Source organism: Microtus oregoni, unplaced genomic scaffold, assembly GCF_018167655.1.
Source record: "Microtus oregoni isolate MIOR12 unplaced genomic scaffold, Mior012 000013F_ref0000133, whole genome shotgun sequence".
NCBI lineage: Eukaryota > Metazoa > Chordata > Mammalia > Rodentia > Cricetidae > Microtus > Microtus oregoni.
The window spans coordinates 33,437,881-33,726,238 of NW_024543072.1; the positions used below are offsets into that span (position 1 = coordinate 33,437,881).

General features: G+C 42.3%; 6 protein-coding genes across 18 annotated transcripts in view; 4 read left to right on the forward strand and 2 right to left on the reverse strand.

The window, feature by feature from the left end:
• Positions 1–417: 417 nt before the first annotated feature.
• On the reverse strand, positions 418–16,015 carry Mpc2 (mitochondrial pyruvate carrier 2). Its single transcript, XM_041662403.1, has 5 exons — positions 15,707–16,015; positions 8,366–8,406; positions 4,063–4,147; positions 2,857–2,968; positions 418–723 (listed from the first exon to the last, which is right to left on the reverse strand). The coding sequence occupies exons 1-5, from the start codon at positions 15,813–15,815 to the stop codon at positions 687–689; spliced, it is 384 nt and encodes a 127-aa protein (XP_041518337.1). The 5' UTR covers positions 15,816–16,015; the 3' UTR covers positions 418–686.
• Positions 16,016–16,741: 726 nt separating this feature from the next.
• Dcaf6 (DDB1 and CUL4 associated factor 6) lies at positions 16,742–126,947 on the forward strand. 6 transcript variants are annotated; one of them, XM_041662397.1, is made up of 22 exons: positions 16,742–17,122; positions 40,267–40,328; positions 44,602–44,694; positions 48,048–48,233; positions 51,844–51,957; positions 54,782–54,917; positions 59,769–59,980; positions 66,728–66,821; positions 68,585–68,704; positions 70,442–70,702; positions 77,198–77,371; positions 87,430–87,489; positions 98,754–98,871; positions 104,283–104,398; positions 105,626–105,694; positions 105,918–106,236; positions 111,862–111,903; positions 119,116–119,254; positions 120,952–121,108; positions 122,369–122,457; positions 125,517–125,622; positions 126,541–126,947. In XM_041662397.1, the coding sequence occupies exons 1-22, from the start codon at positions 17,026–17,028 to the stop codon at positions 126,603–126,605; spliced, it is 2,829 nt and encodes a 942-aa protein (XP_041518331.1). In that variant the 5' UTR covers positions 16,742–17,025; the 3' UTR covers positions 126,606–126,947. The 6 variants fall into 6 exon arrangements, with proteins under 6 accessions (XP_041518331.1, XP_041518333.1, XP_041518332.1 ...); XM_041662399.1 differs by lacking the exon at positions 77,198–77,371 and having other exon boundaries at positions 16,743–17,122; XM_041662398.1 differs by lacking the exon at positions 111,862–111,903 and having other exon boundaries at positions 16,744–17,122.
• Positions 126,948–131,493: 4,546 nt separating this feature from the next.
• Positions 131,494–173,692, reverse strand: Gpr161 (G protein-coupled receptor 161). 8 transcript variants are annotated; one of them, XM_041663019.1, is made up of 8 exons: positions 173,680–173,692; positions 170,665–170,745; positions 151,439–151,606; positions 150,444–150,861; positions 144,974–145,698; positions 137,912–138,016; positions 136,578–136,697; positions 131,494–134,728 (listed from the first exon to the last, which is right to left on the reverse strand). In XM_041663019.1, exons 4-8 carry the CDS (start codon positions 150,815–150,817, stop codon positions 134,463–134,465), a joined length of 1,590 nt encoding a protein of 529 aa, XP_041518953.1. In that variant the 5' UTR covers positions 150,818–150,861; positions 151,439–151,606; positions 170,665–170,745; positions 173,680–173,692; the 3' UTR covers positions 131,494–134,462. The 8 variants fall into 8 exon arrangements, with proteins under 8 accessions (XP_041518953.1, XP_041518951.1, XP_041518954.1 ...); XM_041663017.1 differs by lacking the exon at positions 173,680–173,692 and adding an exon at positions 173,090–173,225; XM_041663020.1 differs by lacking the exon at positions 173,680–173,692 and adding an exon at positions 172,594–172,821.
• A 27,323-nt stretch (positions 173,693–201,015) lies between these two features.
• Positions 201,016–220,839, forward strand: Tiprl (TOR signaling pathway regulator). The gene is made up of 7 exons (XM_041662254.1): positions 201,016–201,547; positions 208,449–208,628; positions 209,236–209,335; positions 214,555–214,686; positions 215,550–215,645; positions 218,253–218,315; positions 219,874–220,839. Exons 1-7 carry the CDS (start codon positions 201,444–201,446, stop codon positions 220,012–220,014), a joined length of 816 nt encoding a protein of 271 aa, XP_041518188.1. The 5' UTR covers positions 201,016–201,443; the 3' UTR covers positions 220,015–220,839.
• Positions 220,840–236,146: 15,307 nt separating this feature from the next.
• Positions 236,147–253,490, forward strand: Sft2d2 (SFT2 domain containing 2). Its single transcript, XM_041662816.1, has 8 exons — positions 236,147–236,283; positions 241,777–241,863; positions 242,068–242,153; positions 245,995–246,076; positions 247,149–247,184; positions 247,284–247,342; positions 250,102–250,131; positions 252,699–253,490. The coding sequence occupies exons 1-8, from the start codon at positions 236,221–236,223 to the stop codon at positions 252,736–252,738; spliced, it is 483 nt and encodes a 160-aa protein (XP_041518750.1). The 5' UTR covers positions 236,147–236,220; the 3' UTR covers positions 252,739–253,490.
• A 13,994-nt stretch (positions 253,491–267,484) lies between these two features.
• The window catches only part of Tbx19 (T-box transcription factor 19), a 20,927-nt gene continuing 53 nt past the window's right edge, over positions 267,485–288,358 (forward strand). The window contains exons 1-8 of the mRNA XM_041663008.1: positions 267,485–267,681; positions 274,432–274,696; positions 275,973–276,107; positions 278,960–279,021; positions 280,690–280,751; positions 283,509–283,697; positions 286,905–287,040; positions 287,893–288,358. The exon at positions 287,893–288,358 is cut by the window's right edge and continues 53 nt beyond it. Coding sequence (XP_041518942.1) covers positions 267,485–267,681; positions 274,432–274,696; positions 275,973–276,107; positions 278,960–279,021; positions 280,690–280,751; positions 283,509–283,697; positions 286,905–287,040; positions 287,893–288,187 — 1,341 coding nt within the window. The 3' untranslated portion in view covers positions 288,188–288,358. The remainder of the gene's footprint in view (positions 267,682–274,431; positions 274,697–275,972; positions 276,108–278,959; positions 279,022–280,689; positions 280,752–283,508; positions 283,698–286,904; positions 287,041–287,892) is intronic.

Genomic DNA, 288,358 nt, shown 5'->3' on the forward strand with positions numbered 1-288,358 from the left:
ACTTCCAGACTTAAAAGACTGAGGCAGGAGAGGAGAGTTTGAAGTTAGCCTGGACTATATAGCAAGTTTCCAGCTTAAAGAAAACAAGTAACAAAAAATAATAATAATAATAATAAAACAACAAAATTGTCTCAACTCATTATTACAACAATCCTATTTAAAAATTCTAGCTGTGAAAGAATTTCATTAAAGTTAAAAAATCTAAATACTTCAGGTTAGGATATTTAAAATAGTTTAAAACCAGTCTGCTAGTCATTCTACTAGCTATTTCTCATCCTTTTGGACATTATTCTACTTGTGGCCATTCTACCATCCTACTCTAATAAGCAGGTTATTTAATCCTTTGACCATGTCTCTGTTTGCTTGAATGTGTTTGCTCTTATAATTTTGGTTAACTAAAAGATGACACTGGGTAAGTATGATCAAGTAAGATTTATTATGGACAAGTGGTAGAAAACAATGTTAGTGCTATTCATAGGTACGTTCCTTGAATCATATGTAAGAGACTGTTATTAAAAGTCTGCTTTATTTTTCTGTGGAGTCAAGTGCTAGCTATTAATTACAGTTAGATTCTTTTCATTCTTTGCAAACGTTATCAGGACAGTTATCATCACCTATCAATAATTAAATAAACTAGGTTCCAATGTTTCTGTCCACATCTGGATGTTTCAGGTGATCAGGAACTCCTACTGGATCCCTTTAGCTTTGAGTTCTTGATTATATCTATAAAGAAAACAGAAAGACGAATCATTACCAATAAAAACAGCTAAAAAGAGAATGGGAAGCACATCCCACTTCTTTCCCGCTGTCAAGAGGCTACAGAGTTGTAAATGCAATCTTCCAAGGAACTGACAGGTAGAAACAGGCAGAAGAAAAAGTGGGGTACCCAAAGATTTCATTTGCCTCTGCTGTGTGTTTTAGATTTCAACTTCTGAAGTTTTAACTGCTTATATGATATGTTTCATTTTAAAGAACACACACACACACCTACACACCTCTTTAATCCCAGTAGGTGGATCTCTGAGTTCAAGGCTAGCATGGTCTCATGGAGAGAGTTCTAGAACACCCAGGGCTATATAGAGAAACTCTGTCTCAAAAACAAAACATCAGTGCTGAGGGTCCAATCTAGGGGCTCACATATGCTAGACAAGTATTGAATCTGAGTCACATCCACTGACCTACTTTCTTTCCCTCTCTTTTCTTCCTTTTTCCTTTCCTTTTGAGACAGGGTTTCATGGTTTAGCTCTGGCTGTCCTGGAACTTGCTTTGTAGACCAAAGCTGACTGGCTTCAAACTCAGAGATCTGTCTGCCTCTGCTTCTTGCGTGCTGGGATTAAATGCATGCACCACCACTGCCCAGCTCACTGACCTATTTTTATTCTTTATTTAAAACAAAAAAAAAATATTTGTGTGCATGCATTGCGAGAGGCAGGTGAGGAGTGTGGCTTCTAGAGACCAGAAGACCATTCTAGATCTCCTGGGGCTTGGAGTTGCAGGTAGTTCTAAGCCACCTGAAGTGTGTGTGTTGGTAATCAAATTTCAGTCCCTAGCAAAAGTAGTTTGCATTCCTAACAGCTGTGCTATTGCTCTAGCCCTCTAATGTTCAACGCTGAATGCCCCAAGCTAATGTATTTGTATAACAATTGGCAAGATGTGATTAACTATAATTTTTCATTTTATACTCACAAAGCATCTAAGAAAAGAAAATCAAGTGACAATGGGTTCTTGTTTGATCACTAGAAGTAAAAAACATACTTTCTCCCACTAATAGACTAATAGGTTATAAACACTTAAAGTTTCTTCAATTCTCATTAATGCAGAGAAGACTCATCTATAGAGCCAGAGGGAGGCGGATCTCTGTGAGTTCGAGGCCAGCCTGGTCTACAAGAGCTAGTGCCAGGACAGGAACCAAAAGCTACGGAGAAACCCTGTCTCGAAAATCCAAAATAAATAAATAAATAAATAAAGAAAGAACGAAAGAAAGAAAAGAAAAGAAAAGAAAAAAAGAAAAGTACCTCTCTTAACTACTAAATCATCTTCCCAGGCCCAATTGCTAACTACTGAGTAAAGAGTTTAAAAACCTTTCAAGTGTTCACAGAACACTTCACAGCAAAACCCGTGCTCTTTCTCTAAATGTTATTCCACATACATTTAAAGTCCACCTCTATACCTGAAAGCAAGTGACAAAAGGCTGACAATGGAAATGACTTAGAAAATTGTGTTATATGTTGTGGTCTAAATGACAAATGTACATGAACTCCTGGTCTTCAGGGGTGGTGCTCTTTGGGAGGTTATAGAACCTTGAAGAAGTGAAGCCTTGCTGGAGAAAGTATTATCACTGAGGGCTAACTTTGAGATTTCATCGGTATGCTCCGCTTCCTGTTCTCTCTAAGCTTCTTGTATGTGGATGAAAAGGTGACCAACCAGTTTCCTGTTCCCGTAGCTATGTTTCCCCTAACTATTGCTACGCCTTTCCTACCATCATAGACTGCTCCTCCAGAACCATAAGCCAAATAACACTCTCTTCTCTGCATTGCTTTCAGTCACAGTATTTTATCACAGCAACAAAAAATTAACACAGTTATCAGAGAAAGAGGGAGAGGGAGAGAACTATAAGAATTGAGAATTGGGACAATAAACTGTTGAATTTAAAATCTAGGTAACATAAGCTTAGCTGCTCTTAACATATTTGTAATTTCCCACACTGACAGAAATGATATATTTCTACTTCATACACAATTTTGGCATTATATGTGAATAACAAATACACACACACAAACATGTACACACACACACATACACAGCCATCTAGGTAGCTTCTGAATCAGTTCTGTTACACCTTGGTAGTAGGCTTACCTCCAAATACGAAACAGCTGAGAGGCTCCTGCTGAGCCCACAAAGAAATTAACAGCAAACAAACTCCAATTTTTGGGTATAATTACAAGTGAGTACCTTGACCAAATAAACCCTGTTGAAAGAAAGCATTTTTTAAAGGCACAGATGCTTCTCATAATATATTTTAATATTTAACATTAGAGCAAGGTTAACTATGAATAAGGCTATGACAATAATAACAAAGGACGAAGGGCAAAGAAATGCTGTATTATGAGTCTTAAAAAAGTACCTTAAAGTCTTATTATATAACACTATATTATAGCTACATAATTATTATATATTACATAAAAATTCTCATGATAGAATTTTCAGTATTATATAAAATTCTCAGTTCTTACATTAAAGGGAGACTTTGCTAGGAACCAGTGTCACTATACCATCATCCCACTTAAAAAATTATGTTCATGTAAAAACCTGAGAAGCAAAATCTCACATAGACACATTCTCAACAACCTTCCTGCCTAAACTATCCATAATCCAGTATTCCCTAGAGATGGATAATGTGTGAAAGTAAATATGCATGAAGACATTTGTAAAATAAAATCATTTAATGAACATAAAACCAGAGTTTTGTTGTATGTGGGTTAATTTTGGGTGTGTACCTACCCTTTAAAAGCTGAGCCATCTCTTCAGCTATTCGGGATAAAAGGTTCTATCTTGGGAGGAAGTTTGTTAAGACTCAAGATGCAACTTTTGTTATTGTTGCTGGGAGGGAAACATGGTGGGAGGCTGATTTGATCAAAACATATGCATGTATGAAATTCTCAATAAAAGTAAATAAAAGACTCAGGATGATCTGAAGAGATGCTAGTAAAAACTCAAGAAGTAAACTCAAAAGTATCAAACTAACTGAGCTTAGAGGAAACATTGTCTAACCTGCCAAGCTGCCTGCAGGTTGTGCAGTGAGCTTGTACAATGAGTTCCATCTTTCCTTGGCTGTCACCCATGCTGGGGTAGGTTTTCAGTGATGCAACCATCTGAGTAATTTCTGGTTCTGTAAGTAACCCTTCACTCCTATTTCTGTAAGTAACTCCAAGAAGCACATTGGTTCACCAAGCTAAACTTTGGTGGTATCAACTCTTTATCTGTAGTGAGTGGACATTTTCTCACATTGTCTCAGAAATAGTGTTATACAACAGTGGATTATCGAAGAAGCTTTTAATTTACCTGTAGCCATCAGCACAGTGGACTGAGCTGTGCTGAGTTTCTCTGCAGGTCTGGCCATGTCAGCTAATCCTGCACACACCAATCCCTGCAAATACACATTTAAGACATGTGAGCAGGGCGTCAAGAGTGAGGCATAATCATTTTTAATTTTAAATTAGACAAAATATCTATGAATTTCTACATGATAGCTACACTCATATTATCCATAACATTAAGAAAAGTTCAGAGCATGACAAAAAGCTACAACAAATTCAAGAGTACCTTCTTCTTTTATGTTTTCTATCAATAGTCTTTAAAGAAGTACCAGAAAATTTACTTATAATTTTATCTTGTTAGATGATTTTTCCTTATTTTCTTATTTTTAGAACATGTACATGTGTCACAGTGCACATAAAGAGGTCACAGGACAAGTTGTGGGAGTCAGTTCTCTCATTACACCAAGTGGGTTCTAGAAATTGAACTCAGGCTTGGTCAAAGGTGCCTTTACCTTGAGTTCTTATTGGTCCTAGATAACTTTTCTTTAACATTAAAGCACACACAACCATATCTTCCTTGTTGTGTGTTTTTTTTAAAGATTTATCTTTATTTTATGTGTACAAGCACTGTGCCTGCATATATATATATATATATATATATATATATATATATATATATATATATACCATCTGTGTGCAGTGTCCGTGGAGGCCAGACAAGGGCATGGAATCCCTGAAACTGGAGTTAAAGCTGGTAGTGAGGCATCATGTAGATGCTGGGAACTGAAGCTAGGTATCTACAAGAGCAGCAAGTGCTCTAAACCACTGAGCCAACTCTCTGGTACCACTCCTGCTATGACTTTATTGTCTTTTATAGAATCACCCACACATATCCTAATGTCAGCATTCCTCAGAAAGCTTGGTAATAAGCTGGGCCTGGATGGTATAGGCCTATAATTCAAGATATTTGGGCGGGGGGGGGGGGCTAAGGGAAGGAAAACCACAAGCTTAAGGCCTGTCTCAACTACAAAGTAAGTTCAAAGGTCATCATAGGTATCTTTTTTCGTTGCTTTTTGAGACAGGGTTTCTCTGTGTAACTGTCCTGGCTGTCCTGGAGCTAACTTTGTAGACCAGGCTGGCCTTGAACTCACAGAGATCCCATCTGCCTCAGTCTCCCAAGAGCTGGGATTAAAGGTGTGTGCCACCATGGTCCCCTCCCCCCAGCAGCATAGAAGTCCTATTCCAAAGTAAAAAAGAGGGCTGAGGATCAAAAGCTCAAGGCAACCTGGGCAATTCAGTGAGATTACATCTCAAAAAAAAAAAAAGTAAAAGAGGTGAGGCTATGATTCCATGATAGAACACTGTGCTACCCATGCATGAGGCCAGAAACAAAAATAAAACAAAATTTAAAAACCCAAAGCATCTAGTAACCTTAAGAATACCCCCACATATGTAACTACCTCTCATTATTCTGTAATTGGACTCACACAAAGCACGTAAGCTGCTGAAATTTAACTTGCACAACAGTAATATGTTAGGCTGGGGAAGCACTGGGAATACTGGGGGGTAGCACACCACTTGCAAAGCAAATGCAGGCTCTGGGAGCAATTCATACTGCAAATCAATTATAAAAAAAAAGGAACTATGTCTATTTAAAGACCTTCAGGAGGCTCAAGGCCCATTATGATGTTTAGAGAGGAGAAAGAACAAAAGGGGGGAAAAACGCTATAGATGTTTAGGACTCTGCCCTGTGCTTCCCTCTACAAGCCTTTAAAAAAAAATTATGAGTCTCTATGTAGAATGGGCTGCCTTCCAAATGACTTGACTCCTCTGAGTGCTGGAATTAAAGGTGTGTGCTACCACAACCATGCTGAAAAACTTTTCTTACACCTGATTTCCTACAGCAGCACAAAAGCCTCCCTTGTTTTCCAAAGTGCCAGTTTTTGAATAAAGCTGACTTCCTTTCCACCAACTCTTAGCTCCACAGTACTGGCTTTCAAGTAGCAACTAGCCAGACCTGCATCCAGCAACACAATGGGCATTATTCAGCTACAAAACAAAGCAAATTATGATATGCAGTAACCAGGAAATAAACCTGTGAAATAAACCAGTCATGAACATTGAATGATTCCACGGGACTGGAGAGAGATAGTTCAGCAGTTAAGAGTGCTTGTTGCTCTTGCAGAGGACCAAACTTAGGTTCTTAGCACCCATGTTGGGTATCTTACAGATGCCTCTAAACTCTAGCTTCAGGGAATCTGACACTCTTTTGGCCTCCTCAGGTACCAGCAACATGTGTAAATACATGCACACTGATACAGACATAAATAAATCTTTAAAAAACATTGCATGATTTCACTTCCATGAGGTACCTAGACAGCCAAATTCATAGAGGCAACCAACAAGTAGACATTATTTTAAGAAAAAGAAGCAGTATAGTATGGAGTGTGTAATGGTGCTAAAGTCTCTAAGCTATAATGCTGACTGATAATGTACTGAGCACTACCTGGATGTTTATTTAAAATGCAAAAGCAAAAATGGTTAAGGTGGTTATTTTGTTATTTTTGTCATATTAGAAGAGTTTACAGACCAGCAGTTTTCAACTTAGAGGACACTAGAATCACCTGCAAAGGTTACTAAAACACAGCTTACTGGGCTGTCCCTGGGGTTTTTCAGATTGAGTAGTTCTGTGATGGGGACTGCACATCTGCATTTGTAAAAAGTTCCAAACAAATAATTTTCAACATAAATCCAATGATTTGCTAGAAACAGCCACTAGAATGAGTATATATTATATATGTACATATATCTGTTATAAAGTGAAAGTAATAATCTTAGAGCCAGAAGTCATAGGCTCTATCATTTACACCAAATGCTTATATGTATTAGATAGAGTTGTATGTACTTGGGCTGGCCTCAAATTCTATACATAGTCAGAGGATAGACTTAAGCCCCTTGATCTTGCTATCTATGCCATCCAAGTACTGGGATAATAGGCTATACCACCATGTGAGGCTCGGTATGTTTTTTAAGAAAGGTGTATTCAGAGGCCCTTTCTGACAGACAGAGTTCAGATAAACTAAGGTAGGTAGTATATGCTTCATAAGATTTATCTCAAATTTAAATTGGGAGGGGGGAGATGGGAGGGTGGAAGGGGAGAGGGAAGGGGAGAAGGGGAGGGAGGAAGAGAACATGAGGGAATGGGATGGTTGAGATGAGGGAAGGACAGAGAAGGGGAGCAAGGAAAGAGATATCTTGATTTGAGGGAGCCATTATGGGGCTTAACAAGAAACCCGGCACTAGGGATAATTCCCAGGAATCCACAAGGGGTCCCAGCTAAGACCCTAAGCAAAAGTGGAGAGGGTGTCTGAACTGGCCTTTCCCTGTAATAAGATCGATGACTATCTTAATTGTCATCATATAACCTTCACCTAACAACTGAGGGAAACAGATGCAGAGATCCACAGCAAAGCATTGGGCTGAGCTTCTGGAGACCAGTACAAGAGAGGTAGGAGCGATATTGAGCAAAGGGGTCATGACCATAATGGGGATACCCACAGAAACAGCTGACCTGAGCTAGGGAGAGCTCACTGACTCCGGACTGATAGTGGGGGAACCTGCATAGGACCAAACTAGGCCCTCTGAATGTGAATGACAGTTGTGTGGCTGGGGCAGTCTGTGGGACCATTGGCAGTGGGACCAGGATTTATCTCTAGTGCTTGAACTGGTATTTTGAAACGTATTCTTTTTGGAGGGAAACCTTGCTCAACTGAAGGCGTAAGTCGCAAACAATGCCACACCAGTTTGGAATTATGATTAATAGGGTGATATTAATTTAAAGAGGAAAAAACTTACAGATAACCGTCCCAGACAACAGCCCTCTGCACAATCAGGAAGGAGTCTAGTCACCGGAAGCAGAGCAGGAAGCCAAGAGAGCGAGAAGGGAAGTAGCAGCTTTTTTAAAGGGAAAGAGACCACACCCCAATGGGCTGCACAGCGGCTATAGGCTGGAGGAGCGGAAGGACCTCCCGCAACACTCAACCTAGAAATAAGAGGGAGGGCCTCGGTCCTGCCTCAAAGTGATGTGTCAGACTTTGTTGACTCCCATTGGGAAGCCTTACCATCTCTGAGGAGTGGATGTGGGGTGGGGCTGGAGTGGGGCGAAGGGGAGGGTGGGATGAGGGGAGGGAGTGGGAACTGGGATAGGTATGTAAAATGAGAAAAGATTGTTTAAAAAAATAAATTTAATGATAAAAAGATTTATCTCAAATTAGTAATTTCTATAAAGAAATTATTTTAAGTAACTTCCGTTAAAACTCAAAACTTACCCATTTCATTACTGGAGCCCAGAAAAAAACTGTTCTGGGGCCTGAAAAATAAAAGAAAAATTTAGAGATAATCAAATATTATTCCTTTATATGCTAACACCAAATTATACTCTGCTTTTTATACACATTGTACTGACATTTAGGAAGGTACAAAAACACTGTAATATCAATCTTCCATGTGCCTTTCTGATATTCTTGCCACCTACTTGTAGATCACATTAAAAATAAGCTAAGGTGAGCCAGGTCTTTTAATCCCAGCACTCAGGAGGCAGAGGCAGGTTCATCTCTGAGGTGGATGAGTCTACAGAGCTAGTTCCAGGACAGCCACAGCAACACAGATAAACCCTGTCTCAAAAAACCAAAACAAAAAAAAAAAAGTGAAGGTTGGGCTGGAGGAGTGGCTCAGCAGATGAGAGCAGGGGCTTTTGCTGAGGACCTGAGTTCAGTTCAGTGGCTCCCAAACACCTGCGTCTTTAGCTCCAGGGGATCTGACCTTTGCAGACACTGTTTTCCTGAATAAATACTCAACACAGACTGAGATACTCCTCCTAAACTCAGAATTGGGATTAGAGTGAGCTGGGGAGGTTCAGGTCGTCACGTGTGGAGGCCCTGGATCACAGGCTGTTGCAGTTTCTTAATTTGGTTTTTACTATGGCTTGAAGCTTGGTTTCATCACTCAAGGAAGTGAAGTGTATCTTTTCAGTTTCTGGGTGAACAGATGTCCAAATTTGAATTCTTCTTGATTCTCCCAGACCACCATTTGAAACTGTTTATTCTGTTGCTGTCCTCAAATTGTTTTCTAACTAATGTCCCTAGATTCTGGCTTCTCTGAAAGTTTAAATGGTTGAACATTTGGGTTATTGAACAGTAAAACTTTCCAGTAGATTTACGTAATAATTAATTTACTACAATGCTCCAAGCTAGGTGACAGTTAAAAATGTAACTGTGCAAATTCCTACAGAACCACACCAACCAACCTAAAAAATGAAACAAAACAAAAAACAAAAACTAAACAACAAAAAATCCTTCAAACATGAAATTAAGAGGCCAGTATTTTTGACCAAGAAAGGTATTTTAACCACTGAAAAAAATAATTTCATGTTAAGAGTGTTTTGCCTGTATGTATGTATGTGTATCATACATACATCACTGGTATCCATAGGGGTCAGAAGAGAGTGTCAGATCCTCCGAAACTGGAGTTACAGATGGCTATGAGCTGCGATCTGGGTATGGGAAACCAAATATAGTTGCTGTGTAAGAGCAGTAAGTGTTCTTAACTGCTGAGACACCTCTCCATCCCCAATTAGTGATAATTTTAAATGAAGACAAACTTTAAATGAGTTTAATAACTTTAAGTACTAAATAGAAAAATATCTGTAGCAAACATAAGATTTTCTAATTTGCTATTTTGTTCTGAGATAGTTGAAGATAGTGAAAAGCAATAAATAATCAGAGCTGAATATCTAAAAATGTAAACGAGCAGGGTTTTTTTTTTTTTTTTGAGATAATGTGGAGGGTGTGGGGACTGTTTTCTGGTGCCTCCCAAGCTGGCTTGGAAATTCCCAGGTAACCCAGGCTGACCTTGAATTCACTGCTTTCTTCAGGCCTTAAGGAATAGGATTACAAATAGACCCACCACTCCCAGAACAAAGTAGCTAGCTTCTGCTTTTAAACTACTGAAAAGGAGGAGGGCTGGGTGTGGCCGTATACACCTTTAATTCCAGCCTTCAGAAGGTAGAGGTTGATAGATTTCTGTGAACTTGAAGCCTTCCTGGTCTGTCCTAGGCAATCTAGGACTTTGGAGTCGATACTCTCTGTCTTAGGGGAAAGGGGTGCCAAGCAATATAACCATAAACATTTCAAAGAAAACTAAGTTTGCTCTTTCATTTGATCTTTACTAATTTATTTTATCTTTAGAGTATATAGCAAATAAACGCAGATAATGTATGAATTCAGACATAGAAGCTGTCACTAAGATCTAAACCAAGTTTTAGTGAGACAAAAAACAAGGTCATGCTATATACAATTATATTCTCACAAGAAAACATAAAAATGAATGAAGTATAAATAACAGAGGAGCTACTAACATTTATTTCTAATGCAATATTATGAATTTAAGAAATTTCAATTTAGAACTCAACAAAAAAGAAAGTCATTCTTAGAGAGAAATATAGACTCTTTAGACAAGGAATTAACTAACAAGACATTTTTATCCTTTTCCCTTAAGGCTTTATTTTCAAAAGTGAAAAAGGCCTCAACAATTGATAATTTATAAACATCAGACAGTATTCTAAGTATATTTAACTTTGCCTGCAGAGTCATCTTGTCCAGTTTCTTTTCTTGTTTTTATTTTCTTGGAGCAGGGTCTCAACATATAGTTTAAGGTATCTTGAACCAAACTGTTTAGTTTAGGCTGGCCTTAAACTTGAGGTGATCTTCTTCCTTCAGCCTCCAGAATGCAGATATTTCAAGTGGTGTTACTGTGGTTGACAGATTGATATACCTTCCCCTTTGTCTTTCTTCTTTGGGATTTCTCTTTCAGGACCTCACCATGTAGCTCTGGCTGCTCTGGAATTCTCTATAGAAAGAAATCTGGCTGGCTTTGAACTCCCAGAGATCTGCCTTTCTCTTCCTCCTGAGTGCTGGGATTACAGGAGTACACAACCGAACACGGATAGGTTGATGTACTTTATAAACCAAACTTTATTTCCCAATTTCTTTGGCAGGGAGAAATTGTTATTAATGGAATAAATGAATTCTATCCAGAACACGGCTATATGTATGTATGATTCTTTCTACTACAAAGAGAGAGAGGGTTCTTTCTTGGAAAAGATTATGCACACATAAACTTACAAACATTGAATTGGTATTCAGCGTAAAGAATGACCTTTCTTATTGAATGTTGGAAGGTCACAAAGATCACTACCTCTTCTCATTCCTTTCATACCATTCTTTATCACCACTTTCCTTTTCTCAATTTTTTATACTAAAATAACTTTCGATCCTTTTACTTGAATATCTTGCTTGCTGGGAGTACTGGCATTACTTTCTGGGCTTGTCTAAAATTTGTTCATTCATTCCTTTCTTTATATGAAGCTCTCAGTTGCTAGAGGCAGGAGGATCAATTTAAGGCCACTTTGGCTCAGCTACTTAGCAAGGTCAAAGTGACCTACATCAGATTCTGTCTCAAAAAAAAAAAAATCTAAACACGTGTGTGTGCATGCATATATACAGTAATAACTTATCTATGGTGGCCCTTGTATATCAGAAATTCTCTTAGTTTAGTATTCACTGATCAAATGTGCTGATCTTTCACTTTTCAACACTCCTCTTACTTCCATATACTATGCAGTCCACCTGCTTGATACTATGTGGCCAACTAACCACATGCATCCTTAGAATGTGAATGTCAGTATCTGACACCAATACTGACTGACAAAACCATTTTTATTGTGCTAAAACTAGTTCTGGCTTAACACTAAGAACATAATTATTAACACTGGCATTGTGCACCTTTGTATGATACACCCTATTTTATAGTTAATTTTTTTTTAAAAAAAGTATGTTTTTTAAATTAGTAATGTTTTTGCCCTAATTGTAGTCATCCATATTCCATTATTACAAGAAATACCTAAGGCCAGTGCTTGATAATAACTTTCTGGGGCTGGGAAGATGGCTCAGTGGTTAAGGGTACTTGTTGCTCTCAGAGAGGACAAGATTTGGTTCCCAGAACCCACATGGCAGCTCACAATCATCCTCAACTATGGTCCAGGGGAGTGAATCCAATGACCTATTCTGACCTACTTGGGTACCAGGCATACATCTGGCACATAGCCACACATACGGACAAAACACACATGTTGTTGACAGAGTCCTGAGGAAGGGCAAAATGTTCTATCAGCAAGAGGGGAAAAGGATATGTTAGATACGTGTATGGGCTCTGTCCCAAAGTTACTAGGACTCAATCATAGACACTTCACCTTAAGGAATTTATCTCATTCTAATTACTCCCCAAATATTCCACCTCCAAACACCATAGTCTGATTAAATTTCCAGTTACCTAATGCTTCACAATGAGGATTAAATCTCAATATATAACGAGCTGAAGGACATTAAGCCGAAATACCAATGAAGCTGTTAAGTAAACATTGTGAAACACAACTTCAAAGTTATGATCTGACAAGTGCCTAGAGCACAGTTACACACTGACTTGTTTGGAGCCACAGGCTTTACATACAGTTAGCTAGATGGTGATTAAGCCACATCCCTTATGTGAGTTGAGGAACTTGTCTAGGAAGTACATTTAGTTATATTCTATTATTGTTCTACAGAGGCAGATCATTCTGTGTCACAGCACATGTTGAATATAAGCAGACAGATGACAAAGGCCTCAACATTCTGGGCCACATAGTATTCTAACTATAGTATATATCTCTATAAAGCATATCCTGTTGCTTGTCTAGAAATACTTGTCACAGACAGAAATAAATCCAAAATTGAATAACAAGCAATATACTTTCCAACTGTTGATATTCTAACCTTCCATAACTTTTTAAAAGAAAGAATGCTTGTATATGAATGTAGTTTAATTCTTAGGTGACTCAATTACAAATACTAATGTACAGTGATAGTCAAGGGGACTATTTTCATTCTGGGTAATGAGTAGAACAATAATCAGTGTTTTCGCAGATCTTTTTTTCTTTTTCCTTTTTTGGTTTTCAAGACAGGGTTTCTCTGTTTAGCCCTGACTGTACTGGAACTCACTCTGTAGATCAGGCTGGCCTCAAACTCAGAGCTCTACCTCCTGAGTGCTGGAATTAAAGATGTTCCCAAAGGTGTGGATGCCACTGCCACCACCCACACCCTGGCATTTTCTCAGATTTTAACACTAATGAGCCAACAGTCATATTTTTCATGTTTGTTTATTTCTATATTGCCGTGCTTATAACTTTTCAATCACAAGTAAGTTTTTAGTGCTAGGTATCTTTATATAGTATTATTCAAAAATTTAATAGTTAGAGATGTAGAATAGTTCAAAGCCCTGAGTTCTATTTCCAGTACCACATAAATAAAACACTGTACATGTCTGTAACCCTAGCACTAAGTGTAGAGATAGAGGGGTAGAGACAAGTAGATCCCTGGGGCTCACTGACAAGTCATCCTGGGTAAACTCCAATGAAGGACTATCTAAAAGCATAAAGTGTCTGGTCCCAGGAGGACACACCTTTAATCCCAGCTTTGGGGAGCAAAGGAAGGAAGATTTCTGGTGAGTCTGAGGTCAGATTGTTCTATATAACAAGTTTGGGGCCAGCCAGGAAAAAGTAGTAAGATCTAGCCTTTTTTGATTCTTTTTCAGACAGGGTTTTTCCTGTGTAACAGCCCCTGGCTGTCCTGGAACTAAATTCACAGAGATCTGCCTGTTTCTGCCACCCCCAGGGTGCTGGGATTAAAGGAGTGTGCCACCACACCTGGAAATCTAGTTTTAAAAAAAAATAATACTTTAGCTACACAGCAAGTTCAAGGCTGACCTGGGATAAAAGGGATCTTGTTAACAAAAACAAATAAATAATAACAACAACCCTCTAAACCCTTTTTATTTAGAAGAGAACATTTGCTCTGATTTGAAAAACAATACTTTTGCTAAGTGTCTTAGATAGCACATCATTTAATTTTCACAATGATTCTTAATTTTAAAAGATTTCTAAGGTTTGAGGAATTCTCTAAGGCCAAGGTCATTTAATCAAGAGTCAGCCTACCTCTCTCTGACTGTCTTCTGTGTTCCTCTATAACACTTAAAACAGAAGCAACCCAAAGACTTGTGGGTGAAATGCACAAAGTGCTCTTCACTCTGCAGTTAAGTACTATAAACAATAAGTACAGGAGGCTAAAAGCCAGGGCCCTGGAAAAGACCAACAAACAACTACCTTCTAATTAATCCCCACTTAGAAAGTAGTTTAAAACTCAGTCCTCATGCCATGCCCCAAACACAAAGCTGGAGGGTAAGAATTGCCACAGAGCTCAGTTACTTTGCAACACCCTGATCATTACACCAAATTGTCCAACTCTTAACTCCTGAAAAACCTCCACCATAAACATAGCAAAATAGAAATGTAAAACTAAAAGGCAACTCAACAAACTTCATAATAAAGTTCCTTAAAAACAAGCTTTATAACGGTTCTTATACTGCAGTAATACTATTGAGTGTTAAGCTAAAGTCTATGCAGAAGTCCACACCATTCTGTTACCAAACAGGACACCAGATTTAGCAATCAACCTAAGCCCCAGAGAGTGGCTTCTGCTCCTGGCAGAACTAAACCCTTCTAATATCAACTGCAGAATATACATTTATCTATGTAAAGGCAAGATCCACCTTTTTGTTAGGAACTCAATCTTTTCCATTGAGAATAAAATTTCCTATTCACTCAATCTTATGCTTAAAGACTTCATAATACAATCATATTTTAGCCCCCACAAACAAGTCTTATTAATTCCCATTTTGTATTAGAAATAACCTAATTGTAGAACTACAATAAAGAACTAGAGGGACAGGGGTCTTTCATTTTCTTAAAGAATTGTTTTCAACTTCAAGACTACTTATTTAGCACTAATGACAGCTAACATCCCCAAAGTATCACGCATGTATGTTATTTTTTATTTTCATAATGAATATATTTTACAAGAATTAGGGCTAGGACAGAGGTGTAGAATTCTGCCCAAGGTCACACCTTGGTAAGTGATGGAAAAGAATATCTGCCCGCGTAAAAAAAAAGCCTCGGACAGAACCTGGTCAGGGATTGCGTAATGATTGGCTTATACTGGATCTAGGGAACCAGGAGTGACACTGACCGGGAAGGGGAGTGGGGAAGCGTCCAATTTTGGGAAGGGTTGGCTCCGCGGGCCTCTGCCAACAGGAGCTGAAGTATGACCTTTAGTCCAAACCCTCTGCTGAGATCAGACAGCTATTCGGCTCTTTCTCACGTGTGTTATAAATCCACGGAGAGAAAAAGTGGAGTAGAATGGGAGTTTCAGGGTGGCCCAAGACCCCCTTTGTGGCAGAAGTTAAGGTTCAAGTCTGGAGACGAGGTCGGGGGTATGAGTAGTGAGTGCTTACAGGAGCGCCGGCAATAAAAGTCAACAAGGGCACCGGGTGGAGCTATTTGGCTTTGGGAAGGGACACAAAATGAGGCAAGGGCAAAGACGAGGAGAACTGAGGGATTCCCTTCAGGTGACGAGACTGGGACTCTGAGATTCCTGCAGTAACTGAACTGTCACTGGGCCTCTAATGTCCCAGTTTTGGAGGGAGAGGGACGACCTCTCTGCGAGCCGTTCAGGATTCATTACCTGCCGGGTGGTTGTATAGCGGCCTCAATTTCTCTGGCAGCAACAACTCCACTTTATCCATGAATCGGTGGTAGGAGGCCCGCAGGCCTCGGGCGCCGGCAGCTGCCATCTCGGCGGCGTCGGTCAGGATCGACAGCAGCTAGGTAGGAGCGACGCTGCGTCCTCGTTCTTGGCTGACAACGAAGGGCGGCTCTGTCACACTCTCTCCACAGCGCTAAGGGTCCGCCTCTGCCCGAAGGCGCCCTTCCCCCGGTTCTGCCAGCCCCGGGTCAAGCACCTAGACTCCGCGCCGGGCGAAGGCTGAGGGGGCGGAGCCTCAGCAAAAGCCCGCCCCAGCCCGCCTCCTGCGAGAGGGCGGGGGAGACGGAGGAGGAGTCATGGCAACAGGTGCTAAAGAGGTCGCCGTGCCCCGGTTGCTCGCGCGAGGAGGGCGAGGCGCTTGCGCAGGCCAAGCGGTCCGCTCTAATTGGCCGGCATCGTGGAACGGAAGGGGCGGGACCAGACGCCCACCTGCTTCCGGCTCTAGAGGCCATGTTGGAGAGGGGAAACTGAAGCCGCTTCTTAGTGTCGTCCCTCACTTTGATTAAGAAGGCTGTAGTTAAAATAAGCTTTCTGGGCTTTCGTAGCCCCAGCTAAAGATGACTCCGCATACCTGTCTGGCTTCCTTTTATTTGCTTATTTTTTTTGAGACGGTGTCTTACTATATAATCCAGGCTGGTCTGGATCTCGCCATCGTCCAGCCTCAGCCTCCCGAGTGCTGGGATTGCATGCATGAGTCATCACGCCCGGCTTCTGCCTTCGAGCCGAGAGGCCAACTTCAGCGGCTTCCGTCATTCCTCTTTTATCCATAGACAATTAAGGAGTGGGCTAGAGCGGCCTGAAGCTACGCTCCTAGGGTGAGGGCAATGGTGACGCACGCCGGCTTCTGTCGCGGGTAGGGGTCATCTCGCGAGAAGGGCCGGGAGGGGCGTGGTCTAGGCGGGAGAGGGCGGAGCTCGCGGCCGCCTCCGCCTTCGCCTCCGCCTCCCGCGGGAGGGGGGTCGAGGGAGGGGACTGTTGCTGCTCTCTAGATGTTCTGGGTAGTCTGAGGAGAGAGAGAGAGTATGAGGCGAGCTGTGGCCCGGGTGCCGCTGGGCTCCGGGGGAGAAGGCGCGGCCGTGGCCGCCGCCACCGCCGCCATCTAAGTCGCGGCACCAGCGAGGCCCGGCGCGCGCATGGTGCTGGTGCCGCTTGGGTGTTGATCGGCCTGTCCCCTCCCTCTTTTCCCTTCCCCACCCCCCGCGGTGGTCTCCCCTTTCCACCCCAGCCCCGGCAGAGCCATGTCTCGGAGTGGCTCCTGCCCGCACCTGTTGTGGGACGTGAGGAAAAGGTCCCTTGGGCTGGAAGACCCGTCCCGGCTGAGGAGCCGCTACCTGGGTGAGCGGGGGCCCCGGGGCGGTGGCGCTGAGGTCGCCGCCCAGAGGTGGGGGAGGGGGCGCCGCCGGGGCTGTTGGCGGTAGGACAGTGCCTCGGCCGGGGAGCCCCGAAGGCTGGTTGTCAAGTGGGGTGTCGGCGATCCGCTCCAGCACCTCCTCCGGCTAAGTCTCCTTTGCAAGCTGCCAGGCGCGGCTCAGGATGGGCTTCCTTCGGGAGAGCCGGGCCGTGGGGAGTGGGCACTGGCCTGGGAAGGTGTTGGGGTCGCTTGTGCGCTGAGACTCCGGCGAAGACTTGCTGAACCTTAAGGAGATGCCACGTTGAGAGCAAAAGTTGGCGCTTTTGCTCTTCTCTGGAGCTGTCGCGGCTCCACCAAAGAGATCAGGTTGTTCACCTTCTTCGGCTTCCGCAGGGGGTTGGATATCCCCCCCCCGAGACACTGTTGACCACCCTCGGGGACTTCACACCCCTAACACCCCCTAGCTGAGTCCAAACCTAGGCAAGACCCGGGAGCTTTCCCCACCCCCGCGCTTTCCCGGGTCCACTCTGCTGTCAGTCCTGTGGACCTCTTTTAGGTGGTGTAGGGTTTCACGTTCCTATTCCCACCCCTGAAAAACACACTTGGCATTTTCGGTTTCTTAGTTAAGCTTTCTAAAAACAATCTTCAGCACCGAGGGCGCAGTATTTCACGTCGTTCGTTTTGTACCGTAAGTTTTGTGAGTGTGCTGGGTTACTAAACCCGAGTCAACTGAAAAGTCCTGTTTCTTCAGAGTGCCCCCTCCCCCAACTCTGTCATTTCATTGCCAGGTAAAGGGATTTGTTGCTGTCATCTGTTTTTCACTACAACAAAAATAGAAGGAAATGAAATCTCAGAACAGCCAATACTATTGGTTGTAAATTACTTAAAAGTAGCTTAGGTGTACATTTTTAAGTTCTTTTCTTATGAATATGTTTTCACTGTAAAAATTCAAATACGAAGAAGCAGAGATCCCCAAGATCGCTCCCATTTCAATTTCATGCCACTGCCCTTAAAATAATACTTGTTTCTTGATTGTTTTTTTCTAGATAATTTCTTTCTTAAAAGTTCATATATAAATAAAGGTGTATATCTGCGCATACTCTGTATGTGTGAGAAAACCGAATGCATGGTGCTATAAGCATTGGTTTTCCTCATACTTTTCTTCACTACATTTTGAGATCCTTTCAGACTTAAAGATCACGTAAAACATTACATAGTACTTTATTAAGGACTTTAATATTCTAAACATTTTTTTGCCTATTTAAGTTTTTCTTTTTTGAAACAGTGGGCTCCCTAGGCTAGCCTTAACTTTTATCTCAGCCTACTGATGGCTGGGATTACAGTGTGTGTATGTGTGTGATATGCGTGTACCTGACCTTGTCCCTTTTTCTTTAAATATGTGTTCACTGTCACAACTATGTGCAAACATCATTTACATATGTTGCAGTAATTATCAAGAGTGCTTGTTTTTAATATTTGTAAAACCCTTTAAAAGTCCTTGACCTAAAAAAAGGTGTGCAAATTTATTTTAAAATTTAATTTGTCAAAGAACAGAGTTTTACTTTAATAAAGCAAATGCTAACAATTTGTGTGAGTGAATTTATAATTTGGTCTTTTATTTCAATTAGTTGGGCAGTTTTAAGTGTTTAGTTTTGTATTTTTAGTACTTCTGATTGAGTTCAGCTATGTATGATAAAGTTGAAGAAGCTACAGTTGCAGTGCTTTCAAGATGTCTCAGCAGGTTATTAGGCGCTTGCCACAAAGCCTTGAGTTTGATCCCCAGGACCTCATACGTTGCAAAGAAAGAACTGACTACTCCTGAGCGTTGCCCCTTCCCACAACAAGTGAGCAAAATGTATTCAAAAGTTAAAAACTGACAGATATATTCTGTTCTCCAGTGGAGATGGGATTTGTGTTAGGGGCGGCTAGATTGAAATTTAAGACTCCACTGATTATTAGGAAGCCTGAGTCACAAATTCTCCAATAGCCTAGTGCACATGTAGGAAGCTCTTTATCCAGACAGTCTATGTGTATAACTGGGGGAGGAGAGGTGGACTTTGAGACAGTGTTACACTGGTAGCCCAGCCTGTCCTCTAACTCTTGATCCTCCTGCCTCACTCTCCTACATTCTGGGCTTACTGGCCTATGCCACCATGTTTAGCTTTAAGTGACTTAAGTATAACAATGATGCATACCTTATGTTACTACTTTGAAAGATTTTTAGTTGGGTTAGTTGGAGAACCCCTTTAATCCCAGCACGTCCAAGGTAAGAGGGGAAGGATCAGGTGTTCAAGGCCGTCTTTGAAATAGAAACTACAATCAATCTAATTAATACCCCTCACCTAATAAGTTTCTCGGTGTGTGCATGAGGGCATGTGGGGGTGGTAGATAGCCCTTTTAAAGTGCTCTTATAATACCTTTCCCTTTTTCTTGAGGAAGGAGGTTTGCTGAGAGATATTAAGTGAAACTCTATCTCAAAAAGGGATGGGGGCTTTTAAATCCCAAGTCCAAAGAACTTAGAAAGTATATTGATTTCTTAAAGATGTGAAGTTTTGAACATTGTAATTATTTAGGGTATTGAAGTTTGCATTTTATCCTAATAGGTTTTCATTATTTGTATTCCTAATAATAAATTACTGCCAAGTAACATTAAAACTGTAATGCTAGCCGGCTATAGTGGCAGAGGCAGGCAGATCTCTATGAGTTCAAGGCCAGCCTGGGCTACAAGAGCTGGTTCCAGGACAGGCTCCAAAGCTACAGAGAAACCTTGTCTCTAAAACAAAACAAAACAAAAAAAATTGTTATCTTTTATAGTGGTTTGACACTAAAGAAACAGAACACAAAGTTTCCACTAACTTCCTCAGGAGCTAAGCAAGGTGAAAAAACTGCTACAGAGTAATCTAAAGGCAAAATTGCAAAATTAGCCACTTTTATAGATAATCGCCCTTAGGTATTCAAAGAACAATAACTTCCTACACCAGGCAAACTGAAGATTGCTATCTTCACTGCCTGATCTTAAGTGCTTGAAGAAGGGATTGGGTTGTAGCTCAGCTGATAGAGTGCTTGCCTAGCATGCAGAAGCCCTGGGTCCCATTCCTTGCACCACATAACTGGGTGTGGAGATGTCATCTTGTAATCCTAGCACTCTGGAGATGGAGGCAGGAGAATAAAGAGCTCAAGGCCAGCCTGGAATTCATGAGACCCTTTCTGAAAAATAAAAACAATTTAAAAACATTTAGCTAGCTATGGTGGCATATGCCTCTAGCACTTTGGGAGTTAGAGCAGGAGGATTAAGGAGTTTCAGGCCAGCTTGATCTACAATAGACACCCTATTTAAAAAAAAAAAACAAAAAGGGCAGGATGGAGTAGGTTGGAGAGATAGATGGTTCAATGCTTGCTGTATAAGCAAAGGGCCAAATTTGGGTTCCAGCACCTCTAAAAAGCTGGGGTAGGGGATGAAGACAGGTTTGCTGGCAGTCTCATCAACCTACTAAACAGAGCTGCAACTTCAGGAAGTGATCCTGTCTCAAGGGAATAAAGGGAGAGAGATAGCTCTTTTTCCCCTCTGGTGCACCCATACATACAGATAGGCATATAAGTATATACTACATACACAAGTCAGGTATGGTGTTTACACTTGTAATCCCAACATTTGGAAGACTGCAGTAGGATTGACTATAAATTCCAGGTCAGCCTGGCCTATATAGAAAGTTCCATGGTAGTCTGGAATGAAATGAGACCCCATCTGATAAAAACCAAAATTGACCCAGTAAGATACCTGGAGGAGTAAAGGTACTTGTTGTCAAGCCTTGACATCCTGAGTTCGATTCCAGGAACTGACACAGTAGGAGAGAACTGCCTCCCAAAGTTGTCTCTAACCTGCACACATCCCTTACCCCGAATATAATGTGGGCTTTTTTTGTTTGTTTTCAAAGATGCTTTTCTAAACTGTTAATGGGAGTGAGAGGCAGCAGGGGACTGTTTAAGGCCAGCTTGAGGTACATAGAGAAAATACAAAGAAAGCTAAAACACAACATTTCACCCAAAATTCTTTTTAAAACACTGGTGAGAGTTTACAGAGAAGCTATAAATAGTGAAATTTCACTTACATCGTGGAAAGAACAAGGTGGGTTTTATTTTTAATTAGTATTTGTAGACACAAGCCCTCACTTCTTGGGTAAATAAGTGAGATTGCTATGTTGTATAATGTGTTTAGCTTTATTGTTCATCATGATTGCACCGAACGACAATCCCACTTGGTGTATGGGCTCCAGCTGTCCTTGTTTGCCTTAGTTACTCTTCCTACCTTTAGCCTTTTTTTTTTAAAGATTTATTTTATGCCCATGAATGTTTTTACTGTATGTGTGTGTATGTTCACCACATTTGTGCCTGGTGATTTGGAGGTAAGAAGAGAGTGTATAGAACTGGAGTTAAGGATAGCTGTGAGTCACCATGTAGGTGCTGGGAATGAAATCTAGCTCTTCTGCAAAAGCAACAAATGCTCTTAACTGCTGAACCATCTCTTCAGCCTTTTGGAAGGAGGTGTATAGAAGTATAGTGCTTTAGTTTGTATTTCTCTAATGGCTAAGAATATTAAATATCCTTTTGTTTTCTTTTATATCCATGTACATTGGTTAAATGTGAAGATTACCTTTTAAATATACATTTTTACATACATGTATGTGTATCTGACTATTTTGGCACAAGTCCTTAACCAAATAGATTAAAATTTTTATTTTATTTTATTTTTGAGACATTCTCACTATATGCAACTGTGGTTGGCCTGAAACTTAGTATGTGTGCCAAGCTGACCTCAGATTCACTGAGTCTCACCTGCTTGTAGACAGAAGTTTCTGTCCTGCCTGGTCCTACAACCCTTCAGTCCCAAATAAAAGCATGGGCTTATATTAATTATAAACTGTTTGGTCTATTGCTCAGGTTTATTACTAACTAGCTCTTACAACTTAAATTAACCCATAATTCTTACCTATGTTTAGCCACATGGCTTGGTACCTTTTCTCAGTGAGGCATTCTCATCTTGCTTCCTCTGCCTCTGGCTTGTGGCTTTGTCACTACCTTTCTTCTTCCCCAAATTCTCCTAGTCTGGTTGCCCCACCTATACTTCCTGCCTGGTCACTGACCAATCAGTGTTTTATTAAACTAATACAGGGGACAAATTTTTACAGTGTACAAGAGCATTATCCCACAGCACCTGCCTCCTGAGTATTAAAGTCAAATAGGTTTTTTTAAAATACATATTTTCCCCATTTGTCTTGTGTTTTTTCCCTATTACTTTTAAATTTTATTTATTTATTTTTTTAAGACAGCATCTCCCCCTTTATATAGACCAGGCTGATCTGGAAATATTTTGAAATGCTGAGGTTATAGGTGTATTGCCACCCATGCCTGGTAGTGTCTTTTTCTTAAATCCTCCCTCCCTTTTTACCTCTCCTGACCTCTCCCTGTCCCCCTTCTTTCTGTTCTCTTTCCTTCCCCTGTCCCTCTTTCTTATCTCCCCTCTTGCCCTACTTCTCCCTATACTCTTCTGTTCTCTACCTGCTTCCCCCCCCCCTTATTTCTTGAGACAGGGCCTCATGTAATCCAAAGTTGCTTTGAATTAGCTTTATATCCAAGGATGGTCTTGAACTATTTACACATCTGTCTTTTAACAATGTTTACCGAATGTTGTTCTTAACAGTATTTGCAGTTAATAGTTTTTGAAACTTTTGTGTTCTGTTTAAGAATCTTTACGTAATTCAAGGTCACAAATTTTTTGCTGTTTTCTTCCCCCTTTTAGGTTTTCTGTTTTCTCTCTTACATTTACACTAAGAACAATTTAGAGCTTATTTTTATGTGTGCTATGAGGTGGATCAAGTTTCATTTCTTTGCTTATGAATGTAAAATTGATCTACCACTCTTTTTGAAAAGATTTTCCCTTTTGTTGAAAATCAATTAACCAAATATGCACAGGTCAATTTCCCTACCACATTCATTGATTAAAGTTTCTGTCTCTGTGCCAGTACTTTATTGTCTAAATGGCTTTAGTGTGTGATAGGAGATGAACGGGCTGGAGGATGGAATGAAAGGGCTGTTTGCAGCTGACTGCTTCCATGGCACCTTTTGGGAAATAATGCATAGTTCCTATTCCCTTGCTGTGAAGAGGAACCATGATCATCTGGTTGGAAGCAGGCAGGCATGGCATTGTAGCTGTAGCTGAGAGCTTCACATCCTGTTTCCTGGGCAGTAGGCAGAGAGAGAGGGAGGGAGGGAGAAAGGGAGGGAAGCGGAGAGTAGAGGAGAGAGGAGAGAAGACTGTGCCTGGTGTGGGCTTTTTAAACCTCAAGGTCCTCCCACAGTGACTTACTTCATTCACAAGGCCATATCCATTTCAACAAGGCCACACCTCTTAATCAGCCCAAACACTTCCACTTCCTGATGACTAAACATTAAAATATATCAGCATATGGAGGCTATTGTCATTCAAACCGCCATCATAACTATGTCAGGTTCCTCTGGTAAAAGTGGCATGTTCTTTGGCCCATAAGATCTTTTCTGGTGCAAAAAGTGGTCCCACTTGGATGCATGAATATTAACACAGTGATATCCTCTGTACAATAGCCTGGTTGATGATCTATAAATTTACAAAAGGTTTAGTTAGAGTTGATAATACTTGTGTGGATAACAGGAGCTTCTCTTGTACAGGCAAGGCCAAGACCATCTTTAGTCCCAAGAGGACAATCTGAACCCAGAAGGAGAAAAAAAGGTGGTAAACCTAAAGACATAAGATGTAGAGGAATATCTCTCACCTTGATGAGGATTATACCTATATCCCAGTAACATCTGTCTGGGGGGATAGTTGCTTACAGACCCTTGATGTAAAGCCTGCCTGCTTTCTGAGGTCTGACTTTGGCATTCTCATTCTCAGAAGATCTCCATGTACATACATCCCCCACCACCCTCATGTGACTGCTGCAGACTACCATTGCTGAGCCTGTCTGCTTTCTTGATAGCTAATTCAGAAAGTATAATTTTCCTTTTTCTCCTCTTTCATCTCCTGGCAGCTGCTGCAATCTCCAGCTTGCTTGCCCCATTTTTATTTCTCAAACTCCAGTACAATTGTCTTTCATTTTTCTTCTGTCAGTGTAAGACAAAGCTCTAACTCAAAGGGTAAAATGTTTATTTTGGGCCAAATATAAGTGACTCTGTCCTGGGAACACAGATTCAAGTTGCCCTGAATAACATGTTCCAATGTAGATGTTCCAGTATAGAAGCAGTTATATGAACTCTGGAAATAAATTAAAGGAGTCAAAAGTCAGAGCATTTTCCAAATTCACTGGTAGGAACGAAAGGTGGATGGGTCATTGCAAAGGGAGAAACTAGGTAGTGGATGTTATCCGATAACATTACTAGCTCTGGGGTTGCTGGAAACTAGTAGTTTGTTAAGTTTGTACATTCCAAAGGTTTTGCCTGATAGCTGCAAGGATGTAGATCAGACAGAGGTAGGCACTGAGTTCCTGAAAAGGGGATAAAGTCATCATCTGACCTCAATCTGAACACCAAGGCATAGACCTACATAGGCATAAACCTATTCATCAGTCAGTAATTTCATTAAATTTGGGTTTTTGAATTGATCTGATATCCTTTTTAGATTGTTAAGTTTCAGTGAGTTTTAGGCCGTTGTTCATAGATGTTAGTTTATAGTATTTAAGTGTACTTAGTTCTGATACTAGAATGATGCTGGCTCCTTGAGTGGGATATGTTCTAGTTTTCTGAATTTATATAAGGTTGAAAGTACTTTGTCCTTCAATCATTGAAGCTATCTGGGTCTGGCTTTTTTTTTAACTTTCAAAAAGCTTTATATGTTAAGAAAGTAATTGACTCATATGCAGGTATAAGAAATAATAGAACATTTGGTATTGGAGAGATGACTCAGTGGTCGAAGGTGCTGATGGCTCTTTCAGAGGACCCAGCTTCAGTTCCGTACACCCACATGGTGACTCACACCATCTCTAACAACAGTTGGAGAGGATTTAATGCCTTCTCCTGGCCTCTGCTGGCACCAGACAGACAGACATTCAACCAAAATACCAATTTTTAAAAATTTTAAAAGTTAAATAATAGAAAGCTGTATACCATATACCTTTCAACCAGAACCCCAATGGTAACTTCTTTTTGAAATATAATAACCAGGAAACTGACAGAGAATTCACATTCCTTATTTTTGTTTTTGTAATGTTACATGGATTCATTTATATGTGTGCAGTGTAGTATAGTATTTCTTTTGATAAATTAATGTTAATTTTAGCTCACTAATGGATTAATGTGGTTAAAATATAAAATTCTGTCACAAGTATCTTTTGTGCTACCCTTTTTATTCCCTTCCTTCATCATGGTAACCCCGACAACTGCAATTCTGACTTTTAAAAATAGGAAAATAGCAGGCAGTGATGGCACACACCTTTAATCCCAGCACTCAGGAGGCAGAGGCAGGTGGATCTTTGTGAGTTTGAGGCTGGCCTGGTCTACAGAGCTAGTGCCAGGATAGGCTCCAAGGCTACACAGAGAAACCTTGTCTAGAGGAAAAAGATTTCTTTTTGTTTTGGCTTTGTGGTAAGCATGTTGATTAATTTTTTAAGAAGCTGCCATGCTCTTTTGCAGTGACATTTACTATTCACATCAGCCACATATTGGTGATGCCATTTCTTCATATCCTCTCCAGTATTTGATGATGTCATTGTCTTAACCATTTTGATAGGTATGTAGCGGTGTCTCTCTTGTTGCTTTTGATTGGTATTTCCCTAGTGACTCATAAAGTTCCATGTCTTTTCATATACATATTTGCCTTCAGTATATTTTTTTAGTGAAGTGTTTGAGTATATTTTCCTTATTTTCTAGTTGGATTACTATTTTTTTCAAATGTTGAGCCCCCCCCCAAATTTCACAGGTTTATTTATAGTTGCTGCAAAATTGAACTGTTGAAACTTGTTCACTGAAATAAGCTGATTTCTATTTAATCCTTTATATAAAGGATTTGTATTACATTTTACATATCACATTTGTATTAAAATTTCACATCCAAAAGAAAATGGAAAGAATCTGCTAATAATTGATTTCTGTTCCCTATTTTTTCTACTCACAATCAAATATCTAGGTATGTTTTACCCCATGAGGGTGGGTCTAATACTGATAACAAGAAGAAAAGGGAAGCCGGGCGGTGGTGGCGCACGCCTTTAAACCCAGCACTCGGGAGGCAGAGGCAGGCAGATCTCTGTGAGTTCGAGACCAGCCTGGTCTACAAGAGCTAGTTCCAGGGCAGGCTCCAAAAACCACAGAGAAACCCTGTCTCAAAAAACCAAAAAAAAAAAAAAAAAAAAAAAAAGAAAGAAAACGGAAAAAAAAATTCAACCTGTAAAATTTTTTATTGCAGTGAATTTTTCCCCCTTAACAGTGTTTTGCCTTTGTATATGTATGTGCATTGTGTACATATGTGGTGCCTCTGCAGGCCAGAAAAGGAAGCCGGTTTCCCTGGGACTAGAGTTATAGATGGTCAGAAACTATCATGGAGGTGCTAGGAACCAAACTTTGGCCCTTTGGAAGGATAAGAGATCTTAATGACTGAGACATCTCTCCAGCCTGAGTGGATTCTTTTTTGAAAATATAAATTTCATGACCAGGCATGGTAGCACACAGCTTTAATACCAGCACTTGGGAGGCAGAGGCAGGAAGATCTCTGTCAGTTTGAGGCCAGCTTGAGTCAGAGCTACACAGTGAGACCCTATCTCAAAAACAAAAAAAGGAGAGAAAGAAAAAATGTGTGTGATGTGTGTATGAGCAATGGCATGTGTACAGAAATCAAAGGGCAATTTTCAGCAGTCAGTTCTTGTCTTTTGCCTGTTAGGTTTCGGGATTGAAGTCAGGTTGTTAATCTTGGCATTTAGTGCTTTTACCAGCAAAGCTGTTTCCCAACCCCCACAATAGATTCTCAAGCACATTCTTGATATATGCAATGCACTAGATGCTATCTTTAGTTACATTTGACTTGAATAGCATGACAAGTTGATGACTTTAAAGAGGCTAGTGAGATAGGCCTTGTTTGCTTCCTGCAAAGTACTGGTGGTTGTGTGTTGGAAATATAGTTGTGTTTTGAAGTTCTGGGCAATTTTTTTACCCTGGAGCTTTGGACTTAGAAACTTCTGGTGGCACCTAGTTTTACAGAATACTGTCTTAGGCCTAAAATGATGAGGTTTACTTACTCCTGCTGTAGAGAGCATTGTTCTCTGTGTGCTTTGTCTCTGGTAGGTTTGTAAGCTGTCTGCTTTGTGTACACCATGATATAAACCTTATTTATCTACTTTGTTTTGGAGCAAGAGCCAGACCTGACCATAGTGTTAGAGAACAGCAGCAGCAACCTCGGGGTTGAATTTTTAAAATACTTTATGTGTTTTAGATACTTGTCCCGGTTACATACACCTTCCCACTCCTCCTTTTTTTTACCCCTTTGTTGCATATCTTTTATTGTCCTAGGGGCTTTCGTGGTGCAAAGGTTTTTAACTTTAGGATTTCCAATTTATCATTGTTTTTCCTTTTATGAATTGTGCTTTGGTATTATGTCATAGAGAACCCATCACTATTAGTGATCATGAAGGCTTTTATTACTGAGTTTTCCCTAAAATTTTACAGTTTTGTTCGTAAGTCTAGGTTTCATCAAGTTAATTTTGCATGAGGTCTAAAGTTTAATTAAAAATTATTTTTTGTTTTATGGGTAACCACTTACTCAAATAATTGAAAAGATTGTTTTTCCTTTATGAAATGTGTCTAATTCTTAAATTTTGGCTTTGTTTGTTCTACTGTCCCTCTGAGAATATAATAATGTCTTATTTCTGTAGTCACACAGTGTGCTTTAACATCAAGATTTAGTAAGTTCTTTTTTCTTCAAAATCATTTGTTAGTACTGTCTAGGCTTTAGACCTTTCTACGTGACTTTTAGAATAAGCTTATCCATGTGTCAGATACATTGCTGGAATTTTGACAGTGGTTGGACTTGAAGATGAATTTGGGAAGAATGTAGCATGAATAATTAAAAACCTAGAGACAGATATTGTAGTTCAAGCTGAAAGATCAGAGAAGCAAAGCAGTCAACCACTAGAGAGTTCTTACCTCTACAGAATCTTCAGATTGAAAAAGAGTGAGTTCCGGTCTCATACTGCATTATATTCCTCTTTAGTGCTGGTATTAAAGGTGTGCACCATCACCGCCTGGCCTCCATGGCTGACTAGTGTGGCTAGCTTTGCAATCTGATCTCCAGGCAAGCTTTATTTGTTAGATCATAAACAAAATATCACTATAGAAGAACTGATACCTTTATTACTCTGAGTCTTTTACTACATGAATATGATGTGCCGCTCCATTTATGTAGGACTTTGATATTTTTTAATCACCATTTTGTAATTATCAAGTTATCGATCTCATTATGGGAGTTTTTAAAATTTTATGCGTAAAAGTTTAGTTTTTGTGATACAGTTGTGAATCGTGTCATGTTTACATTCAGTTTTCACATGATCATAGTTCAAATAAAAATGTAATTCTATACCTGGGCATGTGGCTTAGGTGTATAATCTTCACACTTAGAAGGCAGAGACAAGTAGGATCAGGAGTTTAAAGTTATTCTTGGCTATGTAGAGAGTTCAAAGCCACTCTGGGCTACAGGAAACCTTTTCTCCAATATAAATCCAGGCAAAACAACAACAGCAAAATAACTACTTTTGCTGATCTGTAGACTTTGACTTTGCTCAACCCACATATTAGTATTCAGGGAGTTTTTAAAGTATTTCTCAAGATTTTGTATACAGATATTATCCTTTCCCTATAGGAAAGCTTTTTCCCTATACAATCTGATTTTTAAGTATTTTTCTTGTGGGCTGGAAAGATGGCTCAGCAGTTAATATTACATGTTGTTCTTCCAGAGGACCTAGGTTTAATTTCTAGTACCCACTTGGCAGCTCATAACCATCTGTAACTCCAATCCTGGTGGATCCAACAGCATTTTTGACTTCATTGAACATTGTACTTATAAACATGTAGGCAGAACACCCATACACATAAAAAAGTTAAAAAATTGAAATTTTGTCTTACGTATCGTATAGGCTAGAACTTGTAGTACTGCTTTAATCGTGGTGAAAGTGAACATCTGCCTCTTTTCTGATTGTAGGCAGAAAGCTCTCAGGCTTTTACTATTAAATATAGTATAAGCTATAGTATTTTCTTGTTTGTTTTAATAGGCATTCTTCATTAGTTTGAAATTTCCTTCCACGCTAGGCTTACTGAAAGTGTTTACGGTGTATGGGTTTCATCACAGAAGCAGAACCACTGGTGTCCTACTTCGCCTTTTGTTGCTGTGATAACATAGGCTTTATTGGCTTAAGTCACTGCTCTAGAGGAAGTGGGACCTGGGAGAGTGAAGGTGATAAATGAGGTCTACTAAAATCTCGTGCAAGAGCCAACTCTATTCAGAACTTCAGACAGTTTATACTCTGAGGATTAAGAAAAAGGTAAAATTATCTTGAGTTCAAGCTGAATACAATCACAAAGACAAAATGGCAAAACATTCCCATAGAGGCATATAAAGGATAGTTTAAACATGTAATTGAATACCAACAGCAAGTGGTAATGATTAATCTGAAGTAAACGCAACTCTATCTGCTATTCCAAGAACAATTGCATGTTTTGAAGAAACTGAAGTCATGAGACTCTTACCATTTTCTTGGAGTGTTCTCACAAGCACTCAGAATTCTCCTCACACAACTCCATTCCTAGACTGTGTTCTGATAGGCTTAGGTTGTAATCTGTCATAAAGAGAAGCCGAGAAGGAACTGAAGCAGAGACTATGGAGAAATCCTCAGCTGCTTTCAGGGTGACTTGCTCAGCTGGCTTTCTTATATAGCCAGGCCACCTGCTCAGGGGTTTCTTCACCCACAGTGAGTTGGACTGTACTACATCAATCATTAATCACAAAAATGCTCCATAGATATGCCCACAGGTGACAAAAGGTAACTAGCACAGCTGGTACGTATATACACACAAAGATGGGTTTGGCCCTTATCCTTGTGGGAACTCATTAAAGAGCTTTGGTGAAATTGTTCTCTTTGTATCTGACTGTGGGACTTGACATCTATAGGGAAAGGCAGTTGGAAAGAAAAGGTACTGTAAAGTAGAAGGAAGCAAGAACAAGTTTGAACTTATAAGCACAAACTAGATCTTGTGAAGACATAGGCTGCCAGGTCTAACTAGATTGGAGCATTTCATGAATGTGGACATTCCATAGGAAAAGCATATGTCCTTTGCTATTTTTTTTTAATTTATTTATTTATTAAGGATTTCTGCCTCCTCCCCACCACCGCCTCCCATTTCCCTCCCCCTCCCCCGATCAAGTCCCCCTCCCTCATCCGCTAGGAGAGCAATCAGGGTTCCCTGACCTGTGGTAAGCCTAAGGACCGCCCACCTCTATCCAGGTCTAGTAAGGTGAGCATCCAAACTGCCTAGGCTCCCCCAAAGCCCGTACGTGCAGTAGGATCAAAAACCCACTGCGATTGTTCTTGAGTTCTCAGTATTCCTCATTGTCCACTATGTTCAGCTAGTCCGGATTTATCCCATGCTTTTTCAGACCCAGGCCAGCTGGCCTTGGTGAGTTCCCGATAGAACATCCCCATTGTCTCAGTGTGTGGGTGCACCCCTCGCGGTCCTGAGTTCCTTGCTCGTGCTCCCTCTCCTTCTGCTCCTGATTTGGACCTTGAGATTTATGTCCGGTGCTCCAATGTGGGTCTCTGTCTTTGTTCTCCTTTCATTGCCTGATGAAGGTTAATATTCAGGAGGATGCCTATGTGTTTGTCTTTGGATTCACCTTCTTATTTAGCTTCTCTAGGAACATGAATTATAAGCTCAATGTCCTTTATTTATGGCTAGAAACCAAATATGAGTGAGTATATTCCCAGCAATACCACTCTTGGGAATATACTCAAGAGAGGCCCTATCATACAACAAAAGTATATGCTCAACTATGTTCATAGCAGCATTGTTTGTAATAGCCAGAACATGGAAACAACCTAGATGCCCTTCAACGGAAGAATGGATGAAGAAAGTATGGAATATATACATATTAGAGTATTACTCAGCAGTAAAAAACAAGGACTTCTTGAATTTTGCATACAAATGGATGGAAATAGAAAACACTATCCTGAGTGAGGTAAGCCAGACCCAAAAAGAAGAACATGGGATGTACTCACTCATATTTGGTTTCTAGCCATAAATAAAGAACGTTGAGCTTATAATTCATGTCCTTTGCTATTAACTTAAATGTACAGTTAGCCCAGTGTTTGAAGAAACTGAAGGATGCTGCATAGGAAAGTAGTACAGTTACAGAGCTAGTTATGCCATTCCATCAAGGTGAGGCAGCAGCCAGCTTCATTTGTGAGCTATGTGAGCACCTGCTCCCACCTTCTGTAGACATAATCCAGTCTTGATGGTGTTTCACTTCATCTTTCCAAATTTTATGTAAATGAGACTGTCTATCATGTCTAATGATAGAATTCATTCCTAAAATGAATTCTGGGAAAGATGGTTGAGATAAAGCAGTTCACAGTAACTGTACACTCCCTCTTGCTTGTTGAATGGAAAGTTTGTGATAGAGCCAGGAGGATGTTTTTATCCACCCATTAAAGATAAACGATTTATGCCCTCTCCCACTGGTACTTTCTCTTTGCCTAAACTATGGTTGTCAGTGAATTTTTGCACAAGACTTTTTGCTAGGTGTGCTAATTACTCCATGTCTCTGTGATAAAATACCCTGACACCAGCAACTTAAGGGAGAAGGGATTGAGTGGTACGGTTACAAGGTACAGTCCATCAAAGCAAGGAGGTTTGTAGTGTCAGGGGCTAGAGGCATCTGGAGTATGCTGTATCCACCATCAAGAAGCAGAGGGAGATGAATGCGTGAGCAGTCTAGGACCAAAGCCCAGGGAATGGTACCACTCTTCCAGGGCTAGAGAGATGACTTGCTGGTTAAGGGCATTTGCTCTTCCAGAGGACCTGCATTTGGTTCCAAGTATCCGTGTTAGGTGGCACATGAAAGCCTGTATCTCCAGCTCCACAGGGATTTGAATCCTCTTCTGGCCTCCATGGGCATCTGCATAATAAAATGTGTGTGTGCGCGAGCACACACACACATAAAAATCTGCCAGGTATGGCATTTATCTTTTAATTCCAGTGTTTAGGAAGAAGATCCAGGCAGACTTATGTGAATTAGAGGCCAGTCTGGTTTACATTTTAAGTTCCTGATCTGCATTGTGAGTTCTAGGACAGCAGGGAGAGACCCTGTCTCAAAAATATAGAAATAAAAATCTATAAAAGAGAAACACTTAAAAAGACTGATTTGGCTGGGCAGTGGCAGCACACACCTTTAATCACAGCACTTGGGAGGCAGAGGCTGGCAGATCTCTGTGAGCTTGAGGCCAACCTGGTCTACAGAATGAGTTCCAGGACAGCTAAGGCTATAGAGTTACCCTGTCTTGAAAAAAACAAACAAATGAGCAAACAACAAAAGAGTGAGTCTTCCCACCTCAACTAACTTACTTAACATAATCACTTAAGACTGATTTTTAACTCTTGGGAGTTGCATATCAGATATTCTACATATCAAATAATTTACATTACAGTTCATAACAAGCAAAATTACAGTTATGAAGTAGCAGCAAAATAATTGTATGTTCGGGGGTCACCACAACATGAGCTATATTAAGGGTTGCAACATTAGGAACACTGGTCTTAGGACATTCTCACAGGCCAGCATAGTCAAGATGATCTCATAGATGTACCTGGAGGCTTATCTCTCAGGTGATTCCAGTTTTGTCAAGTGATAGATCATTTCCCTAGGGTTTTTCCCTCTGTCTGTGGCTTTTGATTTGATGAGAAAGTGAGTGGAATTCCAGTCCTTTGTCTTATTAAGTTCATACTCTCTCATCTCATGCTTCCTGCCCTGTTTTCACAGTATCCTAAGAACTTGGTGGGAGCTCATGAAAAAAGAGCTGGTGTGTAAGTGTAGTGGGGCTGTGTGTGTGTCTCACATATATGCTGCTCCTGTAGCCTTAGCCTTCTCAAAGTTTTCATTTTACACACATCAGTGACATTCACCTCTTTGTCCTTTGTGGTTTCAGACTCAAAACAGTTTTGTGTCTCACCACTCCTTGAAAAGATTTACCAAATCTTTTTTTTTTTTTTTTTTTTTTTTTGGTTTTTTGAGACAGGGTTTCTCTGTGGTTTTGGAGCCTGTCCTGGAACTAGCTCTTGTAGACCAGGCTGGTCTCGAACTCACAGAGATCTGCCTGCCTTTGCCTCCCGAGTGCTGGGATTAAAGGCGTGCGCCACCAAAAAGATGTCATGGTCATGAAAGTCAAAGAGGATTGTTTCTGAAGGAGATAGCAATTAGTTGGAGCAAATATTGATACATAATCATGGGAAATTTGCTGTGACAAGATGCTCTAACTTCACTGGTCTGTGGTTTCTTTTTTTAAAGCAAGAATATAAATCTGTTGACTCCTGTTCACCATTATTTACAGTAAAATGATCAATATACAATAAAATAACATTCTGATACCATGATTGTGGTTTTTCTGGCTTTTGTTGAACTAGTAACCCAAATATTGAGAAAATTGAGCCTACCAGCAAGGAATAAATTGGGATGAAGAAAAAGGGTATAGGTCAACAATTTACATTAATTTTGTTTATCCATTTATGACAGCAGCTCTGAAATTTCCAGCATCTCTAACATATGAATATATGTTCATGAGTCGTCTTGGATTTTCCATGTATCATATCCTTTTAACACATGTATTTCAACTGCTGTAAAGGAATAGCTGAGGAACCTTTCTATGTCCATTTAAATCTTACTTAGTTCAGTGAAAATGGGATTTGTCTGAGAAGTTGGAAGTGAAAAAATTTAGTCTTTAAGAAATTTTGCAAGTTACTGAATTTATGTAATTGTATAGCTGTGAATTCTGATGTGGCTTGCCTTTAAATTAGCCAACTTAAACATTTGAAATAACTACAGAGTCAACTGTTCAGTTGTTTAATTTGAAAGGTTATGGCTTCATGAAAATATTGAATCTAACATAAAATTAGTTTTTAGGTGGCTCATAATGATGGACTCTCATGCACTTGGGTTAAAAACAATGAATTTTTTTTTGGTGAATATTTTCAAAACACCACCTATATTCCTAGCACTGGAAAGGCTAAGTCAGGGATATTGAAAGTTCAAGGCCCACCTGGGAATCATACTAAGACCCTGTCTCAAAGGGGTCAGGGAGGCACTAGCCCTTAACTGAATGCTTGAGGTACAGAAATGGAAAAGATGAAGAAGGACAATCAATAATAATTCAGCAAAATTTTAAGCGCTATAGTGGATGGGCACCTTTGTTTTCAAAAGCCCACGTCTTTGCTCAGTAAATTTAAAAAAAAGTTATACAACCATTAAAAATGAGCAGTAGGGGCTAGAGAAATGGCTCAGAGATTAAAAGTGTATGCTGCTCTTGCAGAGGACCCAAGTTCAGTTCCCAAACCCATATAGGCATCTTATAAAGAGCCTCTCTCTAAAGTTCCAGGGAGCTCTGACCTCTGGCCTCTGTGGGCACTATACGCATGTGCACAAATCCACACTCAAAAATGTATACAGAGAAATTTACAAACACCTTTTTAAAAAAATGAGCAATGACTTTATACCCATGGTTCTTCAAAAATATTCTATTATTATTCTAATATGCCTGTTTCTGAGAGAAAATACAGATGACAGAATAGAATGGATCATTATAAATAAATCATGATAAATAATTAATAATTCACTTTGTGATAGAACTTGTATAAATTGAGTATTCATCTTATGGAGTTTATACTCCATTAACATACAGTAGGACATCAAAATATAATTGTAAGAGAAAAGATGGCGTTCTGACAGACTTGCATAGGAAGCCTCAGTACCAAGGTCATTGTACAAGTGTCTAATTGTTGGGAGAGGACTGTCCATGGCATTTTCATTTCTCAACACTTTGTGAGTAGACACTGAACTACTTTGTTCTGGATGATCTTTCAGTCATGTTGAAATAATAACCATGTGTGGGAGGTACCATAGCTCCTTAGGCTGAGTCCAGCTGGTATTGGCCCAGTGTTACAAAGATAGATAATACCTCAGTGGTTTTATACAGAGGCAAACAGTTTTACATGATTAAAAAAATTGAGTACCCACAACTCAGTTCTTCAGTCATGATTCAAACCCATTTATTACATGCCCAACATCCGCTCAGGCCTCTCTGAGATGGTAGATGGGTATGGGGGACGAGACCAACGTGAGCCTAAAGCTTGTACTGCTGCTGTGTTCTCAGTGTTGTAATCCTTTCCCTCTGACGTGGGAAGACACGGGAGGACTGGGGATGTGGTCCAGTGGTAGAGCGCTTGCCTAGCATTGTGTGAGGCCACGGATTCGGTCTCTGTCTCTTGAGGGGGCTGAGAGGAGTGAGAGGGAGGAGAAATTGGCTGTCTGGAAAGTAGGTGTAATTTTTAATACAGTTCAAATATGAGTTCATTTCAATTTGATGTACTTCATGTTTTTAAACTTAAAGCTTATTTTCTGGTAGGTTTTGGTTTCTCAGTGCACACTTTTGTGGGGTATCTAGAAAACAGCATCAGTTTATGTCTATAGTCATACACAGAAGTATCATTCAGGAGCTAGGTATTTAACAATATCATGTTCTGCTTCCAGCTGTTGGCACATATTTCCTATGTGAGGGCTCTTGCTAAACAGCTCACTTTATTTTCTGTTTTCTTATGACTGACCACCATTTTGTCTAGATCAGAATGGTTAGAGCTAAGTGTTTAAATTCAGACTTTAATTTTTTGGAGAAATTGTTTCTAGTATTTTAGCATTTAATACTTACAGTTGTTATCACATTATTAATTTAAGCACCTTGCTACTTTAATTCAGAAAGATTATCAAACCTACCTTTGACCAAAAGGAAATAATTTTTTAAAATCTTTTTTCCTGTTTCCTACATTTTTATTTAAAAAAAAAACTGAAAATAAGATTTAAAACCTAATTATTGGCAGAGAATATAGTTTGGTGGTAGTTTCTTGCCTAGCATGAATGAGGCACTATAGTACACCCTTTTAATCCCAGCACTTGGGAGGCAGAGGCAGGCAGATCTCTTTGAGTTCCAGGACAACCAGAGCTACATACAGAGAAACCCTGTCTCAAAAAACCACAGACAAAAGTAAAAACAAACAACCCCCCTGAATTTCTTAGTTTTTTTATCTTTAAAATCAATTATAATGGCATGACACTATTACAGTATTTTAACAAAAATTTATATAAATTGAGCCACTTACTCAACTTTTACAATATATGTGACATAACAGACAGAAGGAAGAGAACGGAGATACTCACCCAGCAAGACATTTAAAAATATGTTGTTTACTCATGTCATACATCTGTTGCAGTCTTTGCTGTTTGTTACCCAAAGTTTTAAATGGGGGTCTCATATAAACAGTCATTTTTCTTTATAGTTGTGGGCTTTGAAATTAAATACCTGGCTGTTATGTTTATCTATGTATATTGCATAGAAATGGTTACATTAAATACCTTAATATTTAGAAAAACATTAAGAAACCAGTTTTTTTTTTTTTTTTGGTTTTTCGAGCCTGTCCTGGAACTAGCTCTTGTAGACCAGGCTGGTCTCGAACTCACAGAGATCTGCCTGCCTCTGCCTCCCAAGTGCTGGGATTAAAGGCGTGTGCCACCACCGCCGGGCTAAGAAACCAGTTCTTAAATGGCTGCTACGCCTTCAACTTGCTAACTCAAGATTCACTCATACTTATAAAATTATACGCTCTGTAGGTAAATAAGTTTTTTTAAAAAAGACTATAGTCCAACTTAATTTTTAAAAGTTTTAAGTTTGTATTTTCAAACACCTGCTGTGATTGCTACAACAACCATCCCATTGATATACTTAGTCAAAATAAGTTGCTTAAAGTTGTAACATGCAGCGTCCTTGCAAGATGACTTTTTTAGAAACAAGGGTAATTACAAAGTCAACATTTTAAGAATAACAAATAACAAATTTTAACTAACAAATAATTAGAGAATCACAGAAAGCAAAAGTATATGAAACAGGTGAAGTGTTTTTATGTCACTAGTACAGGGATCTGGGCAAATGATCTCTTCAGTAGCTGAAGGACTTTAACTCAAACATGACTCTTTACAGGGATACGATGTCTATGAAGCAAAAAAAAAAAAAAAAGGAAAAGCTGTTGTTTCTACTCAGATACTTCTAGCTTGTTTGTAGTCAAGTGGTTTTTATGTAATCCTTTAAACATTCTTTCTCTGAAAAAGACCTTCTTTTTTTTAAATTCAAACATTTTATTTTATTGCTTTATAAATTATGCCATTCAAAATATCCCCCTTATCCCCTCCTCCCATTTCCCTCCTACTCCCCCACTTTCTCTCCCCTCTCCCCCTCCAGCCCTAATGGAGGGCAGGGTACCCTACCCTGTGGGAAGTCCAAGGTTCCCCGCTCTATCCAGTCCTAGGAAGGTGTGTATCCAAACAGACTAGGATCCCAAAAAGCCAGTACATGCAGTAGAATCAAATCCCAGTGCCCTTTTCATTGGCTTCTCAGTCAGCCCTCATTGTCAACCACATTCAGAGAGTCCGGTTTGATCACATGCTTGTTCAGTCCCAGTCCAGCTGGCCTACAGACCTTTTTAAGATAATTTTGGTCTCATGACATAATTTTTAAAATAGATGGAATTCTATAGTCAGCCTCTTTCCCCATTCTAAATCTTATATACATATTTACTTATAAATATATACATATTTTCAGGATCATAAAATATTAATTTAATGTTAATAAGCTTAAATAATTACTGAATGTTAATACAAGAATACATTTATAATGGGTCTTCATATCTCTAGTCCTCTAATAATGCCATGGAGAGTTTTTCTTAATTGTGAAAGCTTGGCCTTAACTTAGGCTTGTTCCAAAGTAGCTCATAAAACTTAAATTAACTCATTTATATTAATTTACATTCTGCCACATTGTAAAGCACAGCGTCTGCTCTACGCTCTACCCTCTACAGTACTACACTGTAGTGCCTATGCCACTACAGGTTGGTACATGAGCCTAGAACTGGGCCTGGAGACTTAAAAACACATGGAGAGAGAGAGAGAGACAGAGAGAGACAGAGAGAGAGACAGAGACACGGGAGAGAGAGAGACAGAGACACGGGAAAGAGAGAGAGAGAGACAGACAGACAGACAGACACGGGTCATCTTTGATACAAGAGTGCCAAGTTTATTGTGCTCCAGGGAAGCTTATATAGGGATCCTTAACAGATAGCCACACCCCAGCTCTCAGAATCTTTCAGCTGCAGGCCTCCTCAGAACCCACTCCCCTACTATCAAGCAGAGTAGCTGCAGGCACAGGTGTTTTGCTCAGTTCACACCAGCAGGCAAAGGATCTGAGGCAGGCAAAGAAAGTCAAGGGGCCAGGGATCTTCAGCTCCCAACACCACATGGCTCACTACCTTTCCTCAGAATGTCTAACTTCCTTCATGTTTGGCTGGTGAATCTTCCATGCCTCAGATTCTTTCCCAGAATCTTTCTCTGGAAGTCCCACCTATCTTCTTCTGCCTAGTATTGGCCATTCAGGACTTTATTAAGCCAATCAGAAGGTGTTCTATGCAGGCAAGGAAGGACAGAGACGCATCTTCACACAGTGTACAAAGAGATTATCCCCATATACACCAATATCTATATAATTTTATGTTTATAAAAATTCTTTATAGCAGTATTTATATCGCAAACGAAATGTGATTTCATGACATTGCACCTGACCTCTGCAGTTCAGCCTAGTTCTAGGCTGAGAATATAGCTCTCTGGTAGATATTCTTGCCTTGCGTGCATGAGGCCGTGAGGTTCAATCCCTAGGACTGGCAAGGTAGGAAAGGGGGTGTTACAAAGAACAGTGTTTAATAATGTGGTTTATTAAACTGAATTTCTCTAATTTTAAATAAATTTAGGAATCATAGAACAAATCCCTCCCAGGTAACACCCAAAATTTCTAAATTCTGAATGTTTTTTCCTATACCTAGCCATCATACCACTTAAAAATATGAAGGAAGTCAAAATGATTAACTTGAGGACCTTTTCTTTGAATAAAGAGAAAGTATGACAGAAAAGATTGCCCTTCATGACAGAGTGTAGAACTTAGTATAATTTTGATAACTCATCAGCCTGATTATTTAGTTAATTGCAGCTTTTTGTTATAAATTCAGTTTCCATTGCAAGTAAACATGCTTTCTGGTTTATCTTTGGTAAAAATTCATTTCGCGTTTTTCAGAAAAGGAACTTAACCTATTTTTGCAACATTAAACTATTTTGCTCTTAATGGGCATTCAGGCTGATTTAGTTATATTATTTTATACTCTATATTTGTTTAAAATAATGGTGTGCTAGAGAGATGGCTTAGCAGTTAGAGTTCTTGTTCTTGCAAAGGACTTGAATTTGTACACAGTGTACATACATACTTGAAGGTAAAATTCTTGTGCACCTAAAATAAAAACACATAAATCTTTTTAAGAATTGTTGCATCTTATTATTACTGTTTGCCACTCTGTTTAACATGGAAAATTTCACCCTACCACCAATTTTCTTTAATCCCCTTGGCCCTTCTTTATTTTCCTACTAATTTGTTCATACCTGATACAGCTTTTACTATCTTTACCCTTGCCCAAGGGAATACTGTAGCCCTAGCTTCTAGAACATTATCTGGAACAGTGAGTACTATTTGTTAAATTAAGAGATGGAGAAACAAGTATTTCCTGTGGTTTAGATACCGTGTTGTCTTTTGTAAGTTAGTTATATTCATGAGGAAATAGACTTCAGAGGGTTAATTTGTCTAGTATCATTCACTTTATAGAGAATAGAGAATATAGGTAGAGCTGAAATTAGGGACTTACTCATGTCGTGGCAGGTCGTAGACTCTTAATTTCAGTGGAGATTGTATGATTTATTAAATTCTTTCCCTTTAAACAGGAAGAAGAGAATTTATCCAAAGATTAAAACTTGAAGCAACCTTAAATGTGCATGATGGCTGTGTAAGTAATGGTTAATTCTTAACTATAAATTGCTTTAGTAATGTGTTTAAATGTCTGATGAAATGTCCTGATCCTCCTAGTATGGATTATAACTGACTTTTAAAAATAGGAAAATAGCAGGCAGTGGTGGTGCACGCCTTTAATCCCAGCACTCGGGAGGCAGAGGCAGGCAGATCTGTGAATTTGAGGACAGCCTGGTCTACAAAGTGAGTTCTAGGACATCCAGGGATACACAAAGAAACTCTGTCTTGAAAAACAAGGAAAAAGGGGTAAGTAAGGTATGGTGACATACAGTTCTAATTCTTGTTCCTAGGAAGCCAAGGCAGGTGATTCTCATGAGTTCAAGGCCAGCCTGGCTCACGTAATGAGTTCTAGACCAGCCAGGGCTTTATAGTGAGATGGTGTCTCAGAAAAAAAGAAGGAAAGGAAGAAAGTAGGGGATGTGGGGGAGCTTGTGAATGGGTAGTTTTTTTTAATTAAAGCATTAAAGTGTGCTGGGTGCATATATGTAACCCTAGTACACATGAGAAGAAGGCCAGGGATTCAGGAATTCAAGGTCATCTTCAACTATGTAGTGTGTTCAGGGTTAGCCTGAGCTACATTGAGACCTTATCTCAAACACAAACACACACACACGCATATGCATGCACACACACACATACGCATGCACAGACACAAATAAAAAAACATAAGTATATTTGAAAAAATATTCTTGAAAATTTCATTCAGTATGCTTTGAACATACTTCTGCCCTGAAAACTTGTTTTTGAATTTAGAAAAATGTTTGCAAGGTTTGTGTTTGTTGTGTCTGAGGCCCGGGTGAGTTTTTTCCTTATGAGGCATCCATTTCATTCACTTTACTGAAGTTGCTTTCATGAAAATTATTATGACTCTTCTCTCCAGAGCCCGTGCTTACTTTAGCTGTCATTAGAATTTCTCCTCACTGTTGAAATGCTTTTCTGTTAATACCGTATTCTCTTTATTTTCTTTCCACCTCATTGACTCACTTCTTTTGGGTCTTCTTAGCTGACTGGTCTACTTCTTAAAACAATGTTTTAAATTACTGTTTGTTCCCCCACACCTGGGCATCTGCCTTATATTTTATGTCTTATAAAATAGAAGTCTCTCCCATGTTTCTGTGATGCTTACTTATTTTCATTTGGCTCTCTTTGAAGTGTTTAACAGAAAAGCTTTCCCTGACCACTAATTAGATAGCATGCCATCTTTAATCAGTATCTTTATGCTAGTTTTTTCATTTTATTTATTATATAGCATTATAATTGTCTAAACATATGTATTTATAGTCAATATACTTGCCCCTCTGCCTTGGCACATTTGGACTGAGAAAACCTCTTAAAAGATTTTCTTTAGGAAGATACTAAATGAATAAATATCCAGGAATTCTTAGAACCCTTAGGAATTGTTCACTGAAGAGGGCTAAAGACTGTGTTATATGTCAGGTTTTATACCCTTTAGGAACCAAAGATCAAATCTTTTATCTTTCCCAATGAAAGATTTCCAAATATTAGTTGCACATAGATTTGATATCATCTGTATTTTCCCATCTTTAACTTTCTTTTATGTTTTGCTATGTTCTCAGGCATTTTTTTTTAAAATAAACTTTATCACAACTCAAAACCTTTTTTATTCTTTGCCTTCACACCTGATTTATGATTTGGGTGTGCATAAAATTCTAAGTTGTACATTATTATGTTCATTTAGTAATTGTATAGGCTAGTCATTCATGCATTCAAGCGTCTAGTATAGTTGATAATAATGCCAGTGTGATCTGTTTTTATGCATTAACTTGTCCTAAAAGTTGACTGTACTTATTAAGATGATATTGGACACCTTCAGAGGACCATAAGCAACTGTACTTTGTTAATTTTAAATATATGTATTTATTGAAGTCATCAAATCAACTTATCAGTCACCTACTAAGATCAGTTCATCCTCTCATTTCTCATTACCATAATTAACCCTAGTCAGTCTCTCTGTTTTAAAGGGTTTATTTACTTAATGTGTGTACAGCGTTCTGCCTGCTTGCCAGAAGAGGGCACCAGATTTCGTTATAGGTGGTTGTGAGCCATGATAAGATTTCTGGGAATTGAACTCAGGACCTCTGGAAGAGCAGCCAGTGCTCTTAACGTCTGAGCCATCTCTCCAACCCGGTCAATCTCTCTCTTTTTAATCACTGTAAATTCATTCATATTTTTAGGCTAATCTTCTGATAGTGGTTTATCAGTTTTAACTGTGTTGTCATTTGTATTTTCTAGAATTTTAGTAAATAGAATCATTTTGCCCTGTCCCTTTATGGCAGGGATCAAGCTCAAAGTCCTGTGTGTGCTGTCTCAATGCTTTAACACTGAACGCTGTGTCTCTGGCCTTGCATTCTTTTTGATGCTTCTTTACTTAGAATTACTTGGAATAATTATCTTGAGATTCATTCATTTTGAAGATGTCAGTGGTTATTTGTTATTGTGCTCATGATATGGGTGCACTGTAATTTGACTATTAACTTGCTGGTGGACATTATTTCTAACTAGAGACTACGGAATTACCATGAAGCATTTGTGTACGGTTTTTGTTTGTTTTTACTCTTTTTGGTAGGTACCTAGAAGTGGAATGAATGGAGCAAAAGTATAGGTGCATATTTGCTGTTGATTATTTATTTATTTATTTATGGACAGATTCTTGATAGGTAGCGCTGGCTTGCCTAAATCTTGCTGTGTGACCTATAGTGATTTCTTCTTCCTTGGAGATCAGAGGCACTGAATCTCCCTAGAGCTGGGTCTTCTGGAAGAATAGCAAATGCTTTTAATGCAAATCCTTCTTTCCAGCTATATTATTTTCTTTATGTAGATCCAAATTTTCTGACCTGTTATTTTCCCTTTCTCTTTTTTTTTTCCCTTTCTCTTAAAAAAAAAAATTCTTAACATTTCTTGCAAGGTAGTTCTTTCAGAAACAAATATTCTCAAGTTTTGTTTGTTGGAGACTGTCTTTATTTAGTCTTTAATTTTGAAAGGGTGATTTTTATGGAGGTCAGAATTCTTTGTGAATGTTTTATTTTTCTCTCAGCACTTTATATATCATTCTACACTGATTGTTTTCATACTTCCTGAGAAGTCAAGTGACATTTTTATCTTAACCTCTATGGATGATGTACCTCTTCTGGATTCTTTCAGGATTGTTTTCTTTATCTTTGATTTTCTTTAGTTTGAAAAATACTCAGTTATTTTGATGTAAGAAACACAGTTCTCACCTCAAAGAGAGAGTTTATTTTGGAGCCAGATATGAATGATGGTGGGTGGCCCTAAATTTCATGTTCAACACAGTAACTTTTTCTGAAAATTTTTATAGTAACAGAATAAAGATATTTGTAAGTCAAGATACTTTAAAAAATACAATAACGGAAGTATTAGGTAGGTAGGCTCAGCAAAGTGGGGAAAGCTCTCTCTCAGGTGTTACCTGAGAAGTCTTAGCTTGTGCATTGACAAAAGCTAATGGTCTGCTAAGTTTACACATTTCAAAAGGGTTCACCTGACAGTCATAGGATGCTAGGTCAGACACAGGTGGCCAAGGAATGGCTATAAAATGAACTAAAGCTAGCCCAAGATAAATTGCAATCAGACTTGGGACCTGGAGCATTCCAGCCTCTTCTCATCACTTAATTCTGATAAGTTAACCAGCCTTGTGTGGCCTCTTTTCAGGACTTGTTCTCAGTTTCCTTCTTCTATATATCATTAAGGTCAGAGATTCTTCCCCCAACTATGTCCAGTATGCTATGTCCAGTATGCTAACTAGCCTATCAAAGTCATTCTTCATTTCTTTTAAACTTTCGTTGATCTCTACTGTTCTTTTTAAAGAATCCCCTGTCTGCTTTAGATCACCCATTCTTGTGTATTCTCTACTTTATTAACGTCTTCAGCATATTGTAATCAAGTTTTCCTATCCACACATGGCTTTCTGCAGAGGTTTTTATTTCTCTGCTCAAGTCAGGAATGCTTGGTGTCTTTGGTCATGGGCAATAGTTTTTGTGGATTATCTAAGAACAGTGGTTGATTTTTGCAGTTTCTTGCCCTTGTAGGATGTAGCCGTGGTGTCCAGGACTCTTGTGTGTGAATCAATAATTGAAGTCCAGTTATTTAGTCTGTAAACTTTGCTTCACAGACAGTATTTTTAGTGCTGTAAATTTTGTAACACAGGTAAGTGAAAGGTGGTTTATTTCTTTTTATATCTAATTGCTTATGTTTCTTTTTTGTTTTCTCTTTAGGTTAATACAATCTGTTGGAATGACACTGGAGAATATATTTTATCTGGATCTGATGACACCAAACTTGTAATTAGTAATCCATACAGCAGAAAGGTGAAGTGGTTAAATATGTGTAATTTAATGATAAAAAAGAAGCTAGGAATGTGGATATTCTAACCACAGGATAGGCATTGTATTAGAATATCCTCTTTATTAAAGTTAATTGTGAATTTAGACATTGTTACATGTAGGTACTACAGTTTTCTTTGGAATATGTTAAGATTTTTCTGTTTTGTTTTTGTTTTGTGTGTGTGTGTGTGTGTGTGTGTGTGTGTGTTTGAGACAGGGTCTTTCATTTAGCTCTGTCTGGCCTGGAATTCACTTTGTAGACCAGGCTGGCTTCAAATTCACAGAGATCCTCTCCCTTCTGAATGTTGGGATTAAAGGTATGTACCACTATGCCCTGCTGGAATATTTAAGTTTTCAATGTGCTTTAGACTCGAGAAAACTTAAAATATCCTTCACTTTAATCCAATTGGTTATAATAGGCAAATGATGTTTCAGTAATAGAACTTGAACAAAAGAAGTCATCGTATTTTTTTCTTTTCATTAACATTAAGGTGTTTGAGTAGGAGAATTTTGTAGCATATTGGAAATAACTTTTTGCTGGCACAGACCTTTAATCCTAGCAGCCAGGAGGTAGAAACAGAAGGATTTTAAGTTCATTACTAATCTGGGTTACAGTATCAAGACTTCCTCTAGGGGCTGGAGACATGGCTCAGCAGTTAAGAACACTGGCAGCTATTCCAGAGGTCAATTCCCAGCAACCACGTGGTGGCTCACAGCCGTCTATAATGGGATCTGATGCTCTCTTTCAGCATGCAGGTGTACATGCAGACAGAGCACCATATACATCAAATAAATAAATCTTAAAAAAAAAGACTGCCTCTAAACCAGATTATTTTATTTTATGTATATTAGTATGTATATGTAGGGGTCCAATGTTGGTGTTAGGAAGAACCATCTTCGATGGCTCCTTTTTACATCGGGGAAGGATCTCTCAGTCAAACCATAGCAGAGGTTATGGCTAGCTTGCTAGCCTGCTTGTTCTGTGGTTCCCTGGCTCTGCCTTCCAAGGCTGAAATTACAGATGGGCTGTTTGCACACTTGGCATTCACATGGTTTCTGGGGAATCCAAGTTCTGGTCGTCAGACTTCTGTGACTTTAACCCTGAGACATTGCTGTAGCCTTATGTTCTATTTTCTTTCATCTTTTTTTGTTTTAAAAAATCCTTTTATGTATATGGATGCTTTGCATACATATATATGTTTGTTCCACGTATGTTCCTGGTGCTTCTAAGGCCAAAAAAATAGCCTTGGATCCCCTAGAACTTCGAGTTAAAGAGTTATGGACTGTGATGTGGGTGTAGGGAATTGAACTCTAATTTCTGGAAGAGCAATAAGTGTTCTTAAATCTCTGAGCCATTTCTCCAGCCCCCATTCCTTTAAAAAATATTTATTTTTATTTTATGTGTATTAGTGTTTTACCTGCATGTATATATGTGCGCTATGTGCATGCTAGGTGTGTGAAGAGGTCAGAGAGAACACCAGATACCTTGGAACTGTAGTTACTGCTGGTTGTTAGCTGCCATCTGGGTGCTGGGAACCAAACCTGAGTCCTCTGCAGGAATAGCCAGCACCTTCACCCCTCCCTTTTATTTTTTAAGGACCTTGCCCTACCTTTGAAACACTGTGCAGTCCAGGCTATTCCCAAATTCACATAATCCTCCTGCTTCAATGTGCCAGCTGACTGAACTAAAAGTGTGGTCTATTCTACTTGACTCCAGCCCTTGCTTTCTGCATCTATCACTAACAAAATGATTAAGATGATTAATTTTAAAGGAGGATGGGTTTAACACATATCATATCACAGCAGGATTTTGTGATAGTCTAGCCACTGGCCTCATTGGCAGGAAGTAAAGAGGAAGAGAATCAACACTAGGATCCTACAATGCCTTTTCAGTTATATACTCCTGTGATCTCCTGGATCTTCTACTTCCTCCTAAGTATTTCTACCCTGGGGACCAGTCCTTTAAATAAATGGGCTTTTAATACCCCCCCCCCCCCGAGCCAGTATGTTCAAGATCTAGACTGTAGTGATTTTTTTTTCTGCCACTATTTTTTTTTGTCCTTAAAACCTTTAAAGCAATTTGTGAATTTACAGATTTGTATTTTTAATTCAGTATATTATAATCTACCACTGATACTGGGGTTTGTTGTTATTTTGTGTGTTGAGACAGAGGCTTGCTGTGTAGCACAGGCTGGCCTGGAACTGGCTCTGTAGTCTACCCTAGAGTTTGAGCTCCCAATTCTGCCTATGTTGCCCAGGAGCTGAGATTGCAGAGGTTTACATTGGTACTGTGCTGTGTTGTTCATATTTGCTCCATGAGACATCAGCAAGCCAACTTTATGGCTACATTGTCACATAGTTTCTCCATTTTCCTCCTGTTTTTTAAGGCACAACACATATTTCTGTTCACCCTATTCTCTGTTGTGGAGATGGATGTAACAATTCATTAAGCTAGTCTTTTTTACTCATGTAAGTAATAACTCAGTGTTACTAGAGGTATAGCTTCAGGATAAGTTCTTAGAAATTAACTTTCCTGAGTGTGGGGTTGACATATAAATAGTTTTCTGAGTTCTTGATGAACTCTTGTGCTTTGCTGTCATTTAGCACACCCACAGGCCTGCTTAGAGAGGCTGTTGTCACGCTTCTAAATTGTTTCCAATCTGCTGAACAAGAATTGGTATCTCAGTACAATTTCAGTTTCCTTTATGAATAAAATTGAACATTTTTTTTCATAATTTTAAGGATCATCTGTTTATCTTTGGACTGTCTTGTTCAGGATTTTGTGTTTGTTTGTTTTTGGTTATTTTTACTCCCAATTTTTAAATCCTATAGAGGAATCAGTACTTGATTTGCAATGTATATTGCAAATATTAAGCACTAGTATTAACCTTTATTTCTGTCACAGTAAGGAATTAGACATTGGAACTTCTGCTATATGCTTATCTTACCATTTTATTAATTTGTTTTTCAGTCATTTTGATTCTTTGTCCTGAAAGAAAACAAATCAATCATCTAGTACATACTGTTTCAAAAGTCAATCCAAATGGTTCTTTCTTAGTTACCAAGAATTTCTGAGTGAGAGAGATAAGTGATTTAAATAAGAAGTGTGATTGAAGCTGCTTTTCAGGGAATTACTCAAATTGGTGATAATTTTCTTATCTCAGAACAAAAGAAAATATGTGAGATTCTATAATTTTATAATTAGTTTGGAATCAAACAATAATCTTTTGTTGAGGATGTCAGTGAGAATTTATTACTAGTTGCGATTATATTAAACATGAATTTTTCTCACTAGGAAAAAAAATACTTGCTATGAACTACATTTTTTTGTGTTTCAGGTTTTGACAACAATCCGTTCTGGGCATCGAGCAAATATATTTAGTGCAAAGTTTTTGCCATGCACAGATGATAAGCAGATTGTGTCTTGCTCTGGAGATGGAGTCATATTCTATACTAATATCGAGCAAGATGTGGAAACAAACAGACAGTGCCAATTTACGTGCCATTATGGAACTACTTATGAGGTACAGTGTTGTGATTGCATGTGTAAATGCATGCTTCTGTGTAAATGTAGAGATGTATCTGTGCATTTGTTTACACATGCATCTACACTGTTAAGTATAGAAATTATTGGCAGGTTGTATTTCACCAAAGCCTTCTGAAAGTTTATCTTCATAAATTTTGTGGATAAAGTTATAAAAGTAAGAATCAAGTATTAGTATTGTAAGATGAATTTGCAGTTGCTTAAACAATCATGCCTTAAATAGGTGCTAGCCCTTATTCCCTTTGTGCATTTATTGGTTAGGGTTTCTATTGCTGTGACAACACCATGACCACGGCAACTTTTATAAAGGAAAACATTAATCGGGATGGCTTACTTAGTTCAGACATTCAGTCCATTATCATGGTGGGGAGCATGGCAGTGTGCAGACAGACATGGTGTTGGATAAGTAACTGCGAGTCCTACATCTTCCAGCCAACAGGAAGTCACCTGAGATATAACAAGGCCAGACCACACTCCAACAAAGCCACACTTCCTAAAAGTGTCACTCCCTATGAGCTTATGCGGGCTAATTATATTCAAGCTACCACATTCCACTCCCTGGCCCCCATAAGCTTTTAAAAATATCATAATGCAAAATGCATTCAGTCCAACTTCAAAAGTACCCATAGTCTATCACAGTCTCAACAATGTTTAAAAGACTAGAATTCAAAGTCTCTTCTGAGATTCTTGCAACCTCTTAACTGTAATTACCTGTAAAATCAAAATCAAAAGCAGATCACATACTTCAACATATAATGGCACAGGATATACATTACCATTCCAAAACATAGGGCAGAGAGCATAGTGAGGAAATACTGGACAAAGGCAAGACTGAAAACCAGCTGGGTAGACTCCAAACTCTACATCTCCATGTCTGACATCAAAAGCTTTTCAAATCTTCAACTCCATTCAGCTTTGTTGTCTACCACACACTTCTTTCTCTTGGGATGTTTCCACTCCCTGTTAGAGTTCTCCTCTACAGGTAGCCTAAGACTCTGTCATCTCTAACATCTTGGGTTCTCCAAGGCAATCCAGGCTTCAACTTCACAGCTTCACGCAATGACCTCTCCACTAGGCCTACACTCAGGGACATCCGGACACATCCTGGCCTCAGCAGTTTTCCTTTGGCATGAAGGCAAATTCCATAACCTGTTTCTTTTATCTATAACTCTAAAGCCAGAACCACATGGCTGAAGCTGCCAAACTCTGCTGCTTCCTGGAATTGGATCACGCCCCCCTCATTCAATTACGTCCTCACTAGCTTTCTGTCCTGCACTGCTTAAGCTTGACTGTCCTTGAACTTGTCCTGTGGACCAGGCTGGCCTCAACTCAGGTGTCCACCAGCCTCTGCTGCTGGAGTGGTGGGATTAAAGGTATGCACCACCACTCCCAGCTCTAAGCTTTGCTTTAGTTCTTTGAGTTAGAAATTTAGCTGGGTGTGATCTTGCCCTGAGGCCACCACTCCTTTTATTCATCTTAATCTATTGATCTCTTTTAGCACAGAATTTAGCTCTGTCCTGGTGCCCCTTTTCTCAATTTATATATTTTGTAATGTACCCTGCTCAGTTTGCTTCTTTGTTTTATAAATCTTCATTAGAGTTACCCTAATAACCACATGGCAGAGTTTATACTAGGCTGTTTTGGGATTTCTTCTGCCAACGGAAGTAATACAAAACTTATTTTAACCTAGGCAGATTCTTTGGAAAAGGGCAAAAAGCAGTCACATTCTTCACCTCAGTATCACAAGAATGATCTCTAGGCCATGTATTAATATTCTTCTCCTCTGTAACCTTGTGAGCCAGCACCCCACAGTTCAAATAACTCTTTGCAACTCTCTTTAATGTTGTACTAGTATGGCCTATTAAGCAGTGCTTAAGCGTTTCGCTGCTTTCCTAACCCAAGTACCAAAGTCAATATTACTCCAAACAAAAACATGATCAGGCTTATCAAAGCATTAGTACCCCACTCCTGGTTCCAACTTCTTCTGTCTTAGGGGTTCTGTTGCTGTAAAGAGACATCATGATCATGGCAACTCTTATAAAGGAAAACATTAATTGGGATAGCTTACTTATACTTCAGAGGTTCAGTTCATTATCATCATGGCAGGGAACATGGTGGTGTACAAGCATACATGGTGCTGGAGAAGTAGCTGAGAGTCCTACATCTTCCAGCTAATGAGAAGTCAACTGAGACACTGAATGGTATTTTCATGTATGGTCACTAAATCTATTACTAGGTCAACAGCTAGACTAGACACAGATTTCTTAATTTTCTTTGAACTCCTGGTCTAGACTTTGTCACAGGGCATCACTTATAAATGTTCTAATGATGCATATTGTAATTACCTGAGTGAAACTTGGTTTTCTAAACTAGTGAACTAATTAGATGAAGAAATTAAATCAATCATATAAACAATACTTTAGGAAATATGTGCTCTGCAATTTGGTTTATAGACAGTAGTATACTAAGTGAAAAATGACCCTTTTATTGAATGAAGTCATCAGAGCTGAGTCAGCAACAAGTTGCAAATATGTTTTACTGATAAAATGACTTCATAATTAAATAATTCAGTACTTCTAACTCATTGAGATGATGTAGTAATCACATTTCTCACAAATATGAAATAAGTCAAAAGTCATATCTTTCTTGAAATATGCATTCCCTTCATTTGTGTTGAGTGTGCTTTTTATAATTGCCTTCTGTGATGTATGTCTTATTGTTTTGTGTTGTTTATAAACTTGTTCAATAAAAGCAAAGAAATATCAGTACTAGAAGTTTTAGAGAAACAGATACAATAAATATATTTTTTAAAATCTAATAATTCTAAAAGTCAACTAAAATTAATCTTTCTAGGCTCAAATTCAAGTGTTTATGGGTCTATGAACCTTATGATTTTACCTTTTCCACTTCAATAACCTTTATACTGCTCTGAATCAGGGTTCCTTCCTCCATCTTTTAAGTCAGTTCTTCAAAATGTTTTTTGTGTTTCTTTACTTGAATTTTTCCATTATCTTGTGGTCTTTTCTGACAGATTTTTGCCTCCCTCTTTGACTCATAATGATTTTTATAATTATTTTGGCTCCATATGGATAATTCCGCATAATCTTCCCATTTCAGCATCCTTAATTTAAACATACTTCCAAAGTTAAGTTGATCAAAGCTTGCCGGGCGGTGGTGGCGCACGCCTTTAATCCCAGCACTCGGGAGGCGGAGGCAGGTGGATCTCTGTGAGTTCGAGGCCAGCCTGGTCTACAAGAGCTAGTTCCAGGACAGGAACCAAAAGCTACGGAGAAACCCTGTCTCGAAAAATCCAAAAAAAAAAAAAAAAAAAAAAAAGTTGATCAAAGCTTATAATTTTGGAAAATCTTATATGAAGTTTTATTAATATAATTTCAAAGAAATCATATTTTCCAAGGCTGCTATATGTCTGTGTATTCTCTGTTTTAAATTATGCTTTGGATAAATCATAGATAATGACATACATGGATAGTTTTGCTGTGTTCACCTTCACGGATGTATTAAACAGTAGCAGTGTGTTTCTAAGCTGCCTGTTTAGTTGTTTAGTAGTGTTTCTTTTGTTTCATCTTCAGATTATGACTGTACCAAATGACCCTTACACCTTTCTGTCCTGTGGTGAAGATGGAACTGTTAGGTGGTTTGACACACGCATCAAAACTAGTTGCACAAAAGAAGACTGCAAAGATGTAAGAATCCAAGTTTTATAACAAGTGATTTAGAAAATTTAATTATGATTCAATAATACCTTTGGTGATAGTTTTATTTTGCTAAAATTTTCAATCACAAAATTCTTTCAGTATTAACGAGGTTGAGAAACTTCTATTTCGGTTGTCCATTTAAATATATTTTTATAGAGGATAGAGGGATGACTCTGTAAATGACCTGAGTTTTAAACCCAAGAACCCAGGTAAAAGCTGGCATGGCAGTGTGCATCTGTAATCCTATAGGCAGATTACTGGAGCTTAGTAGTCAGCCACCCTAATGGAAATGGTGAGCTTCAGGGTTTGTGAGAGACTGTCTCAAAGAATAAGGTATAGAGCAATTGAGGATGACCCCTGACATTGACCTCTGACTTCTGTACCCATATACACTCATGTACATGCATGAACACACCTACACCCCCACCCACCCACCCACCTACAAATACCACACATACACACACACACAATATGTGACAGTTTGTCTAGTTTTATAAAAACCTGGAGAGTTCATCTCATTTACTAAGTAGACAGTTTGACAAGTAGATAGTTTGACTTACCAAAACAGCAGTGGTTAAAAGTCTATGAAACCGTAGTATCTTTCCATCTTTTAAGAATTTTTGTTTGCTTTTAAAGAAATAGTCAAATTTATCTCACATTTCAAGATTTGTTTACCTATTAGTATTTTATGAATTAATATTTAAAACTTACAAAAGGTCTGAGGTGGTGGCGGCAGCCCGTGCCTTTGATCACAGCACTTGGGAGGCGGAAGCAGGCAGATCTCTGCAAGTTTGAGACCAACTTGGTCCACAGAGCAAGTTCTCGGACAGCCAGGGTGTGTATCCCTGTCTAAAAAAAAAAGACCAACAAACAAAAGCAAACACACAAACAAAAAAAGCCTGAAAAAATAATTTTTGGCCCTAGACAGCTTCTCCCAAGAGTTTTATCTGTCATACACTATGAAGAATACAGTAGGGGCTGGAGAGATGGCTCAGAGGTTAAGAGCATTGCCTGCTCTTCCAAAGGTCCTGAGTTCAATTCCCAGCAACCACATGGTGGCTCACAACCATCTGTAATGGGGTCTGGTGCCCTCTTCTGGCCTGCAGGCATACACACAGACAGAATATTGTATACATAATAAATGAATAAATAAATAAATAAATATTAAAAAAAAGAATACAGTAGATCTTTACTGAATCATTGAAGTGTTAATGAAATATTGTTCACTTTATTTTTATAGCAGCAAAAAAGCAAAACAAAACCAAGAATCATTATTATTCAAGTTGAATAATTACTAACTAAACCAGAATAACCACAAAAAAATTTAATATTTGAAACTGATGAGGCAGAAAATAAAAAGTAGAAAAAAAATTTTTTTTTCAAGACGGGTCTCTCTGTGTAGCCCTGTTTATCCTGGAACTCATTCTGTAGACCAGGTTGGCCTCAAATACTTGGGAACCATCTGCCTCTGCCTCCCAAGTGCTGGGATTAGAGGCATGTGCCACACTGACTGGCATACAAACAGATATTTTAAACACAAAATTTTGATCTGTTTTATGTTATATAACATATATAAACACATGCACACATTGAAAGGTGAAATAAGTTTTAAATATTGGGTATTTAGGGATCAGGGATGTAGCTGATTAGTAGCTAGCATGCCAAAAGCCCTGTGTTTGAACTTTAATATTGAGGAAAAATGTGTATATATGATATCTCCCCATACACACATTTTTAAATACATTTTCCCAAATCATTAAAAAAAAACTATTTTTAACACTGTACCCCTCAGGAATAAAAACCACTGGGGAGAGATAACCTCCTCTCCCTGAGTAGTGGCCTGGAGGATGGAGGGCAGGTAGACTATCTGAAACACCCTGCAGAGTCAGGGCAGGAAGCACTCTTAGTGGTGAGTCCCGTGAGCACTACTGGAGAAAACAGGACTAGGCCAGGACTAGTTTTAGGCATTCTGGTGAGAAGGGCAAGAGAGTTGACTAGTGAGGGGCTTCAGGTACTTAGGTGAAGGGCAAGAGGGAAGCCATGAAGTTCCTTGGTTACTTCTCCTCGTTTGTTGTTTTTTTGCTTTATGCAGCATAATCCTTGAGTTTGCCTGCTAGAAGAGGTAGCAGAAAGCCCATCATTTTGGTACTTGCCCTTACCTTGACGTAATTGCTTTGCCTTTCCCTATTCTGGCAGGCAAGCTCATGTTGGCTTTTGTGGGCAAGAGCAATGACCCTGACCTCCCTCCTGGAGTCCCCTCATTCTGTCCTAGGTTGCATGTTATATACATATTTTACGTACATGTATAATGTTCTTTGAGAACATATGCTATATGTATTTCTTAGTAAATGGCTAGTACTGTACTCATTATTTCAAACGTTTTTAAACCATAGATTAATCCACACTTTAGGAGGGTACAGGTGTCCTTTTCTAAGCAACATCCTCATAATAATACAAGGGCTAAGAAGTAGAAGAGTTATTTCCTTTATAAGGCTTATTATGTGTATAGTCAGAAAGTATAAAGAAAATCCAGTGGTGTCAGAATAATTCCTAACAAGATCTTTAAATTATGAAATTGGTAAATGTGTATGATAGGAATAATATGTGACTAAATATGCTAGAAATAAATTCTAATAGTCTTGAAAGATAAATTACAAAGAAACCATTTTTTTTCCTTTTTTTGTTTTTGTTCACTGAATTAGAATGTCTGAAATAGGTTATTGTCTTACAATGAGAGGGCAAATATTTAAATTTAGAGTACTCCTATTTATATCTAGCTACATGTAACTGGTCTTATGCCTGTCTTTTATAGGATATTTTAATCAACTGCCGGCGTGCTGCCACATCTGTGGCTATTTGTCCCCCAGTACCCTATTACCTTGCTGTGGGTTGTTCTGATAGCTCAGTACGAATTTATGACCGGCGAATGCTGGGCACAAGAGCTACAGGTGAGGAAATATTTGGCAAAATTTGGGACTGTTCAAAGAAATGTTTATAACATTTTACACTCAGTTTTTAATTTTGTTATAAAATGTTACTTAAATAACAGATTATTTTAAGAGAAAAAGAATTTTACTAATTTTTTTAAAAAGTTTTTCATTTTACATAGCAACCGCAGTTCCCTCTCCCTCTCTTCTTTCTGTTTCCCCCAACATTCCTGCACCCAACGCCCCCCCATCCACTCCTCAGAAGGGGTAAAGCTTCCCATGCGGGGGCACTCTGTTGGAAACTAGGCATAGTGGCTGTAGTCCCAGCACTCTATAGCTGGAGGCAGGAATCAGAAGTTCAGGGTCAATCCTGTTTGAGGCCAATATGCACTACAGGAGGCCTTATCTCAAGAAAAAGAACAGACTCTATTGGAGTAATGCTTTCACAGTTATCAATTTAAAAAATCATAACAGGAGCTGGGGAGATGTTTAGTAGTTAAGAGCATTTGCTGCTCTTATAGCAGACCTGAGTTGGGTCCCTGCACCCAAGTGAGTCAGCTCCCAACCACACCAGATGGTTCACAAACTGTCTGTAACACCTACTCTAGCCAATCGGATGTGTATTCTTCTGACCTCCATAGGTACCTACATCTAGATACACTCATATACACACCCCAACACACATACACACACACACCACACACACACACACACACACTCAAGCAAACACTTAAACACATAAATCTGAAAAAATATAACACTTGATTTGTTTTTTCCAAGACTGCCATAATAAATTATTCAAAGCGAGTATCTTAAAATAATAGAAATTTGGAAATTTTTTTCTTGCATTTCTAGAATTTAGGTATCTATCTGAAATCAAGATGTCTTAGGGTTAGTTCTTCTAGAGACTTAGGTGAGCATCTGTTCTGTGCCTCTCTTTTACCTCATGATAATTGTTGCCAATTTTGGCAGTACAGTAGAACACTTCAATTCATAAATGTACCATTTCTTGCAAGTAATTAGGAGACATACTGATAAAGGAAAATAGATTTATTTATTCCTTAATTAATTAATCCTTCAACTGGAGAGAAGGATTCCTACTTTCTCTCTGCCTTTTCTGTAGCAGTACTGTAAATTTATGGAAAGGCTGAAACAAGAGCCAGGAAGTAGAGGTGTACAATTTAGGCAGAACTGTGTAAAATCTCTTCCTGGAAGTCATATTCATTTTCTAGCTGTCATCACGGCTTTAGCCTTTCCTGCCTCCAACATGATAGTCCTGGGGAAATTTTAATTCTTTGAGACCCATTTAATAGTCTTAAAGCCACAGAGGAAGATACAGATATCTCTCTTTAGACTATCTCCTTTGCTGCCAGTACAGTTACAAAATCAGACTTAAATTCAGTACTGCAACAATATTCAAAATATTCTAAGCTAAGAAGATATAAAATATGCTACATATTATATACCTAAGTCCAATTAAAAAAGTCATGCATGTATACATGTACATGTATATATATCAAATATATGGCCACATGTTATGTTATGGAAAATAAAGTACTTGGGCAGAAACCACCAGTGTCAGTAATAACCAACTTAGACTATCAAATGTGTGGGAATGCCAGATGACAGCTCTTCTGTTCTTTTTTTTAAAATAAATTATTTACTTTTATTTATTTGGTGTTTTTTTCCTGCATATATGTCTGTGTGAGGGTGTCAGATCTTGGAGTTACAGATAGTTGTGAACTCCCATATGGGTGCTGGGAATTGAACCCAGGTCTTTTGGAAGAGCAGTCAGGGCCCTTAATCAATGAGCTATCTTTCCAGCCCCTCTGTTTGTTTGAATCAACTTTAATTCTTTGACAATTTTACATATTTATATACTATATTTTGATCATATTCCTCCTCCATTCTTCTGTTTTATCCTCCTCCCTCTCCCTGTAATCCTTCTAGTCCAACCCTGTCCCTCTTACATTCATGTTACTTTCCCTCAATGCCTGTTGAGTTTAATAGAGTTGCTTGCATGTGCGTACATGTGACTTATTTACTGGACATGGACAACTTACCAGTGGCTACATCTCTGAAGAAAAATTACTCCCCTTTTCTAGCCTCATTAACTCCCAGTAGCTCTTCAGTTGGAGGTGGGACCTCATATGCCCCTCTCCCATCAGTTTAGACTGTCAGTGGGCTTATCTTGTGGAGGTAACCATGGCTATTTGTGGGTTCATGAGTGCAATAGCAGTATTACATTCAAAATAACATTTCACATCATTCCTCCTCGTCCTCAGGCTTTTGCCTTCTGAGAGATTTTCTCTTTTGAACTGTGATGAGGAATCCTGCCAATTTGAATATGCATATTTTGGGTGAAACAGTGTGATAATATGAAAATATAGGTGTCATTATTATTCTCAACAGAAACAATTTACATTTTTAGCAGGATGAGACTCGACCATGCAGAAGTACACAGCTTTAGGGATCCTTAGAATTTAACATTCCTGGACAAATTATACTCTTTCCTCCCATACTGAATTGTACTGAAAGACTACCAGAGTTTTTAAAATTGGGATTATAAACTAGACTTTGTGGTCTAGCTACATCTCTAGTCCTTGGAATTTTGAAACCTTGTGATTTGGTTGTATAGTTGAGGTCAGCCTTGACCTTGATTCTCCTCTCTTGCCTTCCCAGTTTTGGGATCATAGGCATTGGACCCCTGAACTCCACTGTGGCCTCTTGGGTCCTGCAGGTGGCGCATATGTGAGGAGCAGTACTTGTAGTTTCTGCTGCCTTTCTCAGTAATTACATTTTAAGTGGAGGTGGTGGAGATGCCAGTGAAGCAGCTTCTGTGAGTCATCACCCATGTAGGGTGCGACTTTTCAGAGCTACAGCTGTTTTTAGCACTAAGTTTCATCTGTCAGCTACAGCTGTATCTTGGAAGGAAAGAGCAATCATGGCCCTTCTGGGAGAGGTCCTAAAAGTTCCTCTGAGCTGTTGTTTTCTTAGGTGACCAAGGCCCTGCTAGCTTTGAGAGAAATGGACTAGATGGCTATCAAGGCTCCCCGGAGGTGGCAGGAATCACTGGTGTGCTCAAACACCCTGGACTTCCTTCTTGTAGTGTCTGGGAGCCAGTTCTCTGCACCATGCAGACTATTTAGGAAGCCTTTAGTAAAGGGTCCAGAGAGTGGTGAAGGCTGTATCGAGTCCTACACGAACCATACCTGATAGAGGAACCTGGAAGAGAAAGACCATCCAAAGCTGCAACAAAATAATAGCCTATTACCTTCAACATGATTATAAAGTCCTGTTTAACAGTCAGAGTTCAAACAGTGGTGCTCATTCAGCAAGGCCTTTTCCTTTTTCTTGGAAGACAGAAGAGTCATCAGAAATTTTTTAAAAACTAAATTCTCCTTAAACTCATAATCCTCTTCTTGAGATCTTTTAGTGTAGAATACGTGTATCATGAGCCATTGTGCATTATTTGGCTTACCTTTGTTGCAGTAGTTATTTACATTTTTAATTTAGATATTCTCAGATGATTGATTCAGTTATATAGTGTATCACTAGACTAGGAAGAAACCACGGTACTTTCAATAGAATCGGTGTTTAAAATCGTCAACAATATGTTCTACACAATGCAAGAAGGTTGGAGAGATGGCTAAGCAGTCCAGAGGACCTACCCGGGTTTGATTCCCAGCATCTACAAAGTGGTTAGCAACCATTTGTAATTCCAGTTCCAGTGCCCTGTTCCAGCCTCCGTGGGCATTGCATACACATTCTTCATAGACATACATGTGAACAAAATACCAATACCATAAAAAAATCTCATTTTTTTTTTAATGGCAAAAAAGGCTCTGTCCAAAAAAAGGCTCTGTCATAGGAAGTGGTTTTCTTACATCACATGTATTTTTATTGTGTTGATTTGAATATATTGCACCCCAAACCTATTAATATTTTGAGTTCTATGTGAATGCAAAGATTTCTATGTGAATGATTTTGATATCCTGGCACCTATAAGTTATATTAATGAAGTTATTTATTTTAAAGGATTGAGGTAATGTCATTTGTTCAAAAAGACAATGGTTTCTAAAATAAAAAAAATAGCTAAAAAACAATTAGAATTGTATTCAACATATTCTGCCAAGTGTCAGGTTTCCTAGTATAGAAATGATCTTATTTTGAATGAAAAGTTTATAGATGACTTTGTATAGAAATCAACTATTAGTAAATGTTATTTCAGCAAGTCTTGTAATCTGGAATTCTGAATGATAAGGTGATCTTCTTCTTCTTTTCCTCCTCCTCCTCCTCCTCCTCCTCCTCCTCCTCCTCCTCCTCCTCCTTCTTGTGTGTGCGTGTTTAGATATGCTGTGTGTGTCAGTTTGTCATACCTGGGAAGAGGGAATCTCAGATAAGGAATTGTCTTAGTCAGATTGGCCTGTGGGTATCCCTAGATGGCTATTCCCATTTTCTAAATTGCTAATTGATGTAGGCTTTTTGTGGGCCTGGACTGTAGAAGAAAGGTAGCTGAGCAAGCTAGGGCAGCAAGCCAATGTGCAGCTTTCTACTATGGTTCCTGCCCTGATTTCCCTCAGTGATAGACTGTGATTGGGAGGATAAGCCAAGTTAAACCTTCTTTTCTCAAGTTGCTTTTGGTGTTGTCATAGCAACAGAACTGGAACATATGCTGTCTTTATAGCATTCTTTCTTTGTTTGCTATAAATTCTTGACTATTAAAAAGGAAGCTTCTTATAGATTCAGAAAGTGATAATTTGGTCTATATTGCTAAATTATTTCGTGTAGCCCATAATTCAAGCTACGAGTTTTTAAAATGTTTATTTTTATTTATAACAGTACTAATTTTGATAAATTCCTGTTATTTAGGGAATTATGCAGGTCGAGGAACTACTGGAATGGTTGCTCGCTTTATCCCTTCTCATCTTAGTAATAAATCCTGCAGAGTAACATCTCTGTGTTACAGCGAAGATGGCCAGGAGATTCTTGTCAGCTATTCTTCAGATTACATCTATCTTTTTGATCCCAAAGACGATACAGCACGAGAACTTAAAACTCCTGCAGAGGAGAGGCGAGAAGAGGTAAGTTTACTCAAAAACTGGACTCTTTCTTCATGGTGAGATGCCTGTAATTCCCAGGAGAAGGTAGCATAGATGATCAATTTAAGGTCATCCTTGACTAAGTTAGTTTTGAGGTTAGCCCGGGCTATATATGATGCTGACTCAGAGAAGAAATAGAAAAGTGTTCAAGTCAAGAAGTAAATGCATTGATTTTTTTGAAGGCTTTATGATTTAGGGAACATATGAAAGAATGGGCTAATAAATTAAATAGAGCTCTAGAAAAAAATGAGCTATTTTTAAAAAGAAAATATGTAATATAAAACATTTAACCTTGTATATGCATAACAGCAGTATAAAATATCAACAGCTCTGCACCTGGAGGCAAGCGAATTAAGACAGTAGACAGTATGATGATAAACATCTAAGAGACTCTGTTCATGCATCAGGTGCCACCCCTTACCATTTACTATTCACATTAGGCAACAGTTCCATTCTTTTCCACATGAGAAAGTAGGAAAACTTGAAGAGGGCATTTATATGAAAAGTGAATGAACTGAATTACTGTGACCAAAATATAAAAGTGGAAAGCTAGAAGTAGATTTTTGACAATATATAGCCATGGGAACATATTTGGTTTAGTTTGTTAGGCTTTTCCTAACATGCATGCCATGTTTATCTTCAAAAATATTTTATTAAAGATTTACTTTTAATATTTTATTATTTTGGATGTATAGTAGTTTTGCTTATTTGTGTGTCTACACATTATGTACATGCTTATTGCATGTCAAAAGCCAGAAAGGGCATGTCTTATCCCCTGGAATTGGAATTACAGAAGATTGTGAGCTGGAGTTGGAGTTATAGAAGATTGTGCACTACCATGTGGGTACAGGGAACCAATCTTGTGTTCTATGGAAGAGCAGCAAGTGCTCTTAACCACTGAGTCATCTCTGTAGTCTTAACTTTGACCTTTTTATTTTACAATGACCTATACTTGTTCTATACTTTGGCTTATTAGATGTTGTTACTTAAATTAATTAATTTTTAATTAATAGTGATTTAGTATTATCTAGGTGTCAATGAGCTTATGTTATTTGATTTGTGAAAATTGAGATTGAACTCAGGGCCTCACATTGAGCAATATTCAAGAGAATATAGCAAGCACTGAGCTATATTCTCAACATTTACACATTTAAAGGAAGAACAGTAGCAAATGTGTAATTACTATGAGGCGAAAAACAAAATTCAGTTGTGAATACCGATGATATGACCACTCCAAGGTATGGTTGAAGGGAAGGGAGAGTTTTTATTGTAGATATGAGGAAGAGAACGGCCAGAGGCATCTGGAAGAGTACAGAGCAAAGACAAAGTAGTTGAGTAAATGTGACCAGCATCTGCATCTGGCCTTGAATGGAGAGAAAAGACTGGGAGAACCAGAGGTGGAGACTAAGAGAGAAAGACAAAAGAAAGGGAGCATAGCCAAAACAGCAGGGTTATGAGGAGAAATGAGAAGCTAGGGTAGGGAGAGATAGAAGCCCATGAGCTGAGGCAGTTTGGGGTAAGAGGTGGGGTGAGAAGAGCCAGGATGCCAGCATGAACAGTTACTGTGACACAGAGAGGGGCTGGAGGCCCGCATGTGCTTTGGTAGGCTAATTGATATCACAGATAGCCATTTGTACTTTCTCCCATGATAAGGGAATGGCTCTTTTCACAAATGCTGAGGAATGCTGCTTTTATCTAACTGCCAGAACTTGGGCCTGACAAGTTGTTATTATAAAATTAGAAAAAAATATGATTATTTTATAGATGAATTTTAAGATGTTCAAAGTGGCAGTATATTTATGTAAATTAGAAAAATTATAAGCTGTTTATGACTTTATAGAACTGGTTAAAAACAGATTCTGCCATGTCATTTTGTTGCTGCTTTGTAATTTCCTCTTGAGACTTGTGGGTAAGTATAGTTGCAGTCAAACTCTGTGACTGAGAGATAATGAAGAACTTGGAAGTGTACACATGTTTTTAAGTGGGCCAGCCAACTCTGCTAACATAGACTCCTTATCATCAGGACTAATGCTGAATCATTTTATGGAGATGTTTTTCTTAGTATGCTTTGTTGAATCAACCAAGTTAAAAACAATAATTCTAAAATCTGAATTATAAAAATAAATCATACTTATTATATTTAGCCAAACAAGGGTTGTGTATATGTATGAAATTAATGAGCTATCCTCTTTTTAATTTCCATAGTTTTTCATTTGGTATTTTATGTTAAAATTTTGACAATATTATTTAGATCAGCTATTCTTAATCCAACAATTATTTATTAGGTACCTCTGTACACTTAATTTTATATTAAACTTAAGAAAATGATTACATGAGCTGGGCAGGGGTGGTACATACCTTTAATCTCAGCACTGGAGAAGAAGAAGCAGGTGGATCTCTGAGTTTGAGGCCAACCTGGTCTACAGAATGAGTTGGAAGACAGCCAGGGCTACAGAGAAAATCCTGTCTCTAAAAAACAAAAAGAAAGGAAGAAAGGAAGAAAGAAAAAGAAAAAAGAAAAGAGAAGAAAGGAAGAAAAGAAAGTGACTACATAAAGACAAGATCCTTTCACTTAAGACAGCAAACTACCAGAGTATCTCTGACTCCCCTACCTCTAGTGCTGGGGTTATGGGGGTATACTTGTCCACACTCACTTTTTACATGGATTCTAAAAATTTGAACTCAGGTCCTCATACTTATGCAGCAAACACTCTTAGCACTGAGCCGTCTCCCTGGTCATAATCAACTTGTAAAAGTATATAATTAAGTATTACATATTCACAAACTAATACAACTAATATCATTGTGGTACTCTATCATATTAACCAAACAAGCCACTGATATGCAATAATATCCAGAATACTCACATCTTTTTAAAGATTTATTTATTTTATTTGTATATGAGTGCACTATTGAATTTTTTCATGAAGAGAGTATCATATTCCCCTATAGATGGTTGTGAGCCCATCATGTGGTTGCTGGGAATTGAACCCAGGTCCTCTGGAAGAAGAGTCAGTGCTCTTAACCAGTGAGCCTATCTCCATCCCTGAATACACACATCTTTAGAGGGAGAAAGTAGATTATTGGTTTTTCTGGACCTTTGAAAAGGGACAGGAGAAGAATGGCTGTTGATGGAAGTGGGATTTCTTTTGGGGAAGATTAAAATGTTCTAGAATCAGATAGTGATAACAGTTGATACTAATCCCTGAAAGTACTCTTTGACTTGGAAATTAATTGAGTTTAGTATTAACTCCCTCCCTCCATCCCTCCGTCCCTCCCTCCGTCTCTTCCTCCCTCCCTCCATCTATCTCTGTTTCTGTATACATCCCATGGCACACATGTGGAGATAAGTATAACTTTTTTTTAAAAAAAAAAACTTTTTTTGTTGTTTGTTTTTTCTGTTTTTTTCAAGACAGAGTTTCTTTGTGTAGCCCTGACTACCTGGAACTTGCTCTGTAGACTAGGTTGGCATTGAATTCAAAGAGATCTGCCTGTCTCTGCCTGCCTTTGTCTCCCTGAGTGTTGGAACCACTGACTAGCTTAGAGAACTTTTTTTTCTTTTTTTTAATTTATTTATTTATTAAAGATTTCTGCCTCCTCCCCGCCACCGCCTCCCATTTCCCTCCCCCTCCCCTGATCAAGTCCCCCTGCCTCATCAGCCCGAAGAACAATCAGGGTTCCCTGACCTGTGGGAAGTCCAAGAACCACTCACCTCCATCCAGGTCTAGTAAGATGAGCATCCAAACTGCCTAGGCTCCCCCAAAGCTAGTACGTGCAGTAGGATCAAAAACCCATTGCTATTGTTCTTGAGTTCTCAGTAGTCCTCATTGTCCACTATGTTCAGCAAGTCCAGTTTTATCCCATGCTTTTTCAGACCCAGGCCAGCTGCCCTTGGTGAGTTCCCGATAAAACATCCCCATTGTCTCAGTGTGTGGGTGCACCCTTCGCTGTCCTGAGTTCCTTGCTCGTGCTCTCTCTCCTTCTGCTCCTGATTTGGACCTTGAGATTTCAGTCCAGTGCTCCAATGTGGGTCTCTGTCTCTGTCTCCTTTCATTGCCTGATGAAGGTTAATATTCAGGAGGATGCCTATATGTTTTAAAAGTTGATTCTTTCTTTCTTTCTTCCATATTGGTTCCTAGAATCGAACTTATGTCATTGGATTGGACAGCATTAATATTTAGTCACAGCATTTGCTCACTGGCCTCCACTAGTGACTGTTCCTATGATGTTTACTCATTGGTGTGCAAGTTAGTTTTTTATCAACTTGGCACAGACCTAGACATATCTAGGAAAAGAGTCTTGAGTAATGAATTGCCTCCATTAATTTGTCCTGTGGGCATGTCTATAGGGGCATTTGCTTAATTAATGATTTATGTGTGAAGATCCAACCCACTGTGGGTGCTGCCACTCTTGGGTGGGTGGTTCTGGGTTCTATAAAAAAGCAGGCTGAGCCATGGAGAGCAAAGCAGAGATCACCTTCCTCAATGAGCTCTGTTTGAGTTCTTACCTTAGTTCTTGTTCTGGCTTCCTATCATGATTGACTATAAGCTGTAAGGTGAAATAAACTCTTTCCTCTCCAAGTTGTTTTGGCCTTGTTGTTATTTTATCAATAGAAAGCAAACTGGAATGTTTGGTGACCTTGACAAGGATGGTATCAATGGAAAGACCTAAAAAAAAAAAAAACCAACAACAATGGAAACATTGACTAGACTGGATTGAGAAAGGAATAGTCGGGTAAATGCAGGCATTCCTTATGCTTTTGAGTAAAGTGAAAGGAAAAGAACTATAGCTGGAAAGAAATATATACACTCTTATGCAACTGTGATTTTCTTTGCATCAATAACAGAACTTTCAGCATATTGTGAGAGAGAACCAGATAAGAAGGCATGAATATTAAAAGAATAGAGTGATTATTGAGGCAAGGAGTTTGAGGATTGAAGGAAGGCAATAAAAAAAGCAGTAGGTGGAACACCTGGGATTAAAGAGAATGAATGATGCATTCTTTGAGAATGATTAGGTTAGAAAGTTTCAAGTACAAATAAATTTGTAGAATTCTGCAGAGAAAATTGATGTCATTTCTACAAGGCTTTATTTTTAAAATAAATAAAGCCATATTTTGTGTATTATAGGACAAAAATTTGGGGTAAAGTCACCCTTTCAAGTGGGTCAGTGAGACAAATGTATTGGTGACTAGTCATGTCTAATTGTTACTGCATTAATTAATGGTCAGTGGGATAAAAAAGAACCTTTGTTTTCACAATCACTGCCAAATAAATGACACATGTTGTGTTATTTGGGGAATGTAAAAATGGTTCTTGCTTCTTCAGAATACAGAAAGTTGAATTCATGCTACTACAAAAACTAGAAAACAATTAGGTTCATATTTTTTTACTTTACTCATACATCCTTTTGCTTATACTCTGTCCTTCATCACCCAATATAATCCTTTCTTGGTTCACTTTCTAAATTTTTGGACTTTACCCACATTTCCACGTATGTATGTATGTATGTGTGTACATGTGTATACAAATATACACACACATACACAGACACACTGATTTACATCATAGTCTAGGTCCCCATATGAAGCAGAACACAGGTTTTTATGAGTTTGTGTCCCCTGCTTGATCTTATACTTTCCATGTCCATCTTTTTCCCTCAGATGCCATGATTTCATTTCTTTTCACAAATGAGCTGTATTCCATTGTGTCTGTATACTACACATTTATTATCTGTTCATTTGGATAGAGGGGCAGTATTATGGATGTCCATGTCATTTCTGTGGAAGGCTATGAAGATGTTTGTATGCTTAGGAGTTGCATAGCTGGGTCATATGGTAGTTCTGTTTTTTTTTTTTTTTTAAGTGGGAGAAAAAGTTATTAGCTAAGAATGGTGGCAGAAATGGAGAAAGTTTGACACAAGTGATGAAGGGGTAAAGTTGATACTGGGAAGAGCCAGAGAAGTAAGTGGTCCAGAAAAGATTAAAAACAAAACATTGTGTCATTGTTAGGTGAGTAGGTAAGGTACTTAGACTATGTTACCATCACAGTATGGTAGCTTAGGCTGATTGACTTTCCTGCTGTCAGCTGGACAGTGACTAGAGCTCACTGTACATAGTTCATTTCTTTTTCCTTCTCTCTTTCTCCCTCTGTCCACCCTCCCCCATCTTACTGGAGATTAAACTCAAGTAAGTACCCTACCACAGAACTGTATCTCCTCTAGACAACCACCACCACACCACCTCCTCCTCCTCTTCTTTTCCTCTTTAATTTTGAGACAAGGAGCCGCTAAGTTGCCTAGGCTGTTCTTAAGTAGGTCTTGAATTTGTGATCCTTCTGCTTCACCTGGGATTACAGCCTGTCACCCTGTTTACATATACACAGTCTCAAAGTTGTATTTGTATTTGTGCTTTTTAGGTTGAGGAAAGTAAGTATGGACTGTATCACCATGGATATTTAGCATCATGAGCACTGTAAAAGACTAATACAGAATATAGCAGTGTTTTATGTATTGATCTAGCATTTCATTTCTATACTTAAAGATAATAGGGAGTTGGAAAAGCTTCATTAAATTACGCTGTAAGAATTGTGGACTGGGGATTAATTCAGTGGTATAGTACTTAGCTCATCTGTATAAGGTCCTGGATTCAATCGCTATCACTAGAATAAAAGTTGAAAGCAATCTGTTCTTTAGACTCACGTAGAATCTACTTGTGTTATTACCTTCTAGTTACGACAGCCTCCAGTTAAGCGCTTGAGACTTCGTGGTGATTGGTCAGATACTGGTCCCAGAGCAAGGCCAGAGAGTGAACGAGAACGAGATGGTAAATACATTATGGCAATTTTTTTGTGATATATAGTATTAAAGATTTATTTACCCTATCTGTGTGAGTGTTTTGCCTGCATGTGTACTGTGCCTTGTGCTGGTGGAGATCAGAAGAAGGCATAACATATTCTGATATGGGTTACAGATGGTTGCGAACCACCTTGTCGATGCTGGGAACTACCTGGGTCCTTTTCAAGAGCCTCAGTACTTTTAACATCTGAGTCATCTCTCAGGCTTCTCCTCATTTCCATTGTTTTCTATTGTAAATGATGCTGCAATGAAAAAAATTTTTTGAGACAGGGTTTTTCTGTGTAGTCCTGGCTGTCCTGGAACTCACTCTGTAGACCAGGCTGGCTTGAACTCAAAGAGATCTATCTGCTTCTGCCCCCAGAGTACATGTGCCCACTACTGCCCAGCTACAATGAAATCTTAATAAGTATATTTTTGTGAATTGCCCAAATATGTCATAGGATAAATTCCTAAGAGTGCAATGGCTGAGACACTAAATAAGTATGTTTTATCTTTATATACACATACATTCAAACACATATATGTATATGTACATATAAAAACAATTTATCTGAATATATCTTATCTAATGAATTTATAGCCAAAATCTTATTCTATTATTAAACCTTTTATAATCAAAGAGTATTCCTAAGTATAGTATTCTTGACTCTATTTTATAATAGTCTAAAATATAAAGTTACAGTGTGTAAAGGTGGCTTACATATCTGTAATTCCAGAACTTGGAAGGCTATGACAGAAGGATTATCATAAGTTCAAGCCAGGGCTACATAGTAAATTCCAGACCAGGCTGGACTACAGAGTGTAGAGATCCTGTCTTCAAAAAATAAACCATATCAAAGAATTATGTGATTGGATAATTATTACATTTTTTTATGTGACCTCATACTCTTTGTCTGTTTTGACTTTTGAGCCTGGGCCTTACTGTGTAGCCCTGACTGCCCTCACTACTGTGACAGCCTGACTGTGTATTCCAGACTGCACTCCAAGTCACAATAGTCTTCCTGCTTCAGCCTCCTGAGTGTTGGGCTTTCATACTTCCATTTTAAGATGCCCTTAAAATCCACAGCACTGTAAGAACATAAAATATTCTTAATATCTCCCATGGTGTAATAAAATAAAATGTCCTTAACGGAGAAAAGCAAACAAATGTTTATTTGAACAAAGAAAAGGAGTTAAGTTGAAAAGACAAAATACATTCTCTGACAGCTAGTTGCAAATACCTGTGGCCATATAACACCAAAAGGACCTGATCTCATTAAATACTGGGACTTACAGTAAATAATAAGAATTCTGCTTTAGGGAAATTGTGGTTAAAAACCCCAAGGTTATTTCATGTCTGTCTTTGATGATAATGTTTGTAGTGAGAAAGCTAGCCTTTCCTTCTGTTTATTCCACTTAGAATTCATGAGCCCTTTCTATTGGGTACTCTTATCACTATTAATAGACAGTGGTGGGGCAGGAGTGGGAAACATAGAGTTACCTAAGAACAGGCATAGATGAAGATGAGAATTCACATTCTTGGAGATGTTACTGTACACATACATGGGTAGTCACTCATATAATTATTATAAAAGGTGATGGGGACTGTAATGGCTTTTTAGACATTTATGTAAGTTACTTGGGTGATTTGATTTTTAATTTCTAGCATCTTAAAGGCTGTCAAATCTAGGTTTTTCTATCAAAGATCCTGACTTTTTGCCAAATTTACTAATAAACTTTATATTGTTATAGGAGAGCAAAGTCCCAACGTGTCACTGATGCAGAGAATGTCTGACATGTTATCAAGGTGGTTTGAAGAAGCAAGTGAAGTTGCACAAAGCAATAGAGGAAGGGGAAGACCTCGGCCCAGAGGTAATTTGCTCACTACTTAAAGTCGTTGGAAAGCTGGTAAAATCTATTTATGGAAGATAGTTTTGGTGGGTTTTTTGTTTGTTTGTTTGGTTGGTTGTTGGTGGTGATGGTTGTCTCTCTCTCTTCTTCCTTCCTTCCATCCATCCTTCCTTTCTTCTTTGTTTGGTTTTTTTAGATAGGATTTCTCTGTGTAACCCCAACTTTCCTGGAACTCACTCAGTAGCCCAATGCCTACTAGAAGATAGTTTTGGTTGCTATCATCTATCTAAACTGAACTGTGTTTTGTAACCAAAGTAGTCATAGGTCTCTTCTGATTCCACTAGACCCAATTGTAACTTATCTCAAAACAAAACAAGACTAGGATTTCCAATTTTAAGTCCCTTTCCAATGCACTTTAAAAATGGACATCTACAAAACCCTATGAGCACATGCATATAATTTTAAAATTTATTTTAAAAATGTGTATTTGGTGTGTGTACATATATGTGTGAGTGTGCATATGGAGGTCAGAAAACAAGTTGGGGGAGTCAGTTTTCAAACTCAGTCAGGATTGGCAGGAAGTATCCTTACCTGCTTAGCCATCATACTGGCCCATGATTGATTATTTTAGCAAGAATCTGTCATTGTTTCTTATCTCTGTTGATAGACTGTTTGCTCAAGTGAACCAAACCACTAGTGGCTATTACTGGTAGACTGAATGTCTTAGTTGGGGTTTCAACAAAAATCAAGTTGGAGGGGAAAGGTTTACCTGGCTTACACTTCCACATCACTCTTCATCACCAAAGAAAATCAGCACAGGAACTCACACAGGGCAGGAACCTGGAGGCAGGGGCTGATGCAGAGACCATGGAGGAGTGCTACTTATTGACTTGCTTCCCACAGCTTGCTCAGCCTGCTTTTTTATAGAACCTGGGACCACCAGCCCAGGGATTGAACCACCCACAATAATCTGGGCCCTTCCTCATCAGCCACTAATTAAGAAAATGCCTTACGGCTGGATCTTATGTAGGCATTTTTCAGTTGAAGTTGCCTTCTTTCAGGTAACTCTAGCTTGTGTTAAGTTGATGTAAGACTAACCAGCACATTGAAATTTCTTGTGTGTGTGTGTGTGTGTGTGTGTGTATATACATATATGATATATTTATTTATTATACACATATATTGTGTGTGTGTTTTCAGAACATGTTTCTGTAGAGGTTTGTTTTTGTGTTATTTTGCATTTAAAATTTGAGTTCAAGGCTGGAGAGATGGTTCAAGAACAATTAAGAGATGGTTTAGAGGGTGCCAGATTCCCTGTAACTGGAATTAAAGATGGTTATAAGATGTCATGTGGATGCTTGGACTTTAACCCATGTCCTCTGAAAGAGCAGCCAGTGCTCTTAACCACTGAGTTTAAGTCCCAGCAACCACATGGTGACTCCCAACCATCTATAATGAGATCTGGTGAACTCTTCTGGAATGTGTATGCATAATAAATGAAGACATTTTTGAGCGGGGGAGTGGGGAGCTTAGAGCATTTACTGCTTTTGGAGAAGACTTGAGTTCAATTCCCAGAACCTACATAACTGCTCACAACTGTCAACAACTCCAGTTCTGAGAATTCAATATCCGTTTCTGGCCTCTGCAGGCACATGCATGCTTGTGACCAAAACACTCATACATGTATGTATGTAAAATAATCAGATATTTTAAAAACTTGAGTTTGCATTAACATGTGTTTCTTTTTTTTTTTTGAAGGTGGAACAAATCAGCCAGATACTTCAACTCTTCCTACAGTTCCATCAAGTCCTAATTTGGAAGTGGGTGAAACTGCAATGGATGTAGATACCCCAGCTGAGCAACTTCTTCAGCCTTCTACATCCTCTACAGTGTCAGTTCAGGCTCAGGCAGCAGCATCTGCCACAGAAAGCCCTCCTTCTCCTTCTCTGCTGTCGTCTCCAGACAGTGAGCAAAGGCAGCCTGTTGAAGCCCCTGGACAGCACACCTATCATCAGTCTGGTGAGGATGTTATTCTTCAAGTGGGCTGTTCAAGTGCTGCTCTCTCATAATGAGCACCCACCTTTTAGTCTGTTGTGAAAGATGCTACATCACAGTAACTTCTTGCTGGAATAAATGGTCAGAATTATTTGTGGTATGTAAATAGTAACTTAAGCACAAACTTCGTGTGTCTAATTTGCTTTAATTTTTACAAATAGTGATTCTTTAATTTATATAAGATAGTTTTTTAAGTTAACTTGATGTTATTTTGACATAGTTTAATACACTGAAAGATTATTTTATAGACCATTATTGATGAAAATAATGTTCTAGATTTATTTGGTTCTATGTCTATATTAAAATGATAGTGAAATATATCTCATTATTATTATTCCTTTTGTATTTATATTTTAAATTTTTCCTCAAATTATGAAATACTTTGACTATGTTCAGTATAGTGAGCCTGTGATTGACCCTTCTCAACAGCACAGTGTGCTTTACCAGGAGAATTATTTCATTATTATATATATGAAAAAGAATTCTTTTACCAAATCTTTGCCTTTACTTGATGCTAGTAAAAAAAAAATACCAGTTCCTAAATTCTCTTGGTATATTTTTCTCTCAATATAGTAACTTCTTATTTTTTCCTCCCAAATGTGGAATATACTATTATTTATAGTAATTTCAATAAATATGTATATATAGATGTATATATACATCTATATAGTCTACTTGAAATTTTTACTATACTTGTCAATAGAGTAAAAACAATGTATTTGTTTATTATTTTTAAGTTCTTTTAAGGAAACATTTTACTTGATACAGAACAAAAATGTTAGCAAGGGATATAGTTAGGAATACAGCTACCACCTAAACTAAGACTTATGACTGTTTCTTAACAGCTTTGCCTCCAAGCTATCCTGGATGCCAGATCCAAAATAATATGTTTTAAATTAAGTTCTGTTTTATCACTGTATCTCATTTTTGGTAATTAATATTCACTTTCTATGGGAATTGAAGTCAGGGTCAGCCGCAGAACTGTTAACACTATATACAGTTTATCAAAACCTAAACTAAAGCTGAGCTAGAAAGTCAGCTCTTTCCCATTTCACAAGGCGTTTCAGCTTGAGAGAAAATAAAATATTTTGCATTGTTTGAGAAATAGGGCCAGAGGAGTGAGAAGTAAATCAAAACTTGTATAATTGGTAAAGATAATAAAAATTTTAAAAATATGTATTTTTATTTCATGTGTTTTGCCTGCACATAGGCATGCACACTATCTTTGTGCCTGAGGAGGCCAGAAGAGGAGGGCATCAGCGTCCATGGAACTGGAGTTAAATCAGTTGTGAGCCACAATGTAGGTGCTGGACGCTGAATCCAGGTCCTCTGTAACAGGATAATGCTCTTGACGACTGAGCCATCTCTGTAGCCTCAAGATAAGGATTTTTAAAGAAATAGTGTGGTTGCAAATATTCTGCAAGATTTTAAGCAATTATAATAATAACTTATAATTAAAAAGCAAAAGATTCTTTAGCCCAGTTTTAAGTTCTACTGAGTCTTAAATAATCCCAATTATTTTGTAAACACATTTGTGAGTAAATATTTGGGAACTTTAAAAAATGCTTTTCATAGCTATTTTATGTATTTTTATACCACAATGTAAACTGCTGAACCCCTTTTAGTTTTTAATATACTAAGCACTCGAGAATAGTTTTGTGATGACCAAATTATAATAACATTGGCCATAAACATTTCAAAGAAAGTAAGGAAATATTTTGAATTAGTAGATTGAGACTTTTCTTGACTTTTATAAGCTATGATTAGAGTATTTTCCTGTTTTCTAAATTGTAGCACTTCTGAGGAAAATGGTTTGGTGTGAGATGTAGATCATGCCTGTAACTGTTTCAATAGTAGCCCTTTCATTATCCTAGCGTCCAACATGTCTACAGCAAGGACTTCATGTTTTTGTTTTGTTATTTTCCTGGTCCACTTGTGCTTACTAAAGCCTATCCAAATCCAGATGGCTTCACAGACACTGCGGATTGTCCATTGTTAGACGGTAGTAGGTGGGAATGCCAATTTAGAGCTGTGATTTCTGTCAGTGCCTTGTGTATAGACTGTTTCTCTATACTCATCTTGCTGTGGATATCTTTTTATGTTAATGATTATGCCTTTCCTTCATATCACATGTCTCTTCTGTCATCTTTAATAGTTAACTGAGGGACAGTGAGAACAAAAACTAGCCCAAGTGCTTCGAGGTCCTTCTCATAATCTACATCTGAATCTCTAGTGATGACGATGAAAGTCATAGCACAAATCTAGTGAACACTTGCCAGAGCAGTCTCTTTCCACACCTTTGTTGTCCAGCTGTAAGTGTGTTTATTTTACCCTTTCCTGGCTCTTAACATTTTTATCTTTCTGGTTTACCTTCTCTACTCCATAAGCTGTGAACTTCTTCACAATGAAGAACAAAACACTCATTTTCTTGACCATTCCAGCTCTCTAACATTGTCTAGAAGAAACGTATCTTCTATTACACCTGACTGGAGCAGTTCAAACCATACCTTCCCAGATTCCCAGGGACTACACTCCTCTATACCTTCCCAGATTCCCAGGGACTACATTCCTGTCCCTGTGCCTTCCCAGATTCCCAGGGACTACACTCCTTCTCCATACCTTCCCAGATTCCCAGGGACTAGACTCCTGTCTCCGTGCCTTTGCAGATTCTCGGGAACTACATTCCTGTCCCTGTACCTTCCTAGATTCCCAGGGACTACTCCTGTCCTTGTGCCTTCCCAGATCCCCAAGGACTACACTCCTTCTCCATACCTTCCCAGATTCCCAGGGACTAGACTCCTGTCTCCGTGCCTTCGCAGATTCTCAGGAACTACATTCCTGTCCCTGTACCTTCCTAGATTCCCAGGGACTACTCCTGTCCTTGTGCCTTCCCAGATCCCAAAGGACTACACTCCTGTCTCCGTGCCTTCCCAGATTCCCAGGAGCTACACTCCTGTCCCTGTGCTTTCCCAGATTCCCAGGGACTACACTCCTGTCTTCGTGCCTTCCCAGATTCCCAGGAGTTACACACCTGTCCCTGTGCCTTCCCTCTTCTACGAGGTCCCTGAACCCTGAGGGAGGGATGATGGGAACATTCCATTTATGGCTGAGCATTCTGAAGTCCCTTCTCTCTTTCAGCATACTGTTTTGCTGTGGGTCTCTGTATTAGTTCCCGTCTGCTGCAGAAGGAAGCGTCCCTGATAGTGACTAAGCAAGGAACTGATCTATGAGTATAGCAGAATATCATTAGTACTCATTTTATTGATGCATTCCTTTAGTAGAACAGTAGTATTTGGTTTTCCCCTGGGTCTTTGGGCTATCTATTCTCAGGTTCTTGGTCATCCAAACAACATCTGATATGGGCTCCACCTCATGGAGTGGGGCTTAAGTCAAATCTGATTTTGGTTGGTCATTCCCACAAACTTTGTGCCACCATTGAATTAACATATTTTGAAGGCAGGACACCATTGTAGATCACAGAGTTTGTAGCTGGGTTAGTGTTTATGTTTTCTCCTTCAGTACCATACAAGGTGCCTTCCAGTGCCAAGAACACTAGCCACTAGGGGTGAAGGCTCTAAATAGGGTCCAACTTGACTTCTCTGTGTTCAATGAGTTGTGCAGGTGTTTTTTCAGCAATAGGACCTTGTCATCAGTTTGTGGAGAACAATCTGTGGTCTTTGCAATAGTCTGGATTGTTTCAGGATTTTGGTGAACAATTCAATTAGATGTAGCCCAATCCCAGTACTGGAAACTTCATTTGTTGACAAGAGGTGTCTAGTTGGGGCTCTGTCTCTTCTATTATTTGGCAAATTTGTTTAGATTGTCTTCGTATATGTATGAAGATGATAAATGTATATGTATATGTGGGGGGGTAGGTAGTTAGGTATATAGATAGATAGATAGATAGATAGATAGATAGATAGATGAAATACATATATAATATGTATCTATTTTAGGAAGCTTCTACTGTATTAGGTTTCCATACTACCACTCAAATGGCCCTTAATTTTAGCTGTCTCTCACTATAGTCTCTCCTTTCTCTCCATCTTCCTTCTCCATCCCTGCTTGATCCATTCCGGTCCCCTTAATCCATAGCTATGTATTCTATTTCCCCTTTCTGGTGAGGTCTGTCCATCTCCTCTAGTCCCTTACTTTATACCTAACCTCTGTGGTTCTGTTGATTGTCGCTTGCTTATCACTGACTTAACCTAATGTACACATATAACAGAATACATACCTAGTATTTGTTTTTCATGTCTGGATTACCTCACTCAAGAAGAACTGTTCCTTAACTCTTAATTAGTGGGTTGAAGACAATTCTTTATAAACAGAAGTCACAGTAATAAGAGATTAATGACTCAAGCATGCTTGATTCTCCAAACAACAACAAAAAAATTGCATAAGAGGCTGAAATGTAATTTGTTGTATTACTGAGAAGATTTGTATGTGCTTCCATTACTGAGAGCTAATTTTCCTCCATGTCCCTGGTCTGCTCAAGGACACCCATCTTGCACTTGCCTGCTTCTTTTCTTTTTTTTTAAAAATATTTTTATTTTATGTGCATTGGTGCTTTGCCAGCATGTGTGTCTGTGTGAGGTGTCCGATCTTGGATTACAGACAGTTGTTAGCTGCCATGTGGGTGCAGGAAATTGAACCTAGGGCCTCTGAAAGAGCAGTCAGTGCTCTTAACCACTGAGCATCTCTCCAGCCCTTGCTTATTTCTGTTCATGTATTATCTTTTCCTTCTCCTTAATTAAACATATTCTAGCAGCACAAACTTTCTCCCCAGTTAAAACACACACAAAGTTCCCTTTGACTTTTCTTCCTCACCATCATCTACCCCTCCCCCTGCTCCTAACATTCAGTACTTCTGCAGAGTATATATGCTTTCTCTTTCTGCTTCATTGCCCCCACTTGTTGAACCTGCTACAGTCTGGTTTTCCTCATAGTAGTCCATCATAGCAGTATCCTTTGCTGGCGTATATTAGAAACAGTGGCAGAGTGGCTTGCTCCATTCTTTGACTGTTTCTATCATTTGTGGACACACTTTTATCACTTTACCTACAGTACTTTGGTCCCTCAGTTGTGCCCGCCCTATCCCTGGATTCTTCCTCTTAATATTAAAATTCCCCAGGACTCAGTTCTTATCTTTCGTGAGGGGCCTTGAAGTTTCATCTTAAATGACATCCAAATTTCTGTTAGGAATTCTTGACTCTGACATCCATTGTTTGGTTGCCTTCTCCACTTGGATGGCTTTTAGTTCTTTCCAGAATGAATTGTTCTTTCTTTGTTGTTCTTCACTGTAGCAAATGGCAGCTTCTTTTCCTTCTGCCTAGGCTCAACCTATTTCATTCTGTCTAGACATTAGCAAACATGCTGCCTTTGTCTCTCATCTCGTGTATTTCCCCTGAGCATTCCCTCCTACTGGAACAGCTTTCTCGTGATAGCTGTGTAGCTTACTGCCTCGTGTCCATGAGGCTCTTGCTCAGTGAGCAGCTCAGAAGACGTTCCTAAGGACTGTTCACCAAATACCGGTCTCTCCGTATTCCCTATCTTCAAGGCCTTCCGTACTAGTTTACTACAGCAGTTATCCCGGGGGTGCATGCATGCACAGATCTCTGTGAATGTGTCTGTACAGTCACAGATGTCTATTTTCCCCTCAGAACGTAAACTCCATAGGGATAGGAATTATTTTGCTCAATGTTTTATTGTCTCTGAAACTTCATATATAATAGCTACCTCTTGACAGAATTTCGTGTAATTTTTCTTTTTGCCTGGATTATTTCCTTAGAAAAGATTAATAAAATATTGTGTAAATCATTTTGAATTAAAATAGAAAAGGTAAAAAGGAACATTTTAAGGCTATGACATACAACTTGCATTGTAAAAGATCTACTGAATTCTAAGAATTGTTTCCAAATACATAACTGTTTACTCCTTTTATTGAATTTTAATTTTCTGACTGAAATTAGTAAAGTAACTTAAATTTTTTGTTTAGATTATTTAAATTAAAATTTTATAGCTATCATTTCTGTTTTATCTTCTGTACAAAGAGAAAATGATAGAAACTTGAATGTTTGGTTTAGAATCTTACAGGTGAAGTCTGTAGTGCAGTGAGCAAGTACGTGCTTAGCCTGTGTTCAGTCCGTGGACCATAATATGGAGTGGACACCACAAGTAAAGCAAATGGTGTTGTTTATGGAGGACTTCGTTTTCATTAATATGGCTACTTGAATATTTGTAGAAATTATGTGTCTAATTCATTAAATTAAAGCAAAACATTTGGTTGTATGTGTATAGTATTGTTTCATAATTTAATGTCTTTTTTATCAGTAATTTGTTTTTATTATTTCTCTTTAAAACATGTCTTATTTAACCTTTTCCCTTTTTAAATGTATAATCAATTTTATACTATTTTTTGTCGTGTTACTCTCTTCTTTCTTTTCCTATCTGTGTCAGAATTTTTAAGGGGGCCTGAGATAGCTTTGCTCCGTAAGCGCCTGCAGCAGCTGAGGCTTAAGAAGGCTGAGCAGCAGAGGCAGCAAGAGCTAGCACAGGCCCAGCATCAGCCTTCCACTTCCACTTCCGATCAGTCTCCTCATGAGGGCTCTTCACGGGACCCTCGAGCTTCAGGTTATTGATGTCAAGTGTGCTTAAACAGCTTCCACAGTTGCTTTCTAATACTGCTATGTGTAGTTCAGTGTTTCCCCTCCCATTCAAATGGGAACCTAATGTGCTTGCAGCTTTTCCTTCCCTTCCTGGCATTATAATGGTGTTCAACATCTGCTATTTGAGGGGCAGATTGACAGAAGCATTTCCCAGAGGTGTGAATCTATAACAGTGCTTTATCTTACTGTAAATCTATTTGGAAAGGGAAGATATTTATTACTTGTAAAGCTGTTGAAGTACTTTCTAATAAATCTACTGAATTTCATACCTGCTTTGATATTTTTGTAGAAATTTCCTATATGCCAAAATGAACCTATGCTTATAGACTCTTGGCTCTTAGTTTTTTAAGTCTGTACTTAGCCAGTTATTTTAGACAGACCTAGGAATTATTTGACCATACTCGCATGCTCACTCGGTCATTCCCTTCTGTTATTATTTGATTTCTTTCAATATTTTCTTATCACTGCTATAATCAACTTCTGTATATAGAGCAGCAAAAGTACTTTATGATCTCAGTTTCCTGTTCTTGAGCTGTCAAATTCTGATATTATATAGTAATAGTCAGTGCTACTTATATTAGCACTCCAATTCTTTTAATTAACACTTCTTAAGAATAATGAAAGGTGCAGCATAAAAGTTTATCAAGATGAAAAATAGGTACACTATATCATACTGTGAAGGTATTATAGAAGGTGTTAAAATGTACATTAGGGAACAAAAATGTGCCTAAGTTCATTTATAATAACTTGGATATATTTTGCTTTGCCGCTCTAAGGAGTAATGAGTTTGGGTGTTAATTACACTGAAAACTCTGATTTAATTACTTGGAATTAATTTGTACTATTTATGGTACAGAATTAGTCAACCTATGTATTATAAATATCTGTTCCAGCAATGGTAACCATAGTGCATTTGTTAATAATAAATTTAAGCCTCTGTAATATACATGTGGTATTTGGAACAAATTTAGGGGGCTTGATTTGTTATTCCATGCTATGTTAATGGAAAGAAAGTCAGGCAAAAATGCCCAGATATTTTCCCCTGGGGGAGATCTTTTCTATACTTAAAACAAGAAAATTTAACAAGACTATTTGATCAGATTACAATAATGGTATACATTAATAAAACAATTTACTAACTATGAATTTATACTACATACAGTACTATATATAGCCTAGGATGTTTTAAAAGCAAAAACCAATAAAAAGGAAAATAAAATGCCTTGATATATATATATATATATATATATATATATGTCTTTTTAATTTGATTGATTGTGTGTGTGTGCCTGTGCACACACATGCAAGCATGCCACATGGAAGACAGATGAAATTTTGTAACAGTTCTCTTTCCACTGTGCAGATTCTGAGGACTAAACTCAGACTGTTAGGCTTGGAGGTAGTCATTTACTTTATCAGCTGGCTCATTTTGCCAGCCCCTTATGTATAGACAGAGATATTTTTTAAGATACCAAAATTTAGCAATAAATCAAATGGCAAAATGAACTTTAATATGAAGCAAAACTATATGAGGAAGAAAATACATGTGAGTTTTATAAAAGTAAGTTGAGGCTTATTTATCTTTTATATAAAGTTTCAAAAATTTGAAAATTGAAGCAGGTTTTTTTTAGTCAAAAACTTAAGAGTGGTGTCAGGTGTGATAGTGCATGCCTTTAACCCCAGCACTCAAGGGGCAGAGACAGGCAGATAGTTCAGAACCAGTCTGGCCTACATAGTAAGTTCCAGGCAAACCAGGGCTACACAGTGAGATCTTGCCTCAGAAACAAACAAACAATGTAAAGTGATTATATGGGTTTTGTGAAATAATAGGATGCTATCCTCTCATTCCGCATATCTTTCTAATTAACTTGTACTAAGTCTGGAAGCCAAGTTACTGCTGGTGGTAATCCTTAAGGAGCTCTGGCTTACCAACTGTGAAGTTGAGAAGCAATTTCTTCTCTTTCTTACTAACCAATTTTCTTGGCCCTCTAAGGCCCACATGGTCCAGTATTTGAATCCCTTAGTGCTATCACTCCGTGTACAGTGATCTCCTCACCTGAAAGGGAAGTATTTTATGAGTACTTATGTGTTTATCATAGCATTCATATAAGTAAGGCATCTTGTCAGTTGTTTTGCTTGGTTGTTTTGCCCTTGAGCAATGGTCTCCTGTGCCCAGGCAGGCCTCAGACTCTTTGCAGCTGAGGGTAAACATGAACTTCTAGTCCTCCTGTGTCTGTCTCTAAGATGCTGGGGTTACAAGAGTGTGCCACCACACCCAGTTCATATAGTTTTGGAGAAGGAACCCAGGGCTTTGTGCATGCACTCTACGAACTAAGCTATATCCCAACCCTTAATAAACTTCAATCTGTAGCATGCCTTGTGTTCATGGGCTAGTGCTACTTCTGCCTTACTCTGTTCTAGAAATGTTATTAGGAACTAAAAGCCTGTTGATAACTGTTCATAAAGTCTGTTTTCTTTGCCACTTAAAAAAGCATTGGTTGTGAGGAAAGATGAGTTGGCTTAAAGCAAAATTTTTTTCATTTAAAAATATATGTTACAAAAATATAGAAGGAAAATTATGAAATTTAGCAAAAAGATAATTTTTAATTAATTAACAATTATTAAAACCTTCTTTTGGAGCTAGAGAGATGGCTCAGTGGACTGGATTCATTTGCAGAGGACCCAGGTTCAATTCCACGCACACATATGGTATCTCAGTACTGTTTATAACTCCAGTTCCTGGGAATCTGACACCCTCTTACCTTTACAGACACCAGGCATGTATGTGGTACACATAAATACATGTAGACAAAAAAAACCACACACACAAAACAAAGATAAATAAAAAATTTTAAACCCTTATACTTAACTGTTAGATGAGTGTGTGTGTGTGTGTGTGTGTTGACAGTAATTGATCCATTTTCTTATAATAGATGTTACCACTATCAGGATAGAAAAGTGACAAAATTAGCTTTATTTTTTTCTCCTGGGGATAGTGCTTAAAAGCACTCAGAATGGTTGAGCATTTGACATGTGGTCATGAGCTTTGTTACCGTATGGCCTCCAGCAATGCTAGCTTATCCTGAACCCTGCTGATGGGGCCACATGTGATCTGTTCCAAGGTGAAGTTCAAGGTGTTTGTGCTGTGGTACCTAAAGCCCTTATGAAATTGTCTAAAACTAAAGACCCTGTAGTGGTTAACTGTGTGCTAATTGTGCCTATGATAGATCAAGTGTGCTTTCCTTATTGAGGAGCAGACAATCATTATGAAAATGTTAGAGTCAGAAAGTGAAGTAAACATGATATTTCTTTATTAAAGTCATAAAACCAAGGCTTGTTTTGTTTTGACAAAGGTATCAAAATTAGTATATTTGATTTTAGTTTGTTAGTTTCTTAAATATAAAAGGTATGTTTTTCATGATGTGTTTTGCCTATCAGTAAATTATAAGGGGCCAGCAGATGGCTCAGTGGGTAAAGGGGAGGGCCATGTCAGCCCGGTGACCTGAGTTTAATTCCTAGGTCACACTGTGGAAAGGAGAAGGCTGATTCCTAAAAGTTAACCTCTGACCTTCTGTGTGCTATGGTATGTGTGCCTGTACTTGCACACATACCATAGGTACAGGTACGATAACAATAAAGTACATTTAAATAAGTTATGATACTGCCAACAAATGGTACTTTCATTGTCTTTCCACTTATTTAAATTTCTTAGATATAAGGTGTTCAAAAAATACAAGACTTAGATTCAAGAAATTGTAAAAGTAGAAAGTTTCTGAATCATTTCATTGACTGGCAGATATTTTCTTCTCTTTTTAAAACATAGAAGTCAAGAGAATTCTGTGAAAGGCTGTGAAAAGTGAACCAACAATACCTAGTTTCTAAGTAAAAGTTTAGAACAAGTCACTTTGCAGAAATAATAATCTACAAGTTTCGTGAGATGGGAAGGACTCAGACTCATAATCACAGGGAATATTATATATTAGTCAATCTTTTCTTTCTTTCTCTCTCTCTCTCTCTCTCTCTCTCTCTCTCACTCTCTCTCTCTCCTCAAGGGCTGTGATTAAAGACATGCACCACCACACTGGTAATATTTATTTCATCATTTTGAAACACCAAATAATGTCAACTTCACTTTTAAATTGTTGTTTAAAATAAATCATATAAAAGAGTTAGAGCTTGGGACATAGCTTAGTGGTAGGACAATTGCTTAGTATGCATAAGGCCCTGGATTTGGTCCTGCAGTCCCACAACAAAGCTATGGTTGCTAGATGTTTAAGTCGTGGTTTTCTCTTTTACTGAAGGCAGAAAGGCTCAGCTGTAAATCTTTCATCCGAGTTTTATGTGGAAGTTCTGATTTAAAATGCAGATGGACTGGGAATCTAGCAGTGATTGAATTTGCAGTGTCACAGGAGGGAAAAAAAAACAATCATTCAGATGAAAAGGTAAAACTGTTTGAATTTAGCTTGCTCTTCATGCTAACCCATAGCTCCTCAGCTCTGAAATTGAATATGGACCAACCAAATGTAAAAGTAGGTTTTTATTTAAGATTTATTTTTCTTATTTTTAATTATGTGTATGTTTGTGTCTGTATGTGGGTATCTGCACATGTGTGCAGGACTAAGGTACCAGACTCCCATGGAACTGGAGTTTGAGGTGCTTGTGAGCTGCCCAACATAGGTGGTGGGAACCAAACTTGGGTCTTCTGCTGTAGTCGTATACACTCTTAACCACTGAACCATCCCTCCAGACATCCCTCCTTAAAAAAAAAAAAAAAAGTTTTGATAACTACAAATGATAATCCTTCAGAGCTAAATTTAAAAGTTCAGTTTTCAATTTTAGAATCTATTACTTTACGATACTTTTAGTTTTTAAAAGATGTGTTTATTTTATGTATATATTTGCACAATATGCTGCAATGCTATTAGAAGCCAGAAGAGGGCATTAGAACCCCTGGAACTAGAGTTGCAGGGGATTGTGACCACCATATGGGTGCGGAGAACCCAATCACAGGCCTCTGCAAGAGCAGCAAGTGCTCTTAACCACTGAGCTCTCTCTCCTGTCTTAGTTTTTTTGAAGTTCAGTTTTGTCTAGAAGTCAGGAAGTATATTAGTATACTGTAAATCATTTAGGGATTAGATTATAACTTATTTTCTAAGCTCTTAGGAAATGCAACATAACTTACTACAAGTCAGTGATTTTGTTGTTGTTGGCAGTGTTTTAAGTCCCCAGGTGTTCTTAAACTTGTGGCATCCTGTCTCATCTTTCTGCGTGTTGAAGTAGTCATAAAGTTTGGTTTATTTGTTTGTTTGTGGTTTGTTTAGTTTGAGATATGCTTTTGCTGCCTAGCCCAGGCTGGCTTTGAACTTGTTGTCCAAGCCTTACATCCTTCTGAGTGCATGTGTCACCAATAGTCAGGCTGATCATTTTGAAATTGTATTTGTCTGTCTGGGGGGTGGAAGTTGCTACAGCGTATGTGTATAGGCTAGAGGACAACTCGCAAGGGATCAGTTCCACTGTATGGGTCCTAGAAATAAAACTCAGTCAGGTTTTGAGGCATTTTTTTTATCCTAAAAAGAAAACTTTTTCTTTATCTCATTATTATCTGGGTCTGAGACTAGTTGAATTTCTGTCTCTTACCTTATGACAAGAGTGAACCTTGGGTAATTCATTTGGCTATTGTCTGAGTTTCCCAGTTATCAGTTTATTTAAGTACTGTAGCTACCCTACATAACAGATGGCATAGAGATGTGATAGGTAATGTGTATATATAGTTTTTAATACTTGTAAGAGAGTACCATCTTATTTATAATATATATTTAGGTAGTGTAGTATACCCCAGTTAACAGAGATGCATAGAGACAGGATAGCTAAATATATAGTTCTTTTTTTTAAATATATAGTTCTTAATATTTGCAAGAGACTACGTCTTATTTATAGTATATTTTTTCCTCAGAACCATTTAAAGTAGACAGTATTGAGGATTCTGAGGGCTGTTTGTACATTTGTCAAGTGAATGCTCAAAATAACTGCAGCAAAGGCATTCCGTATATGGCTAATTTAAAGCCCAGGTCTTTTTTTCCATTTCAGGTCCCCTGAAGTCATGGGTTGCTGGCTCCTGCTCAGAGTGACAACACCCTGTGGATTCTACTGGTCCTGGCCCAACCACCACAGAGCCGCACTGGAGCATGGAGCCAGCCTAGAGAGGGTCAGGTAGGAACTGTTTTTTCACTTTATGGCACGGTTTTGCTGATTGGAAAAAAAAAATAACTTTTATACTCCAAAAGGGTATAAAACATTGATGATTCTTTTTTAAAAGGGGCTTTTCAAAACTGAGCCATATTGGAAAAATCAGCAATTAACATGTCCTGTGCAAGCAGGCCCTGTGTACTGTCAGCCTCCCCACAATGCTCACAGTGACAGCCAGGGTTGCACTTCTGAGATGGATGCATTGAATCATGTTTTAGGCTTTGTACATTAATAAATCAGGCATGATATTGACCTAATTCTGAAATCCTTTGTTAATTACCTTAAGTGTTTGAGTCCTAAGGAAAACAGTAGTGAATCTTAGGATTTTAAACTGTAATTAAATGAGTATATATTCCATAGTTTGAAGACAATTTCACATCATTCTTTTTCAGTCAGTACCACAGCACTGAAAAACAGCAGCTAGTAGTTAGATGAACTCACGTTTCCCTGTATGTTATGTAGCTTACAGGGATCATCTCATTGAAAGAATACTGCATCCCTTTTATAGATTTAGAAATGAGACTCAAGACAATTGAAATAATTTGCCCAGGGTTACAATATTAGTGAGTAAAAGTCATTCAAACCCAGGAAATATGGCTGAAGAAGTCTTGTTATATGTTAGATTATAATATTTTTTTGTTTTTCTACAATTTAAAAAATTCTGGTGTTTAAAGGACTTAAGGATTTTCTTACCAAACTGCAAATTTGGAAGAAATACACAGTAAATGACATTGCGTTTAGTACCGAATGAACTGTTACTTAATATTTATTTCAACCTTTACAATAATATAATTTAAAATACTTTAAATGTGTTGACTTGCCATATTGCTTTTAGTAGTGGACAATATATTCTGATTTTTATTTTGTAATAAAACCTTCTAAAACATCTCACATAAATATGGAGTAGAATAGACAAACAATTGCAGCAATGAATTTAAGCTTCTTACATTTTTGTTGTTACTTGTTATTCTGTTGGTTATTGTGTTAATATTTGGAAGTATTTCTGTAACAGGAGTTATAGGCATTTATGAACACTTAGTATTAGAAAAGCATGTTACTTAACATATTTATGTTACAGAAAAATAATAATTCTAAAAGGAGTTGCATGTTCCCAAGATGGCACATAAAGTAAATTCAATAGGCAAAGAGTCATAAACAATAGCCTTTAAAAGATCTTGGACCAGCAAGATGCCTCAGTGGGTAAAGCCCGATACCAAGCCTGACAACTGGAGTTCAATCTTCAGGACTCACATGGTGGAGAGAACTGACTCCCAAAAGTTGTCTTTTAACTTCCAAGTGTGAGCTAGCTGTAGCATGTGCATACCCACACACAATAGACAAGTACATAAAGCCAATAAAAATGTAATTTGAATTTTTTTTCTTTTCTTTTTTTTTAATTAACAATTTCTACCTTCTCCCATTTTCCTCCCCATTCCCCCACTCCCTCTCCTTCTCCCTCTCCAGTCCAAAGAGCAGTCAGGGAAAAATTTTAAGTAATAAGAATAACACATAATTCTTAGAGATGCACAATTGTTACAGGCTAAAGCAATATAATGAAAATGTTTTAATTGATAATGGATTCTGTTGTTGGTTTAATGTAAGCTTCATTGTTTTAAATACTGTCAAACTAAAGTACAGGTTTGTGGAGACGATAGCATTAAAGATCTTCATTAGTGTGTATTTTAGTGATACTTTCTAAATTTTATTAAAAGAGCAAGATACATCTTACTTCAAGAAGATTTATGCATTCCATAATGTAGAAAAACAGTATTTGTGAAGTGCATGTCTTAGTGGCCTTAGCATTGTCTTGGAGCTTTTAATTATTAAAGGGGAGCATGGAGAAATGTGTAATGAATCCAGAGGGGCGAACTGTATTTTGTAAAAGACTCTTACAGAGTTTTTCCAATGTTTAATCAATTGGCGCTTTTTTTGCTTTGAAAGATATAACTTTACTTCTAAAGACTTAACTGCCTGATTTTCAAAATAATGCAGGTGGCAATATTAGATCTAAAATGAATCAATGAGAAATCATTTCAAAGTGAAAAGTATGGTGGGTTAAGGAACCAGTGAACACCACCATTCCCGCTTTCCTTTTTGTGTAGTAAAGAACTTAACCAAATATTACCGTGAAGAGATGATAGATAAGGATGAATAAAAGCTCCAGACTTTAGAATAATGTCATGGTTTATCAATTTCTCTGAGCAAACTGGTATGATATTAGAATATGGAAGACTTCAGGTTAGTAGAAATGATGCTGGTAGCAGGCTTCAGTCTTCAAATGAAAGCAATCAAATGGTGTAAATTTGGTATGAAACCAGGGTGTATTGGGAAATTTCCCTTACCTATTCAGCTAAGGATGATCTGTACTTAACACCTCTTTGGAGGAAATGAAATGTCGTTAGGATCATAGCTAGTGCTCAGTGAGACACGAACAACATTCACTAAGAACTAGGGCAGAAGATCTTAGAAATGAGGGACCATTTTCACACTTGAAGTAAAGCCATGTTTGTTACCCACACTTTTCCCTTTTGCTGTAGCTCTACTGGGGCCCTGGGGCTCCTCTATAGTAGGCATACTTTGTCCAAAAATGCTTGGGATCAGAAGTAGCATTTGGGGAGAATAGTTGTATATACCTAATAAGGTGTCTGGGGGAAGTACTCAGGGCTTAGCAGGAAATTCATTTGTGCTTTCTGTACATTTGATGCAAATATCAGAGGTAATTTTATGCAGTGTTTTTAATGTATATATATTCTGATTGCATTCTACCATAGGTCAGCAGTAAAATTCTCTACTTGGGTCATGTCAGCACTCAAAACATTTTGGATTTTGCATTTTCAGGTTTTTTGTTTTGTTTTGTTTTAGACAAGGGATGTATAACGTACATTCTCCAGTAATTTTGTTAAGGTACGATAGCCATGGGCTGATAGGGAGAAAGAAGAATCTGCCTAAAAATGTTGCTAATTATTAGAATTAAGACTTGTTAACACCAGGCAAATGCCTTTTCCATTGCAGTCCTTTATTCCATTGTTTGCTAAAGGCTAGAACCCAATAATGAAATAAATTCTCACATAAAGACCCAATGTATCCAAAAGATCAAAATAGAGTTGTACTGTTTGAAGCCAAAGTAGAAAATAGAAAGCACAGACCATTAAGCTTTCTTCTTGCTTTTCTTTTTCTGCCAGGTACCCTCTAAAGAAGCCTAAGCTTTCACAGAGTATAGTTTCATTATGCACAATGTACCATAGAGTTTTTAAAGTTACATGTTTCTTTGAAGGTATTTAATTCATTGCCTGTTTTCCCTACAAACCACTTTTTGTTAAACATCCTGACTCCTTCAGCTCATGGTATAGCAAGCAACATCTCACAGTGTCTAGTGAGCATCTCATTTCATGCTTTGAACCTCCCAAAACAGGATGAAAGCCATCTGAAGAGCTGATGAGGGAATTTAAGAAAGGCAAGGTATCTTCTGTTTAGAGGAAATACCCTGTTTCTGATTATCTTTCTGGCACCTTATATTTGTGCTAGATGAATTTGATTAAAGGTGTGTGCATGGAAGTAGAATATTTTCTCAACTCAGACTCAAGATTGCTTAATGCTTGCCTGGAATAACATCTTAAGCACATGACCCTGCTTACTCGCTGCTTGGAAAACACACCACAGTACTTACTCCTCTTCCCTACCCTTATACATTTGTTTCTTAAGTTTAGAGATTATCATGACATTGCTGTGCAGTTTTCTGCTGCTTACTTTTAAGTTGAAATCTCATTTTTGTTTCAGATTCTCCTTCTTCTGTGGTTAACAAACAGCTCGGATCCATGTCACTTGATGAGAAACAGGGTGCGTGCAACAGGAGATGCGCTATGCCCATCCATCCATAGTTTTATTGCAATGCATAAACAAAGTTCTTTCTTGCTTTTGCTTAGCATATCATTTTGATGATGGTCTTCATTAGTATTTTATGGACTAAATTATCTTGTGTGGTATTGTGCACAAAAAGCTGTCATGGCTTGAACAAATTATGTTCTGTGTAAGCTTATTTCTGCCTTCAACATTTTATAACAACTCTGAAGTCTCTCCTTCAATAGTTTGTAATGAATAGAAGATAAAATTTTTCTTATAGCTGTATATCATAAGATCATATAGAACTGTGGTTTAAGATTAGCATATTGCCCCATTGTTCATTAGAAGTTATTTGAACATAGTAATATTTCATATTACTAGGTTGCTATGGTAATGACACTTGGGTTTGTGTCATACTTAACTGGTGGTGAAACTCAAGATAGGTTGATTTTTTTTTGTTGTTGTTTCTGTTGTTTTGTTTTGTTTTGCTTTTTAAAACAAGGTCTTATATGTTGCCCAGGTTGGCCTTGAACTGCCAGTGGTTTTGATTAGCCTTCTTCCTGAGTGCTGGGACTACAGGCATGCTTCCACCCCACTCAGCTCTGATGCTTTTAATTTTAAGCTTTTATGCTTATAAACCCAAAGTTTGGAGTATACACAGCAGAAAAAAATAACGAGAGCTTGAATTTTGCAGGAAAATGAATGGAGCTAGAAAACACTGAGTGAGGTAACTCAGACACAGAAAGACAGTTATCACATGTACTCACTCATAGGTGTTTTTTAAACATAAAGCAAAGAAAGGCAGCCTACAAACCACAATCCCAGAGAACTTAGACAACAATGTGGACACTAAGAGAGAATTACATAGATCTAATCTACATGGGAAATAGAAAGTAGAAAAAGACAAGATCTCCTGAGTAAATTGGGAGCATGGGGACCTTGTGGGAGGACTGAAGGGGAGATGGGAGAGGCAGGGAGGGGAGCAGAGAAAAATGTAGAGCTCAATAAATATCAATAAAAATGTATTTAAAAACCCAAAGTTATACTGAAAAACGCTGGGCCACCAGCAGGTAAACCTCTTGCACTTCCACTGGTAGTTTTTTGAAGAAACAAACGCTTAAGGAGAACTCGATGTAATCACAGGTTTATTGGTCAAGCTTTATTACTAGCAGATCTGATACAGTACAGAGAGGAATTGGAAAAGGACAACATTCTGACAAAGAAGAGGTACATGAAAAGAAGGATCCAGAAAGGAAGACTGTAAGAAGTACTTTAGGACTTTCTTGAAAATTAAGGCAAAGAACTTACTATGTTAACTCAATTCTCTAAAGTACTCTAAGCACTTTGTGACAGAATAATGTTAGCGATACTAAGCCCCCAAAAAATAACTTTAAATTATTTATTTATATATTTACAGGTAGTATGTATGTATATCAGGGGTTCATGACATGGTGCAATCCTCAGTAGTGATCCGGGGGTAATTTTCAGGAGTCAGATCTTTCTGTCTCCTGAATGGGTTCCAGGGATTGAACTGAGGTCAGGCTTGGCTGCAAGCATCTTCACTGCTGAGCCATTACTGCTGAGCCATCTCACCAGCTTGACTTCAGCTATCTCAGTTGAAGAGGGCAAATGAGTAGCTAATAGACTTCACAATTTTTTTAAAAAAAATTATGAATAAGCATGAAATCCGTAAGACTTGATAGGCTGAAAAGTAACGTACATATGAAGGCTCACTGTTGATTGAGTGAAAATATTAATATTTCTATAGTATCTGGTATGAAATAGGTCTAATTCTAACTGTCCTAGAAAAATATTCAAAAACCAGATTAGAACTTCTGTACTTTCAGTCTTAAATAATTGACTTTCAGTCTTAAATAATTTATTTCTAAATCTTTTGGTGGCATGTATTGTTAGTAGATGTTTTGTTTTCTTTTTGTTGTTGCTTTCCTCTTCTTAAAAAATAAAGCTAGGCCAGGCGGTGGTGGCGCACGCCTTTAATCCCAGCACTCGGGAGGCAGAGGCAGGCGGATCTCTGTGAGTTCGAGACCAGCCTGGTCTACAAGAGCTAGTTCCAGGACAGGCTCCAAAACCACAGAGAAACCCTGTCTCGAAAAAAAACCAAAAAAAATAAATAAATAAAGCTAGGCGTGGTAGTTCTTGCCTTTAATCCCAGCACTCAGAAGACCAATGTAGAGAATTGCCTTGAGTTAGATTGAAAATCTGTGTTAAAAAAAAAAATCAAGGAAAATACAATGTGGAAAATGGTGTGAGGGAGGAAAAGAAAAATAGAGTAAATGAATTTGAGAATTACAGAATTAACCATGTTTTATCTTTATACAGAGTAATAAAATACGATACAATTATAGCATCTCATATTACACTGTAGCCAGATTTATGTTTAGTTAGCCACATAAAATAATTTCTATAGATTTATGTTAAATATTATACCTATTTAGTTGGTACTTCATTTTATATATGGTTTTAGGACATAAGAAAGGGAAGATTTAGGTTTAACTCCCACAGATTTGGCCTCAGTGCATGAGTGAATGGTGATGCCATTCAGTGAGGGTGCCTAGCCCAGAGATAGAAATTAGGAGGTGCTTTATTTGTGGTCGTGTAATATAGTTTGCCATGTAGTCATACAGCCTCTCTAGTGGTCAAATATCAGTTGTGTTTAGCAGAAACTACATTGTTAAAGGCCATTGTAAATGTAGTTTTGTGATAAGATCTATGAGCAGAAATGGCCTAGCAATGGGTAAGACTTACTTATGGCAACATGTGTTATCTGAGGATTAAACTGTACCAGCCTGTCACTTCTGGTCTAATGTAATAGCTCTGTAACCGACTGGGTCATGTCTACTCAAGCCACAGTCTATTCTTTACTAGCAGACAGGATGAACCTTTAAAAAGTGAATATATGCTCATATGATTTTTCCGTCTGAAGTTTCTATAACCCTTGAAAACTACTGAAGTTCACACCAAGCTTTGTAAGCCACATATGAACCAGCCCTTATCTCACTGAGCTTACTTTTGGGCATTCTGCTCACTCACTGTGTTCTTGTCAAGTCTCCTCAGTCTCTTAAGCTCTGCTCAATCACTGCGGTCTTGCCTAGTAGCCTTCGGTCTGCTAACATGGTGCTTGCTTACTGTGCTCTTTACCAAGTAGCCTGCCTGCTAACACTCTGAGCTCCTTTCCTTCTCAGATATCTTACGTACACTGTTCCCATTCCCAAACTGCTTTGTTGTTAAGCAATTTCAACTTCTCCATTAAGCGTCAATCTCTTTAAAAAACTGACTTCCCAATGTGCCCCTCTTTTCCTCTTTGTGGCGTATTATTTGCTCTCATTAGATTTACAGCCATGTATTTGTTTGGAGGCTTGTTTTGTATATACTTCTCTCCATATTCTGTATGTGTTGTTTTTATTCGCTGTCATATATATGCAGTGTGTGAAGTCATACCACTTTTATTGGTAGCAATATTTGGTCAGGTTTTTTGGGGGGTTGTGATGAGATATGGGGTCTTCCTTTGGTCTTGGCTGGCCTGGAACCTTCTATATAGACCAGGCTGGCCTGGAACATTCAGATATCAGTCCACATGCCTCTGTTTCATATACTGGGATTAAAGGTGTGCCATCATTAATTCTTTAAGTGATCAGAGCTATGGAAATTATTTTAGTTTGGAAAACTCAGCATAATACCCAGTTTTACATATTGGAAGGTTCATTGGGCAATATTATAAATGAATAAATAGAAGATAAAGATTGAAGAGTGTCAGAACATACAAGAAATTGTAATAATATAGGTAAGAGACAATGAAGAATCCAATCTAAGGCAGTAGGAGTGGGAAATGAGTATATTTTAAAAATCTTTGTGAAGTAGAATAATGGAACTTGGGCTTGGGATAGATTGCTTGTCTTATCTAGGAGTGTAGATTATGTATCCAGCACTACAAAATAATGACAGTAATGGTAACAATAAGAGATACTTTGAAACTGGTTAGCCAGAAATTAATGAGAAAATTATGTCTAGGTATCTTGATAAGATTATAATAAACCATCCGAAAGACAGAGCTTTCTGGAAAAACAGATAGGGGAAAGAAGCTATGGACGAGATCCTTTGGTTGGGGGTGGGGGATAAGCATCTTAGTCTGTTTTCTCTTGCTATTAAGGAATACTTAAGTGCTGGCCATGGTGGCATATGTCTGTAATCCCAGTACCTGGGAAGCAGAGACAAGTGGATCTCAGTGAGTTCCAGGCCAGCCAGGTCTGCATAGTAAGACTTTGTCTTTAGAATCTATGTATGTGAAAGGGCAGAGGAGGGAGGAAAATAGAGAGGGCAGGGGAGAGGAGAGACTGAGCAACACATAAGGAAAGGGTTTTGACTCTCAGCTCTGAAAGTATCTACTTGGCTTTTAGTTAGGGTCACGTGCTGCTCCATGCATTGCCAAAGAAAGGAGGGACAAGCAGAAGTGTATTGAAGACAGCTGACAAGTGGGAAAGCTAAAGAAAGCTAAGGAAACCAAACTGGGTTGGTAACAACTTACCATCAGTACCTTCCTCTGAGGAGGAACTCACTCACTCCTGTAAGGTTACATTAACCCACTGGTGAGGACTCTGTATTCATGATCCTCCCTATACTGCTGCATAGACAGTGTTGTATTTAATTATCCAAAAAATTAATCAGTTAGATTGAAATTGAACATTATTAGTAACCGTTTTATCTTTGGTAAGTACCCCATAAAGAAATCTAGGAAGTACTGTGAGAAATAAGCGATATGGAAAGTGCTTGATCACCTAGATGGTGATAAATGCACATCCTACAGCATAAGTATCAAGCTTTAAAAGAAGAAAAACATGTAGTCAGAGGTCTGACTTTGCTGCCTGGACTGATTGTGCTCAGACAATCCTGTTTCAGCCTCCAAGATAGCTGGGACTACAAGAGCGTATTCCCCATTCCTGACTTTGTCTCAGTAGTATTTCCTTTCATTAAGATGCTTTCAAAATAAAATTATAAGAAAAAAACAAATAACACATTGTTATATGAGAAATACTTCATCATATTTATAAAATTTAAAGTTGTAGACAAACATATGGGTGGTTCTTTTATGCTAATTACAGGCAGCCACAATAGTATCTATGATACATACTGTATAATATGTATCATTTATATGTATGTCCATATGTGAATATATTATGTATATATGTATATAAAACACATATAGATATATTTGTGCACATATATGTGTGTATATTATATGTGGGTGTACATGTATCTACATATATGGTATGTATGTATATACACATATATAATATGTAATCATATATATATATATAATTTTATTTTGAGACGGGTCTCACTATGTAGCTCTTGCTCATCTAACTCTTACTACGTAGACTAGGCTGTCCTTTGAACTCACAGAGAACTGCCTGCCTCTGCCTCTTCAATGTGGAATAAAGGTGTGTGCTACCATCTCCCCTTTGAGTAATATATTTTTTAAAGAGTTTGGGACTCAGTATGTTCTCCATGCTGGTCCTAAACTAAATTCAAGTATTCTTGAGTACCTGAGACTATAGGCATGTGTAGCATGCCTGGGAAAGTGATACATTTAATAAGAATTTAATTTTTCTTTTTACTTCTGTATCTAATTGTTATGCTTATTGTTCTTAAGAGAAAATTCTTATTTATTATTTATAATATAAAATTATATTATTATATAAAATTATATTAAATTTACAAATATCTCTTCAGATATTTAAGCCAATAGGTTTTTTCATTTCATTTTATTTTTTAAATGTTTTCTTTCTGGATGAAAGTTAGCTTGGGGGAGGGTGAAAGAAAGTAGTTTTGTATGAGCTACAGTCTGTCATGACTGATCAGATTACCTTATACTTACTATAGTGATATCATAGGTAGAAGGTGATAACTAAAAATCACTTAGGGTAATTTTACCTCAGTGGGCTTCCTGTGGTGTGAAAGCACTGATTTATGGGAGACAAGTGGGTACTCAGAACCTAGCAAAACTAATTTTACCAGTTCTTCTGTGGTATATTGGGAAGTGGAAAATTGGATTTGCCATTAATTAAATATATATTTGCTTTAAAATCATACATCATACTCGTATACTATTACAAAATTGAAATTTTACTATTATCATGAGACTGTTACATTAATGTATACTTGCACAACACTGAGGATTGACACCAGGACCTTGTGCATACACTAAGGAAGAGCTATATCCCTGCCCTTTATTTTTCCTATTTGTGATTTTTTTTATTTTTTGAGATTATAATGTAATTACATCATGCCCCCTGCTTTCCTTTCTCTTTGTTTTTCTTTTTTTTATGACAGAGTCTAAGTTATGCAGGCTGACATCACCCTTGAGATCATTCTCCCTCTACCTCTTCAGTAGCTGGGTTTACTGCACTGTCATGTCTGGTTTAAGTAGTATTTTAGGTAGCCATCAAATACATAGTGAATTTTTTTATTTTTAATAAATATCTAATTTTTGAAGCCTGTTAAATTAATGAGAAATGTTAGTTCGGTATTTACCACCCAGAACACATCTGTAAGTCGTATGTTTTAAATTTTGGTGGACGGAAGAGAATAAAATGAGACTTCACACCAGATTCTGGGTTTTTGTTAGGTTTGCCATCTACCAGTTGGTTATTTGAAATGAAATTTTTTTATTTCATGTTAGTTTTATTCTTCTATTAATCAGTCATTTTCTATGCTTCTAACTTAGTTATTTTCTAATTTAGAATTGTCTCTGATAATAGTTGACATCTGCTAAGTCTATATGTGATCAGCAGTATGTTAAGAATTTTACTTACTTCTGAGCCAGGTGTGGTGGCACATACCTTTAGTCCAGCATTCAGGAATTAGAGGAAGGTGGCTCTCTGAATTCAGGACAGTCTGCTCTACATAGTTCTAAGACAGCCAGGATTACATAAAGAGAACTTGGAAGGGGAGAGAGGAGAAAGAGAAAGGGAGGGAAGGAAGGAAGGAGGGAGAGAGAGAGAGATGAAAAGAAGAAAGGAAAGAAGGAATTTCACTTCTGTCACCTCCTATATTTTCATAATGTAATGAGGATATTATCATTGTTATCTTCTGTTATAGGAATCAAGACTTCAAGACACATATAAAAACAAGTAAAATAGTTGAGCCATAATCTGTTTATATGGGTTAGGATGGATAGGTAGGTAGGCAGGTAGATAGATATTTAGTTAGAGTTAATACTCTGTGATTGCAACACTGAATTAATAATATTGAATTAATATAATAATAATAATAATAATAATAATAGCAACAGCCTAAACACTTCATATCACACTTTTTGTTCCAAATGTTGCTTTGAACCGTTATCTTAGTTTCCTTAGTCCTCACTGCATCCTTATGGAGTAGGTATACTTACCTTTTTTCTCCAGATGATGAAACTACAGCAAAGGAAAGTTAGGAAACTGCGCACAGCTAGCGAATGTTAGGAATATGATTAAGCAGCCAGGCTCTGCCATGTATGGTTATGAATACTGTGTTCTTCCATATCTGACAGTAAAGACAAAAAACTGTATTGTGGGAAGTATTAAAGAAAATGTGTATATTAGGTAATGAGTTTTGAAATAGTTTTTAGAATGTGTTTGCTGTTCCTATTTAAAACAACTAAACAAGGTAGAAGAAATCTAAATGCTTATAAATATCCTTTAAATGGTATAAAAACAAATCATTAGTTTGTAGGTCTTTGAAGTATTTTTCATAGAAAATTTTAGCTTAAAATATGCATTTTTATCACACACAGTGAATTATATCATTTACAATATTTTATTATTGTATATTATGTGCATGTGTGTTTTGTCTGCATGTATGTCTGTGTGCCATGCGTGTGCCTAGTGCCCATGGAGGCCAAGGGAGTCAAGGATTCTCTGGAACTGGAGTTACAGATGGTTGTGAATTTCCATGTTGGTGCTGAGAATTAAATGCAGGTCCTCTGTAAGAGCAGCCAGTATTCTTATCCTCTTAGACATTCCTCCAGTCCCCAGTCACATCCATTCTCAGAAAACCCATCTTAATAAGTTGTGTATAGTCATGCAAAGCAGCATAACCCAAGAAGAGTGGAATGAGGAGAGTTAGAAACAAATGCTAATCCTTGGTTATTAACGCACACTAGAACTTCGTTTGAAGAAGTCAAATTCTGTATCGTGTAGTGTTTCTACCAAAGACACAATTTATGTGCAGCTATATGGAAATCGTTCAACTCAGGAATCTGAAGTTTGAGTACCTAATAAAAGAGTCCATTCCATTTATACAGCGATTGGTCAGGTTTAGCCAAGGCTGATGAGTTCCTTAAGAGTTGAAAGGGAAAGTGTCAATCAGCTATTCTAATTTTATGATTGTATGAATATTGTCCCATTTTATGACTGTGCTTGAATAATTTTGTAGTAGATGACTCTAGGAAAGAAATTGTGACTGGTTTTGGTTGTCTGGAGGCTTCTTGCTGGGGAGAGTTTGGCAGGCTGGTATATAAATGTTAATGAAATATTTCTGCACTGTTCCCTCTCCTCCTTGCTTTTGTTCACTACATTCCTGTAGTAATAGTATATGAAATATGTAACTGTCTTTTTCATTTTCTTCAAAAAGTATTTTGTTGGGTTTTTTTTTTCTTGTAGGAGAGGGGTTAGGGGGTTTCCCATGAAGCCCAGAAGAGGGTGTTAGATCCCATAGAGCTAGAGTTACAGGAAGTTATGAGCCATCCTACATGGGTTCTGGGAATTGAACTCAGGTCCTCTAGGAGAGCAGTACACTTGCTCATAAACATACCCTTTCCCCGTTTCCCTCAGGACAGGGTCTCACTAGGTAGCCTTGGCTGGTCTGGAACTTGCAATGTAGACCAGGCTGACCTTGAACTCAGATCCACCTGCCTCTGCCTCCCTGGCATGGGTTTAATGACGTGTGCCACCATACCCTTTATTCCTTCCTTACCTTAGAGGAAAAATAAATAGCAACATATTTTATAAAATGTTCTAAGAACACCAGATCTAGCTCTGCCTGTGTTCTTGATCACCCCAGGCTTTAGTCTTAGTTACAGCAACCTTAAAACAATAGTGTCTTTATTATCAATGGGATGAAAATCTCAATTGCATAACTAAAGGACAAAGTCATTTGTCTGGACAAATGACTAACAACTATAAATATACCCAAGTGTAAAAGACTAGACAGATGTAAATCTCATTCTTGATATTTTCCAGGGTAAAGTTCTGTGGTTTTACTGGAATGCTGTTCTGTAAAATGTCTCCTCTAAGACCCTTGTACAGTACTGAGGTGCTGACATTGTTATAGGCCTGCTTTGGTGGTGCGCACCTTTAGTCCCAGCACTTGGGAGGCAGAGGAAGGCTGATCTCTGTGAGTTCAGCTCCAGTCTGGTATGCAGAGTGAATTCTCAGCTAACCAAGGCTCCAAGGTGAGACACTGATGAAAGAGGGGGGGGGGGGGGAGTACATTATTATGGATTATTAGTTCATTCCTAGTAGCTGTTTATATTAAAGATGGAGTCCAAAAAATAGAATAGAACTAATGTGATTTTTATAATTTTGGACGCCAGCTTTGTCTTTACACTTTTATTTAAAAATAAGAATTAATCATGTAAGTCAAAATTTCTCACAACATGGGATAAATCCGGACTAGCTGAACATAGCGGACAATGAGGAATACTGAGAACTCAAGAACAATGGCAATGGGTTTTTGATCCTACTGCACGTACTGGCTTTGGGGGAGCCTAGGCAGTTTGGATGCTCACCTTAAGAGACCTGTATAGAGGTGGGCGGTCCTTGGGCTTCCCACAGGTCAGGGAACCCTGATCGCTCTTCGAGCAGATGAGGGAGGGGGACTTGATCGGGGGAGGGGGAGGGAAATGGGAAGCGGTTGCGGGGAGGAGGCAGAAATCCTTAATAAATAAATAAATTAAAAAAAAAAGAACTTAAAATGAAGTGTAAGCATTGAGCTTTTTCGGTCACTTGTCTCTTGGGGCATGCTCTCTCCTTTCTGCTCCAGTAGTTAATTGAAATGCTGTTATGTTTCCTGGTTATAAGCTAGACCAGAGGTTCTGTGAGGTTCTTTCAGTAAGTGCTCCAGTATCTTCAAAAGTAAAGAGAAGAAGGTATGTTCTTCAAGTTAAGACCCTGCATGGGCCCGTGCATCCTGTGTTTATTCCCTGTGTATTCTCATGTTTCCACAAGCTGTTCATGACCATCAAATGGGAAGTTTTTAAGTTCTGTTGGATTTTGTCCTTGGTTATCCTTTCACTCTTTGGGGAAAGGGCTGTGAATAGTCTCTACAGTTTCTGTGGCTTTGATTTGCCATTATGTTTGATTGATTAATTGATTAATTTAAGGACAGGATCTTACTAAATAGCCTTGGCAGGCTTAGGACTCACTGTATGTACCAGGTTGAGCTCAAATTTAGAGCAATTCACTTGTCTTTGTCTCTTGAATGCTGGACTTACAGATGTATGCAGCCATGCCCAGCCAAATATGAAGTTTTTCTTTTTGAAAGACGGTCTCATTCTGTAGGCCAGCTGGCCTGTTTTTAACTGTAGAACACAGGCTGGCCCTGAAATCTTGGAAGCCCTCCTGTCTTTGCCTCCTAAGTGCTGGGATTACAGGTGTGAGCACCATGCCCACCTTTATTTGCTATTTTGAAAAAGACATTATATACTGTAGAATACCCTATAAATTTTAAGGTGAAATTATAGTCCATTACTAAGAAATAACTTCTTTGCAAGATCAGTTAAGAATAAAAGCTGAATTTATCATAAAATATTGAAGCAGTTTTAGAAAATGTCAAAGTATAGCCTTGCCAAGAACTCAGCAGCTTCTGCCTGAGCAGCTCTGTGCAGAGCCTTGAGCCCTTTCGTCTTTCTTACACTCCAGCCGCTGCTAATCCTTCTGGTGTTCAAGCAACTAAAAAGTAAATCATTGGTATTTTTAAATAAGGTACCAGTTTATTATGTATGTCATTGCATGTTAATAGCTTTTGATTCCTTAATGAAACGGTATGGTTTTCAGTGTATTTGATTTCCCTCTAAATCTGAGGGAGCCATGTATACCATGCTAGAAATTAATAATGTTGCTTTAAAGTTTAAAGGAGAACCTAACATGAATAAAAATTATGACAAGAACAACCTAACTTAAGTTCTTTTAAATTTTAGGAAATGTCATATTTTTTTTACTGGTTTCAGAGACTTTTTCAAATGTTTTAAACACAATTTTCAGATAACAATAATGAAAGGCTGAGCCCCAAGCCAGGGACAGGTGAACCAGTTTTAAGTTTGCACTACAGCACAGAAGGAACAACTACAAGCACAATAAAGCTGAACTTTACAGATGAATGGTAAGTTAACATTTTTGTGAAGATGTTCTTAGCTGTTTTTGTAGAATTATACTAGATCTGCTTTTTCTGTACTTTATGTTTTGTTTTTGCTATACTGTATTGGTTGTGAAACCGTAGTCTGCCTTAAATTCCTTGAAGAACTTGTAAATACACAGAATAGCACTCTGCAGAGAGAGCTCATTCTCAGTGGATCAGAGCCTTTGTGCAAGCATGAGGACATGAGTTGGAGCCCCTAGCAGCCATGTAAAAAGCTGAGCACGGCTGCACATGCTTGTATATGCCTGTAACCCTAGCACTGGGAGGCAGAGACTGGCGATCCCTTGAGCTCACCAAGGAGCTTCCTGTTCAGTTCAAGCCAGTAGCTAGATCGTGACAGAGGAAGACTCCTAACCTCTTCTTCTAGCACGTGTGCGTGTCACACACATACACACAGAACACACCTATGTGCACACAAAACAAAATGAATCTAACTCAAAAATACCTACACGTCTATAAATCCCACTTGCTGATTGGGTGTGAAGCCAGGCCCAAGAATTTACATTTCTAAAAATGTAGCTAATTGTATTTGTAATCCTGGGATGTTTGTTCTGATAAAAAACACAAATAATAATATAATCACCTACATTAAAGTATTTTAGTCTTGGGCTGGAGAGATGGCTCAGCGGTTAAGAGCATTGCTTGCTCTTCCAAAGGTCCTGAGTTCAATTCCCAGCAACCACATGGTGGCTCACAACCATCTGTAATGAGGTCTTTTTATATTTTAGTAAGTTTATGAACAAACATATTTTATTCTTCTGTTTAATATATTTTTAATCATGATTTTTAAATAATTTTACTTGTTATTTAATTTATTATTAGAAAAGTTGAACTTTTATACTCATCTAATGCTATACATGTTGTCTGTAATGACATTTCTGATTTTGTTCATATATTGCTTTAGCTGAGTATAAATTTATTGTTCATAAACTTACTAAAATATAAAAAGAGAAAGCCCTTTAAAAATAAATTGGCAGTATCTTTTTTTTTTTTTTGGTTTTTCGAGACAGGGTTTCTCTGTGTCTGTGGAGCCTGTCTTGGAACTAGCTCTGTAGACCAGGCTGGTCTCGAACTCACAGAGATCCGCCTGCCTCTGCCTCCCGAGTGCTGGGATTAAAGGCATGCGCCACCATCGCCCGGCAGTATCTTTTGATCTAAATATAGTTATCTCTGGAAATACGTCTCAAAGATATAATGATGAAAGTAGAAAGAGTTTGAAAAAGAAGGACTTTTCCCTCAATGGGCTAAAAATGATAAATTCATTTTTCAATTAAAAGAGAATAAATAAGTAATCTAGAACATCCCAACTAGATGGACTAGTAAAATAACAATTAGTACAAGTAACTAAAGGAAAATAATGTTTAGTTATAGTTAATGATGCTTGCTATAAAGTTAAGTTTAACAAATGCAGAATGGGGTATACTCAGCATAATGAAAACTATGTTCTAAAATGCCAAACAAAAGTCATGTATATATATGCATACATACACACACACACACATAGAGAGAGAACAAAGACTAAAATATTTTTTTAATTATTTATTTATTTATTATGTATACAATATTCTTCCTGCGTGTGTGCCTGAAAGCCAGAAGAGGGCACCAGACCTCATTACAGATGGTTGTGAGCCACCATGTGGTTGCTGGGAATTGAACTCAGGACCTTTGGAAGAGCAGGCAATGCTCTTAACCGCTGAGCCATCTCTCCAGCCCAAGACTAAAATACTTTAATGTAGGTGATCATGTACATTTAAAAAACCAATTTATGTAAACATTTTATTTTTTCTCACTGTCTAGAGGCCTTTTGGTTGAGCATTATCCAAATATTTTTATTTAACTTTGTTTAATTTGCAATTTATAAATGTTTGGTGATAATAGGGTATTTCTAAATATATAATTATGTGCTAGAATAATTACATAAAGCATTATATAGTATTTATATCAATTATTTATAATAACATGTAATTATGACTAATATATTAATATATTAAGTCATGTTAATATATTAAATTTATACAAATACATCATATACTGTTATACTAATATAAGGTATATTATGTGCAAATTATATATCACATGTTAATATATTAACATATATTTTATGTTGTATGATTGGTTAATATATGGTTATATGTTAATTTATTCAGTTCACTGACCTCCATATGTGTATGTTTGAATGTATTTTGCAACAAAACATGATTAAATAGGATTTCAAATGTTGTTGGATACCTTTGTGTGCCAAGGGTGGTTCTAGACATTGGAAATGCATAAAAAAATAGTTTTTTAAAAAAATGTGTGCCCTCTGGAACTTACATTCTAGGTGGAGGAAGCGGACAATAAGTACACTAAATAAGTATACAGTGTAGCATTTGGAAGGTACTAAATTCTGGGGAAGAAAATAGAGCAGGTAAGGACCATCGGGAAACCTAGGGAAGGTCAGTCATCAGTGAGAAGAGAGCCTGCATGTAGGGGAAGGACGTCTGAGGCAGAGAGACATCCTGCCCAACATTTGAGCAAGTCAGGTCTGGGTGTTCAGGGATCTTTTCGCAAGTTTGTGTGTGTGAAGTGGAGCGAACAGAGGAGAGACAAAGGAGAAACAGATAAGGTCAGCCAGGAAAATGAGGAGGGTGTTTAAAAACATAAAAGATATTTTTGGTTCTTGTGTTCATATTGTACCATAGTGGAAGCCAGTGCCTGTTAAAAAGACTCTGGCCATAAGCAGAGTAAACATTAGCTATGGGCTGTCCAGAATGGGAGCAGCAGAGGTTGTCAAGAATCCAATTGTAGGTGTGTGCTTGAAGATTAAGTCAGTGGAGTTTCTTGATGACCCCAAGTGTTTTACCATAGCATTTAAAGCATGATGTCTGGGCTCTGTTCCATGATATAAAATTTAACACGAGGTTCTCATATTTATTATTTGCTCCCTATTTTTTCTACTCTCACCTTTCTATACAAGACTGCCGTCTTAGGAAGAATGTCTTCAGACAATTCTAAGTTTGATTCTCTTTTTTCTTGAATGCTAATTTCACTTAAAAATTACCATATATTGTCATTTATTAGTTCATCAAATACTACCATTTTTATTTTTTAAAATATTCAGCTTATATTGTTGAGAATAAGGCGGAACATTATAAACTATGCATATTTCCTTTATTTTAGTATGTGTGTTGCTTTTTGTTTTTAGTTTCTTTAAAGACAGTGAGGGAGTCGAGTACACTGCAACTTGACAGCCTGAGGAATCTCTCTAAATCCGTTTTCTAAAATGGAAATGGGCATTTAAAAAAAAAAACACAACAACCTATTTCTAAGGTTTGTTGTAAAGATTTAGCAGGATTTTTGTAGAGAAAGTACCTTAACCTTAGCACATCTTGCATATGATAAGACCCCCCTTGGTGTGCTCGCCAGCCTTTCTTGTTGGCCTGTGAGAGCCATGGTAGAAGCAGGTGGGGGTGACCGCATTTGTTTTACACCTTGTCACCTTGTTTCCCAGGTTCGGTGTTTGTTTTCCAGTTTATTCATAGGATTTACAGTTTCTGCCTGTGATCTTCATGCTTTAAAAAGCCTGTTCTTCCTAGAGTTAGGGAAAACCTTCTCTCATCTTACTTTTGTGTTTTGTCTAGTTTTATAGTAAAAATACCTACTTATTAATTCTGGAATTTTTTTTTCTAGCAAGTGTGATGCTGAGTTATAGCATTGGCTCTCCACATAATGTCCCTTTGTCCCAGTGCCGTTTGTTGTGTAGGCTTCTCATTTCACTGTGGTCTAGAATACCGTAGTCACTCTGCTGAGTGTGCTTACTTGAGTAGAGTAACTTTTCCATTAGTGGATCTTTTCCTAAGTTAGCACCATAATACTTTAATCGTCATAACTATTGTACTCTAGCATTGTTTTTATAGCTTTCTCAGTGAGGGAAAAAAACTGTAGCATAACCACAGTGGCTTTGCATTCTCTCCTGGTTAGAAAGACATTCTCAGGGGCTTGAAAGACAGCTCATCAGTCGAGGACATTTGCTGTTTTTCCAGAGGACCTGGGTTTGGTTCTTAGCACTCATTTGGTGGCTCACAAAAATCTGTAACTCCATATCCAAAGGATCAGATGCACTCTTCTGGTTGCTTCACAAACCAGACACCCATGTGGTAGGTACATAGACATACATGCCGGCAAAATAACCATATATTAAAAGTAAGAAGGAAGAAAGAAAAAGATACATGTTCTTTAAAGAAAAAAGAAACAGCATAAAATATTTAACTGAAATGATCCTATTGTGACAACACTTAGGCTGGTTCACAATCCTTTTGACTTTTTTTTCTGCAAAAATATCCATGTAGGTACATATTATTCTTTAAAATAATATCATATTTTAAAAAAGATGAAATTGACTTTTGTAATTTGCTTAAAAGGAATTTTGCAAAATCTTTGGCAAAAGTCCCTAGTAATTTGCCTTTTTACATTTGTTTGTTTTCTGCATGTGTATAGATGTGTGGGTGTCCATTATGGCACAGACATGGAAGCCTGAAGACACCTGGGGGTGTCTTCACTCAAGTGGGTTCCAGCCATCAAACTCCGGGCATCAGAATTGACAACAAGCACCTCATCCACTGAGCCATCTCACCAGCTCTAAATTTGATTTTTTTTTTAACCTCAGATTGTTTGTTATACAGATGTCATACATCTTCCTCTTTCCTTATCAACCCTCCCCCTTATACATATGCATGATTTCTTACGGAATACATACTAAAAATTATTTTTTATTTTATTGCTATAGCCAGAAATGCTAATGGGACTATGGCCATCATCAGATGGGTATTAAAACTGAAATAGAAAATATAATCTCTTTTTCAAAACTGTAATGCTCTGTAAACACACACACACACACACACACACACACACACACACCAGGACTGACAATGTTTCACTGGGGGCTTCCAGTCATCTCAATTTTTAAACATATGCAACATTAGAGTATAAGAGGGGGGGTATGATTAAATTCTATAAAATCATTAATTCTGTAGATAGAAAGGGAAACATAATTCACTTAAAATTCAGTGGAAACTGGGACTGAAGGTGTGACATATTAGTATGTATGAAGTCCTATGTTTGATTCTACACACATGCACATACACACACATTAAGGGGCATGTAGAAATGTGTAGCAGACAAGAAACATCAAAATAGTGAATTAAAGTGCCCTCATTTTAAAATCTTTCTAAGATGATGTGTGCTGGAAACCATCATGATTTCTTTTTTTTTTTAAATGAATTTTCAAGTACTTATGTTCTGAATTTTATAATATGCTTTTAAGTTGTAAAATATAAAGTTAAATCAAAATTCTTTTGTTAACTTTTGGTAGAATCATGTATCTTCTTGTAATACAGGAGCAGTACAGCCTCAAGTTCCAGAGGAAATGGGAACCATTGCAAATCTGAGGGTCAGGAGGAACCCTCGGTCCCACAGAGTTCTACGCAAGCCCCTGAAGGAGACAGTGAAACAGGTTAGCTTTTTTTTTTTTTTTTTTCTCTAAGCAGAAACCTCGGTGCTGAATAGCCACCTTTTCTTTTCTACTCCCCAACAATGGTTCATTTTTGTTTGTTCTCTGTAGAGTGAGATTTTGTTTTACTTTTTTTTTTAACTTTTTTTTTATTGAGAAAAGAAAAAAAAAATTTTCCTCTTCCTCCCAGCCTCCCATTTCCCTCCCCCTCCTCCCACCCTTCTCCCCCTCCCCCCACTCCTCTCCCCCTCCCTCTCCAGCCCAAAGAGCAGTCAGATTTCCCTGCCCTGTGGTAAGTCCTAGGTCCTCCCCCCTCCGTGCATTTCTAGGAAGGTGAACATCCAAACTGGCTAGGCTCCCACAAAGCCAGCACATTACGTAGGTTCAAAACCCCGTGCCATTGTCCTTGGGTTCTCATCAGCCCTCATGTTTTACTTTTAAAATGTATTGTGTGGGGAAATGCCTGTGGAGGTCAGAGGACAGCTTTGTGAAGTCTGCTCCCTCCTTCCACCTTAGCTTGGGTTCTAGTGATCAAGTTCGGGTTTCCAGGCTTACATTTAGCAAGTGTCTTTACCCTCTGAACCATTTTGTCGGGCTCTGGGGTGAGATTTTATTTGAATGTTAAAGGTTTCTGTCACCCAGACAGAATTCAAAGCCATTTATTTAAAGGAATGTGGGATGTTATGGTTATATTTATTTTTCTCTTTAAACCTAGATTTAATGATGATGAGATTTTATTTGAATGTTAAAAGTTTCTATCACCTAGACAGAATTAAGAGCCATTTATTTAAAGGAATGTGGGATGTTATAGTTATATTTATTTTTCTCTTTAAACCTAGATTTAATGATGATGAGATTTTATTTGAATGTTAAAAGTTTCTATCACCTAGACAGAATTAAGAGCCATTTATTTAAAGGAATGTGGGATGTTATGGTTATATTTATTTTTCTCTTAAAAGCTATATTTAATGATGATGAGATTTATTTGGATGTTAAAGGTTTCTATCACCCAGACAGAATTAAGAGCCATTTATTTAAAGGAATGTGGGATGTTATGGTTATATTTATTTTTCTCTTAAAAGCTATATTTAATGATGATGAGATTTATTTGAATGTTAAAGGTTTCTATCACCCAGACAGAATTAAGAGCCATTTATTTAAAGGAATGTGGGATGTTATGTTTATTTTTCTTTAAAAACTAGATTTAATGATAATTTTGTTTAACTCTAGGAGTTCCTAAAGAACTATCAGAGAAAGGAACATTTTCAGAAAACCTCACTCAAAACCAAATAGATATAGGTGAGTTGTCTCTCTGTCTTTAGGAAACTGGCTCATAGACAAACCTAAACAGTGTTAATCTGTATAAATCTCTCCAGAGGAAAAGGTCATTTCCAAACGATAGCTGTGCCATTTTCCTGTCTTTTAAGGGAATCAGACTTAATATTAGAACATGTCAGTTCCTATGTTAAGTATGTAATGATAAACACATGACTAACTTATACACGACTTTGTTCTCTGACAGCACAATCTACTAACCTCCCAGCTGAGCCATTGGATCCTAATTCGGGAGAAAGGAATGACCCAACTCCTGACAGCCCGTGTAGGGTTCCAGAAGTTACTTTGTCTGAAACAGGCAAGGAGGCTTCTGAGCAGACTGGCACCGAGAGTGCTACCAGTCAGCCTAGCACCAATCCTGAGCTCCCATCTCAAACAGAAGCCATCGAGCCTTTAGCTCACGAAGACACATCAACCAGGGACTCTGCTCTCCAGGACACAGATGACAGTGATGATGACCCAGTCCTGATCCCCGGTGCAAGATATCGAGCAGGACCTGGTGATAGGTTGGTGTGTTTTTAATTAGCATAGAATATAAAATATGTAATTCACAAGAGCTTGCTTGAAGCCAAATGAGAGGCTCTTCATTTTTACAGTTGTTTCAAGAGCTGTCACAATCATATATGACACATAGAATTTTAAAACTGCAAATGATTCTACATATTCTTTGAGCAAACTGTATGAAGAAGTGAACAGAAAGTGTCTGTGCTCAGTGTCTTCTGCCACTGAGGCTTATGCCTCAGTGTGTGGATCAAGAGAGGGGATGTTGAGAATGACTGCCAGGATGATTATGAGCTTGAGGGGACATTTAGTGGTGTCAGATTGTCCTGTAGAGATTATGACTCTTGGGTTTTGTTTGTTTGTTTATTGAAATGGGAGTTGCACTGGGTAGCCCTGACTGGCCTGGAAGTTGGTCTGTAGACCAGGCTGACCTCGAACTCACAGAGATTCATTTGCCTCTGCCTCCCAAGTGCTGGGATTAAAGGTATGCACTACTAAGCCTGTTTTTTATTTTATTTTTGTTTGTTTGTTTGGTTTTTGCATTTTCTGTCCTGGAACTCACTCTATAGATCAGGCTGGCCTTCAGGCTAGCCTTGAACTCTCAGAGATTCTCCACCTGTTTTTATTTTAATGTTACTTTTTTTTCTTTTTTGTTCTCTCTGGTAGTATGAGTGTTCTCTTTTGAGGAATACTATGTTTTTCTGTTTTCTAACAATGTAATAACTCAATTAGGAAAATGAAAAAGTACAATGGGTAATAAATATTGTAGCAATACTAGAGAATTGAATTGTTATTATATTTGTATGATTTTTTCCATTCTTTGATTATATGAACAGGAGGAAGCATTTTATTTTTAGAGGTAAAATAACTTTTAATATCTTTTAAAATCACTAGGCCTGGTGATGCAGGCCTGTAATCACAGCTACTTGGGAGTTTGCAACAAGAGGATCACAAGTTCTAGGTCTGTCTACGAAGCTTAGTGAGGCTGTCACAAAATAAGAAGTCAAAGGAAAGAGGTGGGAACTGCACTCACTTGCTAGCATGTGGGAGGCCCATGTTCATTCTTTGGTACCCAAGGAAGGATAGTGTGTTGTATCCCATATATATATGGGAAACTACCTGTATGATTAGTACTCTGTTACCTCATTGTTCCAGAAAATCCAGTTTTATCGTTGAAGTCCCAATTCACACAGGAATGAAGTTCTGTTTGGACCATTTTAAATACTTATGTGTTGAACAGACTTTTATCAAACAATCAGTTTACATTTTTGACATAATTAACAAGATTATATATTATACATGTATAATGAGAAGATTAGTATACCATTAAAACTTACAATCTAGCCAGGCATGGTAGCTCATACCTGCAATCTGAGTACTTGGAAGGCCGAGGCAGAAGAATTTGTTTGCGTTTAAGACCAGCTTTTAACTACATAAAGCATTACGAAGTAACCTCGGATAAAGAATGAAATACATTTAAATATCAAAAACAAAACAGTAACAATGCTGTCAAGTTGTTAAGAACATCATTACTTGGGTTTGAATCCACCCCTCCTAACAATGTTTTCCCATATACGGTACTTACTGATTCAAAGGCTTGGTTTCCTTTATATCTCAAGTGGGGTTATGAAAATGAGTCAATCGCAGGACCTGGCTCACATTGAAAATACTGATAATGTCATTAGCAACCAATGTATTTTCTGTGTAAGACTACCTAATCCTGAAAAACAATTGCAGTAAGATTGGCTCAGTGAAACTGCCTCTGCTAACCGTGGAAAGAGATGTTCCTTCCGTCAGCTCTGAAAAATGTTTACTTTGCTAGGGCACTTTTCAAATAATCTTTCCTTATATTCCTACTTAGAGATTAATAAAATGAGATTTCTGTCCGGTGCTCCAATGTGGGTCTCTGTCTCTGTCTCCTTGGACTTCCCACAGGGCAGGGAACCCTGATTGCTCTTTGGGCTGACAAGGGAGGGGGACTTTATTGTTTGGGGAGGAGGAGGGAAGTGGGAGGCGGTGGCGGGGAAGAGACAGAAATCTTTAATAAATAAATAAATAAATAAATAAATAAGATTAATAAAATACCTTCCACCTGTTAATTATCAACCTCCCATGGTTTTTGATTGATCATTGTTTTGTTTTGAAATAGAATGTTACTATTAGCCCTAGCTGGCTCTGTAACTCAAGCTGACCTTGATCTCTCAGTCCAAATGCCAAGGTTACAGGCACGTTGCACAATCCTCTGGCTCAGGATACATACACACATGCAAAGAAAACTTTGCTCTATTCCTTACAAGGTCATTACTACTTAATGTATACAGGTAAAGTTACCAAGCATAGCACAAGTCGAAAATCAAACTGCTGATTTCTAAAACATCACCATTTTTATAATATTTAGGTGAATGCTTATTTTCCAAAGGTTTCATCTGCCACGAAGTTGGTACCTGATAACTTGATTAACCTAGAAAATTCAGATGTTGAATTAGATTAGTTAAATATTTAGAAGGTTGGTATTTATGGATAGCAGCATGGAACTGCCTCCTCTTTATGCATGAGCTTAAATTAAACTTTTAAAGACCGGATATTATTTAACAATCTGTATAGTCAGGTTCGTTGACCTAAGTTTGGCCTGTATATTACTTAGCTTTTATAGGACATAAATTTATAGGCTAGCAACAGAAATAATAAAATTCTTACTCTTCAGGAAACTTAAAAAATTTATTGCAGAAGAAAATATACAAGCCATTCAAAGCAAGAGAAAACTAAGTATCTGAAACTAAGTAAAATGTCCCCTGTGTGAATATACCCAACTGAGGTGATGCTAATGCCATTGTAGTGCTCTTTCAACATTATAACCGGTTCCCTCGAGACTTGCTTTGTCTTTTCCCAGGTTTAGTGTTGTTTTCATTTGTTTGTTTGTTTATTTGGATATGCTTTTCCATTGCCTCATTTTGTAGTCCTGGGGCCTTGAATTCAAAGTAATCTTCTGCTTTAGCCTCTGAAGTAATGGTATTACAGGCAAGAGGCACATCTAGCCTCTCCTCCTAGCTCTTTACCAGAAGCTTGTAAGTGATAAAAACAAGACTCTGGAATCTGGTCTTTCTGTGGTGTCCAGCTTCCCTAGCTCCACTTGCTGTGTAGCTAGGGTAAAGAGTGTGCCTGCTGTGTCTGCCCTCTGCATCATCCTGAGGCTGCTGCCATCTTGTTACTGCTTAGTGATGGACCATTTGCGCGGCCTCAGGCCCAGTTTGTTGCTTCTAAATTTGGAGGTAAACAATAGATTGACTTATATTTTAAAAGGAGCAAGTTTTAAGAGAATTGACTTGTAAGAACCCAAATCATTTCCCATCTTGTAAAAGTAGCAATATTTGGGCTACTTTCTGTCTCTGAACAGGCAAAGGTACATGCTACACATTGGTGAAACACCCAGCTAGCAGAATGCAATCTTAGTCACTCTGACACCATTTGACCACTCTAGGCCCAGTCTAGAAGTGCACTGTGCTGTCAGTGTGCCCCAGAACACTTTCTTGCTGCCATTTAAAAAGCCCAGTCAATTAATTTAGTTAGGGTAGAGAAATGGTCCTCATAGTAAGAATGGTAAAAGTTAAATAGTTAAAAAGTTAAATGTACAGTTAGTTAAATTTTTATTTAAATTTCTCCAAAAAGCTATATAGTATATGTCACAATTTTGCCCTGATTTTAATTTTATTGTTTTCTAAATTTAAACTTTTAAATGAAACCTTAAAAGTTTCATATAGTTAAGCCCTTGATATATATATTTAATTTAAAATACCAAACAGCCCTTGTACTACAGAGTAATGATTTCCATAATTCATCTGCTTGCATTCTTTTTGCATTTTTGAACTTGCTGTGTATTTAAAGGTGGCGTTTAATTCCTGATCCTCCTGCCCCCACCACCAGGGTGGGATTATAAGCAGGGCCACCATACTTGACTATTAGAATTCTTAAAGTTCTGTTAAATACTAAGCCAGTTTGCATTTTGAGGCTGAAATGAAGCATGATAAGGCAATGCCTTAGAAAATAAAGGCCATAGCAGCAACATAGGTAATTTAAATGTGAATGCTCTTCTCTAACTATAGCAAGTCTGTGTAAAAACAGCTGGAACTCTATAATGGAGGTATTCAGACTTTTTTTCCCAAAGGGCAAGATAATAAATAATTTAGGCTTTGCTAGCCATGAGGTAAAGTGGAAACTATTACATAGGCACTTCTATAGCTATTTAAAATGTAACCATTTAAAAATGAGAAAACTGTCCTTAGCTGAAAGGTCATAAAAATAACTGACCAAAATTTAACATAAAAGCAGCTTGCTGGTGCCTGCTTTATAACAGATAGTCACAGAGAGAACCTGGCTATATCTCTTAATGATCCAGATTTTAAAAGAAATGGGTCCTCTTTTTCTAGGATAAAAGCATAAACCATTAAATATAAAATAAACTGGTAAAAATACATTGTGTTCACTAATGGTGGTATTAAAAATAAGTAAAATTGGTATGTTTATTCCTTCATATGCTGGATTTGTGAACAATCAGAATGTACCTTGGGAATGAGAAAGTGCCTGGGTTTTCTTTCTTTTCTTTTGAGGACAGGATCTCATTGTGTGCAGCCCTGGCTGGCCTTGAACTCTGCTCCAGCCTCCAGAGTGCTGGGATTAAAGACGTGCAGCACCACACCCAGCAAGCTTTTTTCTTAGGTAATTTTCTTGTAAGCTCCTCTTACAGCGCCAGCTTCATCATGGAGTAAATGGAATGATGACTTTTTTTTTCTTGATAAATCAAAGAAGAAAACAAAATTACTCTGAAAAAGACAAGCAAATAAGACTTTGTGAAGCCCTTACTTAGTACACTGAATAGCTAAATTGTTATAGTTCTAATGAGTTCTTCCTAATGATTTAAAGTATTCAGCCCATATTGCTCCATTAATTATTTTTACCTTTTTATTGTTTTTATTGAGCTATACATTTTTCTCCACTCTCTTCCCTTCCTCCCCTCTTGCCTTCTACCGTGCCATTATTTCTAAAGTATATATCATTTGCAGAGAAATTTTGGTCCATCCAGTCTTTCCAGACTCTGTGGAGCCAGAATTCTTCATACTATAAAAAGAGATGCTGGCATACCAGCATTTCTTCACTCATTATTTCTGATTTATTTAATGATTCCACTTGCTTTATTAAAGAAAATTGCAGACAAAATCATCAAAGAGAAAACCTAGGGTTCCTAGGGAGTTAAAAGCCCTGGTACACCATTTGCTTGTTCCTGTTTTGTGGTTCAGAGTCAGCTTCATGGCTTATTTTCCAAAGTGTAGTTCAGCCCTGAGGTTCTGCAACTGGAGATGTTCAAAGTCAGTCCTGCCCAACATTGTGGCAGGATTAGGACTGACTTACTGGGAAGGAAAAGAGATTCACTGCAGTCTTCCTTCTGATCTTATTCAGTGAGTATATCTGTTTCCTTGATTTCTTCCTGCACATTCGTCACTTCAGGGACGATCACAGAGGGGAACAAAATCCTTTATATTGAGATGATTGATGACAAAAGTGGTGACTATAATGCTTTACATATTTGGTTTTTAAATCTTCATAAGTGACATTAGTTATTATGTTCCCTTCACTAGATTTAATATCAGAGGAACAGCAGTAGGTGATAGAATAATGAGGTAATTCAGAGTGCTCCTTCATTTCTTCTTTATGGTGGATTTACCAGGTCCTCTCTTTTCACAGCTAACCACCTTACCTATTAACAGTTAATAACCTCCTTTGACCTTACTAATCTCCTAAGTGCTAAGCATTGTCAACAGGTTGCTTTTCACAGACCGTACTGTTCTGCATGTACTGCATGGGAGTAGAATGAAAAGATGTCCTGTGTGCAGATGTGACTGCATTCCCTCCGTGTGGCAACACGTAACTGTTGTCTGATGGGGTCCCAAATACCAGTTACTTGCTTTGAAGTTGGTTGAAGAATGCAACTTATGTTTTCTTTAAAACTTGATTGGCATAATAATTAGAAGTTTTTGTCATTCATATGTTCTTTTTCTTCAAGTCTAACTCTGTGCTATGTTTTAAGATTCTGATTTTTCAATGCCATCTTTTTATAAGTAGCTGAATAATTTAAGAATATCACAGTCCAAGTTGATACAGAACCCATAAATACGTCCCTAATTGAAAAGCTGCAGCAGCACACATTTTTTAGTAGAATGTTGAAGTGAGCCCCATATTCTATCGGTCGTCTACCCATGCCTGGCTTACTGTAAAAAGTAGCCAAACTAAGAAGTGGCATGTTTTTCTGACCTTATCAGTTTCTAAAACAAAGTAGTACATAAAATATTTAGTAACAATATGGAATACAGAAATAATAAGGTAAGCCAAAAATTAACATAAATCTATAGTAATTCCTCATCAAGACTATCCCCAGTAAATTTGAGTTCAGTTTTGCTTTTTAAAACAAGTTTTATTTCTATTATTATATGTATAGTTGAGGGCGCATATGGTCTGCATTGTGAGCGTGGCAGCTGAGAACAACTTTGTGGAGTCCCCTTTTTTCGCCTCCACCTTTATGAGGGGCCAGGAGATCCAGTGCAGGTCACCAGCTAAGCAACATAACAGACCCTCGTTTTTGTTTTTATGCTGGTGTTTGGAGGCAGTTTTGACATTAAAGCATATTTGAAGTCAGTAATTTTGCAAATGATTCAACTACTGACTGTCACTTTTTAATTTAATGACACCAAAATGGAATTTATTTCAAGGCTTTTTGATGTTTTTAACTTACTAAACCTTATATACCTGTACTCAAAGCTAGTTTCTGCTTTTAAAATGAAGATTACAACTAAAAAGTAACGTGTTGCTTTAATTGAGTCTTACCGAGACTAAAACTATAGAGTAGGCGATGTAAAAAGCAGTGACTGATGCTGAAACAGAAGATGTTGCCCTTTAGTGAATAAAACTAGACTCATTCTCCACCCAGGCTTTACGCAGAGATTCCTTAAGTATATTTCTAATTATACAACAGTGTTTTCCTGAGGTCATATGCACACAGCTGCTCTGTTACCCCTTCTATAAATTTCTGCTGAAGTAAATAAGAAAAATAAAACTCACAGATATGACAGTTCTCACAAGGGACTGTGTTATATTTTATGACTATGCCTTATTGTATTGCAAATGCTACATACCATATTATTTCTTTGAATAATAAATAAAATGGTACTTGTTCTCCTCTCTTTTTCTCCTGTAATCTCATCCTATCTTAGTCTGTTGAATAGTTCCCACTCCCTCTCTCCAGTCTCCTTCATTAGATGTACTTTCTTTTAAGAGATGGATTAGCCAGAGTGGAGTGGACACAGTCCCACAACCTGGTAGTCTCCAGCATTTAGGAACTTTTTAAAAAAAATAAAAATAAAACAATCTTTTCTCATTTTTCATACCAATCCCAGTTCCCTCTCCCTCCCTTCCCCCACCACAGCCCCTATCCACTCCTTAGAGAGGGTAAGGCTTTTCATGGGGAGTCAACAAAGTCTGGCACATCACTTTGAAGTAGGACCAAGGCCCTCCCCAATATATCTAGGCTGAGGGGGCTGGAGAGATGGCTCAGAGGTTAAGAGCATTGCCTGCTCTTCCAAAGGTCCTGAGTTCAATTCCCAGCAACCACATGGTGGCTCACAACCATCTGTAATGAGATCTGGTGCCCTCTTCTGGCCTGCAGGCATACACACAGACAGAATATTGTATACATTATATACATATATACATACATATATATACACATATGTATATATACATATGTATATACATACATATATGTGTGTATATATATATGTATGTATATATACATATGTGTGTATATGTGTGTATATATATGTATATGTATACATATGTGTGTATATATATGTATATATATACATATATATGCATATACACACACACACACACACACACACACACACACATATGACTGAGCATGATATCCTTCCAAAAAGAAAGAGTTCCAAAAAGCCAGTTCAAGTACTAGGGATAAATCCTGGTCCCACTGCCAGTGGCCCCACAGACTGCCCCAGCCATATAACTGTCACCCACATTCAGAGGGCCTAGTTATGGCCTATGTTCCCCCGCTGTCAGTCCAGAGTCAGGAATCAGTGAGTATATTTAGCTCAGGTCAACTGTTTCTGTGACTCTCCCCATCATGGTCTTGACCTCTTTGCTCATATTATTGCTCCTCCCTCTCTCTGACCGGACTCTGGGAGTTCGGCCCAGTGCTTAGCTGTGGATCTCTGCATCATCTTCCATCAGTTGCTGGATGAAGGTTCTGTGATGACAATTAAGATCACCAATCTTATTGCAGGGGAAGGCCAGTTTAAGCACCCTCTCCACTATTGCTTAGGGTCTTAGCTGGGGTCATTCTTGTGGATTCCTGGGAATTTCCCTAGTGCCAGGTTTCTTGCTAGTCCCATAATGGCTCCCTCAATCAAGAAATATCTTTCCTTACTGTCCCTCTCTGTCCTTTCCCCATCTTGGCCATCCAGTTCCTTCATGTTTTCCTCCTGCTTCCTTTCTCTCTTCTCTTCCCCTTCTGCCCTCCCTCCCACCCCCCACTCTCAATTTTCTCAGGAGATCTTGTCTATTTCCCCTTCCCAGGGGGATCCATGTATATCTCCCTTAAGGTTCTTGTTACCTGGCTTCTCTGGGGTGGTGGACTGTAGGCTGGTTATCCTTTGCTTTATGCCTGCTGTCCACTTCTGAGTGAGTACATACTGCATTTCTATTTCTGAGTCTGGGTTACCTCACTTAGGATGGGTTTTTCTAGTTCCACTCATTTGCCTGAAAATTTCAAGATGTCATTTTTTTTAACCTCTGAGTAATACGCCATTGTGTAAATGTACCACATTTTCTTTATCCATTCTTCAGTTGAGGGGCATCTAGGTTGTTCCCAGGTTCTGGCTATTACAAATAATGCTGCTATGCACATAGTTGAATGATAGCACTCTTGGGCATATACCAAAAGGATGCTCAATCATACCATAAGGACATTTCTTCAACTATGTTCATAGCAGCTTTATTTGTAATAGCCAGATCCTGGATAGAACCTAGATGCCCATCCATGAAGAATGAGAAAAGAAAATGTGGTCCATTTACACAATGGGGTGACAACCAATAGTAGAATCATTTGCAAAATTATTGACCTCAAATATGCTTTAATGTCAAAACTGCCTCCAAACACCAGCATAAAAACAAAAACGAGGGTCTGTTATGTTGCTTAGCTGGTGACCTGAACTGAATCTCCTGGCCCCTCATAAAGGTGGAGGCGAAAAAAGGGGACTCCACAAAGTTGTTCTCAGCTGCCATGCTCACAATGCAGACCATATGCGCCCTCAACTATACATATAATAATAGAAATAAAACTTGTTTTAAAAAGCAAAACTGAACTCAAATTTACTGGGGATAGTCTTGATGAGGAATTACTATAGATTTATGTTAATTTTTGGCTTACCTTATTATTTCTGTATTCCATATTGTTACTAAATATTTTATGTACTACTTTGTTTTAGAAACTGATAAGGTCAGAAAAACATGCCACTTCTTAGTTTGGCTACTTTTTACAGTAAGCCAGGCATGGGTAGACGACCGATAGAATATGGGGCTCACTTCAACATTCTACTAAAAAATGTGTGCTGCTGCAGCTTTTCAATTAGGGACGTATTTATGGGTTCTGTATCAACTTGGACTGTGATATTCTTAAATTATTTAGCTACTTCTTAAGACCCCAGAGAAACTAGGTAACAAGGAGAACCATTTAGGAGGGTTGATCATTTTGGTGGTGGGCACCCTGTGAGCATAGCTCAAGCAGATATCTTCTTGCCTCTGCCTTCAGAATAGTTGAGACTACATGCATGCACTACCATTGTCCTGAACCTTGAGTTTGTCTTAAAATCATCTTCTAAGTTCCACACATAAATTCTCAGATGATGGTTATAGTTGTGGCAAATATATCAATTTCAGTGAAAGGTGAGTATAATACAGTTATCTTTGTATTTATTTAAACTTTTGAAAACGTCTTTCAGTGGCTGGGGAGATGGCTCAGTGGGTGAAGTGCTTGCTTTGCATGCATGGGGCCTGAGTTTAGATTCCCAGCATACACACAAAAGTTAGGCATAGTGCACGTGACTGTAACCATAGCATCTGGGTGTGTGGAAAGAAGTGAACCCCAGGGTTGCCCAGTCAGCAGGTCTATCTGAAACAGGAGCTCCAATTTCAGTGGGAGACCCTGTCTGGAATAATATAAGGTGTACATGGTTGAAGGAGACACCAGAGAGGATAGACACATCTGTACACACACAAATTCACACAGTAACATTTTGTAATTTTTTACAAAGAAATTTTACAAATCTTTTATAAGAATTTTAATTTTGGGGCTGGAGAGATGGCTCAGAGGTTAAGAGCATTGCCTGCTCTTCCAAAGGTCCTGAGTTCAATTCCTGGCAACCACATGGTGGCTCACAACCATCTGTAATGGGGTCTGGTGCCCTCTGCTGGCCTGCAGGCATACACACAGACAGAATATTGTATACATAATAAATAAATAAATATTTAAAAAAAAGAATTTTAATTTTTGTAACAAATGTGTTCTTTCACATTTTTATACTGATCGTATACTGCTGATTTTTAGAAAGCAGTTGATTTGTATCCTAATTGTATTTCCAGCCACATTACTTTTCTAGTATTTCTATTAATTAGCCTATAAGTTATTTTTATTTTTATGTAGAAATTATATGGTCTACAAATGCAAATTTTCTTTCTCCTCCATTTTTTTCCTTACTGTGCCAGCTAATAATGGTATCAGGTATCATACCTTACCCCTAACTGTGGGAAGAATGCCCCACTGGTGTGTTTAGGTGGGTAGTTAGGGTTCCTGTGAGTAGCTTATACAAGGGTCCCAATGTTCCTTTCTATCTTACTGTGGTACAGTTTCTGTCATGAATGGGGCTTGGCTTGATCAGATACATCGTAACTTAGCTGGGTTACCTTGTGTTTGTTTTTGTTTTTCTCAATATATTAGATGTTCCTCCCAAATAGAATAATAACTGCTATTATTCATTAGTGATTTGGAAGTTCTGAATCAATTAATTTTACATATGCTACCTTAGTGCTTTAGTAAGCAAGCTCATCAAATACTCAGCCACTAAACTCTCACAGCTGTAGAGCAATTTTGTTAATGCTTTTCATTTTCCTCAATAGTGTAGAGTATAGCAATTTTTATAGAAAACAAAATATTTTTAAACGGTAATGTGTAATTGTAACATCATTATTAAAATTCTAAGAATTTGCTGTTTCCAACCCTTTTCTATGAATATATAAATTTGTTTCTGTATGACCATTTAAATTAATGCCTCACCCGTATCAGTTACAGGTTTTAGTAAAGAAATATGTATTTGTATTTTCAGTTTTTCTACAAGACTTTTTGGTAATTTGAGACAGGGCTTCTCTGTGTTGCCCTGGCTGTCCTGGAACTCTCTATGTAGACCAAACTGGCCTTGAACTCACAAAGATACTTCTGCCTCTGCCTCCCAAGTGCTGGAATTAAAGGTGTGCACCAGGACCCAGCTTCCCCATGACTTTATATTGTTTAACTTTTTTCAAAAATGCTATGTTCTGAAACTACAGTATGCTGCCGGTAGAAGTATGAATCTGTGCAATCATGTTCCCAAACTGGGACTATTTACTGTAGGCGAGCCTGGTGCACATTCTACAGTGCGGTGCACTCCTAGGACACAGCCGACATGAGCATGTGTTCACCAAAAGATGTGTCATACGGTGATGGTGGCCCAATTTCAGTCATCAGAAACCTAACAACACAATAAATAAGTTATACTTATTCAAAGACATACTTTCCAGGAAAGATAAGTGAACTTCAGTGAGTGCATCAGCCTGAGTGGTTATTATAGTATCAGGCTAAGGTAGCCGGATGTGCTGGGGAGACGGCCACACAGGCATGAGGATCTGAGTTTGAGCCGGTAGAACCCATGCAAAGCCAGGCGTAGTAGATAAGTCAGTAATCCCAGTGCTCCTTCCTTGAGGTGGGAAGTGGAGACAGGAGAATTCCTGTACTAATAAAATCAATCTTAAAGAGTCCCTTGTTCTCACATAGCTGCTGCTACCATCAGCCCCTTTGGAGAGAGGATGGAATCTGTCTCTTTACCTGCAAGTTTCTCCTTTAGTGTGGAGCCATATAAAAGAGTCGCTACTTGAAGGTTTTCATTTTATCTCTTACTGATATTTATTCTCCTCTTGACTGGTCTTCTCTTGGAACATCTTCAAACTATGTCAGAGTATTAGTTTACCACTGCTCCCATGTTCTTATTTTCCTTGGGGTTCTCTTTATGGCCTTTGTGAAGAGAAATACTTAAAAATTGAACAGGGCATTGGGTTTTTGTTTCTTTTGAGACAGCGTCTCAAGTAGCCCAGGCTTCAAAATCCACTTTGGAGTTAGAGCTGATCTTGGTTCCTAATCCCCTTTTACTCCCCAAGGGTGTCACTCCAGGCCTAGGCCACCAAACAAGGTGAACAGGATGTTTTGTTTGAAATAAAATTGCACATGAATTTCGTCTGTTTGATTTTATAAAACAGTACTTTAGAAACTACTGTGTCGCATGCTGTTTTCCTTGTCAACCAGTACCAGTTTCCTAAGTGACCACTGAACTAAAATATCTTGTAGTAACTCAACTGCTGTGATGAACTCTGCCTTTTTATGCTTTTGATTGGGGGTGCTTTATTAAAATAATGTGTTTGAAATATAGACTTACTGTATTTTGACATTTTTCATCATTATTCAGAAGTTGCCTGTGAATGTTTATTTTTGTTTTGTTTGAATTTGTAATACACAGACGCTCCGCTGTTGCCCGCATCCAGGAGTTCTTCAGGAGGAGAAAAGAAAGGAAAGAGATGGAAGAACTGGATACTTTGAACATCAGGAGGCCACTAGTTAAGATGGTTTATAAGGGCCATCGCAACTCCCGGACAATGGTACCTGACGCTCATGGCATTCTTTGATGTGGTGCAGTTGCCTGGGGTTTTTGTTGTTGTTGTTGTTGTTTTGTTTTGTTTGAGACGGGGTTTCTCTGTATAGCCTTGGCTGTCCTGGAACACACACTATAGACCAGGCTGGCCTCAAACTCACAGAGATCCACCTGCCTCTGCCTCCAGGGTGCCAACACCATCTAGCCTCATGCCCCCCCCCCCGTGGTGATTTTGTTACTCCTTTATTCAAATGTGGTTCTTTTAGTCTTGTAATATATTGCAAAAAAAAACTCTATCTTACTAAAGAAATATATTTGCGTTAGAAAAAATTATTTTAGCTTAGAACAAGTAGATATTGCTTTTTATAAAAATTTATTTATTTATTGTTTATGCTTGCTATCCTCAGAAATTTACTATTAAATTTTTTAAAGTTAATTTTACCACATTTTGTTATTTTGGAATGAGAAAATAAATCTATATACAGTATCCAGGTTGAGTATAAAATACAGATACATTAATTACAACACCTTTTAAAGTAACAACACCTTTTAAAGCAACAGCTAAAAATTGGCTTTGATCACTCCTTGCTTTAATTCTTCATCTTTGAAATCAACAGGATAGACCAGGAGATCTGCAATCAGTTGTAGGGTTTAAAACCTACAAATTTGCATGCCCAGTGCAAGGAAACAATATAGCTATTACTCTAAACCATTCATAGCTAGAAAGTGTTCTGTATGCCTGTAGTGTTACCGCAAAGTACTTGCAGATCATGTTTTTACCTTCTTGAGATTCTAGGTAAAAATGAACTGAATTGAGGAAATAATTAGCTTTCTGTGTATATGTCATCAGTAGTAACAATTTCATCATTCTTAATCAGATACTCATTATTAATATAAATAACCAATTTATATTTTATGCATTTTGCTAATTAGAATTTTAGATGAAAGTAGTTAAAAGGTGGCTGAGGCCATACCTCAATGGTTGAGTGCTTGTCTAGTGTGCACATGACCCTGAGTTCATGGCTTAGTACAGAAAGAAATGAAAACCCAAGGTGGGCAAGTACACAGCAGCAGCTCCATATGACGGCAGGGTCTCTCCTTCCCTGCTGTCCTGCGGCAGCTGCAGGGGAAATGATAAAGACGATGTCTAAAGTGTAAAGATCTTTTACAGTCCTTTCTTGTATGTTTATTAAAATAGGGTAGCCATTTAGTATACCATATATTCCTTTGTCTGCTTGCTTGACTAAGGATATGTTTATCTTCTTAATTATGTGGGCTAACAGTTCATGAAAAGAATTCCTGTTTCCTATGAAATGTTTTCATTGTTTTATAGAGCTAAAATGAGATGGTTTTTAGAAAGCTCATATATATATATATATATATATATATATATATATATATATATTGCATAATACTGTTTTAAGTCCAGAAATCTCGTTTACTTGTTTAGCATGTATGAGGTACCTGTTGTGTGTCAAATAGTGTCTCATAGCAAAACCTGCTCTTAGAGGAGGCCTCCCATGTGTGGCCACTATGTTATTCACCAGTGAAGTGCTATCATGATTTTAAGATTCTTAGGGAGAAAAAAACTTAAGTATTTCACTTGTTAATTTTAAAATCAATTCATTTACAACATAGGAATGGAATCTGTCTTTCTTTGATAACTTTGACTTAGATGTCCTCGTGCTTCTTAAAATCCCTCAGATAAAAGAAGCCAATTTCTGGGGTGCTAACTTCGTAATGAGTGGTTCCGATTGTGGCCATATCTTCATCTGGGATCGGCACACTGCTGAGCATTTGATGCTTCTGGAAGCGGATAATCATGTGGTCAACTGTCTGCAGCCTCACCCATTTGACCCAAGTAAGACAGCTTTCATAGAGCAAGTGTAGAGACTGCTGGTGCCGTTCATCAGTGGAGTCAATATTACAAAAGTCTGAGTTGCCCTACTAAGCACTACTAGAGAGAGTTATAGCTCTACATGTATGGGAGAGCCCTATTCCTAGCTGAGGAGATACAGGCAATTAATGCTGCAGGTAGAGGAAGAGCCATTTTCCCTCAGGGATGTGGCTCCTGGTAAGTTGCCATGCTGGAGGATAGCCCAAACTCATGCATAATCTGGCAGCACTGACTGGATTTGTGGTTTTAAAAATGAGTACATAGAGTTAGGAAGGATACATGGGTGACAGTCTAGGAAGAGCGAGAGAAGGGAAGGGGGGTTGATCAGAACATTTTATGTGCATGTGTGAAATTCTCAAAGGACAAATATTTTTAAAGGTTCCCACCCTCAAAAAGAAAGAAAAGAATGTGCTTTTGACAGATACTCTAAAGAAACAGGTTAAAAGGCTTATTCTTCTAATATTTAAGATTTATAGAGTCTGGCATGACCGAATTTCTCATCATTTATTCAAAACAAGCCTCCAAATCTTTTTAAGACTTCACATGTCTGAATTAATTTATTAGCATAAAATAGAATTGGCTTGCTCCTGCCTTCTTTTTAAAGTGGCCATATATTTCATAAGAAAACAATGAATATGACAAATTTGAGTGACTTCAAGGTCTTAAAATTTCCTTCTACAGTTAGTTACTTTTAGGAAATGTTCCAAATGACAATTAACAGTTAATTATGTGGTTAAAGACTGGAGAGATGGCTTAGCAGTTAAAAATATTACTACCCTTGAAGAGCACCCAAGTTTGCTTCCCAGTACCCACATCAAGTAGCTCACAGGGAAGCTGATGCCCTCTTCTGGCCTTTGCATGCACCTGCACTCTTGTGTACGCATATACGTGGGCACACACCCACACCCACACCCCCCACACACACACACACACAATTTAAAACAAATCTTTGGCCAGGTGTGGTGGCACACACCTTTATTTTCAGCACTCAGGAGGCAGAGTCAGGTAGATCTCTGTGATTTCTAGGCAAACATGGTCTACATAGTGAGTGCCAGGACAGCCAGGGCTATGTAGAGAGACCCTATCTCAAAAGACAAATAAACAAACAAAATACTTCAAAAATATGTATACTAGTTTTCATTCAAGCCAAATTTTGTTAATTTTGCAGCTATGCTTAATATTTATATCTTGAATTTATGATAAAGGTATAAATTTTCTTTCTAGTTCTAGCCTCATCTGGTATAGACTATGATATAAAGATCTGGTCGCCACTAGAAGAGTCAAGGATTTTTAATCGAAAACTTGCTGATGAAGTAAGACTTTTACTATATTTCTATTTTAATTTTTTTCTATAATGCTATCTTAAGAGAAAACTAGTTTGTTATTAGTTGCTAACATAAAACAAAGTCATTCAGTTAAGGAAGTTAAAATTTTAATCTCAGCATTCATGATGCGTAGGCAGATGGATGTCAAAGTTCAAGGTCAGTCTGGTGGTCTTTATAGCAAGTTCTAGGCCAGCCACAGCTATAAAATGAGACCATGTATTAGGAAAAGAAGGGGAGAAGAGGCCAAATCTTTAAAGAGAAAGGAGGTCAAATCTTTTGAAAAAGAAAAATGAGCCAGGCGGCGGTGGCACATGCCTTTAATCCCAGCATTTGGGAGGCAGAGGCAGGCGGATCTCTGTGAGTTCGAGGCCAGCCTGGTCTTTAGGAGCTAATTCCAGGACAGGATCCAAAGTTACAGAGAAACCCTGTCTCGAAAAACCAAAAAAAAAAAAAAAAAAAAAAATATGAAATAAAAACATATCTATATAGTAAATGTAAAAACTAGATTGTTATCTTACTAATTATAATATTGACTTTAATAACAGATTAGGAATATATTTTAAAGAAAAATAAGTTTGATTGTCATACCTATTATGTATAACAGAAAGCATTAAAAGGGTGTATACTGCTGGGCAGTGGCGCACACCTTTGATCTCCTGAGGGAGAGGCAGGTGGATCTCTGTGGGTTCAAGGCCAGCCTGGTCTATAGAGTGAGTTCCACGACAGCTAGGGCTGATACACAGAGAAACCCTGTCTCGAGAAAAGAAGAAGAAGAAAAAGTTTGTCTTTTAAGAGTGTTTTGTTTGCAAACAAATTGATTATGTAATCTGTAATTCACCTTCTACCACCCAGGAAGCTGAAGAGTTCTTTCTGTCAAACAATCACACGGCAAGACTGTCCTAATAAACCGGGGGGTGGAGAAAGGATAACCTTACTATATGCGACCCTCCATAATTCATAATTGTAGACATTTCACTTTTTTCTAATTTTGGGTTTTTCACAGAGGGAATTATGACTGCCCCTCTCAACCCCACCCTCACCCCCACCAGTGCCAACAGGTAGAGCAACAAGTGATCAGATAATTCATTACGTTTTAAGATTCCCTTAGTTCCTTGGTTTTACTCATTTTAATTAACAGTTTTTAACTAGCATACAGAATGATGGGTCTCAGTGAGAGAGGGGTGTGTGTGTGTGAAGTTCTGCATATGAAAACGCACAAGGTATTTTACCTGTACTGTCCTGTTCCCCTTTCTTGCCTCTGCCGCTCTTTTCTTTTTAGACCCCTTCCTCCCTGCTCCCGCTTCACTTCTGTTTTCATGCCATGTTACTTTACTCTCCATAGCAGAGAGAAACATACTGTATTCATCTTTCTGAGTCTCGTCTATTCCACTGAGCACGGTAATCTCTTTTCTACCCATTTTTCTGCAGAGGACATAATCTAACCCTTCTTTCTGATGACTTAACCCTAGATACATTTTCTTTATCCGTGGATGTCTAGGCTGGTTCTGGTTTGGATTTATGAGTGCTGCAGTGGTACACATGTGTGCACGAGTATCTTAGACTCCTTTGCGTATAAACACAGGGCTGATATGGTAAATCATATAGTAGTCCTATTGTAGTCTTTTGGAGGAAGCATCACACTGATTCTGATAGGAGCTGTACCAGTTTATATTGCCTCCAGCAGTACACCCTGACTCTTTTCTCATACTTACTCTCCAGCATTCATTGTCATTTGTTTTCCTGTGGTGAGATGATATCTCAGTGTAGAGGGTTTTTTTTGTTGTTGTTTTTGTTTTGTTTTTAGAGCCAGGGTTTCTCTATGAAGCTCTGGAGCCTGCCCTAGAACTAGCTCTTGTAGACCATGCTGGCCTCGAACTCACAGAGATCCGCCTGCCTCTGCCTCCAGAATGCTGGGATTAAAGGTGTGCACCACCACCGCCTGGCCTAATTTTTTTTTATTGTTTTGTTTGGGGAATCTCACTTTACAGCCTCAACTGGCCTCAGAATGGCTCTGTGACCCAGGCTGACCTCAAACTTGCAGAGATCTTCCTGCTGTAGTGCATTGCCCTGCTGGCTGAGGGTGTTGAACATTTTCTTTCTGTTTATTGGTCACTTGTATTTCATTTGAGAACTTCCTGTCCAAGTATTTTCTCCACTGGTTGGATGACTGGTTTTTAATATTGAATTTTCTGCTCTCTGTCAGATGCACAGTTTACATAGATTTCACTCCCATTCTGTAGGCTTGTCTTTTCACTGTGTTAATGGGAAGAAGCCTTTTAATTTGATGAAATCCTATGTGTCCAGTCTTGGAATAATTTCTTAAGCTATTAGAGTTCTTTTTATTAAGTCCCTTTCTGTGTTTATATCTTGAAGTGTTTTTCCCTAACACTAATGTAGTTTCAAATCCTACATTAATGATCCATTTTGAATTGAATTTTGGACAGAATTAGAGATGTGGTTGTAATCTCATTCTACTTGGGGATTTTCAGTTTTCCCAGCACATTTGACTAACAGGCTCTCTCTCCAGTTTAAGTTGTTTTACATACTGTGAAAGTCTTCATCTTCTTGAGTAGGTTTGTTCATGGGTATCTGGTGTGTTTATGGATTTTGATGCTGTTGGAACAGGGCTGTTCTCGTTTCTTTCTCAGCACATGTGTTATAGGGAAATAGGAAAGCTACTGGTTCTGTATTTTGGGTTTTGTAGTTTGCTGCTTTGCTTGGGACAGGAGCCAGGAGAGTGCAGAAAGGACTAAATATGGCCAAAGTACAAGACAATGCTTGAATTAACTAAAGTTATCATGAAACCCATAATTTTTTACAATAAATATAAATCTTTAAAGTCATGCTAATCTCTGATCTTCCTTTAAGCTCAAGTTAAAGTAATTGTTTGACATTGAATAGCTTTAAGGTGGAAATGTAGACATTATACATAAAAAGAATGAAATATTCCTCCTAAGACTTGGTGATTTTGAAAACTATTTCATAATCTTGAAGGCCAGGATGCTGTTACTGTGTGAACTCTGACATAGTTGTCTCACCTGCTGTAGGTTATAACTCGGAATGAACTCATGCTGGAAGAGACTAGAAACACCATTACCGTCCCAGCCTCTTTCATGTTGAGAATGTTGGCGTCGCTGAATCATATCCGAGCTGGTAAGAGCTTCTACTCTATCACTAACGTCATTATTGCACTGAAAACAGTCAGCCCTACTTTACAGAAGTTTCCGTGACTTTCTTACAACTTGATTGCTCTGCTGGAGCATGAACTTTGTGGATGATATCCTATCACAGTGCCAGAGGGTGGACACACCTGTGTGGTCTCCACTCTTTTCTCTCCCACACCCTCCTTTCCAGGTTCCCTTGACAGCACCTGACTCCATTATTAAAACTTAGCCTCCAAGGAACCGTGTTGGAAAACCACTGCAAGAAAATGTAATATATCAAGATCTTGTATGTTTTAGAATTACATGATATTGTATATATGATTTATACCCTCACTCTTCATTTACCTCTTAAGACAAAATTAAAAACTTATATTGGGGCTGGAGAGATGGATCAGTTAAGAGCACATACTGCTCAACCAGAGGGCTCACATTAGGCAGCTCACAGCTGACTGTACAGCTCCAGTGGTATCCAATGCCTCTGGCCTCCATAGGCATCTGCACTCATGCACTCATAGCCATGAGTGTGTGCGTGCACACACATGCAGACAGACACACAACTTAAAAACTTTTATGTAGACAGGTTTTAATGGTGTGTGCCTTTAGTTCTAGCCCTAGAGAGGCACGGCAGGCAGGTGGATCTCTTGAGTTAGAGGCCAAGCTGGTCTATATAGCCAATTCCAAGAGAGCCAAGGCTGCATGGTGAGACATAAGACCCTGTCTCAAAACAAACAAACAAACAAACAAACAAAAGAACACCTTTCATCTGTATATACTAGTGAGTGTATTTTTACATATTTTTTAAATGGTAAACATTTTTCATGGTTTTAAACAAAGACTCTGGTGGTTATTTATAACAGATACTAAAAAGATTTTGAGCTTGAGTGATTCTCATGTCTGTGTTTTCCAGACCGTTTGGAGGGTGACAGATCTGAAGGTTCGGGTCAGGAGAATGAAAATGAGGATGAAGAATAAAGGACTCTGTGCAAGCACTTAGATGTTCTGAAATTTGTATACGACATTTATTATATTTTTTTTCTTTACAGAACTTTAGTGCAATTTAAGGCTATGGTTTTTGGAGTTCTTCCCCATTTTTTGGGATAACCAAACATTGGTTTGGAATGAGTGTGTGCATGAGTTGGGAGAGTGTGTAAAACAAAACAAGCAAAATGTTTTTGAAACTTTTGCCGTGTATGGAGTGCTAGAAAATGCAAAGTGCAATACTTCCCTAACCCTCAGATTGGGAGCTTGGATCAGTGTTGAAAAGTCATTTTCATTGTTGTGAAAACGTTGGTTCAAATAAATTTCTACACTTGCCATTTGCATGTTTGTTGCTTTCTAATTAAAGAAGTTGGTTGTTTTAAGATCCTAAATTTGACTTTTTATTTAATTCTTTGCTACTCTGACCCATATTTTCCAGTCATTTATCTAACAAAAGAGGACTTGTTCTGTTCTCTGCATTTAGAAACCTTTTCCGTCTTGACCTCTGTGTGTGATCAGATCACGTAAAAGGGCTTTCCCATTTCTCTTGGCAAGGCCCTTTTCTTCACCTTGCACTACTGTCTCATGATTTGTGGTACCTCATCTGAATCGCCACTGAGCCTTAGGGATGGTTCGCACTAACACAAGCTGAAGGTGCTGTAATTCTGGTCCACTTCTCTGTCCATGTTCCTGATTTCACCACAGTTAGCTGACTGTAGCATCCACATCCACTCCATGCCCAGGCCTGCGTGTATCTTAGTATTTGCCCTGATCTGTTCCATAGATATAACCTTTTCCGTCTCCTGTCTGCTTGTGTTTCCATCCATCTGATTACATACACACATCTCTCTAATCCATTTACAAAAATTGTGTATTTATATTCTTTCTAATCGTCATCTACACAAGCATCCTTAGAAGCTCATATTAAAAGCCTCTTCCAGAAAGTAGGCCTGTCAGATAGGAGAGAGGCAGTTGGTATCTTATAGATAAAAATACTTTGGCCTGCAGAGTGGTGTACTTGTTGTTTAGTGAGACAAAAGGACTACTTCAAAAGCAAAAGCCCCCCGGCCCACATCTGGTAGTGGCTTTCAGACCCTGCACAGCTGCCTGACAGATGGAAGGCCAGAGCCAGCGCAGATCTTTTATGGCCTGCCATAGGCATCTCCAGCATGGGGCCCTCTGTCGGTATTTGCTATACCAGCTGCTTTTGTTGAAAGCAGTTCACTTTTAATTAATCAGCAAGTAGCTTGACTGTTCCTGTCACCTTCAGCAACCTAAATATCCTGCCAGAAGAACCGACTGAACCAGATACTGAAAATAAGACATAACCTGTCTCTAGCTGGGCCATGAGCATGCTCAAAGGTATAGCAGCATAGAGCCATCTCTGTAGGAAACAGACCTTCTCCTCACGAGAATACCTGCTGCTGCCAGAAAATAGTTAGCTTTGCCATGGAAGAAAGTAAATGCTACATAAAACCAGCAGCATGGATTTGCTGGAGGACAGAGTGCTGGTCAAAGGGTAGCTGGTAGGAAAAGGTTAGAACAGAAGCAGATGGCAGGTGTCTTACAGTGGCGCAGTATGCCGTGGGGGTACAGCATCTGTGTGTGTTCTCTTCATTTTCCTGTGAACTTGAAGCTGTTCTATCAATACCAGCAAAGCAATTATGTAAACAACTGGTGTTCATCCTTAGGAACAGATCAACTAGACAAGGAACAGGCCAGTTAGACAAGCAGTTAAGGGTATAGCAAAGACAGAATTAAGTCCTGGCCACTTCCAAGAGTCAGTGGAGGAGAGGCAGAAAGTTAGGAGACTGGCCCCAGGGTTCACGTACACATTCCAAATAAAAGCTGGTGTCAGTCTGAGCAGGTGAGGGAAGAGGAAACGATGAACCTTGTGTAAAGGAAGACTGAATAGGTAGGTGGGTGGGTGGATGGATGGATGGATGGATGGATAGATAGATAGATAGATGAAAAATACTAGTTCATTAAACAGGCTTAAAAGCTGGTAGTAGTGGCTCACGCCTTTAATCCTAGTACTTGGGAGGCAGAAGCAGGATGATCTCTGAGTTTCAGGCCAGCCAGGACTACACTAAGAAAGAAAAATCAGGTTTAGAGGTCTTGAATATGGTAAGCAACAGTTATGCAACCCAATACTCATTGAGTTTAACCACCTTGGGGAATTAAAATGTATTAATGGATCTATCCAAGTGACTTTAATATGGGGATCCTCACTCCTAATTCTGCAGTAAGTTCCCTCTTGTTGCTCAGTCCTTTTAGCCCATGGAGAGTTGAGATAGGAATAGGGCTGTGGGGAGTGGGGGAAGGACAGGCACCCAAAAATGTCCATAGACCACAAATTCAAGTGCAAATTGACAATTCACACATTCGAGAAACATTTAATCAGGTAAACAAAACTTGTCTAAATACACTTTTACTTAGCCATAAATACTGATTTATATATAATAACCCTAGACAATTTTATCTTCAAGAACATCATCCAAAACTTCAAGTTAAATGTATTTCAGGGTTAGCTTGGGTTTATATTTCTGAAGTTTGGTTTTTAACCACTTCTTCCAGGTATACATCATCAGAAACAGCACACAGGACTCTCCTTGAGCATGGCTATCCCATAGACATCCATTTCCAGGCACGAAGGCTTTCTGGCACACTTGGCATGGTCTTGTCACCCAAGTCCCCTGAGACTGTCCTTTCCTCTGGGAGGAGCTGGCTCATCTGTGATCTCTGGCATTTCAAACAGTGGTAGATTGTGTGCCAAAATTACACTGAACAAAGTTGTGCTTGTGGTAACCTTGTGCAGACTGGTGTATGTGCTTTGAAGTCTTTCAACAGAGGATCACCTGGCCTTGGGCCTTCAAGGCCATGTTTTACATCACTGAAACTCCTTGGTTCTTCCTCCCTGTCTAAGAAAGCCAGCTGACCTTCTCTGCTAAGGATGATTTTTAACTCGCCTGTGCCTCCTTCTCCTTGGGCTACAAAGGCTTGTTCCTTCTCAGCCTCATGACCAAGACCTAGGGATTTGGCTGTGCCTCTGCTTTACCTCATTTTGAGACACAGCATTCCTATGGCCTTCCTGAATTCTCATCTCCTCTGTCCCCAACCCACAAGAACAGTATCTCCTGTCCCTCCTTGTAGTCATTTATGGCTGGTCACATCCATGTTCTTGTGGTCCTCAGGCTTCCTTGGGTTCTGTACACTCCAGGGAGTGGCATGGACACCTATACCTCCTCTGCCTCTTTCATCAGTCTTGGAAGATAAGAGCTCTGGGAGCTGGGAGCCAGACACTGTCACTGCTGGACTGAGTGGTCCTCAGCACCTGAAGGCATTGGGGTGAGGTGAAGGAAAGCCTTTCTGGGTATAGGGAAGGTCAAAGTTGAATTGACATAGATTCTATATATCATCTTTAATTTGGGGTACTGAAGAAATATTTCTTTTTCATGTGAGCAGGTCATTAATGTGGCAGGAAGGCTTAACTAGAAAAGCTCATTTTTGTTCCTACCCAGACTTTCCAGCCTCCTCTCTATTATAGCCTTCCCTCCGCCATCACTCCTTCACCCTCATCAAGTCCTTTTATACAAATAGCAAGTAATTCCCCCAGGGCAGCAACCCTCAACACAGGTAATTATCCTGAACTGGATAACACCTCTTTTGAAGGTTCTCATGTATTAAAGATCCCTGTAAAACAGGAAGGATTCTACCCCATCAGTTACCCCAAACAGCAAGACCGGTGGCTCAGGTCTGCCTGCACTTACATGCTGTTGTGGATACACTGGGAGCCTTTCTGTAGTCTGCCAAGCACCTTACGCATCCTTGGAGTCTGTATCCCTCTATACAGACAGGTTGCAAAACTTCACTTTACAGATGCTGGAATATTGAGTAATATGCCCCAAACACCTAGCAAGAAAGTGGCAACATGAGATCTTAACTCATAGCCATGCCACACCACACTGGCACCATCTCTATTGTGTCCCAACTGCCCGAAGCAAAAAAAAAAAAAAAAAAAAAAAAAAAGATGGAGCGTTTGAGGTTTTCAATTAGTGCCTAGCATAAAACAGGCTCTTAGGTGTCTTCAGTGAGGCACACACATGCCTGTTCTTGGCCTCCTCCTGTTTAGCCACAGCATCCTCACTGTTCCTTCCAGACACGGAAACAGACAAAAACAGGCCGAACATGTTTCATGAGGTCATCTTAGGGTCCACTGAGAAATGTCTCTCTAATCTGCACATCTAAGGAGCACATACTCCTCTTGGAATAGCACTCGTAATAGTTCTATCTCAACAGACTTGTATGCTCTCTCCGTATCTGCATTCATTTCCTGCTCTTTTCTAGACCCAATCTACAGCAGTGCTTTATTGCAGATACTGGGTTGTCTTGGTGGTGATGGTTTTATTCTTGGCTGAAAGATGAAATCAGTTACACAAATGAGACTCTAAGAACATTAGCAACCAATGGGCCACTGTCTTTACCGTCCTCCGCCCTGCCTGTTCCCAGAGTAGTGGTTTGTTTAAGATCACACAGCTCTGTGCAGGAAGTTCCTGTGAGCCCCTGTGAGGGGTCACACATAAGGATCTATTGTCTGATGGAGAAAGGTCATTGGTTAATTATAATAAAGAAACTGCTTGGCCCTCATAGGTTAAAACATAGGTGGGAGGAGTAAACAGAACAGAATGCTGGGAGGAAGAGGAAGTGAGCTCAGAGGCCATGCTCCCCCTCTCCTGGGCAGACTCGATAGCTCTGCTCTCTGAGGCAGACGCGATTAAGCTCCAACCCAGGATGGACGTAGGCTAGAATCTTCCCAGTAATTCCACCTTGGGGTGCTACACACATTATTAGAAATGGGCTAGTCCAGGTGCAAGAATTAGCCAGTAAGGGCTAGAGCTAATGGGCCAAGCAGTGTTTAAAAGAATACAATTTGTGTGTTGTTATTTCGGGGCATAAGCTAGCCTGTGGCGGGAGCTGGGTGGCGGAATGCAGCCCCACAGCCCCTTCAACAATTGTCAAGGTCAGGGATTTGTAGTGGAGACAGGGCTCAGAGGAGCAAGGCTACAGGTTTATTTTTTGCTCGCCACCACCATGCTGCTGCCATCTAGTGTCTAAGATTTTGAACTCCAGTTTGGGGTATCTGGCCAGGGGAAAAACCAGATGCTGAGCCGTGTACAGTGCCTCCTCGGATGCAATAGGCCCCATAGCTGGCATCTGAAACACAGCACAGGAACCAAGTCAAGGGGAAAGTCTTCGTAAAGCAGCAGCAGAGATGGGCCATGGCCCTACAGTGATCTTGTCAGAATCAGGACTGAGGTATTTAAGTAAACAAGTAGCCAAATGCCCCACCTGCCCATACCCATGAGTCCCCTGGGAAAGGCCTGCCACTGCACAGAAGTTTGCAGCTAACACGGCTGCATTTGGTTGGGATGGTGGACTTCTACACAAAGGCAGGTGGCCTCCACAGAGGACAGAAGAGAATGTGTGGAACCACCTCTCCCTCTCTCCCCAGCTCGCTTCTCTCTAGCTCAGTTGGGCAAATCAGAACCCCTGAATATGCGAAACCGTAGCTCTGACTCCTACACATCCTAGACTCAATGGAAACGGTTGCCTGCTCGACTGGCCCAGCCCTAAGGTCCTAGTTAGAATACTCAGACCCTCTGGAGCCACAGTTCTGCCATGACGACCTGATGCTCTGCATCCACAGAAGCAGCCCCTCCTCTCTGAAGTGGTCAACACTGATGTTACTGCCCCAAGCTTGGTGAGGTGCTTTACAGCCTGCAGTGTTGGGGAGATGGGTAGGCCTTGCTCCATTAAAAGGCGTGGGTTTCCGATAAAAACAGTAAAACTTCCGTTTTCTAGGTTGGTTTGGATGATCTCTTCTTGTATGCCAGTGAATCGGGGGTCAGCCAGTAGGACTCAGAAGCCTCAGCATCCTTCCCATAAAGCCTGGCCCAGGGCAATCAAGAAAGAGCTCTCCACCCCTTGAGTCTTAAGGCAATCTATTGTACTAACAGGCAACCCATACCTAGAGGGCAAGGCCTCTGCCATCTTCTGCTTCGATGTATACTGATTAATTAGGGATGTGGTCTCCCCAGATACCAGACAAGTACTAGAACAAGAGAACAGAATAGAAAGAGCACAGAAATGCTGCCAGGAGCGAGAGCAATGCCTGTCCTCTACCCCCTGCCTCTCCACCCCAGATCCTGCCAATCCCCTGCACAGCTGTCCTGGAGTAGGTAGTGTTGACAAAATCATCCACACAAAGGCAAACGCCAAGCCTCATGAAACGTCTTTGGGGGCTGCAGACCAGGAACAATAGGAAAAAGATACTGCCACACCACGAGCCAGGCAGCCCACGGAAAACACTTGAAAAGTAATTCACTCTAGAGTGTTTGCCTGTTGACAGATACAGAAAGGTCTTGGGTTCTCTTCCTTTGTTTTGTGAAATGGAGATAGATCCCTGATCTTTGCTCATCTCAGCACCCAGACTTAAGAGAAGCAGGGAAGGCTGTCTTCCCGATGACCACAGCAAGCGCTCAAAGCCCAAACTTCAAGTTCCAGCTCAAGGAGAAAGGGTTGGGGATCCAAGCCACAGAATCCCATCTCCTCCCCCACCGTGGCCTCAGCTGCAGCACCCTCTTCAGACCCGTGTCTCAGTAGTCAGCATTTAGGACTGCCCTAAACAGCCAATCGGTGCAAAGATACAAGGCCAGAGTGTGCGTGTAGCTCTGTGTGTGTTCATTGCGGACAACCTCAAAAGTCTACAAATGCTGGTTCAACCACTGGTCATGTTCAGTTTGTTCCCATCTCTTAAATTACAAATTGAGAAGACATCAAAGATCGGAGCTGGAAATTATCTTGGAGATTACTTGTTCCAGCTCCTCCCTCCTCTCTCCCATGTCTGCAAATGGCCCAGTGCAGGACAGGATGTTCCAGATGATACACAGACAAAGACCAAGCTGGGCCAGGAACCCAGGCTGTGAACTCAACTCCGGCTTCTACCTTGTACCTGCCCAAAGATGCAGTGACAGTCACAATTGCTCCTGGGAATTGAGGCCAACATGTTTGTCAAGCATCTCCCACATCTCCTGTGTGAGAGATTTCCCCCCCAGATTCTTCCCTGCTGTCTATGACATCACAGCTCGGGTGTTAGTGGTGTGTCCTATCGCCTGGGTTTTTAATTTGGGAAATGAAATGCCTGGTACTCACCCTTGCCTTTTATAGTGGTTTCTCCCTTCTTTTCAAATACTAAAACATCTGCCAACAAAGAGGTGGGTGGGGTGGCCCCATCTTGGGTGGTCTGTGGGCTGCTCCTACAGGCCAGCAGCAGGTGCCGCCAAAGACCAAATCCTATTTAGGGTGGAAGATATAGGGTGTCTGTGTAAGGTGCTCTACTCCTGGGTGTCTCTCTGGACTGTTTGTATTTAGTCTAGTGTATGTGGCCCCATGCTGCCTGCATCAACCACAGAGAACCGCAGATGGTCTTGTGTGCCGTGAGGCGCACTGAGTAGGGACTACCTCTGAGACCATGAGCAGTTAGACCAGCAGGATACTGGTGAAGACAAGATCCACATGGGGGCTTCCCTTTAAACCCATCGCCTCCAGTCCTCCCAAAACTGCAGCCACATCTCCGTTTCTTTCCAGCGTGCTTTGGAAGCCTTGTTTCAGCCCAGGGACCCTGATCCCTGATGCAGCACACGTGTCTTCACAGCAGACACTGAGGAAGGGTTTTCAGTCCTCCTGGCTGCACACCCAATGTTTCCTTCCCGGCGTCTGGCCCTCTGTGAGGGGTGACGTCTTCCAGGGCCTTCACACAGGCACCAGTACCAGAAGCCCCCTCTGCGGCCTTCATCTCTGTTCTGCAGCTAAGATGTCCCCTTCCTCAATGCTCTGCAGTTGTAGCCTCTGATTCAAAAGAGTCCTGCTGCCTCGACGCCCCCCAAAGCTAGCCCCTGGGACAGTCCGTGCTGTGAACAAGACCCCTGGCAAAGCCTCCTCCCCAAATAAGTTGATTTTGGCCTCGGCTTCAATGGCTTTAGCCAAGCTGGCTGCATAACTGTCCAAGGATTTGTGGACTTCAGCCTTCACATGGAGAACAGAGTTCTTGGCAGCTTCTGTGGGAGAAGACAGAAAGGGGGTTAGCCCAGGAGCCAGGACCCATGACTAACCCAGGAATATGGCCTCTGCTGGCTCACTGCCCCAGGGAGAGGAGTGGAGATAACATGTATGGATATTGACATCAGATTCCCCAGGGTAAAATTCTGGACTTCCCAATTTACTCCCTGAGAAATACCAGGGTTATTTTCTGATTTAGTTTCCTCATCTATAAAGAGAAGAAATCTCTTTCTTCACATGGTTACTCTGACAAGTGAATGAGTGAATTCTTCCTAAAACGTTTTATTTTATGTCTCCAAAAGAATTCTCTTCCCGCACCTCCCTGGAACAGCCTAGCAAGTAGCTGTGAACTTAGAAATGTCATGTCTCCTCCTCTCCATTTCACTCAGAGCTTCCCTAGGGTGGAAAGCCTCGGGTCTGGAAGTGATAGCAACAATTCTATCATCCTATGAGGGATTAGGGACACCCCCCCCACACACACACACGTACACACACCTGCACTGAATAGAAAGAGGAATGGAGGTGGCTTTTAATTCCTAAACCAGAGCAAAACTATCATGGACCTCACTGCCTAAGCTCTCAGGGTATTTGGGGGATCCTCTCCTCCCTTTACATTTTCTGGAGAACACTCTACAGGAGGGAAGGAAGTGAACAGACTTTAGCATCCCTGTCTGGCTCCCTACACAGCAGAGGAGGAGCTATTGTTTCCTCCTAGCACCAGACCAGCAGAGGGCGCTTTGAGACCTACCCACCCCAGGACACAGAGGGCAAGGCTTGGCTCCCGGTGGGAGGTCTGTGGAGCAGTTAGACTCATCATCCTGCAGAGAGGTAATAGAAGCTCGCAAGGCTTCCAGCTAGCTCTGTGAGTGAATCTACTTGGTCAGAGGAGATGCTTCGGTTGGTATATTCCCCTCTGAGCTCCTCTCCCCTCCACCACCTCTCCCCTCAGTTTGGATGGGAATGGGACAGTGTACAAGGAGACCGATAGTGGGTCCATATTTATTTTCATACTCAGCACTTACACCTTAAAACTCTGGGCTTCAGCAGACTCAGGGCTCTGTTATGCCAATGGTAGTCTCACTCGGTGAGATTCTTATACCCGAATAGCCTCAGCGGTTCCTCTGTCAATTGTCTGCCTGGCATGTCTGCGTGGGAAACTAACCCCAACCCCAAAGTAGCACAGATGCTGGGTGTTAGAGCAGGAAAGCCCATGCTGGGTGTTAGAGCAGGAAAGCCCATGCTTGGTGTTACCGCAGGAAAGCCCATGCTGGGTGTTAGTGCAGGAAAGCCCATGCTGGGTGTTAGTGCAGGAAAGCCCATGCTGGGTGTTAGAGCAGGAAAGCCCATGCTGGGTGTTAGTGCAGGAAAGCCCAGTGAGCAGACTTGTGTCCTTGTGGATGGCAGGTTGGCCTCCACTCCCTGATCATATTTCCACAGTCTCCGGAGCTCTCTTGCTCTCCTCATATCTCCGTGTGTGTGTGTGTGTGTGTGTGTGTGTGTGTGTGTGTAAGAGAGCATGTGTGTATGTATATGTGAGTGTGTGTGAGTGTATGTGCATGCGTGTGTGCATGTATGCGTGTGTTGCGTGCATGTGTGTGTGTGCACATGTGTGTATGTATGTGTGTATGTGCATGCATGTCCATGTGTCTACAGCTGCATTTGTCCCACCTTAGATGCTGCCTGCTCTGAGTCAGATGCCTCAGAATTCAAGACTCAGTGGCACCAGTAGAGCTGTCATCATCAGTAAGGAAGCGGAGGTGACAAAGCCTTGGCACATTCTGCGGGAAGGGTGTGGCTAAAATCCCCTCCTCGCCCACGTGTTTTACTGAAGCAGCCCCACAAACCAACCTTTGATCTGTTCTACTTCGTCCTCAAATGTCACGGAGCTCCTTCTCTTGGGTGGGCAGGTGCAGTGGGGGGCAGGGTTGTCGTCAGACGCATGGTCTTCCAGCAACATCACATCCGTCCCTACGACGAAGGGCAGATCATGCACAAGTAGTTCAGACACCAAGGCCTCGTCCTCCCACAGCCCAGTGCCTCGTGACCCTGACTGCCAGCCTTCAGTCCCACAGGCAGGTTCAGATGACTGTCCCGAAGCAGATTTCATCCATCCCAGGAGTTTACAGACAGTGACGGGGCTGCCACACCACCAGCTGACCAGGTAAATCTAACCTACTGTCAAGGAAGGAAGGCAGGAAGGAAAGAGGGAGGGAGGGAGGGAGGGAGGGAGGGAGGGAAGAAGGTAGGTAGGAAGAAGGAAAGAGGGAGGGAGGGAGGGAGGGAGGGAGGGAGGGAGGGAGGGAGGCAGGCTGTCTCTCTTACTCCCCAGACTGTCTCCCCACCCTCAGGCAGAAATCATTCACTCCCTGAGCACTACCCGGTTCTGACTGCACTAACAACTACCTCTCCACAGCCCAAGATTTTTTCAAAAGCTCCCAGTGGGGGCTGAGGAGACGGCTCAGCTTGTAGAGGTTTACAACCAAAAAGACAAAAGCTCCCAGGGGTGCAGAGAGAGAAGAGCTTGGAGTTGCTGCTTCTGTGGGGACTCAAAACCTCTCCCTCTGAGGCCCAGAGCATTGACGAGCACAGCCTCAGATGCAGCCAAGTTGTCAGTTCTCCAACAGAAATCTGTGAACTAAGTGGATGAAGAGATGCTTCCAGCCTCTGAGCATATTGTTCCCAGCCAGGGCCACTCAACAAACGTGCAGGGAGAGGAAGATGGTCAAGAGCTTGGGAGGATGGCCTCCAGGGTCTGGCCAGTCACGTATAGTATAAGGTAGTGTCAAAGCAAAGAATCAAAGATTCTTCAAATTTTACTTTTTTTTTTTTTCTTTTTAATGATGGTTTTTCAAGACAGGGTTTCTCTGTGTAACAGCTCTGGTTGCCCTGGAACTCACTCTGTAGACCTGGCTGGCCTCGAACTCACAAAGATCTGCCTGCCTCTGCCTCCTAGGTGCTGGGATTGAAGGCGTGCGCCACCATGGCTTGTTTAAATTTTAACTTTCCAAAGGCTTTCCTGTATTTTTAACCTCACCATCACACCACAGGGTAGGGAGAGAAGGAACGGAGAGGCCCATTCAGTAGAAGCGAGAACAGAGGGGCAGCTGGCACCCTTCGGGCAAGGGCGAGCCTCCGGGCAGTAATTAACACCGAGTGGGAGGTTTTCGGGGTAAGAATGGTACCTGAATCCTGGGAGTAGCTGAAGCCAGTGTCACCGGTGCTGCTGCTGTGCCCCAGGGACTGTCCGCCTGCCATGAGAGCCGTGAGGTGTGGGGACAGGCCCAAGTCTGAAAGGCAAAGTTGGCATCGATGGAATAAACACAGGCTGCTCAGGTGGGTATCTGTTTTATCCTGGGCAATTGACTCTCCAGTTTCCAGCTCCCAGAGGACCTGGCTGCCAGTTTCGTTCTGGACGCTTACAAAATCTCACTCCCGACCCACTGGAAGACAGCCACGCCCAGCTGCTTCCCCGGATTCTGACCCTGGTTCCTTTCCCACTCTGTAGAGACTCACTGAGCTCCCCAGGGGGAACCTTCTGGCCCATGTCAGCCTCCACGACAGACGGAGGGGAAAGCGAAGGTGAGCGGTCATGTGAGGAAGCCTTCCAGGCACGCACGAGAAATGTAACCCCCAGGACTTCTATTTGAATAGTTAAAAACTCTTCCCAGAGGTGGAGTCTGTGGAGAAGCAGCAAAGCGGAAGGATGAAGACAGAAGGAAAGAGCGACCTGGGAAGGAGAACCGAGTATCTCCAGACAAAGGAACTGAGGTGGGTGAAGAGGCCTGGAAACAGTCTCGTCCTCATGTAGCGCCGCTAAGGCTTGGGAACTGCAGGCCCAGGAGACTGCCCGACAGACCGTGGGCTCCACAGACAGTCTCTGTAGGAAGCAGCTGGACCCCGCTGGGGCTCTTCCCAGCCTCAGAACCCCGTCCCGCGTCAGCAGAACAGAGAGAACAAACCAGGAGCGGTGGCACTGAGACATCAGGGGCAAAGGGACCAGTAAGACTGAGGAAGCCATGAGAGCCTATGAGAGAACGCTCCCCAGCAAAATGAACCAGAAAAGACAAGTGGGCGCTGAGAGCAGGGAGCCAGGGAGACAGCTCGAAGGAGCGCCCTACAACCAGTAAGCCTCCTGAGCCTACCTCACCAGAGGCTTCTTAGTGTCTTCCTTCCAAAGTGGAAGGGATGGCAGGGACCGCCACACAGTCAAGGACAGTCCCTAGCACAACAGACATGTGAGAAACAGAGAGAAGAGAGAGACGTAGACCTGATGGGAGATGACAGAGATCTTAAAAAGAACTGGGCACCCACGGAGACAGCTGATCTGAGCTAGTGGGAGCTCGTGGACTCTGGACTGACAGTTTGGGGACCTATATGGGACCCCTGCATGTGAGTGACAGTTGTGTGGCTTGGTCTGTGGGACCCTCAGCAGTGGGACCAGAATTTATCTCTGGTGCATGAGCTGGCTTTTTGGAGCCCATTCCCTATGGTGGATGCCTTGCTCAGCCTTGATGCAGCGGGGAGAGACCTGGTCCTGCCTCAACTTGATGTGCCAGACTTAGCTGAATGCCCTATGGGAGACCTTACCCTCTCTGAGGGGGTGGATGGGGGTGAGGATGGGAAGGAGTGGGCAGGAGGAGGGAAGGGAGGGGGAACTGTGGTTAATATGTAAAATGAATAAAGAATTTTAAAAAATAATTGGGTACCTAGTAAAGTTCAAAAAAATCCATTAAGAAGAGCTGGCAAGTACTAAAAAATATGAAGATAAAAATCTCTTAGAAATTACAAACAGGGCTAATAGATTTAATGGTCAGTATGGTAGACTGTGCCCCCTAAAAGTTCCTCTGCTGGGAACTTAATCCCTAAACCAACAGTGTTGAAAGGTGAGGCCCAATGAATGGACAAGTTGCTCTTACCACAGAAGGGGGTCAGTCACCTCAAGAATGGCCACGGGGCTGCCGTGGTGGCCTAGAGGTTAACGGCACTTGCTACTCTTGCAGAAAATCTAGGTTCGGTTCCCAGTACATACATCGTGGCTCAGAACCTTCTGTAAAGCCCACTGCCAAGGGATCCAAAGCCCTCATCTAGCTTCTGACGTATCAGGCGGGCACGTGATACAGAGAAAACACTCATATTCACAAAACGAAAACAAATAAATAAAAACGTGGCGGGGGGATGGTCTTGGTTTAATAGCGAGTTTGGCCCCTCCTGCGCGCTGGTCTTGCCCTTGTGCTTCCTGGGGCAGCTCTCTCCTGTCCTGGAGAGGACATCCTATACTCTTCCCTTTCTTCCCAAGAGTCACGGAGGGGATGGCGAGGCTGAGGAGGTGCGCAGCAGCAGCCACCTTCTCTCAGAACCTTTCCACGCACGCAGCTGTTTTACTCAGGGTTAGTTACAGGGCTGAAATCAAAGAAGACCCCCACGTCTCCCCGGGACCTGCTTTTCCCCTCTGCCATATGGGCCTCTTGACACGGCTATGCTCAACAGAAGGCCTGTTGCAAGGAGTGGAGCCCCTCAGGGCCATCTCCTGCCCACTGGATGGTGGCAGCCACAGTGTGTTTGGACGCCATCTCTGAGGCTGTGGCAAAAGCCAGGAACGCGTGTGTTGGTCTCCTCTAGTGAGAGGGATGGTTTGAGCCAGACCACTGTGGCTCTGCGGCGAAGCATTCCCCTCCGAAGAGTAGACAAGTTACCCTGAGATTCCATGGGACACCACCATACATATCCCACGGGAACAGGCCACATCTAACCCTTAGGCCAGGCCCAGGGACCAGGTTTGCTCCCCAAGAATCAGAAATAAAAGGAGTCTGTGCATATCAGACAGTGAAGGGCAGGGCAGGGTTCCGAGGTGCAGCAGGAATTTATTTAACTAACTGGACAACATTTAGAAAAGGGAAGGAGGAAAACTCAAAGGCCTCGGTGGCACTTACCCCACCCCCTCCAGCCCCCCCCCCATCCAGGCCCACCGCCACCCCAGACCTTCCAAGAAGGCTGTGATACATGCTTTCTTCTGAGTGAATGACAGATGGAACCCGCCTTCCCAGAAGATAACTAGACAGCTCTGCCCTCCGTCACCAGGTGTCTTCATATTTGGGGCACAGGGGCTGTCCTTGGGCCCCAGGGCTGGGCTGAGCAAAAGAGCCGTTTAGTTCTTCTCGCCCTTTCTCCTACAGTCTTTGCTCTCCTCCCTCTGCCAGGAGCCCCCATCAGTTTTTATCAGTTTAGCATCCAACTGAAAGTTAGGGCTCAGCTCACCTTCTGCACAAGGGAGCAACCTCCACTCCGTGGCTGCCCTACCCACCACGAGGTAGCACTCCAGACAGCTTCCAGTGCCCTGGAGATCTCTACTCCCAGAGAACCCAACCAGTCACCATGGGAATCTGCTAATGAGACCTCAGAAGCAAAAGGGCTTGGTGGCTCGGTGACAGCCAATATGCCAGTGATTACGGGTGAACACCTTCTGTCATGTACGAGGGACATTCCAGGCATGTGTAGAATTCTGCTTCTGCAAGAATTACCAGGACCACTGATAATTCCAGTTAATGACTTCTTAGGTGGCAGCTTTTCATGTACTATACGAATGTACCACAAAACATGGCAGGGCCTCCATCTGACCAGCCATCTACTGTTCCCCTTGCGAATACCAGGGCTCCTGCCTTCCCCAAGAATGGAGAGCAAGCTTGAAAGTCGATTAAGGGCAAAGGGAGGTAATCTGGGTTCAGGACTCAGCTGCATTTCGAAGCCCTGGGTGTAGAGGGCAATGGTAAGGTCCGAAAAGCCTGGCTGAGCAGAGAGCTCTGCATGGAGGCTCAGGAGTGCCCCTCCTGATCTGGAAGACAGTGGGTACTGCTGGCAAGAACAGCCAGAGAGTGTGTACTTGGAATAGACCTGTATTCTGTCTTTCCCCAGTCCCTACATTATTAATATGGCTAACTGACCTCCTACAGCCAGACTCTACCAGAGGAGCAAGAGCCACTGCCCACTCCCAGGCCTGGAGAAGCCAAGGATTAAGGACCTATCAACCCCAAGGCTGCTTTTCCCTAAATGAGCCTCAGACCGCCAATGGCTTTGGGTCTGCCAACCCAACCACAGCTGGTGTTTTCGATGGCTGCCACAGCTTGGTAGTCCTTTCCAGGCCAGTCAGAAACAATTCACACAGTAAACCTTGGCCAAGAAACGGATGCTCCTTTCTGTTCTGTCTACTCTTGCCTCTGCCCTTCTCTGTCCTCATTTTTCCCTTCGTTATTCTTAGCTCCGATGGAATAGAAAACATCTATTGGCTTCTGCCAAGGAGACAAGCTATTATAAACTCTGAGCCAATAAAGTCACCAATAAAATGTAGCCAAGCACTGAATGTACCTTCTGGCTCGAGTCACACTTGGGAACATGAGTTTGTAAATGACAAGGGGCGGGCACTTCCGACTAATAAATGGAGATCGTTTTCCTTCCTATGGTCAAAAGAAAAATCACCAGATGTCCCCTGTCCAGAAATAGCTCTCCACTAGTCCACAAGGTAGATCAATCAACAGATGTGTGGCACTGGCACACGGGCAGGGCATCTCGTCATCTCTGGCCCTGAGTGTTCACAGGCAACAAAAGCCGTGTCTTCTGCCCTGTTGAGAGTGAAGGTGGAGGATCTCTATTTCCGGAAGAGGAGAGAGAGAGACTAAGTAGGTCTTAGTTATCTGGCAAGAAGTGAGAGCTAAGGGCTAAAGGAGGTGTGTTGGGATAATCTTTTTGTATACTGTGTGAAGATGCATCACTGTTCTTCCTCACCTGCCTAGGATACCTTCTAATTGGTTTAATAAAGAGCTGAATGGCCAACAGCTAGGCAGGAAAGGACAGGCAGGACTTCCAGAGAGAGAGAGGAACTCAGGGAAAGAATCTGAGGAAGGAGATTTGCCACCAAGGCTTGGAGGAACTAGGGCATACGGTATTGAGAGGGTTAATACCTCTCAATTAATGCCACATAATGCCATGTGGCAGAATGTAGATTCATATAAATGGGTTAATTTAAGTTTTAAGAGGTAGGCGGGGACAAGTCTAAGATAAAGCCAAGCTTTCATAATTAATAAGAAGTCTCAGTGTCATTATTCAGGAGCTGATGGTTCAAAGCAAGCTGCGTTATAAAGGTGCTCTTGGAATCTCTTTCCAATAGCTTCCTTAGCTCAGCGTGGCTCTAAAATCCCAACTACCTTCACTTCAGGACAACATAACCACACCACAGTGAGCAAGATATACCAGTGCAAGTTAGAATCAGTGGGTGGGAGCCAGTCTCAAGGCCTCTCCGCTAGCATCTGTGCTGATTACAGCGGAGACAGCCCTGAGTGGAAAAGGCTGACAGCCCACACCTGAACAAGAGGCCAGGGTAACTCAGTAACAATAAGATACGACGACATATGCGCTCCTAACCTGATGCGGGAACAGGATCCCACCACTCCGGCAGCATTCTTGCCCAAAATGTGCATCATTTCGAGCGCCATCTGGGGATGTGTACCAGCACTCTACAAAAGACCTGACCAACCCTCCACAGAAGGGTCCAGGCAGGGCTGAGGTATAACGTGTGGGACTCTAGGGCTGATCTTGTACTGCAGTTATGTATGTTGATAACACGATGGGAAGCTCCCTATACTGTTTTTCCAACTCTTCTAAACCTAAAACTTTATATATACACACATATATGTATGTATATGTTTATATATATATATATATATATAATTTTTTTTTAATTTATTTATTTATTAAGGATTTCTGCCTCGTCCCCACAACCGCTTCCCATTTCCCTCCCCCTCCCCCGATCAATTCCCCCTCCCTCATCTGCTCGAAGAGCAATCAGGGTTCCCTGACCTGTGGGAAGCCCAAGGACTGCCCACCTCTATCCAGGTCTCGTAAGGTGAGCATCCAAACTGCCTAGGCACCCACAAAGCCAGTACGTGCAGTAGGATCAAAAACCCACTGCAATTGTTCTTGAATTCTCAGTATTCCTCATTGTCCGCTATGTTCAGCTAGTCCGGATTTATCCCATGCTTTTTCAGACCTAGGCCAGCTGGCCTTGGTGAGATCCCAATAGAACATCCCCATTGTCTTAGTGTGTGGGTGCACCCCTCGTGGTCCTGAGTTCCTTGCTCGTGCTCCGTCTCCTTCTCCTCCTGATTTGGACCTTGAGATTTCTGTCCGGTGCTCCCGTGTGGGTCTCTGTCTCTGTCTCCTTTCATCGCCTGATGAAGGTTAATATTCCTGAGGATGCCTATGTGTTTGTCTTTGGATTCACCTTCTTATTTAGCTTCTCTAGGAACATGAATTATAAGCTCAATGTCCTTTATTTATGGCTAGAAACCAAATATGAGTGAGTACATCCCATGTTCCTCTTTTTGGGTCTGGCTTACCTCACTCAGGATAGTGTTTTCTATTTCCATCCATTTGTATGCAAAATTCAAGAAGTCCTTGTTTTTTACTGCTGAGTAATACTCTAATATGTATATATTCCATACTTTCTTCATCCATTCTTCCGTTGATATATAATTTTTTTTAAAGCTGAAAAACAAAGTCTAACCTCTGACTAGAGCAACTCCTGTGGGACTTGTCAAGGGCATTACAACAAATGCTAGTTGTCATTGGTGTCGTGGTGTGTGTGTCCTCCGTATAGAGTAGCTCTGAGCACAGGACATGACACTCTGATGGAGGCTATGTTTGGCACTGATAACCACCCCCAATAAACACACAAACAACAGACTACCAGTGACCATCAGAAGAAACCGCTGGCCTGGGAGAGAAAGCTCAAGGTGACAAGTGTTTGAGAGGAGGGACAGGCTAAGTGAGCCACTGCAGCCCAGACAGAGCATCCAAGAATGGTGACACTCAAGGAGATGTTTGCCAGGGGAGCAGGCAGCCTGGCCCAAGGCTCCGATTCTCCCTTCTGCAGTGAAGAAGTGGCTATCCCCTCCAGACCGTGAGGGCCTGGCTAGGGTTCCAGAAAACAGGTTTCCAAAGCACCACGCCTCCTGTCTCGTTCTCTGGGGATGTGTACCAACAGTGATTCCCGCCTCCTACTTGACATGCTCCTTCGGCAGCTAGGTGGGAGTCACCATGGCTGCTCTGGGGTGGCCCCTTCACACCAGGACATCTGGGTCTTGAGCCTTGAGGCCACAGTCCTCCTGAGAACCGCTACCCTGACAGACCCTTAGTAACTGAGAGGGACCCCAGGTGACATCTGCCCGGGGGTGGTGCGGCGGTCCCCAAATTACCTGTGATCCTGTTGGAAATGCTGAAGAGCCTGGAGGTCCTCTGTCGCTGCACAAATGGCTCCCGGTAGTAACGGTCCCCAAAGCACATGCCCAGGAGCTCTTTGCGCACCGTCTTGTTCCAGAGCCCATAGATGAGAGGGTGGCAGATGGCACTGGTGAAGGACAGCCACGTGGCCCAAGTCTCCAGGGCTGGGGAGACGTAGTTCTTCCCCCAGAGTGCCTCTGAGGTAATGACAACCATGTAGGGGCCCCAGGTGATCATGAAGGCTCCCAGGACCACCAGAATGGTGATGAGGGCTTTGCACTGGTTAGCGGAGTAGACCACGCCTTGAAAAGCGTTCCTCCTGCTGCCCGAGGAGGAAGTGGAGGTGCTGGAGTTCTTTCTCCCACTCCTCTGCGTATCCTCCTCCACGATGACCACCGAGCCACAGTGCACTTTTCGGGCCTTGACCCTGGCCACACGGAAGATGAAGCCATAGCACACGAGCATGATGAGAAAGGGGACCAGGGCGCACCAGATCTGCCAGAAGATGGTGTAGCCAGGCTCCCGGTGCCACGCAGCCACACACATCCACTTGAAGTCATCAAACTCCACCGAGGACCAACCAAAGAGCGGTGGCAGGCAGCCAATGAGGGAGTGAAGCCAGATGTAGAGGAGCGCCATCACGGCTCGGTTCCCTGTGATCTTCATGGGGTACACCATGGGATACAGGACAGCATAATAGCTAGAAGAAAGGTGAGGGGGGTGAGAGACAACTTACAGGGAGGCAGATGCCCTACTCTCTTGGGCGGGGACTCTTGCACTTCTTCCAACTAACCTTTACGCTGCTGCGAAGGCTTCTAAAAAAGACCCCTTCCCCCCACCCTCCCAGACAAGCAGCAGGCTACACCATGCTGCACAGCTGTCCACTAGCAAGGACATGGCCTGTGTGCAGGTCAGCACATCAAAGCCTCTGTGTTTAAGAAGTCAGCTATAATATAACATGTACGCACTCATAAGTGGTATTTAGACACAGAGCAAAGAAAAACCAACCTACAGTACACAACCCCAGAGAACCTAGCCAACAAAGAGGACCCTACGAGAGACACAGGGATCTCCACAGGAAGGTGAAAAAGACAAGATCTCCTGGGTAAATTGGAGCGTGGGGGATCACAGGAGAGGGTAGAAGGGAAGAGGGGAGGAAAAGAGGGGAGTGGAGAAAAATGCATAGCTCAATAAAAACAATTAAAAAAAAAAGAATCCAGCTATCCTTGAGGGACATCCTATTGCATACTCAGCGATTCTCCTCAGGGACCACCCTCGTTTGCTTTCTGTCGCTATGATAAACACCATAACCAACCAAAACAACTTGAGAAGGAAAGGGTTTATTTGGCTTACACTTCCGCATCACTGTGAACATCTGGAGAGCAGAGATTAGTAGTGCTGTCTCAAAAGTAAGCTAAGCTAAATGTTGACACTATAATGAATATGTCTGGTTCATGACAGTTATGTAAAATATGACAGTAAAAGTCATGACCAATGCCACTGTAGAAAACATTTCAGGCAGGGTCTCTTTATGATGTAGCCCTGGCTGGCCTGGAACTCACTCTGTAGACCAGGCTGGCCTGGAACTCACAGAGATCCTCCTGCCTCTGAGTCCAGAGTGCTGAAAGTAAAGGGATGTCCTTCCGCATGCAGCTTCATGCGTCTCTGATTTCTGTATCCTTCCCCCCTTTCCTCCCCTTGTCTCCCTCTATCGCATACTACCATAAAGAGGCAACTTGTCCAGTCAATTTACATTTTCAATCTACACTAATGTTTGTTAATAAAAAATAAAAATAAATAGTATTTGCCATTCACATATCTAAAGACACTAAATTTTCTTTTAATTCTCAGTTTTAGATTATTTTACTTTATGCACATGAGTGTTTTGTCTGAATGGATGTATGTGTATCACATGTATGCCTGATGCCTGAGGCGGTCAGAAGAGGGAGTCAGAGCCCCTGGAGCTGGAGTTACAGACAGTTGTGAGCTGCCATGTGGGTGCTGGGAGTTGTACCTGGGTCCTCTGCAAGCGAAATAAGTACTCTTAACCGTTGAGCAAGCTCTCCAGACCCAATTTTTTAAAAAAAAATAACATAGCTTAGTCATAAAGATCTGACCAGGCCACGGTGAAGCCATCTTGTGTTGATGGGGGAGATGAGCTATTTCTTCAAAACAACCAGGTCTTGGTAAGTCGCCACCATCGCAAGGCAGCCCCTTCTCCACTCACAGCTGCTCCAGTGAATGACCTGGGGACCCGGCTGTGAGGACTGAAGCTCCAGCCAGGTGGTGAATCCGCCTGTGTCTGACCCGATCACCTGGTTTCTGACCCCCAGACACTACATCCGTGTCACACACCCTGGGCACCTCTACCTCATTCTTTCTTGTCTTCTGCTGCATTCTGACAGCACGGACAGCCTTTAGGGACATCCAGCAAATGCCCCCAGCCCTGGCACAGGTGAACTGCTGATGAGCATTCTGGTGGCCTGGGACTTGACATTCTCACCTTCACTTAACTTGAGCCCAGAGTGAAGGAAGCAATTAGCATCTTCCTGGAGCTACCCCTGCGGACCGCTGACGCTATGACCAAGTGCAGACAGTGCTGCTCAGGCACCGGGGACCAACTTTCATCTGCACCTGAGCGGCTTAGCCTCAATCTACACGCCACGGGACCCAAGAACTAGCCAAGAAATAACTGTTCAAAAACTGTTATTTTCTTTAAAGAGAGTAAAATGCCAATGAGATCTGATTTTCTCTACTGCCAGCAAACTTCCAAGCTCTTTTGTGTGTGTGTGTGTGTGTGTGTGTGTGTGTGTGTGTGTGTGTGATGCAATCATCTTGGTGGGATACCAGCACATCTGTGTAACTTTTGGAAAGCTCCTTGTCTTTCTCCAAGTATCTTGAAAGTGTGTTTCACTTTGACTGAAGAGACAGAAATTCCACAAATGGACAGGGTCACCTGAGCACTATAGGGAGCCATGTACCACCTAAATCCAGCACTAGGGAACTGAAAAATAAGTCAGAGTCCATCCCAGACAAAGTAACATGTGACCACTAGTAGTACATTCTCCAAGGTGATGTTTATATGACATGTTATATGAAAAAGCAGAGCGTAGACCCTCACATGTCATGAACCCATGGCAAAAACATGTTCTGCTGGTCAGGAGAGATAGGTGGCTCTGGGCTTGCTACTCTTGCAAAGGAACCAGGGTTCAGTTCCCAGCAGCTACTGTGTGACTCACAACCACCTGTGACTCCAGATCCAGAGAATCCAATATCTTCTTCTAGCTTCTTTGGGTACCTGTACCTGCACACACAAGCACACACACAACACACATACGCATGCACACACATATACACACAGACACACAACACACATACGCATGCACACATATATACACACAGACACACAACACACATACGCATGCACACACATATACACACAGACACACAACACACACGCATGCACACATATACACACAGACACACAACACACATACACATGCACATACATATACACACATGCGCACAACACACAGGCACATAATTAAAAATGAGATTTTTTTTTTAAAAGATGTACTATAGGGCAGCCAGAGAGATTAATCACTCAGTGGTTAAGAACACTTGTTGTTCTTGCAAAGGACCTGGGTTTGGTTCATGGTACCCAGCTAGTGATTTACAATGTTTATAACTCCAGTTCTAGGGAATCTGATGCCCTCTTCTGACCACTGCAGGCAAAACACTCATACATATAAAATATATAAATCTAAAAAATATATATATGAAATAGTACTGCAGACAACTAAAATAGTACTAGAGGCAAATACACAAGAAGCATGCAGTGATGTCCCTGGCAGGCTAGACCGTGAGTGTCTATTCATTCTTTTGATTTATGATGCTTTTATTACTGAGATAAATGGACATTTGGAGATGCTAATAAAATCATTTTGACTTATTCATTCCACATTCTCTACAAAGCCATGGGGAAAACAAAAATCCAGCTTTGGGGTCCAGCATCGCTGGACTCAGGGCAGCCAGTCCAACCCAAATAATCATGTTCCCAAGAGTCTGGAGACTTTGTGTCAGCCTGTGACAACATCTCTGACTAATGCCCTCTGTATTTCCCGGCCCTCCCCACAGTAACCTTCCCAGTTTCCAGAAAAGCACACAGACCTTGACTCCACTCTCTTTGATTTCAAGATGTCCAGCTCGGCAGGGCAGTGGTGGCACATGTCTTTAATCCTAGCACTCGGGATGCAGAGACAGGAGGAACTCTATGAATTCGAGGCCAGCCTGGTCTACAGAGCTAGTTCCAGGACAGGTTCCAAAGCTACAGAGAAACTCTGTCTTGAAAAACCAAAAAAGAAAGAAAATGAAGAAGGAAGAAGGAAGAAGGAAGAAGGAAGAAGGAAGAAGAAGAAGAAGAAGAAGAAGAAGAAGAAGAAGAAGAAGAAGAAATCCAGCTCTTGTGTATGATGACTGAAACAACCCATAACTGAGGGTTGGGAACCTGCTGACAAGTCCCACTGGCACATACATAGCTGCACCGGCCAGACTGAGGGTTGGGAACCTGCTGACAAGTCCCACTGACACATATATAGCTACACCGGCCAGCACAAGGCTGGCAGGACTCCGAGAACCTGTGAGGTGCAGCTAAGCAGTGTGGCCATCGGCATCTGACCTCAGTCTCAGTTGCGCCTCGGGCGGGGTCAATACAGACTGAAGACGTGTGCTGGGCTTCTCCGGGTACCACCATTCCCTAGATTGTCTGCCTTCCCACTGCTCCCCCAGCCTGTCCTGGCCTGTCTTCACAGAACAAAAGAGTAAAGGGGGCTTTCTTTTGAGGTCCCAGTCAAGATGGGACAGAGGCCAAAGCAAGACCTGTCAAGCACAGAGCAGGGAGGAGCGGCTGAGTCTGAAGACGGGACTCAGTTCCTACTCCGGCAGTTCAGCTCTCCTTGGCCCTTGTTTAGTGTGTAAAACAAGAACTAGAGATTCCTGGAGGTGTTGTCATATTTTTTGAAGTAATGAACCTTCTTTTAAAAAAACAAAATAAAATAAAGTTTACAGCTGTGCATCACTGACAACAGGGATACATTCTTTCTGAGCCCTGCCATTTGCTGATTTGGTTATGCAGAAGACATTACAGACTATTGATACAAAACTTCGATGTAAGATGAGCTGCACACCACGCTATATGGTATCAAATAGGCAATCTGTCACCCGCTGCCACAACATCGTATGTGACACTTGGCTAGACATAAAAGCATAGACAGATACAATGAGAAAGGCTCTGGCTAAGGTACTAAAGAGACAGAATTCAGTCTGCGCACTCTCCTTAGGAAGAATCTTCTAGTGCCCTCCCCAGGAACAAACTTATCTGGAGTGAGTGGATCAGAGATCCCTCACTCCATAAGTTATCAATCTCCAAGTCTGATGCAAACTCACCGGTCGATGGCAATGACCCCGAGAGTGAGCATGCTGGCCGAGCTGATCAGAAGGTAGAGAAGAGCCGAGAAGTTGCACCAGACCACGCCAAAGATCCATTCCCTCCGGATGGAGCTAGTCACCACGAACGGCAGCACCAGCACGGACAGCAGGAAGTTGGACAGGGTCAGGCTGAAGACAAACTTGTTGCTGAGGGTCAGGAGGTAGGACTTCTTGTACAAAGTGACTACAATGACTAAGTTGCCCAGGCAGACTAACACGGTGATGATGATGATGGCGACGAACTCGGCGACCACACCCCCTTCACCACCCTCCTCCGCTGCAGTGAGGTTGCTCAGCTCCTTCCTGTAGTCGAGGGAGGAGTTGAGGCTCATGGTCAGTGCCCCTCGGGATGCGGTGAGCAGAGCATGCTGGACGGCTGTGGAGAGAAGGTGGGACGGGGGTGGGAGAGACTCATCAGACCACATCGCCGAACTTTAAGAAAGAGGGAGCTGAGGCTTAGCGGGGCTGAGTCCTTGTACCTCACGCTGACCAACTGCTTGGAGTCTCTTGGGCAGTCTTTCCTATGAAACCTCTACAAGGCTTTTTTTTTTTTTTTTTAACATTTTCCTGACTACTGTCTCCATCTAACTCCCTGTAGTAGCCTGGCACCATGAAGAGGTAGTTAGGATGCAAGGCCCCATGGGAGGTTTAGTTCATCAGGGATATACACTTCAGAGAGGATTATGGGATCCTGCCTCTTCCTCTTTCCCATACTGACAGCTGTAAAGGAAGCGTCTCTCCTTTACCGTGTATGTCACTGTGAGGCGCAGCTTGTCACATGCCCCCAACAATGGGCCATTGCCACCCCCCCCCCATTAGGACTAAAACCTCCGAAACTCTGAAGTACGACTTCGCTCATCCCCACCCCCACCCCTTACAAATTTCTCATCCAGTGCTGAGCGCCGAGCCCAGCATCTGCATATACCAGGCAATCATCCAGCACTGAGCTATACCTAGCTGAAATCTGTACTTCAAACAAGCAGCCAGAGGGACAGACGGCTCGTCTTAAGTATGCTCCGTGGGCCATTCTGCAGACTGCTGCTCTGGAGCCTTGCTCCTTGGCGTGGGTTTTCAACTGGCAAAACCATCATCAGGCAGGAGTTCCCAAGGGCTGGATCCACCTGCAGCCAAAGAATCGAAACCTACACTTTGACATCCCGGCTGACTGCACACCCATTAAATATGACCACAAGATTATCTAAATAACAATTCTGAGTTTCTGAGCAGGGTCAATCAATCAGGGTTAACGCCAGAACAGGATGATTGCACTCCTTATACTCGGTGGAGGCAAGGAAGGGAGGAGGAGTTGTAGATGGGGACAAGAAGACACCATATTGGCCTACACAGATTTACTGTCTACTAGGTAGGATCCCTGCCCTCAGGAAATATGTGAACTAATGTTTCTCCAGAACTTTCCATCTACTTTAATCAGCCAAAAAAAAAAAAAAAAGTTCCCACAAATCGCTTTTCCCACCTGCTCTCATTGTCCATGAATGGAAAGCACCAAAAAAAAAGGAAGACAGCTTTCTCCATTATGTCTAGAGCAGTCTGGGGAACCCAACCTCAGCCATGCTGTCTAGAGCAGTCCAGAGAACCCAACATCAGCCATGCTGTCTAGAGCAGTCCAGGGAGCCTGACCTCAGCCATGCTGTCTAGAGCAGTCCAGGGAACCCAACCTCAGCCATGCTGTCTAGAGCAGTACTAAGTAACACAGCCCTCATCCACAGGACAGCCTTCTTTATCTCATTATCTCTCCAGGTCCCAATCATTTGTCACCATGGTATCTAGAGCCGTTATTAAGATAAGATCCCCCTACGTTTTGCACTGGCTCACAGATGCCTACAACCCTTCTGATTCGTAATTGAATGTACCATTCTGTATATAGCCTAGCCAATACCAACCAAGTACAAAGAGTCAATCTTCTTCAGGATCAGGACTAATGACCTTCCAGTATTTACTCGAACAATACATTTATTTTGTAGCGATTATATCACCCTGTTGGGCTTATGTAAGCATGTGGTCAATTATCCTATGCAAAGTTTATAGAATACAAATTACTGTGGAAACAGATGTCCCCAGTCTTGCACATATGGAATTGGTGTTTCTAAAGCTAAGTACAAGCATTATTTCTTCTGAAGCTCGCGCTGTGCATGTCAGCCCATATCTCCAAGCCGCTAAGATATTCTGAATATTGATCCAGTTATGCAATGTCTTAGTTCCCCTGCGTTGTGTCATGAAGATGCTTTGAGGGTATGCCGATTACAGGTACGTATTTCTGCAAGGTTCTTTCTGGTTTTCACCTTTAGCTGCCAAGTTGCGGATTTTGTTGCCTCTAAGTAGATTTATTAGCTGGCATCTCAAAACAAAGCCTTGATATAAGCATATCCTTCTTGAGCCAGCTGCAATAGCTATAATGTGATGGCTAAGAAAACAGACTTGAGATGGCCAGTGTTGACCCACACCTTTAATCCCAGCACTCAGGGGGCAGAGGCAGGTGGATCTCTGTGAGTCTGAGGCCAGCCTGGTCTACATAGAAAGTTCCATAGGGAGACCACCTTTAATTTTTTTCCCCTCCTGTCTAATTGAACACAGAAACTTTAAAGATGTATCTGGAGTGAAAGCTTTTACAAATGAGCAAGTCCTCAGGACACAGACTTGGATTACATGTCCCTAGGCCCTGGCCAGGCCACTGCCACACAGCGGGCCACTGAATAACTCTGGTGGAGAATGGCTTTCATAGAGAGTCAACATCATAAAGGCAGCCTCGGAGAGAATAAAAGTGGATGCAAAGCTTCCAGCCCAGGAGACGAGACCAAGGGAGCCTCCACAGGTCCTATTAGCAAACTCGCCAGTGACTGCAAAATGAGAGAATTGCAGCTGACAGGGGTCCCTCAGGTCTCCCAGTCCAACCTTCCCCAAGAGGGAAAGGAGGAATGTGGGTGAGAGGTGCCCACCCAGGGAAATTCACATTTTTAGTCTCTGCCAGTAGGTCTGGAGTTGGCAGGTGCATGCCCCAGCAGATTCCTCCCCACTGAGACATTAAAGAACCAGAGAGAGGATTCAGAAGGCCCCAGCAATCACAGGCTTCCTGGCTGAGAGCCAGCTCTCCCAGGGGCCTGACAAGCTGGGGCCCATTGCATAGCAGCACATTGCAGTGTGACTCACATTTCTGCTCTCCTGAGCACCCGCTGCTGCCAGACACAAAGGTGCTTCCGAGCTCGCGCGCCGCTCTGAGCAACAACCCAGTGCTCCTGATGGAACACGGGTGAAGTGTCAATGCGTGGTCAGCAACCATTCCTGAAAGCGCTAAAGTCCCAGGAAGGCTGGCAGCTACGCACCTTTACCTCTAAGGGCACAGATGCAAGGGTAGCTGCTTCTCACTGGGAACTACCTTTAGTCTAGCTACCCATTCCCAAAGACAGTAAACCATCCACTGCCTTAGACTACTGGCTACAGCCTTGAGTCATCCAAAGCCAAACCTTGTCACTCAAGACAGAGAGCAATATCCCTTTTTTTTTTTTTTTTTTTTTATTAAAACACAAGGCCATGCTAGAGAGTGCAGAGACGGTATCTGTGTGATGATTCCAGCACAAACACTCCGAGACTCAAGCCCCAGGACAGAATCACCACTTCTCTCTTCGGTGATTCTAAATTTGGCTGTTTTGTGACCCTGCCTCTTAGTCTTCCCTAGAATTCTGGCTATGGTTGGCTTTCATTTCCTGCTATATCTTTGCTGCCTTAGTCTGTGAGGACCAGGGGCTAGGAGCTGAGACCACATGCAGACTTCAACACCAGACCGCCCCAGGGTAAATAAAACCTAGCCTTTCCACGTTAGAGCCACAACGATAGGTAAACCACTGACTTCCACTTCCTTGCCAATGAAATGACATTAATATTCCACATGCTGGAATTGTGAGGATGGAATTTGTGTCCAGCACCTGTAACGTCTGGTGCAAGCCTGCCTTTGCCAACAACAGTTTAGCCTCATTCTGCTTTGTAAACGAGCTGTCTTTCATTTTCTCACTGGGGCAAATCCAGCATCATCTCCAGCTCCAGAGGTCAGTCCCTGATTTAGGGTGAAGCTGCTCCCAGTCGCTGGTGTGGGGATGACAGAACTCCAGGTTCAGGACTTTGGGTGAAAGTGTTAGGGACAGACTAGTCAGCCAAGGGGCTCTATTGTCTGACACAATAAGAGTGTTGCTTTGCATCAGCTGGTCACTCGGACACCGTGTAGGAAAGGCGGACCAGGAAATGAAGCTGAGCGTGAGCGCCCTGTGCGGCGCCCTAGGGAGAGAAAGGGACAAGATGTGGGCTAACCCATCTGCAAATGCTCATGCAAGAGCTGTGATTCCAAAATCTTGTTTTTCTCAGTTACCTACGCAGACTGTCCCTGCCCCCTACTTATGCAAATTTCCATAAGTTTCTGTCACTTGAAACTCAGCCCTGACTAATTTCCTAACACATCATGATCTGCATTCAACATGTCAAGAGTCTACCTCTTTGCCAAGTTGACGCCAACTCTTCAGACACAGCTCTGCTACTTCAGCTGCCTTCTGGAAACTTCCTTATCCTTCTCTTCTTGGACTCATGGATTGCCCTTCCATGAAAGTGTTGGAAAGCTGTTCAGTAGGGGTATCTGTAGGGTCAGAAGTGCCATGTCACAGTCCACATGCACACTGAGACAGAAGTGATGACCCACGCTGGTGACATGCGCTGGAATCATTTGGGAAGAGGGGGCCTCAGCTGAGGAAATGTCTTCACCAGGGTGGCCTATGGGGAGGTCTATGAGGTACTTTCCTGATTAATGATTGCCCACTGGAGGTGGTGCCACCATGGGCTAGTGGCCCTGGGTGATATAAGAAAGCAGGCTGAGCAAACTGTGAGAAGCGAGTCAGTAAGCAATGTTATCCCACGGCTTTTGCTTCAGTTCCTGTCTCCAGGTTCCAACCCTGCTTGATTCTGCTCTGACTTCTCTTAATGATGGGCTGTTACTTCCCCAAGTTACTTTTGCTCATGGTGTTTTATCGCAGCAATAGAAATCCTAAAACACCTCCCTACTTCCAGGAAGGACCATCAAGGGACAGCCGGAGAGACTGGAAAGAATAGGTGGGCACCATGAGGATAAGGGAGGCAGGACTCGTAAAACTTCCCTAACAATGGGCTACTAGATGGGACAAGATGCGAGTTGTCTGCTCTGGAGTTTAGCTGCAAAGAAAATAAGTTCATTTTGGCAGAAAGTTCTTTTCTTTCTTTTTTAAAAATGTATTTACTACGTGCAGTGTCCTGCCTTCATGTGTGCCTGTAGACCAGAAGAGGGCACCAGACCTCATTACAGATGGTTATGAGCCTCCATGTGGTTGCTGGAAATTGACCTCAGGACCTTTGGAAGAGTAGTCAGTGCTCTTAACCTCTGAGTCATCTCTCCATCCCCCCAGAAAGTTCTTTTCTGATAACTCTGGGTACTCCCTGAGTGAGGTCATGCTCATTTCCTCCTCCTAGCCTTCCTGGAGCTAGTCTCTCCCTCTCAGATGGGACCTTCCCCTTCATGCCTACCCCACATATCCTACGACCCATTTTAGGAAGCACTGGCCATCCTGAAAAGCTAGGACCACAGAGGCCTTCATTTAAGGGAATGAAATGCAAACAGATAAACACGTGAGATGCTCAGATATCCCCCAGGTAAGGAACTATTCCGAAGCATCGCTTCAGACAAGCCCCAGAGAGGTCACGGTGCTATTTTCATCATCCTCCCAGAGGCTCGTCATCTGTGCACCTCAAAGCACCTATGTACATCAATCACAGCAGCTGGGGGTGGGTGGAGCCAGGGAGAAGGGTCTAATAACCACCTTGTTTGTACTTCAGGTAACTGAAAGGAGTGTACCACCCACAAACTAGGCCACACAGCTCGACAACAGTCAGAAAGGGATCACAGGGTCCCTGGTCTCCATGCCTACGTGTAGAAAGAGCTCTCTCCCCAGTCTCCCTTCACCATGCTCTGGCAGCCCCATGAAAGTCAGTCTAAAGACAGCAGGGACAGGAAAATGGCCTCGGTCACCCTGAGCAGACATGCCCCCACTGGCCTTCCCAGAGTTAGCTACAGTGTTCAGGGCTTTGTTTTGCACCCCCACTGGGTCCCACAAAGCCAGTTACGTGCTTGTTCAAAACCTCTTGGTGTGAATTAGATCTGCACTCTGGTCTGCTTGGGAAACTACAGCAAGGGAAAGAAAGGAGCAAGCATGGGAACCCCTATGACCTTGTGGTCTCCTTCTGAATTGCTGGGCAGAAACACTGTCAGCAACACTTTGTAGCATCCTTCGACACCAAGCTGGGAGTCTGGTTTAGGGGTCTTTGCCAGCTTCTGCCACAATGACCCCTCTCTATGAGAGCATTAAGAAGTGTGCTTGTTCAGTATCTGTCCAGACTCAGGTTCTTGACTTGCTACTTAACCTCTCCGGACATCGGTTTCCATCTGTAAAGTAGAGGAGAAAGGAGTGCCTGTTCTAGGGCTAGCCAGTGAGTCAATATTTGTACAGTCCCTAAAATAGTGCCTGGGTCCATACAAGTACCCATGCAGCAAAACAGGAAATGGGCTGAGAAAGGTTAAAGGTAACTAAGCTTATCTCGACAAGCTGTTTCTGTGGCTGCCAACTGACCTTGAACCTGTCCACTCACCACAACACGTGAGAGTCTACCTGGTCTAGCCTCGGCTCCTTTCACACATCTCACACATGAATCCACCACTGCAGAGATTCAGCAGACAGGCTACGTGCCTTTTGTTTTCAAGCTGCTCTTATTGAAGCTTATCACCTTCTTGGAATGGTCTCCTGTTTGTGGAATGAGTGAATAAAGAGTTGATGATTTTTAATAAATCTATTTGTTAGATAACTTCATTGAAAGAGAAGAAACAAACTAATATATAGAAGGAGGTCGAGGGCTTGGGATAATGAAAAAAATACACGAATTCATGACATGGAATTCATGACAATGAGATCATGGACAGGATACCAAAGGCATAGGCCACAGTGAGAGAGAGAACCAGAAACAGACACACTCCCTGTCTCTCCCCTCCCTCACCCCTGCCATCTCTCTGTGAGAGAGACAGAGAGACACAGAGAAATAGAAAAATTCTATTTCCTGAATTTTTTTAAACTGTATGCATCCAAAAAATACAACACACACACACACACACACACACACACACACACACACACACACAGACATGGTTTCTCTGTGTAGCAGCCCTAGCTGTCTTGGAACTCACTTTGTAAATCAGGCTGGCCTCCTACTCAAAGATCCACCTATCTCTGCCTCTGGAATGCTGGGATTAAAGGTGTGCATCACCATGCCCAGAGAGATACAGTTTTTCCACATCATTTCGTCACCAACACTTGGTTTCTCCATTTCTGTTTGTTAACGAGTGGAAGATCTCTTTGTGGTTCTGTAACTTATTGGCAGAGGCCAGGGGATTTCTATGATTCAAGGCTAGCCTGCTCTACACTGAGTTCCAGACCACTGAAGCTGACATATTGAAGCTCTGTTTCCAAATAATAATAACTATTTGGAAATTAATTTAAATTAAATTTGGAAAAAAACATTTAAAAAGAAAAAGAAAAATGGGCCTTGAGACTACTGGTGATGAGTGTGAAATGGTAGCACCAGTGTAGAAAACAGTTCCTAAAAAACTCAGTGCAGGGGCTGGAGAGATGGCTCAGTGGTTAAGAGCACTGACTGTTCTTCCAGAGGACTCGGGTTCAATTCCTAGCACCCACATGACAGCTAACAACTGTCTGTAACTCCAAGATCTGACACCCTCACACAGAGATACATGCAGGCAGAATACCAATGTATGTAAAATTAAACAAACAAATAATCCAATACAGAGCATTACTGTGTGATCCAGAGCTGAAAGCAAGACCTACAAGACAGATCCACAGGTAAAGGCATGGGTATCGCATGTCTGCTATCTGAGTTCTATTCCGGGAACCCACAAGGTTGTCCTCCGTACTACACACACACACACACACCATGATCCGCGTGACTAATGATGACACTAAGAGGAACAGAAGGCAAAGTCTCCGAGAGATTGGTGCTTCCGTGTTCCAAACAGCCTTATGCACAACAGCTAAGACAAGGAAGCCATCCAAATGCCCACTAATGTACCATTACGTAAGTAAAACACCGTGTGCTACAATATTTGATTCAGACTTAAGATGAAGGAGGATATTTTAATGTATACTACAGCACAGATTAGGCCAAGGACACTGTAGACGGGGCAGGCTAGTCACAGGAGCCAGTGCGTTTGTGACTCCATTTACATGATGTGTGCAGAGGATGGTGATACAGCAGATTGAAAGTTGAGGGCCAGCCCGGGCTACACAGAAGGCAGAATGGTGGCTGCCAGGGTTCGAGAAGACAGGTAGGGGCCATCAATCACTGCTCAGTGGGTCCAGGTTTCCCTGCCACCCAAGTTCTACAGGGGTGGACTGCACAACAATATGCACGGAGTTGCTACCACAGGACTGCACACTGAGAAACAATCAAGACAGCAAATCTTAGGCCACGTGCCTTTGTGTATTTAGCCACAATAAAAACCTCTTTAAGAATCTGTCTGTCTTCACCTTAACTTTGCTGTCTCACAGACTGAGGGAAGCCATAAAGAAATAAAAAAAGCCTGGGGCTGGAACACAGCTCAGCAGTTCAGAGTAGCTGGCTTCCAGAACCCCGAGTTTGGTTTCTAAGGTCCACGTCAGGTGGCTCACAACCCCCATAATTCCAGCTCCAGGGATCCGACACCTTCTCCACGACTTCAAGGCCGAGTCTCTCTATGAAACTGTACCCTGTACCTCAGACACTGGAGTGAGTTATAAGGTAAAAACAAAACTCAGCTCCGGGTTAAAAATATGTTTGCTGCTTCTGTTGTGTCTGGTTAGAAAGTCTGAGGAAAACTCAGTCCCATGCCAAGCTGTCCTCTCGGAAGGGAACATTTAGTGGCCCCTTTCCCAGGCCTGGCTAGCAGCAACTGTCGTAGCTGCCTTCGGACTGCCCAGGTTTATCAATCAGCATGGTCACCAAATAGTCTGGAAAGTCCATCTCGGCCTCCCCTAGACCCACAAACAGGCAGGGGAGGATGTAAGGAAGACAGCTCACTCCAGAGACCCAGGACCAAGCGCTTCCGGGAAACAGAAGGTTCTGGGCATCCATGGCAGAGAAAGTCTTCATTCCTAGATGCCCACCAGTCAAGCATCCTGCTGGATGTTCCAGCCTGGTCCATATGATTCCTCTGAGTTGGAGAAGGGCAAAATGCCAGATCCTTTACATGAGGTTCAGACCGTGCCCCCACAACAGGAATCCCAGCAAAACCAAAAGGCAAAACTACGTCAGACCAGGTCACAACGGTCCAAGGCCATTCCAAGTTGACCTGATGTTGCCAGAGTGACCATGATGAGTCAACAGGCAACAGGACCGAGATCTGCTTAGAAGTCCCAGCATGAATGGACAGACAACAGTGACACCCCCAAGAGCTGCAGACTCCTACATCCGGCTGCCCACCCAACATCTCCACCCTCCTGCCACAGGCACCGGAAGCCTGACATGTCCCAAACAGCCAATTCTTCCCATGTTCTCCATCATCTCATGTGAAGCACCCCTGTCCTTACAGGTGCTCAGAGCCTCATCTTGAAGTCACTCCTGATTCTTCGCATTCCCTCCTGCCCCAAATCGAGTCCATCTGGGGACCTGGCTCCACATCTGGAATGTGTCTAGAATTCCTCCATGTCTTACTATAGCTCAGTGCCCATCACTACACTCCAGGCACACGTGTGTCTTCCTTGAGAGCTGGAGACATAGTTCAGTCAGTAAAGTACTCTGACAGAGCAAGCAAGAGGACTGGAGCTTAGTCCCTAGAGCCCATGTACAACAGCTGGTGCGGAGATACTTCTCTGCAACCGTAGAGCAGGGTGGGTGGAAACAGGAAATCCCTAGAACTCACTGGCCAGAGAGTGTAGCCAACCGGTAAGTAGCAGGTTCAGTGACTCCGTCTCAAAACACAAGGTAGAGGGTCGGTGAGAATACTCAGCAGGCAAAGGACTTGCCACCAAGCCTGACAACCTGAGTTTGATTACCTGACTACTTGGTAGAAGAGATAATCCACACACAAATAATAAATTACAATTAAAAATATTTTTTTTTAAAAAAAAAAGATAAAGTGGAGCATGATCGAGGAAGCGTCTAGATGTTGACTTCTGGCCACCAGTCACTGATTTAAAAGGAACAGATTTAGCAACGGCTTTCAATCCTTTTCCCGTTTTCCTAAGGAAACTCAAACCCAGTGTTCAAAGGAGAGCCTTTTAAAGCATGTGGCTGGAAGTCCCACACAACGCAGAGAGCTTGAAACAGCGAAGTCTCATGAACTGTGCAGCCACGGCACCTGGCCACAGCTACACAACTGCTTGGTCAATTCTCTGCAGGGACGTTCCCTTGCTGAGAAAAGCAACCCAACCTGATACACAGGTCAAAGATGGAGAGAGGGATGCCAAGGAAGGCGAGCTGCGGTGTGGCTATTACACAGCAATCCAATGGCTAGTAAGAACAGGGGCCGGGGCAGCCATTCCTTTCCCATTCCGTTTTCATCCATCCTTGTCTCTTTGTCCTCAACCCTTCTCCCAGTGCAAAAGACCTTAACTTGTTCACCCTTTCCCATGGTAACTCTAAACATACAAGGAGAATGTAAGCATTAAGGAGTGCACCCTCCAGTAGCAATTTCCACAACTGCACTTAAGGACCAGCTTACCCCCTGGAACGCTTCATCCTGGACAGCTGGATTTTCTGACCTGGTAAGATGTTATTAGGAACATGCTAACTCTTTCTAGTAAGGTTTTCAGCAAAATACATGCAATCCATCACACTTTTCCATGTTTTTTCTTACATGGATGGGTGTTTTGTCTGCATGCATGTCTGTGCACCATGTGTGTGCCTGCTGCCAGAGTACACCAGAGAGGGCATCAGATCCCCTAGAATGAGGGTTACAGACAGTTATGAACTGCCATGTAAGTGCTGGCAATTAAACCTAGGTCCTCTGGAAGAGCAGCCAGTGCTCTTAACCACTGAGCCATCCTTCAGTCCCTTTTCCCTATGTTTTAAAACAGATTATACAAGACATAAATCCCCTCAATACTTGGGCTTAGAAATCAATCCCAATGCTATCACTTGCTTTTGAAATCTCCAAGGTTGCTAGCGTCACAACTGATCAGCTAGTGGGTTATGACAGTGGGCCAATGTCACATAATCTGAAACTCTGTTTCTCCATGACATTGATAGAGGTCATATTATATCCTTAAACACCAACCATGCCATTCAGTTTCTCCTGTCAATTTGACACAGCTTAGAATCACCAGGGAAGACAGAACCTCCGTTCAGGAACTGCTTAAGGAACGACTTACATCAGATAGACCTGTGATCATGTCTGTGAGAGACCGCCTTGACTGATGACAGACGTAGAAAGGTCCTTCCTGTGTGAGCAGCCCCATTCCTGAGAAGGGGGCCTGGACCACAAGAGAAAGTTAGCTGAATGGGAGTGGGTGAGTGAGCCAGAGAGAGAGAGCCAGCAATCGGTGCTCTATGGTTCCTATCCTGACTTCCTTCAATGACAGACTGTGATCTGGAAGTGTAAGCAAATAAAGAACTGTTCTCCCCAAGTTGCTTTAGTGGTGGTGTTTGTCACAGCTACAGAAGAGCAAACTAGAACACCCCGGTGACTTGCAAATTCTTTTTTATGCTTTCATTTGCTCTGCTAACCTTTAGCCCTCCATTTCCCTATATTCAACCTGCAATTCCCCTGCCGAGTTCACTAAGAATGTGTTTAGAAGAGTTAGTGACTTCCACATGGAAGGCCAGTGGGATGCACTCTGTCTCCTAGGAACCACTTCCACCAGTGTCTTTGAGGTGAGCTGATTTTCTCCTGGGCAGGATCATGATGATAAATGATGTGGCTCAGGCTAACAGTAGCATGTTCTGGACACATGGGACCCTCGAAACAGCCTGAGCCTGGAATTTGTCTTTAGTAATTTGTAAGTAATATGTAAAAACTGCTGCATTTGAAAGCAAGGTTGCTGAGTTCGATTGGATTTCACCCACCGAAATGAATTACGTTCAATTACACAGGCTGGGCTGTTCCAAAAGGCCAAGCCGGAGAAAGCTGTTTTCTGCAGAGACTAGGGATCCATGCAGAAGGTCTGAGCAGCCCGTATGAGGAAGAATGTCCCTGTTTGAGGATACCGTGCTCCCCTTAATTTACTTTATATAAAATGCCCTACTTCACATTCTCTGAGTGATCCTTCGGTGGTGGTCACTGGGAGGGGTCCTCCCAACCAAGTATGCCCCAAGCACTAACCAAGGACCAAATAAGGGATATTACAATCAATGTCTTTGTGGTCAAGGAAATCCAAATGCATTTTTCACATGGTAATTAATTCACAGTAGCTTTTTGTTCTTAGGCGTGTCTTCCTGTTGAGGAGATAATAAAAGGGCAAAGGAGGATTCTTGTGGGCTGGGAAAGCCGTTCCTGTGCCCCAGGCCATGGGCCGCCTTAGCATCACTTATTACCACTTAGTTGAATAGCATGTAACTCAAGGCCCGACGACACTCGAGCTAAACTCTCAAGAAGCCTTTCTGGAACAGTCTGCGCCTACCATAGTTGTTACCACCACCAAACCTACAGTTTTCCTGTTCCGTTTTAGTTATCTTTTCAGGCATGGATCCCTGTACAACACAAGGGATTCTTTTGTTTTGACTTAGTTTTTGGTTTTTTTAAGAGAGGTTGCATTCCTTTCCAGGTGGCTAACGAATGTCCCCTGAGAGTCTTCTATGTTCTCAACCGACTTTGAGAAGATAAATATTATGGATTTTCCCCATACACGTTCTTACAGATTAAACATGAAGCATCTCCCTAGCAGACTCATGTGTTGAAGACATGACTTCCAAAGCAACATTGAGATGTTTAAGGAAGGAACTGGATCACACATTAAGGCAATGACCTAGTCAGTAAATACATTCGCTGGTGAACTCATAATTTAATGGATTGCTGCAAAGTTGTAGAAAATGTGGGAGGGGACACCTGATTAGAAGAAGAACCTTGGCTGGGTGGTGCTGGTGCACACCTTTAATCCCAGCACTTGGGAGACAGAGGCAGATAGATCTACAGAGTTAGTTCCAGGACAGCTAGAGCTGTTACGCAGAGAAACTCTGTCTTGAAAAACCAAAAAAAAAAAAAGTACTTCACTGGGAAGCATACTTTTTAGAGGCCCCCACCTCCCACCTTTTACCCCACCCTACCACCCCGTTCCTCTTCCTGCGTCCCAGCCATCACGAGATAACCAGCTCACTGCAACCTCCCCATCATCAAGGTCTTCCTCATGACAGGCTTGGAAACAGTGGGACCAGCATATCCTATGGAGGACCCTCTTGAGCCATGAGCAGAAACAGGCCTTTCATTGCTTAAGCTGTTCATTTCAGGTATCTGTCATAGTGACCAAACCCACACTGATCTCCACTTAGACCCGGAAACCAAGAGAAGAACATGGACTTTGGATTCCTCGCCAACCTGGGTCTAGGCTTTGGTGATCTTGTCTTTGGACCTCTCTGAGTCTCAACTCCTCCACGAGGAAGAGAGGGAATGAACTTACTTTGTATGTTTGCCGAAGGGAACATCCGAGGAAACATGCTGTAAAAGTAGCTGGCAGAATGGCTACCAAGGTAAACTCTCAAATGCCTATTTAAATGAAGGCATGAAAGATTTAATCCCTCCCGCTTCAAATGTGATGAGAGCCAGCTGATTACTTAGCTAGATGAATGTAAGGCAGAAGAAGGCCAAATGAAAACTTCCCTGGCTCTGTTAGGAATTCGAGGCCCCGAGATTGAAGCTAAGGGCTGAATAGTTCTTCCTCCCAGTAGTGAACAGACTTAGCACTTGGCATCCAATCACCTACTTGCTACAGCAAAGTCTGAGTCACAGGTACTTTTAGACATATCTCTACTTGTGACTACAAGTGGCCATGTCCCCTGATTCCTTTGCCTCAGAAGCCCTTCCCTTCAAGAGGAGTGAGCATCCCCTGTGTAAGCAATAAAGCTCACAGTGATGTCAGTGAAGAGAATCAGGATGGCTGGGGAAAGCAGACATTTCAGGTAACTGTCCAACTCAATCACTATTCCAGGAGAGGTGATTTTGTGCCCTCTGCAGGGAACACCTGGAACTGCCAGGAGGCGTTTGGGGTTGTCACACCACGGGAGATGCTGCCTGCCAATCAGTGAAAGGGTGTTTGTTGGATGAGCAGATCAGCCCCTCAACGAAGAATAGCTGGTCAAAAATATCAGTCATGTGAAGATGGAAGACTCCTGTCCTGTAGGAGCAATATCTCTTACTGTGTATATGTTAACTAAACAGATTAAGAAAAAAAACTCCTTACACACACACACACACACAGAGAGAGAGAGAGAGAGAGAGAGAGAGAGAGAGAGAGAGAGAGAAACAATGTAAGGTAGTAAGAAATGAGGGCTATGCGCAGAAGACAAAAACAGTTACTTGTATTAAAGGCAAACAATGATCACATGATAATGAAGTTTTACCCTCAATTTTATTTTTACTGATTATCCTCACAGAGCTAAGCAAACTAATTAAGCCCATGCTGCTAAAATGACAATATTATTGCACTTAACATTTATTGATTCCTTGAGAATTTCATACATGTAATAGTATAATTAATATTATCCTTATATTTTTGAGACAGGGTCTCACTGCATAACCCAGCTGACCAGCTCATTATGTAGACCAGGCTGGCCTCAAACTCACAGAGATCCACCTGCCTCTGCCTACTGAGTGCTGGGATTAAAGGTGTGTGCCACTAAGCCTGGCCTTAGCAATATTATTTTTAAATGGCTCACAAGTATTTCTTCTGTATATATCCTCTCTGGTGGACTATATACGAGACAGATACCTAAAGATCACAGGATGTCCCCTCTCCCCTCCCTCACCAGCCACACCGCTGCAGGTTTCTGGGCGCTCCTATCAAATCCTCCACTTGCCTTTCTCCTTGTCATTTCTCGCCGCTCTATGTAAAAAACCATGTACAGAAGATCCTCTGCTCGGCTATTGTTTACAGCTGACCAAGTTTACAAGGGGTGGGACACAGGTAAATAACACATATGTAAAATAGTCCCAGGTGGTGAGAAGTGAAACCGGGTCCATTCATCAGTTTTCTCTCGCTGTAGTGAACCACCTCAAACCGCCTACTTTCTAAGGAAAAGTTTGTTCAGCTCATGGTTTTGGAGGCTAAAACTCTAAACATCCTCCAACTGCATCATCTCATGGCAGACAGCACCTGGGAGGGACTGTGATTGAGAAGCCACGAGAGATCACACAGCAAGGCAGGAAGCCAGTCAGCCCACGGAAGGCACGGGAGCTTTCTGGTCTATAACACACTCTTGAAGGTGCTGGGAAGCAAGCTTGGATCCTCAGGAAGAGCAGCAAATGAACTTAACTTCTGGGCCATCTCGCTAGACCCAAGGGTCCTTTAGATAATTTTCCTCTCCATATGCACGCTATCTCTATCACTTAACCTTTGCTAGTTAACTCTCCATCTTTACCCTAGAGACCAGACTCACATCCACCACCCTTAAATGTTCTCTCCCATATACGACACATCCAAGCACCTCAGATATGACATTTACAAAAACCAGAATTCGTCCTCTCGGCTCTCACCATCCCCACACACGATTCTTCACATTTCTCCACTATGTAGAATAACACTACTCGCTCCTCTCATTTCTTTTCTCTCACTTTTTTTTCCTTCCTTCTTTCTTTCTTTCTTTCTTTCTTTTTTTTTTTTTTTGGTTTGTAGTTTTTCAAGACAGGATTTCTCTGTGTAACAGTCCTGGATGTCCTGGAACTCATGTTGTAGACCAGGCTGGCCTCAAACACATGGAAATCTGTCAGCCTCTGCCTCCCGAGTGCTGGGATTAAAGACGTGTGCTATCACCGCCTGGCCTCACTCCCTCTCTTAAGACAGAAACCTAGAGGCTGGAGATGTACTTCAATTAGTAGAGTGCTTGCCTGCACCCCGGACTCCATCACCGGCACCAAATAAAGCATTTATGGTAAAATACACCCATAATCCCAGGCCTGGGAAAGTGCAGGCAGGAGAACCAGAGACATTCTATGTTACACAAGGAGTTCACGCTCATCCTGGGCTAGAGACACTATCTTTTCTAAAAAGTAGCATGTGCTGGAGAGACGACTCAGCAGTCAAGCTCACGTGATGCTCTTGCAGTGGACCTGGGTTCAGTTCCCAGCACTTAGACCAGGCAGCTCACAGTCTCCCATAAGTCCAGCTCCAGGGGCTCTAGCGCTGTTTTTCGGCCTCTGAGGCCATCTGGCCACACATGTGCTGCACATACAGACGTGCCAGCACACACACATAACATTTTAAAACATTAGAAAGACGGCAAAACCAGAAAACTAGGACATTTTCAACTACCCTTGCCAAATAATCCTGAGAGGGCGATAGCTCTGACCGACACTCAGGCAGTGTGATCCTGGGCCAACGAATGAGCATGTGCAAGCCTTAGATTTCCATCCTGGGCAAAATAAGAGCGTGTGTGTGTTTGTGTGTACGTGCGCATGCATGCGTGTGTGTGTGTACGTGCGCCTGTGTGTGTGTGTGTGTGTGTGTGTGTACGTGCGCCTGTGTGTGTTGATAAATGTTGATCTGTTCCATCCCTGCGGCAGACATCCTGTGCATCACTAAAGCCTAGCTCAGAACTTCATCCTCACTGACATTACCCACCTCAGAGTGCCACCCTCTTCCCTCTAGGTTACTACGAGACATTTCCATTCCTTCTTCTTATCTCTGATCTCGCTCCCATTCCAATCTGTCCTTCCCATTCTGCCAGATTGATGGTTCCACACACAGGCCTGGACGCATCATGTGATTCCCACACCTGCCGGCTTTATTCATTAGCGGATGTCCTCCACCTCTGCCATCCCAAGCCACTCCCAGCTCTCCAGACAGCGCCGCTGCCCAGCTCTGTGCCTGAACAATGTCTCCACTGCCCACCACACCCTTGCTCCACTTTGCCTGGCCAAGAAAAGCACCCCCTTAAGACTTGGTGGGAAATATCCCTTTAAAAGGCCAAGAAAATAGAAATTGGCTAAAGAGACTCAGGGACAGAAACAAACCCTGACCACAGAGATCACAGAAGAGAGGGGAATTGAGGAGAGGATAAAAGAGTAATTCTGTGTGTAACTCTCCCCGGGGCTGGAACTGTTATCCAGCATACAAGGTAAGTGCTCTGCCATTGAGCTACGTTTACAGTCCTGGGATGAGTGTGCGTGCGTGCGTGTGTGTGTGTGTGTGTGTGTGCATGCACACACATATACACACACATATACATATATACACATATATACTATATACACATATATGTGTGCACATATGTATATATATAATTATGCATGTATGTGTATATATCCCCCCTCTCTGTCCATGGGGGAGGGGATGGAGGGAGTCACACATGTATGTAAATGCAGAAACCTAGGAAGGCAAGCCTCTCCTGGAGCTGTAGTCTACAGGCAGCTGTGAGCTGCAGGCGTAAGTGTTGGAACTGAATTCCAGTCCTCTGCAAGAGGAGTGTGTGCTCTCAACCACTCTCAACCCCCTCAACACTTTAATTGAAAAATAGAAGATATAGATAGATAGATAGATAGATAAGAAAGATAAAAGTTAAGAAAGCATAGCCCTGAAAACAGAAAGTCACCAAAAAAAATGACACAAATCTAACCTCCCTCAGTTAAATGCTCCCACACAACTGTGCACACAAGGGCAGAGCAGAAAGGGAAAACATCTGATTTGTTAACAACAGGGGGACCAAAGTCCAGAATCCAGGCAGAGCTTCTTAAATTGATGAGATTCCAATTCACCAGAAGGGGGGAAATGGCAAAGAAATTGACAGAGGAATTAGAGGAAATACAAGTTGGTTTCCAAAATGTTAAGAGTAAATGTAGAAGACTCTATTAGCATTTAAAATGCACACAGCCGATGCTGTCCTCTAAGATTTGGGATAAACTTCAAATGTCAGATGCAGAAGTGGGTATAAAGTGTGCTACAGTACTCATTTTTGAAAGGAAAAGAAAAATATGAAAAGATACACATTGTTCCACCTGTGGGTGTATGGATTATATCTGAAAGACAAAAACTGGCAGAACTGGCTATAAGTCAAAAAGGAAATACAAGGCTAGGGAACAGGAGGAGGGTGGAGTTGTTACTTTATATAACTTCTCGAATTTTGAATGTTGTGATTTTTTTTTAACTACATGACCTAACCCTAAACAAGGAATCCTGCGTAAGTGAGATAATTAGCTCCCCTTCTCAACAGTCCCTTAGGCCTCAACAGACAAAAGAGAACTCTTAAATAACTGCTAGAGCTGGATGTGGTAGGCGGCACACCTTTAATCCCGGCCCTGGGGAGGCAGAGGCAGACAACTCTGTGAGCTGTGAGTTAGAGGCCGGCTTGGTCCACATAGTGAGTCCGAGGACAGCGGGGCTGCATGGTGAGACACTGTCTCAAAAAGAAATAAACACAAGAAATAACTGTTTAAAATGTGTACGTTCTTTGACCACAGATTCTACTTCTAGATATAATTTCTATCCAGAAAGATTCTAAATGTGCCAAAAATACAGGCAGATAAAGTTGGAACAATCTAAGGGTCCTTCAATAGGGAAATGTTTAAATAAACAATATAAGTACCCTAGGAGTATTATACAGCCCCATGAAGCTGCAGGGTGTGGTGATGCAGGTTTTCAATCCCAGCACTTGGGGACAGAGCCAGGTGGGTCTCTGTGTGAGTTCAAGACTATGTAGTGAGACCCTATCAGAGAGAGAGAGAGAGAGAATGAGAATTATGCCTATTACTACTGAGATTGGTTGATTTTTATGTCATATTGTTCAATCAAAACAATTAAAGGAAATTAAAGCCAGGCGGTGGTGGCGCACATCTGTAATCCCAGCACTTGGGAGGCAGAGGCAGGAGGATCTCAGTGAGTTCGAGACCAGCCTGATCTAAGTGAGTTTTAGGACAGCCAGACTGTTATACAGAGAAACCCTGTCTCAAAAACAAACAAATGAAAAAACCCAGTAAGTTGTGAAAATTATGTGTGTGTGTGATTTTTTTTCAACATATTGTGGTTGGTTCTAAAATTAGAAATGTAGACAAAATTTTATGATGTCTTATGCTGCATAAACACTGAAAAAGACCTGGCCTGAAGGGCTGAAGAGAAAGTTCCCTCCCTAGAGCACTTGCCTTGAAAACATGAAGACTCGTGTTCATATCCCCAGCACCCACGTAAAAGCCTCATTCCCACATCTGTAACCCTGGAACTGGGACCGAGGGGGCAGGAGGTCCTCTGGAGCCCACTGGCTAGCCTAGAGAATTAGTAAGCTCCGGGTTCAAAGAGATCCTGTCGCAGAAGAACTGGGAAAGGGAGACACTTCCTTCAGTACGGTTGACCATGGAAAAGTTGCCCATGCCACAGTAAATAACGTCCCCTCATCCCGTGCACATGCAAGCAACCCCAATCAAAGGTCCAGAAATGGCATGAAAGTAGAGGAGGGCTACTTGGAATAGAGGGGGTTCAGTTAAAGAGGGAGGGAGAAAAGAGAAGTTAAAAGGGGGTGAGCATGGTCAAAATCATTATATACATTGTCAAAATATAAACAGTAGGGTGGAGGAAGGTTATCAACCTCTGGCTTCCATGTGCACATATGTACACCACACACACATATGCACGTGCGCGCATACGTGTGTATGCACACACACACACACACACACACACACACACACACGGGCCTGAAAGGAAATACATTTGATGTGGTCACCTCAGAGGTGGAAAAGAGAGTAAAGGAGTTATGAATAGAACTTTAATTTTTCTATATACTCCTATACTAAAAATCTTTCCTAATAACTTGTGTTTTGAAAACTTACTATATACCAGATAAACTCTATCATTATGTCCCCCTACACTGTAAGGGGCAGGGCTAGGCAGTACCTAGAGCTAGGGACTTCAGATTATCCCCAGGCACCTATGACTCCAGTATAAAACCAACACAAACCAAAACAAGAAAGCAAATGTACCTTATCAGACAGACTGAAAACTCCTTCCTTCGTGCTCCCAACTTTCCTTTACTACATCCGCCCTGAGCGCCACCGTCTCCACTGCCAGGCACAGAAAAGACCCAAGAAACAGAGAGAAAACTAGTTGAAAGTATTCTTTTGGGGGACAGGATACGATCATTGGCGAGATTCGGATAAGTTGAGTGAATGAAGCATTAACTCCTTCTGCGAACTACAAAGCACACTACCAGCTAGCCCTCATCTTGTTCACGGTGTCGGGTTTTAGACACACCGCTTCTCCCCTCCAGCCATGCTTCACAGCGGTTCAGCTAGACTGTGTCTCAAAAGGTCTAAGCCAGGCTGTACCCTGGCAGTCTGGAGGCCACAAAACACCTGGACACACAATTCAATGACTCTGCATATTAAAAAAAAAATGAGTTTTGAATTAAAAGCCATATTTTAAATGAGATTTATTTTTTCTCCCCACAAAAATTAACAGTTTCCTCAAAGATCATATCAGACAATAATGTTGGGACCTGTGGCGGTATCACAGCTGGTTGCCTCCTCCTGGGATGCCACTCTGCACATAACCCTACCCAGACACCTGCCCGACTTTTTCCTGGGTAGCATCGTCCAGGGAGTGTGTGCCATAGGACTCTACCTGGATCTGCTGACATTTGTGACAGATGAGGTTCAGACCCCAAAAGAGCACTAGGATTACCCCAATACTCCACGGTCAGAGGACTCCCAGTGCAAGGGCTGCAGCACAGAGCTGAGGACCCAAGGTCTTTAAGTTATTAACAAAATACCAAGCAGATTGCTTCCTGAGGTCTCTATGCTCAGTGCCACCTCGTTAGGTCTGTAGGACAAAACGTCCCGAGTCAAATGACCTCCACGTGCGAAGCATTGCTAAGTCAAAAGATGCTAGTCCAGCCAGGAGGCAGAGGCATACACATCTCAGCGAGTTCAAGCCCCAGCTCGCCTAGCCTCGTCTCCCACCCACGTAGTGAGTTTCAGGACAGCCAGGACTACGTAGAATCCCTGTCTCCAACAAAACAAAACAAATAAACAAACAAACATAGGGCAATGTATTTCACTTTCCTGGCTTTCAGTTTCCTCCCCCATCAAAGGGGACAATAACTGCAGTTCACAGGGCTGCCATGTAAATGGATCTAAAAGGTGAGTATGAAACCAGCTGCCAGCACCTTAGAAGTATAAAATAAGGTGGGGAAGGCTAGGGCAGGAAGAGGGGCCATGGAAGAAGCAGGGTGGAGGCCCCGCCCCCACTGCATTCTTCTAGAGGGGCTGGCAAATTCTATTTTTCACCTGCTCTCAAGGTGGCTGAAGTAAGATACTGGCTAACATCGATTTGGCAAAGCTGAGGCTCCAAGAGGCTGGGCTGCAACCCGGGCTGGCTTTCTGCAATCGGGAGGAGACCTATTCCGAGGCTCCAGCAGCCCCCAGCACCTAAGACAGTCTGATCTATTAGTGTCGCCCACTGGGCACATCACCGAACCCAGGTCTCTTCCCTCCAAAACTGCAGCTTTCTCCTTACCTAGCAGCGAGGAAGACTAAGCGGCCGCTCTTGTAAACACTTTGCAAAAGGGTTCAGAGATATGATAATGAAAAGGCAGAGTCTCAAAAGTGGTGCTACCCAAAGGTGCCAACGCCCGGCTGCAGCCACTGGTAGGCGGCTGCTCTGAAGCGCACGGGCCATCCCAACAGACATTCCTCATGCCACACGCCTTTGTCCACGGGATGCACCCGGGCTTAAGCTCTTGGCCCACTTGGTGAAATGCTCCTCCCCAACCCCCAAACCAGCCGAATCTCCCTTTCACAGATCTGGGGGGCGGGGGCGCCCATCCCCACCGGGGCGACTTCTGCGTTCGCCTCCCACCCAGGCTCTGGCACAGGGACACCCTGAGTCCTGACCAGGAGGATGTTACTCACCTGATCCTCACGGATTCCAGTCGAGAGTCGGGGTCGCTGTGCCCCACACCCCCATTCCTGAGCCGGCAGTAGGGGGCGCGGCCCTCCCGGGCTGAGTCCGGGGCATGCACTGATGCTCTCCCTTCCTAGGGGGATGTGCAGAGGGGCTCCGGGGAAATGGAGCGGGCTGCACCCAGCAGAACCAGGTGGGCTTCTGAAAAGCCTCCGGCCGATTGGATGGGGCGCGCCCCCCAGGCTCTTCCCACAAAGAGCTCCAAAGACAGATGCCAAAGCACCAGCGCCCCAAAAGCAAGGCGCGGTGCAGCCGGGAACGAGCCTCAAGAAGACTTGGGAGAGGGGGGGCTCCGGGACCGCCGAAGGGGAAGGGGGGTCGGAGGGAGGGCTGCAGACCCAGCCAGGCCGGCGCCTAGCACAATGCCTTCAGCGCCGCTCCATCCCCGGGTAGCCCGTCCCGCCCCGGCCTGCGCCCCCCCACCTCCTCCCGCCCGGTGCTCACCGAAGAGCCGCGGCAGCTCAGGGCCCGGCCGCTTCCCCGCCGCTTCCTCCCTGCGCGCCGCGCCGCGCCCGGGACGCGAGGTTTCGGGTTTCAGGCCGCCGAACCCCGCTTCGCTCCTCCCGCCGGCAGCACGCGGCCCCCGGGCCCGGAGCAAGGCCGAGGAACTTTGAGGCGCTCGCGCTCCGCCTCCCGCTGCCCGCCCGCCCTCGTCGCCGCCCCGGCCGGCGCCCCGCGCCCCGAGCCCGGGTGTCCCGCGCCCCGCCCCGCTCTCCTCCCTCACGCCCCTTCCTCCGCCGCCTCCCCGCCCGGCCACTTTTTCCCCCCATTTCTTCCCACGACCAGCCTCTGAGCAGCCTCGGCCCGCTGCTCTTTGTCCAGCCCTCACCCTCTCCGTTCTTCCACTTTTTTCCCTGGAAACCTCTTGTGGTTTCTACTCAGGCCTCCTTCTCTCCCGGTTCCAGCCTTTGGGGACATCCGTTTCCATTTCTCTCTCCATCCCTTCAGTACTTTCGGATTCTTCCCTCCTCACAGTTGCCTTCTCCTCCTCCTCCCTTCTCAAGTCGGACTCTGGCATCCTTTTCCTCACTCACCTTTCCTTCATCCAACCAGCCACCGAGGGCATCTGTCTAGTACCAGACTGTGCCCTGGATCCGGGCAGTATCACAGTAAATAACCTTGAAGCCAGACTTTAAGGAATGAAAGCAGGTTGGTGGGGAAAGTGGATGTAAACAGACCTTTACAATCCCTCTCTGCTCCTCCTCAACAAAGGGGGAGAAAAGGCAGTGAGAATAAAGGGCCTGCTTGCTCCTTCTCGTTCTTTCTTTCCTTCTCCCTCACTCACCTATTTCATACTCCTCCCCAGCCCGCTGTGTTTCTATGCTGCAATCTTAATAAGGGGATTAAAAAAAAAAACGAACAAACTAAAGCGAACACTACAACTGCTAAGAAAAAGAAATAATAACAAAGGAAAAGCCAACGTGTCAGCATAATAATCAGACACAAAGTAATAACGCCCTAGTCAAATTCCAGAAAAAATAAAATAAAATACTGATACTGTGCTTAGAATACTTTTCAATTCCCTCTGAAATCCATCTGCTTGCAGAAGTGCATTAATTATTCCCTTGTCTGTGGATTGGCACTGTGGGAGCTGCCTCCTTATTATTATTGGGCACCATTTAGAATAATAATTTACTATCTACCACCTGCTAAACACCCGACTGCTTTGGGGAACAGTGGGAGAATGAGGGGGGAAGTTAAACGGATGGCTTGCTGCTCTGTGTGATCCGATGCTTTCATCTGGTCAAAAACTAGAAGCCGAGTCGTTCTCGGTCATCCAGGCAATTAGATGCCTGAGGTAGCTTAAATCAAGCTGTTCCCAGGAGTATTTTAGACATTTATTTCAAAATATGTGATTATTAATTTAATTAACATGGACTCCAACACTAACTAAGCCCCGTGACCTGGGGAGTCAGTTTATTCATATACAAAATGGAGGTGTGGGGACCTACGTATCTATGGGAATTAAAAGGTTAAATGAAGGACCAAAAAGATGGTTCAGTGGTTCTGAGTACCTGCTGCTCTTCCAGAGGACCCAAATTTGAGTCCCAGGACCCACATCAAGTGACTCAAAACCACCTATAACTCCGGCTCCAGAACCATCCAACTCCTCTGGCTTCTGTGGGCACCTGCGTTCATGTGCCCACACACACTTTCAATTTGGGGTTTTGTTTGTTGTTTGTTTGTTTGTTTTGAGACAGGGTTTCTCTATTTAGCCTTGGTTGTTCTAGAACTTACTCTGTAGAGCAGGCTGGCCTCGAACTCACAGAGCTCCACCTTCCTCTGCCTCCCAAGTACTGGCATTAAATGCTTGTGCCACCACTGCCTGGCCAATTTTAAATTTTTAAAGGGGGAAAGAAATGCCCTAAGCCTATCGCCCAAAGCCGTACAATCTGGAGACTAAGCTTTTCTGAAAGTTAACATTCAAGAAAGATCTGGAAGTATATGCCACAGAGTGCTGCCACGGAGCAAATGAGAATTCAGAGGGACCAGTTACAGCTTTTTTGGCTCCCATACCTTCCACTGAGCAAACCTCCCTCAGAATTACTCTTTCACTTTGAATTCTTCAATGGAAAACCTTTTTCATCCTGATGCTTATTACCTGATATATTATTTATCAGAAAGGTTTTTTTACCCATAACTCACAAGCTCAGGACTTACTGTACATTTGGGGAAAGAGATTGCTGCCAACAAATACATTTTTTGATTGCTATCATAAGATTGCTATTGTGTTTTCCCCCTGCTGGAGCTTCTATTAAGCTCTAAGCAGTTTCAGTCAGGAGCAGAAAAATCAGAAATTGTTATTGAAATAATTATTTCTCTCTATATCACTGTGTAGGTGACAGTCATGTGCAAAAAATACACAAATTTTGTGCAAGCATACGAATTTCTTTTTTTCAAAAAAGAAGAGAAAGATGCATACACACACAGAGATATAAAACCTTCATCCCCACTTGGTTTTATGAGATTCTTTTTTTAGGACCTTTAGAAGACTTCCAAGCTGAGAGACCTCATCCAAATGCTTCCTGAAGAATCCTCGTCTAATGAGGCATTTTAAGCAAGACATCCTTTCAACCCATCTGTCTGCATGAAGCTAGTGAAAGTAAGCCGGTGCCTTTTGCTGACTGTGCCTTGTGCTCTCGGCACCACGTGGAGCGATCTGGCTCCACTCGGCATCCTCGGCCTTTCTGCCCTCACAGCTAGACTGAAATGTCTCCTCCTCCACAAAGGCAATGGGAAAGGCTTTCAAACTCTCTCTGCTCCTTGTCCTTTATAGAATGCACCTTGGTGTCCTGCAAGCTCTTAAGGGGCAGAAACAAGCAGATCTCTGTGAGTTCCAGGCCTGCATGTTTTACATAGCGAGTTCCAGGCCTACAAAGTGAGACCCGTGTCCAGAAAAAGAAAAAAAGAAAACCAAAGTTTAAAAAAAAAAATGCAACTCTCTACTAATCTGTATTTTTTCTATTTATCTTTCTTTTTAAAAATTTATTTTTTTTATTTTGTGCTTGTGTGGACATGTGTGGGAGGGTTTATGGCCAGTCGTGAAGGTCATAAGACAGGCCACAGAAGACACCTGGCCAGATTCTACCGCTGAGCCTCACCAGCTCTCCATTCACTGCTTTCCAGGGCCGCTAGTAAATATAAACACCCCACAAGAGCAGGGTCCTTATGGAGCGAGACAGAGAGTTTTCTATTCATAGATGTAAGGCCAGGGCTCAGTCTGATAAAACACTCAAAATAGGTGATAGTTACGGCAAGAGCTTGGTGGTTAAAGTGCTGGCCCCGAGCCAAGCCCAATGGTGACCGCCTTTAAACACAGCACTTGGGAGGCAGAGGCGGGTGGATCCCTGTTGAGTGTGAAGCTTGCCTGGTCTGCATAGTAAGTTCTACGACAGCAAGAGCCACACAGTGAAATCCTATCTCAAGCCAACAAACTAAAACAAAATAAACAAACAAACAAGCTCTGGCCTCTCAAACAAGCAAGAGAACCAAAGTTTGGATCCCAGAACTAATGGAAATATCAAGAGAGTGAAGTGGAGCTGGCCTGCAGTCCCGAAAGTCAGGGGTGGGAACTCCCAAAGAAGCCAGCTAACTATTAGGTTGGGAAGCTCTGGGTTTGGTTGAGAGACCTGTCTCGATGAATAAGTAAAAAAATCATTTTCCAAATCAATATCTTGCCTCTACATGTACATGCACGTGTGTGTGCGCGCACACACACACTACACGTACACCCACCTATTTTTGAGGCCTCCCCCAAGGAAATGTGTCTCATATACACATGGATGAAAGGAAAAGAAAACGTTTAAAAATAAATTTACAGCAGAAGTATACAAAGGATGTTTTCAGGGGCCTCTGATTCTCAAACTCTGGCAGAGATATAAAACCCTTGAAGTATCTCAGATACCACAAACATAAATGATAAACTAAGTTTGTTATTGTCAGACATCATTAAAATTAGAAGTTTAGTGCCCCCCAAAGGACACCATCAGAAAGAGAAAGGACAATTCACAGAATGCATGCAAACCACAAACTGCCCAAGGCCTAGCATCCAGTTAGATCCGAGAAACTGTCCCTGGACAAAAAGAGCTCATTTTCCAAATGCACATGGGTTCTTCTCCAAAGAAGGTAAATGCATGGCCAGTGAGCCCACAAAGCTCCTCGGCGTGGTTAGTCATCAGAGGAAAACAAATCAACAACAATGGCATTCTATCTTACACCCACCAGGATGGCTACGAGCGGAAAGACAATAACAGGTGTTGCGTAAGCTGTGACGGAACGGGAGCGTTCGTGCTTGACAGCTACTCCAGAAAGCGGATTGGCGGTTCTTCAAAAATGCCACATATAAGGTGATCATTCAGTCCTGGGATTCCAGGCCTAGGTATCTACCCAGGGAAAGCAAATGGAAAGGCATGCGCACGAATCTTATCATAACTTACCGAGAGTAGACACTTCCCAACGTCTCCCACCTGGATGCATAGGCAAAATGTGGCAAATCCATACAATGGAACATGACTCAGCCATGTTGTGGATGAAATCATGCTAACTGAAAGAAGGCAGACATAAGAGAACACATATTGTACGACTCTCCTTACATAAGATATGCAGAATGGACGAATTTGTAGCGACAGAAATTAGCTTGTGAATTGTCTGACACTAGGAATGGGGTAAATCTGAAAGACGGCTGATGTTTCTAGAGAGGTTGTTTCTAGAGAGGATGGAAATATTCAAAAGTTACATGACGATGAAGACTCCATGAAGCTTAAGACCAATAAGCTGTAAGTCTAAAGAGTGAACTTAATGGTGTGTGAACTGTCTTTAAATAGAGATGTTCGGAACACAAGAAATCCCCTGAAGAATTTGTAAAAATGGATCTTGGGCCCCCTTTCAGAGACACCCTGCTTGAGTAGCTGCTTATCTTTAATCAGGGTTACTATTTTATTTATTTGTTTGTTTGTTTGTGGTTTTTTGAGACAGGGTTTCTCAGTAGCTTTGGAACCTGTCCTGGAACTAGTTCTTGTAGACCAGGCTGGCCTCGAACTCACAGAGATCCGCCGGCCTCTGCCTCCCAAGTGCTGGGGTTAAAGGCGTGTGCTACCACCACCCGGCTAGGGTTACTATTTTATGATGCAACATCATGACCAAAAGCAAGTTGGGGAGTTGGGGTGGGAAAAGGTTATTTGGCTTATACTTCTACATCATAGTCTGTCACTGAAGAAATCTGGTCAGGAAATTGGAGGCAAGAGCTGATGCAGAGGCCATGCAGGGGTGCTGCTTACTGGTTCTCTCATCAGGGCATGCTCAGCCTGCTTTCTTAGAGAACCCAGGACCACTGCCCAGGGATAGCACCACCCACAATGGACTGGGCCTTCCCCCATCAATCACTAATTAAGAAAATGCCTTACACCTAGATCTTATGGAGGCATTGTCTCAAGGCTCCATCCTTCCATAGGACTCCAGCTCGTGTCAAGCTGACAGAAAACTGGACGCACGCTGCTGCTTGCTGTTGCGCATCCACACTCACTTCTGCAGAGAGCGGACTCTCGAAGACTTACTGGGAAACCACAGCTTCCACCTGGGGATGGACTATGGGGTTCACATGACCTCGATTTCCCTTCCAGCTCCAGCGTGCACTCTGCTTCTCGGCATCACCCCTCTCTCCTTAGTCACATGACTGGTTCACCAGGAGACAGAAGACATCCCTCTGTTTCAGGGGAAGTCTTGAGGACATTTTTCTGAGAATGTATGCCACTGAGGTTGAGAATGAGTGTGGCTCAATGGTAGAGCATTTGCCTAGCGTGTCTGGGTTCAATCCATAACAACACAAACAAAACAACGCAGTAACGAATTTATTCCCTCCGTGGTCCAAAGTGAGGAAGGCCTTAGTTTTAGCAGTCATTTTGGGACCTCAGGAGGGATCCTGCCTGTGTAAATCCAAACTGAAGAAACAGAGCACACAGGGCTGGAGAGAGGCTTCAATAGTTAAGAGCACTTGCTGTGTTTGCAGAGGAGGTGGGGTCTGTTCTAAACGCCCCCATAGTGTCTCCTAGGATCTGTAACTCCAGTTCCAGGGGATCTGATGCCCTCTTTTGACCTCCACAGGTACTACACATACACACACGATTTGTACACACACACAAATGAGCAGGAAAAAGCTCATACACATAAAATAAAATAAATAACTAGACTTGTGATGGCGCAGGCTTTTAGTCCCAGCACTTGGAAAGCAGAAGCAGGTGGATCTCTGAATTTGAGGCCAGCCTGGTCTACAGAGCTAGTTCTAGGACAGCCAGGGCTACACAGAGAAACCCTGTCTCAAAAAAAAAAAAAAAAAAAAAAAAAAAACCTAAATAAATGAACAAATAAATTTAAAAGAAACATCACGAAAGCGAGTGAGAAAGAATTTAGGTCCTGGTTGTACCCTTTGACCCTGGATGAAGGTTTCCCTGCAAGTGGAGCATTTCACCCCCAATCAGTCACAAGAGGCTGTATTATTTTTCTTAACTTATTTTTAAGATTTCAATTTTATTTTCCAAAACTTTGTTTTTCTCTACAATGTGCTGTGACTGCATTCACTCCCAATGGCCCTTCTCATTCTCCTCCACTCCTGCCAGCCCCTTCTTCACAACTAGCCCCCTCCTACATTCATGCCTTTATTTATGTATTTACTTTACCCCACTGAGTTTATTAGGGCTACTTGTTGAGAATGGGTAGCGAGTATCTCACAGAGCATGGGCGATTTTACCAACGATTTACCAACGACTACATCACTGAAGAAGATGGCATTGCCTCCCCTGGTAACCATTAGCTGCCAAGAGTTCCTCATGGAGGGATGGGGCCTGCAATCTATCTCTCAACCCAGGATACTTCAAAGGGCTCATTTCTGGGCAGGTCTTGGGCAAGCATCCTCAGCTGCTGTGTAGCCCTCACTACAGTGCCCTGAGATACCCAGAGGATGAGGTTTCTTCCAGATCTTCCATTTGTTCTGCCCCTTCTGCAGTGTTCCCTGGGCCTCAGTAGAGGTAATCTACATACCCCGTGTAGGCCTGAGTACTTGAGGGTCGTTAAGTCATAGAAGTTTAATGAATTATGAGTGTCTACATTAACTGCCGCCCACTAGCAAAGAAGCTTCTTTTCCGAGGTCAAGAAGGAACCAATAACTCTTTAATTAAGTAAGTGTGGAATCAGAGTTGTCACCAGGTTTAGACAGTAGCAGGAAGACAGAGATATACCCAGGAAGGCTCTCGCCACGGAAGGCATGGACATAACAGGACTAACAAGAGCTAAGTTTGCTAGCAAACTGATGGTCACCACCAGAAGTGGAAACAGGTGTTCCCTGTGCTGGCTTTCCAGAAGGTTCATTTGCTGTTTTGTGTCTGCCTTGAAGTCATCTATGATTTTATGCACTGTCCTAGAGCAGTTTCATCAGCTTGTGCTCTCTCTCTCCCTCCCTCCCTCCCTCTGTATGTGTGTGTGTGCGCGCGCACGCACACGTATGTATAGGAAGGCAAGAGGGGGAGGAAAATTTGTCTTAGATCATAGGATATATAGACACTTGAACATTTCTGTCAAAACCTTTGCTCATAAGGGATGTATTATCCATGTAAAACTGTCCGTTAAACTCAGGCACTTTTCTGCAAAGATGGTCTACAACACATAGACAGATACTCAGATCTGACAAACTTGGTTTGGATTCTTTTTATCCCCATTTCATTATTGCAAAAGAAAGGGCAAATAAAATTTTCTCTCCTTAAGGCAGCCAAGAATCAGAAAGAAATAGAGAGGGGACCAAGGACATGACGTGGCTTCAGAGACGTGCCCCCAGTGAATACTTACTTCTTTCAACCAAGCCCCCACCCCCATTCCCTAGCTCCTACCACTTAAGAAATTCACATTTACCTTTTGATCTATAATAGTAGCACTCCTAGGAATTTTTCCCCAATTATAAAATGTTGTTAGAACACAGAAATATTTCTAATTTGAGAAGATAGAAACTACCAGGCATCTATCAAAAAGAGGCTGGTTTAAGTAAGTTATGATTGAATGGTACAAAGGAGTGAAGAAAGTCTCCACAGAATGTAGTAGGAGCTAAGATGGATCATCAAAACACTTTCTGCAAGATGTGGAAGTGTTTATTATGTGTTTTCTTTCTCTCGAGATAGAATATGAACATGCTAGGGTTTGCTTACATTCAAAAGTAGAAAAGCACATCAAAAGATGGACCGCAGAGCAGGAGAGTGGCTCAGTGACTGGCCAGTGATGGGCATTGCTCTTGCAAAGGACTCCAGTTCAGTTCCCAGCACCCATGTTGGATGGTACACAATCACCTGTGACTCCAGTTCCAGAGGATTCAAAGTCCTGTTCTGGACTCCACAGGTTCCTACACTCACGTATGCATGCACACACACACACACACACACACACACACACACACAGAGAGAGAGAGAGAGAGAGAGAGAGAGAGAGAGAGAGATAAAATCTTGGAGCCGGGTAGTGGTGGCACATTCCTTTAATCCCAGCACTAGGGAAGCAGAGCTAGTTCCAAGACAGCCAGGGCTAAACTAAGAAACCCTGTCTTGAAACTTGGGGCGGGGGGGGGGGGGGGGGAGGAGATGATTCTGATAAAGAAAGCAAGATTTTTTTTGAGGAGATTTCTTGATGTTTGGTTTTGAATTTGAAATTTTAAGTATACATTTTACAAAACTGAAAAACAGCTAACGCAGAAAAAAAATAATATGGTAAAATGACCTCTGAAAATGGACTAAAATCTAGAATATATATCCCTTTGTGGTGGTTTGAATAAGAATGGCCCCATAAGCCATTTTATTTGAATGCTTAGGCACAGGGAGTGGCACTGTTTGGAAGGATTAAAGGGATTAGGAGGTGTGCCTTTGTTGAAGGAAGTGTGTCACTGGGGTGGACTTTCAGGGTTAAAAAAAACACATGTCCCGCCCAGAATTAATCTATCTATCTATCTATCTATCTATCTATCTGTCTATCATCTCCAGATCAGGATGTAGCTCTCAGCTCCTTCTCCTGCACCATGCCTGCCTGCATGCCACCATGCTCCCTGTCATGATAATAATGGACTAAACCTCTAAATCTATAAGCCAGCCCCTATTTAAATGTTTTCCTTTTTGAGAATGGTGTCTCTTCACAGAAGAGAGTAGAGTTAAGACATCCTTGATGGCAGAAGAGCTCTTCACTAGTTTCCCATCAATGCATAAAACTCACCACCAACTTAGCAGCTGAAAGTTCCTAGTGATGTCAGGGTTGGGAGGAGTCCAGGTGAGCTCAGCGCTTTTTCAGTTCATGACCTCAGGATACTAAAGTCAGGGAGTTGACAAGGCCTAGCATGTACGTGGAAGATCTGTGGCATTGCTTGCTTTCAGTTCTTCAGACCGGTTGCAGAATCCCCCTCCTTGCCACCCGAAGCCTGAGATGTCCCCATTTTCTTTCTGGATACTAGCAGGTACAGCTCTGCTCCTGTAGGCCACCTTCGTTCCTCCTCACATGGATGCTTGCACCTCACAGCAAAGGCCTCGGCTTCTCTCTGACTTCTCTGGACTCCCCCATAGTCCTCTCTGAGTCAGAAGAAAGTTTTCATGTTTCTCTACCCCTGTGATTAGGTCAGGCCTAACTGGGAAGTGTTTCTATTTAGTTACAGGCCAACTGTCCCATTCCACAGTGTCATCACAGGAGCATTTTTGTAAGTCTTTTTACAACAACATGGAGAAAGAATTTCAAGAGAGTTTGGATTATAGTATTGTAACACTACTTCCCTAGTGGGCTATAGTCTAAGGACACAAAATATCTTTAAAAAACAAACAAAACAACTCAATTCTATTTAACATTCAGTTGTCTTATATTGGTGGTATAAAGTATGACAGGACAAATGGATTTCTTATGGCTGTTTGAAACAATTCCATAAATTGTACAGGAAAAAAATTTGCATTGTGGAACATGCAATTTTTAGTGAAGAAAAAAAAGCTCAAATATAAAATTGAAGCAGATAAATAAAACCTGCAAAATCTCGTTTACACTGAAAATGTCAGTATGAAACTGCGTGTGTGTCTTCTTAAGTGAGTTTGTCAGCCCTGTCTGTTTCAAAGGCAAGAGGAAATAACGACGCAGAAGTAACATGAACTCAGTGGCACAGGCTTTAATCCCTGCACTTGGGAGGCAAAGGCACGCGTGTAGGGAGATCTACCATCTCTGTGAGTCTGAGGCCAGCCTGGTCTACAAAGTGAATTCCAGGACAGTCAGAGTGATACAGTGAGACCCTGTCTCAACACAACACAACACAACACAAAGAAAAGGCTTATTTGGCTTACCTTCAATATGAATTCACAACGGACACCTCTTGTACCAGATAGTTCTAAATATCATTTCTCATCCTGTGTAACTAAGGTTAGTAAGAACCGACTTGTTACAGTTCTGGGTCAGGAAGTGTAAGAGACGAATCTCGAGCATCTTCCTGCACCAGAAAAGAGATTTCAAAGAAATAAGGTCATTTCAAAAGAATACAAGAGCAAATCTGAGGGGGATAATTTAAGCATCAAAAACAATGGTAATCAGGCCGGGCGGTGGTGGCGCACGCCTTTAATCCCAGCACTTGGGAGGCAGAGGCAGGCGGATCTCTGTGAGTTCGAGACCAGCCTGGTCTACAAGAGCTAGTTCCAGGACAGGCTCTAAAACCACAGAGAAACCCTGTCTCGAAAAACCAAAAAAAAAAAAAAAAAAAAAAAACACAATGGTAATCACAGTGAATTGTAATGTTTTCAATAAAGAGAAATATTTGAAGTTATGCTTTTATGAAAGCCTACTGGTCACGTTCCTGATTGCTAGGCAACCAACTCATTCCTCTGAGAAATTAGTCAATACATGAACAAGTCAAACATTCGCTTACATTTTCTCATAGGAATTACATTTCATAATGTAATCATGGGTAATATTCCCATTTGAAAGTCATAGAGAATCATTAAAGAAAAATACTTCTGAATAGAAAAAAATCCAGCCTGGCCGTGGGTGTAGCTCTGTGGGCAAAGCGCTTGGCAGCAGGCTTGAGGCGCCACGGTGCACACACTTGGTGCCGTGGCACACGCTTGTGACCCCAGCACGTGTAGGTGGGGGAAGAAGATTCCAGACAATAAATATAGCAGGAGGACTAGGATCTTAAACTCACCACTCACAAGCCTTAGTGAATCAATGGTTGCAGCAGCACAGGAGAGAGCGGGATCCCTGGTCCCCACCGTAGTTTTCACGTGGGCTCTTTGGCACCACCTGCAATGGACTGGACCCTCCCACATTGCTTCCTAATTAAGAAAATACCTTACAGCCCAATCTTGTGGAGGTTTTTTCTCAACTGAGGTTTCCTCCTTTTGGATAAGTCTAGCTTGTGTCAGGGTGACAGAAAACCAGCCAGTAAGGCAGTGAATCCTAAAGCTGTTCCTTTGTAGAGCGTTTCCAAACTAGAGGAAGATGAGAGCTTCTTCTAAGGCTGAGGGTGCAACTTCATTGCAGCCCTGATTTATAAGTCTAGTGATCAAGGCATCTTTCCAGCCTTGCTGTGTGAAGATATCTCTCTCCAGAGAACCTGACGGTTTGCTATGTGTGAAAATGGCACCTTCTAAAGTCACAGAAATGAATCAATATATCAAGTTGTCATAGTTTGCCTAAACTCTGGGGAAAATTGTCAATGTGTACTAAAGCCATTAGAGGAATGGTTGGTGCATAGCTAGTCAATGTTTGGAGAGAGAGAGAGAGAGAGAGAGAGAGAGAGAGAGAGAGAGAGAGAGACCACAGGATCCAGAAGAGGGTATCAGATTCCTTGGGGCTGGAGTTACAGACAGTTGTGAGTTTCTGAACTTAGGTCCTCTCCCACAGCATTTTTTAATTTTTTGTTCACTGGTGTTTTACCATGGGTGTCAGATACCCTGGAACTGGAATTGCTGCCATGCAGGTGCTGGGAATTGAACCCAGATCCTCTGGAAGAACAGTCAATGCTCTTAACTACTGAACCATCTCTCTAGCCTCCCTCAGCAACAAGTGTTTTTAACCACTGAGTCATCTCTCATCCCCAGTAAAGAGCAGTCTTGTGTAAGTTTGGTAATAAGAGATGGATGCTGGTTAAAAAAATATATATTTTAACTTAGCTCTTTGTCTCTAGCGTGCCTCCTATAGGCTTACAGTTTGGCACTGTGGAAACCTCAAAAGAATGGGATGTTAGATCAGTTGCAGGGATGCATCCCTACAGCCCCAACTACTGGGGATGCTGAGGATGGACGGTCACTTGAGTCTAAAAGTTTGGGACCCCATCTCAAAAACAAAACACAAAGAAGTGGTAGCGTGTGGTGGTGGTGGGGTGTCTTAGGTCACTGGGGGCTTGTCCTCAAAGGAACCTGTGGGACCCAAATCTCTTCTTCCTTTTGGCTTCTGAGCCACTATGAAATGAATGGCTTCATCCACTGTGTGCTCCCTCCGTGGTATCCTAAAGAATCGAAGCAATGGAGGTGACCAACTGGGTATGAACCCAAAACTCCAAAAACAAGTACCAAAAGAAATTTTGCTTGTGTAAGTTGATATATCTCAGATATTTGCCTAACACAAACATCAAAGAATAATTTCTAACTTAGTTTATCACCTGACAAGATGAAAACCCCGTGTGATGGGAGACTAGTCAGAGTGATTGCTCTTTCCCAATGAACTCACAGTTTTTCTTGGAATAGGCTTTCTCTCTGTGGTTTGTTATTAGGAAGGACCAGTGCTAATTTTAATGTCTCTTAGCCGTTGCCTTTGGCCACCCATGAAACTGAAATTCAAGAACACAGAGGGTACCCTCTCAGGTAAAAATAGGAGTGTTTGGAACCAGTCCACTGCAGAATGGAGAAAAATTATTTTTTTCTTCCCCGGGATATTGAACTTTATTACTGTCTATAGTCAATGTTTATAGAACTGGATTTCATAAGGAGTTTCCTATGTTTATAAAACCATTCATTATTCATGTGTTGTGTCACATCGGGACACTTTCATACACGGACAAGTTATACATTGAATATATTTCCTCCCATGCCTCTCCCCTCCCCCTCCCCCCCCCTCCCCTCCCCCTCCCCTCCCCCTCCCCTCCCCCTCCCCCTCCCCCCCCTCCCCTCCCCCTCCCCCCTCCCCTCCCCCTCCCCTCCCCCTCCCCTCCCCCTCCCCTCCCCCTCCCCTCCCCCTCCCCTCCCCTTCCCCTCCCTCTCCCCTCCCTCTCCCCTCCCTCTCCCCTTGCCCTCCAGTCTCACTTGTAATTTCATGTCATATCCACCAGAGCATCAGGTCTTTCGATGAAGCCTGAACACCTGAGAAGGTGTAAATAAATTTTCCGTAGGCATCGTTCAGCTTTAGAGTTCTCTATCACAACGCATTAGCATGTCAAATCCAGAATTTTCTTTAAATATTTTAAAGTAGTTATTTAGTGTGTTTGCGTATTTAGAGAAAGGTCAGAGGGCTGGTTCTCTCCTTCGACCATATGGGTTCTGGAGATCAAATTCGGGCTGGCAGGCTTGGCGGCAAGCTCCTTCACTCACTAAGCCCTCTCATTGATGCTAAATTCACAATTTCCTATTATTACCATTGGCTTTTAAAACACCACTGCACACACAGCCCTTTACTTTTATGTATCTGTGTGCGCGTGTGTGAGGGTGGGTCTTGCATGTGCCCTATGTGGCATGTAGAAGTCAGGAAGACAACACGTGCCAGTGGGGTTCCTCTTTCTACCGTGTGAATCCTGGTGATGAACCCCAGGTCCTCAGGCTTGGTGTCTCTAAGGTCATCAAGAAGGAAATATGGACAAGGGGACAAGCAACTCTTTAATAGCACAGACCTTATTCAGGAGAAACCCGGAGGAGGAGAGATCTCTAGTCCAGCAAATCAGAGAGCACGGCAAGCCTTACAGAGTCGAGTACTTACAGGGGAGGAAGGAAAAAGGGACTAATTTTTTCCCCTTTTTTGGTCCAGTTAGGGGTAGCTAGAGAGACAAGGTTCCTGGTAGGTAAAACAAAACGTCCGGTGATGGGAAAATGTCTTGTTGCTGCTATTGGGGTAGGGAGGGCAAGAATCTGGGAAAACGTTTTACTTTCGTTCAGGAAACCAATCTAGTTTCGTAGTTGTCGTTGTTTAGTCAAAATGGAGGAGCTTTATAAAAATGGAGTGAGCATAGCTAACGGCGGAAGAACACCTGACCCGCTTAACCATCTCACCGGCCCTTTAAAGGAGAGATCATAGTTTGGCACTCCACATGCCCGGAGCCAGAAGATCTGGATTTGAAACTTGACTCTGTCCCCAACTTCCTGCGGTGGAGGTTAAGAATCAGTGGAGGAGGGGGACTGGAGAGATGGTTCAGAGGTTAAGAGCACAGGTCCTCTGAGGACCTGGGTTCAAGTCCCGGCATCCACATGGCAGCACCCTTCCACAGACACATGCAGACAAACCATCAATGTACATTAGAAAGAAAGAGTCAAGACCAGTTGGTGCAGCCTATGGAAGGGCTGAAGAAACCACAGTTCTGCTCTCACCCGGACCTGTGGGAGCGGAAACGGAACCCTGTCGGCTGGGGCAGGCAGTCGGACTTTTCCCTCCTGGCCAGTGCCGGGAAAATAGACCAGGGCAGAAGCAGAGAAGGAGGTTAGAGGTAGGGGGTGAAAGCGATGGAAGGGTCATGGTGCAGATTGGAAAATCTTCCCGAGGTTATGAGGCCACGTCTAAGCGAGAAGAAGATGGAGAAAGGGAGTGCTGAGAGGCAGCGAGTTTCCCTGCTCTCCCATGACGGCCGGAGGACAAGGATGTGACCCATCAGCTGTATCAATTGACACAGTGAACAGTCCTGTCGTTCTCTTAACTCGAAGGCTGTGGCGACCTTCTCTTTAGTTCTCTTTATCTGTCCTCGGTTTGGGAGAAAATAGTGACGAAAAGGTTTTTGGGTTTTCCGCCTTTGCCCTCTTCTCAGGCCAAGGGAGCAGGGGGGCCCCTAGCGGCCAAAGTTGGATCTGCAGAAATCACGTTCTTTAGTTTGGGGACAAGGCGCCTGGGTCAGGAAGAAATGTTCAGGGGAACCAGGGCTCTGGGAATGTTGAAGGGAGATGGAGGTGGGTGGGAGCAAAGGAGGCAATCAGAAGCAGCAGAAGAGCAACAGGAAGAGGAAGGGAGAGCAGACTACAGAAACAAGACGGAAAACATGCAGTATCCATACGAGTGCATTAAAAAAAAAATACTCTAAAAATTTGCAATACAACGCAAGTGGTTCTCTGTGAGTTCCAGGCCAGCCAACACTACAAGTGAGACCCTGTCTCAAAAATGGAAAGGGCGAAAAAGATTTCTAATTTTTTTGCAGAAAAAAAATATTACTGGAAGAATCATTCCAATTTCAGCTTTGGGGATGGCCCTATGTCACACATAGGGTATAGACTTAACTGAATTTAAAATGTTCTGTCAAAATCACTTCTCTGCTCCGTGACTAAGTTCAAATGTAAAATGTTTCTTCATGGATGGCCACTGTCTATTATATAACTGGGATAACAACAAAATGTGTGAGAGAAGATAGCAATTGGGAAGGGGGTTTTAAGACAGGGTCTCACTGTGTTGCCCTGGCTGTCCTGGAACTTGCTCTATAAACCAGGCTGGCCTCAAACTCACAGAGATCTACCTGTCTCTGCCCTCTGAGTGCTGGATTAAAGGCATGCACTATCAGCATCTGGCTAACTTAAATTTTTTATATTGATTTTATTTTATGTGTATGAGTGTTTTGCCTGCATGTATGTGTGTGCCTCATGCTCACCGAAGTCATAAGGGTGGGGTTGGGTCCCCTAGAACTGCAGGTACAGATAAGATGGTTGTGAGTCATCATGTGGGTGCTGGGACTCAGACCGGGGTTCTCTCGGGAGCAGCGAATGCTCTGAACTGCTGAACCATTTCTCCAGCCCAAGCTGACTCTTACCAGTGAGGTGAACAGTAATAGGATATATACTAAGGTTGAGCGATGTTTTCTCAGGGTGTCTCTGCTTCCTACACAATGCTGGTGGATTATGAGGTGACATGTTGAAATTGGAAGCCTTTGGTAAGGGGAGTTCCCACAAAATGCTGTACTGGTCCCGGCCACATAGCGCTTCGAAGTGGCTGTCATGACTGGGTCCCAACACTGGTAAGCAGATGTTTCTGTGAGTAGCTTGTCCTCAGAATAGCGTGTTTTATGTATTAGTTTGCATTTTTTATTTTGGGTAGAAGGCCTTTTGAAACTAGGTCTCATTGTGTAACTATCCTAAGATTCACTATCCTCCTGCCTCAGCCTCCCAAGTGTTAGGATGATAGGCATGTGCCTTCTTGTTTAGCTTTCAGACTAGCCTCACACCCTCAGATACTAGGGGGAAAGTATATATTGGTTTAGCCATTGGAAAGCAACAGGCAACAAGTACTAAATTAAAACGCACATGTAGGCTTAGTGCCCTAGGGAGTAGTAGGCTCTGTATCTGTCTCATATATACACAATAGAGGATTAGACCATTATCTTCAGGATAATGGGAAATGGACAGAGGGGAGAGCATTATGTTGGAAAAAATAAGCCAGACCTAGAAAGATAAAATATATTGTATTTTCTGTCATATGTGGAATCTAAAGAAAAAAACCATGAATAATAAAAGGAGTCTTGGGAAATAAGTTAGCAGCAGGGGAGTAAGTGTGAATCATAGGGAAGGAAATATGATCAAATGCTTTATGTATGTGGATGACAATGTTATAATGAAACCTATTGCTTCGTGTAATTAATATACACTACTGAAATACACAAAATCTAGAAGTACTCTAACAATATATTGTAGTCTAAAACATAGACTGTGAAATTCTAGCTATGATAGTGGGTTAAATGTATAAATGTAAAAAAAATCAAGCATGCAAGTGGAACGTTCAAGAAGGTGGCAAAGACAAATGAAAATTGAATTGATTCTATGAGACAAAAATTAAATTTCTTCTGAGATTTTTCTAATGCATAAACTCTAATTGTATAGTCTTTTGCTTTTGCTTTCACAGAAGGGAAAGGAAGGGACTGCTGGCCTGGTTGCTAATGGGAAGGAAACTTGTGTGCTGTCTTCAGCTTGAGTTCTGATTCTTCTGCCACTTGTGATCTCTTCTTTTCTTTTCTTTTCTTTTCTTTTCTTTTCTTTCTTTCCTTTTTTTTTTCTTTCTTGAGACAGGGTTTCTCTGTGTAGCTTTGGAGCTTGTCCTGGAACTTTCTGTAGACCAGGCTGGCCTCAAACTCACAGAGATCTGCCTGCCTCTGACTCCCAAGTGCTGGAATTAAAGGTGTGTGCCGCCACCACCTGGCTTTTATTTTTTCTTTTTTTGTCACTTGTGATCTTAAGGAAGAGAGTTGAACTCTGTAAGCTCTGAGTTCTTCAACTAGAAAATGGAGATAGCAATCATACCTGCCTTCTAGGTAAAGGTCTGTGTGGCCCCCTGGGACAAGCATGTGAGCAATATTACAGCAGGCTTGGTGGCACAGGCCCGCTACCTCAGCACTGGGAAGGTTGAGGCAGGAGGTCTAGGAGTTTAAGGCTAGGACGGACTACAGCGTGAGACTGTGACTCAAAATAAACCAGGCTGATGACGTGCCTCAGCAGGAAAAGGCCCTTGCCAGCAAGTCTGAAAATGTAGCTCAATCCCCAAACCCATTTCCAAGTGCTGATATTGCAGGTATGTGTTACCATGTCTGGTGCTTCTGTTTTGTTTTGGTTTTTGGTTTTTTAGACAGGATCTAACATACAGTTCTGGTTGTACTGGAACTCACTAAGTAAACCAGGCTGGCCTCCAATTTATAGAGATTCACCTGCTTCTGTCTCCTGAGTGCTGGGGCTAAAGGAATGTGCCACCATGCCAGGCTTGGTGCTTTGTTCTTTATTTTGAACAGGGTTTTACCACAAAGCCTAGACTGGTGGGGAGCTCTTCATCCTTCTGCATCAGATTCTCAAATACTAGATTCAAATACTAGATTATAGATATGCACTATCATACCCAGCCTTTACAATATTCTCTACATTGAGCCAGGCATGGTGGTCCACACATTTAATCCCAGCATTTGCGAGGCAGAGGCAGGCAGGTCTCTATTTACTCGAAACCAACCTGGTCTACATAGAAAGACCCGGTCTCAAGCAACAGCAAAAACAATATTACTGCATTGGTGGCTTGAATACAGAGGGCACATGATGGTTGCTGTCCTGGATGAGATGCTTTTAGTCGGGCTATTCCTTTTTCTTCCCTTGCATTTACCTTTAAGTGCTCCTTATGCAAGAACTTTAAAGTGGCTGCTCATAGGTATTATGTCCCATCTCTCCCATTTCTCTCCTTAGTCTAGCACCAACCAGGTCCAAACACCCAATCGTGTTCAGGAGCGTCCAGAACAATACAGTCTTTGCAAGATGGCTGGTTGTGAACGTGTGAGCATGAGGACTTCTATATGAAGTGCCCACCTTCGTCACCATTCTTTAGCTGTTCCATTGTCTGAGCTGACCCCCGAGTTACTCGCAAGACTCTAGTAAACAAGGAACTGAACTCACAGGGTTTCCAGAGCACTGTGGCAGGGGTCAAGAATGCACTGTATCTTCTCACCATTCAATTCATAACCAAGGTGATTACTTTTACTATTATAGTATAGAAACAAGTTATTTATTTATTTAAAGCCCAAATGCAGCAGGCCAACTGACTCAGGCTCTTTGTGTTACCCCACACAGTTTTGTTTTGTTTTGTTTTGTATAACTGTCCTTAAAATGACCTCAGCTAGCCCTTGAAGGTTTTAATAGTGTTCACGGCGGAGATGAGGCTTATATACCCAACCACATCTTGACAAATCTGGTTTGTGGCCAAGCTTGAGTAAGCACCCTTCGCTTCCAACACCCTGGCAGTTGTTTAGGGAGGAACATTTATAGCTCCCAGAGGGTTTGACACCAGATGTGCTGTGAGAGGAGGAATGGAGTTATTTCTTAGGGGGCTAGTTAATTGGAAAGAGATGGGGAGCCACGTGATGCTGCAGTTGAATTGACTTGCTAATTGTGCTTTTATTAGGAAATGCATTATTAAACTGAATTAGAGTTATAGAAAAAAATCAATTGCTTCTAGCTCTCTTTGGAAAAGAGAATTAGTTTCATGTTTATATAATAATAGAGTCCAATATAACCTGGGCTTATTTTTTGTTCTGCAACTTGAGACAGCCAATACACTTCCCCAAAGCCACAAGAGTGTCTGAAGTGACTGCCTTCTCTTTCTGTGTCACTCACGAGTCTGTCTTATTTCCAAGAAAAGTCACAAGGGGCAGTCAGGATACAAAGACAAACTTAGATGAAATCAACTCCTGCAATTCTCGCAGCTCCTGAAATCCTCTGAGCTTTGCTTCCGCATTCTCCCTTCCTCTAGAACACGTGAGCTGCCTGCATACTGTATGTAGATTTGTGTGTTTCGAGACAGAGTCTCACTATGTAGACCAGGTTGGCTTTACCCTTACAGAGATCTGTTCTTCCCTGCTTCCCTAGTGCTGGAATTAAATGCGTGTGTAACCACACCCAGCTTGTATGGAAATATTTGGGACAAAGAGGTTGTGGAAAGGGAAACTCAAGTAGTATTCAAGGGGACTTTGGTTTCCACTGAACACCGTGGTTGTAAGGAACATTGATGGACTCCTTCAAGTTTCCTCAGGCTCTGAGGAGCTTGAGACTCAGAGGGAGCTAAGATGGCTCAGCAAGGAAAGACGCTTGCTACCAAACCCGATGATCAGAGTTCCATTCCTGGGATGCACTTAGTGGAAGGAGAGAACTGACTCCATCAAGTTATCCTCTGACTTCGATGCCATCCCTTGCCTGGTATAATCATTTTTCTTGGCATGAAGATCCGCCTTCTCCTTTCAGAGCCCTGCTTTCCGTCCTCAGATCTGTGACTGTCTCCTGTGGCTGATGTGTGGCCTGCATTGCTCTCTCCTTTTCATAGTGTGCTCTTCCCGCCAACTAAAGCAGCCCAGCTAAGATATTTCTAGGCTTTTCTGGAGGGAGTCCGTATCTCACGAGCTGCCTTGATCCTATGGGACCTTTTAATCCCAGCCTGCTCAAACACCTTGAATTTTTGGTATGACTGCTACAGAAGTCACAGGCACAAATGAATTTGAGAACATAAATATAAAATATCTCTGCTGCATTAAAGAGGAGTTTGGGGGCATTTTAGCAATAGGTTTACTTAGTAAAGAAATCATGGAGAATGGGAATTGGAAGCTGAAATTGGAAGAAGGGACCAAGATGCATGTGGCGGTAAATGGGCATCAGGAGGTAAAATTCTGGACATCATCCTGACACGGGCTATGTAAAATGAGCCCTTTGAGCTGTGGTTTGGTTCTGTGTGGCACATTTGGGAGGTGAAACCATACTACCAAGATGTAAAGGGAAAGAGTTTCCCAATTGTCCTTTCTATTATGACATGGAAACCAGATAGCGTGTTTTCAGCTCTGGATTATCTGTTGCATTTGTGTTTGCGTCAGTCCAGTCCACATTTTTCTGTATGAGATCATAGGCAGGTGCTCGTCATCCTCACAGAAGCCATCCACCATGGGAATTCTGAGAGAAAAGTTGGGTTCTGACCTTTCCAGACACTTAGAAGGTTGTTGGGGTCCATTCCTTCCTCCCACCAGATTTGAACAGGTGAGGTGAATCTAATTAAAATTCCCTCCAAATTATTTTATTTAAAAATAAAATTAAAAATCATCATTAGGTGATGTGGGAGTGTCATATATCAATCTGTTGATTTCATTGGTTAAGTAATAAACAAACTGATTGGGCTCATAGCTTAGAACATAGGTGGGTGGAGTAAACAGAACAGAATGCTGGGAGGAAGAGGAAGTGAGGTAAGACGCCTCAGACAGAGACGCCATGCTTCGCTCTCCCGGGCAGACGCGATTCAGCTCCGACCCAGGATGGACGTAGGCTAGAATCTTCCCGGTAAGCGCACCTTGGGGTGCAACACAGATGATTAGAAATGGGCTAAATTAATATGTGAGATTTAGCCTAGAAGAGGCTAGATAGAAATGGGCCAAGCAGTGTTTAAATGAATACAGTTTGTGTGTTCTTATTTCGGGCATAAGCTAGCCAGGCAGCCGGGGTGCTGGGGATGCAGCCCTGCCGCTCCTATTACTACAATTAGGAACATCATTTCATCAATTTTGGAATAATTGAGTCTTCAGAAATACCTCTGTTAGACTTGTATGTAATTATTTATTCAAATGATGGCCAACATTCACCATCCACTCATCAACAGCTCAGTCAACGCACACACACACACACGCCCCTAGCAGAAGTAAAGCACTGTACCCATCAACTTGTAGAATCGCCTATTTTATTGTGAGTGTCTTCTAGTCTTTGTTGCTTCTGGTGAATGAGTACGGCAGAAGTCACGTCGCAGCCAGCAATCAGGGAAACAAGATTTGCACCCAGGCAGCCTGACGCAAGACCCCTTACCTGCGGAAGTTCTTTGCCAAGAACCTGTTTGGACCTGTCTCCCACTTCAAAGTAAGTGTTGAGAGGTCCCCTTGATGAACCCCGGTTCTTCCAGTTTGTCCTCTCCTCTCCTCTCTTTTTGTCTCTTTCCCTTTCCACATCAGTCATGGAAGTCACACTACACTGATGGGACCCCCACCTCCAGCTTCACACCCAGCCCAGTGGGAACTCACTTAGATTTCAGCCCTAGCTTTCGGCATCCTTCCCCTTTTAGCTCATTCCTGTCTCTACTTATTTGTCTCCAAATAGAAAACCCAAGTTTATGGTTTCAGAATGTTTGTCCCCTTCAGATTCTTTGTTTATAAACGGTCTCAGTTTTTCCAAGACCTCCACCCCCACTCAAAAAGGGAAAAGAAAGGAAAATATTTTGATTGTGCAGCATCTGGGCAGAACCGACATGAGTTCCTAGGATTGTTCTGTTTGCTTTGGTTTGAATCTGTTTCCCTGTTAGCTGGTTTATTAATCCCTGGTTCATATGTTTCATTGTTATCTTCAGACATCAGCATATAAATGTTTCCTTGACAGTAGTTTGCCCATCTCCTGAAGTTTTATAGCTTAGTATTTTGATGACCTGGATTAAAATACACACACAGAAGTCTATCCTTCAGAGGCTACTTCTATAAAAGGCATTTTAAAATGCATCTGTTTTACAAGGGATTAAGGCCAGCGGTTTTCTCAGAAACTCAAAATAACATTTGAATCAGTCTTTTAGGTGTTTATATTTTCTTAAGAGCCCAAATAAATGCCATTTATATTAAAATAAGGCTATTCTCTCCAAAGTGTTCATAGTTGCCTCATTCCCTGACATTAATTGTGTCAACAGTGATAGAGTACAGCTGTTTCTCTGTGTAAATGACCCCAAAAGAGCTATTTGCCTAAGTTCCATCAGAGCATTTGCTACTGTCCCAGGCTGCACATTTAAATCTCTCTTCTTGGGCACACACATTATAAATATTCAACAAAGAATCACAATGTCGGGGGCTGGAGAGATGGCTCAGTGCTTAAGAGCACCGGCTGTTCTTCTAGAGGTCATGAGTTCGATTCCCAGCAACCACAAGGTGATGCACAACCACCTATAGTGGGATCTGATGGACTCTTCTGGCATAAAGGCATACATGCAAACAGAGCACCTTAAATAAATAAATAAATACATCTTTTTTAAAAAAGATTCACAATCTTTACAGGGTCACAATTTTAATGCCAAAAGGTAATACCAAAGACACAAAATATCAACACAGTTAATACTGTTGAGTGCAGAGGTGATTGTCACAGAAAGCCACCAACTTCTGGAAGCACTGATCCCATCCTGAGCTGGGTACAGCTCTGCGGTACATCAGGTACTCCCACCTCCTGCCACCCAGTTGCTCTCTAGACAGATGAGAGATGTGAGAACTCACCCTGACCATTGAAAATAAAAGACATCCTGGGCCATGGCGGTGAACGCCTTTAATCCCAGCACTATGGAGGCAGAGACAGGTGGAGCTCTGTGAGTTCGAGGCCAGCCTCATCCTTAAAGCAAGTTCTAGGACAGCCAGGGCTACACAGGGAAACCCTGTCTCGAAAAACAAAAGAAAAGAAGAGAAACAGTGTAACAGCTATATTAGGAGTAACAAATATTTATTTTTGTAAGATGGGGGTCTTAACTGCTGGCCTAGAATTCACTATGAAGACCACAGAAAATGCTGGCCTTGAACTTAGAGATCTACCTGCCCGAGTGCTGGGATAAAAGGTGTGCGCCACCACGTGTGGCTGTGAGTAATGACTCTTGTAAGGTAGTGTCTCAGAAGGCAAATATGTGAGCTTTAGATTATGAGGATAGGTCCAGGAGGTCTAGAAGCTGATTTATATGGAGAAATTCTCTTGTTTTGATTATTTTGTGGCCCTACATACAATAGTTGTAACTTTGGATTGCATCTCTACTGCACCTGGAAGCACCACAATGCTTGCCTTACCCTTGCTTTTTGAGTCCTCAGACAGGGTTATGCTTCTGTTTGAAGCACACACACACACACACACACACACACACACACACACACACTTTTCACACCTGAAAAAGGGTAAGGGGTTAAATTTCCTAACTTATTTTTCAGTTTTCTCTGCTTCTTATTCTATGCTCTTTCTCCACTCTCCTCCAGTCCCCAGGTCTGCCTAGTCCAGCAGTGCAATAGTGAAATTCTTCCATGGTTTCCCTAATTGGCCCAAAGCCCACAGCTGTAGATACCTACCTCGGAGAACTCTATGTCCCCCTGTTCACGGGCTTCTACCAGCAGGGCCCATCTGGTCCCTGTTGATTGGGTCTTAATGGACACCTGACTCAAGCTCAAATGACAGGTTCTCTCTGCCTAGAATTTAAACGTAAGCCAGGAGCTGGCCGGCAAGATTATACTGCCAAGGTCTGGGGCTGCACATAAAGAGGAGCAGACTGAGAACAAGAGATGGAGAGATAGAGACAGCAATAAGGGAGTCAGGGGGCATGAGAAAGACGGTAGAAACTGACCAGCTCTCAAGACTTTGTAGCCCCTGTGTCCTTCCTTCCAGATGGTGGTTGTTCCCTTTTTCCAGCTATGCCATGAAATAACTCTAAATTCTTCTTTTGTTGTTGTTTGTTGTTTTGTTTTTTTTTTTTTTGAGATAGGGTTTTTCTGTAGGCTGTCTGAGAACTCAGTCTGTGGACCAGGCCAGCCCCGAACTCAGAGTTTCGCCTGCCTCTGCCTTCTGAGTGCTGACATTAAAGGTGTGTGCCACAACCACCACCCAAGCAAAATTCTTGAATACATGCTTTCACTAAAGCAAAGCTGGAGATGGTTTCTCCTGGTCTCAACCAAAAAGTAATTCCATCAAGACATTCCCTTAGAGAGCATGTTTTTCATTATCCTTCCACTGAAGAGCAGTGTGGCCTCCTTTAGACATTTGATTCCTCTAGAACTTTCTAGGCTCCTGCTCAGTTCCCAGCAAACAGTTTCATGGTTTTTTTTTTTTTTTTTGGTTCCCAGGGTACACTGTCCCTGACCCCCAGCAACTTAAAAACAAAGAGATACAGAGTAGGTGTTCTTTATTTTTTTTTCCCTAGTTTTTGATTTTTGAGACATTGAAGTAGTAAGGGCAACGGGGCTGCATCCCCAGCACCCCAGCAACCTGTTTAGCTTATGCTCCGAAATAACAACACACAAACTGATTTCATTTAAATACTGCTTGGCCCTTTAGCCCTAGCCCTTACTGGCTAATTCTCACATCCTGATCAACCCATCTCTAATAATCTGTGAGAACCGGTCTTACCGGGAAGATTCTAGCCTAGTCCATCCTGGGTCAGAGCTTCATCCCGGGAGCGGGGCATGGCGTCTCTCTCTGAGGCATCTGCTCCCGAGAGAGCAGAGCTGTGGAGTCTCTGAGCTCACTTCCTCTTCCTCCCAGTGTTCTGTCCTGTTTTCTCCTCCCACCTATCCTCTAACCAATAAAATGGGCCAGGGCAGTGCCTTTATTAGCCAATGACCTTCCTCCATCAAGACATGGTTTTTGTGTGTAGCCCAGACTGTCTTGGAACTCACTTCTTAGAGTAGGCTGGCCTCCAACTCTGAGATCCACCTGAGTCTGCCTCTTGAGGGCTGGGATTAAAGGCACGTGCCACCACACCAAGCAATAGAGTAGATTTTTGTTTGTTTGTTTGTTTTGAGACAAGGTTTCTTTGTGTAATAGTCCTGGCTGACCTAGAATTCACTCTGTAGACCAGGCTGGCCTTGAACTCATGGAAATCTGCCGCCTCTGCCTCCCAAGTGCTGGGATTAGAGATGTGTGCCACCACTGCCCAGTCAGAGCAGATTTTTTTTAAGACATGAAATATAACAAAGCAAGACGGGTGATCAGAGTGGAAGTATTACAGGGTCACAGGCTTTGACAACAGAGTAGACAACATTAATAGTCTGTTCCAAGCATTAAATAAAAAAGTCATGCTCTGGGCATGGTGGCAGACGACTTTAATCCCAGCATTTGGAAAGCAGAGGCAGGCAGATCTCTGAATTTGAGGCCAGCCTGGTGTACAGATCAAGCTCCAGGACAGCCAGGGCCACACAGAGAAACCCTGTCTGAAACAAAACAAAACAAAACACCACATTATTTTGCTAGTTTTCATCGGCACAATTTCAGAAAACAAGTATAGACATGAAATACAACATTGCAGGTTCAAAGATGGAGGAATGTAATTTTAGAGCAAATTGAACTTGAATTGATAGGTTGTAGTTAAAAGGGATTCTCCAGTCACTGTGATGGCATCAACAGCAGACATTTTTTGTTTAGTAGAATGAGTGAAACCTAAACTCAGCCATGGGCTGTGCTTAAAGAACTAGAGACACGTTTGTTTGTTTGTTTATTTGTTAACACAGGGTCTACATAGTCCGGGATGTCCTGGAAATTGCCTTGTAGACTAGACTGGTCTTGAAAATCATAGAGATCCTCCACATTTTTCTTGGCTTAATTTAGAAAAATTCAAAAGACATTATATAGTAAGAATGTTGGAATGGAAGAGGGCTTGGTGATACAAACCTATAACTCCAACACCTGGGAAGTAGCAGAAGGTCAGCCTAGGTTATATGAATGTTGGGATGGATTTTATTACTCATTCACTAGCCAGTCTAGATAATGTGAGGTTTACAATCCAAAATTAGGCCAGTGATGAAGGAAGACAACACTGTTCAGCATGAACTTCTTCATTCCACGGGGGCGCTGGCATGCCCCACTTCCCACGGGCAAAGTGAATGGAGTGACTGTGGCAGGAAGCAAGGACAGAATGACAACAGAACGAATTAATCCAGAATCTCAGGCAGGGACATTGATGATGGGTTCCCGGGTCAGTGTCGGGAGACCAGCTTGGACAAAAATACCACTTACCAGGGTAGGGGCATGGGGATTAGAAAAAGAAGAGGACGAAGATGAGAGTAAAAATAACAAACAGAAACAGAGGATAGTATAGTGGGGGGGGGGAGTTCCAGTGATACTGAAATTACACATGTTTAATTTTCATTTGATTAAAATACCCCTGACCCCAAAAGATAGGAGTAAGATAGAAAAAAAAAACCAACTGCATTAACATGATACAAGGAAATGAGCATACCAGTTGAAGGTTGTGGACTACATTCTTAAAGATTCTGTTGCTAGAACAAGACAAGTAATACTCATACCCTAGACCAAAACATTCTGTAGCAAACCACTCCCTGGGTGGAATCTGTTATCTCCCTAAGGAAGTAGGACTTAGTTAGATCCTTAGACTTTTGAGGTAGAAACAAGATCTGGATATTAGCCACACCTGTTAAACCTTGAGAGAGCAGAATTCTCTATCTCTTGTTTGACTATAACCTTGACGGAATAGAAATAAGTTCCAACTCTCTGACCTTCAGTCAGGGTGGAATGGCAACAACTTCCAGCAAGCTGAAATTCTCTGATCTTCAGACAAGGTAGAAACAGGCTCACATTTTTTGGGCCTTCACAGATCAGAAATGCACAGAAATCTCTGAGGAGGAAAGGGTGTATTTGGCTTACATCTCTAGGAAACCAAGGCAGGAACTGAGTGAGAAACCTTGAAGGGACGCTTAGTGGTTCCGGAGTAGATCAAAGTCGATGAAATGTTGCGTTCAAGATGAGTAGGAATAAGGGGGCGGCTGGAATTGAGATGGGAAACAGTTTTGAGAGATGCTCTAACATGATGCTTCCGCATCTGGAGGAAGCCTAAAATAATTAGTTGTGTTTTAGCCAAAGATGCACACAGTTGCACTGCAAGCACAGATGGAGCACCAGGCTTCCAGCATTGTTTCCACTACACCTGTGTGCAGGTAGAAAAGTCTCAGGATATCCTAAAGAAACTTTGTCGCTCCCTTCGTGGTACTAAGAGTTGAGGCTGGGCGGTGGTGGCGCACTCCTTTAATCCCAACACTTGGGAGGCAGAGGCAGGCGGATCTCTGGAGTTCGAGGCTAGCCTGGTCTACAGAGTTCCAGGACAGGCTCCAAAGCTACATAAACCGTGTCTCGAAAAAACAAAAACAAACAAAACTGAACACAGGGCCTCGGCGGCTTGCAAGGTAATTAAGTGCTTTTCCACGGAGGTGCGCAGTGGAGCCACTATCAGTCACTGGCTCGAGGACCGCGGATATATATCGTGTTGGTGCTGGACCTCCTAGCTGGACCTACGCTAGGGGCGTAGGGCACGTCCTAATTACCATAACGCACGAAGTGAGGAGCAGCTTAGAGGCCTGTATAAGGGGTAGGTGAGAGCCAGGCGGGGGCGCAAGCCTTTAATGCCAGCACTCGGGAGGCAGAAGAAGGCGGGTCTCTGAGTTCGAGGCCAGCCTGGTCTACGAAAGCTAGTTCGAGGACAGGATAGAGAACCCCCACCTCAAAAAAAACAAAACAAAACAAGAAAAAAAGGAGTAGGTAAGACACAGAAGCCTGGAGCTGTGGATCGAGAAAGACGTATTCCCCGAACCGCTCTGGGATGACGTCACCGGAAGACTTCCAGGCACGCGCCCGTGAGAACGCCCTGGCGCTCTAAGCCGCGCCCCCTAGCGACCACGTAAGACGCGAGTGACGCAGACCCTGCCGCTGGCCCCGGAAGCAAAACCGATAGGGGCGGAAGAGACGGCGGAAGGGCGGGCCCACGGCGCGGCGGCAAGGGGCGGGGCCGGGATGGTAACGGACAAACCCGGGAGCCGCGCTTTAGCGAGGGCCGTGCTGTGACCGCTGCTGCCGGCACCTGCTCTGCCATGATGATCCACGGCTTCCAGAGCAGCCACCAGGACTTCTCCTTCGGGCCCTGGAAGCTGACGGCCTCCAAGACCCACATCATGAAGTCTGCGGATGTGGAGAAGTGAGGCTGCGGGGCCGGCGGCGGGGAGCGTCTAGCGGGCTGGGTGCAGCTTCACGCGGTTCTCGGGGCCGCAGGTTCGGTCCCTCTGAGCCGACCGTTGAGTGACAACTTTAGGAAATGGTCCTGTCCCCAGCTCGCGACCTCTGCTCGCTGAAACCGTCGCTTCGCTGGGTTGGACTGAGCGCTGCTGTTTTGGTGGCCTCCCCCCCCCCCCCCCATCGCCCCTCCTATCTTCTTACCTAAGCCTGCGCCACCTTTCTGGGCGTGGACGACCGGTTTGCCTCGGGGCGATGGCTGGACGATTTTTATGTTCAGCCTCTGGCCTGTGTGGGCTTCTGTGGTGGGCTCTTGAGATTCGGATCTTGAACCATTAAGTTCCCCAGACTTCAGAGTTTGCGAGACCGTTAACATTACTGTGTGACTGTTTAGGATGAAGATACAGACTCGGAGCGATTTTAATTTTCTTTTTTCTTTTCTTTTATTCCTTTTAGCAAGTCAGGTATTGTGAAAAGCTCTCGAGATATGGAAGATGAAAGATAAAGTCCCAAGGAGTTCACAGTTTCAATTGTGTGCCTTTTGGGGATGAAGATGTATATAGACAGGGCGATTTGAGATGTGTGTGTGTGTGTGGGGGGGTCAATGTATCGGGACAGAAGCTTTTTTTGTTTATTTTTTTTTTTTTTCAAGACAGGGTGTCTCTCTGTGTAGTCCTGGCTTTCCTCTAACTCACCTTATAGACCAGGCTGGCCTCGAACTCACAGAGATCCGACTGCCTCTGCCTCCCGGATGCTGGGATAAAGGCGTGCGCCACTACCCGCCCTGCCTGGGCAGAATCTTGCTCAAGTCTGGGGACTGAGTAGACAAATAAAGCCCACAGTCAGAGTAAGCTCTGAGCTATTTGGGGATGCCCGAATTGTATCTTGACAAAGTTTTGGGAGCGACCTGGCAGAGTATGCTTGAAGAATTGCCTTCCGTGTCTTTGGAGAGTGAGTTCTGTTTTGAACTAGAGTTGGGTTTTATCTGATAGCCACCAGGTGTAGTTTTACCCAGATTGGCAAAGGACATTATGGTTGGCAGTGAAGGTGTCTTGGAGATGTTGTAGACGATGGATTGAAGGGCTGGAGGGCTGCTGGAAAGGAGGCCAGAAAGCGATTGGAGGGACGAAGATTAACTGCTTCAATTTGATGGCCAATGATGGAGAAGCTGTGATGGCAGGATCCTATTTAGAGATTTAAAATTTACATATGTAGAAACAGTCCCTGGTTTTTAACATAAATTGTTTCAAATTTTTAAATTAAAAATGTTTTTAATAGACTTATTTTTATTGTATGTGTATGAGTGTTTGGTGCATTTTATGTGGGCCTGGTACCTGAGAAGAGGGGAGCTGGATCCCCTGAAATGAGAGTTATCATAGCAGTAAGCCTCCATAGTGCTGGGATCTGAACCCAGTCCTCTCTGCAAGAGCAACAATGCTCTAACCCTAGGACTGCTTTTCTAGCCCATAAATCCGGAATATTCTAAACAAGGCCCAAACACCTTATTTCTGATGTTACCCTTTACCTTTAGCAAGTGTTGGGGGCTGCAGTCCTTGGCCCCTTGACTTTCTTTGCCTGCTGGAGTGAACAGAGTAAACAACTTGTTTTCCTGTGTCTGCAGCTGCTCTGAGCACGAGACCCTCGTGAGTTACTGATAGCAGGGGAGTGAATTCTGGTGGGTTTTACAGCCGAAAATCCCCAGGAGCTGAGGTGTGGCTTTCAGTTAAGGATCCCTATATAAGCTTTCTGGAGCACAATAAAGTTGGCATTCTTGTTTCAAGGATGACCTGTGTCCCCGTGTCTCTGTCTGTGTGTGTATGTTCTACTCGTGTACCTTCCTGTAGTACAGGCACTACATATAGAGAGCACAGTTGATAGAGCTGGAAGACAGAGCATTTGACGCAACGTAGTTGTGATTCTTTTACATATGTAACTGGAGTATTTTTAGGACGACCAGATTTTTCCAGATAAACTGAGTAAAACCTGTGGAATTATGTTTGTTTTTTTATGTATTTGGTATAATTCAAGAAAGTAGTTAAAACCTGGATTTTATAGAATCTTCTTATGGATATCAATCTTTTATTGTATTTAATCTTTTAGGTATTTAATATTTTCCATCCTCTAATAGTAAAGAATAAATTTTACCTAATTTCATGGTGAAAACATGCCATCTTACTGTTAACCATCCTAAAAACATGCAGTCACAACAGGTGAAGTCGACAGTATGTGCCCAGTTTTTGTCCTAATATATGTCTTAAGCATTTTCCCTAAATATTTTCACTGGTTTTATAATATTTCATCGTATGGTAGCAAGTTTATATAACCATTTCTTGTGGATTCATTGTTTTTTGCTTTTTGAGACAGGAGATTGGCATACTCCTGGTTGTCCTGGAATTCACTGTATAGACCAGACTGGCCTTAACACACAAGCGATCTGCTTGCCTCTGCCTCCTGAGTGCTGGAACTAAATGTGTGAGCCACCACACATTTAGGGTCTCTCTCTGAATTGTTGCCCTGGAACTCTCAAAGACCTGCCAGCTGCTGCCTCCCTGAGTGCTGGGATTAAAGACTTGGGTCATCATGTCTAGCTGTATAACCATTTATTTTTTTCCTTTTATTGAAAAATATAGCAGCTGGGTGGTAGTGGTGCATGCGTTTAATCCCAGCGCTTGAGGCAGAGGCAGGCAAATCGTGATTGAGGCCAGATTGGTCTACAGAGTGAGTTACAGAAAATTAGGACTACAGGAAACCCTGCCCCACCCCACGCCCAAAATTGCCCCCCACCCCCAAATTACCACTTTTTGGGTTTTTGTTTTTGTTTTTTTTTTTTTCGAGACAGGGTTTTTTTGTAAGCTTTTGGTTCCTGTCCTGGAACTAGCTCTTGTAGACCAGGCTGGCCTCGAACTCACAGAGATCTGCCTGCCTCTGCCTCCCGAGTGCTGGGATTAAAGGCGTGCGCCACCACCGCCCAGCCACTTTTTGGTTTTTTGAGACAGGGTTTTGTTGTAGCTATCAAGCCTGTCCTGGAATTAGCTCTTGTAGACCAGATTGGCTTTGAACTCAGATTCACCTACCTCTGTCTCCCGAATGCTGGGATTAAAGGTGTGCACCAGCATTGCCTACATATAGGTGGCTAATAACCACTTATTTTAATTGGACATTCAGTATTACCTTTTCACTACTTGGTTATTTTGTATAGCTATCCTGAGTCAGAAAGTATAAATCTGATTAAATTTTTAGAATGTTTTGCTTGATTGTGGCCTTGGGGTGGATGTAAAGGGGCCTAGAGAGTCTTGTAAGCAAGTGTTGGTTTTCATCCTTTTTTTTTTTAATTGCCAACTTTGAAATTGCTAAGAACTTGAAATTTTTACCAGAAGAGTTTTTTTTTTTTACAGGTGACAGATTCTTAATTATCTTTGTAGCTATTATTGGTATAGATATCATGTAAAAACACAAAGTTCAGCAGAACATAGGAGTGTAGTGCATTAAGTCATCTTCTAGGTGATATTTAAACTCCCTCTTAAAAAAAAAAAAAACTGCTATGGGTCTTTGACCTAAAATGAGATGTTTCTCATAAGGAGCAGTATTTCTTCCTTCTAAAACCTAACTTATTTTATTTGATCATACATGTTTTTAAATGAATTGATTTTAATATGTACACCGAGACTTGTTTGGTGTGTCTAATTGGAAATAAATTTAAAACTATTGGAAAGATTATAAATGTGCATAGATCTTTTCTTGACTTTCTATAAGACTATTGTTACATTATGGGTTTCATGATGACATTTTCCTGCATGTACATAATGTGTTTCAGTCATACTCACACTTCTCATGCTACTCTCTTGTTCCTCTCGGATTCCTGCTGATCTTTTATTCCCACCTAGTCCCTTCTGTTTTCTTTGCTCTTGCTTCTTGTGTGTGCTCTTATCTTGTATTACTGGTTCAGCAGAAGCCAGGAAAGTCAACAACATGAAGAGCAAAATGTTACCCAATTGTATACTGCATACTTTATTGTAAATTCTGCTATAAAAACTGGTCAATAGATAGTTTTACATATTTTTTTTTAAACTACCAATCTATGGAACATCTAAAATCAGTAAGATTTGGTTCATAGGGTCTCTGGAAAATGTACTTTCTTGCTCAGAACCTTTGTGTTAGTTGATTTTCAGATGTGAGAGAGAAAGATAGAAGTCTGCAGGTTTTGTTCGCTTGTTTTTAGACAAGATCTTATTGTATTCCTGGCTGGTCCAGAACTCACTATGTGGATCAAGCTGGTCTCAAAGTTACAGTTATCTCCCTGCCTATGGCTCCTGGGTGCTGGAATTAAAGGTATGCACCACCATGCCTACATTTATGGTGTTTTTTGTTTTGAGAAAGGGTCTCAGTTGTAGCTCTGGTTGGTCTAGAACTTGTTTTTTTTTATTATTTATTTATTAAAGATTTCTGTCTCTTCCCTGCCACTGCCTCCCATTTCCTTCCTTCTCCCCCAATCAAGTCCCCCTCCCTCATCAGCCCAAAGAGCAATCAGGGTTCCCTGCCCTGTGGGAAGTCCAAGGACCACCCACCTCCATCCAGGTCTAGTAAGGTGAGCATTCAAACTGCCTAGGCTCCCACAAAGCCAGTACGTGCGCTGTAGGATCAAAAACCCATTGCCTTTGTTCTTGAGTTCTTAGTAGTCCTCATTGTTATGTAGACCAGACTGGTTTCTTTCCCAGAGATCTGCTTCTACCTCTGTCTGCTTAGTCCAAGTGCTAGGACTAAAGGTGTGTACCACCACACCTCGGTGAGACTTGTTGTCTTTTGAAGTGGTAGGAATGTAATTTTATATATACATACACACACATATATATGTTAACGTATTTTAATATACTCACTGTGTATTTTATAATGCCAGTTAGTAGTAAGTGATAAAAAACAAAGCAAGGTAACTGCGTAGGAGACATTATTTTAGGTGGGATGATAGAGATCAGTTCTGAAACAGTGGAATAAACACATTTGCCTGCTCTATAAAGCCTGTCTGTCTGTCTAAAAGAATTTGGACAGTTTCTGTGGAAGACTTTACTAATTTTGCTCCTTCTCTTTGACTTGCTACCTTTCCTGCTCCTCTCTCTGTTACTTAGCAACTTCTCTTCTGTTTCACCCTGTGTCTCTTGAACTTGCTGCTTGTGCGTGTTCACTCAGGTTTCAGAATGGAGAGAATCACGGTAATGACTGGTCATTATTCAACCCAGAATAAGCATATTGGGCCAAGTTTCCAGGGTTTTTAGCCAGCCCCTGGATAATTGTCTCTGGTTGAGTTGTTGAACTTTCATCCCTGAATTGCCAGTTCAGGTTGTAACCAAGGTGATTGGGTCATAGAGTATGGCAGTGCAGCTTTGTTTTCCAGAAGTGAATAAGTAATTGTCATTTAGTGTGACAGAAGCTAGGGTTGCAGCTAGGTGGTCCTGTGCCTAGCATGTGCAAGGTCCTGAGTTCAACCTCAGGCATCAAAAAAAAAAAAAATCTTTTAACTGGGACTTTTAAACACAGGTTTAAAAAAAAACAAAACTAATATATTTATTTATTGAAAGTAACTATAATTGCATCATTTTTGCCCTCCCCTTTGGCCAACCCCTCCCATGTAATCCTCCACTTGCTCTCTCAAATTCATGACCTCTTTTTCTTTAGCTGTTGTTGGTTGTGGTGGTGTGTGTGAGTGTGTATTATAGGCATCATGCTGGCTTAGTAAAGTATCAGTGGTCGTAGGTTCTCTAACAACCATAGCCTCACTAGCCCCAGGTAGTTGGCAAGGTTTTCAGTACACTTACAATTTCCTCTGTGGAGTGGCCGATTAGAGAGCTGTTGGTACCAGCAAGGTATATGCCACTACTGGATCCTTGCATTCATTGTTCCTTGTTGGTTGTAGTTCATAGTTGTCAAACCCAGTTCCTTCTCCCTTCTTCCACTCCCCCCATTTTCCACCCCCTCCCCCATCTACTCCTCAGAAAGGGTAAGGCTTCCCCATGGGGAGTCAACAAAGTCTGACACATTATTTTGAGGCCCTCCCCCCTATATCTAGGATGAGCAAGATTTCCCTCCAAAGAGAATGGACTCCAAAATGTCAGTTCAAGCACTAGGGATAAATCCTGGTCCTACTGCCAGTGTCCCCACAGACTGCCCCAGCCACACAGTTGTCACCCACAATCAGAGGGCCTAGATGGGACCTATGCAGGTTCCCCCGCTGTCAGTCCAGAATCAGTGAGCTCCCACTAGCTCAGGTCAGCTGTTTCTGTGGGTATCCCCATCATCAAACCCAGTATATATAACTGATTTGTGATGCTGGCTGTTTTGTTTATCTTCTAGTGCAGTTGTCTGAGGCATGTGTGAAGCATATGGTCTAGCACATTAGACATAAAGGACTGGTATTATACTAGCAAGAGTACAAAAGTACTTTTGAACTTCCTGGGCTTTCCTCAGCTCGCAGAATGGTTTTGAGGATCCCATTTTGCGAGTAGTGAAATTGGAGTAGATCTATCTTTAATGCCGCAGTCCCTACCAGTTTCCTCCCTTTGCTTTCTTCATGTGGCACCACTGTCTCTTACCTAGTGTAGTGCCATAAAGATCGAACAAATAGGTGACAGAAGCGTTTTATAGTTTGTTTTAAACATCATGATTATTATTAAGTCATGTACTATTGAACGCTTCTGTAAATCAGAATTGGGTTGGGGTGAAAAGGAAACAGAAATGACAGTGGTGAAGAGAAAATAATCTCCCCTGGCCTCACCCTGAGGAGTGAGTGGGGGAGGGGAGAAGGGAGTGGGAACTGGGATAAGTATGTAAAATGATAAAAAAATTAAAATAATCCCCTGATCTTCGCTTATGTGTAGGTTAGCTGATGAACTGCATATGCCTTCCCTCCCTGAAATGATGTTTGGAGACAATGTTCTAAGGATCCAGCATGGCTCTGGCTTTGGAATTGAGTTCAATGCTACAGATGCACTAAGATGTGTAAACAACTACCAAGGCATGCTTAAAGTAGCTTGTGCGGAAGAGTGGCAGGAAAGTAGGTGAGAATCGGGTGGTTACAGGTCAAACGTGAAGAGAAGTGTTCAGTAAGTGTGTGTTTTATTAGAATTAAAATTTAAAACTGTATTATCCTAAAGCTTATTTTTCTGAGCCATAAAATAAAGGTTATACCACTGTTTGAATATTTAAGTTGAAATACATTTGAGCTGAGCCATGTAGGTGTCATTTCTTTCCAGTACCCTTTAATCCAGTCAGTCCATTGTATTTTAATGTTCCCGTTTTTGAAGAGAAACATTTTCTCGTAAATTTTATTGAATATTTGTGGAGTATTAAAACTTAAGAAAATGTTTAGTTTTTGTTTTTTGTTAGTTAAATCAGCAGTTATTTGCATTTAGAGAAATATAAGTCATGTCTTTGGCAGTGTAAGACAACCTAGAAAGGCTACTTCAGCACTGACAACAGTTAAATGTTCAGAAAACAGAAAGGTTTTATGCTAGTGAATGCAGTGTTTGCCTTTAATATAGAATGTTTTATATTGTATGTGTATGAGTAGGGTATTTATATTACAATACATGGTGTAAGTTGGTGTGCATATGAATACTGATAATATATATTCTAAATCTCATCATTTTTGTTTTGGTATTTGAGGACTGAGGGTGAACACTCCAAAGAAGTTATTAAACCTTATGATTGGACCTATACAACAGATTATAAAGGAACGTTACTTGGAGAATCTCTTAAGTTAAAGGTAAATTTGAATTTTCTGGTTTTATGAATCATTAATTTTTTTGGATAATCTCGGCACTAGATCTTTTAGTTATGTAGTTATGGTTATTATATTTTCCTACTGCTTTCATCCTGATTATTTTTAGTTGTGGCAGGCTTTAGAATATAATATGAGGGGATTTAGTTTTATTAATTACCTATTAGTGGAAAATAAAAGAAGGATATAGCAAGATATAGCCAGTTTTCTTTTTTCTTTTTCTTTTTTTTTTTTGAGATGGACTCTTATGAGGCTGGCATTGAACTTTTGGACTCAGGCACTGCTGTCTGGGCCTCCTGAGCATCTGAAACTATAGGTATGCCCCAGAACCTGCCTAGAAACAATGTTCTTTCTTTCTTTTTTTTTTTTTCCCCCCTTTGGTTTTTCGAGACAGGGTTTTCTCTGTGGCTTTGGAGCCTGTCCTGGAACTAGCTCTTGTAGACCAGGCTGGCCTCGAACTCACAGATCTGCGTGCCTCTGCCTCCCGAGTGCTGTGATTAAAGGCATGTGCCACCACTGCCCAGCTTAGAAACAATGTTCTTTAAAACATTATTACTTTGCCTTGGTGTTAGCAGTATCAAGTTAAGCATCTGTCCTTGGTAATGTGTTATTGGGTGGTTTAGAAGTGGCTAGTTAGTAGCTTAGAGTTTTACACAGGAACAAAGAGAACTGTTGAACAGAAAACATATCCTGCTTTCAGTGAGCATAAATTTGGTATGATTATTTATTTGTTGGCTTTTTCCAGACAGGGTTTCTCTGTGCAATAGTCCTGGCTGTCCTAGAACTCACTTTTAGACCAGGTTGGCCTCAAATGCACAGAGATCTGCCTGTCTCTGCCTCCCAAATGCTGGCATTAAAGGCATGCAGGCATGCACCACCCCCGCCAGCTATCTGGTATGATTTTCGATGAGTTACTTTTTTTCTTTCCTTTGAATGGCGGAGCTTTCTGTATAGTCCAGTTTGGCCTTGAACTGAAAGATTCGCCTTTCTCTACCACCCCTGTACTGGGATCAAAGTCATGCACCACCACACCTGGCCCTTTAGGTAACTTATTTCATCAAGACACCTCGTTACTAAATTGAAAAAACAGTAGTGCTTATCCATTGCAGAATTCTTGCACGAATAGTTGTTTTTTAATGTGTTGTGTTAGTGCAGAGCAGCGTCTGTGTAATCTTGCTCAAGAGCTTCACTTGGTGGCAAGGACACTGAGAATGTGGAGTTGGAAGGTCTCTGCTAGCTACATTTTAAGATCTTATAGCTTGCCTTTTTCCTCTTGAGTGCTGAGATTACAGATGTGTGCCACCATGCCGTCTGAAACTAATCCTTAGTTTCTTTTCTCCAGATTTTTATGTGTGCTTCCAGTACAGAAACAAAATTTTTGAGAAAATGCATGTTTACTCATTTATTCATTTCATCAGACATACCTTAAACTTTTGCTGTGTACCATTGTATAGTCCAATGAGAGAGTGGGGTGGGTTTTTTTTATTTTGAGAACTCTACAGACTGTAGTCTCTGTGCCCCTGATTGAAGTTTGCAGAGAGCTGAGGTCATTTGATACTTTGTTGCCAGCAGTGAGGAAATTGGAGTTTTTTTTAAAATCTCATGCAATAGTGATGATTGCTTTATAAAAGGATTCACTTAGGAAAGGGTGCATTAGCGGTAAGTATAGCAAGAACCAAGGCAACAGAGATGGAGCCTGATAGGAGGAGCCAGAACTGTGTATCTCAGTATTCTCTTACCAACACATTCGCCTATGATATAATTTCTTCTACGGTGTTATTGAAGAGTGTCAGTGTGATCTCCCACTCTGGTAGTGATGAGTGATGTACTCAGGCTTTGTCAGAATATAGGCTTTGGTTCAAATCATCATACACCAGCTTGGCAAAGCAATTTGCTCGCGCTCTCTCTCTCTTCCCCCCTCCTCCTCCCTATCTCTCTATCTCTTTCTCTCTCTTGTTCGTGTGTGTGTCAGGGATATACATATGCCACAGTGTAGATTAGGACATGGTTGGGTATGGGTTCTTGTCTTTCATCTTGCTTGAGACAGGTTTTCTATTTTATTTTGTTGGTTGGTTTTTATTTTTTTGCTGATGTGTATGTATACTAGGCTCTGTGTCCAGCGAGCTTCTGGGAATTCTCCTGTCACCACCCGTAGGAGGCCCAGCACTGCAGACGTGTACTATTTTGTCTGGCTTATGAAGATTTGGGGATTCTAAGATAGGCTTTGCCCCCTGAGTCAACTGCCTACAGTTTGATCTTTTGCAAAGTATCATTTTGATAAATGGACGCTAACAGTTGCAGGGCAGATCCCATGTGTAAAGTATTTAATGCAGTGCCTCTAACACAGTGAAGACCTCAATAGAGTCTCAGGTAGCAGGTGACTGTTTATTGAAATAGCAGGAATGGCAGAATGCTTTATGGTCTAAAGTTGATGAATGTGGTTTTCTGTTGTTGTTTTAATGGGATGACTGAGGCTGTAAAGATGGCTCAGCAGTTAAGAGCACTTACTGTTCTTGCAGAGGACCCAGATTCATTTCTCAGCATTCACATGGTGGCTCACAACCATCTGTAACCCTAGTTCAAGAGATCTGATGTCCTGTTCTGACACTTGTGGACACCAGGAATGCATGTGGTGCCATACATACATGCAAGCCAAACACTCATACATATAAAGTAAATAAATCTAAAAACAAACAAACAAACTTGTTTAGGTGGAAAAGTTTTCAGGTAAATTATTAGAATTTTGTTCTTTAGTGCTCAAAATAACCAACGTTGTAAGGTAGGTCCAGTATCCTCATTTTGTAGATGAAGTATTTAAACTATGATTTGGATAACACACTGCCCATAACTTACTGTTTTGTTCATTTGTTATATGTAGATCAGTTCCATAGGAATTTATGAAGGTTTTTTTTTTGTTGTTGTTGTTATTTTTATTTGGCGGGGAGTTCAAAATAGTTTCTCTGTGTTGACTTGGCTGTCCTGGAACTCGCTCTGTAGACCAGACTGGCCTCAAACTCATAGAGATCCTACTGCCTCCACCTGCTGAGTGTTGGAATTAAAGGTGTACACTACCATTGCCCGGCCTTTGTTGTTATTTTTAATTTGTATGCATAATATTGGTTGACATTTTAAATTCTAAAATCTTCCTCATAATACTCTTGAGGGGCTGGAGAGACGGCTCAGTGATTAAGAACACTCGTTCTTGCAGAGGACCAGGTTTGGCTTCTAGCACCCACATGGTGACTCACAGCTCTCTATAATCTAAGTTAACCTAAGTTCCTCGAGGTACCTGATGTCCTCTTCTGGCCTGAAAGGGCACCACATATACATGGTGTATTTACATACATGCATGCACACACACACAAAAAATATTAACTGTTCAAAAGCCTTGTATGTATAAGAGTGTAATATATATATCCCCCGAGACAGAGTTTCTCAGTAGCTTTGGAGCCTGGCCTGGAACTAGCTCTTGTAGACCAGGCTGGCCTCGAACTCACAGAGATCCTTCTGTCTTTGCCTCCCCAGTGCTGGGATTAAAGGCGTGCGCCACCACTGCCCGGCTGGTAAATATATTTTCTGTAGAGAGCGAAAGTTCCAGAACATGAGGCATTAGAACAGAACCTGTCCTTGCCTTCGAATCCTTGTTTTGTAGTTACTGGAGGCACTTGTGTGTATATGGGTGTGCATTTTATTGCTGTCTCCTTTTTGGTTCCTTAATTTTTATTCTTTGAACTATATTACATAATAAGAAAAAGCCACTCACAAATTTGTGCTAACAGTAACCTGACTAGATTCACGTTTGGCTTTGTATTTGTTAGTTGGCCCTAAGATGATGATGTGAGAATATGATTAATGAAAAAATTTCAATGTCCAATATGTGCCTGACCTGTAGTGAAATACCTATAGATGGCTGTCTTCTTGATTAAATAACTAAGCAGCTTTTGTAGAACAGTGCCTGCGGAAGACGTTTCTTCCTTTTCCTAAAGTATGCTTCATGTCCATGAGTTTTCAAATTTACCAGCTTAACAATTTTTAAGTATGTATTTTGTTTGTTTTTGTCTTGCTTTTTTGTTGAGTTTTTTGTTTGTTTTAATACTTTTATTTTTATTTCTTTTTAAATTTTCTTTTGGGGGTTGCTACAGGCATGAAGAGCAACTACGGAGGGTCTAGAAAATGAGGGGGATTGGGGTGCATGATGCGAGCTTCCAAAAGGATTAACAAAAAATACGTTTAAAATATTTGGGTGTGTGACTATCAACATAGTGTCATCATGTGTATCCTACCTAGCATATTAATGCTTTAAAACAAGCAAAACAATTTAAGTATATATATATAGTTTAGAACTACATTAACATCGTTGAGTTACCTGTATCCCCAGTCCTGGCCTTGCATGCGGGAGCCTCCACTCCGGGCTTTTTCTGTGTGTTCTGGGAATTGACACGGGTTGTCATGCTTTTGCTTCAGGCTCTGTATTTCCCAACCCCTGAGGTGCACATGCCATTTTAACAGTCCCGGATAAGTATATGCAAGTATAAACTGCACTTACCTCTTATAGCTGGTTTTCAGTTGATGATTTTTTTCATCTTCACAACAGAATACTTAATTATATTCTGGAAGATGGTACAGTTGGATTCTGATAGGAAGTGAATACCAGTTATCTATAGTGTTTTTCAGTTTAATTTTTTTTTAAAGATTTATTTATTTATTATGTATACAGCATTCTGTCTGCATGTATGCCTGCACACCAGAAGAGGGCACCAGATTTCATCATAGATGGTTGTAAGCCACCATGTGGTTGCTGGGAATTGAACTCAGGACCTCTGGAAGAGCAGCCAGTGCTCTTAACCTCTGAGCCATCTCTCCAGCCCCCTTTTCAGAGTTTCAAAGTGGAAGCAGAATCTAATCTTTTTTGTTGTTGTTTTGTTTTAGAGACAGGGTTTCTCTGTGTAGCTTTGGTACCTGTCCTGGAATGTAGACGAGGCAGGCCTTGAATTCACAGAGATCCACCTGCCTCTTGTCTCCCAAGTGCTGGGATTAAAGAGGTGCACCACAACCACCACCTGGCCCAAATTCTAATCTTTCAGTGTCTACTAATTAGATCCAAATTTAGAACTGTATGCTGTTGTTATGCAGAGAAAATGGTAAATTTTTCTTGCAACTCTAGCTCTTTATACTAAAACTTCATTTAAAATTGTGTATTCCAGGTTGTGCCCACAACAGATCACATAGATACAGAGAAATTGAAAGCTAGAGAGCAGATTAAATTTTTTGAAGAAGTTCTCTTGTTTGAAGATGAATTACATGATCATGGAGTTTCCAGCCTGAGTGTGAAAATTGTGAGTATTGTGATTGTTAAATTGATCATTCTTCTGTTCATAGCATTGTAGCATGTAAAATTTCTTTTGTGTCTAAACATCTTAGTTAATAGTTTTTATGAAATTTATGAAAAATAAGGATATATTAGTCTTTTTTTTAAAAAAATAGACTTGCCTGGCTACTTTATGGGTTATCTTATTTAACTTAAATGAATGAAAACTATAGCTAAAAAATGTTATTTCTAGGGTCTGCAGGTAGCCTGTTGGATGCCTTGCTTATTTTTAGATTTATTTTATGTGTATGAATGTTTTGTTCTCATGCACCACCTGCTTGCCTGGTGCCCTTGAAAGTCAGAAAGGGTGTTGCATCCCCTGGAACTGGAGTTACCGGTTGTTGTGAGTTTGAGAGGCAAACCATGGTAAATAACCTTCCCAAGGCTGGGAGGCCAGGTGGAGCTAAGGCAGAGAACCTCTGTCTAGTTGGTCCCTGATTTGGACTGCTTTATCTTATCATTATATGGCTTTATGTTGGGAAAGTGATAAACATTCATTCTTAACTCTATTTTGGGATTTGAATTTTACCTTTTCCATGTCATCAATGTATGGTATGATACTCTAGATTCTGGGCAGTCCATAGAAATACAGCTGTGCGACTGGAAACACGTGACATTTACTCTGTCCTTGCATTGTGAGCTATATTATCAAATGGGTCAGATCTGTTTAGAGCATCTTGGATAGGTATTTTTGAAGGCTTTTAGGATGTAGCCATATACCAGGGAGCATCTTTATAGCTTTCTTTCAGTGATTCTCTTTTTTTCTTTTCATAAAGAAACAAAGTATTTAATTTTCATTAACATTTTAATGTACTGTTTTTATCCCCCTAGAGAGTAATGCCTTCCAGCTTTTTTCTGCTGTTGCGGTTTTTCTTGAGAATTGATGGGGTGCTTATCAGAATGAATGACACAAGGCTTTACCATGAGGTATGGGCACTCATCTAATGAGTTCACTAACTGATATCAAGCCTGTTTGTGTTTCGTGCTCACTTAGCTTTTGAGATTAAGTAATGATTCTTGTTAAATGATCATCCATTAACCCAAAACTTGAGTGTTTTTAAGTTTACTGACTACATGTTATTGTCAAACTGTGTCCCCCCCCCCCCTTTTTTTAAAGTTCTGGTAATCAAAAATGTTTTATTAAAAACTCTTTCTGGGTATGAGTGATGCTTTGTTCAAAAGTTTTGTGAACGCTGCTCCTTAGCTTGTAACCTTTATTGATAGTATTACTATAGACTGTCCTGATGTTAGAAATCCCACTTAAGCTGCCTCCTGAAGTTTGTATCACACGATCACTTGGTAGTTATTCTAAAGGCGGAAAGTGCTTTCTTCTGTCTGAAGTAACAGGTTTAAACAGTGTTAAAAGGAAGGATAGGTGAGTTTAAATTGAGTCCTAAGAATTGTCCAATATCTTTAGAACAGCTTGTCATTCCTGAATATTTAAATTCAGAATTGGGATCACACAGGTTGAAGAATTAGACATTTGTTTTCCCCTTGAAACATTACAATGACTGTGATTGGCCTCTTTCTTCTCTCTCTCTCTCTCTCTCTCTCTCTTTTTCTCTCTCTCTCCTTCTTCCTCTGTTATGTAGCCCTAGAAATCAGTATGTTCAGGCTGGTCTCTTAGAACTGCCTACCTCTGCTGGGATCAAAGGCATGCCTTACCACATCTGTTGGCCATTTCCCTTTGTATAAGAAAGCCAAAGTATTACATTTTTCTTATAGTGAAATTTAAATCTCAAAAATACTATGTTTAAGCTTAATTTTATAAATTTATCCTACAAGGTTCTATTACACAGTAATTTATATTTATCATGTAGTTGATCAGAGTTGTATATACTTGAACATTCACAACTTGAAGGAACTTAATAAATTTGATTAAGCCGTTTGTATCCATACAGTAGCAGCAGAAAAATACATGCCCATCAACATTGACGGTAAAGAATTAAATTGAGCTACTTTGGAAAGGTGCCCATCTCAGTGAGTTTTAAAAGTTCAGTGTGACCCTATTTAAGATTTTTTTTTACAGAGGCTTTGAAATGGGAAAGGCTGTGTTATCAGAAGTAGCTATGATTGATATTTTATTTTTCTTATTTAAACTTTTATATTTTTTATGGTGAGCATTAATTTTTTTCTTGTCTTTTTATTGCTATAAAAGACTGAAACCTTAAAGGAGTATAGTTTTGTAGGTTTCTATATTGAAAAGTATTATCCTAAAAGAAAATTAATCCTAGTTTTCTTTTTCCTTCCTTCCTTCCTTTTTTTTTTTTTTTTTTTTAAAAGATAGGATCTCACTATATCTCTGGCTATCCTAGAGCTTACTATTGCTTCCTCAAACTCAGAGATATCTGCCTGTCTCTTGGCAAAATGCAGTTCTTTTATTTTATGTGTATTGGTGTTTTGCCTGCATATATGCCTATGTGAAGGTGTCAGATATTGGAGTTACAGACAGTTGTGAGCTGCCATGTGGGTGCTGGGAATTGAACCTGGGTCCTCTGGAAGAACAGTCAATGCTCTTAACCACTGAGCCATTTCTCTAGCCCCAAAATGCAGTTCTTTTAACCTAACCGTGAAAGTCTTAAATGGGAAAAACTGACTACAGAAGGGTGGGTTTCTAATTTTTTTTTTTATTTTATTTGTTTGTTTTGTTTTTTGAAACCTGGTTGTCCTGGTGCTCACTCTATAGACCAGGCTCACCTTAAACTTAAGAGATCTGTCTGCCTCTGCCTTCCAAATGCTGGGATTAGAGGCATGTATCACCCTCCAAATGCTGAGATTATGAACATGCACCATCAGGAGTGGCTTCCCCGTAGACCCACCCAGTGTTTTACTGTATAGCTCAGGCTGGCCTTAAACTCCCTGCCTCAGACTTACAAGTACCGTGGCTACATTTATGTGCTATCCTAGCTAGCTGCCCTCTAGTGCTTTCTGGATGTACTACCAGCTGTGGTTTGTTTTGTTGTCTTGTTTTTTTTGAGTCAGGGTATTTTACTCTGTAATTGTTGGTTCTGGGACTTGTTATGAGACCAGGCTGGTCTTGAACTCAGAGGTCTACCTGCTTCTGGTAAAGTAAGGAATTTGGCAAAATATTTGTGGGACTAGGAAAAGAATTTAAAAAAGAAAAAAATTTTGTTGTCGTTTTTTGGAAATGAGGAAGCCAGTGAAAATATAAGATAGCTTTAAAAGATTTCATTTAAAATCCAAAGCCTGTAAGTATGTATCTCTATATTTTTATTGTACATAGATATGTCTCATCAAAGGGCAGCCTTTGTGTGCTTGTATGTTAGCATGGTAATAATCAAGTCTGCTTACCTGTGTATATCTGGAGTTGCTGTATTTATAGGGATAGGAAATAGTATTTCAGAATTCTTTTTGATAATTAAAAATGTTTCTTAATGTAGAGCCAAATGCTTTTATCAGACTTCATGCTTCTCTTACAACCTGTCCTAAAATGTAGACAGTCTGTTTTATAGGAAGGAATATGTAAAATCAGTTTATAAATATATTGTAATTTTTTTTTATTTTTAAACATAGGCTGACAAGACCTACATGTTACGAGAATATACATCACGAGAGAGCAAAATTGCTAATTTAATGGTAAATACTCGAGTTTTAATGATTCATTTTAAATCTGGCATCCCACTAATCTTGTTCATTTAAATTTACATCTGTAAATGTGCTCATGCTCAGGGCTCTGTAGAGCGAGTCTGCTGAGGGCATGCATCTCTTCTGAGCTGGTCTCGGGTACCCGGACATTTGGAGTTGTTGGGTTTCTTAGCTGTCTTTCATGTGATCTCCACTGTTTGTTCTGAAGAAGCTAAGACCCAGAGATGCCATGATCTGAGTCCCATAGCTGCAGCTGGTGCCACTGGATGTTCCTCTAACTTAACACCTTACTAGTCTAGATTTTTTTTTAATTTTTTTTTTATTTTTTGTGATTATTCTATATAGTTCCATAAATTTCTCCTTTCTGTCCTCCTCCCCTTACTCTTTGAAATTCATGGCCTCTTTTTGTAGTTCTTGTATGTGTGGGTTTCTTAATACATAAATACAACTTGTTCAGTCTGTATGTTATTTGTATGTGTTGTTATTTGTTATTTGTATGTTATACGATTGTGTGTGTGTGCGCACATTGGTTTTTTCGAGACATGGTTTCTCTGTTTAACAGCCCTAACTGTCCTGGAACTTGCTCTGTAGACCAGACTGGTCTTGAACTCACAGAGAACTGCCTGCCTCTGCCTCGTGAGTGCTGGGATTAAAGGTGTGCGCCATCACCGCCCAGCTCTATGTTTATATTTTTACACATTCCTTTTTCTTCCAGAAACTGGTCATTCTGTACCCTGGCTTGTGTATTCTGGCATAATTTTCCCATATATTTTACTTGTGAGACTCTTACTTAGTACTTGGATTTTGTAATGAGTGACTTAGAAGGTAGTGCCTTTCTACAAACTTAGTATTTTTTTCTTTTCTTTTTTTTACCTGTAGTATTTACTTCTGTCCAAATACAGAATACACTTGGTTAGAATAATTACTAGCTTCTGTTATAGACTGTGAACTGGACTCTTTATTCAAGACTTGTCTTTCAAGTTACTCAACAGGAACCAGGGAAGGATTTGGTCAAAGTGTGTCATTCTTTCAGCACTTACGGTAGCACTCACTGTAAATTACATGACCCTGAGTTCCCCAAAGATCATTCACAACACAGTGATTCAGTAACGACAGATACCTGGTTTGGTTGGTTGGTTTTGGTTTTCCGAGACAGGGTTTCTCTGTAGCTTTGGAGCCTTTCCTGGAACTTTCTCTGTAGACCAGCCTAGCTTTGAACGCACAGTGATCTGCCTGCCTCTGCCTCCTGAGTGCTGGGATTAAAGGCATGTGCCATCATGGCCCCGCTGACAAATACCTGTTATTTGGGGGAGAACTTAATGATGCTCCTTATGTATGTGATGTCCCTGATTTTGAAATTGGCATCCTTTGTAAATGTTTGAACTATAAGATTTCAGAAATTGTCTAGACCAATTCTTTTTTTTTTTTTGGTTTTTTTATGGAGGACATGCTCCATAGCTACAGAGAAACCCTGTCTCGAAAAACCAAAACTAAACAAACAAAAAAAGAAAACAAAGAATATACTAATAGGATTTTGTGTTTTCCCTAGCATGTTCCACCTTCCCTCTTCACGGAACCTAACGAAATATCACAATATTTACCAATCAAGGAAGCAGTTTATGAGAAGCTAATATTCCCAGAAAGAATTGATCCTAACCCTGCGGACTCACAAAATACGCCCTCGGAATAGAATGCGGTACAGCATACTCCATGTGGAACCTGACTGGACGCCTTGGCTATTGTAGGGATATTTTTATGATGAGAATTAATTTCCTTGCATATGGTCAGATTTTCTGTAGCCTTAAAGGGAAATAAAAGAGCACTGCAGGCAGGTTCCACTGAGCTCCCATTTATACTGTCTGTCTTCAATTTCCTACTGGAGATACATGCTCGAGCTAAATTTGGATTCCTAAATTGCCCCAAATTGTGACCTCAGCAGCAGTGATGTATCTGTGTCTCAGGAGGGGACATGACCTGAATCCATCAGGAAGCATCGTCTCCCACTGTGAAGAGACTGAATTGTCAACTCCACCGCTGAGCCCTGATATGACTCTCATAGGATTCTGACTGCATGTTGATTTACTATGTTGGCTCTTGGCTTTGGGCTTTCTGGTGGTTATTCACACTTCGGGAGAATTGTGACATGCTACCTAGGAAATTAATCTTGTATTATTCATTAGTTCGAGTTTCTGTGCAACATCATATTGTGTGTGTACACACATGTATTTTTAAAACTTTTCATTTAAAAATCTTTGTCTCTGAGTAGTGTTCGATCACTTATTTTGATAATTCATTGTTAAAAATTGTGGAGAAGTAAAAGAATTGACTTTTTTTAAGACAAAAAAAGTGGGTGGTAGGAAAGATGAATGTGTTTCTGAAGATTTTATTAGTGTATTCTGGTGAGGAATACCAAGAAAATGTGTCTTTGGCCATTTCTAAATATGACATATACCATTTTATATTTATTTGTCCAAGTTGTCTTTTGTAAGAGGAAAATAAATAATAAGGAATTATGGATCCATATTTTGCTATTTATTTCAGCTTTCCTTAGAACTTAATTGAAGGGTGGCTTAGGATCTGTCTTTCATTCGTTCCTTATGTTTTTGAGCCTGTTTGATATTGCAGATATATTTTCCCATGCAGATTACAAATGGAAATTGGTAGGTAGTTATGAACATGATCCCCTAGTTTATGTCTGAGTTCCTGCCCCTCTTCTCTCTCTGTTCCTTACATTCTGTGGGCATTTAAATAGTCAGAAAGCATGCATACATGCCATGTATAGCATCCCATTCATTTCTGAGTACTGTGTTGTCTGTGGTACAGGGATTACATAATGAAGAGATAAAGCATTGGTCCTTCATACCTGTGGGGCAATGTATGTGAATTCAACTAGCTGCTTATCAAAAGATTTGGAAAAATATTTTATCTATACTGACCATGCACAGATTTTCCTTGCCATTATTCCCTGATAAGCAACCATTTATGAGATATTAACAACTTTATTTGGTATTACAAATAATCTAGAGGTGATTTAAAGTGAGAGGATTTGGTGGTTTATTTTATATTTGTGTGAATATGAGCCAAATCTCCGTGATGATTGAGACAACGTTTTTCATGGGGCTAAGGTCTACCAGACAATGCAAAAATAACTACAGGTTTTAGAAAATGCAATGATGGAAATAATAATTTGAGGCTAATGAGGATGAACTTTGGTAATCAGTTCTTCAAAAGAAACTGTAATGGCCTTGAGATGTTTATTAGTTTAACAAGAACTGGGTGATCTATAAAATTACCACTTGCTGAACAACTGAGGGTGAGATTACAAGACATATCAGCTGAATCCCAAGGAATGGTAAGCCTCAAGGAGAAAAAGGACACAGAGGAAAGGAGCCACCATCCCCACAGCATAAAAGAAACATTAGCAGACATGACATTACAAATTCTTACTTTTTATTTATTTTCTTTCTTTTTTTCTTTTTCTTTGGGATAGAATTTCTCTATGTATCTTTTGTTTGTTTGTTTGTTTGTTTGTTTGTTTTTCGAGACAGGGTTTCTCTGTGGCTTTGGAGCCTGTCCTGGAACTATCTCTTGTAGACCAGGCTGGTCTCGAACTCACAGAGATCCGCCTGCCTCTGCCTCCCGAGTGCTGGGATTAAAGGCGTGCGCCACCACCGCCCGGCTCTCTAGGTATCTTTGGCTGTCCTGGAATTTACCAGGATGGCCTTGATTCGCCCGCTTCTACTCTGCTGGGATTAGAAGTGTATGCCACTGGCTTGTTTTTTTTGTTTTTTTCTTTTTTAAGATTATAATATATCATTTCCTCTTACCTTTCCTCTCCTTGAGCCCTCCATGTCTTGCTCTCTTTTTCAAATGTATGGCCTCTCTTTTATTCATTGTCATGTGTGCTCGGTACGTGCATGTGTGCACGCTCACCTGGCGTTGGATAACCAGTTGGTGTGCTTTTCCTGGAGACCATTTTTACTCGCTTTCTGCACTCCTTGGTTGCCTGTAGTTCACTGTGTAGGTCATTATATAAATATTTAAAGGCTGTGTGTGGACTATTGTGTCTTTGGGGTAGGTGGAAGGCTCAGTTAAGGATGTGCCTCTCAGAACTGAAGGCCCATCATACCTGGGAAAAGCAGGGCAGAGCACCTGCCAACCCTAGTAAGGGTTCAGGCACACAGGAGGTAACTGGGGACAGATCCAAACCCTACCTACTCGCTGTGGGGAAAAGCTGCACACACCATTTTTTCACCCTTCCTACATCTGACAAAACTCCCCCCTCCCCACCCAGGCAGAGGACCGGCAAAGAATGATTGCTATCAAAGGAAGAAAAGCCAGACTGAGATGCAGTGTAACACTAGAGGACTGCTGCTCGGGGGCAGGGGGCTTGGGATTCTTACATGAGGTCATTGCTCTAAGGTAGAGTTTCCTAATTATTGCAGAATGAGGTGGGACTATTGAAAGCCACACCTGGAAAACCAGGTACAAAGTCTGCCTAAGACAGGCTAGCCAAGGTCAACAGAAAACTTTCCTGTCCCCACTGTGAGCCTAGTGGTCACTAGATAACAAGGAAACCAGTCTTGCTAAAGGATTAACAAGTGAGTGCAGCTCTCTGAAGTAGGCGGTTGGGGATCCCTTAGAGTTGAGGGTTATAAGTATTACTTTGCTGAAAACTGGCCTAAAATTCTAACAGACAGGAGGATCATTAGCTTATGGACCAATGTGGAATGCAGGGTTCGTCAAGGATAATTTGAGCAACATAGACCATTCTGAAGGACATCAAGAGCTGGGGTGCTGCTTGGTAGCCGAGTGTGAATATTCATTAGGACACAGGTTCAGTTCTTAGGACTGCAAAAACAAAAATGTGCTCTTAGCCGGGGCTTGTGGGAGCAGCCATGCCTTGGGAACACCTAGTAAACATTTTGGTGATTTGAGAAGGAGGCTATTCAATGCAGCAGTCACTTTTTTAAAATTGATTTTTATTGATCTCTGCATTTTTCTCTGCTCCTCTCCCTGCCTCTCCCCTCCCCTTCAACTCTCTCCCAAGGTCCCCAAGCTGCAATCACTGTTTTATAACAAGGCAAGTTGGAGCTTTCTGTTAGTCATGTCTCATAGTTGTAAAATGTATTATGAATAACAAACGTGTTCCTGATAATGCTTATTCTAGAAAATAGATATGCCGGTTTCTTTCTACTGAATCTTTTCCATCTGTTACTGGTTGAGAGTGACATATTCCCCACTTAATGTCCTCATGGGTTCACTCCACAATTTCATGTCTTTTTTTTTTTTTTAACCCACTTGGTTCAGTTAGTGTTGCCTATATCCCCATCAATGTGGGCGCATCTATTGGAGTGTGGTTGGGCTTCCTACCAGGGCCACACCCTTTAGCACCCATTGGCTGTCAACAGCTCCTCCGCGAGGGGTGGGAGCTTAGGAGTTTCCCACCTGCGTGCTGGAATGTAGCCTGGCTTGATCTTGTGCAGGCAGCGGCAGCTGCAGTGAGCTCGTGAGCCCATCATGGCCAGAAGACACTTTGACCCTTGTTAATTTCTTTTCTAACACGCCTACCGTAGTTTCCATCGGTGATTCATTCAACATCGAAATCGTTGCTAATCTTTCCTATGGGTGTGCCCATAAGCATGAGGCTGTGTTTGCCATATAACTTGGTAGGTCAGGTGGCACTTGTGGGAAATCAGCCTATCCTTGTACCTTCTTGAAGGAAAACTATTGGGGGCTTTGTTTCTGTCCATGTGAGTTTTAAGACTGGACTAGTGTTAACAGTGACAGGGCCCTGCGGGGATGGCATGGGCATTGAGTGTCCCAGACCAAATCCATGTCAGAAAATACTCTTGACTCAGGTCTCCAAAGTTAACTCAAAAGCATGGAGAGGCTGGTAATTTGAAAGGCGAAGGATGTTAGCAGAGAAGGGAGAAATAAGGGAGGAAAAACCAGTGTGTAATGAACAGGCCCCTGCAGTGGTCAGGTGGGGTTTAATCTTGCCAGGAGCCTTCTGAGATGCTGGAACGCACTCAGGTTGCTCCACCAAAGGGGGGAAGCTGGGCTATTTACATTCGTATCCCATAGCTGGGGTGAGAATCCAGAGTGAGGACTCTGCTTTTTGAAATGGCCATTACCTACCTACACAACACGTGCATGCTCGCACATGGGTGGAAGAGAGTAGCTGTCCCCATTCCAGGAATGTCCACTCCGTGCAGGAGGAGACAAGGCTAGATGGGGAAGATGAGATGGGCACTGGCAGCCCTTGCTTGTTACAATTGCAGTTTCCTTGCGATGCTAATAGAAAGAGTGTTCTTACACTTCCCAGGTCTGTGCCTTTCTGAGCTCGGCTGATTTTATCCCTGTCTATACAGCTGTCCCTTTTTGCCTTTAAAAGGCAATGCTGCCTTCTATTTAAAAGTGGCGAGAATGTCCAACAGTGACGATTATTTTTAGCTTCTTTTCCTATCTGACCGTGCCTCTCTGTTTAGGGAATTTGGGAAAATTGATTTCTACCACTAAGACCAATCCAAGGCTTTGGGAAACAGCCAGTGAATATCTGCAAATTTATTCTGGGCTTGATGCCTTCCACCAGGAGTGTATTGGTGGCTGATTGTGCATACCCCACCCCTGGAATTGGAGGCAGCTTACATATGGAAAGATACTAAAGGCAATGCTTTGACAGGGTCTGCGGCACCAAAATAGAATTGGTTCAGTCAAATGCCCATTTCTACTTACTCCACATGGCAGAATTAAGAAAAAGATATACTTACTGATACAGAGAGGAAGTGTGGGTGACCACACCAGGCTCCACAAGGGACACGATCCGAAGGGGTCTACAGTTTAGCCTCTTGCTTCACAGCTCCCATATCTGGCCTGGGACCCCTCAGAAGGCTGACATTTTATTGATAGTGGCAGGATGGATGTGGCTACTTAGGATGTACGATTCCTTATCAAGCTGTTCCTGTAAGCAGCCTGAACCTGTGAAGATGGTTCACTACTCTCTTGACCCAGAAAACCCTACAAAATCATGCAAATCAAGAGGATCAAACCTTCGGGTTCACTTTAAGAACACCCGTGGAACTGCCCAGGCCAAGGGTCTGCACATCTGAAAAGCCACCAAATATCTGAAAGATATCACTTTAAAGATGCAATGGGTCCCATTCCGATGGTACAGCGGTGGAACAGTGTGTCCCATTCCGATGGTACAGTGGTGGAACAGTGTGTCCCATTCCGATGGTACAGTAGTGGAACAGTGTGTCCCATTCCGATGGTACAGTAGTGGAACAGTGTGTCCCATTCCGATGGTACAGTGGTGGAACAGTGTGTCCCATTCCGATGGTACAGTAGTGGAACAGTGTGTCCCATTTCGATGGTACAGTGGTGGAACAGTGTGTCCCATTCCGATGGTACAGTGGTGGAACAGTGTGTCCCATTCTGATGGTACAGTGGTGGAACAGTGTGTCCCATTCCGATGGTACAGTGGTGGAACAGTGTGTCCCATTCCGATGGTACAGTGGTGGAACAGTGTGTCCCATTCCGATGGTACAGTGGTGGAACAGTGTGTCCCATTCCGATGGTACAGTGGTGGAACAGTGTGTCCCATTCTGATGGTACAGTGGTGGAACAGTGTGTCCCATTCTGATGGTACAGTGGTAGAGAGTCGGTAGGTGCGCCCAGGCCAAACAGTGGGGCTGGACACAGGGTCGGTGGCCAAAAAAGAGTGCTGAGTTTTTGCTGCACATGCTGAAAAATACAGAGAGTAACGCTGAACTGAAGGGTTTAGATAAGGTAACAAAAAACCTTAGACGCACCAACAAATTTTCAAAGCTCATGCCTGGATTAACCCGTACATGAGCTCCCCCTGCTACATCGAGATGATCCTCACTGAAAAGGAACAGATTGTTCCAAAGCCAGAAGAGGAGGTTGCACAAAAGAAAAAAGATATCCCAGAAGAAACTGAAGAAACAAAATCTTATGGCATGGAAATAAATTCACCATAAAATAAGTGCAGATAAAAAAAGCGTTCCTTGTCAAAACACAACTGGAATTGGGGGTTTGCATCGTGGCCCCAGGCTCTCATGGTTGGTTAGAGATGCCTGCTTCATGTGGTACCCACCCTGTATGAGGACTACTTCCCTGTGCCCAACCAACTTCAGCTAACCTTGACATCTCAGATCTCTTAGATCTTTTTTTTTTTTTTTAAATCACCAAGTAGCCGGGCGGTGGTGGTGCACGCCTTTAATCCCAGCACTTGGGAGGCAGAGGCAGGCGGATGTCTGTGAGTTCGAGACCAGCCTGGTCTACAAGAGCTAGTTCCAGGACAGGCTCCAAAGCCACAGAGAAACCCTGTCTCGAAAAAACCAAAAAAAATAAAATAAAATAAAATAAAAAAATAAAATAAATAAATAAATAAATAAATAAATCACCAAGTAAGAAACATCTCCATCCTGGCCATATCTCAATGCTGAGAGACCCACCTTGTTTTGACTGCTTCTCTACAGCGTCCTACACACAGACATCGACTACTACCACCACATACATAGTTTTGTTTGTTTGTTTTTTTGAGACAGGGTTTCTCTGTGTAGCGCCCCCCCCCCCCCACGCGCCCCACGCTGTCCTGGGACTTGCTTTGTAGACCAGACAGGCCTTGACCTCAGAGATCCCACCTTCCTGTCTCCTGAGTGCTGGGATAAAAGACGAGTGCCGCAATCTTAAGAGACCCTGTAAGCACTGTCTTGTTTAAGCTCTTATTGAAGGAAGAGTGAAATTTAACCAGGTACTTGCAGAATTTTCAGCTCAAGCTTCCTGGATGTCCAACCTGGCACCACAGAGCTGCAAAGAACACAGAACTCTCAGCCTGGATGCTGGTTTGCATCAGTGCTGTGTAACGTGGGGAGGAGAATGGTGGCAGGTCATCTGGGAGCTCCTGGCAGAGGCTGGGGTTCAACATCTGCTGTGTGTCCCTGTCACTGTGCTCGGTGCTGGGGATGCAGATAAAACCGAGGTCCCGAAAGGACCCTAACTCGAATGGGGAGACGGCATGTGAGCAGCAGAGCGTACCATGCCGAGTTTCGCAATGCAGTTAAGAATAAGGTGATGTCAGGAAACTTGCCGGAAGGGGAGCGACAAGGACAGCAAGGACAGGTGTTTTCTAGAAACACACAGTGAGGAACCCCGGGTTCAGCAGTCATTCGTATAGGACTCAGACTGCGTGAGAAAGAGAGGAGCACACAGGAAGGTCAAGGTAGTCGGGAAGTCAGCAGGGATTTATCTGCAGGGGAATTATATGCTAACAAATGATCATATGTGTAGTGGCTTATAATCACAGAAACTTCCTCTCTCCCTGTGCAGGGCCAGCATGTGGGACAAAATCGAGGTGCTTAGCAGGGCTGTGCTCCCTTCTTAGGGAGAGCCCTGGCCTTGCCTCTTCCAGCTTCTAGTGGGTGCTGGCCTTCCTGGCCTTGTGACTTCATCGTTCCAACCTCCATCTCTGTTGTCACCTTGCTGTGTCCTGTCTCCTCTGCTCTCTTATTGCCTTTGAGCACTGAGCCAAATATGAGACTCATTTGTAGTTCCGGTACATGTGACATAATCTCTTTTTAGCCATCTAAAGTAACGTTCACAGCTCTCAGGGGTTAGGGCATGGTCATCTTTGGGGGTCGTTTCTCAGTTTATCACACTACGAGAGGTTTTCTTTATCTAGTGTGCATGGTGTATGTGTGTGCATGGTGTATGTGTGTGCATGGTGTATGTGTGTACCTGGTGTATGTGTGTACGTGGTGTATGTGTGTGCGTGGTGTATGTGTGTGCGTGGTGTATGTGTGTGCGTGGTGTATGTGTGTGCGTGGTGTATGTGTGTGCGTGGTGTATGTGTGTGCGTGGTGTATGTGTGTGCGTGGTGTATGTGTGTGCGTGGTGTATGTGTGTGCGTGGTGTATGTGTGTGCGTGGTGTATGTGTGTGCATGGTATATGTGTGTGTGTGGTGCACTAGTGTACGTGCACATGTGTGCAGAGGCGAAAAGTTGACACTGGGTGTTTACTCCTCCTCGCCTTATTTTCTGAGGCAGGGTTTTTCACTGAGCCTGGAGCTCATTAGTTTGCTAGGTCCTCAGGCTTGTGTGGCCAGTACTTTAACAACTGAGTCGTTCATCTCCCCAGTTCCATTTTTGTTTGTTTGTTTTAGACAAGATCTCCCTGTCACAGAGACTGGTCAGGAACTTTCCTCAACGTTCTGCCTGCTCCATTGTCGGCATGCACCACCAGGTCCAGCTACAGTGAGGTCATAAGTATGATAACTCGGTCGGAGTTTCCAGACTCTTTCTGGACATGGTGTGGCACAGTGAGTAAGGACACCCCAAAGCCACTGTTCACCTAGTTTGAAATAGGGCAGAAAGAACAGTGGATCAGTGACGCTCCGTAGGTGGGCAGCTTGAAAGCTTGTTAGGACAGGGCTCCGGAGCCTCAGAAACCCAGGGGTAGGTATTTAACCTCCTTTCATGACCCTCTTAACTGCTGCTTTTTTTTTTTCTTTTGAGACAGCGTGTCTCTACGTGGTCCTGTCTGGAACTCTGAATGTAGATAGAGAGTTGGTCTCCATCTGCCTCTGCTTCCATACCTGGCTTCACTTCGGAGCATTTGAACTCCTTCCTGTACACAAACATAATATCTTTATTCTAGAGGCCATCACCCCATTTCCCTTTTCGCTGCCAAAACCACATGGCTGGGGTCAGAGGAGTGGGACCTGTGCCTCCCCTGTGTGTGCTTAGAAAGCATTAATTGGTTTGGGGACTTTTTTAATGGATAAAAACAATACCACCTGACAAAGCAGTGTTACAGAGTTTTTGTTTGTTTGATTTTAATCTGGGGAGGTGAGTAGGGACCCAGAGGAAAGTATTCCACCTACAGGCATGTCTGACCTCTTGACACTGAGATGGAACATTGTCAACTACAGAGTTCACACGCTAGAGCTGTGTCCAGTAACTCTAGATATTAGTGACTGCCAAACTGCAGTTCGATCAAATTCTTAGCTGTCCTTGGCTACATCCAGCCTGCTAGCTGTACGTGGGGTATTCTGAAATAATTGGTGTTAGGTATAAGATCATCTGTAGATGAATTGGGACCCTGGTGTCTTCCTTCTTTGATTTAAACATGGACACATTTAGGGAAATAAAATAGACCCTTGTCACATTATGCGATTATTCATGGTTTGGGGAAATGTGGTCACTATGCCAAACACTTAAAAAAAATGACATTATGGGCTGGAGAGCTAGAGAACTAGCTCACTTGGTGAAGTTCTGGCTACACAAGCATGAGGACTCAAATTCAATCCCCAGCAGTTACATAAAATTCCATGCACATCTGTAATCCCAGAGGTAGAGGCAGAGGGCGCTCTAGGGCTTTGGAGCTAGTCAGCTGAATCAGTGAGCTCCAGGTTCAGTGAGAGACCCTGTCTAAAAGAAAAGGTAGAGTTAGGTAAAAGTACCTAACTACAGCACACACACACAAACACAAACACATGCACACACGCATGTCCACGGACACACACTCCAAAACAAGAATGGCTCTCTCATAGTAGCAATGATCTTCCTTACAATAAGAGTCTACAATTTAGCGATTCTTAGTAGTTATGCAACAACGACTACCACCATTTAACATTTTAGTTTTCCCATTAGTCACTCATTACTACTCCCTCCATCCCAGCTCTGGCAGGCAGCCACGGATCCACTCTGATCATGGAGTTGCCTACTTTGGGCATTCACATAAATGGGCATAAACGTGATCTTTGGTTACAGCAGTGGCATCTAAAGCAAAAGAAGCTAGCTCCTGGTGTCATTTGCCCCATAGTGAGCCTGATGCATTTGTCCTGAAGAGTTCCGAAGAGGCCATCCTCTCTGTTTGCTGAACAGCGAATGTGGCCTGGACAACGAATGGGGAACTTGTAGCCATCTTTGACAGGGGTCTCACAATGGAAGAAATGGTTTTCCTGGACCCTTTGACTCAGAGCAGCACACAAACCCACACGCAGATGTGCTCAGCCCATGCTCACGTTTTCAACATTTTCAACATTTTCAAGGGGAGGAGGTGTTGATTTCAACTCTTTGCTGTCTAGTTACTACATCCTACCCATCCGTATACTGTTCTGAGTCAGGGGCTGTGAAGGGAAGAGAGGGAACATATCAAAACTGTGCTACCAGCAAAGCTTACAAGAGTTGATTACATTGGGTGTATAAACTGTGATAAGATTGACTTCATAGTTTTTTTTTTTTTTTTTTTTTTTTAAGGGCAGTTGGTTTTGATCAGGCTGAGCACACAGTGTATAAGCAAAATGAGTACATGGTTCTAAGTAACCTTGAAGCACATTGCTAACTTGGTCACAGGCTGGGCCAAAGTTTGGTTTATAAAATGCAAGCTGCAAGAGGCGTGTCTCGGAAAAATCACCCCCCATTTGCTTACTGGCTTCTTTCTCTTACTATGTTTTCAGGGTCCATCCATGTTGTACGGATGAGTATTTTCTTCCTATTGTGGAATAAGGCTCTATCACATGGGTTATTACCCCGTGTTTATCCATCACATACTGGCCACTATACGATCCAGACTTTTTGTCTGTTATTAATAAAACTTCTATGAACATTTGTGCGCTTTAAAAATGGATTTGTGAGTTTTGTTGTTCTTGGTAGAAACCTGAGAGTAGAATTGTGAGGTCATATTATTTTTATTTTGTAATTTTTGGGGAATAGCCATTTTGGTTTACCAAGTGGCTTTCCCATTTGATATTCTTACGAGCAGTGTGTGAGGGGCTCAGGTCTGCCCCACCTTCATCAGCACTCAGCCTGTCTCTCCCACAGCTAGTCTCAGGGCCAGGGAGCTCCCTCGCTGTGTTTTGGCTTACATTCCTGTAATGTAGTGGTGCTTTCACCTTTCCAGATGTTTAGTGGGCATTTGTGTATCCACGCAGAAAATGTGTCTCTTCAGAGTCTTTGACTATTTTAAAAATTGGTTGTCTTTTGTTACTGAAGTAGAAGAGTTCTTCCACATTCTAGACACAAGTCCTGTGAGTTGTTTTCACTTCCTTTTGGCCACACACAGAGGCTTTTAATTTTTATGAAGTTTGTTGTATTCTCTTGCAGAGATCCATCTGCCTTTGTCCCCTGAGTGCCGGGATTAAATTGCACTACCACCCCAGGCACATTGTATACACTCATTGCTTGGGCTTTAAGTATCTTATCTAGAACAATGTTGTTGCCCAAACCAAGGTCAAGATTTATCCTTGTACAAGCTCATAACTGCTTTATGATCATTAGCTCTTACATTAGGCCTGTGATCCATTTTGACTTAAGTTTTGCTTGTGGTATGAGGAAGGAGTCCAGCCGCATTCTTTTGCATATGGACCATTTATTGAAACAGTATGCCAAGGACTTGACACCGTCTACCTCCTTTTCACCTCATAAAACCCTATGGGTAGCCTGGCGGTGGTGGTTCACGCTTTTAACCCCAGCACTTGGGAAGTAGGGACAGGCAGATCTCTGAGTTCGAGAGCAGCCTGGTCTACAGAGTGAGTTCCAGGACAGATAGGGCTACACATAGAAACCCTGTCTCCAAAAACAAAAACAAGAACAAATAATACCATCCCCAACCAACCAAAAAACCCTATGGGTAGACATTATTGCCTTGTCACCAGTGAAGACACCGACTTTTAGAAAGATCAAGTAATCTGCCCGCAGTCACATGACTGATAGATGCAGGAATCTACTTTTGAACTCACACTCTTCTGACTCCAGCACTACTTTATGCTTCGAAGGCATTTTATAAACTAGAAAGCAACAGCATAGAGATGTTGAAACCCTGAAAAGAGTAGGCTTCCCAATTGGCAATGTCTAAAGAGAGAGAGCGTATTGACAGCCCAGTGCTGAGAAAAAGAAGACACGAAGGCACAGGACCGCTTCTGTCTGTTCATACGAACCATTACATGGTTTTCAACTAGGACAATGGATCTTGACTTTGCTGACTCTTGGATGTGTAATTTGCATAAAACTCCCCTGTAAGGCACCAAGGGCACGGAATTGAGGAGGAATACCAATATTTGGTGGTGGGATGTGCCCACTCTCCGTGGCATTGTGTTAGAAAAACATCAGTGACGGAAAGCACACCAGTACGTCCAGTTATACCGGTTGTTATTTGCTGCGCATAGATCCTGTCTAAGCGTCTACGATTTTCATCTTGATACTGTTTTGTTCTCTCCTCATTTCCCTGAAACGGTCAAAATCTCACCACAGACTGCCATTTGTAACTTTATCTACTTTGAGAGCGGGAACTGTGTATTCCCTTACCAGCGCATAGCGCTCGAGTGTGCTTCAAGTGAGTAACAGACTAATATAAAGCATGAACCAGCAATCCTGTGGACAGCAGGGTAGATTAGTTTTAAGACATTTATGTAGGATTCTCCTAGAATAGTAGGTGACTGTTTGAACAATGGCCCAGTGGTACAATGGGCTCTTGTGTGAATGCTGCCATTCAGCTCTGTCTGCTTTAAAGCAGGCTCTGCAATCAGCTCTAAATGCTTCTTCTTTGTGGCAGGGGCCAACTTGGTCTCAGAAATTTCACCCAAGGATCTATGTGCTTCATTCTACTTTTGTGCCAACCATGTAGTACATGGAGTATGGCAGTGCTTGGCTGTGTGAGGTTAGCCGGTTAGGGGACAGAGAGGCTGCCTGAGGGTGGAGGAGCCTTCCAGATGATTGCAGCTTGAAGGCTTTCCTGCAGTAAGAGCTGTGTGTGCAATCCTGTGGCTTGCGAGAGAGGCGCTTCTTCCTCCTGCTGCAGGCTGGAATTCTGCATTTAGAACCTTGTTAGGTGGCTGCCTGTGGCACGGGGTCGTCATCTGCTGCAGATCTTTCATCAGTGCCTAAACACAAAGACTGTGCACGCAGACATTGAGAGGAGGCTTGTTTTCTTCTTTTTAAAAATTTTTAACAGAAATTCTTCTTGTCTTTTTAATATCTTGAACAGATTTTTATTTCCTCTGAGATTACTTGGTGTCCTTTGCCTGGGTCACTTAGAATGAGTCATAGCTCTAAGATTTTCAGGGCCTGGAAGCCCTTATGTCATCTTGAAGCATTTAAAAATTAAAGAGGTAGCTAGCTATATAATCATTAAATCATGTTTCATCCTCCACCATCAACAAACATGCATAAAGTGATGGCTTTTATATTTTTGAAAATTGGCAAATTATCAGAGATGGCTGAATTTGATCAATATCAGTACAATTTTAGAGTATATCACTGTAGTGATGAATTCCGTTTCAAAATAATTTTTTATATTTTAAGAAATTTTCCTAGTATATTCCAAACTCTCTATTGAAGATAAAGGTAAGAAATATAGCATATTTAACACGTGCTCATTAAATTCACACAGAACTGAAAGTTTTTGTCTTTTTGAAACAGTAATTTTATTAGCTTTTTTTGTTTTGTTTTTTTTCTTTTCAAGTGAAAAGGGTCTCATTGCGATGGAGCCTGTCCTGGAACTCACTTTGTAGACTAGGCTGGCCTCAAACTCACAGAGATCTGCCTGCCTCCGCCTCTGCCTCCCGAGTGCTGGGATTAAAGGCGTGCATCACCACTGCCCAACTTTGTTAGCTCTTTAACACAGATGCTTTTTGTGATTCAGTCTAGTGTTCAGTGCTTTAGGATCAGTGTCATGAGTCTTGTGCGTTGTGTCTAAACCTACATGTGTCCACGGTTAAGAACAATGTCACAAAAATCAAATACCCCTTAACCTTGGTGTGAACTGTTGGGAACACTGCACTAACCCGAGTGCACTTCTGGAGCTGTAAATGTCGGTGTGGTGAGAAGACATGGGAACAGATAGGCTCAGCCCTGCTGGGAATTGCAGTACTGCTATGCAGGAATCCGTTGTCCTCAAGATAGCAGAGAAGAGGGAGCTGCCCAGGTAGCCTGAAGTCCCATGCACTAGGATGGAGTTGCCTTTTGTCTCAAAGATCTAAGACAGGAGGTGCAAAGAATCTCTTACTGGGGCCAGTTATTAATAGAAGGTTGTATAATGTAAGGTGCGTGAATGTGAGCTCTCGATAAGACGTATTCATGTGTCCATTAAAGTATCTGTGTGTATGTGTTTGTGATTTGCAAGTCTCCTAAAGCACTGCCCAAGAGCAGAGCCCTGCCCTGCCCTGCCCTGCCCTGCTCTCAGGGGCACTGTGATCCTAGGCGACGGAGGGAGATCAAAGAGATGGTTTTTCTAACCAAACTCTTATTCCAGGAAATAGAGGAGGGTGGTCCATGCTTTTCTCTCAGCTAACACAAACAAGCCTCGCCTGCTGGCTTGTCATGGTAATCTGAATTGCTGTTCTGCTGGCTGGCTGTTGATTTTTAGGGCTGCAGAAGGTAAAATGAGGTTTTTTTCATCCATTTAATCGGTCAATAAGTATTTGTCAAGCATCCAGGTGTTATTCGTGATCTCATGATGCAGAGGACACAGACTTGAACATGTATGATAACATTGTGATCCAGGTATGTAGGTTTGCTTAAAAGTGTCACTGGAGCACAGAGGAAAGAAGAGCGGCTCATGCCAGGGCTGGGCGGCTCAGAAAGGCTTCATAGGTGGTAGAATAAGGCCAGCTCCTATTAACTGCTAAGTGCCCCCTCCACAAGCTACTTGTTCAAGGCCACATAGGCGGCAAATGATAGATCAAAGTTGCAGTTCCCAGACGCTCCTGACTCCAGTGTAAGGACTTCACTGGAGAACATGGGAGGTAAGGAGCATCCGGGCAAAAGCAGCAGCAATGGATCTTAAAGGTTTTCCTTAGGTATTTACACAGTGAGACACATGCTGGGAAGCGTGCTCTCCAGGATGAGGTCCCAGAGGAGATGAAGCAAGAGCGCCCTGACTGGTGTGCACGGGGCTCTGTGAACGACTCTTGGCTGTTATCAGTCATTTCTAACAGGCCTAACTTCTTGGTCAGTATGTGGATTCTCCCCCGGTGTTGGAGGGAGTACGGAGGAGGTCTGAGTGATCTTTCAGTGGGTGCTTCTGAAGTTCCCTCTGTGGCCTCCTTTCTCTTTTTGGGAAGCAGGGACAGTGCTGGGAACTGAACCGAAAGCCTTGCACATGCTAGGCAAGTAGTATCTCACTGAGCTACACCTCGGTCTCAATGCTTTTCTGAGCCAATTTAATCTTAGGATCGGTCTTCCAGATTTCCCCAGCAGCCAGTGTTCTAGGAGAGCAAGCTTTCTGTCCAGTCTGGAAGATCCCGTGGGTTCACACGGATTCTGCTACGTAGCCTCAGTAATGCCTTAGCCTGATCAGAAGTAAGGCATTCGCCAAAGACAAAACTATCTGATTCTCCTCAGCCAGTTTGTCATCTGTTCTTAGGCGTTGTCCAGGTCATATCTCCCGAGCCATTTCCCCTAGGAATTAGGTAGGAATTGCACACACATTTGCACTGCTCCAACCTGTTGCACGCTGACTTGTTCCAGTTGGCCTGGATTGGTTGATTTTGTTTTTGAAGATCTTCTGCGGTGCACACAGAACCATCAGCGGATTAACTTCAGCATCTGTGGATAAGTCAGCACAAGGCCTGCCCTGAGTTTTTCCAGGCCCTGGCACGTGGTGGTGCTCGGCGCTGGAACGAAAGCGTGAAGCCCGGGCGCGCAGCCAGTTCGGTGTTGGCCAACTTCACCCAAACTCTCCTGGTCCGGCCCGGGTCACCCAGAGGAGCTGGCGCCGGGGGCGTGGCTGGCGCGGGGCATGCCGGGCGGGCAGGTGGGCAGGTGCCTGGGCGGGGCTCGCCGTGGTTGGCGGCGGGCGGAGGGGCGGGGGCCGCGCACCCGGAAGAGCGGTCCGCGGAGCTAAGGCGACAGGCGGCGGCTGGGGGCCGACATGGACAAGCTGAAGAAGGTGCTGAGCGGCCAGGACACCGAGGACCGCAGCGGTCTGTCCGAGGTGAGCGCAGCCGAGGAAGCCAGGGTTTCTTGGAAAGCTGCCCTGCTCCCTTCCCGCCCGCGGCGCGGAGCTCAGCCGGGACACTGCCACAGGTGGCAGCGCAGGGACTTTGCAGAGGGCGTGGCTCCCTAGCCCTTCCCTACTTCCTCTCGGGAGAACCGGGGGCTCTGGAGGAAGACCCCAGAAATCTGTGCGGGTGGGAGCGTGGGCCTGACCTGCACCCCTGGGCCTGACCTGCACCCCTGGGCCTGACCCCCCACCCCCGCCGCCCCCGCTCCAGCTGGGCCGGCCGGGGCTCTCCCTTTGGAGCCGGGTGAGGCCGGCGGCCTTGGTGAAAGGAGCCCCCCTCTCTGGATCGCGGGCTGGCCTTGGTTTTGGGGTGTGAGTTCCAGACCCGACCTTATGCGGACTGCATAAGTAGTAGTAAGACTCCGTGAACGGCTGGTTGACAGGGACCTACCAGGTCTCTGAGTCTCCAAGGTTCATTCCTAGACTAGAGATTTCCAAGCACCCCGGAGACTGCCAAGTGTTTGTTTTATTAGTGGGACTTTGATGGCCCGGAAACTTCCTAGCTCCAGAGCCACCGAGAATGTCTTCTTTTAGGTGCTTTGAGAGTTTGTTTACGTTTTCCTTTCTCAAGACAGAATAGTGTTTTACTCGGTGTATCCTTAGCCCCGGTTTCCCCTTCTGTGAAACAAGGGTGTTGAACAAGATTATATGGCCCCTTTTCTTTGGAAACTGGGTTCCTCTCTAATATTTAGTTGGGTCTCTCGTGGTTTTCCCAACATCCTGCTCTCACTTTTGTGGTTGATTTTCTTCTGAGTTTTGTCTTTGCAAAAACACAACCTCACCTCAAAGGGGATAAGTTTATTTTGAAGCCACGTACGAGCGACAGTGGCCCCGGGACAGATTCAGATTACTGCAAATTCAGTGTTTCAATAGGACAACAGTTGGCTAAGTTTTTATGGTAACAGGACAAAGTACTAAGTCAAGGTACTTGCTAAATGGATCCGTGGAAACACGACGTAGGTGGTTAGAACAGCGGGGAGGACCCTCAGCTGCAGGTCCTCTCGAGGCTATCTGATGGGGCTCTAAAGCCCCTGGTTTGTGGAAGCCTGAGTTGTGTTAATAAATAACAGGTGGGCAGGATATGATAGCCGCGGTTAGTTGCTGTTCGACTCCGGCCCTGCAACTTCCCAGCCTCTCCACAATCATTAGAATTAAAACGAGTAGTTTTTATGTTTTTTTTTTTTTTAATTTTAAAATTTCTGGCCTCTTGTGAACTTTCATACGATGAAGCCTGAGGAAGCCCCGAGACTTAGTCGACCCTCATGGTCATGTAAAGATAAACTCCATAGACGTCAACAAGCTGTTTTACAAAGTTGGGGCTGAAGGGGAGACACCGGGTGTAGTGCTGGCCTTGGGGTGCTGTCGCTCTGTAGCAGTGGGTGGGTCTCCAGGCGTGGCTAGGGTAGCACCATTTGAAAACAAATACAAAGTCCGCCCCCAACCCTGCCCACTACCCCCACATGGCGAGTGCCTGTGTGCAGTGAAGGACTTTAACCTCCTTTTAAGAGCACCACATTTTCCATCTGTTTTTAAAGGACCGTGGGCTTTGCTCTTGTTTGAAAACATTGCCAGTTTCCTCTTTCCTCCTAAGATTCCTGTTGGTGTGCGTCATTGTGTGGCACTGCCGGGTCTCCAACGCTAGGAACTTTCCTATAGCCAATAGGGCTCCTTGTCAGGGATGTTCTGGCTTGGGAATCACTTACTAGGTCCCGCCTCTTGTTAAGTACTAACTAATGTGGTCACACTTTCCATGGTTTTGAGCCTGGAAAAACTGGAGGATTCTGTGGCGAAATTCCTGTTTGTGTGGTTAGCTGGATGAAGCTGCCATCAAGTCTTTTCAGTTATATAACCTGAAGAGGTTGCCAGAAAAGTTAGAAAACATTTTATAATTTAATGCCAACTATGAAAGTATGTCTTGTTTATTCTGTCCTTCCCAGGTAACTGTAAAGTTGGCAGGTCTCTTAGTCACAAGCCGTCTATGATAAGTCTTCTAACTGATACCCTGTCATCATAAACACTCTCAAGTCCTGGTTTCAGTGGAGCCCTTCCTGAAAGAATAGACTTTGTGTGTTCTGGGAAGGGTTCTTGGGACCAGGAAGGTCTGAGGGTGTCTGATCATAACACGCAGGAATACATAAGCGTTCCTTTCTCACCTCTGGATGCCTGTCCCATTTCCCTGGACAGTCCTTTAATGATGGCTCTTGGCAAGAATCCCTCTGCCTTCTCCATCCTGGAGTCAAAGGGCCCTTTGTGCATGACTGCTAGTGAGACAGCTTGTGATTCCCTGCATTCCCTTCAGGGTCTACCCAGGTACTGTTTTAGCTGTGTTGGTTTTGGAAAAAGCTCTGCTAGCAGAGTTCGGAAACTACAGCCTAGAGAGAGATTTTCCGTCAACTGAATCTTCTTTCACAAATTGACAAAAAGTCTTTCCTTTTACCAATTCCGTTTAGAAGAAGGGGAACCAAAGCTTCCTCCTCTTTCCCTGACCAAGTGTCAGAGCACACTTACAGCGGAAAACTTGGTGATGAATTATCTCTGCTCCCTGCCCTCCCTGCTAAAGAAAAGGTAGCATTTCGATGGGTTCATCCTGAGACATTTCTTGAACACAGTGTCACTCTTGTATCTGAGGGTAAAAAGCACAATCATGCTTCGGGAAGAAATGCTTTCTCTGGCCAGTGATTTTATTTTTCTTTTTGGTTTTTTGAGATAGGGTATTTCTGTGTAGCCCTGACTGTCCCGAAACTCGCTCTGTAGAGCAGGCTGGCCTCAAACTGAGAAATCCATCTGTCTCTGCCTCCTGAGTGCTGGGATTGTTTGCCTCCACCATTGCTCGCTTAAATAACTAGTGCTAGTTTCCCAGTCCGTGGGGAACAAACCCAGCCTCCCCACACGACAGGCAGGGATGCTCACTCCTCTGCTAACGAGGATGGCTGTCTCGCGTCAGTGATTTTACTGTCTACAAAGGCGTGATTCTCACTGTCTTGCTCTGACTCTGGAATGTTCTGAATGTCAAGACTAGTTCAGCTTTGATACTTTACAGTTTCTCCACCTAAGCAGAACAAGGTTGGCCTTTCTGAGCACGGCTGTTGGTGCCGTGACACTCAGTCGTTTCCTTGCTGCTCTGTCCCTTTTCCTTCACATGGCTTGTTGTTTCCACCTTGGCAAGGCCCATGCGTGGTTGGAAGAGTGGGAGCTGTTCATTTTCCTCTGGGCTTGGTGGGAATTGCATGGATTAGTCAGAAGAGGTCTAACTTGATTGTCCAGGGCCTGGTGAATCCTGGCAACAACATCCTATGGTTACTTTAGAGCCGGGGGAACTGAAACAGACTCCTCAAGGTGGACAAGTAGCCTCTGCTTGGAAACACAGGGCTCAGTTGTCAGGTCCTAACATTGCGGTGCATGCTCTCCTCCTCTTTAATATATATATAAAATATATGAATTATATATGTTAAGTATAAGGAATGAATGTGCACACACATATATGTGGAGAGAGATTACAATCGTGTTATTTCCTCCTCCCCTTTCCTCCCTCCAAACCCTTCTATATATTACCTCACCCCCTGTTCGCTTTCAAATTCATGGCCTCTTCTTTTGTTGCTGCTGCTGCTGTTGCTGTTTTGTTGTTATTGTTGTGTGTCTTACTACATACATAAATACCATGTGCTCAGCCTGTATAATATTGCTTGCATGTATATGTTTTCAGGGCTGACCATTTGGTATTGGATAACCAGTTGGTGTGCTCTTCCCTGGGGAAGACTGATTGTCCTGCTCCCAGCATTCCTTAGTTGCCTGAAGTTGCCTACTGTTGAAGCTCCTCAGGTTTTCCCCCTTCCACATTAGCAGGTCTGTTGGTGTTGTCCTTGTTCAGGTCATGTTTAGGCAGTTGTGTTAGTGAGACTTCAAGGGTGTAGCTTCTGACTTTTCTAGGAGACATAATCTTACAGCAGGCTCCCTGTTCTCTGCCCCCTCTATCCGCAGTGACCCCTGAGTCTTAGATGTGTCTGTTGGTACTGGCCTCCTCCACTCTGCATTTTGATTGGTATGGTTTTCTGTAATGGTTTCTGTCTGTTGCAAAGAGAAGTTTCCTTGATGAGGGTTGAGGACTACACTTTTCTCTGGGTGTAAGAGCAAATATCTGGAATGTAGTTAGAAATTCTGTTGCAAGCCTCCCTTTTGAGGTGCTGGAGATGGAACCCAAATTTCTTGCTCATGGTAGGACTGTACCATTGAGCTACACCCCTAGCCTATCCCATCCCTAAATGTGCCTTCTCTTCAGGGTCACACTCTGTGCCAGGTTTCTGCAGGTACTCAGTGTGTTGCTATGTGTGGTGATGCAGTGTCACAGGGACTCTATGGAAGTGGGGAGAGAGAGCCATTTTTTCAGTGACCTAAATATCTTCTCTCAGGTGGAGAAGATATTAGTTGTTACACCTCGGGAGCCTCTTGGTCTCTTCCAGCTTCTGGTTTGACAGGTTGGAAACAAGTCACTGAGCCAGGGCCAGTTAGGGCCAAGGGAGTGGTCCTGCTCCCCTGCCTTCCTCCATCAGTTTGGGTGGCAGTGGAGTAGGCGGTCTTTCTTGCTTTGTGAAGTTGAGCTGCCTATATAAGGGGAGCTTAGTTAGGTGTGTAAATGTGGACCTGGCTGTGCTGATTGGGTTTGATCTCTCAGTGGCAGCTTCCTGTGTCCATCTGTGGGCAGTGAGCCCTCCCGCATCTTAAGGACAGCCTAGAAAGGCCTGTGGCCCAGCGACTTGTCATCTTTGGTGTGGGAAAGGGCCATTGAGATCTGCTCTCCAGCTCTTCTGGATTAGTAGTTTCCCTGGAAAGTCTGACTTAATGTAGAGGAAGCATTAATTGTGCCGAGAGTCAAGATGAACGGATAGCGATTAATTAGCTAGGATCTGGCTAACTGTGACTGATTCAGCTGTTGCGGGCATGATGTAAGTAAGAATAAGTAGAAAGGATGTAAGTGTGAGGGCCTTCTCCCCCTGAAGTGCCGGGAATGTTGCGGCAACTTCTGCAGTTGCTAGGAGAGATGAGAAAGCATGGCCAGTGGACCAAACTGCCTGAGTGTCTGGCCCTCATCTTCTCCAATGACCCAGGCCCTCCTTCCCTTCCTCCCTCCCTCCCTCCCTCCTTTCTTCCTAATTTATTTATTATGTATGTGTATAAATGCAGGTGGGCAGCCCTGGTGTGGAAGCCGGGGTCAGCCTGCAGGACTCCTCTCCTGCTTCCTTTATGTGGTTTGTGGTGATGGAACTTAAGTCATCAGGTTTGCACTTCAAGTCCCTTTACCTGCTGAGCCATCTTGCCAGTTCTAAATACCATTTCTCTTGGCCTTTAAGACCGTTTCTGAATCAACTGTGAGTTTTCTTTGTTTTCACTAAACGTGCATGTATGTACGTAATTGTTTTGAAACTGCAGGTTGTGGAGGCATCAACGCTGAGCTGGGGCACCAGAATAAAAGGCTTCATCGCATGTTTTGCTCTAGGAATCCTCTGCTCACTGCTGGTAAGATTTCCTTCCATCCACTGCCTTTTCCTCATTCTTCGCTTTATTCTTTTCCTTTTGCCCACTTTTCTCTTTGATGCTTCATTAAATTGAATGGATAAAACGGGGGTGCGGGCAGTAGGAGGCAAGGAGGGCAGCTGTGTGCCTCTGGTGGGCGTGGCATTGCTGTGCTTACGTACACGTGTCCTGTTGTTCCCCCTCTAGGGTACTTTTCTGCTGTGGGTGCCCAGGAAAGGATTGAGCCTCTTTGCAGTGTTTTACACCTTGGGTAACATGGCATCAATTGGGAGGTAAGCTTTCTCTTTTCTCCTTTTTCCAACCTTGCTGTTTATTGGATGATAAAATATCCATTGTGTTTGAGGGAGGGGGAAGATGAATGCTTCATATCTTTAAGGAGTTGGAAAGAAGGAGGAGAGACAGTTGGCACAGATCACATTCATATCCTCTTATTTCAAAACATCCTATATGTTGGTTTACCTTTCACCCCTGGGAGAAAGCAGGAAGTGTGTGACCACTTGTTCACATGTGAGGGGACTACACAGCACAGAGCGCTGGTGCTCTGTCCCCACGGTACACGGTATGGCCAACTCTCCCTGTGTTGGTTTTCCTGCCCTCAGAGACTGGATGCAGCCACTGCTTCTAAAAGCCACCAGGCAGGCTAGTGACTGTGAGACTGGGAACTGGTTATTATGTAGTGCCAGACCATCCTGGGCTTGAGGCTCAGGCTCCTGTGTCAGGACATCTGATGGGTGCTTTCCAGGGGAGGTCAGCCATTCTGCCTACGTCAAGTGCACAGACACCCCGAGTTGACCTCCTTCACTTGGGTGCTTCAGCTACACCTGTGCAGGCAATGCCAGGCCTGCCTCTGGTGGGAAATGCTGGCCTTGCCCTGTTAGAATGAACCTCAGGAACCTAAGGGGGCAGTCATTCCTTCCCTTACCCTCTCCCTCCCCATGTTTCTAAAAATGGCTTCAGAGTCCTGTGGGGAAAGGGCTCCAGGAGTCCAAGTTTCCTTATGTTAACTCAGCCATAATAATTCAATTGTTGTTGTCTTTTTTTTTTCTTTAAAAAAACCCATTTATTTATTGATTATATATATAGTGTTCTGACATGTATGCCTGCAGGCCAGAAGAGAACACCAAATCTCACTGTAGATGGTTGTAAGCCACTTGTGATTGCTGAGAATTGAACTCAGGACCCCTGGGAGAGTAGCCAGTGTTCTTAACCTCTGAGCCTTATCTCCAGCCCTATTTTTCTGTTTCTTTTTTTAAAATATTTTAATTTATTTATATTTTTTTGTTTATGAATGTTTTACCTGCCTGTATATCTGTTTGCCACATATGTAACTGGTGCCTGAGGTGTAAATGGAAGTTTCTGTTCTTCCTGGTCCCACAGCCACTCTGTCCCAAAGAAACACATATTGGCTTATATCTATAAACTGTTTAGCCCATTAGCTCAGGCTTATTATTAATTAGTTCTTACAACTTAACCCATAATTCTTGTCTATGTTTAGCCATGTGGTACCTTTTCTTGGTACATCATTCTCATCTTGCGTCCTCTGCATCTGGTTGTGACTGACTCTCTGCCTTTCCTCTTCCCTGAGTTCTCTTAGTCTGTTTGTGCCATCTATACTTCCTGCCTGGCTACTGGCCAATCGGCATTTTATTAAACTAATACAGGTGACAACTCTTTACAGTGTACAAAAGCATTATCCCACAGCACTGTGGAGGTCAGAAGAGGGCATCAGATCCCCTGGAATTGGATTTAGATAACAGCTGTGAGCCACCATGTGGATGCTGAGAATTGAACCTTGGTCCTCTGCTAGAGCAGACAGTGATGTGCAATGTCCTTCTGTGTATGTTGCTTTTATTGGTTTTTGAATAAAGCTGTTTTGACCAATGGCTTAGCAGAGTAAAGCCTGGTGAGAAATCTGAACAGAGAGATATATAGAAAGAGTAGGTGGAGTTGAGGAGATGCCATGTTGCTGCGGAAGGAGGCAGACACCATGCAGCTGCCCAAGAAGCAAAAGGTAACAAACCACAAGCCTCGTGGTAAAATATAAAATAATAGAAATGGGTTAATTTAAGATGTTAGAGTTAGTTAATAAGGAGCCTAAGCTAATAGGCCAAACAGTGTTGTAATTAATATAGTTTGTGTGTGATTATTCAGGTCGGGCAGCAGGGAAACTAAGAGCAGCCTCTGTTTAGAAAATAGTGCCCAAAGACAAGAGCCTCCAAAAGGTTTCCGTTTACAAGCCATCTCCCTAGCCCACTGTTGTCTTTCTTACTTGGCTTTCTTTCTCATTCCTGTGGCTGTTTGGCCCCACTGATTGACTTTGGACTCACTGAGTAAGCACGAGCCAGTGACACAGACGGAAGGGAAGCTCTGAGAGGAATGGCTTGACAGCGGGTCAGGGACAGTTTCCTAGCAAAGGTGGTACCCGGGCTCTTCTGAGCTTCGTCCATCTCCTCCTTCCCTCAGCTGCACCATCATACTCCCCTCCTTTGTACCTCTCCCCAGGCTCTTTTCCTCTGAATTCTAGAACCTTTGTATAGAGCCCCCCGCCCCCTCCCCCCCATGTGGCTCTCTGCCTCCTCTACAGGTGGAATTCTAACTTGGTGCTTCTGAATCTCTCGGCATCTCTGAGCTTCTTTCCCCTCCATTTTCTTTGTCTGCGGCCCTGCTCATCTCTCTGCTCCCCCTTTGTCATTTCTCATTTCCCAACTTGCTTATTTGTTAAGTCCTGCCTCTAATGTCACCTCTTGTGTGAAGCTCTGCTGATTACCACCTCCTTCCTGGAACTGGCGACCTCCTCTCCAGGGCTCCTTCCATGGTATTTGTGTTTCCGTGACAGCACAGGTAGTGGTGACTGATGCTGCCTTGAAGCTTTCTCAGACACTAGCTTTTGTGGGTTTGGTTTGGGCCCACAGTGTGGGGCAAATGTACAGCCTGAGCCTAATTATACAGGTATGTTGTTTACTCCGGAAGAACCTCTGGCAATTTTTAATGGGACAGGCGCCATAGCCATAGCACAGCAGAGGGAAACAGGGAGGGCTGCGCTGTTGTTTCTGGGTTTTACAAGGAGTTTCCGACTTTACACAGAGTCTATTTGTACACGCATGTCTTGAATCTGCTGCTTAGTCTGTTTATACACGCAAAGAGTCTCTGAGCTTGGAGACTTGAGCTCAGAAAACAGCTTAACTTCAAAGAGAGGCAGACCATTGCAAACAGCAAAAACAAAACAAAATATGCCTTTTATTGAATGTTCAGTAGCTAATGTCATCTGCCATCCCTTGTAGTGAGTGCCAGCTGTAAGGAACTCCCACGGTTTATCATTTGGGCAGTACTTCTTCACGTGACTGAAGAAGCCTGGTACCTGTCCATGCTGTGTTAGGTGTGTGTATCTGCCTCCCTTGTGATCACTTCCGTTAGCTGCCTCTCAGGTTTCCTTCATACAAATTCACGCAAAGGGTGCCTTTAGAATAGGTGTGGGTTAAACACTAGCTTTTTGGATTCCCCGCTGTGTGATTTCAGATCGGTTAGCTAACCTCTCACTTCCATGTCTCTGACATAGGAACGGAAACACCCATCTAAAGTGGTTGAGGGGCTGAAATGAGTACTGTTTGAACACCTGACATTTTAGCAAGCATTCAATTATAGTAGATGTTATTTTATCATCACTAAAATTCCTGGAGAGTATGAAAGAAGAGAAGTGTTCTGTTTTCGAATGTAAGCATTCTAAACCTGTAGGATGTGCTTTGTGTTTCTTAAATCTGGGCTCTTGGTTTGTGGGTATATAGTCAAGGAAGCAGTGTATCCCCTCACAGAGAGAGAGAGAGAGAGAGAGAGAGAGAGAGAGAGGTGTTGGCCTTGCTCTTATATTAGTTGGGTGACCTTGGTTATATAATCCCTTGAGCTTTTTTTTCCTGTCTAAAATGAGTGTACTAATTGTCTCTACTTCATAGGTCCTTGTTGGACTAAATGAGGGCAGTGCACAAAAGACCTGTAAGCCCAGTGCCTGGCAAGAGCTGCTTGTGCTAATACTACTCCTGTCATTGCCGCAGGAGCTCTTGGGGAGGTGGCTGGTTCCTCTGTTCTGACCTTAATGGCTTGTGTGTGTTTGCCTCTTAGTACCGCCTTCCTCATGGGGCCATTGAAGCAGCTGAAGCGCATGTTTGAGCCTACACGTCTGATTGCCACAATCCTGGTCCTGGTAAGGGCAGACTGCTTTCCCCATAGGCTTTATAGGTGGGGGTGTGCCTTTTCTTTTCCTTTTTAATCCTGGGAATTAAACATGGTCTTATGCATATGGGGCTTTCTAAGTTGTTCAGGCTGGCCTTGAACCCACTACCTGCCTGCTTCACTATAGACTGGAGGGTTTTCTTTCTCCCCCACCCCCCATATCCCTGGCTGTCCTGGAACTCACTCTGTAGACCAGGCTGGCCTCAAACTCAGAGATCCGCCTGCCTCTGCCTTCTAAGTGCTGGGATTGAAGGCATGCACCACCACCGCCTGACTTGGACGACTTTATTTCTATCCCATCAACCCAGAATATCTCTTTCTTTTTTGACCTAGTTATCCATGTATCTGTCAAATCTTTCCAGACCCCATTCTCTAGATTCCAAGCATAATCATCAGTATTGTGAGATTTGTACTTGATTGGCATGCTTGTAATTTTAGTTTAGTTTGTGCGTCTCATTCATTCACACAAGAGTGTTTCCTAAGGCAATGGCTGTGTTTGTTATTTATTGGCATCTTTGAGAGTGCAGTGCTGGACAGAGTTCCGGGCACACTGATTAAGGAAATAGAGAGCAGTGTGATGACAGCTATGGTAGGGACCAGAGCAAGCAGTGGCTTGTTTCCAGCTTCAGGTATAGATGGCCTGGCAACTCTGGTGGAAAGACTTTCCAGGAAAGGACACAGGGCAGTGTCAGGTGACAGGTAAACAGATCACAGCTTCCTGGCTGTGCAACCGACAGCTCGCGCGTGTTGACCTCTGATCTCACACACCTTTCCTACTCCAGAGGTGAGGTTACGGAGAGAGGTTGTGGCCAGCTTACTTTTGTGTCTTGAATGAGAAGATTGACAAGTTAATGACTGATCCGGAATGTGCTTTTCTTTGCAGACATTTAGGGAGAGCTTAAATGTGGAAGCACAGCCTGCCTTTTCCAGTCCGCATGCGTTTTTATTGTAGAGTTGGGTCTCTTTTCCTGACACAGACACGGTTGTTCGGATGGGTTAAATGCTTCGAACCACAGTGTATTAATGAGTGTTTTCTCTTCCAGTTGTGTTTTGCACTTACCCTGTGCTCTGCCTTTTGGGTAAGTGTGAACTTGAGTCTTCTGTGACCGTGACCTTTTTGGTTTATATTCTCTGTCACACACTTTCCAGTAACTATGTCTTTTTTTTTTTTTTTCTAGTGGCATAAAAACGCACTAGCGCTCATCTTCTGCATTCTGCAGTCTTTGGCCTTGACATGGTAAGTAACACCAGTGTCCGTCCCCCACCCCCAGCCCCGCCTTTGACGTGTGTTGTGGGTTAGAAGGCTAGGAAAACAGAAGCTCTTGAGTTGAAGAGTCGTCAGTAATGCAACAGAAGTCAGGCTTCGGAAGGCAGCCAGTTGACTCGGCCCACTGCCAATAGACCGCATTAGTGGTCTTGAGTGGCCACAGAGGCCTCAGACCACAGCATTTTTGCTGAGCTCACGGTCAGTTGTGAGCTCACGGTCAGTTGTGAGCTCACGGTCAGTTGTGAGCTCACGGTCAGTTGTGAGATACACAGCTATTTCTCAGCTCCTCACGTCCGGAAAGTGCAGTTATTAGAAAGGCTGGTAAAAAGAGGCCAGGAGTCAGGTAGAGAAGGATGCTGCTGGGAAAATCGGTGATTGTGATGGAATGACCGTTCTGTAGAAGGTCAACGAGGGCATCGTCAGCTGAGCTGAGGGAGCAGTAGCTAGGGAAATGAAAATCCGTGTGGATGTAGGGTCAACATCCTCACTGGATGTGGGCTGGCTTTGAGAAATTTTAGGTGAAGGTTAGGAGATTGTAACCCAGAGGCCAAGTGTAGTAAAAAGGTGACCAGAGACATGGCTGTTTTTTAAAAAAATTAATTTATTATGTATATAGTGTTCTACCTGAATGTATCCCTACAGGCCAGAAGAGGGCACCAGATCTCATTACAAGTGGTTGTGAGCCACGATGGTGGTTGCTGGAATTGAACTCAGGACCTCTGGAAGAGCAGCCAGTGCTCTTAACCTCTGAGCCATCTCTCCAGCCCAAGACATGACTATTTAAAACCATAAATGCAACTGTAGGTTCTTGGCTCTTTAAAACTGTGTAACACCCAAGGGAGATGTGTGGTGGCACGTATCCCATCCGAGGCATTTCAGTGTTACTTTGAAAGTCCATGAGTAATGATGGCCGGCAGAATAGTTCCAGTCAGTGTGACTCTGCTATTGGGATAAAAATGTCTGCTAGTCTACAGAGAAAAGGGAGACTGGGTGTTTTGAATAAGCTCCTGGCTGGTGAGCACCTAGCTAGTAGAAATGGATCATGGGAGTGTAAGCTTGATCCCATCTTCCTTTTGGAACTTTGACCTTCTGAAAAAAATACTCTTGTCAAACTGCCTTTCAGACTTCACCGTTTTCACAAGTTAAGTGTGTGCACATGGAAAGTGGGAGGTGCGGGGAAGAATGGTGCCTCGTTTTAATAGGGAGACACATTTTGCCAGTAGGTACTCCAAGGGCCTGACTTGATGGCTTGTGTTTCTGCTCTGGCTTTCTTCTGGGTGCAGAAATTGGTACCTACAAATACTGCAAGCCAGTTCCAAGGAGTCAGCCTTCCTCTGGGCTCTGGAAAATGGTGATTCCCTTTGAACTGAATCTTTTTTTTTTTTCCTGTCTTTTTTTTTTTTTTTATTGAGAAAAGGAGAAAAAAAAAAACAAGTTTCCACCTCCTCCCAGCCTCCCATTTCCCTCCCCCTCCTCCCCCCCTACACCCCCTCCTCCCACCCTTCTCCCCCTCCCCCCCACTCCTTTCCCCCTCCCTCTCCAGTCCAAAGAGCAGTCAGGGTTTTCTGCCCTGTGGTAAGACCTAGGACCTCCCACCTCCGTCCATATCTAGGAAGGTGAACATCCAAACTGGCTGGGCTCCCACAAAGCCATCACATTACGTAGGATCAAACCCCCGTGCCATTGTCCTTTGCGTCTCATCAGCCCTCATAGTTCGCCATGTTCAGAGAGTCCAGTTTTATCCCATGCTTTTTCAGTCACAGTCCAGCTGGTCTTGGTGAGCTCTCAATAGATCAGCTCCACTGTCTCAGTGGGTGGGTGCATCCCTCGTGGTCCCGACTTCTTTGCTCATGTTCTCCCTCCTTTTGCTCCTCATTGGGACTTTGGGAGCTCAGTCCAGTGCTCCAGTGTGGGTCTCTGTCTCTATCTCCATCCATCACCAGATGAAGGTTCTATGATGATATGCAAGATATTCGTCAGTATTGCTCAAGGATAGGGTCATTTCAGGTTCCCTATTCTCAACTGCCCAAGGAACTAACTGGGGACCTCAGCTTGGGCACCTGGGAGCCCCTCTAGGGTCAGGTCTCTTGCCAACCCTAAAGTGGTTCCCTAAGGGAAGGAGGTCGGGCCTTGGGAAAGCAGGAGGATTGAACTGAATCTTAAGTCTGACCAACTTACTCCCGACTGACACACAGGGCAGGTGTCTCTCCCCTGCACGGTTTTCTCATAGGCAGTGTGGCTTCGGTTCTTGAAGTGTTGTGCCAGGGTATACTCTCATCTATAGAATGGTAGGTAGTGGCTTTTTTTTTTTTTTAACTTAGTGGAGCAGATAGAACATTGACCCCACCTGGGTCGAAGTTAAATAAATTCTTTTGTGAACTTACAAAGCCTTAGATCACAACTGGTGAGGGTTTCATTTGCAGTTTCTGACAATAGGACTCTGATGCCATATGGGTGTCAGGAATGTGCCTTTTTCAGGTGGTCGCTGCTGGCTCATGTGTTAAGCAGTACCACAGGCAAGGCCGGAGTCAGAGGGGTAATTGTTATATGGCCCTTTTGCGCCATTCTCTGCCACGAGGCTACTTCCAGGGCAGAGGTTTATGTGATGTGTGAATGCATACAGGCCAGTAGAAACCACTGGGTGCTCCTAGAGCTTCAGGAGCTTTCTGCTGGGGGGGCGGAGGGGTTCTGCTCCCTTCATTCACTTTGATCTTTGCGTTTCTTTGTAGGTATAGCCTTTCCTTCATACCATATGCAAGGTAAGACTGACTTTGTATTTGGAAATAGGGATTCTATGATTTGTGACCCACGATGTGTTTACATAGGAGGACTTCTAATTTTTTTAAAAATATTTATTTTTATTTTAAGGTGTATTTTGCCTGCACGTATATTTATGTACCATGTGTGCATTTCCTGTGGAGGTAGAAGAGGCTGTTGAATCCCCTGGAAATGGAACTAATAGATGGTTGTGAGCTGCCATGTGGGTGCTGGGAATTGAACTTGGGTCCTCTGGAAGAGCAGCAAATGCTCTTAATGGCTGAACCATCTTTCAAGCTCCTGCATATGGACTTTGGTTTGGAGATTTTAGTTTAGTTGCAGAAAGTGCATGCTATTTTATTTATCTGTACTAAACTTCTTTGAGCTAGATAGGCCCAGGTCATGCATCTGCTTGATAGATTACTATGATAAGGGCCGTGGTTCTCCTGATCTCATTGTTCAACTAGCGATGTGCTGGCCAGGCTATGAGTTCCTGGTGTTTGGGGCACTCTACTCAGAGAAGGTGAACTGATGCATATTAATATGCCTTTAATCTGTAGCTTTGAGGTGGTCGTTTGAAAGGTGATTGATTTAGTGTAACTAAACAAGGGCTTTGGGGTCCTTGGTGCCTGTTTTCTTGCAGGGGCTCGCTCAGGAAAGGTTTCAGTAGTCTAGAGGGAAAGCGGGGCCAGGACGCTAGAGGACCAGCGCCTCCTATTTAGCAGTGTGAACTTGGTGACTTTATTGACCACCAAGACCTCAGATGAGACATTGATAAGTGGGGTGGGTGGGGCTGGTTTGTCCTCAGAGGCTGGGCGTTTGTTTATTAACCACTTCTGATGGTGGGCTTTCCTCATTTAGTCATAGGACCTTTGCCTCTGATTCCGTTCTAATGAAGCCACTTAATTTTATTCTTCTCAATCTACTAAATAAAAATATTTTCTATAATTGTGCTGAGGAAATGAAAAATTGCAGGGACTGGGAAAGAGGGGGGACGCTATGTCTTCCGCATTCCAGATCTGCTGCTGACAGTGTTCTGAATGTGCTGGGGAGCGCGGCTAACAAGCCCACAAAGTGTCCCTGTGTGCACGGGAATACAACAGGGACATAGCAGTTGTGAAATACTGCCTTTGGGGCTGGGAGGAACGTATTCTCAGAAGAATATGGGCAGGGTTTTCCCAGGAGGTGGCTTGCTATTTGAAATAAGCCAAGGTCTGCTACATCTGAGCATCTAATGAAGTATTTATTTATCTGTTTGGCAATAGTTTGACCATATCTCGTAGGTCCCTAAAGTGCCTACATAATTTACTGGGCTCAGCACAAAATGAAAATGTGGATTCCTCCTTTTTAAATGACCAGAGCTTCGTATAGTTGGAGCTACCCACATAACTGGACTCACTCAGTGTCCTTCCTCAGGGGTTCAGCATTGATCAGGATGGGAGTGATGGAAACGTTACAGTTCTTTTTGAACTCAAGAGATTTTGTGTCGAGCAGATGCATCTTCCTTTAGCAGGGAGGGAACCACAGTGAGTTTTGTCTGGCTTCTAGAATGGTTTTCTCTAGTGTCCACAGAGCAGATTATACAGCTGAAAAGGCTTTGAGACCAAGTGAATTTGTCAGATGGGTTAAACAAATCAGATGGACTCCTCTGCCCAGCTTTTCCGAACCTCAGTGTGTGTGACCTGGCAGGAAGGGACTTATTTTGGCCATAAACCCCCTTACTTTACTTAGAGTACTCCTGGGACTTCAGTATGCAGCAGACCTTGACAGTCTTCACTAGAGTCTTCAAGACAGATTCTCTTATGTAGCCCATGCAGGCCTCAAACTTGCAGTCCTTTTGCCTCAGCTCCCTGAGTGCGGCATTGCAGGTGTGTGTCACCACGCATGGCTCCTTGATGACTTTTGATGTTAAAATTCATGGCCTGCTCAGGCAGTTGTATTTACTCACCTCATGTGATCCCCAGCACTGTACACCAAAACCACAGTATCAAACCTGGGATGGGGTGAGAGCTTAGGGTTCCTCCTTACAGCCAGGTGCAGTGGGGGAAGAGAAGAGGTCTACCTGCACAGATAAGCTATCTGTTGAGCACCCACTTTTTGCTTACTGGAGCTATACTGAATCCCAGACACTAAGTGAGCCTGTTATTAATGCACAGTAATGTTAGGATACCCAGTTCCCTGTGCCAGGGAGCTCCTGGAGGTGTTCCTGCACAGTCTTCTGCCAGTGCACTGTAGCCCTCGTGACTACCCCTTGGTGATCTCAGTGTGTTCTGATTGGCTGATGTAGAAACGCAGTAAGCATGTACTACTCTCCAGGACTAGTCCTAGGATAAGTGAGCATGTCCCATCTGTCAGATGAGAGAGTTCAGACTCTAGCCTGACCAGTAATTTGCCCAGGAGAAAACTGCTAAGAGACGTTGGCACTGCAGGTGATGAATGGTTGGTTCTGCCCTCGCAGTTTCCTCCTTCGGCAGTACGGTACCCTGGGAAATGCTCAAGAACTGTCTTTGCCATGGTAGAGCCTTTGCAGTGATAACGTCCCGTTCATCTCCGTGTTTTTCCTTCCTAGGGATGCTGTGAAGAAGTGCTTTGCTGTGTGTCTTACATAATGCACGGCAGTCTGCAGAGAGCGCCGTGGACGGAAACTGGTGGACCGTCTTGTAAATGCCCTCTGGACTCCGTTTCACAGACACGTGCCTTTCACTTGCAGCAACGTGGTGTTTGCAATTTGGACATTTTTGAGGGTTGCCCATGGGAGCAGTCATGAACCCTAAACCCCAGTGTCTGTAGCACAATGTGAGGTTCTGTGGCTAGTGTAGGGGACTCTTCCTCGTGACCGTTTTCCTCTCTGGATGGCATCCCACGGAGTTCTCGCAGATCAGACTTTGTTTAATAGCAGCAGATAAGCTGCAGGAGCCACTGATTCCCAGGTGGCGGCAGGAAGGCCTAGCAGAGATTATAGGGGTTCAACAGGAAGGGCAGAATTTTGAAGATTTGCCCCTCACCAAGGAAACCATTGTCACCGCCTCACACAGTATCATCCCTGGTGTTTCTGCCCTTCCTGCAACCCTGGAGAGCCTGCCCTGGGCACACTGCCCTTCCTGTGGACTGCACCGTTTTGTTCAATCACAACTGGCTATGGAATGTCTTTTCTAGTGTTGAGTGGGATTCTTTCTCTTGCCCTCCCCCTCCCACGTCTCTTGTTTTGTGATCTTGGGACACTGCTTGATTGAGAGTGAAGTAGTGGCCTAAAGAACTATTTGCTTTTGGACAGGAGCCACCAGAAAGTGAAAAACCCTCATGCTCCGTGCTCTGTTTATTTTTCTTCATTATTTATAAATGTTTACTTTTATTGATTGTATTTTCCGTTCTTCACTGGAGTTGGGCCAAGGAAAGTGCATGGGAAGACAGATCCCTTGTGGGGCCAGCAGGAAGTAGGCATGCCAGCCAAGCGATGGTCAGTGCTCCGGCGTTGACACTAAGCCTGAGCTGGACACTACAAAGACACCAGCCCGCAGGTGGTCATGTCTCAGCCTGATGCCTACCCACACACACAGTGTTCTTGTGTTGATGATCCTATCTGGTCCTCATGGGAGCCATGTGAGGAAGCAGGATTGGTGTCTCACTGTATAGTCAAAGGACCAAGGCTCAGATGGGTTTCCATGTCACCTGACCATAGCTGTGACAGGGTCAAGCCAGAGTCCTAGTCTCCTTCATGATGGCACGGCTCTGGTCATCTCTCATAACCCTTTCCTTGTTTTTATCATCCTAGCCTGTGCCTTTTCTGGTTTCAGCATCTATGTTACCTGTGCCATGCTCTGTCTGTTCCCCATCTCACTTTTTGCAAGCTTCCCTCTGCATCTATAGGATGGCCACCATCCCGTGTCACCTGCAGCTGCTCTGTGTTTCCCAGGCATCGTCAGAGTTCCTGGTAATCTAGGTTTACCCTTTGCTCTTTGTGCAAGGCCAGATCTACTCTGACCTCTGCTCTGCCACCTCCAGACCACAGGCGGTGAGCACTCATTGCTTTGGTCGTGTGGCCAGTTGCTGAACTGTGCCTAGTAACTCCGTCTTTTCCTCTGAGAGGAGAAGAATGGATAGACAGATTAGGGCAGAGGGCAGCCCAGCCATTCCAGATTCTTTCCATGCTGCTAAGGTACCTGTGAGGTCTTCAGCCTTTCTTTAGTCAGGAAAGAAAGTTATATACTCCCCTCTGGCTTTTTGAGGCACATTCATATCCTAGGAGCCTTGGGAATCACTTCGGGTCTCAGAAGGGCTTAGGTGTCAGAAGGAACATGGGAAGTTTAAGGGTGCCCGTGGTGCGTAGCTGACACGAGGCTAGGCTTGTTGCTTCAAGCTCCAACCATCCTGGAGTCATGCACCTGAAAGGCTGACCCCTCCATGCCCTTTTAAGTGACTGGACTTGAGTCCAAGTACCTTTTAAAGATGTTAGAAGGCCTGAATAGCTTACTGTGTGAATGTGGGCAGATCTGGGTGTGAGCTGTGGTCCGGTCACATGTTGGTTGAGTCCTTTGAAGTTACCTAATGTGGTTCCTCAATTTCCCTGTTTCAAAATAGTGGGCTGACAAGTCGTGCTGGATTGTGGGAGGATGCCAGGGACAAATGACTGTATCAAGTGCTTGGTAGGGAGCCAAGCAGAGGGTCTGTGCAATAACCGATGACCCCTAACGCTGGTGGGATGAATGCTAGGGCAGCGATCTGCTTAGCATACTTAATATTGGTACGTTGCTGAACCTGTGTATCTGCTGTACATTATCTCATTGACTACCAGGCGAGAGAAACTGCCTCCGTCATCATAAAGCAGTAGCTGCCTCAGTTGCTCCCACCAGCAGGGCATCAGTGAGAAGGCTCTCGGTGGGAGATTGTGTCTTGGATAATCGACAGCTGGTGGCCAGTTTGCTGCAGCAGCTTGACTCTGGACACATTTAAGCAGCTTTTGGATGATCATCCTCCAGTATCTTCCAGACTTCCAGATTTCGTCTTTAGTTGTCTTATCCTTTGGTTGTTTCCTCTCCTGCCTTTACTGGACTGTGGAAGGAAGAAATCCATTTCAAATCTGCTAAAGTCTTGTACCAGGTCAACTGCATTGATCAGAAGCAACTTAGGGAGGGAGGCTGAAGTGGAGAATTAGGGCCTCTGGTGCTGACTGGTGGTAGTGTCTGTTTCTTCTCCCCTCCTTCATACTCCTCAGTCCATTGCCTGGTGAGGGGGCACCACTGTGTTTGGGGAGTGATGAAAACCGCTGAGTGACCTTTGTAGAGGGAAATGTGATGCTCAGTCAGGCTGGCTTTCTAGGTTTGGGACACCTCTGGTCTGAGTGCTGTCTTCCCTGGGCTGTGGTCAGTAGAGTGCTGCACTCAGAACCATTGTGCTTTCTGGACCAGGAGAGTAGGTTAGGGTCCCCGTGGCCCCCTCTGCCCCAGGCTGACTATTGGGACACTGTGAAGGTGGATTCCTGCTCACTGCATTATCTCTCTCGCAGACTGACAGGCTTCCCTTTTCATAGACCAAGCCCTGAGGAAGCTTTTGCCTCTCCTGCTCCCCTGTCTGGCTGCTGCTCAGACCCCAACTCCCGGCATCTTGTCTTAGAGAAGGGGAAATCCCACTCCCCGCTCAGCATTTTCACCGTGGAGATCGTTGCAGTGCTGGGTGTCTATGTTACTCTCATGGTGACTTTGTGCCACCTTCCTTCCACATAGTCACTGTAGGCCCAGAGAATAGGGAATGAAATCAAGAAATGCATTCCATATAAAAATTACTTTTTAATGCCCTATTGCAGTAGATAATTAGCAGCCGGGTGGGTGTCTGAAGCATGGAGGCTGCGCTTGTTTGGGTCTCGTTTTTGCTATCCCCATAGGTGACGAGTGTTGCAGTGTACGGGATGAGACTTGGTGGAATGAATGGGGCAACTGAGGTGCACCCTAGGGTTGTGGAGTTCCTCTCTGGTGGGCACCTTACGCCCCCCCTCTGTTTACTCTTCCTTCTCTCTGTTCTACTCTTCTCATTAGAGTCACTTACATACACTTCACATTCACAACGACGCCTAAAACTGATTTCCTGCTAATTAAAGAAAAAAGGAAGCCGGGCGATGGTGGCGCACGCCTTTAATCCCAGCACTCGGGAGGCAGAGGTAGGCGGATCTCTGTGAGTTCGAGACCAGCCTGGTCTATAGAGCTAGTTCCAGGACAGGCTCCAAAGCCACAGAGAAACCCTATCTCGAAAAACAAAAAAACAAACAAAAAAAAAAAAAGAAAAAAGAAAAAAGGAAGGCCAGTGTTTAAAAACAGTATGAAGATGTTTGCTAGGCCTTGTGGCAGGTTTTGCTTTTAGTTCTTCTTTTCTAAGTGCAGTATGTGCTATACCTCACAGATAATATCCTCTTAAGAGTAAAGGAGCCGTAGCTGAAATTCAGTGCAGGCACACGTCTGTAGTAGTAAGGGCGGCGGGGCTGTGTCCCCAGCACCCCAGCCGCCTGCTCGGCTAGCTTATGCCCCAAAATAATTACACGGAAACTGTATTCTTTTAATCACTGCTTGGCCCATTCTCTTCTAGGCTAATTCTCACATATTAATTTAGCCCATTTCTAATCATCTGTGTGTAGCACCCCAAGGTGCACTTACCAAGAAGATTCTAGCCTATGTCCATCCTGGGTTGGAGCTTCATCCCAGGAGCGGGGCATGGCGTCTCTCTCAGGCGTCTGCTCCAGAGAGAAGAGCTGTCGAGACTGACCTCACTTCCTCTTCCTCCCAGCGTTCTGTTCTGTCTACTCCTCCCACCTATCCTTTAACCAATAAAATGGGCCAAGGCAGTTCCTTTATTAGCCAATGACCTTCCTCCATCATTTCCCCTTTTTCAGTTTAAACAAAAAAAAAAAAAGGCTTTAACTTTAACATAGCAAAATTACATATAACAAATCAGTTATCAAGTAAAAGTTACAATAATCTTTATCATAACTAAGGAAAACTATAACTATAACTAACTATTCTTAACTCCATCAAAGACTCCAGAAAGATACAATACTACCTAAGCAAACAAGAAAAAAGCAACTTTTAAAACTCTAGAAATGACAGAGACATCTCGCTGCCTGGACAGTCACCCAAAGTTCCTCTGTACCATTGGGGCATCCATCTTCAGCCTTCAGGCCCATGGTATCCAGCAGACATTTCCATAAAGCAGGAAAATTCAAAGTCAGTTCAGTCACTATCTGTTGTGTCCTGCAGAATGTCTCGCAGACTCTTTCATGAATCAGGAACCCCGAAAGATCATCTCACCTTAGGCAAGTTCAGTAGTCCTCTCTCTGCGGGTTCTCTGTGTCCAGTTTATGCAGTAGTCTAGGCAAGAGCAGTTTCTTGCCCAAATGGCTATCAAGCTCCATAAGGTGCCTCTTCGATGCCCATCTTCCTCTTGAAGTACATTGGTGCTGCCAGGAGCAGAGTGTCTCATTGTCATGAAAAGTCCTCAGTTATTAAAACATTAAATGTCCTATTCTGTAATCTTTGAAAGACATGAAGAATGTCTATCTAAAATATATCTCTATATATCTAGAAAATCTAACTAACATGACTACAAGCTTTACTATTATCGATGATTATCCATTAACAACCTATATTTCTTAATTATACAGTACATATTTAAATGAACTACACAATCACAATACCTTAATCAAAATCAGAAACACTTATACATATAACAAAATTGACCTTAAATCTCTATCAATAAAGCAAAATCTATACTAATGTAAATTATTCATACCTATATCATATCCCCCTTTAAATGTAAAAGAACATTTATAAACCATATTTAGGAACATGGGCACAGTTTTTTCTCTCCAAACTGCTTCCTGCTGAATGGGGGCGTCGTTAATTAGGTCTTTCATGGTATAACCTGTGTGCTAGTTTCATCTCAGTTGGCAGTTGAGCGAAGCAATTTTCTGAAGATGTTCACTGCAACCCTTCAGGAGGGCGTGGTCCATCATACCAAATCGGAATAGAAGAAATGAACAGCGTCTCATCCTCTGTGAAAACAAAATAAGAAACTCCTTTCCAAAGTATCATATCCTTAGATCCAAATTCAAAATATCTATGTTGGATTAGTTCAGCAGCATTTATAAATAAATATCTTTTAGCATCTGTTGCTCCTTCCTCAGCATTTAAATAATTTAAAGAGAGCATAATAGCATACAGTATCAAAATTCTCTGTGTATTTTCCATCTTTGTGCAGCTTTGTTTTAACCTCTATTTTGTTTATTTTTACTTTTAACTCTTTGCTTTTTGAGACAGGTTCTCTGTATCTTTGACCTGAAGTAACTCTGTAGACCAGGCTGTCTTTGAACTCTCAGAGATCTGCCTGTCTCTGCCTCCCAGGCATTCGGGATTAAAGGTGTACACTACGACACCTTGAACTCACAGAGATCTGTTTGTCTCTGCCTTCTAGGCACTGGGATTAAAGGCGTGTGCTACCACACACAACAACTCTCTTCCTTTTTTTTTTTACTTTAAGAACTTCAACTTTTAGTCTGCATATATTTTTAACACACTTTAAACCATTCAGAAATTTTCTCTGTCTTTGAATCTCTCTTTACTGTATATCTCTCTTTTTCTGACCACATGAATCTTTAATTTACCAAGCAATCTCAGTAGGACTAAAGGCGTGGCTTTGCCAGCTAGATTCAGTCCATTCCTTAGCTTTCCAGCCTCATGGCGGATATACAGGCTGTAGCCATGTTTACTGCAACAACTGTATGGCATTTCAAGGTCCCTGCCAGCAAGTGAGCTACAACAGACAACACTCAAGTCCTCTCTCGGTAGCCGGCCCTCCTGCCTCAAACAGTCAGAGTTTGCCCTGGCAGAATGGCCCAGAAAGCCGGCATTTTTAAACGGCGCAGCTTTTTTCCTGCAACGGCTGAAAACCAAAAAGCATGTGTTCAGCTTTTCGTCAACACCATTTAAGTGTTTCGTGGCAGGACCTCTTAATGAGCTGCAGGGTTTTGCAGCTAAAGCTGAGTCAGGAAGCCTCTCTTAGATGAAGCTCTTGCTTGCCTCTAGCAAGCAGAGCAGACCCGAGAACACAGCTAGTCTAGTTGCCATCAAACAAATCGTAGCACTTTACTCCAAATGCTCTATTCAAAAGCTCTGTCTCCCGCAGGAGCCAGACAGAGATCACAATGGCGGCACAGCCCCAGGAAGTCGCGCTTTAAAATGGCACAGCGTTTTTTCTGCTACTGTTGCAGAATCAGGAAATCTCTCTACAGCACGCCACCAACAAACAGCAAAAATCTGTGTTAAACTCTCTCTCCCTTATTTTTAAGCCTTCTCAGGTTTTTAAAGTGGGTTTAGTCCATCACGTGGGGTGCCATATGTAGTAATAGGAGCGGCGGCGGGGCTGTGTCCCCAACACCCCAGCTGCCTGCCCGGCTAGCTTATGCCCCGAAATAATTACACGGAAACTGTATTCTTTTAATCACTGCTTGGCCCATTCTCTTCTAGGCTAATTCTCACATATTAATTTAGCCCATTTCTAATCATCTGTGTGTAGCACCCCAAGGTGCGCTTACCAAGAAGATTCTAGCCTATGTCCATCCTGGGTCGGAGCTTCATCCCAGGAGCGGGGCATGGCGTCTCTCTCAGGCGTCTGCTCCAGAGAGAAGAGCTGTCGAGACTGACCTCACTTCCTCTTCCTCCCAGCGTTCTGTTCTGTCTACTCCTCCCACCTATCCTCTAACCAATAAAATGGGCCAAGGCAGTTCCTTTATTAGCCAATGACCTTCCTCCATCACACGTCTGTGTAGCTCTTTGTATCTGGAAGGCCAATCGCTTAGGAAAAGGGTGCTGATGTGATCTTGAAGTACCTGCCAATTCATGATTTTATGATATTTTGAGATCTTGCGTGTTTTTAGGCTAGTGAGCAGGGACGTGCAGTGGAGTTTGTTTGATCTCAGTTCAAGGGTGGGGTTTACAGTTCCACTTTGAGTATTCCCAGCCCTGCTGTGACGAAGTGTGAAGCACTTGAAGTAGCTACTGCTTCAGCTGTGCCATCAGCGCGCCAGGCTTCTGTTGCAGTGTGGCAGACGGTAAGTGGCAGAGCCTTAGTAACATAAGTTGACAACATAAAATGGCATCCATCCTAGCAGGAGCTGGTAACTGACTGCTAGGCTTGGACATGTACAAAGTGAGTTTCTGAAGGTTGGCTGATCTGAAACTAAAGAAAAATAGGTCCAATAGATAGAGATTCTGTTAAAGATGGGAGAGGTCAACCCATGGCATCCTAACTAACACTAATGTATGCTGTGTACTCAGATAATGCTACTGCATGTAATAGAGTGCTTGCTTAGAATGCATGGAGTCTTGGGTTCAATCTCTAGAAGTGCATGCACTGGCCATATGTGGTGGAGGATCTGGAGTACATTAGACCCTATGTTAAAAAATTCGGAAAAAAAAATCAAATGAAGTCTCAAGTTTGGGCTCTTGCACATGGCTCTTGTCTGTTAAATGTCCAGCATTTTTTCCCTGGCCTTTTCTATTGTGTTTGCTTAACTTGAATAAGGAAAGAGGGGAAAATAGCCCCCTGAGCCCTGCCTGTCCTTTTCAATTTTATTGTGAAGTCAGTAGTGAGGGCGTGCAGAAGCCTATGATGGAAGCACTCTTATCCTTGTGGCTTTGGCCACCTGGGTGCACTGCACAGCAGTGAACCAAATCCAGAATGCTCATGGTGAATTTGTATGCCTTCAGAACATTGTACCTGTTCTGATACAGTGAATTTTAAAATACTTTGTTAAAACAAATGAAACCATTTTTATAATTGTGTAGCTGTAGTTGATTTTGAATGTTACTGATTGCATACCTATATTTATATTCAAAAATACATTTTTGAGCACTGCCTTATCTATGTTAAGGATCTGTTTCATATTATATTTTCTTTTGCTAACTTATTTCAAAGAGAAAGAGTGTTGCTAGAGGGCTATCTCTCCCTTTCATAGTTTTTTCCCCCTGTTTCTTTCTGCCAATAAACATAGCATCGTGATCTTTAACAAATCTAGTGTTGTCTCTTTTTAATGTCTGTTTCTCTGGGACTCACTTAGCCAAACAAATATAAGTTGATGTCTTAGTGTGTAATACACATTGTAGGTATGTTAAACTCCCTACCCCTGTATATATACACACACACACAATTGCTATATGGTCTTTTTCTCAAACAAATTAGAGCTTAAAATTGACCTAAGGACTACCAGCATTGGTCTTTCTGACATTGAATACAATGTGACCAGCAGCTTCATGCTCCCACTGCCATGGTTTTGCATCCCCTCAAACCATGAGCCTTCCTTGAGGAAGGTGCTTTATGTCAGCTTTCTGTCACAGCAGTGTTAAAAGGAACCAACACAGAAAACACCATGGCTCTTCAAAAAGATCATGTTTCAGCTACTGAATCCAAAGATTCTGAAATAGGTAAACTTCCAGGTAAGATTTCAAAAGGTTGCTAGTGAAAAAGGACGACTCAGAAGACAAGGAATTAAGATCAGTTTCTGGAGAGAAAAGGAGTAATATAAAGAAAAAGGTCAGCAAAATAGATGAGAAGATCAGAAACACAGACGAGATAGCAACAGGAAGGAAAAGTTAGTAAAGAAGTTGAAATCCTGAAATGATGGCGGAAGTTACAAAATAATCCCACACTAGTTCAGAATTGCGTATAATAAAGGGTTATTTATTTAGGGGAGAGTTGCAGATCACTGTCCTAGATCACAGTCCTCTGCATGAACGGGGAACAGGAACAGAATGTAGCAGACAGAAGCAAGAGAGAGCGCAGGCTTTACAGCTGCATTCATAGCATAAGAGACCACACCCAAGTGGGCTGGTATATTTCTGATAGGCGTGAATGGCCCACATATCTGAGTTCTTCATCCAGAACAGTTCAAAGACTTGAGATGATCAAGCCTCACAGGATACTCAGTCGGGACTTGATCATAATTCTAAATTTTCTTTAGGTCCTCATAAGATTATCAGTACCCCCCCAATCAGCAGGAAGTAGCCTGGAAAACTACACCCACAAACCCCCAAAATAGATTATGGATATTTTTCTTTGTTTAGAGTGTTGGTTACAAGATGTTACGGATAATGGTCTGGACAAAAAGCTGAACAAAGGATATTAGATTCAGAGTTCTTTTTTTTTTAAAGGGAGGGGGAAAGTGCTTTGGGACAATGGTCTGTACCCTGTCAATTGTATTTTAATAAAATGCTGATTGGCCAGTAGCCAGGCAGGAAGTATAGGCAGTCCGACCAGGAAGGAAGTAGAGGCGGGGCAATGAGAATTCTGGGAAGAGGGAAGTTTCAGTCTGCAGTCATTACCCAGACACAGAGGAAGCCAGACACAGAGCAAGCTTCTTATTGGCTAGTTTTTACATCTTAAATTAACCCATTTATATTAATCTGTATATCACCACATGGCTGTGGCTTACCAGGTAAAGGGTAAAGTTCCATCTGGCATCTGTGCCTGGTGGGGCTACATGGCTTCTCCCTGACTCTGCCTTCTCTCTTTATATATCTTTTCCAGCCTGGCTATATTCTGTTAAGTCATTGGCCAAAAGCAGCTTCTTTATCCATTAACCAATAAAAGCAACACATATTCAGAAGGACTTCCTACACCAGAGGGGAGTCAAAGTTCTTTTAACTTTGTTACATAGAGGATCAGTTGAATTCATTCCTTCTTTTTAAAGTTTGTTTTATGTGTAAGGGCCTTTTGCCTGCATGTGTGTATGTGTACCTCACGTGTGCAGTGTCCACAGAGGCTGGAAGAGGGCACCAGATCCCCTGGATCTGGAGTTACAGATGTTCGTGAGCCTCCATGGGGGTGCTGGGAACTGAACCTGGGTCCTTTGCAAGAACAGCAAGTGCTCTCACCTACTGATCCATTTGTCTAGCTCCCAGTCCTTCTTGTTATTATTAGAGGTTACACTCAAGATTTAGAATAATGTTCTAGACACCTGAAAACTCAGAGCAGAAATAATTTTGTGTGATGTGTCTGTTGAAAACTAACAGACACTACTGATGAGTAGTGAGTTTGCTTGTGGTTTGCAAAATTTAACCTTTCACACATGGAAAGGGATGCCTGGGAGGTTATCCTAAAGGTTATCTTAAAAGGCTCCTATGACATATTGGAACTGACCCTAGCCACTAATGAAAGAGTAATCCTCCCCAAATCACCCCAAAGCTAGTAATCCCCAGGGCTGTGTGTTGGTGATTAAAAAAGAAAGGTAAGAACAGCTGTCTTTTTGTTCAGCTTAATTCGGTCCATGTACCTGGGTGGGTGTTAATTTCCTGGTGGCGCTGGCTCAGCGAGAGGGAGGTGTTAGGTTTCTGCAGAGACTGAATGTGCAGAGGTGAATTCTGCCTGCTGTGTGCCTGGGGAGCAGCACAGTTCAGGGGAGCTCAAGCTCGTGGGCTCAGGTTGCGTGCCTTTTAATTTCTGTCCTTTAAGTTGGACACATGGACCACTATGTACCTTAGGACATGACAGTCCTATCAGGTATCAGCTAGACGGCACACTTTAATTAACAGTGCATCACCTCACCCCCACCTCTAACCATGAGCCCTGCTGAGCCTGTGAGTCAGAAGTCAAGTCATCAGATAGAGAAGTAACACCTTCATCCTGTTCTGTCACATTATCTATCATCTATCTATCTGTCTGTCTGTTTGTCTACTCTCTATTTCTACTATCTATAATCATCTATCATCTATCTATCTATCTATCTATCTATCTATCTATCTATCTATCTACCAATCATCTATCCATCATCCATCTATCATATCTATCATCTATCTATCTCATCTGTCCTCTATCTACCAATCATCTATCTATCATCTACCTAACAATCATCTGTCTGTCTGTCTGTCTGTCTGTCTGTCTATCTATCTATCTATTCATCCATCCACCAGGTAGGCATGGTGCTGGAGTAGTAGCTGAGAGCTTACATCCTTACCAGCAAGTAGGAGGCAGAGAGAGCCAACTGGGAATGGTGTGGGCCTTTTGAAACCTCAAAGCCCACCCTCAGTGATATCCTTTAACCGTACCATGTGGAGCCTAGAGCAGGGAACCCAGCTACACTTTTTCTGGACTTCAGAACTGTAGAAACTATGAGATAACAAAAGATGTTGTTTCAGGCTCTACATGTGTAGCAAATTGTAAGGAAGGAATAAGAACCATAATATCCCAAGCAATCCATGTATCTACTAACTCAACTTCTAATTCTCTATCAAGGGTAATGTGCATCTCAGCAAAGTCAAACATATTAATCAATCAACTCAAGTTTTATTTCTTTGTCTTTTACATTTGTTCATGTTGAGAAAGGATTCCTTTTGAGTAGCTTTGAACTCTAGGAAGAGCACAGGCTCTCAGGACAGTTTTCACCAAGATTAAGACAATTATCCGAGAAAGTGAGACTATGTATGACTTGTTTCATTTAGTGGACACATCCAGTTCCATCTATTTTTGTTGTAAATTGGAGCCTTTTATTCTTTGTATGGCAGAAGAATGTTCCACTGCACATATGTGCCACATTAAAAACATTCATTTATCAGTTAATCCAACATCTCTTTATGATAAAAGTAAGTCCTGGAGAATCTAGAGATGCAGGGGACATATCTCTGTAGTAAGTGGAGTGGGCAGTGTCCCGCCGCCCAGCTAGCTTAACCCCTGAAATAACCACACAGAAATTGTATTAATTAAAACACTGCCTGGCTTATTAGCTCTAGCCTCTTATTGGCTAACTCTCACATCTTGATCTAACCCATTTTTAATAATCTGTGTAGCACCATGAGGTCATGGCTTACCGGGAGAGATTCTAACCTATGTCCATCTCAGGCCGGAGATTCATGGCATCTGCCACACTTCCCTTCTTCCCAGCATTCTCTTCTGTCTACTCTGCCCACTTAAGGGCTGCCCTATTAAAAGGCCAAGGCAGTCTCTTTATTCAACCAATGAAAGCAACACACAATCAGAAGAACCTCCTACATCATATCTCAACATAATAAAATCAGTGTACAGCCAGTCCACAGCCAGCATTATGCTAAACAGGAAAGCTCAAACATTTTCACTAAAATCAGGAACAAGATCAGGATGTCCACTGTCTACATTCCTGGTCAATAAGGTCTTGAAGTTTGAGCTAAAGCAATTAGTCAAAAAAAGAAGACAAAGATAAATAGGAAAGGATGAAGTCAAAGTATACTTATTTGACTGGGTGGTGGTGGCACACGCCTTTAATCCCAGCACTCAGGAGGCAGAGGCAGGTGGATCTCTGTGAGTTCGAGGCCAGCCTGGTCTACAGAGCTAGTTCCAGGACAGTTAGGGCTGTCACACAGACAAACCCTGCCTCAAAAAACCACAAAAAGGATACTTATTTGCAGATGATCTGATTTTATATTAAAATACCATAGAGAGTCCATCAGAGGGCTGGAGAGATGACTCAGTAGTTAAGAGCACTGGTTGCTCTTCTGGAGGTCATGAGTTCAATTCCCAACAACCACATGGTGGCTCAGAACCATCTATAATGGGATCTGATACCCTCTTCTGTCCTGCAGACATATCAGAAGACAAAACAATCACATACATAATAAATAAATCTCTAAAAAAATTAAAAAAGAGTCCACAAGAAAACTATGGCTGATAAACACAGTGCAGCAAGGTAGGATAGAAGAGAAACACTGATTTTTTTTCAACCTGAAGTTGGCTCTGCTTAACTCACCATCTCCCTCTGCATCCCTGTCTTGGGAAATGCTAGACTCTGGGTTTCCTCATTTCCACACCCTTCTCTTCACCAATGTGTTCTGCTACCCTGCTCTCTGGTAGGCTCCTGCCTGGCCCAAGTCATGGCTGCCATGTTAGGGTTCCTTTTCTGGAGATTCTTCTCCCAACTTTCCCCGTGTCCCTTTCAGTCACGGTTGAGAAACCTTTCTTCAGCACACCATCGAATCAGGGTGCCCGACCGTGCCTTGCACAGTTCTCTCCACCACGTCACCATTTTCCACAATCTTCATATTCTTACCATGCTTGGTCATCACACTACTTCCCATTGCTTCTTTCTTTCAGATTGGTAGTTCTGCGAAAGTGTTGCTCCTCCATCACTCCTGTGTGGCACTTAGCAGGCACCTAGTTCGTGTTTGGCATCCTCCACATTTGGTCTTCCCTAAACTTTCCACTTTCATTTTCCATTGCTCTGACATTCTTCTTTTATAGCAACAAAAAAACCTGCACCCAGGCTCTACAGGGGATTGGGGTATTTCGGCTGCCTTGGGTTGTTCCCTGCACGGCTTCCAGCTTCCCATCCACTAGCACTGTGTTGTATCTTTGGTAAAAGGAAATGTTTCTTCTAACTGCATCCTCTCAGGAAATAGGGGGATTCACCTTGGGAGGATAGCATGGCCATGGCTGTCCAAAACGGAACCTTTTTTTTTTTTTTTTGAAACAAGGGTTAGCATCAGTCTGCCTAACGATGTAAAAAGTTGATTCTCACTCATGAGGGGCAGACTTTTTCTTAGAATAATTTGGTGCAAACCACTTTCCCCCTCCCTTCCACTAGGACTGGAGATAAGAGAAATTAGCATTCTGGATTCAGGCGTTACTGTGAGCGGGATCAACCAGGAGGCAGATGTCCAGAGGAGCCCCCTAGCAGAAAGAGGCCCTCAGTCCTTTTCTTTCCTCCTGACTTCAGTTTCTTGAGCATGGCACACAGAGAAGCTTGTATCTTGGCACAGAGCCCTTGACCTTCAGTATAGACCACTCTTCCCTGCATCTGTCCAGGTTGCTAGAGCAGGGCTGAGGGAGTTGAGCGTCAGGACAGTTCACCCAGGCACTTCCTCTTCTATAGGTGCCACATGCCACAATTTTATACACAGACATGATTTGCCTGATTGGTGCAGTCTGGGCCTGGAATAATTTTAATTAACGGGAAAATGGTCCTCAATACACCGATTAGACCTCTTCAGGTACAACAAGATAAAAGCCGGATAATTTGGATGGAGTACTCTTCTTAAATGTCTACTGTAGGCACGGCAGCCAATGGGAAAGCCTGGCTGGCTCCCACCTGACCCAGTGAGTAATTAGGAGAGGGCCTTTTCTTTTCCACCTCTCCCCCCTCCACCCTGTTCCCCAACTGAAGCTTAACAGGTTGACGGTGTAATTGGGAGACTTTCAGGGGTCTCATATTAGAAGCTTAAGCAAGAGCCAAGGCATCTTCTACTCCCAGACACTGGCCGGCTGGGGTCGAAGAGCCAGCAAGTGAGGGGAGGAAGGAGCTGGAAGCAAAGAGCAAAGAACGGCTCTCAGCAAAGTTTGCGAGGTCCTATAGCCATGAGTGAACTGGGCACGCAGAAGGCTGGTGAAGGCACGGTGTCTCGCCTGCTCAATGTGGTGGAAAGTGAGCTTCAGGCGGGGAGGGAGAAGGGAGATCCTACGGAGAAGCAACTTCAGATCATCCTGGAGGATGCCCCACTCTGGCAGAGGTTCAAGGAAGTCACCAATGAAATGATCGTGACCAAGAATGGCAGGTGAGTTTGTCTGCATCCTGCTTGTGCTGGCCTTGGGTGGGCGAGGAAGGTAAGACACCTTTAGTGCTGATGAGGCTGCCACTCTTCCTTCAGAGGCTCCAGGCTCTCACGGAACGCCTTACAGAAAGACGGTCTCAGCTGGCTGTCACTCAGCCAACTTAATTCATTTCTCTGAGATCATCAGAGCAGTGGAAGCTGGAGCCACCTGTCTTACACACACATTAAATGGAGGATTATTATGCAGGAGGGCATGCCCCGTGCACCAGGGAAGTGGGCTCAACTGTCAGAAACTGGTATTAATTTTTGACTGACTACATACCCCGGAGCAGACGTGGGCACAGCCCTGTTCAGAGAAATGTAAAAGTTGATTTTATTTGGAGACTAAACAGTCTCCTCTTAAACACAGCAAACTTGTCAGACAATTTTGATTAGTTGAAGCCTGGGATCGAAAGGGCAGATTTAACCACCTCGCATATCCCTCCACCTGCTTCCTCTAGGGCTAGTGCTCCATTAGGATTGTGTGTTCGTGGCTGTGAGAGCTGGCATGGTAACAGCGAACGAAGCCGCAGTACCCTGTCTCAGGGACGGGAAGTTTTCTTTTTCTATCCTCCCCTGAAAAGAGTGGGGATTATAAGTACGGCTCTCTGCTGGTCTGGCTCAGGTACTGTGAAGTTGCGTCTGTTAAGGGGCTTCTGAGGCAATATTAAAAGCTTGCACTTAGCAGAGGAGATGCGAATGTTCTGAAAGAGACTCACTGCTCAGGCGCACTGCCTCCCGATATGGCGCTCACGTACCTTTTGGTACCCACAGGCACAAAAATATGAAACACCGAAGGACGTCTGCAGGAGTGCCGGCTGAGCCAGGACTCTTATTCTGACACCTGGAGGGAAGTTTTTGTTTTTGGAGAAAAGTTGAAGCCAGTAGAACTTCAGGCTGGCTTTTGACCTTGCGTAAAATGCTTCAGTTCTCCGTGTCTTAGCGTTCTAATTTTGAATAAGACACGGCATGGAAAATGAGCTATCCCTTGCGCAGCTGAGAGAATCATGAACCTGAGAGCCTTTGCGTGACAGTAAACTGCTTTGTGAATCAAAGTTAGACTATAAATACGTGCGTTTTCTAAACTGTGATTCCAGCAGTAGGGAAACGATCAGCCTTGCGTGATAACGACATTTTCCTTTCTGAACAGACCCCCCCTATGTGTACTCTACATTTTATTACTCTAAATACTTGAAAATTTCATTTCACTCGTTTCTTATCTTGATGGAAAATATTTTTAACTTCAAAGAATTGCCCCCAAACTCTTAAGTGGATTTGGTCTCTTTCAAAGATGTGTGATGTTGTGATTGTAAAAACTTAGTCAGGTCTGGTTGTGGGCGGAGCACTCAGCTTGTGCTTTATTATTGTGTAATCTCACAGGTGCTTAGATTCCATATTTGTCCACCAAAGTGATCCTCTATTACAATATAAATAAGTCCAACCAATAGATTAAAATATGGTTCAAGTGTTTTAGGAAAGGCAGTAAAATTTTATAAGACATTATTAAATTCAATTTGATAGTAAATTATAGCAGAATGTACCTTTGCCATTCGAAAAGAGTGCTGCTTACCTTTTTTTAAACCTCCATAAAATTTCAGTATTTAAAGTTTAAAATTATTTAAATAATTTTAGACTTTGAACCTCCTTCATGGAAAAGCTGCTTTATTGCCTGGTCTCGTGATCCACTGACTGGCTGAGTGTTCCAGAAGCTTTGGTTAGGTCAGTGAGTTAAGCCTTGGGCACATGTGCTCCACGGTTCCCTTTTCCCTTTTTTCTGCTGTTCTCCCCATTACAAATTTAAGCAACAGCAGCAAACACTTTAGTCATTTGTGTTTGATAAGCTTTCAAACACAGTGATAACTACAACACTCCCCGTCTGTACTTACCTTCCCCTCCACCATTTAAGCTAGGAATTTATGTGTTAGGTTGCAGGAAAAAATTCAGTTCCGACTATACAGGCAACTAAATTAAATATCTTCCCTCCTCCCTCCTTTCCCCATCCTCCTTTTCCTCCTGTTCTTTTTTATTCTTTCTTTCCTTTCTTCTTTCTTCCTTTCTTATCTTTTCCCTTGCTCCCTCCCTCCCTCCCTCCCTCCCTCCCTCCCTCCCTCCCTTCCTCCCTCCCTCCCTTGTGCCTTTCCAGTACTGGAGACTGCCTATATAGTAGGCAACTGATGTACTACTGAGCTGTATTTCCAGTCCTCTTTTGAAGGGTCTCACTAAGTTGCCCAGGCTGGCCCTGAATTTACTTTGAATTCCAGGTTTGCCTTGAGCTTTTCTCTCTCATGCCTTAGCCTCTGTGTAGCTGAGACAGGTAGCCTGTGAGCTCAGACCCAATGTACTTGTTTTCTTTACCTATAAACATCTTCATCTGAAATACAGTAAGTGCTGTATTTCATGTATAGTTTATGCAGTTTAATAATTTTGAGTTAGTTAAATTCACCTAGTCCAGATTTTTAAGAAGTTGGGAGCATTTTCTGACCTATCTGGTGCTACTGGACTATCATAAATAGGAGCTGGGGAGGCAGGATTGGAACTGGTTAACAAGTGGGGGTGGGGGTGCTAGTGATGTGCTCCTGCTAGCAGTTTCCAGGGAGGGCAGCACAAAAGAGAAAACCGAGGGTTACATCTCAGGCAGGTTCGTCTCCATGCCTGGGTAGCCCAAGAATTGTTTTCGCTACACTTTACAATCACAAGTTACAAAGATCATAGGCACCTGCGTTATCTGCTTCTCCCCTGATGCTACTGCTCTTTCTCCTCTGACTGGTACATGATTGATAACTGCAGCTGAGCTTATGCCTGCTTACTTTCATGTACTAACATTCATGTGTTTCATAAATATACAATACACACACACACACACACACACACACACACACACACACTCAACCCTGACAGCTTTCGTGACCTTCTGGTGACTGTTATTGTTTGGCGAGGAGAGTGAAGGCTGTTTTTGAGCAAAACCTCCTGAGTGTTGCCTTGGACGGCCTCTGTTTTTCCCCTCCTTGAAAAGTCGGTCTCATTGCTTCTACTTTTCTTCTGTAGCCCCAACCCCTGCTAACCTCTTCCAGCAGGGCTCTTTCCCAAGATTCCTGTTGGTGAAATGAAAACTGCTAGCTTCACAGCAAAACCAAAGCCAAGTTTGTGGGTAAAACTCAATACCCATGACCCATCAAGCATGGTGTTTTGGGACGAGTTGTTCGTGTTTTCTCATTTTCTCTGCTTTCCTTCTCCATCACCCCCTCTTCCTCTTTGAGGAGATTTATTTTCAAGGGTGAATTAAGTACTGGTAATCTGTGAGTTAGAGGCTGATTTCCATGTCTCCAAACTCTTCAGAGACTCAACCCTCTCTGTGCTTAGTCATGCTTTGAGGGAAAATGGAAAAAAAAATCACTTCGAATAGAAGTGGATTTCATCTCTGATAGCAAAACCTTGCCATGAGTCATGATTACAGGTCATAGGTGATGTTTCAAGATCACTGTGGGCCAAGACAAAGAAGGGGCAGGGGAAGATGAGGTGGAAGGAGATTAACTTGGCTAAGAGGGAGGTCTAGTCTGATTCTAAGATCTTTGACAAGGTCTTAGACTTGTCTAAGACTGACAGACTTATCCATTCCCCATTGTGATAACAGAAATTAAAATCACACGTCATTGTTTAGTTCATCCATGTGGTGATCTCAAAATCAAGGATAATTATAAAGCTCTTGGCAAACGGATCATTAAAGGGTATGAAACAGTCTATCATTCTATTATTTTTCATATAAGACCTCTGTCCAAGCATCTTTATTTAATTGACAGAATTACTATGGGATGTTATTCACATAACATATCAATCATACACTTAAGACACACAGGTCAATGGGTTTGACATATTCCCAGAACTGTTTATCCTTCTCCACAACTGATGTAGAACATTTCATTGTGTTTTCCCCACCCAAGAACCCTATATCCCTTGACCCACTAGTTTGCCTTTTGCCTCTCTAGATTTACTTATTCTGGATTCTAGATTTACATATAATGCAATGTGTGTTTCTTTGTGAAAATTTTTCTCTTAACCTAGTGTTTTCAAGGTTCATGTGTGTTACAACATGCAGCAGTACTGCGCACCTTTTGTGACCAAATACCACCCCATCATATAGATATAACATATTTTGCATCTATTCATCATTCGATGGATCTGCCCGTTTTTGTAATACTGCTGCTATGACATATGTGTAATCATGTGTTTTCATCCTGCCTGTATGCATTTCTAGGAGCGGACTTGCAGAATTAAATAGTAATACCGACAGAGTGACTGTACCATTTTACATCCTGTACAGAACTGTGGGAGGGGCTCCAGTCTCTCCATGCTCGGCAACACTTTCTGTTGTCTTGCTTTTCTACTGTAGCTGCTCTTGAAGATGTGGAGTGACATCTTGTATGCTTTAAGGATGAATAGTGATGCTGAGAAGCTCCTTGTGCAGTCCTGGTTTCCTTACAATATCAAGTCTATCTGAATTTAGAAAGAAGGAAGAAATGCCATTAGGGGTTCCTTCTTTGTGACTGTGACCTCACACAACAGAGTTGAGAGATGAAAAAGGGGCACCCAAACCTATTGGAACATCCTACAGGGGGTTTCCTTCTCATTGCCCCAGCAGATACGGCTTTCTCTTTTAGTCTCTTGCCTAATAGGCTTATTGGAAACTTGGGGCCTTTGTACTAAAACAGGGGTGTAATAACACCTTTTTATAGTGAAGGAAGGCTTAAGTAAGGTATAACATATACTAACCCCTGGGTGCATATGGTAACTATTATCATTGGAAAAAGACCTTGCGCTAAATCATCTTGCTAGTGGTAAATGAGAACTAGACTCTCCCAGTGTTTGATGTCACACCTTCATCTTGAGCAGTTGCATCATTCTGTGCTCAGTGTGATGGAACAGACATGCTTTGCAGATTTTGCTCTTATTTAAAATAACCTGCGACAGATGCATCCTAGCCTCACAGTGCTTTTAAACTTTAGTTCACAAAACAACAATTTATTTGCCATGCTTGTGCTTTTTCTTTTTTTCTTTTTATAAGACAGGGTCTTACGATGTTATCTGGGCTGACCTGGAACTCACTATGTAGACCAGGCTGGTTTTGAAAGTGCCCCTCTTTCTTTCACTTGGCCTCTGCCACTATTCACGAGTGACCACACGCCACCCTTGTAAGGTGTTTTTAAATAAGGTAAAAGAAGAAGAAGAAAAGAAAAAAAAAATCCAAAATGTATTGTTTTGGGGAAAGCTTGGGGCCAGAAGACAGAGACCACCTGAGACCATACCTCCTGTGAACAAGCTATCTTCCCAGCTGTCAAAACGACTTTATGGACCTCTCTGATGTCTGCGTTTATGTTTCTTTGCAAATGACATGTGTGTGTTCAGTAACCCCCTCTTGTCTACACCGGGCCAATACTATTAAACTAATTGAAAATGTTAAATACACAGAGAAAAGGAATAGTTCAGTCTGATGTCAAGAGAGAGTAACGGCAAAAAACCGCTTCTATTGCGTCTAAGAAAAAAAGCAGAAGAAAGTGGAGCAGGGAAGATGCCGCATCACTAGCCTTCCTGGTGACCTGAAAGAGAAGTCATCTCGAGGAGGACAGTGATATGGGACATGTGATTCTCAGCCAAAAATATGGGCTGGGAACACAATATCTGACGCAGTTTCTCCCGTAGACACTTTATTTCTGATGCACGTACTGAGGCTCATTTATTGAAACTAGTGTCACAGCAAGGAGGCTTTATCAAGCTGCAGGAAATCAGTCAGCTGATTCTCGTCAAGTATTTATTCCAATACCTGGTAAATGTGCCAGGTATTGGCACTCTGCCCTTAGCCTCATGACCTCCAGCTGGCCAGTCCTGTTGCTGTTCTAGAATTTTACCTTGGGTCACTTTGGACATTGGGAGCACATGCGGTTATCTACTCTGTCCCTGGCTGGCAGAAACCACTTCCCTTGTCTTTTCCTTTTGAAAACAGGAAGTCTAGAAAGAACTGGGGGAACTTAGTGATGGTGGCTATGTGGTTTCTCTTTGTGGGTAATAAGTAAGCTATAGCATTAGAAGTGAGATATTTAGATAGATGTTCTAGAGGGTTGAAGAAAGACCAGTGAATTCATATTTACATCTCAAGACGGATTTGCCTTAAACAGAGATCCGCACAAAATGGTCAAAGACAGGCGAGGTTTAGGGTGCACACAGTCTCACACTCCTTCCTGTGTCCACAGTGAGCTTGGGTATGGTAAGTCTCTGAGAAGTCCTGTAGGAAAAGAACTCTAGCTGGTCCCTCAAAATCCCGCTTCCTGCTTGCTTTCCCACGCAGCCGACTATATGCTGCGTCCTTTATTCCCAATCAGGGTTCCGTGCGAGTCTGGGGCGGGCGGGTCTCTAGAGACAGAGCTGCGTGAGGATGCAGCATCTGAGGACACACGTGTCTGTATGTCCTTCTGTAGGAAATGACTAGACCGGTGGTCCGCAGATTCTAACACACAGAACAGTGTTTTATAGTCAACCTCAATGTCGAATGCATTAATAGAAAGAGGCTCTGGTGGTACTGGGGCTTTGGTCTTAGCTGCTGTCTGTGTGGCCTCCCTTCTAGATCATTCCATGGAAAGTCTCAGAGGCAGAAAAGCCGCTGGGGCAAGGAGGAGAAGGGATCCTCTAACGTCCCCTTTGGGGGCTGTTTCTGGTTTCTTTCAGACGGATGTTCCCTGTGCTGAAGATTAGCGTCACAGGACTGGACCCCAATGCCATGTACTCCTTCCTGCTGGACTTTGTCCCGACAGACAGTCACCGCTGGAAGTACGTCAATGGGGAATGGGTTCCCGCAGGCAAGCCTGAGGTCTCCAGCCACAGCTGTGTCTACATTCACCCGGACTCGCCCAACTTCGGGGCTCATTGGATGAAAGCTCCTATCTCCTTCAGCAAAGTGAAGCTGACCAACAAGCTCACCGGAGGTGGGCAGGTACGCGCAGCCTCCCCACACACCAATCAAGAAATATCAAGGGTGCATTTAGGCAATTAGAGGGGTCCTCACCAGCCTCTTTGCCCACAGAAGCCGGTTATTTCCTGGAGTCCAAATGTAAACAGGAATAAACAGCTCTTAATTGGTGCTTCAGTTTTTAATGGACTTCCTGATGTTAAGAGAACGAGAGAGAGTGCGCTAGTTTACTTAATCACCAGGCTCTTTCCGTTTTGTCTTGCCTGCGGTGCTTTTTACCCAGCCCAGGGAGGGAGATGTTTGTGGGTACCAGGTTTTGTTTTCCTCTCCCCCACTCCCCTTTTTTTGGTGTAAGTGGCATGTTGGCAATAGACAAATACCTTAATAAAAAGCTGCTCCTAAATGAAATAATTACTTCTTCTGCTTGGGCATTATGATAATTATCAATAGAATATTGAATCAGCTTTTTTTTTTCAGAAAAAAAAATCCAAACAAACCTTAAATAAGGAATGTTTTATTTAAAATCTCCAATTAGGGTAAACACGATGTGGAGCCCTTTTTCCTCCATTTCTGTGGCAGGTTGCAAATCCAGCTCCCTGGGTAAGGCTGTTAGTTGCTTTATAAAATGCAGACCATTTGCAGGCGTTGGAGATGGGACTTGGGGGACAAGGCCTGTTCCTCTCCCCGGCCTTCATACTTTGCTTTGTTTGTTCTGAGCCTGGGTCTTCTCCTTTCTCTCTGTTCTAAGTGGCAGGGAACACAGGAGTTCAGAGTTTAGGAGGTAGAAGTAACGCACTCCCAGGCTTTGTGTTAGCCAGAATATTCTTTATTAAAGTGCAAATTTGAAGGTTGCTTGTTCCTGCCTCACTCTATCTCACAGCACAAGGCTTTAAATAGCCTTGCATTTAAATCAGGAAGAATAAATTTTGTATAACCTTCTGATATTAGATTTCCTTACCCTGTAGGCACGGCTAACAGTTTTGCATTCCTGGAATTCTTCACATATAAACAAAGATATATTTAAACAGATTGAAATGTATATTGTCATACTGAACACAAAGGCAGCAAGAAATTAGAAGCTGGGATCTGGGTAGAATAGAGAAAGCTTAACTTTGGCTGTTTCCCTCTGATCCTGGTGTGAGCGTCAGTGAGAAGCTTGCTGAGGTTCATTTTCACATAGAACTTCACGTGTCTGGGGTGGGTGCTGAACTCGTGAGGAACCCATGGTGCTGGCTGGCTGACCAACTATGATGTCCTAGGCTTAGCTTTGCCTTCTAAGACCTTTTCTCCCCTTCAACAGATAATGCTGAACTCGCTACATAAATACGAACCTCAGGTTCACGTGGTGCGTGTTGGAGGCGCCCACCGAATGGTCACGAACTGCTCCTTCCCTGAAACCCAGTTCATTGCTGTGACTGCCTATCAGAATGAGGAGGTAAGCAAGTGTGTGCCTGGGTACACATCTGTGTGGCCCTGTGTCTGTGTGTGTGTGTGTGTGTGTGTCAAAGTTACATGGAAGTGCATGGTAGAGTTGATGGCATCTTTTTATTGCCACTGAGTAAGAGTGAACAGAATTTAAGTTTTGAGGATTTGGAATTTCTCAACAGTGATAAAGCTAAATAGTGAAGTCAGTGTAGAGTTTCTCACGCCTACCTCCTAAATATTCCATCAGCTCCCAGGGACACCAAGCCTTCACATACGGGTCTTTGGGACACACTCAAGATCCATGTGACAGCAGTCCACCAAAGCAGCCTCTCCCAGTGCGGACCAGACACACTTGTATATCATTATAAAACTGCTGAGTCTATTGGAGATCTGAGTCATTGTTTTGGGTCCCTTAGTGTGCTTGGTCGGTAGAAACTGGTTCAGACCGGTTCAAACCAGTTCAGACCGGATCAGACCAGTTCAAACCAGTTCAGACCAGCTCAAACCCGATCAAACCAATTCAGGCAGGCTCAAACCGGTTCAAACCGGATCAAACCGGTTCAGACCCGTTCAAACAGGTTCAGGCCAGCTTAGACTGGATTAGATAGGTTCAAACCGGTTCAGACCAGTTCAAACCGGATCAAACCAGCTCAGACCAGTTCAGACCCGTTTAGATAGGCTCAAACCGGTTCAGATCAGTTTGCACCAGCTCAAAAGGGTTCAGACTGGTTTACACCGACTCAAACCAGTTCAGACGGGTTTAGACTGGCTCAAACTGGTTCAGAACAGATCAAACTGGTCTAGACCGGTTCAAACTGGATCAAACTGGTTCAGACTGGATCAGACCGGTTCAAACCGGATCAGACTGCTTTAGACTGGTTCAAACTGGATCAGACTGGTAAAACTGGATCAGACCAGTTCAGACCGGCTCAAACCAGCTCAAACCGGATCAAACCGTTTCAGACCAGTTTAGACTGGGTCAAACTGGTCCAGGCTGGTTCAGACCAGCTAGACTGGATCAAACCAGTTAAGACTGGTTCAGACCGGATCAAACCGGTTTGTTCTGGCTCAAACCGGATCAGACTGGTTCAAGCCGGTTCCTACCTGCCCATACCCGTTTAAACAGGTTCAAACCGGATCAGACCGGTTTAGACCTGTTCAAACCAGTTCAGACTGGTTCTGGCTCATCTTGCATATATCAGCTCTATGTTTCTTTTTTTTCCTCCCTTAAATAACTCGATAGGACATAGTGGGTCCCTTTCTATAAAGTTATATCCAGCCATATCTCTTTTTCCTATAACCACTCTGGTATTTGCTTATATAGGTGTATGACATTCATATGAGCAACCTCCTGCCTCTAGCAGAACTTAAGTTGTTTTGTTTTTAATTATGCTGCTGGAGAAATCAATTTATCACAGTTTGCTTAATAGTGAACACTTAGAGAAAGGATTGTTCTGCACAGGGAATATGTTGAGGATTTTGATAAATGTGCCAAGCTTTCACTCCACATAGAAGCAAACGCTTTCACCCCTCACAATCTTACCATTAAAAAATCGATAACTTCTGGCTGCTTAAACATGTGTTTCTTTATGTGGAGGCTTTAACAGAGCCAGGCAGCAGGACTAGCATCTCTGAGGAAGGTTTTTAGAGTCTGCCATGTTTTTTTTTTAAATATTTATTTATTATATATACAATATTCTGTCTGTGTGCATGTCTGCAGGCCAGAAGAAGGCACCAGACCTCTTTACATATGGTTGTGAGCCACCATGTGGTTGCTGGGAATTGAACTCAGGACCTTTGGAAGAGCAGGCAATGCTCTTAACCACTGAGCCATCTCTCCAGCCCCCGAGTCTGCCATGTTTTGTCTCCTTCGAAGGGCCCTGTTGGTCATCAGGTTGGAGACTGGCATCTTGGTTTCCATATGTGAAATGACATTGCAGACCTAGCTTAGGGCAAGCGTGCAGAGAGAGAGAGTCATTGCAGTTCAATAAAGTAACCCAGGCTCTTGGCAGAAGCCCGGCAGTGGGCCAGCAGGAACAGAAACTGCCAGATCCTCCCCACTGGTGCTGTCTTTCAACACCCCCAGTCTCTCAGCTAGCCTTCTTCTTTCCACTTCTCTCTGGGAGGAGTCGGTGTTGAAGGGAGATGGCCCAGGCAGTGGTCCCTGCCCATCTCCATGCTGCTTGCTCTCAGCCACTGGCCCTCATTCAATTACTGAGCATCTGGGAGATGCTTAGAAACTTAACCTGGTCACAGGTGCCAGACAGTTCTCTCTGAACCGCCTGCCTGGTGATGGCTATCCTTCGAGCAAATTCCCTAGCCTGGCTTAGCCATCCCTTGAGTTTGAATGCATCCCCTGGCGATCAAGCTGTGTAAAATCTAAGCATGGACCCTCCTACTGCTCACGGTTTCCCTGAGAGTTGAATTAGTGTGGGGCTGGCTGAGAGAGGCAGAAATCTCCTTTGCATGCAGTGCCAGCTTCACTTCCCACCCAAACTTTCCAGGCTTAAGCCAAGAGAAATAACAGGGCATCTGCTCCTGCCCTATACCCCTTCCCCTTTTCTAGAAAGAGCTGTACTTTTACTTTTCTTCCTTCACACAGAGTCATAGGCTCTTGCAGACATCAATAGTTTGTTTGCCATTTCTTCTTTGTGATCCCGAACGCTGTGCCCACTTGGCTCACTTTGTGCATCGTTTGCTGTGTTTGTCCCACAGCGCAGCGGTCAGTGCAGTGGTGAACCATGGGACATGGGAAGGGAAGAGAATAGGAAGAGGGAATTGTGACTTACGGAAGTTCACGGGGAGACCAGGGCTGTGTCTGTAGTGCACTGTTTTAGTAACCCATCTTCTTGTCTTTGCAAGATAACAGCTCTCAAAATCAAGTACAACCCTTTCGCCAAGGCCTTCTTGGATGCCAAGGAAAGGTGAGTGGAAGGATTTCAGTAAGAACCTGTGAACCGAATTCTGCAAACACGGGACTTTCTGAGCAGAACTTGAGCTTGGATTACCTTTGCTAGAAACATGTCGCAATGGTCAGTTTAGTGCCGAACAAACTCAAAAACAAAATTCAGACCAAATGACAGTAATTTGTCCCTATAGCAGCTCCTGTAGGTCTAGGAGAGCCCGCAGCTGTCAGGGTTTTATCAGCCTTGTTTTACTGTGGATTATTGAATGTAGCACAACCACCTAAAATGGAATTTAGGTTTTAAATAATTTTCTCTGTGCTTTCCCAACTTTTGAAGAATATGTATGGTGTTTTATTTTAATTTTTAAGACATGATCTCAGGCAGAGCAGACTGACCTTGAACTCACTGTGTATCTGAGGATGATCTTGAATTTGTGATCTCTCTGCCTTCATTTCACAAGGGGTTACAAGCATGAACCACCATGCTTCACGTATGTGGTGCTGGGCAGTGAAGCTAGAACTTTGCGTGTGCTAGACAAGAATTCTACAAACTCAGCTATAGTCTCCAAACCATGAATATGGCTCTAATAATTCCCCCCGTTTCTTCATGTAGGATCTCTGTCCTGGCATGAATGGTGATCTAGCAGTTTGCACGAGTGTCTTGCCAACTCCCTGCCTTTTTTTCCATGGAGGCTAAAATGAAAGAGTAGTGTAAACCATTCCTGTCCCTGTTGACTCCTAAAGTACAGGGAGGGTCACCTTTGAAGTGTCCTGAATTTACTGACCAAGCTTCAAAATTTTCACTGTTTTTTGTTTGTTTTCAAGACAGGGTTTCTCTATATAGCCTTGGCTGTTCTGGAACTAGCTTAGTAGAGCAGGCTGGCTGGCCTCAAACTCACAGAAATTGACCTGTCTCTGCCTCCACCATTCCCAGCTTTCACTGATTTTTTAAAAATAAAATGTCTAATATTTCCTTTTAAAGGTTACGGATTGATAGACAGCCATTTTTAATGCTATGCCACAGGAATCTGTTCTGTTCAATGCCTGGGAACATTTTGATGCTGTAGAGGACAATGTTTTGAGATAACAGAGGTCCTAAAGAACAGGTTGATGTATATGAAGTGACAAAATCTACATCAAAATGATAGTAGCATGCCATGATAGAAAGAATTCAGAAATCCACTGGGCTGTGGTGCTCATGTCTTTAATCCCACTATTGGTGGATCAAATATATCACATATGGATTGTCCCCAAACCCTGTGCAGTTTATTTCTATTATTATTATTATTATTTTCTTCAAGGCAGGGTTTCTTTGTGTAACAGCCTTAGCTGTCCTGGAACTCGCTCTGTGACCAGGCTGGCCTTGAACTCAGGGATTGAAGGCATGCACCACCACTGCCTGGCCCCTGTGCAGATCTTAACTATTGTTATTACTGTCTCATCTTTTGAGGCATGTAAAAGAATCATAAAACCAATCAAATCAAAGTAAAAAGTGATGGCTGTAAGACTAATGGGGAAGGAAAAGTAAACTTGTTACCGTGTAGACTCAGTGTCCCTGGGAAGGCAACCTGGGGAGGATAGCAGCTTTGATTGTTCTTATTCCAAGAAGTTTATCACCCTCTGCAGAGAGACTTATGTGCTTTATGCGGGACTGTAACAGACTCTGTGATCTTCATTACTCTTCCAGAAACCACCTAAAGGACATCCCGGAGGCTGTCTCTGAGAGCCAGCATGTGACCTATTCTCACCGTGAGTGGCATGATAGCATGTGGGAGGCATGTGGGGCCACACGGGAAGCCATCTCTCTTCATGCTTGCTTTACTGTCATGATTGTGTCAGGCTTAGTCCAAACCGAGACCCCCATCGATCATTCCACTAACCTGAGGCAAGTGTCTGCCTTTCCTAGAGTTCCTAGAGAGAAGCCAGGTTCCCAGGCTGAAGAAGCCCAAGCAAGCCTTAGGTAGGACCCTGGAATGGAAGTCATAAATGTTGCACGCTCTAGCTCTCTGATAAGATCTCCTAACAGGCATCCAGGCTTATTTTCTCCCTTCATGCTTTCCACTCTTGCTTCTTTGGTCTGAAGTTTTCATTTTCTTCGTTTTGGGGTCCTCATTGCAGTGCTTCAACAGGCTGTGGCCTCAGGTGTTAGAATGTAGTTGAGTTTTCTGGAGGGTGGGAGACCTGGAGCTCCTCACACCTGTGATTCTGAGGTAACAGCGGGCATTCCTGGTGAAGCCTCTTTCTCCATGCCCCAGCACAGCAGAGGCCTCATGGTGGAGCCAGACTTGTGAAGTGGCAATGGTAACCCTAGAACAGTGACAAGGGCGTGAGGCTCACTTCTGACACACTCATTTTTCTTTTTTTTATATTTATTTATTTATTTATTTATTATGTATACAATATTCTGTCTGTGTGTATGTCTGCAGGCCAGAAGAGGGCGCCAGACCTCTTTACAGATGGTTTTGAGCCACCATGTGGTTGCTGGGAATTGAACTCAGGACCTTTGGAAGAGCAGGCAATGCTCTTAACCACTGAGCCATCTCTCCAGCCCCCCTCATTTTTCTTTTTAATTGAAAATAGATTCTTCTCTTAAACAATACATCTGACACCATTTTCCCCTCCCTCCAGATCCTCCCCTCTCTCCTCTCCCTCAGATTTACTTCTCTTCCATTTCCTTTTCAGAAAGGAGTAGACCTCTAAGAGACAATAACCAAACACAACTAAAGGAGATACAATAGGAGGAAAAGAGCCCCAAGAGCAGGCAAAAGAGTCAGAGATTTACCCGCTTCCACTGTTAGGGGTTCCACAAAAACATCAAGCTGACAGCCATAACATATATGCAGAAGACTGAGTGCTGACCTGTGCAGGTCCTGTGCTTGCTGCTGCAGTCTCTGTGAGCACGTCAGCCCTGCTTAGCTGATTCAGTCCTGGCTGACAACCCCTTTAGCTTGATGCTAGCGGATTGTCGAGAATGATTCTTGCTGCCCTGCGAGAGCTTTGGAATTCTTCACCCCCTCCTAGCCCCAAACTGCAGATCATCTTCTCTGCAGATTTGTCAGCAGAGCCTTGCAGAGAAGCCATTAGGAAAGCCTTTTAAAGGGACTGTAGTCAATACTCTCTTGTTTAGGTTAGCACCAGGTTAGCACCCACCCCAGCTGTAATGCTTTCAGCAAATAGCCTGAGGTGTCGACAGCACCGGGCAGACTAACTGGTCTTGGGGTGGTGTGGGCTCTGCCTTGTTTTTGCCAAAAATTAATCCTGAGTTTTGGCTTTGCCTACTGAACATCTGAATCCTGAATCTAATAATCAATATAGAGAAGTTTTAAATTTCCTATGAAATGTCTATGATTGATAAATGGAAGTATATAAATTATAAACATGAAAGAATATGAGAGCCATACAGAAACACCAGAGACTCAAGGAAAGGGCTATGTGGTTAAAACTTAAATAGTTTGTTGGGGTACAGAAAGAGCCTCGAGGCGTCTGCTGGTGGGGGTGGGGAGATGGTGGTGCTCGCTGTGGAAGGGTAAAGGGAGCAAGCAGTTCCATCCTGGAGGCCAGGTTGCCTTCCGATGAATCTGTGATGTCCTGTGAAAGTCTTCTGGGTAGGTCTGATAAGACCAGTAAGGGGGAGCCCCAGGGAAAGCTGCTAACTCACTTACACATCTGGATCTCCCCACAAGAACAGCATTTTAGAGCTGTCTCCCAACACACTGAGGGCCTACATTTGAGAGGTCCTGAGTTCAATTCCCACCAATCCCATGGTGGCTCCCAACCATCTGTAACAGGATCTGGTGTCCTCTGCTGGCCTGCAGGTGTACTGCAGAGCACTTGTATATGTAAAATATAAATAAAATGGGGTTTAAAAAAAATGCAGCGGCATCCCCTTCCCATTGACTTCTTCATCAGCTCCACCTGGATCAAGATAAGCCACCCCAAATGTAGCCACTTCTGAAAGAGCAGTCTGTGCTCTTAACCACTGAGCCATCTCTCCAGCCCCAATTCCACTTTCACGTTGCTGTGATCTAGATGATGATCCTCAGTCACTGTGCTTAAGGGGCGGCTGTGGCCCGGGCTAGCGTCCATTTGTTATTAAGCTGAGATGGCTTCTTGTTTCAGGGCTCACATTGCTTAGTTTTTCTCCAGAAACACACTTAATGTAGGGCGTTCTGGTCAGGATCTTCAGCAACCGTCTCTAGGATGTGTTTTGTGGGCTTTTGAAAGTTCAGTGAAAGGTTTGCGGTGCAGAGTTAGCTCCTCATTTTCCGTGCTCTCAGAATCCTATTTGTAGGCCCTGCTGGAAGACATCACTTCCCACTGGGTAGAGAAGAGAGGGACCGTTCCTCTTCCTGTGTAAGCGCATAAACAACCCGAGCGTCTGCAGACAGGGAGTTATACACACATCTAATGTTTCCTAGACTAACGTTTACTTTAGTTAATCCAGAATGACTTTTGCTATCTGATTTTGGTGTGGAAGTTCCTGCATTTTCTCCTTGTCTATTCTAGTGGGAGGCTGGATCCTTTCCAATCCGGATGGCATGTGCACAGCAGGAAACACCAATTACCAGTATGCTACGCCTTTGCCGCTGCCTGCTCCCCACACCCACCACGGCTGTGAGCCCTACCCTGGCCTCCGAGGACATCGGCAGGCTCCTTACCCATCTGCGTACATGCATAGAAACCATGCTCCCTCAGGTGTGTGGTTCAGCTGATTAAACCCTTGGGCATGTACCTCGGGGGTGCATAGCTGTTAAGAAGAAGTACTTTTTCATCTATAGTACACACACACATAATGCATGTATGTGTATTATTTCATACACTAATATTTGATAGGAGAAATTAGTCTCCTCACCTTTCATGTGAGGAATTGATCCCAGGGCACATGCATAGTAGGCCAGGACTTTACCACTGGGCTACAGCCCCAGCCCCGTCCATGGTCTCTGATGGGTCTGAAAGGCCTCAACTCAGGGTCCTGATGTAGTGATCATTTTAGGCTGATGTCTAACGCTAAGTCAAGTTGCGGGGTCTGAGACACTCATCTCATTGTCCTTGAGGGTTCCTCCTTGTCACTGTGCCCTGGTTCAGGAGTCTGGGTCCAGAGCAGGAGAATCACAGTCCAGTTGTTCAAGTCTTTGAGCTGGCGACATGCAGACTCCACTCCTACAATTTTCCAGCCTTATTTTAAAATTGGTATTGTCATTTTTCCTTATCGGCTGTTGTCTGGTCAGTCTTGGCCTTCTGCATTCTTAGACCCTCTCTGCATATTAGATTTGTTAAAAAAAAAAGAAGGCGGATGAAAGCAAAGATTAATTTTTAATTTTGATCATTCAACCACGTAACTCCCGAGGATGAGTTACATGCTGGGTTCTGCTTTAGGCACATGGACGAGATGTTCAGATACCTTACCCATGCAGAGGTCCCTGTCCTAAAATGAATGGCCAATCCCAAATACACAGATGAGTGCAGTTCATGCCGCGCCACGGGAGATGGCGCTTTCCTCCCTTAGTGACACCCGAGCTCTGCGTTTGCAGAAGGCTTCCTGGTCATGGGTGATCTCTCCCAGGAAGCCTCAGGACTGCTGCCAGTGTGGAGACAGCAGCTTAACGACCCCGCGAACTGGCAGGGCCTCGCTTTGCTTCCAGGCTCTTCCTTGCGCTCAGCACACGGATCTCCCTTCCGAGCCCTCCTTTAGGAAGGTGATTAAGACCCAGGCTGTCCCCCAGAGGAGCTACAGAAATACATCAAGAATCAGTCATAATACAGGGGAATGAGTGGTCTAATGGGGGTCTCACAGCTGCAGCATCGCCTGGGAACTTGTTAGCTCTCTGGTGTCTCAGGCTCCTCTCTGGGGCCAGAGTGCGTGTTTTAACAAGATCCTTAGGTCTGGTAGGCACATTAAAGTTTGGGAGACAATCTAAAACACACAGACCAACGGACTGTGGGAAGGAAGAAACGGCAAGTCGATTGGCCTGGTGGTGGGCAGAAAGTGATGTCCACAGGGAACGGAAGTGGGAGTCACAGGAATGAAAGGGAGGATGATGGGCATCGCTGGCAGAGATGCAGGGTGCTTCTGGGGAGGCAGTCCCTATGTGGACTCAGAAAGGTGAAAGAGCCCTGGCTCCCTGGGGACAGATCTGGACAGAAGGTGGAGGAGGGGTACCGTTGGTAAGAGCTGAGACTAAAGAGGTTGCAAGTGTCAGCCGTGAAAAGCAGCAGCATGCCCCAGGCCTGATTTCGTTTTCTGCGGCAGGACATATTGTCTGAGGTAGGGTGATTTGTAAAGAAAAGGAATTTATTCCCTCACAAGGGAAGCGGACTAGTCCAAGACCAAGGCACTGGCCTTTCTGGCTGTTGCACTTTAGCGTGGAGGAGAGCGGGAAGGGGACTACATTCATTTTTTTTTTAAAAGATAAAGTATCACCTTTTACAGTAATGGTGTCACTCCAGTCATGAGAATTCTCACAGGCCCCACCTATCAACACGGTTGCAGAGGGGATTAAGTTCCTAATGCATGAACGTTGAGAGACACATTTGCACCTAGCACCAGGGTCGTCAATAGGAATCTCCTCCTTCCTTTCCCCCCACAGCCCTCTATCATTCATTCTTCATATATTTTCCTTTTTTTTTATTTAAAGATTTTTTTTATTATGTATACAGTACTATGCCTGCATGTATGCTTACATAACAGAAGAGGGCACCAGATCTCACTATAGGTGGTTGTGAGCCAACATGTGGTTGCTGGGAATTGAACTCAGGACCTTCTGAAGGACAGTCAGTGCTCTTAAGTTCCAAGTCATCCCTCCAGCCCCACATTTTCCTTTCATATACACTACTCGTTCGAATGAAGATTCAAAAAAGTACAAGGCAGTATTCTTTCTTTCCTTATAAAAATATATACATTTAATGTATACAGTAATATATTGATGCTCACATACACACATTCACACACACACATACAGGGAAATTGTTACTATGTTCAGGGAAACCAACATTCATTCAAAATATGAAATAGGTTCATCCCAGGCAGTGGTGGGGCACGCCTTTAATCCTAGCACTCGAGAGGCAGAGGGAGTCAGATCTCTGAGTTCAAAGCCAGCCTGGTCTACAGAGTGAGTTTTAGATCAGCCAGGACTACATAGAGAAACCTGTCTTTAAAAGAAGATTCTCGTAGTAAAATGTTAGGATATAATACATTATTATTATTATTATTTATTTTGAGACAGTGGTTCATTTAGTCTAGGATGGCCTTGAAGTATGTAGCTAAGGCTTCTGGTCCTCCTGCCCCTACCATCAAGTGCTGGGGTTACAGGGGTGGACCTTCACGCCTGGTTTATGCAGTACTGGGGATCAAACCTTGGGCTTCATGCATACCAGGTAAGCACCCTGCTAGTCGAGCTACACCCCAGCCCGCCACACAGTATTAATTCTAGTTGGCATGCTGTGTGCTCTATCTCAGCGCTGACTTGTGCCTTCCCACATCTCCCCATCCCGGGCAGCGCCCATCCCACCCTCTGTGACTACATACCCAATGATTCTGTAGTTGACACCCAGGTGAAGCGGAACTCCGCTTTGTTCCTGGGACCTCTAAGGAGAATGAAGGCCAGGACCTCAGACATCTCCTCTGGGCTTTGGCATTCCTGGGATTTTGTTTAGGGATGCTGTTATGGTCCATTCTTGAAGGGCAACAGACGATGAAGGAGTCAGGTGGATCTGCGTCACACAGGGCACCTTGTCTATAAAGAGACGGCCGCGAGGTGTTTGGGGAGGGTCTCAACTGAGCAGCACCCGGTCTGTAGTTGACATTCAAGAACCACAAGCGTCTTCCTATTTTGCCGTGAGATGATGTCACTGGTCGCCATATTTGCATGTTCTGTCAAGTGAAATATAGTTATTTCCCCAAAGTGAATCTGATAGAAAGCTCAAGCAACAATCTGCAAGTTTTCTCGGGACCTGACAGCTGGACCTCCTTATCCTCCACACCTCATGCCAGCATCCTGTCTGTACCCCACACCAATGGACCAATCAATCCAGGGCCCAGGTAAGCAACGCCAGTAGCCTGCTCTTAGTGGGACTTGGAGGCTTCCTGTGTCTCCCAGAACTCCTGTGTGTTGCTTCCTGAATGTATCAGTTTAAGCTATTGTTTTGACAGTAAGCCAGCAGGAAGTGAAAGTGACAACTGGATGGCTCTTTTGCAGCTGGGGATAAACTCTTTGTTTTGTGGCTACGGTATTTTATGGGCTTTGTACCAGGGAGCAGAGTTGAGAGGTGAGGGAGGCCCTGGGATGTGAGCATGATAGAAAACACTTCGAGAATACTACATATTTGTTTTTTAATCTAACCTTTACAACAATTTCTGAGCTATGCAGAATGGTTTATTTTTGAGGATATAGAAAGTGGGATTCAGAGGCATGAAGTTATTTGACCACAGCCACAGAGCTGATCAGTGGTAGAGAAGCCACACCAAGGGCTTTGGAGGCAATGTCCTGCTGGTTTTATCTATCACATTGCCTGCCTTGGCCAGAGGGAGGTCATACCACTGCTCGTACAGTAGAAGAACCTTCCTTTGACTGCCTTAGCTATGTTAGACAGTTGCAAGGGGGTGTCAGATGATGAAACGCTGTTTGAGTCTGAGGAAGGTGTTACTAGCGGGACCAGCACCAGAATCTAGCCTTTTTTTTTTTTTCTTATTTACCATATCTCACCGAGTCTCTTGGATTTTCTGCAGAAATAGAGACTAGAGACACAGTCCTTGCCAGAAGTCCCCTTCCCATCACTGCCCAACTTTGCCCTTCTTCTCACTCTCAAGAGGTTCTGGGAATGTACATGGGCTTGTTGGTAGCATCTCTTTGCTGAAGTATTGTCACCAATTCCTGTCTCTCTGTCTCGGCAGTCCCTACCCATGCCTGTGGACCATCAGCAATGGAGGCGGGGGCCCTGTGGCATCGAGTCCAGAGGTGCATGCCAGCACCACAGGAACCTTTCTCCTTGGGAACCCTGCTGTCACTTCAGCTTCCTCCGTGGTCCCCACCCAAGCGACCACTTCAGCCGGGGTGGAGGTCCTGGGTGAACCTTCACTGACCAGCATTGCTGTATCCACCTGGACAGCAGTGGCCTCACACCCCTTTCCAGGCTGGGGTGGCCCTGGGGGAGGAGGGCGTCATTCCCCGTCTTCGCTGGATAGTTAGGCAGGCTCCTAGGAGCCTACAACAGCAGAGAACTATATGTGTAGGTTCATAGCAATGCATCTGCTGATTCCAGTGAGTTGGGCAGCAGGATCTCTTCACCCAGAGGGCCTGAGGGCTGCATGGTGACGCCAGAGGCCTTTTAAAAAAAGTGGCTTAGTTCAGGCGATTCGG

Coding starts and splice junctions, on each gene's coding strand:
- Sft2d2 (XM_041662816.1), top strand. CDS start 236,221: ATGGACAAGCTGAAGAAGGTGCTGAGCGGCCAGGACACCGAGGACCGC. Junction 241,864..242,067: donor GAATCCTCTGCTCACTGCTG/GTAAGATTTCCT, acceptor TTCCCCCTCTAG/GGTACTTTTCTGCTGTGGGT. Junction 242,154..245,994: donor AACATGGCATCAATTGGGAG/GTAAGCTTTCTC, acceptor TTTGCCTCTTAG/TACCGCCTTCCTCATGGGGC.
- Gpr161 (XM_041663019.1), bottom strand. CDS start 150,817: ATGAGCCTCAACTCCTCCCTCGACTACAGGAAGGAGCTGAGCAACCTC. Junction 145,699..150,443: donor GGGGTCATTGCCATCGACCG/GTGAGTTTGCAT, acceptor CCTTTCTTCTAG/CTATTATGCTGTCCTGTATC. Junction 134,729..136,577: donor CGAAGTAGAACAGATCAAAG/GTTGGTTTGTGG, acceptor CTTCTCCCACAG/AAGCTGCCAAGAACTCTGTT.
- Dcaf6 (XM_041662397.1), top strand. CDS start 17,026: ATGTCTCGGAGTGGCTCCTGCCCGCACCTGTTGTGGGACGTGAGGAAA. Junction 66,822..68,584: donor GAGTGAACGAGAACGAGATG/GTAAATACATTA, acceptor ATATTGTTATAG/GAGAGCAAAGTCCCAACGTG. Junction 125,623..126,540: donor GCTGAATCATATCCGAGCTG/GTAAGAGCTTCT, acceptor TGTGTTTTCCAG/ACCGTTTGGAGGGTGACAGA.
- Mpc2 (XM_041662403.1), bottom strand. CDS start 15,815: ATGGCAGCTGCCGGCGCCCGAGGCCTGCGGGCCTCCTACCACCGATTC. Junction 8,407..15,706: donor GCTATACAACCACCCGGCAG/GTAATGAATCCT, acceptor TTTATTTTTCAG/GCCCCAGAACAGTTTTTTTC. Junction 4,148..8,365: donor GGGCTCCAGTAATGAAATGG/GTAAGTTTTGAG, acceptor GTGTATTTGCAG/GGATTGGTGTGTGCAGGATT.
- Tiprl (XM_041662254.1), top strand. CDS start 201,444: ATGATGATCCACGGCTTCCAGAGCAGCCACCAGGACTTCTCCTTCGGG. Junction 201,548..208,448: donor AAGTCTGCGGATGTGGAGAA/GTGAGGCTGCGG, acceptor GCTTATGTGTAG/GTTAGCTGATGAACTGCATA. Junction 218,316..219,873: donor GCAAAATTGCTAATTTAATG/GTAAATACTCGA, acceptor TGTTTTCCCTAG/CATGTTCCACCTTCCCTCTT.